The sequence below is a fragment of the Oncorhynchus kisutch genome, linkage group LG2 (genome assembly GCF_002021735.2).
Source record: "Oncorhynchus kisutch isolate 150728-3 linkage group LG2, Okis_V2, whole genome shotgun sequence".
NCBI classification, from domain to species: domain Eukaryota; kingdom Metazoa; phylum Chordata; class Actinopteri; order Salmoniformes; family Salmonidae; genus Oncorhynchus; species Oncorhynchus kisutch.
Genome location: NC_034175.2, coordinates 43,189,251 through 43,463,581, shown reverse-complemented (window position 1 = coordinate 43,463,581; position 274,331 = coordinate 43,189,251). Strand labels below are relative to the sequence as shown.

The 274,331-nt window shown below is 41.6% G+C and overlaps 7 protein-coding genes and 1 pseudogene across 20 annotated transcripts in view; 2 read left to right on the top strand and 6 right to left on the bottom strand.

Moving 5' to 3' along the window:
- Positions 1-7,269: 7,269 nt before the first annotated feature.
- Positions 7,270-9,315, top strand: LOC109904245 (mRNA N(3)-methylcytidine methyltransferase METTL8-like; annotated as a pseudogene).
- Positions 9,316-23,912: 14,597 nt separating this feature from the next.
- tlk1a (tousled-like kinase 1a) lies at positions 23,913-52,070 on the top strand. 2 transcript variants are annotated; one of them, XM_020455349.2, is made up of 23 exons: positions 23,913-24,061; positions 24,217-24,329; positions 42,069-42,199; positions 42,383-42,454; positions 43,986-44,024; positions 44,307-44,382; positions 44,496-44,539; positions 44,790-44,885; positions 45,079-45,165; positions 45,266-45,358; positions 46,063-46,173; positions 46,315-46,451; positions 46,657-46,845; positions 46,971-47,037; positions 47,390-47,487; positions 47,819-47,900; positions 47,988-48,079; positions 48,380-48,469; positions 48,565-48,734; positions 48,848-48,983; positions 49,726-49,837; positions 49,923-50,030; positions 50,312-52,070. In XM_020455349.2, the coding sequence occupies exons 2-23, from the start codon at positions 24,221-24,223 to the stop codon at positions 50,480-50,482; spliced, it is 2,310 nt and encodes a 769-aa protein (XP_020310938.1). In that variant the 5' UTR covers positions 23,913-24,061; positions 24,217-24,220; the 3' UTR covers positions 50,483-52,070. The 2 variants fall into 2 exon arrangements, with proteins under 2 accessions (XP_020310938.1, XP_020310930.1); XM_020455341.2 differs by having other exon boundaries at positions 23,931-24,061; positions 24,214-24,329.
- Positions 52,071-54,150: 2,080 nt separating this feature from the next.
- LOC109866611 (Golgi reassembly-stacking protein 2-like) lies at positions 54,151-58,885 on the bottom strand. Of its 4 annotated transcripts, XM_020455377.2 has the most exons (11): positions 58,757-58,885; positions 58,507-58,594; positions 57,980-58,060; positions 57,586-57,789; positions 56,065-56,151; positions 55,829-55,959; positions 55,614-55,746; positions 55,361-55,484; positions 55,169-55,255; positions 54,958-55,074; positions 54,151-54,848 (listed from the first exon to the last, which is right to left on the bottom strand). In XM_020455377.2, exons 2-11 carry the CDS (start codon positions 58,567-58,569, stop codon positions 54,718-54,720), a joined length of 1,158 nt encoding a protein of 385 aa, XP_020310966.1. In that variant the 5' UTR covers positions 58,570-58,594; positions 58,757-58,885; the 3' UTR covers positions 54,151-54,717. The 4 variants fall into 4 exon arrangements, with proteins under 4 accessions (XP_020310966.1, XP_020310974.2, XP_031650910.1 ...); XM_020455385.2 differs by lacking the exon at positions 58,757-58,885 and having other exon boundaries at positions 58,507-58,690; XM_031795050.1 differs by lacking the exons at positions 58,507-58,594; positions 58,757-58,885 and adding an exon at positions 58,362-58,439.
- Positions 58,886-69,727: 10,842 nt separating this feature from the next.
- gad1a (glutamate decarboxylase 1a) lies at positions 69,728-85,946 on the bottom strand. Of its 2 annotated transcripts, none has more exons than XM_020455328.2 (17): positions 85,456-85,946; positions 84,190-84,270; positions 82,390-82,452; positions 79,909-80,049; positions 78,946-79,188; positions 78,684-78,774; positions 76,050-76,162; positions 75,775-75,890; positions 75,450-75,529; positions 75,309-75,363; positions 74,683-74,799; positions 74,453-74,517; positions 74,273-74,351; positions 73,930-74,079; positions 73,651-73,758; positions 73,199-73,288; positions 69,728-73,085 (listed from the first exon to the last, which is right to left on the bottom strand). In XM_020455328.2, exons 2-17 carry the CDS (start codon positions 84,263-84,265, stop codon positions 72,912-72,914), a joined length of 1,761 nt encoding a protein of 586 aa, XP_020310917.1. In that variant the 5' UTR covers positions 84,266-84,270; positions 85,456-85,946; the 3' UTR covers positions 69,728-72,911. The 2 variants fall into 2 exon arrangements, with proteins under 2 accessions (XP_020310917.1, XP_020310906.1); XM_020455317.2 differs by having other exon boundaries at positions 84,190-84,362; positions 85,456-85,837.
- A 9,325-nt stretch (positions 85,947-95,271) lies between these two features.
- LOC109902514 (transcription factor Sp5-like) lies at positions 95,272-97,529 on the bottom strand. The gene is made up of 2 exons (XM_020498922.2): positions 97,233-97,529; positions 95,272-96,815 (listed from the first exon to the last, which is right to left on the bottom strand). The coding sequence occupies exons 1-2, from the start codon at positions 97,281-97,283 to the stop codon at positions 95,742-95,744; spliced, it is 1,125 nt and encodes a 374-aa protein (XP_020354511.1). The 5' UTR covers positions 97,284-97,529; the 3' UTR covers positions 95,272-95,741.
- Positions 97,530-101,721: 4,192 nt separating this feature from the next.
- Positions 101,722-211,224, bottom strand: myo3b (myosin IIIB). 4 transcript variants are annotated; one of them, XM_031794986.1, is made up of 37 exons: positions 210,973-211,224; positions 210,428-210,470; positions 203,200-203,383; positions 201,072-201,206; positions 200,397-200,501; positions 200,035-200,134; positions 199,212-199,288; positions 198,373-198,518; positions 189,703-189,768; positions 182,434-182,589; positions 178,762-178,846; positions 178,539-178,655; positions 178,332-178,436; positions 178,076-178,159; positions 177,672-177,874; positions 177,481-177,579; positions 177,240-177,354; positions 175,427-175,553; positions 175,048-175,258; positions 174,067-174,214; positions 172,039-172,192; positions 169,983-170,071; positions 169,707-169,836; positions 153,866-153,945; positions 147,332-147,352; positions 146,331-146,408; positions 145,843-146,048; positions 143,890-144,001; positions 143,598-143,760; positions 143,286-143,366; positions 141,651-141,747; positions 138,531-138,570; positions 137,550-137,670; positions 115,582-115,682; positions 115,165-115,211; positions 114,627-114,781; positions 101,722-102,308 (listed from the first exon to the last, which is right to left on the bottom strand). In XM_031794986.1, the coding sequence occupies exons 1-36, from the start codon at positions 211,064-211,066 to the stop codon at positions 114,649-114,651; spliced, it is 4,053 nt and encodes a 1,350-aa protein (XP_031650846.1). In that variant the 5' UTR covers positions 211,067-211,224; the 3' UTR covers positions 101,722-102,308; positions 114,627-114,648. The 4 variants fall into 4 exon arrangements, with proteins under 4 accessions (XP_031650846.1, XP_020310895.1, XP_031650853.1 ...); XM_020455306.2 differs by lacking the exon at positions 210,973-211,224 and adding an exon at positions 210,736-210,819; XM_031794993.1 differs by lacking the exon at positions 147,332-147,352.
- A 1,414-nt stretch (positions 211,225-212,638) lies between these two features.
- Positions 212,639-260,358, bottom strand: ubr3 (ubiquitin protein ligase E3 component n-recognin 3). 6 transcript variants are annotated; one of them, XM_020455293.2, is made up of 40 exons: positions 259,509-260,358; positions 258,309-258,448; positions 257,993-258,145; positions 257,626-257,775; positions 257,419-257,459; positions 257,260-257,326; positions 257,024-257,154; positions 256,681-256,909; positions 256,389-256,568; positions 255,497-255,630; positions 255,272-255,358; positions 255,116-255,181; positions 254,941-255,030; positions 250,730-250,858; positions 250,578-250,630; positions 246,069-246,202; positions 245,854-245,939; positions 245,286-245,427; positions 244,268-244,364; positions 241,406-241,550; positions 241,148-241,252; positions 240,591-240,767; positions 240,284-240,316; positions 236,182-236,627; positions 234,760-234,848; positions 232,332-232,481; positions 231,302-231,435; positions 230,347-230,457; positions 230,001-230,213; positions 229,558-229,694; positions 227,542-227,627; positions 224,737-224,839; positions 220,080-220,180; positions 218,204-218,328; positions 217,078-217,185; positions 216,706-216,831; positions 216,408-216,587; positions 215,352-215,561; positions 215,000-215,139; positions 212,639-214,854 (listed from the first exon to the last, which is right to left on the bottom strand). In XM_020455293.2, exons 1-40 carry the CDS (start codon positions 259,937-259,939, stop codon positions 214,737-214,739), a joined length of 5,577 nt encoding a protein of 1,858 aa, XP_020310882.1. In that variant the 5' UTR covers positions 259,940-260,358; the 3' UTR covers positions 212,639-214,736. The 6 variants fall into 6 exon arrangements, with proteins under 6 accessions (XP_020310882.1, XP_031650821.1, XP_031650831.1 ...); XM_031794961.1 differs by having other exon boundaries at positions 230,013-230,213; positions 259,509-260,244; XM_031794971.1 differs by lacking the exon at positions 240,284-240,316 and having other exon boundaries at positions 230,013-230,213.
- Positions 260,359-271,720: 11,362 nt separating this feature from the next.
- The window catches only part of LOC109866533 (lupus La protein homolog B-like), a 4,109-nt gene continuing 1,498 nt past the window's right edge, over positions 271,721-274,331 (bottom strand). The window contains exons 3-12 of the mRNA XM_020455250.2: positions 274,146-274,249; positions 273,838-274,012; positions 273,637-273,744; positions 273,448-273,551; positions 273,285-273,356; positions 273,165-273,207; positions 272,778-272,915; positions 272,498-272,684; positions 272,301-272,423; positions 271,721-272,178 (exon numbers count right to left, since the gene is read on the bottom strand). Coding sequence (XP_020310839.1) covers positions 272,084-272,178; positions 272,301-272,423; positions 272,498-272,684; positions 272,778-272,915; positions 273,165-273,207; positions 273,285-273,356; positions 273,448-273,551; positions 273,637-273,744; positions 273,838-274,012; positions 274,146-274,249 — 1,149 coding nt within the window. The 3' untranslated portion in view covers positions 271,721-272,083. The remainder of the gene's footprint in view (positions 272,179-272,300; positions 272,424-272,497; positions 272,685-272,777; positions 272,916-273,164; positions 273,208-273,284; positions 273,357-273,447; positions 273,552-273,636; positions 273,745-273,837; positions 274,013-274,145; positions 274,250-274,331) is intronic.

Below are 274,331 nucleotides of genomic sequence, written 5' to 3'. Positions count from 1 at the left end.
TGTAGTTCTTGAGGGCACACTTCAAAGTTGTGATAGAGTGACATGCCACTGAAACTCAAAAGTAAAATATGGCAATGTCAAATCAAATCAAATGTTATTTGTCATATACACATGGTTAGCAGATGTTAATGCAAGTGTAGGGAAATGCTTGTGCTTCTAGTTCCGACAGTGCAGCAATATCTAACAAGTAATCTAACAATTCCACAACAACTACCCAATACACACAAATCTAAGTAAAGGAATGGAATAAGAATATATAAATATGTAAATCCTTTCATATCTGATGAAAACAGTTGAGTGTAATTGTATTGTTTAATTAGCATTTTAATACTTGCTTTGATCACTTTCCCCAAATTTTTTTGTTTCATCCATTTCCTTCCTAGCTTACTTCAGTTGATTATTTCCGAGTTCATGGTTCATCCAAAGAGGAAGTGGAATCCTTTGTCATGTTCCATCTTTGCTTTTCAACGTTCTTTGATAGCTCAATGTCTCTTCACATGCATTTGCTCTCTCTGAAAGTGCACTACTACACTGAGTGTCCTTTTTCAATGAACAGAGGAGGCAAGTTTAGAGACTCGTCATTATGATTAATCAGAACTTGATGGTACAATTTGGGTATACAATATCTCTCAAGAGCCCAAGTGGGTCATACCCAGCTTACAGTGGCCTCCTTGGGTTCTAAGCTGACAGTACTGATAACAGCTGGCTCCTTCCTGAACTACAACCCGGACGCTCTGTATAATCCCAACGTTGTCTAAACACAAATAGGTGATACAGATTTGGGGAACCTTTGGAACTTAAAGGAAAACAATCCCTCAAAAACTGTATTTTATTGTATTAGTCCACCGTTGATACAGTCCCAAAATGTGTTGCATGTCAGCAGAGCTGCCAACTCTGGCCCCTCCCAGGATTTTGTGCTAAATGCTCTACAGCAAAGATTTCTTAGTGTCCAACAAGCTTTCTCTACCCTTAACCTTGTTCTGAACACCTCCAAAACAAAGGTCATGTGGTTTGGTAAGAAGAATGCCCCTCTCCCCACAGGTGTGATTACTACCTCTGAGGGTTTAGAGCTTGAGGTAGTCACCTCATTCAAGTACTTGGGAGTATGGCTAGACGGTACAGTGTCCTTCTCTCAGCACATATCAAATCTGCAGGCTAAAGTTAAATCTAGACTTCGTTTCCTCTATCGTAATTGATCCTCTTTCGCCCCAACTGCCGAACTAACGATGACTCAAATGACCATCCTACCCATGCTAGATAACGGAGACATAATTTATAGATCGGTAGGGTAAGGGGGCCCTCGGGCGGCTAGATGTTCTTTACCATTCGGCCATCAGATTGGCCACCAATACTCCTTATAGGACACATCACTGCACTCTATACTCCTCTGTAAACTGGTCATCTCTGTATACCCGTCACAAGACCCACTGGTTGATGCTTATTTATAAAACCCTCTTAGGCCTCACTCCCCCCGATCTGAGATATCTACTGCAGCCCTCATCCTCCACATACAACACCCATTCTGCCAGTCACATTCTGTTAAAGGTCCCCATAGCACACACATCCCTGGGTCGCTCGTCTTTTCAGTTCGCTGCATCTAGCGACTGAAACTAGCTACAACAAACACTCAAACTGGACAGTTTAATCTCCATCTCTTCATTTAAAGACTCAATCACAGACAATCTTATTGACAGTTGTGGCTGCTTTGTGTGATGTATTGTTGTCTCTACCTTCTTACCCTTTGTGCTGTTGTCTGTGCCCAATAATGTTTGTACCATGTTTTGTGCTGCTACCATGTTGTGTTGCTACCATGTTGTAGTCATGTTCTGTTGCTACCATGCTGTGTTGTCATGTGTTGCTGCCTTGCTATGTTGTTGTCTTAGGTCTCTATATAGTGTTGTGTTGTCTCCCTTGTCTTGATGTGTGTTTTGTCCTATATTTATATATTTGCCATTTTGAATCCTCTCCTCCTTCCCTTTAGGAGTCTTTTGCCTTTTGGTAGGCCGTCATTGTAAATAAGAATTTGTTCTTGACTGACTTGCCTAGTTAAATAAAGGTTAAATAAATAGAAAAAACTCTCACACATTCCCCGTGAGACAGACGCATTTGACCATTCTCACACTCAGATGGCACACTTCTTATATCTCACGCATAGAAAACTACTGATTTTATTTTTATAATTTGGACATTATTGCGCAAACTCGTTTTGAAATCAGAGCATCTGCGCCTGCAATTTAACATCACGAGCAGAACATCTATCATTGTCCTGTCTTACCACACAGCACTGTGAACTGTGGCACATTGAAGTATATGATTGGTCTAGTTATGTGAAGGATCAAGGCTATTGGATGCATGTTTTAAAGAAACGCCCATCAAGATTAGAGTGGAAGTGAATGGAGAGACAGAACGTTCTCTGCTGATTTTATAGAGCTGTAAAAAAGAGCAGCAGAGTAGCGCTCTTTTATGCGCTCAAATGTTGTCAACAAAATTATGTTCTCATAATACAGCCATAAATATATTGCAGAATGCAGCCTTTTGACAGCATGTACTAAAATAGATTTAATCCACACTTGCACTTGTCCCCTCATATGGTTTTAGCAGGTAGTGACCTGATTTGTAACTATGAAAAGTATTTTGTCAAACAGATTGTGAACCCAAAAGTGTATTTTTGATTCTAGAGTTGGAAGAAAATATAATAATTATTTGGTTAGGGTGTAGGGGCAGATTTATGTTATTAAATTGATTTTATTAGCTATTTACTTTATTTAGTCTGATCAGTGGAACAATTCTCATTCTTAACAATGGGCTAAAACATATGGTAATTACTGTGCTTGTCAGCAAGAACAATACTGTTATTCCCCAAACGTATTTTATTATTCCACTTCTTCCCAATTTTTCCAGTGTAATCACATATTTGAAATATGATATGCCAACTTGTGTCTTTGAAAATGAATGATATGAGGCTCTGTATCTTGCTGCCATTCATGGACAGTTTTGAAAAAGTCGTATAAATAAGCATGGGATATTAAATGTTCCATGTATCAAATATCATTTTGGACATTGTAGTATTGTGCAAATGCTAGGCAGAGATGGTAGCATGTGCCCAACACTAAAATGCCAAAAATGATTTCCATCATAACGCATTACTTTTTCTATGTAGAGTAACATGATGACAAGCATATTCAACTCGTGTACATAAACCACCCGAATATTAATATTCATTCGATTTTTCTTGAAGGTTAGGTGATTTAGAGAAATTAAATGCTGTGAGGAGAACATTTTCAAACACCCAGAACATCAGAAACATAGATCAGGGGTGGTCAACCCTCCTGGGGAACTAGCAGGATTTTATTCCGGTCCTATTTAAAAGAGATAGTTCACCCAAATTACAACATTTTTGTGATCTTACCTTAAAAGCAGTATATGGACAAGGAGACTGCAATCTATGATTTGGTTACCCTCTGCCATCAACCATTAATATAAATGTAAAAATCCTGTGTCGAGCCGTGTTGTAATGGTAACACTCCCCGGCATGTGTTAAACACAACTTTCCACAAAGTCGTCGAATTTTGAATGTTAATGTTCAAAGCATCCTGAATACACCTGACAAGTGGTAAGTCATGTTTTCAAGATATTGCACATTCAAGAAACAAAGGCCGTGTCGAGAGGATCAGTTAAGAAATATACATGAGAAGCCATGAGTTATTATGAGATTTTAATCAGGCGAAGCCTTCGCAGGCTGCTATGGCAAACAAAAATGGTTGCTAAGAAGGCTTTTCCACACTTGCCTAGGAACATATGCAGCGTTCATTTACTAGTCGGAACTAGGAAACTCTAAAAATGTCCGACTTGCTAACTGGTTGTGTATAACTGCAACCAGTTAGCAAGTCTGAAATGTCCAACTTTCCTAGCCTGACTAGCACGTGAATGCGGCAATACTGCCAGATGCGTCATAATAGCCTGGAAGTAAAGTAATGAGAGCCACATTTTAAATGGCATACATTGAATACATGGAGAAAGGTGGAAATGGATTTTAAGAAGGGCTGTGGTCACCATTCATGACCAGTGTAAAACTGTGACTATAGGACCTAGGCTTTCAGAGGGACCAAAAATCTTCCAACACATTGTAACAAACTCAAAAATCAAGAATATACCAGTAAAAATGTGTTGGGAGTAACATAGGGCAGCACACAATTAAAAAAAGGTTAAATAGGGAAGTAGGAGCAAAGCTTTTTGATGTCTTTCAAATCAAATCAAAATGTATTTGTCACATACAACAGCTGTAGAACTTATCGTGAAATACTTACTTACAAGCCCTTAACCAACAATGCAGTTCAAGAAATAGAGTTAAGAAAATATTTCTAAATAAACTAAAGTTAAAAAAAATACAATAAAATCTGAAAGTAAACAAAAGAAAATTACATAACAATAACGAGGCTATATACAGGGGGTACCGGTACCGAGTCAATGTGCGGGGGTACAGGTTAGTCAAGGTCATTTTTGTATTTTTTATTTAACCTTTGTTTAACCAGGTAGGCAAGTTGAGAACAAGTTATCATTTACAATTGCGACCTGGTCAAGATAAAGCAAAGCAGTTCGACACATACAACAACACAGAGTACATACAACAACACAGAGTTACACATGGAGCAAAACAAACATACAGTCAATAATATAATAGAAAACTAAGTCTATATACAATGTGAGCAAATGAGGTGAGATAAGGGAGGTAAAGGCAAAAAAAGGCCATGATGGCGAAGTAAATACAATATAGCAAGTAAAACACTGCAATGATAGTTTTGCAGTGGAAGAATGTGCAAATTAGAAATAGAAATAATGGGGTGCAAAGGAGCAAAATAAATAAATACAGTAGGGGAAGAAGTAGTTGTTTGGGCTAAATTATAGATGGGCTATGTACAGGTGCAGTAATCTGTGAGCTGCTCTGACAGCTGGTGCTTAAAGCTAGTGAGGGAGATAAGTGTTTCCAGTTTCAGAGATTTTTGTAGTTCGTTCCAGTCATTGGCAGCAGAGAACTGGAAGGAGATGCGGCCAAAGGTGGAATTGGTTTTGGAGGCGACCAGAGAGATATACCTGCTGGAGTGCGTGCTACAGGTGGGTGCTGCTATGGTGACCAGCGAGCTGAGATAAGGGGGGATAAGGGGGGACTTACCTAGCAGGGTCTTGTAGATGACCTGGAGCCAGGGGGTTTGGCGACGAGTATGAAGCGAGGGCCAGCCAACGAGAGCGTACAGGTCGCACTGGTGGGTAGTATATGGGGCATGGGTGACAAAACAGATGGCACTGTGATAGACTGCATCCAATTTATTGAGTAGGGTATTGTAGGCTATTTTGTAAATGACATCGCCAAAGTCAAGGATCGGTAGGATGGTCAGTTTTACGAGCGTATGTTTGGCAGCATGAGTGAAGGATGCTTTATTGCGAAATAGGAAGCCAATTCTAGATTTAACTTTGGATTGGAGATGTTTGATGTGAGTCTGGAAGGAGAGTTTACAGTCTAACCAGACACCTAGGTATTTGTAGTTGTCCACATATTCTAAGTCAGAACCGTCCAGAGTAGTGATGCTGGACGTGCGGGCAGCTGCAGGCAGCGATCAGTTGATAGTGACCTGATTTGTAACTATGAACATTATTTTGTCAAACAGATTGTGAACCCAAAAGTGTATTTTTGATTCTAGAGTTGGAAGAAAATAGAATAATTATTTGGTTAGGGTGTAGGGGCAGATTTATGTTATTAAATAGATTTTATTATCTATTTACTTTATTTAGTCTGATCAGTGGAACAATTCTCATTCTTAACAATGGGCTAAAATATATGGTAATTACTGTGCTTGTCAGCAAGAACAATACTGTTATTCCCCAAACGTATTTTATTATTCCACTTCTTCCCAATTTTTCCAGTGTAATCACATATTTGAAATATGATATGCCAACTTCTGTCTTTGAAAATGAATGATATGAGGCTGGGGGCAGGCAGCTGCAGGCAGCAATCAGTTGAAAAGCATGCATATAGTTTAACTTGTATTTAAGAGCAGTTGCAGACCATGGAAGGAGAGTTGTATGGCATTGAAGCTCGTCTGGAGGGTTGGTAACACAGTGTCCAAAGAAGGGCCAGAAGTATACAGAATGGTGTCGTCTGCGTAGAGGTGGATTAGAGACTCACCAGCAGCAAGAGTGACATCATTGATGTGTACTGAGAAGAGAGTCGGCCCAAGAATTGAACCCTGTGGCACCCCCATAGAGACTGCCAGAGGCCCGGACAACAGGCCCTCCGATTTGTCACACTGAACTCTATCTGAGAAGTAGTTGGTGAAACAGGCGAGGCAGTCATTTGAGAAACCAAGGCTATTGAGTCTGCCGATAAGAATGTGGTGATTGACAGAGTAGAAAAGCCTTGGCCAGGTCAATGAAGACGGCTGCACAGTACTGTCTTTTATAGATGGCAGTTGTGATATTGTTTAGGACCTTGAGCGTGGCTGAGGTGCACCCATGACCAGCTCGGAAACCAGTTTGCATAGCGGAGAAGGTACAGTGGGATTCAAAATGGTCGGCGATCTGTTTGTTAACTTGGCTTTCGAAGACTTTAGAAAGGCAGGGCAGGATAGATATGGGTCTGTAACAGTTTAGGTCTAGAGTGTCTCCCCCTTTGAAGAGGGGGATGACTGCGGCAGCTTTCCTATCTTTAGGGTTCTCAGACGATACGAAAGAGAGGTTGAACAGGCTAGTAATAGGGTTTGCAACAATTACGGCAGATACATTTTCACCCGCAACGTAATTTTCAAAGTAGCCCAATTTTTCAGGAAAACTGTGGACATGGCAACAATGGATGGCACTTTTTTACAAATGTGGCCATGTGTAGGTTGTCTAGTATATCATGGGCAGGATAGGCTCTAACAATGGGAATTCCTACAACACCTACAACAGTATCATCGGTAAATTGTGACTGACTGACTGATCTACAAATAATAGTAGTTATTTATGATGCAAGGTTCTTTTTAGATCAATAAGTCAAAGGTCGCCTTCACTTTCGGCTGCAATGTCGAACAAACCCAAAGTGTCACTTGCTACATCATCATGATGATGCAAAATGGATCATCATGATGATGTGGTTGGTGACACTTTACTTCTCGAAAGTCCAATATCTTGAAAACTTGACTGCTGGCATGCAAAACATTTTGGGACTGTTCCCCAAACTGTATGTCATTGTGTATTTGCATTTAGACAATCATTAAAATGTAGGTTGTTTCTTACATGGTTTTCCCAATCCATAGGCTAAATGAGAGGATCACGACCCCTTACCTAGCCTCAGTGGCTATGGGTTGGGACAGGGTTCCATGCAGACTAAACAGCAGAGGGGGATGCTCCTTTGGGACTTCTTTCAGCATAACATGTGGTATGTGTTTGCACATCTATTATTTTCATTCAGTCCCATTTTCAATGTGAAGTCTGAAGTTGATAATATACTGTGTCAAATGGCACAGCAGTGTATTTTGGATCAAGCATACATTCATGTTAAAATTTGTAAAACGTATTTGAGATGGGTGTCCCTTCCACGGGACTGTTGAGCTAACGTAGGCTAATGCGATCAGCATGAGGTTGTAAGTAACAAGAACATTTCCCAGGACATAGATATATCTGATATTGGCAGAAAGCTTACATTTTTGTTAATCTAACTGCGCTGTCCAATTTACAGTAGCTGTTACAGTGAAAGAATACCATTCTATTGTTTGAGGAGAGTGCATCATTTTGAACATGAAAAGTTATTAATAAACATATTAGGCACATTCGTGCAGTCTTGATACAAACATTTTAACTGCAATGCAATGGTTCATTGGATCAGTCTAAAACGTTGCACATACACTGCTGCCATCTAGTGGACAAAGTCCAAATTGCACCTGGGCTGGAATAATTCATTATAGCCTTTATCTTGCATTTCAAAGATGAAGGTACAAAAACATTACAAAATAACGTTTTTTTTCTTCTTTGTGTAATCTTTTACCAGATCTATTCTGTTATATTCTCCTACATTCCTTTCACATTTCCACAAAGTTCAAAGTGTTTTCTTTCAAATGGTACCAAGAAAATGCATATCCTTATTCAGGGCCTGAGCTATGGGCAGTTAGATTTGGGTATGTCGTTATAGGCGAAAATTGGGAAAAAGGGGCGTATCCTTAAGAGGTTGTGAAATGGTCTGAGGAAGAAAAAGACAAAGCCAGACGAGAATACACAATCTATTAGAAGAGCAAGGTAACCCTTTTCTAAACGTTCCTAGCAAATTCTGTTCTTAATTTTGATTGTATGAAAACTAATAATTATGTAGTATTTCTTCTTCCTACCCACTCAGGCAAATATGACATAGACGCCTGTAAATACTGAGACAGGTTTTATGAGATGCACCAGGACAAGTTCTTTAAAGATCGCAAGTGGCTGTTCTTGGAGTTCTGAGAGCTTCTTTCTTTAGGGCCAGAGAGCAGTGCTACTGAGGAAAGACAGTGTGGGCTGCGGGCTCCATGCCCAGAGCCTGGTGTGTCCTGCAGGGACACAGAGATGGGGCAGCATGCACCCACTCACCAGCACATAGATCCACAGACAAGTGATTGCCAACAGTCCTGTAACCAAGATGGGAGAGACACTGCAGTGGCTGCAAGGCAGACCAGCTCTTTCCCAGGCGAACATGCAACTTTCAGGATCTTATAGACATTTTCATCTAGCTTTAATCTCTCATCCACTACACAGTTCAAATATTATGTAGTTAGAATAAATGGTAAGATGCATGAACTCTTGTAACCTGTGTTGATTTCACTGGCTCATATGCTGTATGTGGGGCTGGTAACAGTGTGTTTCCTATTGTCAGCTCTATTAAGTACAACATTATACATATTTTATCCAGTCTAAATGATGCATTTTATACACTCTGATCAGAAACATGTATTGATGCATGACGTCAAACTGAGTCTGTGGGGTTAAATGGTTTTCTTTTCTTACTCATTTAAGAATAAGGTTGTCTTTGTTGATGGCAAATGTTTTGATATTTGCTTTGTTATGCAGACCACCTGTGCTAAAGCATGATGTCATCTTACATAGAATATTTTGTCCAGAGGGCTTGGCCAGCCTAGGGGAGGAAAATAATGAGGAGGAAGTGTTTAACCTTTATCTGCATGCATAATCCTATGAATGACTCTTGAATTATATGGAGTGTATGTTATCTGATAGCAAATATATTAGTCCCTCAGTCTACCTGCCTGGTGTGTGATTAAGAGCAATTTGATCAGGAAATATTTACTGACTACTACAGTTAAGTCACTGAATGCCAATCGATTAAATCTACGTGTCATTATACAATTAAATATTGTATCACTACTCCATTTTGTTTTGGTGTTTGTTGTGAAAATGATATGAAATTAACCTGACAAGTTCCCTCTATGTTGTTGCTGTCTTGCAGAGACAGGGGCATTCTTATACTGCTGGTACTTTAGCCTCACTCTATCTGTAATGAATACTCAGGGAGAAAAAAGGTGTAGATTCACGGGCAGAGGCCGGCAGGGGTTTATTTCGCCTTTGCAGAAGGCAGGAATCGTGGTCACAGGCAGGCAATGGTCATACACAGGTAGGCAAACAAGCAGGCGAATCAAAACTAGGACTGAAGGCTATAACTTGTTCTTACAAACGAGCTAGGAAACGGCTTAGTAGAGTCAAAACGAACAATGCCTAAAAATGCACAAAGAGAATGAACTGAACTAAATAAGGAGCTGATGAGACCAGTTGAGTAACTAACACAGGTGAAATCAATAAACAAAAATGAAAGACAGGGCTACGTTCAAGAACACAAAGAAACAGAACACAAGGTTGACTAAGAAAATAAATACAGAACCTTGCACTGTCCAGCTGGTCAAGGTAAGATACAATTTTCCAAACAAGTGAGATTCATACAATCAAACATTGGAAATTACATCATTACAAACAGATTGAAATATGGTTGAAGTTACATTGTTACAAAAACGTTCAAATCTGCTTGAAATTACATCACGACAAACAGGCATTTTTCACATATTGTGATTATCCTTCTCTACCCAAAATGTCTGCTATCACACCTTTCTTGCTTTGATGCCTGGTGGACATTTGATGCTCTTGCAATGGACTGTCTTTTATCAAATGGCCATGATCAGCAGTCCAGGCATTATTGTACAGAATCCTTCAGTGCAAAACGGCGCTGAGAGATGCAGAACAGAGCAATCTACCAGGAACAGACTGTGTGTCCTCATTAGAGGTTGTTACATTTATCCTTATCTGTTGCCAGTTGCTTTGCAATTTATGGGTGCAATTCTTTCCAAGACTATTTAAGAGCTTAACATGATGTTGCTCAATTAATGCAATCTACTCATGAAACACTAGGAAACGGCTAGTTTGTTCACATTGCTAATTCTATTGCCGGTTGAGTAACTACCTCATAATAGCTAAATTATCTCAATCTTTCAGACTACACTGTAATGTACTGGTGTGTTTATGGGTGCCTTCAGTTATATGCACCTTTTAGTGGTGATTTAGTCTAAGGTCTTGCCACTACAGAGTCATTTTTGGGGAGGGGAGTACTTCAGTTTCCATAGCAACTCCTCTTGAGACTTGCAGTAAAATGATCTGTCTGCAGGTTTTGAAGAGCACTTTTAACCTAGGAATGGTAATGCCTTTTTCAGCTACTGTAATAAATAAGTGAATAATAGTTTTTTATTCAAAATTGCTTACATTAAACATGGCTGTTTTTCTTCTAAGGATGAAAATAATGAATTTTCACATAATGCCTAATCTGTGGGTTTATGTAACTATACTGTAGGACTGCAGGTCTTTGAGGAGCTTGTCAGTACATTCAGGGGCATATTTTTCTGCATTTCAATTAGGTTTGAATTAAGCAAGAATTTTTGCTTATCCAAATTGCCATCATAAGAGCTCAACAGTAGGTTTTTAAGTTATCCACTACATTTAACCAATGAATGAGTTGAATTGTAACATATCGATGTGACAAGGTGGACTCCTTTCCCTTCCTTTCACTGAGCCTGGATGTTATTCTGCTGGTTTTCGTGCTCTTCTCCATTCACCTGAGTGGTAGGTGAAGGTTAGGAGACAAAGGCAGGAGCGCTCACTCCCATCACCTGCCAGCCCCCCACCCAAACCCCCCATCCCTCCCCCTTTCCCTATACTTTGTCTGAATGTCCTTACTAACCCAACCCCCTCCACCCTCCAAAAACAGGCCCTCTAAAGGCGTCCGCATGCTTCCCAGGTTCTTGGAAGAACCCCAAAGGAGGTGGGGTTCAGCGAGGAACCTCCTGGGGGTTCTTGAAGGAACCTAACTGCCCAACTGAAACATTTGGATTTGAAATGACAGCAGGTGCAGAGACTTAACTGAAAAATGTAAAGATCTCCTCAATATAAGGTAAGGTTTCTCCCTTGTATGATCTAAATTGATACTGTTTTATGATACCATATATATTTTCATATTTGCACAAATGGCAGTGTTTTCTCCCTTTGAAAATGATTTCTAAAACAGAAAATGGACACAATTTAATGGATATCAACCAACAAAGAGGTGTAAGAATATGTTAGTCTGCAGTATGTGTTAGTATGTGTAAGAATATGTTAGTCTGCAGTATGTGTTAGTATGTGTAAGAATATGTTAGTCTGCAGTATGTGTTAGTATGTGTAAGAATATGTTAGTCTGCAGTATGTGTTAGTATGTGTTAGTATGTGTAAGAATATGTTAGTCTGCAGTATGTGTTAGTATGTGTAAGAATATGTAAGAATATGTTAGTCTGCAGGTATACTGCAGGTATACTGAACAGGAGGCACACAAAGGCATGTACAATCGGTATTGGTATGTTGTGCAGATACTATCTATCATCTATAGTTAATTATAGTTTCTCTTTAAAACCTTCTAGGACTCAGTCACAGAAGCCTTCCTTACCTCTTCAATTAAATGAAAATCAAAGAGGTCTCTGCATTATACATTATACATAGACTACCGTTTAAAAGTTTGGGGTCACTTAGAAATGTCCTTGATTTTGAGAGAAAATGACATTTTTTGTCCATTAAAATAACATCAAATTGATCAGAATTACAGTGTAGACATTATTGATGTTGTAAATGACTATTGTAACTGGAAACAGCAGATTTTTGATATATCTACACAGGTGTACAGAGGCCCATGCTGTATCACATCTGGATGTGATTGGGAGTCCCATAAGGGAGGAGCACAACTGGCCCAGCGTCGTCCGTTGTAGGCCGTCATTGTAAGTAACAATTAGTTCATAACTGACTTGTCTAGTTAAATAAAGGTTAAATCAAAAATAACATATGGACAAGTTATTTGTATAAAAAACATTATCTAAAGTGAACAGTTTTTAAAAATTCACATTTACCACAAAAACAAGGAATGAGTATTGCCATGTGCACGTTTTGTTAATCATCTGTATATTTGCAATTTTTTGGATTCACACACTTCACCCTCCCTACACCTCTGATGAATATAACAAGAAATCTGTTCGATCACCATGCACTGCAAAATCATTCTGGCTATGGATATAGAGAACATCAACACATTAACATCAACATGCCAGAGGATATACCAATTGGACTTGTGACTCGACTGGGAGTATACCTCATATTTAGATTTTTTAATTCTGCTTTGCCACTAAAATCATAATAAACACTGACAGCTGAAATATTGTGTTATTGTCGTTATAGTTATGCATATTATTATTAATAATAAGGGAGGGGGGAGTTAAAAAATGTACCCAAAAAGGTTCTTCAGAAGGTTCTTAGAGGATCTATTAAAAGGGGTCTTTTGAAGAACCATGCCGTTTACAGAGGAGTATAGAGTGCAGTGATGGCAAATCTGATGGCCGAATGATAAAAAACATCTAGCCGCTCGAGAGCACCCTTACCTGCCAATCTATAAATTACGTCACCGTAATCTAACATGGGTAGGATGGTTAGTTTGGGTTAGTTTGGCAGCTGGGGTGAAAGAGGAGCGATTACGATAGAGGAAACAAAGTCTAGATTTAACTTTAGCATGCAGCTTTGATAAGTGCTGAAAGAAGGACACTGTACCGTCTATCCATAATCCCAAGTACTTGTATGAGGTGACTACCTCAAGCTCTAAACCCTCAGACGTAGTAATCACACCTCTGGGGAGAGGGGCATTCTTCTTACCAAACCACATTACCTTTGTTTTGGAGGTGTTCAGAACAAGGTTAAGGGCAGAGAAGCTTTTGTTGTAGAACATTTAACACACAATCCAGGGAAGGGCCATAAGTATAAGACTGTAACATCTGCATATAAATGGATGATAGAGCTTTTTTACTGCCTAAGCTATGTTGTTGATGTAAATTGAGAAGAGTGTGGGGCCTAGGATCGAGCCTTGGGGTACAGGAGTGGCTGCGATAACAGATGTTCTGACTTTATACACTGCACTCTTTGAGAGAAGTAGTTAGCAAACCAGGTCAAAGACCCCTCAGAGACACCAATACTCGTTAGCCGGCCCACAAGAATGGAATGTTTTACCATATCAAAAGCTTTGGCCAAGTCAATAAAAATATCAGCACAACATTGCTTTGAATCAAGGACAGTGGTGACATCACTGAGGACTTTGAAGGTTGCATTTACACATCCATAACCTGAGCGGAAACTAGATTGCATACCAGAGAGAATAGCATAGACATCAAGAAAGCCAGTCAGTTGATTATTGAGTTTTTTTAACACTTTTGATAAACAGGGCGAAATAGAAATAGGCTTATAACAGTTAGGATCAGGTTGATCTCCCCTTAAAATAAAGGACGCACCGTGGCTGCCTTCCAAGCAATGGGAATCTCCCCAGAGAGGAGAGGCCGGTTAAAAAAGGTCAGAGAAAGGCTTGGCAATGATAGGGGCAGCAACCTTAAAGAAGAAAGGGTCTAAACTATCTGCCCATCTGATGTTTTTTGGGGGTCAAGTTTAAGGAGCTCCTTTAGCACCTCAGACTCAGTGACCGCCTGCAGGGAGAAACTTTGTAGCGTGGCAGGGGAAAAAGAGGGAGGAGCATCGGGGGTAGTCACATTAGAAGGGGTGGGAGATGAGGAAATGTTGGATGGGCAAGGAGGCATGGCTTAGTCAAATATGAATTCTGACATGATGAACTGGTGATTAAAAAGCTCAGCCATGTGCTTCTTGTCAGTAACAACCACATCATCAACTTTAAGGGACATGGGCAGCTGTGAGGAGGAGGGTTTATTCTCCAGGTCTTAAACCGTTTTCCAGAACTTCTTGGGGTTAAACCCACAGAGAGAGAACTGCTCCTTATAGTAACTAACTTTGGCCTTCCGGATAGCCTGAGTGCACTTATTTCTCAATTACCTGAACGAGAGCCAGTCAGCCTGAGTATGCGTGTGCATTTCTTGAGGTGGAGTAACTCTGCAAGATCACGATCGAGACGGGCTGAACCTGTTTTTAATTCAAATTTTCTTTATGGGGGGAGTGTTTGTTAACAATACTACTGAAAATATTAAAAAAGAAGGTCTAAGCGTCTTCGACAGAGGGGATCAATCTGATTCTATACCAATTTACAGAGGCCAGGTCATGAAGGAAGGCTTGCTCATTAAAGTTTTTTCGCAAGCGTCTATGACAAATTAGGACAGGTCGTTTCACTGAGCAGCCATTTCGAACACAGGCTGTAAAACAGTGATCACTAAGGTCATTACAGAAAACACCAGACTGATTATTTGTGAGGATAACATCGAGGAGAGTAGCCTTTTCTGGGTGTTTGGAGTCATACTTTGTGGGATTGGTAATAATCTGAGCAAGATTTAAGGAGTCCCATTGCTTTAAGACTTGGTCAAGTGGTTTAAGCATGTCCCAGTTTAGGTCTCTTAGCAGGACAAATTCAGTCTTACTGTAAAGGGCCAGGAGAGAGCTTTGGGCAGTTAGGGTACAGGCCGGTGCTGATGGAGGACGATAACAGCAACAGTCAACAAAGAGCTATTTGAAAGTTTAATGCCAAATCAAATTGTTTGAGGACAGACTTGGTGGAGACAACTGAGCACTGAAGGTGATCCTTGGTAAAGATTGCCACTCCCCCAACTTTGGACGATCTGTCTTGCCAGAAAAGGTTCTAACCAGAATGGTTTAATTTGTATTTATTTATTTAACTAGGCAAGTCAGTTAAGAAGAAATTATTATTTACAATGACAGCCTAGGAACAGTGGGTTAACTGCCTTGTTCAGGGGCAGAATGACATATTTTTTACCTTGTCAGCTCAGGGATTCGATCTAGCAACCTTTCGGTTACTGGTCCAATGGTCTAACCACTAGGACACCTGCCGCCCCAGAAAAAAGGTTAACATCAGTATTCAAAACACTCTTCCTTAACCAAGTCTCAGTAATGACCAACACATCTGTATTGGAGCTGTGAACCCACACTTTCAATTGATCCATTCTGGGTAATAAAGCTCCAAGTGTTAACATGCAGAAAACTCAGGCTTTTACAAGAGCAGAAATCAGTGAAGCGGATATCAGAGCACAAGTCAGAATTGGGGCTAGCAACAGTAGATTGCCCAGGGTGTACATGCACATTTCCAGATATCATCAACAGTAATACAATCAAGGCAGAGGACAGGGAAAGCTCTGCAGTGTTGATTTATGACATTTGAATGTGCATTAGATGGCAACAAGATCATATTGTACAGCAATTTCATCAGGTAACATGAATACAAAGCCAGCGAGATGTGATTAGAATAGGATGTGAGGCCAAAAGTCTGTGTAACCAGTAGAGAGTCAGTCCCACGTGGGGGAGCAAACACAGTCTGTCCCACGGTTGGGTAAACAAGAAATGTCATAGTCAACAAAGCATGCAGGAGTCATGAGGCAAATAGCAAAATAGCAAAATGCACAAGAAAAAAAGTATAACGACTTGGGGCTAGCCATTGTAAGTCGAGAGTCACTTGCCCCAACAGTGCCAGTGTGCTGGAGGCGAGTGAAAGCTCGGGAGAGAGGGGGGAGTGTGGTGGGGGTACCTGTACCGGACAGTGGGAGACAAGCCAGGGCAGATGGTGAACGGATTCCCAGATGGAATCCAAGCAGCAGTGCAGCTGGCAATGGGAGTAGGTGTCAAACCCACTTGGGAGAAGCTTTTATTTCTGGAGGCAGATTTCTTGTCGAAAATGTCAGTGGATGGTCTCTGAACAGTGGAAAAGGGCTTCAAATGCCTCTGGGTTTGGGTTGGGTAGCCTGTGAGACTCCTGTTATTTGTTGGGCTCAAAGGCTTTGACTGCTCTCACGTCACACCTCCATGCTAATTGAAGTTGTATCTGTTCTGTCTCAGTTCCATGTTGGATGGTGTTCTCAGGTCTCTGCTGTTTGTTTGCCAGAGCACCCTCTGTAACGCTTGGAAAAATCAATCCTTGGTAGTAGTAATCCTTCCAGGTAATTTTGTCCAAAATTAGGTTTTAGGTTTGGAGTTTTGATCTGAGGTGAAGGTTATGCATATGCTCCTTCTTTCAACTCCAAACCCACCACTGGTGTGCGTGGACAAACTGCTCTATTTTCATCTCATCTGACCTAGCACACAGTTCCAATCCAAGTGCCAATGCCATTTAACAAACTCCAGGCATTTACATCTGTTGGTTATTACGATAAAGGTATTTTATCTGGACAACCCTTCCTAGGAGCTTATTGGCATGGAGGTGGTGAATAATTGTAGATTTGGAGACTTGGTGACCCCAAGATGCGATCAAGTTCTGTAATTCTCCAACTGTGGGACTTGGATTTGCCTCCCGAACCATCTTCCTCACAGTGCGTGGGGACAAGATACACTTGCGTCCTCTACCAGGCAAATTTACCACCGTTCCAGTCGTTTTAAACTTCATAATTGTTGCCCTAATAGTGGTAAGTGAATTTGGTTGTTTGGCTAATGTGTACCCAATGCCTGATTTATGAAAGTGAACAACCATTTGTCTCTTTTCATGAGTTATTGTGAGTTATTTGCCTTTCCCCATGATGATGGATAACAAAGGGATTTTGCATGCGCGTTACCTCATTTTTATACCAATGAAACAGTAAACCATGGAAATCCACAATACAGTTCCTTAAACTGAGATTATTTTAAAATATACAGTGCCTTGCGAAAGTATTCGGCCCCCTTGAACTTTCGTTTTTTGAACTACAGTTTTATATCTTTATATTTGAAGCCTGAAATGTGGCAAAAGGTCGCAAAGTTCAAGGGGGCCGAATACTTTCGCAAGGCACTGTATTGAAGCAACATCTCAAGACATCAGTAAGGAAGATAAAGCTTGGTCGCAAATGGGTCTTCCAAATGGACAATGACCCCAAGCAGACTTCCAAAGCTGTGGCAAAATGGCTTAGTGACAACAAAGTAAAGGTATTGGAGTGGCCATCACAAAGCCCTGAACTCAATCATATAGAACATTTATGGGCAGAACTGAAAAAGTGTGTACGAGCAAGGAGGCCTACAAACCTGACTCAGTTACACCAGCTCTGTCAGGAGGAATGGTCCAAAATTCACCCAACTTATTGTGGGAAGCTTGTGGAAGGCTAGCCAAAATGTTTGACCCGTGTTAAACAATTTAAAGGCAATGCTACCAAATACAAATTGAGTGTATGTAAACTTCTGACCCACTGGGAAAGTGATGAAAGAAATAAAAGCTGAAATAAATAATTCTCTCTACTATTATTCTGACATTTCACATTCTTAAAATAAAGTGGTGATCCTAAATGACCTAAGACAGGGCATTTTTACTCAGATTAAATGTCAGTAATTGTGAAAAACTGAGTTTAAATGTATTTGGCTAAGGTGTATGTTAACTTCCGACTTAAACTGTAGGTGTTCCTTTTGTCCAGGTGGGAAAGGGCAGTGTGGAGTGTAATTGAGATTGCGTCATCTGTGGATCTGTTGGGGCTGTATGCGAATTCAAATCAAATCAATCAAATTTTATTTGTCACATACACATGGTTAGCAGATGTTAATGCGAGTGTAGCGAAATGCTTGTGCTTCTAGTTCCGACAATGCAGTAATAACCAACAAGTAATCTAACTAACAATTCCAAAACTACTGTCTAATACACAGTGTAAGGGGATAAAGAATATGTACATAAGGATATATGATGAGTGATGGTACAGAGCAGCATAGGCAAGATACAGTAGATGACATCGAGTACAGTATATACATATGAGATGAGTATGTAAACAAAGTGGCATAGTTAAAGTGGCTAGTGATACATGTATTACATAAGGATGCAGTCGATGATATAGAGTACAGTATATACGTATGCATATGAGATGAATAATGTAGGGTAAGTAACATTATATAAGGTAGCATTGTTTAAAGTGGCTAGTGATATATTTACATCATTTCCCATCAATTCCCATTATTAAAGTGGCTGGAGTTGAGTCAGTGTCATTGTCCGTGTGTTGGCAGCAGCCACTCAATGTTAGTGGTGGCTGTTTAACAGTCTGATGGCCTTGAGATAGAAGCTGTTTTTCAGTCTCTCGGTCCCAGCTTTGATGCACCTGTACTGACCTCGCCTTCTGGATGATAGCGGGGTGAACAGGCAGTGGCTCGGGTGGTTGATGTCCTTGATGATCTTTATGGCCTTCCTGTAACATCGGGTGGTGTAGGTGTCCTGGAGGGCAGGTAGTTTGCCCCCGGTGATGCGTTGTGCAGACCTCACTACCCTCTGGAGAGCCTTACGGTTGAGGGCGGAGCAGTTGCCGTACCAGGCGGTGATACAGCCCGCCAGGATGCTCTCGATTGTGCATCTGTAGAAGTTTGTGAGTGCTTTTAGTGACAAGCCGAATTTCTTCAGCCTCCTGAGGTTGAAGAGGCGTTGCTGCGCCTTCTTCACGATGCTGTCTGTGTGAGTGGACCAATTCAGTTTGTCTGTGATGTGTATGCCGAGGAACTTAATACTTGCTACCCTCTCCACTACTGTTCCATCGATGTGGATAGGGGGGTGTTCCCTCTGCTGTTTCCTGAAGTCCACGATCATCTCCTTAGTTTTGTTGACGTTGAGTGTGAGGTTATTTTCCTGACACCACACTCCGAGGGCCCTCACCTCCTCCCTGTAGGCTGTCTCGTCGTTGTTGGTAATCAAGCCTACCACTGTTGTGTCGTCCGCAAACTTGATGATTGAGTTGGAGGCGTGCGTGGCCACGCAGTCGTGGGTGAACAGGGAGTACAGGAGAGGGCTCAGAACGCACCCTTGTGGGGCCCCAGTGTTGAGGATCAGCGGGGAGGAGATGTTGTTGCCTACCCTCACCACCTGGGGGCGGCCTGTCAGGAAGTCCAGTACCCAGTTGCACAGGGCGGGGTCGAGACCCAGGGTCTCGAGCTTGATGACGAGCTTGGAGGGTACTATGGTGTTGAATGCCGAGCTGTAGTCGATGAACAGCATTCTCACATAGGTATTCCTCTTGTCCAGATGGGTTAGGGCAGTGTGCAGTGTGGTTGAGATTGCATCGTCTGTGGACCTATTTGGGCGGTAAGCAAATTGGAGTGGGTCTAGGGTGTCAGGTAGGGTGGAGGTGATATGGTCCTTGACTAGTCTCTCAAAGCACTTCATGATGACGGATGTGAGTGCTACGGGCGGTAGTCGTTTAGCTCAGTTACCTTAGCTTTCTTGGGAACAGGAACAATGGTGGCCCTCTTGAAGCATGTGAGAACAGCAGACTGGTATAGGGATTGATTGAATATGTCCGTAAACACACCGGCCAGCTGGTCTGCGCATGCTCTGAGGGCGCGGCTGGGGATGCCGTCTGGGCCTGCAGCCTTGCGAGGGTTAACACGTTTAAATGTCTTACTCACCTCTGCTGCAGTGAAGGAGAGACCGCATGTTTTCGTTGCAGGCCGTGTCAGTGGCACTGTATTGTCCTCAAAGCGGGCAAAAAAGTTATTTAGTCTGCCTGGGAGCAAGACATCCTGGTCCGTGACTGGGCTGGATTTCTTCCTGTAGTCCGTGATTGACTGTAGACCCTGCCACATGCCTCTTGTGTCTGAGCCGTTGAATTGAGATTCTACTTACGCTTAGCTTGTTTGATAGCCTTGCGGAGGGAATAGCTGCACTGTTTGTACTCGGTCATGTTACCAGACACCTTGCCCTGATTAAAAGCAGTGGTTCGCGCTTTCAGTTCCATACGAATGCTGCCATCAATCCACGGTTTCTGGTTAGGGAATGTTTTAATCGTTGCTATGGGAACTTTATCTTCAACGCACGTTCTAATGAACTCGCACACCGAATCAGCGTATTTGTCAATATTGTTATCTGACGCAATACGAAACATGTCCCAGTCCACGTGATGAAAGCAGTCTTGGAGTGTGGAGTCAGCTTGGTCGGATCAGCGTTGGACAGACCTCAGCGTGGGAGCCTCTTGTTTTAATTTCTGTCTGTAGGCAGGGATCAACAAAATGGAGTCGTGGTCAGCTTTTTCGAAAGGGGGGCGGGGCAGGGCCTTATATGCTTCGCGGAAGTTAGAGTAACAATGATCCAAGGTCTTTCCACCCCTGGTTGCGCAATCGATATGCTGATAAAATTTAGGGAGTCTTGTTTTCAGATTAGCCTTGTTAAATCCCCAGCTACAATGAATGCAGCCTCCGGATAAATCATTTCCAGTTTGCAGAGAGTTAAATAAAGTTCGTTCAGAGCCATCGATGTGTCTGCTTAGGGGGGGATATATACGGCTGTGATTATAATCGAAGAGAATTCTCTTGGTAGATAATGCGGTCTACATTTGATTGTGAGGAATTCTAAATCAGGTGAACAGAAGGATTTGAGTTCCTGTATGTTTCTTTCATCACACCATGTCACGTTAGCCATAAGGCATACGCCCCCGCCCCTCTTCTTACCAGAAAGATGTTTGTTTCTGTCGGCGCGATGCGTGGAGAAACCCGTTGGCTGCACCGCCTCGGATAGCGTCTCTCCAGTGAGCCATGTTTCCGTGAATCAAAGAACGTTGCAGTCTCTGATGTCCCTCTGGAATGCTACCCTTGCTCGGATTTCATCAACCTTGTTGTCAAGAGACTGGACATTGGCAAGAAGAATGCTAGGGAGTGGTGCATGGTGTGCCCGTCTCCGGAGTCTGACCAGAAGACCGCCTCGTTTCCCTCTCTTTCGGAGTAGTTTTTTTGGGTCGCTGCATGGAATCCACTCCGTTGTCCTGTTTGTAAGGCAGAACACAGGATCCGCGTCCCGAAAAACATATTCTTGGTCGTACTGATGGTGAGTTGACGCTGATCTTATATTCAGTAGTTCTTCTCGACTGTATGTAATGAAACCTAAGATGACCTGGGGTACTAATGTAAGAAATAACACGTAAAAAAACTAAAAACTGCATAGTTTCCTAGGAACGCGAAGCGAGGCGGCCATCTCTGTCGGCGCCGGAAGTCGTGGGTCTAAGGTTTCCAGGATGTTGGTGTTGATGTGAGCCATAACCAGCCTTTCAAAGCAATTCATGGCTACCGACGCGAGTGCTGGGGGGCTTTCTTGGGCACAGGGACTATGGTGGTCTGCTTGAAACATGTTGGTATTACAGACTCAGTTTACAGACAGGTTGAAAATATCAGTGAAGACACTTGCCAGATGGTCAGCGCATGCTTGGAGTACACATCCTGGTAATCCGTCTGGCCCCACGGCCTTGTGAATGTTGACCTGTTTACATCGGCTATGGAGAGCGTGATCACACAGTCATTTGGAACAACTGATGCTCTCATGCATGCTTCAGTGTTGCTTACCTCGAGGCAAGCATAGAAGTAATTTAGCTCGTCTGGTAGGCTTTTGTCACTGTGCAGCTCGCGGCTGTGCTTCCCTTTTGTTGTCTGTATTAGTTTGCAAGCCCTGCCACAACCGACAAGGGTCGGAGCCGGTGTAGTATTATTCAGTCTTAGTCCTGTTTTGACGCTTTGCCTGTTCGATGGTTTGTCGGAGGGCATAGCGGGATTTCTTATAAGCGTCCGGGTTAGAGTCCCGCTCCTTGAAAGTGGCAGTTTTACTCTTTAGCTCAGTGCGGATGTTGCCTGTAATCCATGGCTTCTGGTTTGGGTATGTATGTATGGTCACTGTGGAGATGATGTCATCGATGCACTTATTGATGAAGCCAGTGACTGATGTCCTCCTCAATGCCATCGGAAGAATCCCAGAACATATCCCGGTTTGTGCTTCCTCCTTTAGTATTTGCTTGTAAGCAGGAATCAGGAGGATATAATTATGGTCAGATTTGCCTAATGGAGGGTGAGGGAGAGCTTTGCACGCATCTCTGTGTGTGGAGTAAAGGTGGTCTAGAGGTTTTTTTCTTCTGGTTGTACATTTAACATGCTGGTAGAAATTAGGTGAAACAGTTTCCCTGCATTAATGTCCCCGGCCACTGTGCCGCCTCTGGATGAGAGGTTTCCTGTTTGTTTAGCAGTAAACTGTTTGAATAAAAATGATTCAGTAGCTTTATTGTGTGCTTTTATGTTTGCTTATTTTCTAACTCTAGGTCAAAAAAAATACTTTTAGGTATTTCATAGTGCTAAAAGTTATTGGGACCTCATTTATACTTTTATAACAGATACTCAAATTCGGACTGTGGGGGATTTTATTTGACCCCCAAAGATGTACGTTTTTTTTATTTAAATGTTGGACATTTAAGAACACCAGCAAATCAGCTCCAAGTGATTTATTTATTTTTTGGTGTATTTTATTTCACGGTATCCAATTGTTAGTAGTTATTATCTTGTCTCATCGCTACAACTCCCGTACGGGCTCGGGAGAGACGAAGGTCAAAAGCCATGCGTCCTCTGAAACACAACCCAACCAAGCCACACACCGTGCACCTGGTTAGTGTGCACTGTGCCCGGCCTGCCACAGAAGTCGCGAGTGCACGATGAGACAAGGATACACCTACCGGCCAAGCCCTCCCTAACCTGGATGACACTAGGCCAATTGTGCTCGCCCCACAGGCCTCCCGGTTGCGGCCGGCTACGACAGAGCCTGGGCGCGAACCCAGAGTCTCTGGTGGCACAGCTAACACTGTGATGCAGTGCCCTAGACCACTGCGCCACCCCAGAGGCCACAAGTGATTTCATTTTGGAAAAATGTTCCAAAGCATTCCCACACATAATAGAGCGATATATGTGATATCATAGCAATGTTAGTGTAACGGATGTGAAACGGCTAGCTTAGTTAGCGGTGCGCGCTAAATAGCGTTTCAATCGGTGACGTCACTTGCTCTGAGACCTTGAAGTAGTAGTTCCCCTTGCTCTGCAAGGGCCGTGGCTTTTATGGAGTGATGGGTAACGATGCTTCGTGGGTGTCAGTTGTTGATGTGTGCAGAGGTACGCGCCCGGTAATGGGTGAGGGGACGGTTTAAAGTTATACTGTTACATTAGCAAGGTGCAAAATTATTGTTTTAGCCAAATATTATATATGTTAGGGCTTATTGCCTAGTTAAATAAAGGTTAAATAAAAAAATATATAACAAAATGATTGCGGTCAATTTGCAGTCTAGAAATGATTTGTAATTATGTTCCAGCCCCCTGACCATACGCTCAAGAAAAAATAGCTGAATCTAGTAGATGATTCCTGTTATAGATGGTTATATATCAGTCCGCTAATACAGGACTAGTAAAGGCCCAGTGCATATACAGACGAGCTATATATATATATATATATATATATATATATATATATATATATATATATATATATATATATATATATATATATATTTATTCTTTGCTTCAAGATTTTTCAATCTTCCCGCGACTATGTTTGTATTACATATTGTATCATGTGTGTGCATGTCTATAAACTGCTGTATCCATTTCTAAATTAAATGTACAGTGATAATACAGTATATAAATTACTATATTCTATTCCACACAATTTGGATGGCTTTTTCACTAGTGACATTTTTGCCTAGGAGCATGAACCTCGCGATAATGTTTGCAGACGATGCGTGACGTTTGATGTAAGGTTAGCTTATTAAGTTCATTTTACAAAGGGAACTTAAAGATCCACCGCAGAGGTCTTAAGGTGGGTTGTGTCCAAAAATGTTACATTCCAACATTTTGTGAGGTTACCGATGGTAGCTGGACAAATGTCTAAATATTGCCAGGATTTTTTTTAAATCACAAGATTTCACTGCCACTGACAGCAGTGTTTGTTTGCTTTGTCGTTTCAAAAAGTAGCTTGATGAGTGTCCAAAGTAACAGTGGAAGTTTGGAGGGGACGCCATCTTGGTCCCAGATCTCCACGTCCCTTTCTCAGCAACATATCACGGCAGTGGTGAAGGCCAAGGGAGGTAAAAATACTATTATTGAAACAGAAGTATTTGCTAGTTACATGTTTTGTGTGTCGTTTTGTGGTACGTGTTAAGAGTAATCTTGAAATGAATTGCAACTGAGTAACACCGAAGCCATGGTGTGCAGCAGCCTGCTAGCTAGCCACTACAGACGAGTGTTTGCTGGTGGTGTCTGCAAATGTCCATGAGAAATAACACATGAGGAACGTTAGCTAGTTAACGTTAGCCACAGTACCTAAACTACTGATACATTTGTTCTTTGTTTGCAATATAATTGAAGATTGTAAATGTTTACATGCTGAAGTGGAGTAGTTAGCTAGTTGGCTAACTGACTACAGAACTGATGTAGCCTAAGTTATCAACACTAGAGAATTTGCTATCCAGCTAATATAGCTAGGTAGTTTAATAACTACATACTGCTAGCTAGCTGTCTCCACCGGCTAGCTACGTTGACAGCGTTAGCTAGCTAGCTATTATCGGTTGTTGTAGTTGCTAGACAGCAAGCTAATATGTCAGATTTAAATCAGGGTCGAGAGATGACATGGACCTATGGATTCAGTATTGCCAGATCTAAACGGAATTATGTGGACTGTATGAAATAATTTCCAATATATATCTCAACAACATATCGATAGCTAGCTAATGCATGTCTGGCGACCCTCCTTTCCTTTGACACGAAGTCGGGATGACACCTTTTTATTGCAGTAACCAGCTAGGTACACTGTGCAGTGGAAACCCAATGTACAATTGACCATATCAGATTCAGAAACTGGGGGTTATAATCATAATTGTATTGCACTCCTTGACTAAATGAGGTATCCAACTATTACTATGCTAATGAGGGCACACCGTGGTATTTTCAATGGCTTGCGTGGACAGGACGGTGGCAATAGTTTGTAATTGGGCAGTGTATTACTTCCGACACAAGTCTAGATGTAGCGGGCTAATGTGATGCTCATTAGCCATTACATGTTAGGTACTGTTTGGCCTAGCACGGATAATTTGATGGCCTTAAAGACATCCTCCAGTGCGTTTTTGAACATTTCCTGTTGAAGAGCGATATCCCAAGGATAAATACAGGAAACTACACACACGAAAGGGTAAAAAAAATGTTTATTTTTTAGGCACAACTGCCAACTTCAAGGAATAGGGCATTCATGGAGTTGGTTTTATGGGACGTTATGTCATCGGCCTCCCCTTTGCTTAAGGAGCAATAGAGAACAAAGAAAGCCCCCCTTGTGCCATGTCATGACTTACATGGACTACCTATTGATGTGCGTTTTGTTAAGTAAATCGGGTGTTAAATGATGTGGAAAGTAGACTGGCCTGCCAATGTGTATGCCACAATAATGTCTATTTTCAAATCTTCTCTCATTGATCCATACAGGTGAGTGCGATGATATGTAGCACTTTGGGGTGGACACCCACCTGTCTCAATGAGAGAAGATATGAAATGGACAAGATGGCAGTGTACATGCTCGGATACCTTCGTGGAGAAAAATAATATAATTTTAACTGGGTGTCTTCTAAATTCAACCCCCCCCCCCCTGCAATTAGACTCTGGAGCAGTGGAAACACGTTCTCTGGAGTGAAAAAGCATGCTTTACCATCTGGCAGCCAACGGACCAATCTGGGTTTGGCGGATGCCAGGAGAACGCTAACTGCCCCAATCCATTGTGCCAACGGTAAAGTTTGGTGGAGGAGGAATAATGGTCTGGGGATGTTTTTCATGGTTAGGGCTACGCTATTACATTCTAGATGATTCTGTGCTTCCAACTTTGTGGCAACAGTTTGGGGAAGGCCTTTTCCTGTTTCAGCATGACAATGCCCCCGTGCACAAAGTAAGGTACAGGCAGAAATGGTTTGTCGAGATCAGTGTGGAAGGACTGGGCTGCAGAGCCCTGACCTCAACCCCATCAAACATCTTTGGGATGAATTGGAAGGCCGACAGCGAGCGTGGCCTAATTGCCCAACATCAGTGCCCGACCTCACTAATGCTCGTGCCTGAATGGAAGCATGTTCCCACAGCAATCTTCCAACATCTAGTGGAAAGCATTCCAGAAGAGTGGAGGCTGTTATATAGCAGCAAAGGGGGGACCAACTCCATATTAATGCCCAGAATTTTGGAATGAGATGTTTGATGACCAGATGTCCACATACTTTTGGTCATGTAATGTATTTAGAGCAAATGTTCTGTCAGCAGTGATTAACTGATTTCTAGACATTGTGCTAGTTGGTAACATTCTTTAGATGGCTATATTTTTTAAATTTGTAACCCAAAAAATACTGAGCACAGTACCCCTTAGTATAGAAGTCCACTGATGTGAAGAAAGTAGACTAAACTGCATCAAAGTAGTACAATTGTCTAATGTGTACTAAACTTACTCTGTTCACTACCTAATTAGACATTAAGACCTACATGCACGGGAAAACATTTAGTGTTGAAATATGAGTAGATTAACTGCATTCTCTAGTTAGCTTATAGTTGAGAGTTGTCAAAGTATTGTAACCCAGAATACATTTCTGGTGGCTTTATACAAATTGTGCCACTTATTTTGATCTGAATCTAAGCTATAGGCCTAGTCTTATGCCAAAGGAATTTTTGAATGACTGTCCAAGTGTCTGTCTGTCAACAGGTGGACACTATGTTGCACAGCATGGAGCTCAAATGACATCCCCAGCATTCTAAGGGTTCAACCACTGGCTTGTGCAGGGGCTTGAATTTGGTTGCTTGGAATGTATTGGCTATTTATTTATGCAGAATGTCTAGGAAATCATCCCTCCTTGCCAAAGAGAGAGGGCTTACACTCCATGCTTTCCTGGCTTTTTAAAATATGAAAACGCTTGTAGATCCAAATGCGCTCAATGCAAGATTATGCTTTTATTTTAAGATAACCATAGTTTTTGTTTTGTGTTTACTACCAAGTTGATGGTTGCGCGTATGAGAGTATGCACTGAGATGCTGCTGTAAAGTGAGAGCCGTGTCTAGTAGCCTGGTTCTTCAGACCATCATAAGGAAATGAAAGTGACATGACAACCTAGATCTGAAGTAGATATTTGGCATTTAAGTCGAGTATTATTTACTGTGTTACATCATCATTACATGACATTTCTCAAGTTACTTCATGTTGCACTGAAATATCTACTGGCAAGCCATAACATTACCGTACTCCCCATCACCTTAACCTCTCTTGTTTTTGTTAGGCTGTATTGTAAATGATGGCTGTCTTTTCATTTTGTCACATTCTTTCAACTTTTCTGCTTTTGATTAACTATAATATTGTTGTGCATATCTGCTGCTTATTACAGTATTGGTGAAACATACAAAATACCTTATTCCACAAGTTCTACTTGGGCAGCTGTTACATACAATTATATTAAATCAAATTCATCTTTCCAAAAGGAGCTGCATAACATTGTTGCACTGTCCTGGGTTTGTACATTGATTCCCTAGAGCCCAAGTGCACCACATTTATTTCACCTCTACTCCACAAATGAGCTTAAGGGGCATCCATCTTGGGTGTCTTGGAACCTGCTGTGGTATCTGATCCTTTGTCCCCAGGGTGTTGTCTTTTTCTTTCTTTTGCGTATTTCACTTTAGAGAGACTGCCTGCATCTGGTATTGCAGCGTCCACAGACTGCAGATGAAAAGCAAAATCTAATATAGATTACAGGGTAGTTGACGTCATAGAATGGTAGCACGTATATGATATGAGTTATACAATTAGGCTATGCCCTGGCAATGAAATATATTTCTTGCAGTGGACATTTTTGTAAGATGAACAGGAGTGTTCTGTTTCTCGGGGGAATTTGAAATTGTAGGTGAGGAAAGTGGATTGAAACGATGGGTAGCCAGATGGTTCTTTTGGATTTTGATGTGAAGCCAGTACAGGGAACAAATTACAATTGCCATGTCACTGGTGGCAGCACTTTTAAAACAGTAGCACTAATAGGCGATCAATGTAGGGAAACATTATCTGGCCTAGTTTTAGACAGTCTAGCTCTCAGAGACATTTTTTTTTTCAGAACAACGTAGTTTAGTTGATAGGTTGCTGTAAGGGTGTTTGATTTTAAGAGAACTGCCAGAGAAGAATTTGATGTACATGTTTTTTTTTTTCTCTGTTCCAGCTCTGATACGTTGGTGCACTCTGTCAAAGCCAAGTGAAACAGCCAGGCCCAGGTCCCTTGGGCCTACTACACTTGTGGGAATTGTCTTGGAGACAGGCCTGCATTGTTCTCCAGGCTCATATTAGACAAGGTGGAGGAACTGTGTCGTCTTGTCTGTGGGTGCTGTAAACCACAAGCTGGTGGGAAACCACCATGAACTGTACTGGCCAGAGTAAAGGGGCTTGTACTGGACACACAGACTGCTCTGAGGAAACCTGATGTCTGTAAAGGATATACATCTAGAGCTTTGGCTTTTATTTAGGTGTTTCCTCCACCCTGTCTTTAACTTTACTGGATAGTTGAGCAGAATTCAGAAGATTTATGGCAGTACCCGAGATGTAGATTCACTTTTGACTGTCATTGCATTTGGTAAGATATATGTAAATATACAGTGTCTCTGGCATTAGTCCTATCTGTGCTCTGACAGAGGAAGTGTTGCAGCAGACATGATGCACTGACTGAACAGGTGTTAAGAGACCTCATAGCCCTTTGTTGATACAAAATGGAGCGCTTGTTAGAGCAAGGCTATGTCAGCTGTCTCCGAGGCCTTTAGGCTTTAGGGAGACAGTCCAATCCTATTCTCTGTCTAGGATGTAGTCTACTAGTTTAAATCCTTGTTTACATGTGAAATGATAAAGATCTAGCACAGGCTATTATTGAAACTCATACACTACATGACCCAAAAGTATGTGGATAGCTGCTTGTTGACTGTCTCGTTCCAAAATCATGGGCATTAATATGATGTTGGTCCCTACATTTTGCTGCTTTAACAGTCTCTACTCTTCTGGGAAGGCTTTCCACTAGATGTTGGAACATTGCTGCAGGGACTTGCTTCCATTCAGCCACGAGCATTACTGAGGTCGGGCACTGATGTTGGTCGTTTAGGCCTGGCTCCCAGTCAGAGTTATGAACAACAGCTCCAGACCATTATTCCTTCTCCGCCAAACTTTACAGTTGGCACTATGCATTGGGGCAGCTAGCGTTCTCCTGGTATCCGCCAAACCCAGATTTGTCTGTTGGCCTGCCAGATGGTGACGCGTGGCTCATCACTCCAGAGAATGTGTGGAACTCTGTAGTGATTGTTGCAACTGAGGAAAGATTACTTTTAGGTGGTTTTGTTTAGATTTTAAGTTTTCATAACAATCAGAAATCTGTATTTTTGGGCGCCGATTTGCCATATTATAAAATATTTATTTATTTTTTTACCTTTTTAACTAGGCAAGTCGGTTAAGAACACATTATTATTTTCAATGACTGCCTAGGAACGGTGGGTTAACTGCCTTGTTCAGGGGCAGAACGACAGAGTTTCACCTTGTCAGCTCGGGGGATCTAATCTTGCATCTTTACAGTTAACTAATCCAACGCAATAATGACCTGTCTCTCTCTCGTTGCACTCCACAAGGAGACTACCTGTTACGCGAATGCAGTAAGCCATGGTAAGTTGCTAGCTAGCATTAAACTTATCTTATAAAAAACAATCAATCATAATCACTAGTTAACTACACATGGTTGATGATATTACTAGATATTATCTAGCGTATCCTGCGTTGCATATAATCTGACTGAGAATACAAGTATCTAAGTATCTGACTGAGCGGTGGTAGGCAGAAGCAGGCGTGTAAACATTCATTCAAACAGCACTTTCTTTGCGTTTTGCCAGCAGCTCTTCGTTGTGCGTCCTGCGCTGTTTAGCTCCCGAGATGAGGCTGGTGTAACAGAAGTGAAATAGCTAGCTAGTTAACGCGCGCTAATAGCGTTTCAAACGTCACTCATTCGGAGCCTTCTAGTAGTTGATCCCCTTGCTCTGCATGGGTAACGCTGCTTCGATGGTGGCTGTTGTCGTTGTGTTGCTGGTTCGAGCCCAGGGAGGAGCGAGGAGAGGGACGGAAGCTATACTGTTACACTGGCAATACTATACTGGCTATAAGAACATCCAATAGTCAAAGGTTAATGAAATACAAATGGTATAGAGGGAAATAGTCATATAATACCGAAAACGTCTTACCTGGGAATATTGAAGACTCATGTTAAAAGGAACCACCAGCTTTCATATGTTCTCATGTTCTGAGCAAGGAACTGAAACGTTAGCTTTCTTACATAGCACATATTGCACTTTTACTCTTGCATTATTTAAACCAAATTGAACATGTTTCATTATTTACTTGAGGCTTAATTGATTTTATTGATGTATTATATTAAGTTAAAATAAGTGTTCATTCAGTATTGTTGTAATTGTCATTATTTACAAATAAAGAATCAGCCATTTTTTTACATTTTTAAATAGGTATTGGCTTTTTTGGTCATCCAATAATCGGTATGTGTTGAAAAATCATAATCGGTCGACCTCTAGTTTCATTCTGTGAGCTTGTGGCTTATCACTTTGCGAATGAGCCGTTGTTGCTCCTAGACGTTTTGACTTCACAATAACAGCACTTACAGTTGACCAGGGCAGCTCTAGCAGAGTAGCAATTTGACGAACTAACTTGTTGGAAAGGTAGCATCGTATGACTGCTACGTTGAAAGTCACTGAGCTGTTCAGTAATGCCATTCTACTGCCAATGTTTGTCTATGGAGATTGTATGGCTGTGCTTGATTTTATACACCTGTCTGCAACGGGTGTGGCTGAAATGGCCTAATCCACTAATTTTGAAGGGCTGTCCACATACTTATATATTACACAAGTGTCTTGATATAGAGCACCTAGTGTCATGTTTGCCTTGAATACTCACCATGCAGAATGTGCTCATGTAATTCCATGTACTGGGATTAAGCTATTTTAGTGTTTTATAAAATGTTATCGTGAGTATAAATTTAGGACATTACATCTCCCTTTCTCTGTTCAGACATGATGTAACCAGACATTTTGCCTATTAAACATTTCAGACTTCAGGAAATTGCTTTCAGCTGTTTTGTGCGTGACAAGGGAACAATCCTCATTAGTTTTGCTTTATCACATCCTTTAGTTTTAACCAAGTGGATAGCTCTTTGATAATGCCTTTTAACAGATTCTATGCAACCTTATATGGTTGGGGTATCCCGACGTTACCTTGCAGTTAATCCTTAAGAGTCTAAGCTGTTACTAAGAACATCATTTAGTTGTTTGAGTTGGAATTTTAGGACTCCTTTTAACCCCCAGGAAGAATGACAACTGTTTTACGTTACCTGACAAGCGAGTACATATTTGGTTGTTTTCATACTGTCATTCCCAAACAGTCTGTAAATGTGAAAATTCTATAGCAATCTAGTGGAAAAGCAGACCGTGCGTTTGGACAATTTAATAGACAATGGAGTAAATAAAACCTAAACATTGGCCGCGTCCAGGATGGGAGTCTACACAGACCGGTGTGCCATAGCCAACCAGAGCTACAGTAGGCCTTTATGCAAATAAGCCATTTGCCACAAGGGCCCGCCATCATTCACTTTGAACTGGACTGAGTTTTTACAGGCGGTAGCAACAATGTGACTTGTGGCAAATGGCTAGATTTGCCACAAGATCAGGGGTTCTTAAACTTTTTTTAGCCTAGGACCCGAATGAGAAATTCTGTGTTTTTCCTGGGACCCAAGCTTAAGAACAAATGCAACTATATGTAAATATTGGTACATTTCATTGCCCTTATTGCATTTGTTTAATGCATATCGACAAACAAATAACAATGAAATGAAATGGCCATATAAATAGCTAGTAATGTTTATTCCTCCATTTAAAAACTCTTACATATCTGTCTGTTGGAACTGTTGCGGTTTAAAATTAAACAAATAATTTTCATTCTGAAGGAACAAACTGATTGATAACAGAACAGACACGCAGGCTTTTTGATAGGGTTGCACTAAGTAACAGTACAGATGAGAAATGATCAGGCCTAATGTACATCTTACTGTAGAAATTATTGTTGAAAGTCTAGGTTGGAGCTGTTGCTGTTAAAATAGTCCCTTTAATTTTTTTATTTTTATTCTGAATTGGAATAAACTGATCCAGGCTGTATCACCTCCGGCCGTGTTTGGAAGTCTAATAGGGATGTGCACAATTATCCCAGTGTTGTCCAGGGTAGGCCGTCATTGTAAATAAGGATTTGTTTTTAACTGACTTGCCTAGTTAAATTGTTTTAAAATATATATTTTTATTTCAATCACACGGATCTAGACCGTCAACACACACACAGTCCTAATTAGAGGTGTTTCAACAAGGTCTATTCTGGGCTCAGTTTCTGACAGTGTAACACTCAGCATTCAGTGTACACTCATGCTCAGCATTGAGACTGTTTCTGTACTTGTTTAAGTAATCCAGAGTTGAGAACCCTGATTGACATAGGTATTTGGGGCCAAACAGGACCAGAACATCTACTGCTTTCTCAGTTAGGCAGGAGACTGCTTCCTGCTGTAGATGAGCAACCCAGAACTGTGTTTGAAACAAGATTTTAGACTTTTTGAAGCAATCTGTTTATTCTAGTTCAGAATAAAAATGATTACTTGTATTTTAACAGCAACGGTTCCAACAAGAGATCGGCCGATTTAATTAGGGCCTATTTCAAGTTTTCATAACAATTGGTAATCAGCATTTTTGGACACCGATTATGGCCGATTACATTGCACTCCACGAGGAGACTGCGTTGCAGGCTGACTACCTGTTATGCGAGTGCAGCAAGGACCTAAGGTAAGGTGCTAGCTAGCATTAACCTCTCTAGGGTACGTGCGACGGTAGCGTCCCACCTGACCAACTTCCAGTGAAATTGCAGAGCGCCAAATTCAAAAACAGATACTGATTATAGAAATTCAGAAAACATACGTGTTATGCATAGGTTTAAAGATGAACTTCTTGTGAATCCAACCACGGTGTCAGATTTCAAAAAGGCTTTACGGCAAAAGCATACCATGCGATTATTTGAGAACATCGCCCAGCAGACAAATCATTAAACAGTAACCAGCCAAGTAGAAGAGTTACACAAGTCAGAAATAGAGAGAAAATGAATCACTGACCTTTGATCTTCATATGGTTGTACTCAGACATTCATTTACTCAAATGTTAGTTTTGTTCGATAGTCTCTCTTTATATCCAAACGCCTCTGTTTTGTTCACACGTTTTCTTCAGTAATCGACAGGCTCAAACTCAGTCACAACAGGCAGACAAAAAAATCCAAATTGTATCCGTAAAGTTCATAGAAACCACATGTCAAATGATGTTTAAATTCAATCCTCAGGTTTTTAGCCTAAATAATCAATATTTCAACCGGACAATAACGTTGTCAATATAAAAGGTACACGAGAAAGGTGCGCTCTTGGGATTGCGCATGAAAAAGCTCTCTGACACTTTAGGGTCCAGCCATTGACTGGTCTTACTCCCTCATTTTTCAGAATACAAGCCTGAAACCATTTCTAAAGACGGTTGACATCTAGTGGAAGGCATAGGAACTGTAATTTGAGTCCTAAGTCAATGGATACTGTGATGACATTGAATAGAAAACTACAAACAAACAAAAAATCCGACTTCCTGGATGGATATTTCTCAGGTTTTCACCTTCCAAATCAGTTCTGTTATACTCAGACATTATTTTAACAGTTTTGGCAACTTTAGTGTTTTCTATCCAAATCTACCAATTATATGCATATCCTAGCTTCTGAGCCTGAGTAGCAGGCAGTTTACTTTTGGCACACTTTTCATCCAGAGGTGAAAATAGTACCCCCTACCCTAGAGAAGTTAAATGTATCTTATAAAAAACTATCAATCTTAACATAATCACTAGTTAACCACACATGGTTGGTAATATTACTAGTTTATATAGCTTGTCCTGCGTTGCATATAATCGATGTGGTGCCTGTTAATTTAACATTGAATCATAGCCTACTTTGCAAACGGGTGATTTAACAAGCGCTTTTGCAAAAAACGCACCGTCGTTGCACCAATGTGTACCTAACCATAAACGTCAACGCCTTTCTTAAAATGAATACACAAGTATATATTTTTAAACCTGCATATTTAGTTAATATTGCCTGCTAACATGAATTTCTTTTAACTAGGGAAATTGTGTCACTTTTCTTGCGTTCTGTGCAACAGAATCGGGGTATATGCAGCAGTTTAGGCCGCCTGGCTCGTTGTGAGCTGTGACTATTTCTTCCTAACAAAGGCAGCCAACTTTGCCAAACGGGGGATGATTTAACAAAGGCGCATTTGCGAAAAGCATAATCGTTGCACGAATGTACCTAACCATGAACATCAATGCCTTTCTTAAAATCAAAACATAGAAGTATATATTTTTAAATCTGCATATTTAGTAAAAAGAAATTCATGTTAGCAGGCAATATTAAACTAGGGAAATTGTGTTTAGACTTATGGATGTTAGATAAAGTTAAAATACAGAACGGTTCTGTATTTCACTGAAAGAATAACCGTTTTATTTTGGAAATTATCGTTTCTGCATTTGACCATATTAATGACCTACGGTGCGTATTTCTGTGTATTCTGTTATAATTAAGTCTATGATTTGATAGAGCAGTCTGACTGAGCGGTGGTAGGCAGCACCAGGCTCGTAAGCATTCATTCAAACAGCGCTTTCGTGCGTTAGCCTGCAGCTCTTCGCAATGCTTCAAGCATTGCGCTGTTTATGACTTCAAGCCTATCAACTCCTGAGATTAGGCTGGTGTAACCGATGTGAAATGGCTAGCTAGTTAGTGGGGTGCGTGCTAATAGCGTTTCAAACGTCACTCGCTCTGAGACTTGGAGTAGTTGTTCCCCTTGCTCTGCAAGGGCCGCGGCTTTTGTGGAGCGATGGGTAACGATACTTCGAGGGTGGCTGTTGTCGATGTGTTCCTGGTTCGAGCCCAGGTAGGGGAGAGGAGAGGAACTGAAGCTATACTGTTACACTGGCAATAGTATAGGGCCTATAAGAACATCCAATAGTCAAAGGTATATGAAATACAAATGGTATAGAGTCCTATAATTCCTGTAATAACCTAAAACTTCTTACTTGGGAATATTGAAGACTCATGTGAAAAGGAACCACCAGCTTTCATATGTTCTGAGCAAGGAACTGAAACATGGCACATATTGCACTTTTACTTTCTTCTCCAACACCAAATTGAACATGTTTGTTTATTTTAGGCTAAATTGATTTGATTGTTGTATTATATTAAGTTAAAATAAGTGTTCATTCAGTATTGTTGTAATTGTCATTATTACAAATAAATTAATAAAATCGGCCGACTAATATGTATCGTCTTTTTTTGGTCCTCCAATAATCGGTATCAGTGTTGCAAAATCATAATCGGTCGACCTCTAGTTCCAACCTAGACTTGTTTTCAACAATCATTTCTACAGTAAGACGTCCAGTAGACCTGATCATTTTTAATCTGTGCTGTTACTTAGCTAGCTACTGATAGGGTTGCTTGCTTTGGATAATGTTAGCTATTAGCTGTGTACAAGACCAGGGGATTGTTTGAAAGAGAAACTCACATATACTACTATGTAAGAGTACCCTTATTTCTGCTTATCACCTTTTTATAAAATGACATCAATGCCTTCTAGCTGACTGACTTCCACTGTCGAAGCACTTTTTCCTGAAGCTTTCTGTTCTGAAAGAATTCTCTGGGTATACTGGCATGCTGTGCATGTTTGGTGTGATAGAGCCTGGATTCGAACCAGGGACTGTAGTGACGCCTCTTGCACTGCGATACAGTGCCGTAGACCGCTGTGTCCATGTGTGTGCGTGTTGTGACTACCCATCCCGACATGCGGGAGAGTAATCATCGACTGACACTAATTAGCATAACGCAACGGACATAAATATTCCTATTCATGAAAATCACAAATGAAATATATTGAGACACAGCTTAGCCTTTTGTTAATCACCCTGTCATCATTTTCAAAATATGCTTTACAGCCAAAGCTAGACAAGCATTTGTAAGTTTATCGATAGCCTAGCATATCATTTTGTCCAGCTAGCAGCAGGTAACTTGGTCTCGGAAATCAGAAAAGCAATCAAATTAAATCGTTTACCTTTGAGCTTCGGATGTTTTCACTCATGAGACTCCCAGTTAGATAGCAAATGTTCCTTTTTTCCAAAAATAAGATTTTTGTAGGCGAAATAGCTCCGTTTGTTCTTCATGTTTGGCTGAGAAATCGCCTGGAAATTGCAGTCACAAACGGCAAAAAATATTCTCAATTAGCTCCATAATATCGACAGAAACATGGCAAACGTTATTTATAATCAATCATCAAGGTGTTTTTCAAATATCTATTCGATAATATATCCGTCGGGACAATTCGTTTTTCAGTTGGACCGATTGGAATAATGGCTACCTCTGTACGCGAGAGTCACTATGGGAGCCATCAGGTGACCACTTGCGCAATGTAGCCGCTTACGGGTATTCTTCAACATAAATGCGTAAAACTATGTCACAACGCTGTAGACCCCTTTGGGAATACGGAGAAAGAGTAATCTGGTTGATAGCCCATTCACTGCTCAATAGGGACGCATTGGAACGCAGCGCTTTCAAAACATGAGGCACTTCCGGATTGGATTTTTCTCAGTCTTTCGCCTGCAACATCCAGTTCTGTTATACTCACAGACAATATTTTTACAGTTTTGGAAACTTTAGTTTTCTATCCTAAGCTGTCAATTATATGCATATTCTAGCATCTTATCCTGACAAAATATCCCGTTTTACGACGGGAACGTTATTTTTCCAAAAATGAAAATACTGCCCCCTAGTCACAAGGCTAACAAAGCAAATTTGAGGAAAACACTTCCAAAGTTCTATCAAGACATGCCTGTAGTACTTGCGCTTCAAAAACATGTTACTTTCCCTTCCGGGATGGCTACAACGCCCTCCCTTTGGCAATCAGATCATGACTCCATTCTGCTCCTCCCTTCCTTGAGGCAGAAACCCAAACAGGAATTACCTGTGTTAAGGTCTATGCTATACTGGTCTGACCAATTGGATTGTTTAAAGATTTGATCACGCAGACTGGGATATTTTCCGGGTTGCCTTCGAGAATAACATTGACGTGCACGGTGACTGAGTTCATCAGGAAGTGTATAGGGCGGGTTGTTCCCACTGGCTATTAAAACCTACCCAAACCAAAAACTGTGGATAGATTGCAGCATTCATGCAAAACTGAAAGCGCCAACCACTGCATTTAACCACGGCAAGGTGACTGGGAATATGGTAGAATACAAACAGTGCAGTTATGCCCTTCGTAGACAGTCACAGGCAAAATGTCATTACAGAGACAGTAGAGTTGCAATTTACCGGCTCAGACATGAGACGTATGTGGCAGGGACTCCAGGCAGTCAGATTATAAAGCGAAAACCAGCCACGTCGCGGACAGTCTTGCTCCCGGACAAGCTTCAACACCTTCGCCCACTTTGAGGAAAACACTGTGTCATCGACACGCCCGCTCCGGAGCACTCTCAGTGGGCTCCCATTCTCCGTGGCAGATATTAATAATAATATTATTATTATTATTAAGACATTTAAGCGTGTTAACCCTCACAAGGCTGCCAGCCCGGACGTCATCCCTAGCTGTGTTCTCTGAGCATGCGCAGACCAGCTGGCTGGAGTGTTTACGAACATCCGTCTGCTGTCCCCACTTGCTTCAAGATGTCCACCATTGTTCCTGTACCCAAGAAAGCAAAGGTAACTGAACTAAATGACTGTCGCCCCATCGCACTCACTTCTGTCATCATGAAGTGCTTTGAGACGCTAGTTGAGGATTATATCACCTTCACTTTACCTGACACTCTAGACCCACTTCAATTTGCATACCGCCCCAATAGATCCACAGATGATTGTATTGACATTCCCAGCCTTAGTTTCATCCATTTTTGTCCAGAATATTGAGTCATAAACTAAAGCGGTGTAACCTGAACAGGGCTGGGTGGTATGCTATATTTTACTGTATACCGGTATTGATGCACAGACCAGTTTGAGTTTTTACTTTATCTTCTATAACAGTGTTTCAATGTTTGGTTTGTTAAATAGACCCTTTTCCAGTACACCACACACTGACATCACGCACAGATTTCCTGTTGCTGGCGTTCAATAAGAACTGGTGTTCTGCCACCAACTTGCGCACATCTCCCTCGTTTGTAAACACAGAAAGGGGTCTATGTGATAGTTTACTCTGTTTTATATTTGACTCATCTCTCCCTGCTGCTGAATACCACTAACCACACCAAGCCCTGCCCCCTATCACTCAAGGAGAGAGCAGTTGTTGGACCAAGCACTTTCTTGCCATTCACTCTGCATGGGTCGATGGATGCAACAATGTTGGTGACATGCTGCTTTTCTATAATTGCACTATTCGTTTGTGCATCTTACTATTTGCTAGTTTATTTTATTAGCAAGGTTTTGCGACATTTCTTTTTAGCTGCTGAGGCTAATCGCTAGCTTGCTAAATGTACTAAGAGTCAGAGCAAACACAGCTAGTTGGCTAATACAGCCTGGTACCGATTCTGATGTAGTCCTAGATAAGATACCACTGCACAAACCGGCTTATCAGAGAGTAATAGCCAACATATTCATTCACCTAACTAGCTACATGAAGTAAGAGAATATGTAACATCTAATTAGGGTCACCTGGAAACACTGACCAACACTGGTTCTTACTCTGTCTATAATTCCTCACTGACTTATTCACGTCAGACAATTTATTCTAGGTGCTTCCCACTGTTTCCAACTATAGAATTAGGTTAATCATAATTTCCATAATTCCACCAATTAACTAAGTCTAGATTTATTTTGGCTCGTATCATGCTTTGTGGCACAGTGTGAAATGATGATAGAAGTACAGAAATGTATTTTTGTTTAGAGTTGTATTGAAGCCCCGTTTTGAAAGAACTTATTTGTATTGCCACCCTAGGGTCATGAACTACTCAAAGTATATTGAGTATTTATTCAAAAAATCTAATACTGATATTTTGTCCATATCGCCCAGCCCTAATCCTGAATGGGTGGAGGTTGCAAACAATGTACCAGGCCAGCTGTGAGTTACAACCTGAGAGCAATATTTTTGGGACTACCAGGAAATGTATTGGTGAATTATATTCATCATGCATTGAACTGCATCCATCTATTCTGCCAACAATGCCTTACTCTACATCATGGAATTGAGTCAAATATAACCTATTTTTAAAAGTTGGTTTTGTAGCATTAACTGGGAATTAGATGTTTTTTACAGATTTATTTTTATTTTTTAGAATGATCTTTTCATATCTGCAAGTTAGTTAAACTCAGTTTTACTTTAGTGTCTGTCCTATATATAAGAAATACTACATTTTGGGGCACTAAACTACTTTTGGAGTATACAAAACATTAAGAACACCTGCTCTTTGCATGAGACTTACCAGGTGAAAGCTATCAGGGCCTATAATTATATTTAATCTACCACCCACTCAGATTTTAACAACCCAAATATAGTTTTTTTGTTGCAATTACACCAACAAAACACAAAAGCAGATGAGCGTGCTTTGTAATATTCCTAAAACCATAAATGTGAAATTGAGTATGACCAGTAGCAGCTTTTTTTTTCTCTTCCCTAGCAGTTGAAACTTTAAATATTGATACTACATGACCCAAAAGTATGTTTGTGTGGACAGCTGCTAGTCTGTTCTCTGATTCCAAGTGTTATTTCATAGTTCTGATGTCTTCACTATTATTCTACAATGTAGGAAATAGTAAAATAAATATAGAAAAACCCTGGAATGAGTAGGTGTCAACTTTTGACTGGTACTGTAAATGTGATCATACTTTACTAGTTTTATTTACAAATGAAGTGAAATGCTCACTCTGTGGAGCCCTGACCACCCGCCAACATGGCTGGTGTTAATTTTAGGCCCTGAAAGCTGTGATCCCTTATTGATGTCTTGGTAAATCCACTTCAACCAGTGTAGATGAGGGGGAGGAGACTGGTCAAAAGAAGGATTTTTGAATCCTTGAGACATGAATTGTGTATGTGTGCCATTCAGAAGGTGAATGGGGAAGACAAAATATTTAATTGCGTTTTGAACAGGGTATCGTAGTAGGAGCCAGATGCACTCCTAATGTTTGGTATACTTCCATTCATTTTCATTTTATTTTTACTGATACTGGCCTACCTACAGGCGAGCCGTGTGACACTCGTGGGCTTCCTAGAGTAAAACAACAGACGTTTGAGATTCTCACCTTTCCATAGACTGGTCGTATTAGTGTGTAGCCCAAACTGAACACTACAAACAAGTTGGTAGTAGTCGGTACCGACTACTAGAGTACAACTGAGAACATCGCAGTGTTAGTGAGGGGCTCATCTTTCCATTGAGTGGTCATATTAGTTAGTATGCCAAACTGTTCTGATGATACAGACTTTTTCGAGGCGTCTCGCGGTCTGACAAGCACAGCTGTACCTCGGCCACCTTCCACCGCCGATTCGGAAGGCTGCCCTTCAGTGGATTGAGATGCAGCCCATGCACAAAAAAACGGACAGGCGCAGGGAGCAGTGGGAGAAGGAGGAGCAGCATGAAACAGCTGAGATTCAGACTTTCTCTCAGTACTGGATTTCATATCAACTATTTAGTTGTCCAGAAGCCAAAGGCACAATCCTAATCGTATTAACAACCCATCCTTGTTGTTGCATGTTTACATTTTCCCTCAAAGTTTCGAATGGAGATGTTCATCTCTGTCACATGAAACGGCTTGCATCAGATGCGTCTTTTTAGAACGGTGTCTTAACTGCAAATTACATTTTGGCAAATGTTTGAAAATGTGTTCAGTCTCTGCTTCATTACTGTAGTTTCATGTTCGATAATATTAGAGGATAGGCTTGCTATTGTCGCGTGTTTTTTTTTTTTTTTCAAGGTTTTAATGAAATGTCTTCCATGCATAGTATTTTCTGTTGGTCACTTCATTTTACTGTTTGGAACAAATGTAACTGTTTGTTAACCGGTTGGTAAGTCGGCAATGAAATTGACCGAATTTGCATCCCTTGAAGGAAATTTTGCGAGCCAGTGCTAACTAGCGTTGCCGCAATGACTGGAAGTCTATGGTACTGTATCTACTAGCATGCTAGCAGTTACCGTAGACGGCTTAATTTTGCTAACGCAATTTAGCAATTGCACTAACGCTAGTTGGCAACTTTCTTCAAACTGCATGCAGAGACCTAAACATGGTATCCAAGTGTTCATTGGACTCTGGGGAAGTAGATAAAGGGCGTCATTGCCAAAATCCTGAAGTATTCCTGAAACTGAATTAGCTGTATACCTGGTCTCAGTTATGGTCGACGCTTCAGATCAAGTCAATACAACAGTTTTCAGATAGTGGTGGACCTCAGTGTGCTTTCTGTAGTTTGTCTCAATTTCGTCATGAAGAAATTGTAAAAAGAGCCAGACTTTCTGGTTTTCCTTGTATAGGCCTAAAATAATAGGTAGATGTAAGGCTGCTGAGTAGGCTATACATTAAGATCGAGTTCAGTAAGGTGCAACATAAAAATTGTGACGTTACATTGCCTGTCCCAGTGGATGACTGAGGAATGTGAGGATGTAAGGAGGAGTAGGCAATAAGTGGTTTACCTTTTAATGTTAAGGTGGTGTTTCTCCTCTCTTCCAGGCACCATGGAGGAGCTGCACAGCCTGGACCCCCGGAGACAGGAGCTGCTGGAGGCTCGCTTCATGGGTGCGGTCACTGGTACTGGGGGCAGTACCGGGGGCAGCACTGGCAGCACCAGCGGGGGAACCAAAGTGTGTGCGCTTGCCTCAAACCCCTGATCCCCATACACTCACATTACTACAGTAACACTTGGCTGCATGTTTTCAGCTAGTCTAATTGTCTGTTAGGCTTATTTTGTGTAACAAAAATAAAGTAAATAGTTGTCATGGTTTCTTTTCAGAAGAAAGTCATGACGTACCTCTTTTTGTTTTCAGGGAATGACGAACAATGACTGTTCAAATCAAAGTTTTGGAAGCCTGGGGTCTTCCAGTGACAAAGAGTCAGAGGTATGTTTCTTAACATGGTGGTGTTACAGTTTTAGTGAAACATTATATAATGAATCAATGTGCATGTTTGTTTGAACAGGCTCTTGTCAGACAATATAACTGGTTTTCATGGCTTTTCTGTGTTTTTTTTTGTCTGACATTCCATCCTTTTGTTTGGATTAGACCTATGTTTTGATTGGATGTCAGATGTGGGCTGGTTGGCGTGAGCAGGGAGATCCCACAGAGGGAGAGGAGCTGGACCCTCATATGATCCTCTGTCACTGGTGAAAATGTCAGATGCAACCTAAGATGGAGCTAGCTCTAGAGAGAATAAAAATGTGCGGAATCTTGTTGTAATTAAACTGCCTTGTGACGCATCATACCACAAGCTCTCACCTCTCTGTACAAACACGGTCTGTGCCAGGGCAGCCTGATCACAGGCATCATGCTGCGTCTGCGCCTCCCTCCACACTGTTTTCCTGTGTTTGGCAGCACAGCTCTACACTAATGAAGGCAAAACACAAATGGCTTCCAACTTGGGTGGGGCTGCAGTGTCGCAGCCTGTTTGTGTGGGGTGGTGGGCTCCAACATTGTCTGGAATAAAGAAGCCTGAACCACTGCAGTGGAGTGTGCGAGTATACTAGCAACCTGACTGTGCAGGTGCCTGTCTGCTCCCCTCCCTTCTGTACAGTTTGACTGGTTTAATAAGTCACGGATGGAGGCCTGTGTGTGAGCATGATCGAGGGGGGAGAGGAGGAGGCAGAATAAATCCTCTCTGGCCTCCTCTGCTGCTGAATCTGCACAGATGTCACCCACACAGATGCTACCATACGTCATACACTCCCTAATGATGCACTGTTGACACACTCAATCAGACTAGCACCTGTCAGCAGATTCTCTGCCGAAGGCTCTGTCCTGGTCCTGGGGTCTTGCATAAATGTCATGAGGATTCCTCTGCCTGGTTGAAATAGGCTACTCCTTTTTGATTTAGTTTGGGTTTTCTCAGTTTAAGCATTTTAATGCTTTTCTTTTGTAGGGAAGAAAGAATCCTCATATGTTATCTTGGTGGTTGGTAATTAATTAAATTGGTTGATCATGATTATTCCTTGTTTGGCGATCTTATTTTCCCCCCTCCATAGCTCCTGAAGGCTGCGTTTACACAGGCAGTCTATTTTTAACTAATTGGTCTTTTGACCAATCAAATCGGTTCTGAAAAAGATCTGATGTGATTGGTCAAAAGATCAGAATTGGGCAGTGTGTGTATACTCTGTCATTGAGATTTGAATCAGACATTAGAAAAGGCTAGTTAATCTTTGTGCCACAGTTACCTGTTGTAGTCGCTTTTGTCTTTATTTCTCTCAGCCTGTGGCCCAAAACTGCCAATGGGCTACATTGGCCATAGATAAACATCCTCTCTCAACTGTTGAATTTCTTCCATTAGTCTTAAGCTTTCCAATACAATGAATCTCTGTCAAAACAGGCTAATTATAAACGATATTAGTCATGCATTTCATTACATTGAGCTCATTCTCTGTACCCCTCTTGTTTGCAGAGCTCCGATGTGAAAAGGGGGAGCTCTCCTGCATATTCGGTAGGTACTCCATTGTATTTCGAATACTAGGCTATGTTCCCCATTTGTCAGCTGCTGGGCCGGTAGGCAGCAGTGGTCGGTCAGTTCACCTACGTTCAGGAACTCCCTTAGCAGGCTGTAAGTTAGGCATTTTGCTGCTGCTACAGTATATTCACAACGCATTTGTTTTTCAAAACAGTCATTACATCCTCATCTTGACATTTCAAGGAATCAAAGTAACTCTACTTGTACAACCTACCAGATGATGGTGGTTATTGGTTAAACTAAGTTTTTCTTGGACAGACTCCTGAAAAGAAACACTCTGAATCATCCAGGGGAAGAAAAAGGAAACCTGATATCCAATCAGAGAGCAGCCAAGGTAACGTCCCTTAAGCTGTTTCTGTTATGCTCCGGGTACAAATAGTCACTACTGTATGATGGCCATAATTTATAAATGATTGTCAATGTTAAATGTATTTTTTTCTCTCACAGGGAAGTCTATCGTGCGAGGACCCAAAATTAGTGATTATTTTGATGTAAGTTACATGAGTTGGGAGCATGCTAAATGTTTTTTAAGTGAAAGTTCTACTCTTAATGTCCCTGTGTGCTGGAGCACCACATTTGGTGTTCATCTGAGAGGTGTTCTGTTTTGGAGAATATCAATGAAGTTCCATTTCACTCAGAGGCAGTAAACAGAACCAAACATAAAGGAGGCTTTCTGTGCCTCTGTTTTTGCCAAGTGGCAGGCAATGATGGCACTCACACTGGTGGCCTCTCTTTCTCCAGTTCCAAGGAGGGAATGGGTCCAGTCCTGTGAGAGGTCTCCCCCCAGTGATCCGCTCACCCCAGAACTCACATTCCCACACCGCGCAGGTTTCCAGTGTAAGTTACCCCCATATCCACTTCAATTAATTTACCGCTTGTTGCCATTCGAACCCGAAGACGGCAAGTATCCTTGTCCAGGCCAGAACAGCCCAGAGCCAGACCGGCCTATTTTAAACAGTCAATGTTTATAAGTAATATTGATGTTATAATTAGGTCGATATGCAATCAATTGTTGTCCCTTGTGTTTCAGATTAGGCAAAACAGCTCATCTCCTACAAGTCTGTCTTTTGGGGACCATGTGATGCATCCTAAGCAGCTAGCAGTCAAATGTGTGCAGGTGAGGATGACAACCATTAGTATGTGCGTTCAGCACTTTTTGAATAACTGACATTGTGTTGGCGCATTTTAAGAATTTGTTCTATTTGTTTTCTTTGCAGACTGACCTGACGGGGCTCAAGTTGGCTGCCCTTGAAAGTAACAAGAACCTGGACCTTGAGAAAAAAGAAGGCAGAATAGATGATTTGCTTAGGGTAAGAAAAGCTGTCTAATGAGCACAAAGAAAACCTCAGCATAAACACAATGAGAGACTTGTCTAGGAAAAACCTGTCTAGGACTGCCGAAACCCCGTTCATCATTTACATCATTTATGTCCAAATAGCTTCTTTTGTTAGGGCGTTTGGTAAACAAATCCAAACACGCGTTCAAGTCCAGTCGGACAAAAAGTTATATTACAGTTCGTAGAAACTTGTCAAACTAAGTATAGAATCAATCTTTAGGATGTTTTTATCATAAATGTTCAATACTGTTCCAACTGGACTTCCCACTTCCTGTTTGGATTTTTTTCTCAGGTTTTTGCCTGCCATATGAGTTCTGTTATACTCACAGACATCATTCAAACTGTTTTAGAAACTTTGGTGTTTTCTATCTAATAATAATATGCATATATTAGCATCTGGGACTGATTTAGGGGGCAGTTTACTCTGGGCATGCTTTTCATCCAAAAGTGAAAATGCTGCCCCCTATCCCAAAGAAGTTAAGAACTTTAAGTGTCAGTGATATATTACTCTGGCACAACTGAACACAGATAAATTAAAACACAGTTCAGTGTGCTGCCAGTGGACTCAAAAGTACATACAAAAATGCATGTTATCCATGCTAGACTGACTGTATTAATTCTGTTTAGAGGTCCTGGGTGTTAGAATTGTAATGATTAACCTAATGTGTTTCTCCATAGGCAAACTGTGATCTCAGGAGACAGATAGATGAGCAACAGAAATTACTTGAAAAGTACAAAGAACGCTTAAATAAATGCATCACCATGAGCAAGAAGTTGCTCATAGAAAAGGTACTTTCATTTCAAAGTGGAATGTCTAAAGCCCGGCATGTCTGGCTTTTGATGTTGTGCCAAGTCTTTTGCATTTCCGTATGAGTAATCTGGTATTGCGTATCAGTTCGTGATGCCTGACATTGTGTATGTGTTGCTTAGAGCACCCAGGAAAAGCAGGCATGCCGGGAGAAGAGTATGCAAGACAGACTACGGTTAGGCCATTTTACCACTGTACGACATGGAGCCTCCTTCACAGAGCAGTGGACAGATGGCTTTGCCTTCCAAAACCTAGTCAAGTGAGTACCTTAGATTCCAGGTCAACTTAACTTTCAACTATGATATGGTTGGCAAGCTACATGTATTTATCTTTCAACCAGGGATCAAAGACATCTGTAGAATTAGTACTGAAATGTACCATTTTCCTTTTTATTCTAAAGCCTTAGCCAGGGTTAAGCGCAAGCGGGAAATGGTATTGATTGCATATAACATCTTTATCTGCAGACAGCAAGAGTGGATAAACCAACAGAGGGAGGAAATCGAGAAGCAGAGAAAACTCCTAGCAAAGAGGAAACCCCCATCCTCCAGCAACTCCCAAGCACCAACCACAAACTCTGAGCCAAAGCAACGCAAAACCAAGGCAGTGAACGGCGCGGAGAACGATCCCTTTCTCAAGCCCAGCCTACCTCAGCTGTGAGTGCGCTTGTCCTCCTTACTTGTGGCTAAGCCTAAACACACCAGACGCTAGATATCTATGAGCATATATGCCTGATCCTGTTGCTCTCATTAGTCATTTATTTTGTTGGTTCATTCCGAAGGTTGACTCTAGCAGAGTACCATGAGCAGGAGGAGATCTACAAACTACGACTCGGCCATCTCAAAAAGGTCAGTGTGTAGATGCCCAACCTGGCAGGGCCAGGCAACACGAGCTGACCTTTCATTGTTTCATATGTCACAATTGTTCATCAAGACAATGAAATGGGGATAAGACATCCTGATATAGAACCACTATTAGTTTGACTGCCTAGAGATTCTGTGGCTTTTTTTTCTTCTCCAAACCGTATAGTATATTTAATTTAATAGCTTTCATAGGGATTAAGCATCAGACTGATTTCCCTAGACAGACTTTAAATGACTTGTCAGCCTTGGTGTAGAAGTGGGTTTTGAGGCTCTCCCCTCTCCTTGTAGTCAGTCCTCTGATGTTCCTCTTTATGTCTGTTTGTGTGAATCATTACAGGAAGAAGCTGAAATCCAGGCGGAGTTGGAGCGCCTGGAGAGAGTGCGGAACCTTCACATTCGGGAACTTAAGAGAATAAATAATGAGGACAGTTCACAGTGAGTCTGATCACTGGAATGAATCTCTGTGACGTCAGGGCATAGGCACAATAGCTCCTGCTGACAACCATAGATCGTTCAGTGAGGCAGTAATGGCCATTTCGTGGTGTTTTTCACAGTACGTTACAAATCATTCTGGATGTCAGTTTTCTATTCTGCAACTTGAGGTAAAAATTCTTTTTTTTTTTTTTCGACTGGCATTTCAGTAAGAAGGTCCAACTTAATGTCTTTATAGGGATTATTTGTTTTTGTGTTGGTGGAAGTCCTACCCTTTGACTTCGTTCATAATGAGTTGCTTACCCTTTTTCCTTTTTTTTCTCTCCCGCTAAAGATTCAAAGACCATCCGACTTTGAACGATAGGTATCTACTCCTGCATCTTCTGGGAAGAGGAGGCTTTAGTGAAGTTTACAAGGTGAGTCTATCGGAGTTCATGTGTCATCAGTTGCATCTGCAAGTCTTTGTTTGAATAGACCAGTCAGAACTTTTCTGTTTATTACAGGCGTTTGACTTGATTGAGCAACGGTATGCTGCTGTGAAAATTCACCAGCTCAACAAGAACTGGCGGGAGGAGAAAAAAGAGAACTATCACAAGTATGTTCAACATTAAATAATTGCCACTTTTGCCAGGTTCTGTTCATCAACACTGTGAAAAGTAACTTTTTAAAAAGCATTGCTCTGCTTTAGATAATTTTAGAAAAGCAGAGTCAGTTTTATGAATTACTGTCACAATGGCACAGTTTTATTTGTAATTCGCTGGCTTTAAACCTTTGGTTGTTCTAGTCTGCTTAGTGTCTGGGTTAGCCAATCAGTCATACCTCCACCTCTCTGCGCTCCTACTGTCTTGAGTCATTCCTTTGGTTGCCCATGGTAACACTGCTTACCTTGTTGCAGACACGCCTGTCGAGAGTACAGAATACACAAGCAGCTGGACCACCCCAGAATCGTCAAGCTGTATGACTACTTCTCACTGGACACAGACACGTAAGTGACCCTTTCTCATTATACTGACGATATGTTCTCGTGACATCCTCTCGTCACTGCCTTTTACACATTGTTCCTTTATGTTGCCCTCACAGGTTTTGCACAGTTTTGGAGTACTGTGAAGGAAATGACCTGGACTTCTACTTGAAGCAGCACAAGCTAATGTCAGAAAAGGAGGCCCGCTCCATCGTCATGCAGATTGTGAATGCTCTCCGATACCTGAACGAAATCAAGCCCCCCATCATCCACTATGACCTCAAGCCAGGTGAACAGACACACTTCACACACTGCAGGGATATTATGGTTACCTTTCCATCTGTAATGAGATCCCTGTGTTCTCTGAGGCTATGTGCTCACTTGTTCTTTTCCAATTTCAAGGTAACATCCTGCTTGTTGATGGCACAGCTTGTGGGGAAATCAAAATCACAGACTTCGGTTTGTCCAAAATCATGGATGACGACAGCTACGGTGCAGATGGCATGGACTTGACCTCACAAGGAGCAGGGACCTACTGGTAGAAAACTGCCACCATATATGGATAAATATGCAGTGTGTCTTCAAAGTATTCACACCCCATGACTTATTCCACATTGTGCTTTGGTACAGCCAGAAATCAAAATGGATTAAGTTTTTTTCTTTTTTTTCTCACCCATCTGCACATGATACCCCATAATGACGAAGGTAAAACAAAGGGATTTTGCAAATTTAAATACAGAAATATGTCATTTGCATATGTATTCACACCCCTTTGCTTTGACGGTCCAATTTGATTGGGAAAAGACAACCAATATGGAACTACCCAATCTCGGCCTAGAGCTGGCTGGCCAACCAAACTCAGAAACCGGACAAGGAGGACCTTTGTCGGGGAGGTGACCAAGAACCCAATGACCACTCTGACAGAACTACAGAGTTCCTTGGCTGAGATGGGAGAACTTGAGGGACGACAGTCTCTACAGCACTTCACCATTCTGGTCTTAATGGGATAGTGGCCAGAAGGAAGCTACTCCTGGGGGGAAAAAGCACATGACCGCATGCCTGGGGTTTGCAAAATAGTATGTGAAGGACATGTTTTCACTTTGTCATTATGGGGTATTGTGTGTAGATGGGTGAGAGATCTATTTTGAATTCAGGCTGTAACACAACTTTGGAATAAGTCAAGGTGTATGAATACTTTCTGAAGGCCCTATCAGGACCAACACATGATTTTGATGCTATGATGACATATGGACAGATTTTTGTTTTGTGTTCTCTCAAAGGTACTTGCCTCCTGAGTGTTTTGTTGTTGGCAAAGAACCTCCAAAGATCTCCAACAAGGTGGATGTGTGGTCTGTTGGCATCATCTTTTTCCAGTGTTTATATGGAAGAAAAGTAAGTGTTTAGAACTGTCTTTATCGACTTGTAAAATACGTTTTGTAAAGATAAGTTAACTTGTCGCCTTATTTTTATCTTTCAGCCATTTGGTCACAATCAGTCTCAGCAGGATATCCTGCAGGAGAATACAATTCTTAAAGCAACCGAAGTTCAGTTTCCTGTCAAGCCTGTTGCCAGTAATGAAGCTAAGGTCTGTGGGAGAAGTTGTTCTGAAAATTATCATCTGACTGCAATTGTCACTCCTATTTAATATTTTGGGATTGTTTTATGATTTATCAATTCCTGTATAAACATTGCTTTTGTTGAAACCTCTAGTGTTCATATAAGATTGATCGACATTACAGCCCCTTTTGAGATAGATGCATTTCTGTCCAGCCATAAGTCATGATCGCCATCATACTCAGCGTCTTGCTCCAATGTTTAATTTAATTTAGTGCTGTCCTTTGAATGATGTCTCCTATATTCCCCAAGGCCTTTATAAGGCGATGCTTGGCATACAGGAAGGAGGACCGGTTTGATGTTCACCAGCTGGGAAGGGATTCCTACCTGCTCCCTCACATGAGGAGGTCCAGCTCTTCAGGGAATCTGCAGCTGGGCGCTGGTGGCTCAGGACCTGCCTCCTCCAGCATCATCTCGTACTGAGGGCCGGCTGTGCACTGACTGACTGACTGGCTGGCTGCACCACGCCTGCAGAGCCCTCTCCCCCACAGGACCAGGTGTGTGGGAGAGGAGCTGCCTGCCAACCAGCGGTGTATGGAAGGCATTTGGACCCTGTAGACTGAATGGTGTGGAATTTGGCCTTCGCCTGGACTGTTCTGGGTTTCAAATGGGTGTTTACTAAGGACTTATTAATGAATGGATGTTTAAAAGAACATGAGTAAATGACCTTGTGAAGGTTGAATAGAGCACTGCTACAGACAGTACCTTGAATAAATGTGACTAGACACTTGCTGGTGGAAGCCTTACAGGGCCTAAGGTATACCTGGCAGCCCGCCATTTAGAAGAATGAACATGGTCCTGCCGGGGTGATTTACCTTCTAGGAGTGGACATTCGTGTTTTTTTTTTTTGTAGGTATGCAATGATTTCACCAATTCGGCTGTATGTTTTTTATTTTCAGAAAGTGTTTGGTTGTACAATTAGCCATGAGAATGTAATGTTTTAGCATATGTGGGATCTGTCATTTAGGCCCAGGCAGCATACTAATGTTGAATGCACAAAATAACCAAATGTCAATGTACAGAATCCTATGCAGGAAGATTTTAATGAATTTCTTCGAGTACATGTATATTTGCTGTACAGAAGACGATTTTCAGATTTCGAACTGCAGCTGTACCATTCTGTACAAATGTTTAAAGGCCCAGTGCAGTGATTTTCCCTTTTGTTTTGTATACACATTACCACACTGAGGTTGGAACAATACTGTGAAATTGTGATAATTATGATGATGCCCTTTAGTGTAAGAGCTGTTTGACAAGACCACCTGAAATGTTTGCCTGTGTGGTGGGATGGAGTTTTGGCCTGCCTGCTGACATCTCCAGGCGGTAAATTAGTTTATAGATCAATAAGAAAGAGTTCCAAACCTCACTGCTAATAATAGCTCGTTTTCAGTTTTCCCCTCCCCACTCAGACCACTATCAATTCTTTGCTTCAGAAATTGCTATGTTTTGTTTATGACCACGTTTTCTATTAAAAATCACAGTAAGGTGATTGTTACCCAGAAATGACTTGATATTGAGATAAAAATGGCTGCATTGGACCTTTAACAATTTCTTATTTTTTTCCGATTTGTTTTAAATTTTTGCTGCTTTTGATGTTGCTCTTAATTTTTAGGGCTGTATGTTCCACTCTGGGTACACAATGTACAGTTCTGTAAAAACAATAAATGATAAATAACAGGGAATCGCAGCATGCTATACAACGTATTTCTTTTGGAGACTATGATGGGAGGAGCTCTCCAGTGTTCTGTGACTTGTGTATGTTTTGATGGATGAAGTTGGGCCTTTTCAGTCAGTGTAGTCCTGACAAGTTATAAAGCATTCCAGTCCCATCTTAAATTACATACAGTGCATTCTGAAAGTATTCAGACCCCTTGACTTTTACATTACAGCCTTAATCTAAAATGGATTAATCTCCCCCCCCTCATTGATCTACACAACCCCATAATAACAAAGCAAAGAACAGGTTTTTAGAAATGTTTGCAAATGTATTAAAAATAAACTATCACATTTGCATAAGTATTCAGACCCTTTACTCAGTACTTTGAAGCACCTTTGGCAGCGATTACAGCCTCAAGTCTTTGTTATGATGCAACAAGCTTGGCACCTCTATTTCGAGTTTCTCACATTCATGTCTGCAGATACTCTTAAGTTCTGTCAGGTTTGATGGGGAGCGTCGCTGCACAGCTATTTTCAGGTCTCTCTAGAGATGTTTGATCGGATTCAAGTCCAGGTTCTGGCTGGGCTGCTCAAGGACATTCAGAAGCTACTCCTGCATTGTCTTGGCTGTGTGCTTAGGGTGGTTGTTGCAAACCTTGACCCCAGCCTGAGGTCCTGAGTGCTCTGGAGCATGTTTTCATCAAAGGATCTCTGTATTTTGCTCTGTTCATCTTTCCCTCTCCTCACTTCTCCCAGTCCCTGCTGCTGAAAACATCCCCACAGCATGATGCTGCCACCACCATACTTCACCGTAGGGATGGTGCCAAGTTTCTTCCAATGAATGCCAAAGAGAATATCTTTCATCCAACCAGAGAATCTTGTTTCTCATGGTCTGTGTCCTTTAGGTGCCTTTTGGAAAACTCCAAGCGGGCTGTCATGTACCTTTTTTACTGAGGAGCGGCTTCAGTCTGGCCATTACCATAAAGGGCTGATTGGTGGAGTACTGCAAAGATGGTTGTCCTTCTGGAAGGTTCTCCCACAAAGGAGCTCCGTCAGTGACCTTCAGCAATTGCTCAGTTTAGCTGGGCGGCCAGCTCTAGGAAGAGTTTGTGGTTCCAAACGTCTTCCATTTAGGAATGATGGAGGCCACAGTGTTCTTGGGGACCTTCAATGCGGCAGAAATGTTTTTGTGCAGATCTGTGCCTCGACACAATCCTGTCTGAGTTCTACGGACAATTCCTTTGACCTCATGGCTTGGTTTTTGCTCTGACTTGCACTGTCAACTGTGGGACTTTACCTAGACCGACATGATTCTTTCCAAATCATGTCCAATCAGTTGAATTTACCACAAGTGGATTCAATTCAAGTTGTAGAAACCTCAGATAATCAATGGAAAAAGGATGCACCTGAGCTCAATTGAGTCTCATCGCAAAGGGTCTGAATACTTATGTAAATAAGGTATTTCTGTTATTTGCACACAAAATCCAAAAACCAGTTTTCGCGTTGCCATTACGGGGTATTGTGTGTAGAAAAGTCAAAGGGTCTGAATAATTTCCAAATGCACTCTCTTGTCTGGCTACCTTTTCTCAATTGTGGCAAAGGAAAAAAGCTATACTCCCAAACCTGTGCTTGTAAAGATTAACTTGTGAGGATTCTGCTGGAATTGTAGATGTAGCCCAGAGTGAACACCTCAATGTACATTTGGCTCCCTGACAATATTGGGGATCATTGAGAAGGGAAGATAGGTGTTCCTTGTCATTGGGGTCAGACAGGACCGATGAGACAGTGCCAGAAGAGCCTGCTGACCAGACAGTGACCCAGTCTGATTATTTGCATGTATGATTGAGTTTCTTTCACTGCCCAGTGGAGTAGGCATGCTTTAGATCTAATGCTAGCAGTAACTGGGAGCCAGTGACGGGATGGAACTGAAGGGCAAAGTTAACATGAGCAGCAGCATCCTTGATCAGCTGTTGCACCAATATTCTTTTCCACTGACCATCTAAACTTATAGCAGAAACTGTTGAAAGGCTCAATACAACTAACATGCAGCAGGCCAACAGAGTGAATCATACCAAATTACAACACTGAATGGAAATAATTGTTTGAAGCTACTTGGTTTGTAGCCAAGATTCACCAACTTGGTAATAGTGAGTACAAAATGAATCAATCCCATTGCAAAGGAATCTGCTTAAGGTACATTGTGGGACAATCTCAACTGCATCCTTCTCAAAACCCACTGGAGAAGGTCAGCGGGGCAGGACCTCTGGTGTACTCATGATGGGTTGAGAGAAGATGGGATGAGTATGCAATAGAGATTCTCCCATAGTCACGTTTCATTGTGGTCCTACACTGACACCCTGTGGTTTTCAGCAGTAAAGTACCTTCATTTTTACACCAACCAAAGCATTACAAATGGAAGTATGAGAAGTCAATGCTGCAGACAAGAAAAATAAATCAATTTATTCAAGAAAGGGATTTCTCAATTACACTTTCATTCATGTTTTAGTAATTTTTTGTACAACAAAAATAAAAATACATCTGCATTACAACAGGCTAAAGCGGATCTCACAATAATTCTCACATTTCTGACCGCCCATCGTTCTTCCGAAGACCCTTGCTGTTGTTTCAGCCACCAAGGCTGCATCCCGATTCTCCACCCTTTTCCCAGAGTGTACACTCCCCATCGTGGATTTAACAATTGTAGAAACTTCTCAAGCCAATGATTATAACAAGAAATGTTCAAATATACACACACTTCTGGAAAAGGGTGGATAATTGGGGATGCCGCCATAGATTTAGAAGTACAACAGAGCTTTTCCAGATTATTTCCTTGTTGAGTTTTAAATGCAGTAGATCTTGTCGGTAAATGGTTCTCTGCTAGGAGTCAAGTCACTGGTGTTTCTCTAGGTTTAGAGGAAGCCACTGGTGTAGGGAGGAGTGTTTCTGTCACTGACCACTGGGGCTCTGGAGGAGGATGTTGCGTCCAGGATGAGGGTGTCTGCTCATTGGGAATTGCCGCTTGCAGAGCTAGGTGGGAGAGTGAACTCTGATGGAGCTACTCCTGGGACCAGAGGCAGCTGGGAGTTGAGCATGGATAGGTTTAAGGGAGGAAGAGGGGCCAATGGAGGGAAACCTGAGGAGACAGGTGGAAAGTTACAGCAATATTACTAACAGTAGTATACAAATATCCATAAACCTACATCTTAAAAACCATCAAAGAATCTTGAAAACATTGACAGTACCTGCTGGTGGCATCCCTCCAATACCTGGTAATGACACAGTGCCCAAGTCTGGTAAAGTGACATTTAAATTTGCCAGTTTGTGAAGGGGAGGTAGGCCTCCGGGTAACGACGTTAGACCTGTGCAGGACATATGAACAATGAAAAACACCAAGCCACAAGCATAATACATGCATCATATTGTTCCCAAACTAGAACAGTGTCCAACAATGACCTGGTAATGTGGTAGCAGGGATGACTGGAGGTATAGTGCTTAGCAGGTGGCTGACTTGGCTAGGCAACATTGGCACAGTAGGTACTCCTTGGACAAAGATAGAATCCATTATTAATAACTAATCTCTTACTTGGTGATATCAAGTCTGTAAGCAATATGCATCTCAATGAAAAGTAGTGATACCTAGCATACCTGTTTGAAGAGCGCTCGGGACAGTGAGAGGAGCTGAGCTGACTGACAGGTCAAAGAGATTTTGTTCCAACCCAGTTGGAGCAGAAGGCACTGCAGATTGAGAACTGACAGCAGAGAGCTGAACCTGAGGAACAAATGAAAACTGGGATCAACACCCAGTGCTGTAAAATATTCTTATTGCACACAAATTCCTTCACATGACTGGCAGATATTGGAAGTGAAAAGAAGTAGGTCATTTACAAAAATGTCTTACCTCTGTGAAGCCATCCTTAAGTGGGGAAACTGGTTCACTTGGAATATGTCCAGGAACACTGATGTTCTTACCCTCTTCAAATGTATGTGTGGGTATCCTGTGCAGGTAGCCATAACCAATCCCACAGCCTAGGCTGAAGAAGGGCACGTATGTGTTCTATGGGGCAACCTATAGGAATTTCTGCTAAATGAATTAACAAAACGTCAATGCCATACCTGCCCTCTCCACCCCATTCAAAGTTTGGAATGATAACCACATCGCGACAGGTGTCCGTGTCAGTGTTATACACATACAACTTAAGCCCTTTCCCTTCATGCGTCTCAATGAGGGAGAAGAGGTCCTCAGACTGTGGGGAAAAGTTCAGACAAAAACCATAGTCAAACACTACATCAACAGCTTAGTGTAGGGAAAACATCATTGAAATGACACTAAAGAAAGGCATCCCACACACCTCGTTCATGACATTGTCTGCACCTATGACATAGTCAGTATGTGGTCTCAAACCAGCCATGGCTGCAGGAGAGTTTGGCTCCACTTCCTAGGGACAAGAAATAGAATACAGACCAAAATTATAAACACAGTGTGCCGTGAAAAAAGTATTTTCCCTCTTTCTAATTCTCTACTTTTGCATATTTTTGATACTGCATGTTATCAGATCTCCAACCAAAACCTAATATTAGATAAAGGGAACCGGAGTACACAAATAACACAACAATGACATAATTACTTAATTTATTTCATAAACAAAGTACAACACCCAATGCCTCTGTGAAAAAGTAATTGCACCCTTACACTCAAAAACTGGTTGTGCCACCTTAAACTGCAATGACTACAACCAAATGCTTCCTGTAGTTGTTGATCAGTCTCTCACATTGCTGTGGAGGAATTTTGGCCCACTCTTTCATGCAGAACTGCTTTAACTTAGTGACATTCGTGGGTTTTCAAGCATGAACGGATCATTTCAAGTTCTGCCACATCTCAATTGGGATTAGGTCTGGATTTTGACTAGGCTATTCCAAAACTTCAAATTTGTTGTCCAAAAAGGTATACTTTTGAATCATCTGTTCATAGAACATTCTTCCAAGAGTCTTGAACCATCCTGGTACTTCCTTGTGCTTTTTTGCAAACTTTAGTCAACCTTTTGGACGACATGGGTCCAATTATGCCTGCCAAAAACAAAAACACTGCATTCCACAATAAGAACCTTATACCAACAGTCAAGCATGGTGGTGGTAGTGTGATGGTTTGGGGATGCTTTGCTGCCTCAGGACCTGGACGACTTGCCTTAATAGAAGGAACTATGTATTCTGCTCTGTATCAGAGAATTCTACAGGAGAATGTCAGGCAATCTGTCTGTGAGCTGAAGCGCAGCTGGGTCATCAGCAAGACAATGATCCAAAACACACACTCAAGTCTACATGAAAATGAATAAAAAGCAACAAATTTGAAATGGCCTAGTTAAAGTCCAGACCTAATCCCAATTGAGATGTTGTGGCAGAATTTAAAAGTGAACATTTCATGCTTGAAAACCCTCAAATGTCACCGAGTTAAAGCAGTTCTGCATACAAGAGGGGGTCAAAATTCCTCCACAGCAATGTGAGAGACTGATCAACAACTACAGGAAGCATTTGGTTGTAGTCATTGCAGCTAAAGGTGGCGCAACCAGTTACTGAGTGTAATGGGGCAATTACTTTTTCACACATGGGAATTGGGTGTCGCATAACTTTGTTAATTAAAATCCATAAAATAAGTATATTTTTTGTTATTTGTAAACTCAGGTTCCCTTGATCTAATATTAGGTTTTGATTGAAGATCTGATAACATTCAGTATAAAAATGTTTGCAAAAATAGAGAAATGATTAAGGCAAATACATTTTCACAGCACTGTATATCAGGTCACTGCAAGTCTTCACATCAACACATTTCCAGTTTTACATATGTGCAGCTCTAAACGCCAAGGCGATTCACTCACCAGAACATGCCACACATTCTCATTGACTCCTTCGAAGCTGCAGAATCGGATGCTGACACCCAGAAGCCCCTGACCTCCCCACATGTTGTTGGGTGTGACTGTTGCCTCCCTCAGCTCAATCGTCTTGCTGCTGTATACCAGCATCTTGATGGGTTTCTCCACATTCACCTTCAGCAAGTCTTTAAATGTGTCATCATCTTTGTTCTGACAAAAATGTACAGATGTTAAAGTGTATCATCACCTGTAAACAAAGTTAGTTCACCTATAGGTTGTCTTGTAACCCTGACTTTGAAAATAGTTGAGCTGCAATGGGATCTGACAGCTTCAGGATGTAGATCATTTGAGAAATGACAGTTTACCAATCTTGTGTAGATAATTTGAGAAATGAGTTTACCAATCTTGTGTCACTGATGGAAATAATAAAGTCAAAGAATGGTTCCAATCCTGCACGATGCCCAGGGGAATTCTCTTGCACCTGCAAATTGAGACAGGATTTTTGTGCATGACATATATAACATGATATTCATATTGCCCTTAAAAAATTAAAATCACCACACTTTTACAGCTAACACACAGGTGCAATGCCCTTTGCAAGTGTGTTCTGAATTGAAACGACATCCCACCCCCGTCATACACATTGACAGACCGGTTGCTCGAGTCAAGCGACGACCTGGCACTAGTTAACAAACTAATTAACTAGCTATCCAAATCAGCTTGCACAATTTCACTCGTCAGACATTGCTCTGTTTAATTGGTTAGACTACACAATTACTCACATGGAGCACATAAAATACACACTGACATTCTACAGCAACAACATTATCGTTATTCACACTCATGACAAGCATTTATGTGTTACGTTCCCATCATCAACTAGCGCCGTTACAGCTCGTGGTTTAGCATGCTACTAAAGATCCATACCCTGAGGACGTGATAACCTTCGGATCCTCCTCCAGGTATTTCGATGCTCTGTGCACCCCCCATGTCTCATCAAACCCTGGATATTATTCTGGTGAATAAATCAGTGTAGCTGGTTAGACACAGTAGCTAACACTTTCCCCCGGTTCCGGGATGATGCTAAAATCAAGATTTTTGACTACATAGAAACACTTCCGGTATATTGTAAGAGAGAGTTTATGGCATCATCTAAAATACAAAAAAATACTAAAACCTTGTATCTTTCCTCTACCATTTGTGTTCAGTGTGTTTTTATATATATTTTTTTCTCTACTTGACTTCCCAAACCCCGGCCTGGTCTTGGTCTGTTTGGCAACCGTTCCCGGAAGTCTCGCGATATTGTGCCTCGGTGTTTAGAATCTGTGCTATGCAATATAATATGCTCTTATTTTAAGGTTACTTAAGGTCACTTTAAAGAAAAAACGGTTAATGTTAAGGGTAATAGAAGGTTAAATTACCCTGAATTGGCTATTTGATATGTTTTGGAATGAGAGTGGAGCTGATGAAAGCAGTGTATGCTATGGTGTCTAGCTCATGATTGGGGAATCATCACAAACAGGAGCCTTATTAATCTGTCTCACGTATTCCATCGTGTTCCAGACTTTACGTATTATGAGAAAGGAATTTCATGTTGAACAATTGGATGATAGACAACATAAATGTAATGTGTTTTCCTCAACAAACTGTATCAGTGCCTTTGTCCATTGGGGCAGCAACCAGACATTGTAAATGAAAACAACAACATCGTTGTTGATGCCATAGGTGCTGGATGGTGCTGTCTAATACAATCACTGGAAGGAGTATGGCATATTGCTATCATTTTAGAACAGGAGTGCAGGAGGCTGAGGTAAACTGTAAGGAGTGTGGCTTAAACAAACAGATTAACCATATCAGTCCTGAGACGCCAGCAAAAAACAGCTTTTTGTTTATCTGACTTTCATTTATCATCAAGCCCTCATATTTAGCCTCACAATGAATTGTTTTACCATTTTATTTTCAGGAAAGCCAGGGCTATAAGTAGAACACAAAATAATTTGGCATTCATGAGTTTTACTGACAAATGTCAATTAAATAAATAAGGTCCACCAAAGCAAAAACCTGATAAAAATTCACTCACCAGAACATGCCACACATTCTCATTGGCTCCATCGAAGCTGCAGAATCGGATAAAAATGTATTTATAAGAAGGCTGTAAGTACAGTAATTATTTGCTCAGTGGGAAATGAATATCCGACTAGTGACAACTGTGTGGAGTTTGTGACAGAAATTATGTGAGTTCATTACAGTATTATACAATGGGTGGGTCTAATCCTGAATGCTGATTGGTTAAAACCGCATTCCAGCCATTAAAATGCCAATTTTCTCTTTTCCATCTGACTGCACAATCCACTACCTCATACGCCCAGCCAGGCAATTTATAAACTTCTCCACTATAAAAAGCATCTAGACATAATCCCACATTTCTTTTAGACTAACATTTAGTTTTCAACAACGGAGATTTTAAATTAACCGTGCTGTCTGTCTCTCAGACATTTGCAACATTGTTTCAAATTCAAATTAGATCTCCAGCTGTCCCAGAGTAATGATGAAGGTGTCAGGAGTCGGAACGAGACGGACAGGCCGTGTTTCTCAGCCAGTCTAAATCATGAATCAGCTGGCATAATTTTTATGAATATATCCAAAAAAAACATGTCAATTGAAAAAAGTTAAAAAGAAACAAAGTGCAGCTAGTTTGCAGTCTGTCCAGCTTCAGTTTAATGTGATTGTGTTAGCTGTATTGTTGGCTAGCTCCTCTGAACAGCAGTATCCTGAGGAGAGAGCACATTTTCTATGCCAGGCGAAATCGCACCTCATTATCCAATCAAATCAAATTTTATTGGTCACATACACATGGTTTGCAGATTTTAATGCGAGTGTAGTGAAATGCTTGTGCTTCTAGTTCCGACCATGCAGTAATATCTAACAAGTAATCTAACAATTTCACAACAACTACCTTATACACAAAAGTGTAAAGGAATAAATGCATACAAGTGTAAAGAATATGTACATATACATTTATGGATGAGTGATGGCCAAACGGCATAGGCAAGATGCAGTAGATGGTATAGAGTACAGAATATACATATGAGATGAGTAATGTAGGGTATGTAAACATTATATAAAGTGGCATTGTTTACATTGATACATTTATTACATCCAAATGTTAGTTATAAAAGTGGCTAGAGATTGAGTCTGTATGTTGGCAGAAGCCACTCAATATTAGTGATGGCTGTTTAATATTAACAGTCTGATGGCCTTGAGATATAAAATGTTTTTCAGTCTCTCGGTCCTAGCTTTGATGCACCTGTACTGACCTCGCCTTCTGGATGATAGCAGGGTGAACAGGCAGTGGCTTGGGTGGTTGTTGCCCTTGATGATATTTTTGGCCTTCCTGTGACATCAGATGGTGTAGGTGTCCTGGAGGGCAGGTAGTTTGCCCCTGGTGATGCATGTGCAGACCTAACTACCCTATGGAGAACCTTACGGTTGTGGGCGGTTTTTTGTGACAAGCCACATTTCTTCAGCCTCGAGTGGAAGAGGCTCTGCTGCACCTTCTTCACCACGCTGTCTGTGTGGGTGGACCATTTCAGTTTGTCCATGATGTGTACACCGAGGAACTTAAAACCTTCCACCTTCTCCACTACTGTCCCGTCGATGTGGATAGGGGGGTGCTCCCTCTGCTGTTTCCTGAAGTCCACAATCATCTCCTTTGTTTTGTTGATGTTGAGTGTGAGGTTATTTTCCTGACACCACACTCCGAGGGCCCTCACCTCCTCCCTGTAGGCTGTCTCGTCGTTGTTGGTAATCAAGCCTACCACTGTAATGTCGTCTGCAAACTTGATGATTGAGTTTGGAGGCGTGCATGGCCACGCAGTCATGGGTGAACAGGGAGTACAGGAGAGGGCTGAGAACACACCCTTGTGGGGCCCCAGTGTTGAGGATCAGCGGGGTGGAGATGTTGTTTCCTACCCTCACCACCTGGGGGCGGCCCGTCAGAAAGTCCAGGACCCAGTTGCACAGGGCGGGGTTGAGACCCAGGGTCTCGAGCTTAATGATGAGTTTGGAGGGTACTATGGTTTAAATGCTGAGCTGTAATCGATGAACAGCATTCTTACATAGGTATTCCTCTTGTCCAGATGGGTTAGGGCAGCGTGCAGTGTGGTTTCAATTGCGTCATCTGTGGACCTATTGGGGCGGTAAGCAAATTGGAGTGGGTCTAGGGTGTCAGGTAGGGTGGAGGTGATATGATCCTTGACTAGTCTCTCAAAGCACTTCATAATGATGGAAGTGAGCGCTACGGGGTGATAGTCGTTTATCTCAGACTGCTACAAGACAGGATTTTGTCAAGGCACAGATCTGGGGAAGGGTACCCAAAAAATGTCTGCAGCATTGAAGGTCCCCAAGAACACAGTGTTCTCCATTATTCTTAGACTACTGCGCCACTTGGGAGCCCAAGGCACTGCATCTCAGTGCTAGAGGCGTCACCCTTGTTCAAATCCAGGCTGTATCACATCCTGGCTGTGATTGGGAGTCCCATAGGGCGGAGCACAATTGGCCCAGCGTCATCTGGGTTTACCCGGTGTAGGCCGTCATTGTAAATAAGAATTTGTTCTTAACTGACTCGCTAGTTAAATAAGGATTAAATTAATAAAATAATAAAATATGTATTCTTAAATGGATGAAGTTTGGAACCACCAAGACTCCTAGAGCGGGCCGCCCGGCCAAACTGAGCAATCGGGGGAGAAAGGCCTTGGTCAGGGAGGTGACCAAGAACCCGATGGTCACTTTGACAGAGCTCCAGAGTTCCTCTGTGGAGATGGGAGAACCTTCCAGAAGGACAACTATCTCTGCTGCACTCCACCAAACAGGCCTTTATGGTAGAGTGGCCAGACGGAAGCCACTCCTCAGTAAAAGGCACATGACAGCCCGCTTGGAGTTAGCCAAAAGGCACCTAAAGACTCTTAGACAATGAGAAACAATATTCTCTGGTCTGATGAAACAAAGATTGAACTCTTTGGCCCAAATGCCAAGTGTCACGTCTGGAGGAAACTTGGCAACATTTTTCAGCGGCAGGGACTGTGAGACTAGTCAGGATTGAGACAAAGATGAACGGAGCAAAGTACAGAGAGATCCTTTTTTTAAATTTGATTGTTTTTACACCTTTTTCTCCCCAATTTCGTGATATCGAATTGTTAGTTACAGTCTTGCGGACTGAGAGGTGAAGGTCGAGAGCCATTCGTCCTCTGAAACACAACCCTGCCAAGCCGCACTGCTTCTTGACACACTGCTCGCTTAACACGGAAGCCAGCCACACCAATGTGTCGGAGGAAACACCATACAGCTGGCGACCGGAGTCAGCGTCCATGCACCCGGCCGCCACAAGGTGTCACTAGAGCGTGATGGGACAAGGACATCCCAGCCAGCCAAACCCTCCCCTAAACCAGATGACGCTGGGCCAGTTGTGCGCCACCTCATGAGTCTCCCGGTCGCGGCCGGCTGTGACACAGCCCGGGATCGAACACGGATCTGTAGTGATGCCTCTAGCACTGATCAGTGTCTTAGACTGCTGCCCAACTCGGGAGGTCAACAGAGAGATCCTTGATGAAAACCTGCTCCAGAGTGCTCAGGACCTCAGACTGGAGCAAAGGCTCACCTTCTACAGGAAAACAACCCTAAGCACACAGCCAAGACAATGCAGGAGTGGCTTTGGGACAAGTTTCTGAATGTCCTTGAGTGGCCCAGCCAGAGCCCGGACTTGAACCCGATTGAACATCTCTGGAGAGACCTGAAAATAGCTGTGCAGCAATGCTCCCCATCCAACCTGACAGAGCTTGAGAGGATCTGCAGAGAAGAATATGATAAACTCACCAAATACAGGTGTGCCAAGCTTAAGGTGCTTCGACAAAGTGCCAAGCCGAAGGTGCTTCGACAAAGTACTGAGTAAAGGGGCTGAATACTTATGTAAATGTCATATTTCTGTTTTTTATTTTTAATAAATTAGCAAACATTTCTAAAAAGCTGTTTTTGCATTGTCATTATGGGGTATTATGTGTAGATTGATGAGGGGGAAAAAACTAAATAATACATTTTAGAATAAGGCTGTAACGTAACAAAATGTGGAATAAGTCAAGGGTTCTGAAAACTTTCCGAATGCACTGTAAATGTCACTATAAATCAGCTTAAACAAATGCAGCTACTTTTTTGTTATTCTCGCTACACTGTTTGACGTGACTGTAAGTTAGCCGTAATTTGCTAGCTAGCAAGCAAGAGATAAGAACATTGCCAGCCAGTATGGCAATGGAACATTTAGAACGAACGACTGGGTTGCATCTCTGGTAACCGTACCGATAGAACTGTCACGCCCTGGTCTTAGTATTTTGTGTTTTCTTTATTATTTTGGTCAGGCCAGGGTGTGACATGGGTGATTATGTGTTTGTCTTGTCTAGGGGTTTTGTAGATTAATGGGGTTGTGTTTAGTATAGTATTCTAGGTAAGTCTATGGTTGCCTAGAGTGGTTCTCAATCAGAGGCAGGTGTTTATCGTTGTCTCTGATTGGGAACCATATTTAGGCAGCCATATTCTTTGAGTAGGGTGATTGTTCCTGTCTCTGTGTTTGTTGCACCAGATAGGGCTGTTTCGGTTTTTCACGTTTATTGTTTTTGTATACTGTTCGTATTTTCATCTTTCATTAAAGATGTTTATGAATAACCACGCTGCATTTTGGTCCTCCTCTCTTTCACCGGAAGAAAACCGTAACAAGAACGAATGACCAGCCACCTTGGGTATTAACCTTACATTTGTGTCAGGAGAATATCTTGTGTAAGGATGAAATAGTATGAATAATCAAAATAACGTTTTTGTGGTGATACAATAAAACAGCTGAGATTAATCAACCAATGTGGAGGGCCGAATAACCATACCCCAAATGTAGAGGGTTGCTTGGACAGTGAAGTGAATCTCTCAATATCAGAGATTGGGTCTACTAATCAATAATTAACATTCTATTACTTATATATCAATTACCTTTATTTGTTCTTTAAAACATATATTCATATACTGTTATTGATTAAGCAAATATATTAACTTTAAAATTAAGCTTAACCTTTTATTTCTCTTACAAAGAATGAGATATATGAAAGGATTCAAGTATGTTGCTTTCTGTACTGTATGTTAGGCTAGGCCTCGACAAACTGTGGTTGTAAAAGTTCCATCTTACTGGCCTTTTGCCATTGTAAGGGGGAAAATGCATCATACTGGGATAAAAATCTCCTCAGCGGAAGGATACCTTTATGCTCTGGTTTTGAGGCCAAATTACCCCCACTTCAAAGGATTACACCCATCATAGACTAGAAAGAAATAGTCATTATCTGCCCTCGTCCTTTAACATTATGTTGAAAATGGTCTCTGTCGATAATGCTTTCAAGGCTGGGAGGACAAGAATCATACTAGCTTACTATGAGTAGTATGTTGAAATATCACCACCATGGCTTATGTAGCAATGACTCTGATAACAAACTGTAAGAATTAAAGAATGCTTAATCTGCATTCCTGGTCAGAAATGTATACACTATGTGTGCTTGTATGTTCATACAGAATTTACAATTTAACTCAGTACTATGGTAATAATATTTGATTTATACATATGATTAATATATTTTGCTACAGTATTACATTTGTGACATTAAAATTGTTGTCATTTTCACTTTTAATCACTGAAGAATTCTCTGTCTACAGTGACGCTAGAAGTAAATAAATAAACTCAGTATTTCACTCGCAGCTTGCTGACACCTTAAGTCCCTGCAATCATCACTCCTCTCAGGGCCGCTCTATGTGGCTGTCACAGATTTATATCCATTCAGTCCTCCAAGTAATTTACAATGCAAGTCTGGACTAGGGAATCTACTATTCTTAGTATACATGAAAATACATTCTTACAGCACTATAAAATATACTCTGGGGAGTTTTCAGGACACGGACTTCGACGTTTTGTGAGAGTCAACATTTTATGGTGTATATTACTGAAGAAGGACCAAATAAGTTTGGGAATGTCAATACTAGCTAATGCTAAACATTGAAGCCTGTAAAATAAATGAGTATATTTTACTTATGAACTGGCAACAATCTGGGCAATAAAATTACTATGTACATAGAGAAGATTACCAATATCTAACATTATGGCGATGTTTAAAATACTCTTTAGAACGGAGCAAAAACATTACTCGTCTGGGTTAAACTTGGCAGTCAACGTGCTGGATCCTTCAGCGTGCACCACATGGCAAACAGCTGTGTCTTCTCTGGATTGCCATGCTGACCACACCAACTGCCTGGCCTGGCTCCGGCCTGTCATGATGGCGGATGGACCTTCCAGAGCTGTGCTCGCCAACCATGATCTCCTTCCTGTCTGTCTTTGGCTCTCTGCTTGTAGTCCAGTTGTGAAGCTAATGAGAGCCTTCCAAATGCATTCTGACAAAGCTTAGTGATTGCAGTCATAATCAAGCCGAGTGCAAAAATGAATAGAATTGTGCACTGCAGCGGGTTTGTATTTTAATGACATAAACTTAATGAATCCTCTGTGACAGGTCATTATCCCGGGGAAGAGAGAACTGTCAAAATAAAGGGAGCCTGTGGTTAGACAAGCTGTATAATCTCACCGACATACTGTGCTGGGAGGCAGAGATAAAGTGCTCCTCAGAGAGAGAGTGTGGGGGGGGGGGGGGGGGTGTTTAGCTGACAGTTCAGTACAGGTACCTGCTGGTGAAATGTTTATCACACAGACTGTTTATTATTTTCATTTCAACCACTGACACTGTGTTCCCTGCCAGGCCAGTTCATGGCTCGTAGTCAGTATACGTGCAGTACCCTGGAAGTGTCAGCCCTCCTCATGTTAGAAACAATTAACAATTAACATTTAACAATTAGAGTGAGGCTGAGCACTGCATTACTGTCACATTCCGTGGGTCGTCTTGTTTCTTTAAAGCACATGATGGTAATCAGCATGCAAGGCCTGGTTGCAGTGTAATTGCTCTTGGCAAACTCTAATTGCCTTTAGAAAACTGTCCAAGACAGACATTTACTAGCAGTCTTTCAACTTTAACAAGAACCCCATTAGGAGTTCAGACGTTATAGCCGGGGAGATGAGCAAGTTGCTGTTGACGCATTGTTCATTCTTCCATTTATACATTTGCTTTCTCCCAAGACAGATCAACCCTTGCACTGGGAGTGAACCACGAGGTCAATAAGAGGAGGCTATTTAGATAATTATGAACTATTATCATTGTTTTAGGAGTGAAAGGCCCAGGCCACCGGTTTGATAATTAATCTCAGCGTTACCATCACTGCTAAAAACCCTTTAGAGAGTTATTGCCATGTTTGTATATCTGCTAAAGATTAAATGAATAAACTATGTTGATTTAAATAATACACTCCTCTCCACTTGGCCAAGATGTGTGTGTGTGTGTGTGTGTGCACGAGCGCGTGTGTGCAGACAGACAGACAAAAGGGGGTTGTGTGGCAATGAGCCTCCATCAATATCATCATCATCATCATCATCACCATTTCATTAGACTAGCCGCGCACAATGGGAATGTCAGTATCTATCAGGAGCCTAATGTGGCAGTGATTCCCGGAGGTGGAAGATAGATCTGGCACATCAGGAACCCAATGACTAGACTCATGGATATATATGAGAGGAGAGCTTTACAGCTGAGAGGGGATAGGGGGAGAACCCCATTGTGGGGAGAATGTCTAGGACCTGAGTGATCATATGAGGACACTGGAGGTGCAAAGTGATACCAGTTGAGATGAAACTCACTGCTATGGTTAGGAGGAAAGATACTGCATCTCAGACCTGAAGCACAAATCAATATCTCACAAAATCAATGGAAAGATTGTGTAACAAGCACATGCAACCAATACCATAACTATCAGGAAATTATTTATTTAACAAATAAAAACCACTTGGAGACCAGAGGTTCAGCTACATTAAAAGCCAAATGCAACCATTTTTATCTCAATATCATTTCTGGGTAAGAATTACGTACCTTACTGTAATAGTTTTCCATTAACATTTTAAAAAAGAAACAAAAATAGCTATTTAGCAAATAAATATTTCTCAAGCAAGAATTCTGCTAGGACTGTCTCAGAGTGGCCTGAGTGGGGAGGGGGAGGGATATGTAATCTGAAAACTAGCTGCAGAGAGGTTTGGAACTCTCTTTGTAATTGATCTATATTAACTTGTCACCAATCCAAATCCAAAACCCTATACCCATGCCAAACCTGCTGATTAGAAGGTCCTGTGTAGATTGTAATTTCAATGGGTAACTATCAGGAAATATAACACTTTTACAGTGTTCGTTTAATCAGCTGTTGTACAATATGATTACAAAAAATAGGGAAAACTTCATTTTGACTGCACTGGGCCTTTAAGTTTGATTGTACCTTGGTGTTGGTTCATTTTCTGTTGGACATGAAAACTAAGCCTCTTTAGGCCCACCATCCATCTCCTCATAGGCAGTGTGTTGGACACAGAGAATCATAAGTTGTGGATGGTGTGAAATGGAGGGTGGTCAGCGACTCAGACAGCAGGCATTTCACAGTCTGGTGTTCATAGACAGTCTACCCCCAGAGACTGAGAAAATGGAGAGGAAATCAGCCATGCTTGTTATTTTCAAACGCCTGCTTTGGACTTGTTCAAAGTGTAATAATGCTTGTAATTGCGATTGATGGGCTTACTGATGGTTGGTTAAGGTGATGGAGCAATGTGAAATTCAATGTGTTATTAATTTTATGTTCCATATATATCAGAGAGCTATTCCAAAGTGTACATTTTAAAGGTGTGAAGACAAGACAATGCAAATTAGAACATATTTCTCTTACATGTTTCAGTCAAAATGGACAGACATTCGGTTCAAACAATCTTGGGAATGCTAAAATAGCTCTGGAGATGATACATTTTGCATTGTGTGGAAGCCCAAGCACTGATATTTATGTTCCAGTGTAGGTTGAGAATATAACTTCCAGTGGGAGGCCATTCGTCTCTGCTTAGTCACTGGACTGTGACAGCCAAAAGAGCCAATTATTGGGAGATACAAAAGCTGGTTCAGGTACTGCAGTTCAATCTGGCTCCTTCATTTTCATTTACGTTCAATTATTTCAAGAGCCTCAGACACCTGCTTCCAAATTAGCTCTGTAATTATGCATCAGTTCAATTAAGCCCAGACAATACTATCACCATTGCTGATGCAAACAACTAACCACTTTGTTTAACGCACTTCGACTCAAAGAAAAAAAGGTTTTTGATTTCTGTTACCCCCTTAAGACTGTGATTTATCCAATCCTGTATTTTGTGTAACTCTACGAAACATCCAATGACATCAAGTCCATAATGATCACGACAGTGATCAAACACTCCACTCCTGTACGACTGGATTCAGATAAAATGCACCCAGGCAGAGCCTTGAAATGGGATTCTCTGAGAGATAAAAAAATAAAATGTAAAGGAAGCACAGTGTGATGCGTTTTATGATAAATATCTTCAAAGTGTGAGTAATGAGAGGAGTGGAGTACACAGCGGGGTCTCGTGAAAGCTCAGCTGTGAGATGATCAGCCAATAAACCTTCCCTCCGGGGGGATTCATTTGAGGGATGGGGAATGATAATCACATAGGCTCTTTGGAGAATTTGGACAAGGCACTGGAAATACATGGACATTTGCTCATACTAGATCTTTGGCCTGGGGGAGTGAGGGCTAATCAGTTCACAGGCCATGGTTGAAAAAAAACAATATGTTAATTGCTCATTTCTACTGCCCATACTGGACTTTGATACTGCACCTTCCATTTCTGGGCTATCAGAAATGTTAATATGTTGTAAATGCGGAGTATTTGAACATGCCAGTGTACCGTTGAGATGATTGCAATTCAGTTGCCTCTGACGACGAATGGAAGGCGGGTGGCAAAGGCCGAGTGTCTTCTGAGGTAAATCATCTCAAAAATGTCTCTCACATCATTGCTGTTCCCCATGGCTGACCCGAGTCCATAAAGGCAGGTCTGTCCCCAAAGGCCTTTTTATTATTCAGCCAGCAAACACAGGACCCCAGAGGGAATATTACTGCACACCGTACGGAATTAAAAACAGCAAGCCATTACACTGGTCGACCGGACTCATAGCCACAGATTTATTCATTACAGATCATCATTAGACCTCATTAACAATAACTGCAAAAAAATGCCCCCCAAAAAATTGTTAAAGCTGAGATTTTTATTGGTGCTGTCAATAAGACGGTAATGTTCTGCACTTAGTATGAGGTTCAAGTGGCTACCTTGACAGGGGATCTCCATCCGACTCACCGAGGAATGTAATTCAATCAATCTGATCACAGAAACAAAATCATCATCATGACCGTGCGTTTGTTTTGTCAACATCTCAATGACAAACAATTGGTCTCTTGCAACATGTCGATTCTCACGGGATAATATTGTCCACACACGGGTCCATATTAAGACCAGAAAATCCACGACATAGTTTATAGATTTGAAAGATTATATATTTAATTAAATGGCCCCGTTAATTAAGTGAAATGCTTCAAAACAGTCAATGCATCACTGTTAAAATACAAACAATCCTTTGTCCCTACGATAAAACATTTCCCCAGATGGTTTATCACTGTGCTTCCCACTAAATAAGGGCTTTATTGAATCCGTATCGTGGAAGTGCAGCATTACAGCATGATTTCAATTTAAAGGCAATGTTTCCGCATTATAGTGGAGACTGTATTCACGGCAAACTCTACATATGTCGGCTCAACGGGAAATTACCTTTCAATTTCTACCGCGCAATCTGTAACGCTTCAGCAATACAGATTGAATAGAGCCCTAAAGAAACAGCACATTTGCTGCCAGAGCTCAGCTTCCCTCCCACAGCTAGTCATGTGACACTATAACATTCAGTCAATGTGATTCACAATGACATATCACAGTTACACAACACAGATTGCACTAAGGTTAAGGGTGACTGACTTACATATTCTTATATAAATATCTTAATCCATCTATTGGTTATATTAAGGGACTTATTTATATATATTTGTAAGTATACCCTTCTTTGGTTCACAAATACACTAAAATACCTTTTAATATGCTTATACAAAACACAGTAGCGTTTCAAAATACAAGTAAGGACACATTACAAATGGAATAGATAACAATATAAATCAAGTGATTAATCTATTAAATACTTATATTTAGTGGTTTGTATAATCATTGGAACATGTGTTACTGAAAAACTAGGACATATATTTGCCACAAAAGCAATGTAACAATACTATACACAATCTCCACAAAATTCATTAGCTCTAAAAACGCAGCAATAGAATACAGTACCTGTTACAATGACTGTGTTATATTCCCTCTACTTAATATGAAAGGGGAAAACCAGATACAATGTGGTGTTGCATACAGTGCCCCTGGCTTAATAACTACATGGACAACACACAGCACCAATATTCAGTACATTATAATATATATACAGTGCCATTCAAAAGTTTGGACGCAGCTACTCATTCAAGGGTTTTTCTTCTTTTAAAAAAAAATGTATTTTTACCGTTTTCTAAATTGTAGAATAATAGTAAAGACATCAAAACGATGAAATAACACATATGTAATCATGTAGTAACCAGAAAAAGTGTTAAACAAATCAAAATATATTTTATATTTGAGATTCTTCAAAATAGCCACCCTTTGCCTTGATGACAGCTTTGCACACTCTTTGCATTCTCTCAACCAGCTTCATGAGGTAGTCAACTGGAATGCATTTCAATTATCAGGTGTACCTTGTTAAAAGTTAATTTGTGGAATTTCTTTCCTTAATGCGTTTGAGCAAATCAGTTGTGTTGTGACAAGGTAGGGGTGGTATACAGAAGATAGCCTTACTTGGTAAAAGACCAAGTCTATATTATGGCAAGAACAGCTCAAATAAGCAAAGAGAAACAACAGGCCATCATTACTTTAAGACATGACGGTCAGTCAGTACGGAAAATGTCATGAACTTTGAACATTTCTTCAAGTGCAGTCACAAAAACCATCAAGCTCTATGATGAAACTGGCTCTCATGAGGATCTGCACAGAAAAGGAGACCTCTGCTGCAGAGGATAAGTTCATTAGAGTTAACTGCACCTCAGATTGCAGCCCAAATAAATGCAGAGTTCAAGTAACAGACACATCTCAACATTAACTGTTTAGAGGAGACTGCATGAATCAGGCCTTCATGGTCGAATTGCTGCAAGGAAACCACTACTAAAGGACACCAATAAGAAAAAGAGACTTGCTTGGGCCAAGAAACACGAGCAATGGACATTGAAGGCCTAAAATCTGAAATCTGTCCTTTGGTCTGATGAGTCCAAATTTGAGATTTTTGGTTCTTTGTGAGACGCAGAGTAGGTGAATGGATGATCTCCGCATGTGTGGTTCCCACCGTGAAGCATCGAGGAGAGCCATCCCATCTGGTTTGCGCATAGTGGGACAATCCTTTGTTTTCAACAGGACAATGACCCAACACACCTCCAGGCTGTGTAAGGGCTATTTGACCAAGAAGGAGAGTGATGGCCTCCACAACCACCGAACCTCAACCCAATTGAGATGGTATGGGATGAGTTGGACCGCAGAGTGAAGGAAAAGCAGCCAACAAGTGCTCAGCATATGTGGGAACTCCTTCAAGACTGTTGGAAAAGCATTCCTCATGAAGCTGGTTGAGAGAATGCCAAGAGTGTGCAAAGCTGTCATCAAGGCAAAGGGTGGCTACTTTGAAGAATCTCAACACTTTTTTGGTTCCTACATGATTCCATATGTATTATTTCATACTGTTGATGTCTTCACTACTATTCTACAACATAGAAAATCGTAATAATAAAGAAAACTCCTGGAATGAGTAGGTGTCACCAAACTTTCGACTAGTACTGTATATTACAATACTGTACATATCTATGCCATGAGGTGCCTTGCATTGTCCTCTGTCTCTACTGAAAAGGTCGCTCAAGGTCACTCAGTATGTGAATATGTATTCTCTTACATAGGCTATACTGTACAATAGTTAAATCTAACAATGGCATAGTCACTGCTAAAAGACAGAACAGACAGGAAACATATGAGACCCACATTTATTATTCTGAAGGTTACCTGTGGTCTAAAAAGACCTATAAGCAGCTGAAGATTCAAAGTCCTACATGATTAGTCAAGAGACAACAGGAATATGAAGCTCAGGGTCTTTTTAGAGCTGGACATGACAAAGCTGAGAATGAAAGGTCAAAGGGCAACATCCTCCTAATGGGTGTGGCCATTACAAGTCCTGCCCCAGTCTCTCAATCTCATCGGTCAAGAAGTCTATATCTGACCTGGTGGCGGCAGGATTGGAGATGACCATTCTGAAAAAGTTGACCTTGTCTCCCTGAGGCTGGTAGCCCACCATGGTAGTTCCAGACTCCATCATCAACGCCTTGATCTTGGGGGCCACCTGGTTTAGAGGCAAGGACAATTCAGAGAAATGTACAGTAGGTCAGTGCTGTCTCATCTGAATACAGAATATAGTCTTCATGGGCCGAAGCTGACGAGTCCTTTACTCCTTACCTTATGCAACTTCTCCCTCTTCTCCTGACCATCGGGCATGTCACGAATGCCTGGTGGAAGGTACCAGAAGCAGACATTCGTGTGCTGGGGCTGTGGAAAGAAAACAGCAACATTGTTTGTCCGTGTCTTTACTCAATGGAGTGTCTAAAGAAGAAGTAGCCAACCTCACTAAGAGACCAAATTGAGATCTGAGGCTCTTGCAAGGCAAGTTCATAAATCCACAAGGAGTTCAACTGGGGATTCTAAAGCCTAGCACCACCTCTATAGGCAGACAGGGAGGAGAGTTGGCCTGCCTCACTACATTGTGTTGCTCAGAATACTATTGGGCATCTAATGAGTTCATATTAATCAGATATGTAATTCCTCTGACGCTTTATTAGGGTAATCCATTAGAAGATATTGCTGTTTTTGGGAACAGAAACAAGTAGAAAATGAAGGGAGAAAAATCTTACCTCTCCATCGAACACCATCTGATAGCCCTCGCGACCCTTTATTTTAGTGTAGAGATAATGCGAGAGGTCCAAACACTTGTCGATGTGCTGTTCAAACCCTATTGTTCCCTGTTGGAGTGGAAATACACAAAACATAGACAGATCATTCATATCAAGAACTACCCTTTTTCTGTTCCATGAGCCAAGATCAGCATCCAAGATCAATCCCTGTTCCATGCTAACGCTTTAAAGCCTGACTAAGTATTGCAATAAGAGCTTGGACAGATATGTGCACATTACCTTCGCTTTCCACATGAGCCAGAATTTGAAGATATCTACATGTCGTCCACACTGGATGGCCTTGTCCCCCGTGTCGTACGATACATCGTACTGTTTGTCTGGTTGGAAGAGGTAGCCAGCGCACATGGAGTTGCAGCCTGATAAAACTCCCTGCAAAGATCAATGGTGTGGTTAACGGACACGGACGAAAGGCAGAGACGTGACTTTCAACGGTGCCTTCAAACTGGGCTATACTCATAAGAATAGTAGCAAACTCTCTGTGACCTCCGACTTAACTTTAAGTGTGGTTTCGTGGCATTCACACCATAAGGGATGATGAGCCATCTATCCGTATTGCTCTTACCCTCTCTCTGACCAGAATGGCAGAACACTGCAGTGGCACACCCATCATCTTGTGAGGGTTCCAGGTGACCGAGTTGGCCCTGCAAACATGTAACACGGACTGTAAGGCTGGCCACGGCCCCCATCAATGAGTGTGTGTGATTGGTTTAAAAGAGGATATCTTCTCGGGGCTGTAGCCTACCTCTCTACGCCACACAGCTTGTGCCTGTGCTTCCTGGACATCAGTAGGCCTCCTCCCCACGCACCCTGAACAAAGACAACAGTTTGTTTTGAGGATAAGGATTGGACACGGCAGGTGGCTTATATGTTCAAACTAAAGCTCAGCCGACCATTGAAATGTGTTGCAATTAACCCTGAAATGATCGATGTCACCACAACCTTACTGTATCCGTAGTAGGAAGACGCACTTACATCCACATGTAACCACATGTTGTATTTCTCGCAGATGTCTGCAATCTCGTGGATGGGATCGAATGCTCCATACACTGTGGAACCAGCTGTAGCGTTCACGAACATTGGGACACAACCCTGCAAGCATACACCATGAGAATGAATATGGAGCCTTGTGTTATTGGAGTGAACTGAAATGGTTGCATTCTGTTTCTGTAATCTTTGACATACTATAAACAGGTTAGAGCAGATTTAAATGACATTGGACTATTTCTCTTGTGCGAGCCTTTGTAACCCCAGAACTGCACGTCCATTGCAGACAGCCTGCTATCACCTCTCTCCTGTAACGGAACTAGCTTCAGGAGACTGTGCTTTGGAGCTAGTGGCAGTGCGTAAGGTAATACTTAAGGATGCATAAGTACTAACCCTAAAATGAAAGTAGACCTGTTTTTTATTTTGTAAACATGAAAGATTACCTGACGACCGGAGCATTCAGATGACTAGATTCATATTAGGCAGCTGTTCTCATTTGAATTCTGTGTCAGTGCATCGCATCATTGTGCAGAAACAAACGGAAGGTATTTCATGTCTTCAGGGGATACGAATCCACAGTTTGAAGTTGATTGGCTGACAGTTTGAAAACTCACCCTCGCCTTGGCATCGATGACCTTGGCTTCCAAATCAGCGGGAATGACTCTCCCTCTAGTGAAGCAAACAAGACACGTCAAAGGGATGTTCTCACTGGGTTGGTTCATTCAGTGCAGTAAATTGGACATGGCTCCACAAACCTCTCATCTGTGCTCAACAGGATCAGGTTTTCTGTTCCAAAGCCCAGAGCAGCACTGGCTTTCTTTATAGAGTAGTGGCTCTGACAAAACACATGAGCATGACATTAGACTTAGCTCTGGCATATAGTCAGCTGATGTACTGTCCAATGGTTGTAGTTGTTGTGTTGCTTTGAATCAGGCATGCCACGAACCCTTTATACAGAATAGACAGGGTCAATCAAGCAGTGACAATAAATAACAATAAGACGTTGTCTTGGTAATACAATACTGCTTCTGAGACTGGAGACCTGTTCTGCTGTGGAAATGAATGTTGGATGAGACTTACATGCTCGGAGGTGAAGAGCACCAGTCTGGGGGCAGCAGTCATGCCTTTGGTCTTGACTTCAGGGAAGAATTTGTAGCGGGCGATCATCACACTGTACATGTTGGATATCGCTCCACCTGCACAAACGTTGCATACAATCTTTCACTAAACTGCATTAGATTATCTGAAGGCTTGTGTAAGGAATCTTCATCTGTAACGGTAGGTTTATTCCCACCTCAGATTCTCAAGGCATGGCTGAATTCATAACTGTTCATCAGAATTGGCTTCGCACTCACCTGGTGAGAAGATCCCATCGCCCTCTCCATCAGGCCAGCCAATGATCTCCCTCATCTTCTTCAGCGTCAGCTGTTCCATGAGCACGAAGACTGGGGCAATCTCATAGGTGAACCTGAAATACAGAGCACCTGTCTCCAGTTACCCACTACCAATAGAAATCCATTCTATCACTGGCCTTGAACTCTCATATTGTCATGCATTTCTCATATCTACATTGTCTATATTGACAACAACAGAATCAATGAAGGCAGGTGGCAAAATCCCAGGATAAGGCATCACCATACATCACCATTGTGATAAAGGCCAATAATTGTAGCTTATTTTTTCTATTATTTTGTGCAAAATAGATTTAAATTGTGTTGTTTTGTTGAATTATCATTACATATGTTTCTTTAATGTGTATATTGAGCAATGCCACGTTGAAGCCAGAGAAAAGAATGGAACACGCTTACTACTTTCAACGCCGTCGCGATTCAGTGATAGCTCTGTTACATTGCATTACGGATACCATTTGTTGCAGTGGAATGAGAAAGAACATCAATGTCACATAGTCTGAAGTCCATTAAGAATATTCCACCAAGAGGGAGCGCCTGTCTCTGAGTTAGCAAGAAGAAGAGGCTAGAAACGTGAGGCAACACAATGAGAGCGTCATTGCCTTTGCGTCTGAGGTTAGTCTTGAGGCCAGCTTCCACAGAGCTTGTTTTCAATGTGTTTTGAATTAAAACAGTATATTACCCTCATGGCCTGTCTCACAGAGAGTAATGATGGAAGAATGGTCGTTTCTCCTTTAGAATAGGAATTATATCATTACGATCATGTTTATTCAATGCAATCACAATTACAACATAAAGGATTTTTTCCATATCATTAGAAACTTCCTCCAGGGTAGTGCAAGATCAATGTAGAATGAAATGGATCCCCATCTAACTCATCTATCGTCACTATGTCCTGCCCAATGCTCTTCTCATTACACTGCCTGTCTATTCATGCAATGAGTCAATGCATTAGTGGGGCAATGCAGTGTATCACACTGTGCCATACACACAGCACTTATTTTGTTTTGTTCTCTGGCTCATCATATCCAGCAGAAATGTTTAAAATGAGTCCGGAGCTATTGTCCCAAATGAATTTGCACTCGCTCACTTATGTAGAGTAATCCTGATGATAACCCTGGGACGTGATTGTCAACCTAGTAGTGGGAATCAATACGTGTCAGGGGTAATTAATGATGATGGAGTAATTAGCTCATGCAAATAACAAATATGGATGCAGTCAGAGCCAACCCTCTGATTCAACTCATCTACAGTAGTGTTGCTATATTGCATACACAGGGTGGCAACACTCTCACCAGGAGATCTTCAGCACCATTTCAATCCCATGAGCTGGACCAACTAAAAACTCTTCAAAACACTGGGAGCAAAGAGGGACACATCCTTTGAGGATTACAATACATAGAAGGTCAAGTCAGCCAGGCCATGTTTTGACCCTAATTAAGTCAGGGGCCAGGCAAAATGAATAATTGAATCACTGACATGAAGAAGACAAGCCTTGGTGGTGAGCTTGTATTTCTGTGCAGTGTTTAGGCCCAAAAACATGTATGGAAATTGACCATGACCACACAGATTACTCTGGTTATTACCACTCAGAACTGCAATGTTTTATCAATGTTCACAACACAATATTTTTCATATTGTTTGTTTTTTGTTGTTGTAATGATGATTTTACAATGCTGTGATGGGTTCCCAGGCTGACATCATAGACAAGATCAGCATTTTACAGCAGCTGATACACTCTGACCAGTGCCTTAACTGACTTGGAAGCCTCAGCTGGTAATCTGTGTGTACTGGTCAACAATAGTCCATGGCCAACGAAGCATCAACGTTTCTCCTGGATAAGTCCCTGGGCACCTGGTGTATCGCCATGCTGTCTCTTACAGATTTCCTTTGCCACAGGAAAAGCAATATTGAATCACAATTGTCTATTGTTCACAATTGCGCAGAAGATCTCAGGGGCATATCTCATTCTGTTGTGGCAAAGAGCATTCCATAAAATCTCTGAGGCAAAGAGCATTCCATAAAACAACCACCCAATATAACTTTGAATGCTAATCAATATGCAATTTAGTTTGCCTGCAGGGCTGTATTATCTGACTACAGCCACAGTGTCGGTCAACAACAGCAATGAAGCAAACAGATAGTGAACTCCCACAACTCTCCCTTTTTGCTTGCTTAAAAGGCAGTCTGTAAGAGCATCCTTGGGATCTTTCACTTAGAAGCTTATGAAAGGCCCTAAATATGTCACTTCCACTGATCTTCATCTTCAAACGAAATCTTCAGAGGCCATTTGAAATGGTAGGAATTGCCAGACATACCTTAAACCAAACGAAATCCACTCTCTGCCTAATTAGATCCTTCAACCTCTTATCACAATCCCCAGCCTAAAACGAAAACTATGTTACGCAACTCTTACTAAGATCCTTTGTTTAGGCACATTGTTTACAAAATCGACAGGACTACTTTAATACTATACACCTATTTCCAAAATTGTAAAGTTCCTGTGACTTTCACTAATAAACATGTATAAATGTATCATAACAAATGTGTAATAACTGTGGGGAGATAAAGACCACTCACATGTTAGTGTTTGCAGTGGAGGTGAGCCATTCTCCTGACAAGCCAATGATGTCTAAGCCAGTAGATAGCTGATTGAAAAACCTGGGGTGACCTGGGAGGGAGACAACACCATTTGTCTTTTAATACATTTCTCATGAAAGCTTCATCATTCAACTATGGGATCATCTGTAATCATTAAACCACATTGTAGACAAATGAGAGAGATATTGATTGTGCTGAGGGGGTTAGCCGTGCTTTATGCCTCTGTCTCCTCTGTCCTCACCTGTTCTCACTCCATATTTCAGGGTATCCCTACAGTCCACCAGGATCTGCTCCAGAGATTCAGGTTGGTCAGATAGCTCCAGGTTGAAGCCCTCCATGCCTTCCAGCAGCTGGTGGGGGTGGTGGAAGTCCAGGACCTTGGTGGATCTGTCGAAGGTCTTCCGGACGTAGTTTGTGAGAATATCCACCACCTCCAACAAAAACTGCATAGTTGGCTCCTCTCCATTTTTAGCTGGTAATAAATCTAGGTTGAGAAATTGAAGCATGTCAATAGTATTTGTGTTTTTCACATTTTCGAAAAAAAATTGAATCCATCACTTTTGTTTGCATCCTTCCTCACTTGAGGATGTTTTTAAGAGCTTACTTTCACAATCTTCTGTAGAATGTGTCATGACTTCGTTCTACTTCACATCTTGTAAACTATTTCTTTGGTTTTCCTCTCTAAAGCTGGTGTAAATTATATAAATTAGAATGTCATTTCCAGCAACAAACGAATGAGCCTTTTTGGTATTTCTCCAGTGAGTATCCCTGAGTAGCCTATGCTATTTTACAGCTATTACAACTTGATCTAGCCCGTCATTATGGTAAACCAAATGGTGAATATTGATTTCAAATAGGCATAGCAATCAATTGAATTTAAATTACTAACAACCTAATGATTTAGGGTTTTCTTATTTTCCACAAAAAGTTTTACAAAATAAAAATAATTTAAAAAATGACCTTTTATCATCAAACATGACTAAATTGAAAGAAATCTCAGAGATTTAGACTGATTATAAAGATTTGGTATTTTCAAACCAGATCAAATCAGGCTAATCTTTGCATCAGTAACAACATTTAAGATTTTAAAATTGACTCATGTTCCATGTAAAACAACTGAACAAAGCGAACATCAACAAGTTCCCTACATACTTTTTATTCATAGGCCTACGTTTCCCATAATGAAAATAATCCGGTCATCTACCTCTAGCAAATAGATTGGAAAAGTCCGTCTCGGTGCGTCTGAAACGGGAATCCCTGTCGCTGTTATCCAGCAGGTCCTTAGACGATCTTTCCTTGAAGGAACTAATCTTCTCCTCGAGGTTGTTGTTCTTCTGCAAAAATCCTAAATTGTTGCAAGGGGCAGAGGATTGAAATGAGTGATTACTACCATCACTCCCAATCCCAAACATTTTGATGACACCCTTTTTACACAAAACACATGCCTAAATGTCTCTCACTGATTGAGCTGACAATGACGTGGTGTGGGTTGGTTTTGAGAAAATTCCCACCTGTCCAGGGAAGCCTTTTTATGGGAGGAAGAGTCAGTGGGAGGTTGAGCCCAGTGACAGCAGCACCAAAAGCCAGTCAAGCAAAAACAAATAGCCGTCATTTCGTGTAGCTGTAAATTCGTATTAATTCCCTCCGACAGATTCCACTTCAGTAAGCGCGGAAGAGCACACAATGAAGTGAACCGATGTCATTAAAGCCTGAAGTCAGACCTAATAGTTGAACTGGGCTGTGATGATATATGGGACATTTTATAGACTATCTGCTCATAGACTTGTGGAGGACACCACATTAACTCAATTCTTATTTATTAACCTTATACCGATTTTTTTTTTTTTTCCAAAAATGTATTTCTAGGTTGGCCTTCGAAAAAAAGAACACCTATTCCAAATATTCTGCTAAAATGATTAGTAATACAAAGTCCTGCAATGTGATCTTATTTATGATCTTATTATGCAAATCAACAACGCAATATTCAGATAAACTAGCTAGGCCTACAAGATGTGAAACGATATGCCATATCCCACACCGTTTTAGAGTAATAAATACAACTACATAAAAGTGTATCAGGAGATGATAGTTGGAAGTATTTTTACTGTTAATTTATTTTTATTTCGTTTTCAATATAGACTAATTGTAGATAATTGTATTATTTCACATTCAGAAAGGATATGTTAGATTATACCCCGAATAAGCATAAATCCAATATTTCACTAGGTCAAGCATTTGATGTTGTTTTTAAACCAATATCATTGCACTTAATAAACAGAGATGAAAAGTGGAAAACGGGCCTATAGGCCTATATAGTGAATCAGATAAAACCAAAACGTAAAAATGGCATAAATATCATATTGAAACATCAAACTTGATTTATCCTTTGCGTTGGGCTCCCGAGTGGCGCAGCTGTCTAAGGCACTGCATCTCAGTGCCTTTACACCATGGTTCGAATCTAGGCGGTATCATATCCGGCCGTGAATGGGAGGCCCACAGGGCCGTCATTGTAAATACGAATTTCTTCTTAATTGACTTGCCTGGTAAAATGAAAATAGGCCTATACTGTTGGTCCTTGATTGGCCCTGATGGCTCAATAACAATAGACTCAACCCTTGGCCATATCAGATAGGGCTAATGCATTTTGCTTCCACTTAATCGGTGCGTATAGTGGAGAAGACAGACAGTAGTCCTACTATCTCTGCAAAACAGAACCTTGACGAATTGCGATTTGAGTTCCCTGGAGCAGAGAAGATGACTATCGCGATGAGAGTAATCTTTTCTCTTCTGATGGACTCGCATCATGATAAGGACCGATTCCAATCATTCCACCAAATATAGCTCTTTAATAAATGACACCCGCTCAGAGGCTACCGATATATTTTGAGAAAAAGGCAGGTGCGTATAATAAGATATTAAGATTTGGCTCAGCAAATACAAAGATAGGCTATCTTACTTGTGGATAACTACAATGTAAAATCAACTGTACATGTTCATGTTTCAGTCGAAATTACCTAAAAATAATGAAAAGGGGGTTGCATAATTTAGCCGGCTATTTGTGTATTCCAAGGTCATTAAGCATTGGCAAACGTATATGTTTTTCCAGGTAGGCCATAAGAGGGCGCAATAGTACGATTTGATTAAGAATTATATATATTTTTAAAGCAAGGTAAGAAAACACACACATTGAACACATATCCAAGATTAAAGAGAGCTCATATTCCATTTTGGGAAGTGCCAACGTAGACCTATAGTTATTTTTGGACCAATAGCTAGTCTCTGCTGTTTTTCAAACTGATTTTAATATTGATAAAAAAAAACAGGTTTGTTACTATAAATTCAGTGGTAATAATCAATATGGCCATTTTGATTCTTTCTGCATGAAAACCCACTCATGCGACCAGAGAAAGAAGAAAGGGGCAGAGGCTTCACAGTCTTTGTGTATTAGCCCAAAACAGTATGGCTAATAGCCTATTCATCAGATATCAGAATGGTCTGCTTGCTCGACGTTGAGAAACACATAAAATATGAAACATAGCCTACATTATGTAACCTATGATATTTCTTCAGTTAATTATTTGACGTAGGACTAATTGCATTCTAAAAGACACTTAAGAACAAAAGCCTACATGAACATGTATTATGAGGTCCACGAAAATAAATGACATGAAAATAGTAAACTTACCACATATCTTCATTCCCAATTTTCTAGAACATCCGTGAGCAACTCCACACCAAGCGTCATAGCCTAAAATAATTTTGGAAAACTATTGAGAAGGCCCTTACATTAGGCCTCAAGTGCATATTATTTCTGCAAAAATACTCCCAAACTCAAAGTGATGGATGGGAAAATATTGAAGCATGTTGGATAAAACAATGCATACGACTATCAATTAACATGTATCTGTGTGTGTGTGTGTTTTAATTCATCTGCTCTATCCCAATGATACCACTATGGCCATAGGCCTATAACGTGGCATTTCAGCTGAACATTCCACGATTTAGCCATTTCTGACTGTGCAAAGGAACTAATTGGGTGAGAAGATGCTGAAAAGATCAGACATGCATCACCAGACATTGGCCAGTGACAAAAAGGGCTGAGCATTACGTCGCTATCAAGGGCTTCCATGGATTAAATTGGGGAGGTGGGGAGTTGTTGTGTGTCTGTGTGTGAGGAGGGGGGGTCTAGGAATTGAAGAATTCTGTTGAAATTGACCCTGGAAAAGCGGCCAGTGGAAGGGACAGATGGAAGGGACAGACAGCTCCACACAGAATGACGTTTAACCGCTGCTTAGGATCACAAATCACATATATCTGGACCAAATCTACGCCAATGTTATGCAAAGGCAACAGAAATATCTGAAATAAGACGTGTATAATGCCAAATAATTATGCCAATTATGGGTGGAATAAGCTTGAGATCCACGAGCATAATTCGGATTTTCGTGTATTATGCATTGATGTCAAAAGAGATACAGACACAATTGAAGTTGCACATTAATAGTTGTAGCCTAATACTGGCACGACAACAGTCTCATGGCTTTGGCACACCATCAAGCCCAAAGCAAGCACAGTTTTGCAAGCAAATTCAGCACTGACTGAATCCCTTTTCTGGTGAGAAAAACGGAGGTGCAGTTTTTCTACATTTAACTCTGATCTGACGTCAAATACAATTTCGTGGTACCTTTGAAAATGCATAATTTACATTGGAGTGTAGTTTATATCAAATCAGAGATTTATGGTTGTATGTGAGGAAAAATAGGACATTTATGGCGAGCTTTGCATCAAAATATTAATGTGCTTGGACAACTAATTGGAATGTAGCCGAGGCTATAGGTTAGTTATGTTTTGTCTTTAATAGCTCTTGGATAATAAAAAGTATTGAGGCAGCGCTGTTGGCCGCTTACATCTCCACATCCCCCCTCAGCTGAAGGTACAATAAGGTGCTTGAACACATGCCATTAGGGCCAATTTAGTGTGGCTACAATTAACGCCACTTTGCACATAATAAATTAGCATTACATTCACTCTCACTTTTTATTCAACCACGACGGAATAAATACACTGACAAATATATCCTACTATAGTCTCTTTATGGAAGGCAATAATAATAATAATAATAATAATAGGCTTATAACAGCAGAATAATAATTCAAGAAGGCTGTATATTTTTTTGGAAGATTATGTTAAATTCTTTTGGGATTTTTGCATTTATCAATACCGACAGGATGGTACTAGACTAGCCATTAGTATTTTCTAATTGCTTCAGTTCATGTTTTTAGAGGACATCAACCGATTTTGACAGCAAGATCCGTCTATCAAGCAGATGCCGGGAGGTCTGCTGCGCATGCAATGATGCGGTGATTTGTTGCGTGGGAGGCATTTAGAATGGTACAGTTTTTTTTCCTCCGTGGAAATGATTAATGGCATTGCCCACAAAGTAAATAGCACAAGTGAAATAGCGTTTTATCTGTGATGGACCTACTTGAGCCTGGTGGTCGTAAATTTGTCGAGTTGGGATCCGGTTCGTTGCCAGACGAGGAAGGTGCAGACGCCGCCATCACTCCTAAGATACAGTACAAATGTCCTCACTCCAAAGCTCGCTGTCACTTTCTGGGAAACCTTTCTTATTTTATTCAAGATGAAAAGTCACATTCACTGCAAGGAGAGTAGAAAGAATAGCTGTCTCTGAGCCTTAAAATATATAAATAATGACATGCCTATCTAGGCTATTTGAAATGTATGAATATGATATTTTAAGATCGATCCCTCATTCAAACGCTGACAGAAATATCCACAACTACGAATAAAGCAAGGAGACAGGACACGACAGACATGTCTACGACATCGTCTGGCAGCCAGAGTAGCCTACAATTATTCTCAAACATCAATTAACAGGTTGGCTGAGGCTGCAGTGCACATTCTTTTTTCCTGAATCCATAGGCGACAGATATGAGAGTAAAAAAAAAAGGCTAAATAACTTATTGGCTATAAATACAATACATTTCATTAGGCTTTATCAAAACATCATCGACAATGATGCTCATTAATCCTCACCAATCCGTTCCACAACCTGATGTCTGCTGTCAATGTGGATAATGAGGCATCACTGCAAGTGCATTTCTTTGTTTTCAGAGAGTTATATATGTATATGCCTTTGATGATAGGAAGGTAACCCGGGGAGTTGGGCAACAAATAGTTTAACCATAAAACATTATGTATTGAAAGTGAAAATACTGAATTAGCCTTGATAAATGATCAACTATACCATTAACAGCTAATCTGGTGATTTATCACATAGGCAAGTTAGGTGAACTGTCAAACCTCAGATACATTTACGTATTCATTTTATAATCATGACAGAAAATATGCTACGTTTACACAATTGATTGACAAACAGGATAGTGACTCCTCAATTAAGAGGATGATTTGTAAATAGTGATGACCCTTATCCAGGTCAATGTCACTTCAAGGGAAAAGCATGCCCATGCAATGAAAAACCCTCCGTCAAAGCTCAAAGAACTGTAGTTGAATGATACCACAATTTTATCAATCAATAACTTTAATACCAACAAACAAATATTATGCATAGCCTGTATTGTTCTCTGTGTCTATCGTACAAATCGTTTATGAACGATGTTAAAACACCTGTTTGAGCCTCTCAAACGTCAATTTATCATAAAGCTTTAATGAACAAAGCACACTTATCCAGCTCTTGTAAGATAATAATCCCTGTTAAAAAACATCTTACCGTGCTGAGGGTGGGTACAGGTGACCAAGTAGAGCCCCAGAAAGAAACTATGGGACGATGATGAAATAAAGTCCGTTGGCAACGCAACGCAACGTCTGGTGCGCTTTTGACACTTCAAGAAAAACAGGGTTTTGAATATCAGTTCAATATCAGTCTACAAAATCCCATCCACAGTGACCTTTTTAGAGAAGTAGCCTACGTTTGATTTGCTGATATTTAGAGCCGCGTGCATTGACTATTTATTCGTTACTACGCACGCATGAGTCACACCAATACCTCCTCTGGTGCTGAACACCCCCCCCAATATCGAACAGATCCGCTTTGTCTGCAAAATGTACATAGAATAGTGGCGCTTTCATCTATAACGTGACTTTTGGTAAGTGTTTTTTAACCTTTGAGGCTATATACCTCGATTTGGAAACTGATTTGGAATCCCGGTCACGAACCTGGACTTGGGAAGTTTGATCCTATGCAACACATTACGCTCATATGGGATGAAGGAGGGGGGAGGAGAGAGGTCCTTGGCTTGTTCTTGTGAAATCGGAATAGTAGGGAACCATAATCAGAAGAGCCATCTCCTTTTAGGTTATTGTTGGTCTTCTTCTGTGGGATTAACATGTTTTGTTGAAATCTCAGCGTGTATGGCTTCATCTGTTTTTCGATGAAGGCTACAATAAATATATTATCAATAACGATATTTATAGACAAGTAGGCTATTTTGGCCAAAGTTATAATGTCTTATTTTCGTTTTAATTTTAAGATGACAACGCAACATTTATCTTACGTTTTTTGGTAAAGAAACAGTGAAATTCAAAGTCAGTGCATAAAGGTGAAAACAAAATCCACAAGGTGGCAGTAATGAATCATCAATGATTCCTCCCAGAACTCCACAGAATTGAAGTGGGCCACTCCGCAAATACTTCACGAATCTAATAATAAACCAACACATTTATCAGATTTGCTACATACCAAAGCTGCATGGGTGCAATGGAACGGAACAAGAATAGGCCCAGTGCGCAAGAAAAGATTCGAAGGAAAAAGCTATTCATAGACTAGGCTATAGACTACAGGTTTAATCCTTCAATCAATTAAAATATAAATTCATCATCATAAACTATCATTCATATAAATACTGGGCACATGGAATTTTAATCTTCATCTAGTATCTTGCATAATCAATACGTAAGGTCAAAGTATTATGTTTGGCTGTAAGGTCAATAAGTAAAGCCATTCAAAATGTCTGACTCTGAAGTCTCGTTTATACCTGGTTCTAATATGTGTCCTATGTCCTGATCTAGGCCATATTCTGATTGTGCTCAGATTTTCAGACATGTGTCTACACATCACAGGAGGTTGGTGGCACCTTAATTGGGGAGGATGGGCTCATGGTATCAAAGAAACCATGTGTCAGTCTATTCCCTCTGTTCAGGACATTATTATGAGCCGTCCTCCCCTCAGCAGCCTCCAGTGCTACACATGTTATTAAAATGTGTCTCTTATCCATCCACTGTGTCCACATTGTTACCAGATGTTCTGGTCCCTCCATGTATGCAAGTTATTTGACAGGAGGCATGCAGAGGCCAAATTGAGGTCCATTACACATTGGCGTGCACCTCGCACATTTTTGCTCCTTATAGCGCCATATAGCTCCACAATGACATGGTTGGTTGACCGTAGGTGGGGGCGGTAGTTCCCGTATAAATACAAAACACACTTCCTTGACAACTTCCTTCAGAACAGCTCTGCGCTGCTCCGCGAAGCGCAAGAAGTATGAATGCCCTGACTTCTGCAGAACACAGAAGGCTGGGGCGGCAGGGTAGCCTAGTGGTTAGAGCGTTGGACTAGTAACCGGAAGGTTGCAAGTTCAAACCCCGGAGCTGACAAGGTACAAATCTGTCGTTCTGCCCCTGAACAGGCAGTTAACCCACTGTTCCTAGGCCGTCATTGAAAATAAGAATTTGTTCTTAACTGACTTGCCTAGTTAAATAAAGGTTAAATAAAAAATAAATAAAAAGAAGCCTAACGTAAAATGCTCCACGGCCAATGCAGACGTCAGACCACGCAGCGCCTTTTAGCCCACTTGAGCCCATGTGACCTCAGCGGACCTTGGCTGTGCTTCTATGGAGTTTTCAGCACCTGGACAGCTCCTCCAACGGTTTCCAGTTGACGCTGTCTGACCTGTTATGGCAAACTCTATTTGGGCTAATTTTCAAGTCATTGTGATAGGCAACATGCTGCCAATGTGATCCTGAATATGCCAATGTATCATGTTTGTGATTTAATCTGTTTTGATACATTTATCATAATTAATCAAGTGGCAGTCGTTAAAAATCAGACGTCAGATCTTCATTGACATCCAAAGGAAAGTGAAGGATGCAGTCCTCTTTATCGCGTTGCATAGATCTTATTAACAACAGTCTCCAGGAGATGGCGCTTCCTCCTACCATTGAAACCAGATAAACCTCAAACCCTAGTGTTGAAACCACCTTGAAACTATGATAACCACGGAGAGATTGGCCACAGAATGCCAAGGGAAACACTATAGGAAACCATTTAAGGGGAATGTGATCATTAAAAACACATCTAGGCAGTACCGTTCATAAATGAGTCTCTATTATTGATGATGTCGTCACTCATCAAAAGCTAGACTAGGCCTATTAGAGAAAAGGCTCAATGTTGATAACAAAAATGTATGTTCCATTTCAGTGAAAAAACAGTTGAAGCAGTGGAGACATTTGGACATCAGGTTAGAGCCCCCATGGTCATACAGTCAAACGACCATGATGTCTTTCATCTGCAAAGCAGAATTGCCCTAGCCTGGGTTGATAGATCTACTATTACCTGGATGAAAGACCAGATGGTTCTGGAAGTGTCAGAGGGCCTAGGGGACACTCTTCCCTCTGAAGGAGACCCCAATGCCCTTGGGTAGTGATAGGGACACCTCCCTGTAAAGTGTGCTGTCTTTCAGTTGAGACGTCCTGACTCGGTTTTGGTCACTCAAGCTAAAAGTAGCAGGTTTGTGTTAACCCATCTGGCTAAGGCTTATGTGATGCTGTGCCTTGTTTGTGATGAGATGCAAGACACATTTTGAATTATTTTCCCTACTTGAACCTCGTACTATCATGGTCATCTATCCCCTGGTTTATAATTGATGATGCACTTTTCACCTCTAGCCCAGTCACAGAGCCAGTGGCACCATGACACTGCTGCCATCTTTACTTGAGTGCTTCACTGTTCTGAATGTGGAAGTAGGATCCTTCTCTCTCTTCCTTCTTCCTCTGAAGGAGCAGCTGTCAGAGGATTCCCCTTAGCTGTCAGAGGGTGTCAATGGTGTCACAACAGTCATCTGCATCAACGTCTTTGCCACAGCAATCATTCATGTCTTCGCTCTGCTAATGTGGCATCCTTTGGCTAGAGAAGAAGCCATAAACAATTTGGATGTACATGCTGATGTTGGCATAATGGTACATCCAAGCATTTACACAACTTTTCAAACCAGTGTCACAAAATATGTTGTTTTGATATAACCGTGATTCTCAAGGTTATGTCTTATTCATAGACTCTGAATGTGTAGGTCTTTGTGAAGAATAAAACCAATACATCCATCTGGGGAAAAAAGGTTATTCTAGGTTATATACTTTTATTGATATACAGTGCCTTCATAAAGAATTCACCCCTTGACTTTGTGCACATTTTGCTGTTACAGCCTGAATTTAAAATGGATTCATTTGAGATTTTGTGTCACTGGCCTACACACAATACCTCATAATGTAAAAGTTATGAATTAAAATAAGTATTCAAAGCCTTTTTTTATGTCAATCTAGATACGTTCAGGAGTAAAAATGTGTTTAATAAGTCACATAATAAGTTGCATTGACTCCCTCTGTGTGCAATAATCCTGTTTAACATGATTTTTGAATGACTACTTCACCTTTGTACTCCACAGATACAATAATTATCTGTAATGTCCACCAGTCGAGCAGTGAATTTCAAAGACAGACTCAACCACAAAGACCAGGGAGGTTTTCCAATGTCTCACAAAGACGGCCACCTATTGGCAGATGGGTAAAAACAAAATGAAGCATTGAATGGTTGGTGGTATCAATATACCCAGTCACTACAAAGATACAGGTTTCCTTCCTAACTCAGTTGCCAGAGAGGAAGGACATCGCTCAGGGATTTCACTATGAGGCCAATGGTGACTTTAAAACAGTTCCAGAGTTTAATTGCTGTAATAGGAGAAAACTGAGGATGGGTCAACGACATTTTAGTTACTCAACAATACTAAGCTAAATGACAGAGTGAAAAGAAATAAGTTTGTACAGAATAAAAATATTTCATAACATGCATCCTGTTTGGAACAAGTCACTAAAGTAAAACTGTGAAAAATGATTGGGTCAAATCCAACACAACACATCACTGAGTACCACTCTTTATATTTTGGTGGCTGCATCATGTTATGGCATGCTTGTCATTGGAAAGGACTAGGGAGCTTTTTTGTTGATAAAAATAAACAGAATAGAGCTAAGGACAGGAAAAATCCTAGAGGAAAACCTGGTTCAGTCTGTTTTCCATCAGACACTGAGAGACAAATTCACATTTCAGCAGGACAATAACCTGAGACCCAAGGCTAAATGTACACTGGAGTTGCTTACAATGACTTTGAATGTTCCTGAGTGGCCTAGTTACAGTTTTGTCTTAAATCGGCGTGAAAGTCTATTGCTAGACTTGAAAATGGCTATCTTGCAATGATCAACAACCAACTTGACAGAGCTTGAAGAATTGTAAAAATAGTAGTGTGCAAATATTGTACAATCCGGGAATGCAAAGCTCTTAGAGACTTACCCAGAAAGACTCACAGCTGTAATCGCTGCCAAAGATTCTAACATGTATTGACTCAGGGGTGTGAATACTTGTGTAAATGAGATATTTCTGTATTTCTTTTTCAATAAATTAGCAAACATTTCTACATATTTTCACTTTGTCATTATGGGGTATTGTGTGCAGATGGGTGAGATAAAGCTATGTAATCCATTTTGAATTCAGGCTTCAACAACAAAATGTTGAATAAGTCAAGGGGTATGAATACTTTCTGAAGACACTGTATGTACCATGCAATTGATATGTTTTGATGTGAGACAATGTCACGTACTGACTTTTTTAAAGATCCCTTTTCATCAAAATGGCATGAAATTCTCTCTCTATCATAATTTTTTTTTCCTATCCTACTAGAATAAGTCAAAGTTAGAATCCAATTTAAGAATTTTGCACGGTTAAATACCCTGCACCCTCTTTCCTTAAAAGCCAATTAAAATATGCAAAAACACAATCCTTTAATTTTCTTATATCCTTTAATTTTCGTATAAAAATGTAAATGACTCAAAAAAGCCAGTTGAAATCTAAGGAATTATGATCAAACAATGAAAAAGAAACCTTTATTTCTTTATTGAGTTAAAAGCAATTGGATAAGGGAGTAAAGATTGAAAGAAGATCCTTAGGGGAATAAATAAGGCATTGTGGTGCCATCCATGTGTTAGAACTAAAAAGTACCACGACTGAAGACACTGTCATTGAAATGTTTTTTCGTAAATGGATTGGTCTAATACACCATTATATTGTACCAGTGTATTGCACATGGCCTATTGGTAATTCACTCATCCACCTGCAGCGTTGATATCCAATGTGCAATATTGAACTTGGGGGATACTATGGATTATTGAAGAGTTTCAGCATTTTTGATATTGGTAAATGGCTGGGCTAGATGTTTTGGAGGGAAAGAGTGTTGAGATGATTAAATTAGTGGTATTAAGTAAACCTCACGTGGCTTTTCTATGCTTGGCGTTTTGTACAGTATAAGACATTGCTACATTACACCTCAATATGGACTACATTTAATCTTTGCAAGCACAGCCTAATCAATGATAAGTCACAGTTATCAAGATAACTTGTTCAATAACGTGCTAATTAGAGATAAGGGAGAAAGTAGGCTCTATCTTTCCAATGCCCCCATGGCTTTACAGTCGGTCCCTCTATTGGGTTATGACAGAGATCCAGGTGGTCATGGTGTAACCCTGAAAATGAAGCCTTATGTGTTTAAATCACTTCCAATACATTACACAGTAATACAGGCTAACTGCTGTGGTGTGGTGGTGATTCCTGAAAACGAGCTAACAGGTCATGTGTACATGTTCATAGCCACTTGTTAAAACAGTTGGAAGTTAAGTGTTGTGTCTTGTCACTTATTTCAACCTCAGCCCTGGCTCAGCTTCCTGTCATAGTAGACTCGTGGTGGGTCCCTGTGGTACAGAACTTGTCCTCTTCCGGATTCTGCTGCTGTCCTAATTAATCAGTCATAAGTTCAATATAGCTCAAGTTCAGAAGCAAGTACCACACCTAACTCCTCCTCCTAACCAATCACTGCTTATATACATCGACATCTACCTGTCACTCATGTCTTCCTGGTTCCTGCACCCCACCTCACATCATCTCTCTGTTTTACAGGCCCTCAGGAGGTATATCGCGTCACCATCATGAGGAGACTCCACCAGTCTCCACCACACTCCACACTCTGAGCTATCCCACCAAGACCAAAGCTACTACTACTACCAGGATATCAGACACATGTATAGTTCACATAAGGTGAAGAACATTTTTTTAGGGTGTTATGGAGACCAGTACTTCCTACTTCCCATCCTTTCACCAGGGGTCTGGCACAACTGATGCATTCCACCTCCAGCTGATATGATGCCCATGGTCAGATCCCCAAGACCCCTTACCAAAACAAGATTACCAGCCTCTTTACCAAACCAATAGGGCCCTCAAACTCAACTCTAGACCTCCAAGCCAGTTCCACTGCATATGTTCATTGTTCCCCTCTAATCAGGGACTGATTTAAAGCGGGGACACCAAGTGTGTGCAATTCATTATCAGGTAGAACAGAAAACCAGCAGGCTCCAGGATCTCATCGGATCGTGGAGTTGAATCTCTCTGCAATAAGGCCTAGATTAGCACTCCCCAAATGACATTTTACAAGCAACTGCACTGATGTAAATGTATACCTCTATATGTCAGGTGAAGTCAAGAGATACAGAACATCAAAACAATATGATTAACTATTTGATCAAATCTAAGGATGTGTTATAATTGTACAAACAATCATCTTAAGTATTGGAAGTTAATAACTCTGGATAACCAGACAGACTCTAATAGTCTATTCTAACAATACAACTAAACTTACTGGAGTGAGTAGGCTTTGTATTTACAGCCATACAGTAAAAACTAAAAACACCCACAAACCTACTGTAGCAGGAAAACTGGAATGTTGTGAACCAAGAGGCTGTGAGTTCAAATCCCAGGTGAGGACATGCTGAATATGAATTACTGTGTAAACAAACAAGCACAATGTAATCATGTATGTCAATATGTAAGTTTAAAAATAATGTATGTCAAAAGCACTGTGTGTACGTAACTAGTTCCACAACCTTTTTTTTAGGCCAAATAATAATTTGTAGTTGAATGAACACGAGCCATTTGTGCAAACATCCTTTTAAGTCGACTTAAATTTTGCCTGCGTTTTCTCAAGTTGGAGCTAAGTTTGGGCCAACTAAAAATGTTACGTTCAGGTAACACTTTGACCAAAAGGTTCAGTAAACAAAAAAAGGATGTCAAATCAAATGAATTTAGAAAGACCCTTTAACATCAGCAGGTGTCACAAAGTGCTTATACAGAAACCCAGCCGAAAACCAGTTACTTAATAACATTTAGTTGAAACAACTAGATCTTTATTTTTACAGTGCGTGCATGCTCCCCCCCCCCCCTCTCTATAATTCCACAGTTATTATAATCATGGCTATCTTGGACGTTTAAAGCCAATCAGTGGCCAACAAAGCCTTTGTCTGCCATTAGGAGCCTTCATGGATGTGTTCAACGCATCCTTAGAAGTCTTCGCTTCATAATAGGATAATGAAATTTGGATCAAGACTTAAAAGTTCAAATGGTGAAGACTCCTTTCAATGATCACCACCAATGTATTTGGTTTACAATACCCCGCCTCCTCTTCCCTCCCGTCTTTTGTGTGATGACTGTACTGTAGATGACTATTGTTTGTCCGTGGAATGTGGAGATGTCCCGTGGGGAAGCTGGATGAAGCACTCAATCTCATTAAGTGTTTAGATATGAATTGTCTCAAGTACTGAGTGTTAAGGTCCCTCAAGTCAATCAAACACTGGGTTACTGGATCTCAGGCATAGGCCAAGTTGGAAAAACCTCAACATGCCTGTGGCTCAAGAATACCCATTTGCATTCATGTGTCCAACATTTCGATGTTTACAAGGATGATTTAAGTGGAAACTTATTTAGACTGCATATTATTTCAAACATGCTCTGATCCCAAAACCTGGTCACTGCATTGGTTTCATTAGGGCCTCAAGCCCGGAGTACATATGACAGGTACTCCGGGCTTGGTCCGTCATGGCTCTGAGAGTTTTTCCCCCTGATATGTGAAGGTTTATGGGCTTGGAGCTGTGCTTCACTGTTCTCAGAGGAGCCCTGCAATGGCTTTTTTTGTGTTTTTTTTGCGACAATATTTATGATTGTTTGTTGATACAGTACCTACAGTCTAATCAATGCCTTACTTTAGTTTCGATTTTGAACTGAAATATGTGTGAGACTTCCAAGTAAACTAAATGTATTTCTCTAAAGAAATCTACAGCAGAAGAAAAGCCTTAAAGAACAATATGGTGCTCGTAACACCTCCAATTGAAATATAAAATTCCTCTTCAGATCAACTTTTTTCACTGTAAATGGTACCATTTCAATATCATCTTTATTGTAGCCCAATAATTTATGGACTATATACTGACTGGTTATTTCACACAGTATTTCTCATATACTGCGTTGGGAACAACTGGTGGATATAAATTCCTACTGGGTCTCAGGAAAAGCACTGGTCTTGGGCAATAACTATTCTGTTCATCTGGAGGGTCACAGAAAATGTTAAACTTTAGGTGACTTTTTAAAGCATTTTTTTCTTGACATAACAGTCACAAGAACAAGCTAGCTAGCTGGTATGTTCTGAAAACCATCTATGTCGTTGAATACAATTATGTTTGTTATGTCATAACAATTGAACATACATACACTAACCTTTCATTTTAGTGGTAGTTGGACACCTTATCTGCGGAGATAGTATGATTCTAGCTGATTCTGATTAGTGCTGACATGATCATGTAGGCTAATGCACACTGCTGTATGTGATGTTAATGACCAGTTTCATTATCACAAATAATAACTTAAGAGAACCTATGGTTTTACAAGATCTATGTGCCAACATCACTGATCAAGGTCAGGATCAAATCCTTAGGCAGGTGCAACTTCATTTTTTCTAGAGTTTGAAAACCATATTTGCCTAAATTAATCTTCCACATTTCATTCGTGTGGTTTTCCATGTTACCTGAAGTGGACCATTTTATATTCCTTCAAATGATGAATGTCGTGTTACTAGTGGATGTCGAAAGGTAAAATTCCACGATTCACTATTTTATAATCGGTTTGGCCAACTTCTCAGTTACAATTATGGCACACAACTTGTCCTGTTATTAACATACATTCTCAGTCTAAGCAGCAGCAATGGGTGAATGGTCCGGACGATGGTAAACAGGTTGATCAAAGTGCAAGTCCTCACACAGGTAACTGTATAGTGTGACCACAACACAAAACATATTGAAACAGCGTGGAAGTTGTAGGATATATATATGGATATATATTTTTTTGTTCAGGTAATATGTTAGGAAAAATTAAATGAGACTAATTCTGATATGGGACATTTGTATATATTTTTTATTCTCACACAGTATTTGGGTCATATCAACAATAGCATATCTTTTCAAGAGCATGCTAAAACACCCCACATGGAGCGAAAACTGACACTTTCATTCAACAAAAGCTATTAAATATTATTTACAAGAAAGTGAAATCTTCCACCGAAGACAATGATCCAAACACAAGTTGAAACTTGTCTTTCTTGATGTGGTTTATAGACATTGAATACTAGCCCATTGGGGTATTAAAGTAAGTTCTCCAGGATCCCATGATAACTTTTGAGACAGATGTCATATATACAAAAACAAAAATCATCCTAAACAGACCTGCAATGTTTAGTTTTTCAGTAGGTAAGAAAAAACGAAGTAACCAAAAATAATGGAAATGTCAGTTTGTACTTCAACTAAGTAAAGGACTTATATTGCACTATCTTGATTATGATATCAAATTGACTCTAACGTAGGCTACTACACGTTCCTCATATCTTCCCTTTTCACGTGATGATCAAACGTCTTCTCATGACACTTGTTTTTTTTGTTTTGGTGAGTTTTGACATGTTTTGCCAAATGGTCACTCCTCATGAACCTCTTGCAACAGTCTGGACAAACAAAGCGCTTCTCCCCAGTATGAGTCCTCAGGTGTCTCTGCAGCTCATCCGACCTGGTGAAACTCTTGCCACAGAAAAGCCAGTTACAAACGAATGGACGCTCTCCCGAGTGCCACCTCAAGTGCGCTTTGAGATGGGAAGTTTTACCATAAACTTTCCCGCACCCTGGTATGTGACAGATGTGTTGCTTTTTCTTGCCGGGCTCATCGTTTGAGGTGGAGGACTGACAGTTTGGACACCTGCATCTCCGACATCTTCGGGCAGTTGCGAGGGGGGACTTTGTGTGAAGGAGGGCAGCGATTTGAGTCTGATACTGCGCGAAGTCAGTATGCCCCATCACCAAGCCCCTCTGCAGTTGGAAACGGTGGTGGCCAAGGGATTGAGTGGTGATTGAGTGGTGATGACTGACGTGATTTCCCTGTTGGAGACTCCACCACGGAATATCCTCCCCTGGGCTAGGGGACAACTGCCTCTGTTGCTGGTGCACAAGGCCAGAATGTCCCGTAACGAAACCTGGCATTGCAGTTGGCGCTGCGTAAGATACAGCAGGGACGTAGGTGGGTGGGCAAGAGGACTGTAACGACTGCATTGAGCACGGTAACATATTCACTGGAGAAAAGTCATAAGGATATGAAGGGTCCGCTGGAGGGGTGAGAGGGAGCTCGTGGTGGGAAGTAAATGAACTTTGAATGTGGAGCTGGGATTTAGATGATAGTCCAAAAGTAGAATTGCTAGCGAGTGTGCTTTGAGGATTCCCCTCGTTACTCCAAGGATGAAAAATTCGCGACGGCGAGCCTAAAGTAGTGTCATAAGGAACCTGGAGGAAATCCGCCGGACTTGATCCGTGGTGGTGTCCGATCCGGTTACAAGTGGCAGCTAAGAGCGCCAGTGGAGAGTGCTTACAGTTTTCAGGAGAAGAGTTAGGAGTGCGGTCCTGCATATAAGTAAAACAAATCATGATTAATTATGTGTTGACTTGGCTCTAAACTAGAGTTGTAACTGTATTGAAAAGAAATGGGCACTCCGGCAATTAAAACGACATTGATTTGCCTAATATTAGTTTTAATGCACTCTCACTCCAACAAAATGACTACAATACAAACATATAGTTGCAACATAATCATTGAATCCGTTATTATTCGCCACATACAGTAAATCAAACAACCACATTTCCGTTATTATACAATACGTTTTTATAGATGAACCAGGTTAAAAATCGCATTATGCGCCACGCGTAATAACTAACAATACGCGCGGACAAAATGTTTAGTTTTAAACAACCGTATACATACAGTAATATTTTGAGAAAGACAAATAACACCACAACGAGAGCCAAAAGTTTTGAACAAACCTGAAGAAAAGCCTGGAGTGTTTCATTCCGCAGTACAGCCACTGCTGCCATGGTAAACGTCCTCTTTCTTTTTGGTTAAAAACAGATCACAATATCAAAACTAATTGAGATAAATGTAAAAGCGTAGAAAAATGTCTTGACGTGGTAAAGTCTTCACTCTCAATACTTCCTCTCCTCGAGATATCCTTGGACTATCTGGAGAGTGAGGGATCACTTCTTAGAATTTGATAAGGACTTTGGTGGGCCGCCAGCCAGTCAGAAATAAGATTTATTACTTTGAAGTTTGCCGCTGCCCAATCATCAAAGAATAGCGGCTCTATGAGAGGGGAAAGCAAATCCTTTGAATCCACAAAGCTCCTATGGTGTGTTTGTTGGTCTGGATAAAAGAGCTGATTATTAGGGGGGATGGGAAGGGAGGAGATAAAGGCGGGACAATTAATGAAGTAATCACTATGTGGGAAATGTATATACACAAATAATTGGATTTTCTTGATCAAAGACCCCCATGCCGCCTGGAGACCCTGGTATTGGATGCTGTAGTCATCTGATCCTCTTTTTGTAATTAAGGATTTGTAGCACAACCCGATGTGACAATGTAACATTGCTATCTCTGGAGATCTCCTGGCGCATAGCTGTTTGATAACTTCAAGAGGAGTAGCTAATGAGAGCAAATCAAGTCTCAACACAAAGTTAATGTCGCTGGGGAAGCATTTACCTTTTTTCCTAAATATAAATTAAATACTTTTTTATTATAACAAACAATTATGATGTTGATAACGTGTTTCCATGGAACTAAAATGCTCCTGATAGTTTATTAATCAACACATGTCAACTGGCAGACTACAACATGTCTTGGAAGAAGATTACAGTTTATACCCTGGCCTGTTTACAGACATGTCAATGTCAATATCACTTCACTTCTTTCATTCTTTGATAGTTAACTTCAAAAGCTCATAGTGGTGTCATTTGCGTCCTAGTGTGTAAAGCGACTTTTACGCACTAGTGGCAAAATTGGCTATCGGATAAGTTGAAAGTGATAGAAGCAGTAGCCTGACAACTATATCCCATAGGCTACTTTCAGTAAAGAAATGCAACTGTTGTAGCAATTCATTTATGTAACTACCAGAGTATGAACCATAACCTATTTAGATAGCCCTCAATTGATCCAGGTGTCAAATGTGGCAGATGGAGACATCACCCTCTCTATGTGTGTTTTCTAAAAAGTTGTGCCAGTGTTAGAGACCTGGGAAGGAAGGAGGAGTTCCCATCCGCAAGAAAGTGGAAACAATTTTGAAACCCCCTGCCTGCATCTCTGCCTTGAGCTTGTTGGTCTTTCATGGCCAAGGACCAACCTGGTCTCACATAATTTCGTATTATTCTGTACGTAAATCTGAGAAACTGTACAAAAAAATGCAACATGTAAAGTGTTGGTCCCTTATTTCAAGAGCTGAAATTAAAGATACCATACATTTCCCAGAGGCACATAAAGCATATTTCCCTCAAATTCTGTGCACAAATTTGTTTACATCCCCGTTAGTGAGCATTTCTCCTTCGCCAAGATAATGCATCCACCTGACAGGTGTGACATATCAAGAAGCTGATTAAACAGCATGATCATTACACATGTGCATTGTGCTGGGGACAAGAAAAATGCCACTCTAAAATGTGCAGTTTTGTCACTTAACACAATGCTACAGTTGTCTCAAGTTAGGAGCGAGCGTGCAATTGGCATGCTGACTGCAGGAATGTCCACTGGAGCTGTTGCCAGAGAATTGAATGTTCATTTCTATACCATAAGCCGCCTCCAACGTCGTTTTAGAGAATTTGTCAGTACAACTGGTCTCACAACCGCAGACCACGTGTAACCACGCCAGCTTAGGACCTCCACATTCGGCTTCTTCACCTGCGGGATCATCTGAGACCAGACACCTGGACAGCTGATGAAACTGTGAGTTTGCACAACCAAATAATCTCTGCACAAACTGTCAGAAACGGTCTCAGGGAAGCTCATCTGCATGCTCATCGTCCTCACCAGGGTGTTGTCCTGATTGCAGTTTGACATCGCAACCGACATTCAGTAGGAAAATGCTCACCTGTACCAGGCAGATGTCAAAATTGTTAACAGAGTGCCCCATGGTGACAGTGGGGTTATGGTATGGGCAGGCATAAGCTAAGGACAATGAAGACAATTGCATTTTATCAATGGCAATTTGAATGCACAGAGATACCATGATGAGATCCTGAGGCCCATTGTCGTGCCATTCATCCGCCGTCATCACCTTCTGTTTCAGCATGATAATGCACAGCCCCCTGTCACAAGGATATGTACAAATTCCTGGAAGCTGAAAATGCCCCAGTTCTTCCATGGCCTGTATTCTCACAAGACATGACACCCATTGAGCATGTGTAGGATGCTCTGGATTGACGTGTACGACAGTGTGCTCCAGTTCCCGCTAATATCTAGCAACTTCATACAGCCATTGAAGAGGAGTAGTACAACATTCCACAGGCTACTACAACAGCCTGATCAACTCTATGCGAAGGAGATGTGTCCCGCTGCATGGGGCAAATGGTGGTCACACTAAATACTGACTGGTTTTCTGATCCACGCTCCTACCTTTAAAAAAAGTTATGTGACCAACAGATGCATATCTGTATTCCCAGTTATGTGAAATCCATAGATTAGGGCCTACTGAATTTATTTAAATTGACTGATTTCCTTAAATGAACTGTAACTCAGTAAAAAAAAAAAAAATTGTTGCATGTAGCGTTTTATATTTTTGTTCAGTGTAGTTTGATATGTTACATTTCTTATGGTATGTATTCATTTCTGGATGTCCATATCCCATTCCGTATGACATGTTACGAATTACAATTCGTATTATATGTTACGAATTTGCTAAATTAATTATATGTTACGAATTTACAAAATGCGTTATAAGTTACGAATTTGAAAAACATACAATATGTAACGAATTTACACAACGTATGATATGTTATGAATTTGCAAACGTGTGATATATTACGATATTTTAACTAGGCTAGGTTTTAGGCATTGGGGTTAAGTTTAGGAGTAAGGTTAAAGGGTTGAGGTTAGGGTTAGTTAAAAGGGTTAAGGTTAGGGTTAGGTGAAGGGTTAAGTTTAGGGTTTGGGTTAGTTAACATGCTCAGTAGTTAAAAATAGCAAGTAGTTTTAAAGTTGCTAATTAGCTAAAATTGTCTGTGATGTGATTCGAACTCGCAACTTTCCCTTAGTTGCTAATTAGCTAAATGCAAAAGTTGTCCGTGATGATATTCTAACTTGCGAAATTTGGGTTGCTAGAGCTTCGCCTTATAATCATCTGTCTTATGTAAACATACAAACCGTAACATATCATACTAAATGGAGTGTCTCGAATTTATGTACAGAATAATACTAAATGCTCTGAGAGCAGATTGCAACAACATCACTATATAAGACCTTATTGGGAGTGTCTCGAATGTACGTATGTAATAACACAAAATGCTCTGAGACCAGGTTGCAACAACATAAGCATATAAGACCTTAGTGCCTTCAGAATGACAGAAAGTATTTGGAAATAGATGAAATAAAACAAAGAAGGTTTTTGTTGTTATAAAGGGATATATTTTCTAATAGGAATTATAAACCATCTCATTAAGTAACAGCAAAATACATCACTGAAAATAATTTCAAAACTTTTGTAAAACTGTTGTAGTCTAGTCAACTTCAACTGTAGAGCAATGGAAGTTTTCTTTTATATCAACGCAGTGATCATTATCAGGCTTCCCTGCAGAAACAATCACTGTCCTCTCAAATACTTTGGAGCGGCTGATTTAGAATGAGATCTGTTCCTTTGAAGGGATTAATGTTCCGGTCCTCTCCCACGGCTCTACACACAGTCATGGGGGAAAGGGGGGAGTCCTGTTGGGCCACGCAGAACCCCTGTTTCTCTGCAAAGCCATAGGCTGCTTGCTTGCAAGAGTGGGGAAGCTACACTGAATATATGAAATTAGTTTAGGCCTGATGCCTAAATGAATCGTATTTACAACTATGGTCAATGAAGACCAAGTTACACATGTCAATAAGGATGTAATTTCCTACGCACATTATTGCTGCATAATATAGTGCACAGCAATCTTCATTTTCCCAAAATAATCTCACCACTAATCCACTAAACTATATTGAACTACAAAAGAGACTTCCATAGAACTGGTGTTTGCTGATATAAAGTTAAAACATGGCTTGAGGAAGAGCAAGTGCCTTATTGTTTTTACATGAATTCTATTAGTGTACTGCATTTACAACCAACAATAAGTAACTCAAATTCAAATATTCCTATAGTTTGATATTCTATATAGTCTAAAAACATACATTTATGGCATAAAAACGGTCTATAACTATGAATGCATCTTGTACTGTACATGTGACCTGGGTAGATGCCTGTGTGGTAGGCCTACTGACAGTTCAAACAAAAGGCAAAGATTTGAGTAATGTTGTATCTTTGATTTGTTTTAATCACTTTATTAGAATGGTACAAAACAATGTTGATACAAAGAAAGATAGTGAGAACATGTACGTGTAAAATCAGTATACAGCGAGTTCACCAAAAAATGCCTATCTGCAAGTACTACTGGCTACAACTGAGTCCACATGGGGGCGAATTACAAGTTTACAATAAGCTGCTATTTGACATTACACTGTATAGAGTGGAATACATTGAAAAAATAATAGCAATTAAAGCCAGCCATTACACTAAAGGTGACTTAAGGTAAATTATTTAGCACGAGTTGTATGATAAACCATGCTATTTACAATTTCATATCAAGTTCATGTTTTTGGATAAGTGACATCAACGAAGACTATTGATCATGGCCTTCACAATCACTTTTTTGGGGCAATTCATATTGCTAATCAAAATGTAGACACGTAAACACACAATCACTTAAGAAAAGAACAGCTTTCACATCCACTTACAGCAAAATAAATCATCCATGGTCATTACAATATACAGTACAATTCAAGTTGGACAAAATATACAGTTCTTTTTGGTTGACGTCAGGTTTAAAGAAAGCAATCTGTAAAAGAAAGAGAGACCAAGCCAGTTTACAATATGTCATAAATTCCTTTTGTATTACTTGAACATAGTTGACTTCAAGTCCAGATAATTAAGACATGGAAATTAAACACTGAAATGCTTTTTCAGAGGACAGAGGGGTCATTTCCAGGCACAATGGCTTATAGACACAATGGCTTATTTCATCTATATACAGCGCTTTTGACTATTCACTTTTATTCAAAGGGCATGTTTCACATTTCAGGAACAAGTATTCCCTCCAAAATTGTGAATATGTGGTGTAAGTGAAAGTGTAGTTGCATCCGGTCTTATAGCATTGAACACATTGACAGTTAGAACTGCAGCTGTGAAGGAGTTGGGGGGTAATGCCACAACATGAACCCCTTTTTAACTATTCATATTCTCTGGACAGTTGGGAGAGAAAACAGGTTCCACATCTGTCTCACACGAGAGACATGAGAGGCAGAGAGAGGGGGGCTGAGAGGGAGAAAGCAAGAGAGGCGCTCGAGGCTACTGGATACTTGAGCCGCTATAATGGCGTCTCCTATGAGAAAACATCTGTGAATTTCCTCAGTGATCTACAACAAAGTGTAACTCAGAGCAGTCACTCAGCAGACCTTTGAAGTTGCTCTCTGACAGAAAGCTGCCATTGTTCACAGCCCCCAACATAGAAGAGCTCCAACTTTGGTCTCACTAATATTCAAGATTTTCCCTGCAATGCGATACAACTCTCGTTTCTCCCCCAACCTATGAAGCAGAGGATCTCTGCATTTTCAAAAGCAAAGCCATGGCAATGTGCAGGCTGGCCCGAGGTCAAGGAAGGAGGGACAGGTCATTTCACCTACTCAGCCCACCCTGCGTGTGGTAATCCAGCCCTCCCATAATAATTCTCAGGGTCACAGCCTGATCTGCCAGGAAAGATGAGGAACAGAGATATCATATCAGGAGGCAATTAGGCTGAGTGATATGCCAGCCAGGGACAAGAGCACATCTTGCAGACGAACTTACTGCATGTGAAAGTTCTCACTACTCAGATATGAGAAGATTGACATGTGATCAAGCCAATACAACATGTAGAAAGACTAGCTTGTCTAACTTCATAATGTAGAAACATTGTGCAATGTTCTTACTTATATACAGTACCATTCAAAAGTTTGGACACACCACCTCATTCAAGGTTATTTCTTTATTGTTACTATTTTCTATGTTGTAGAATAATAGTGAAGACATCAAAACTATGAAATAACACACATGGAATCATGTAGTAACCAAAAAAGTGTTAAACAAATCAAAATACATTTTATATTTGAGATTCTTCAAAGTAGCCAACATGACAGCTTTGCACACTCTTGGCATTCTATCAACCAGCTTCATGAGGTAGTCACCTGGAATGCATTTCAATTAACAAGTGTGCCTTGTTAAAAGTTAATTTGTGGAATTTCTTTCCTTCTTAATGCGTTTGAGCCAGTTGTGTTGTGACACGGTAGGGGTGGTATACAGAAGAGAGCCCTATTTGGTAAAAGACCAAGTCCATATTAAGGCAAGAACAGCTCAAATAACAAAGAGACATGACAGTGACTCATCATTTTAAGACATGAAGGTCAGCCAAAACGGAACATTTCAAGAACCTTTCAAGTTTCTTCAAGTGCAGTCGGCAAAAATCATCAAGCGCTATGTTGAAACTGGCTCTCATGAGGACTGCCACAGGAAAGGAAGACCCAGAATTACATTTGCTGCAGAGGATAAATTCATTAGAGTTACCAGTCTCAGAAATGGCAGCCCAAATAAATGCTTCACAGAGTTCAAGTAACAGACACATATCAACATCAACTGTTCAGAGGAGACCGCGTGAATCAGGTCTTCATGGTCAAATTGCTGTAAAGAAACCACTACTAAAGGACACCAGTAAGAAGAAGAGACTTGCTTGGGCCAAGAAACATGAACAATGGACATTAGACCAGTGGAAATCTGTCCTTTAGTCTGATAAGTCCAACCACCATGTCTTTGTGAGATGCAGAGTAGGTGAACAGATGATCTCCGCTTGTGTAGTTTCCACCGTGAAGCATGGAGTAGGTGGTGTGATGGTGCTTTGCTGGTGACACGGTCTGTGATTTATTTAGAATTCAAGGCACACTTAACCAGCATGTCTACCACAGCGTTCTGCAGCGATACACCATCCCATCTAATTTGTGCTTAGTAAGACTATCATTTGTTTTTCAACAAGACAATGACACAACACACCTCCTGTGTAAGGCTGTGTAAGGGCTACTTGACCAAGAAGGAGAGTGATGGAGTGCTGCATCAGATAACCTGGCCTCCACAATCACCCGTCCTCAATCCAATTGAGATGGTTTAGGATGAGTTGGACCGCGGAGTGAAGGAAAAGCAGCCAACAAGTGCTCAGGATATGTAGGTAATCCTTCAAGACTGTTGGAAAAGCATTCCAGGTGAAGCTGGTTGAGAGAATGCCAAGAGTGTGCATCAAGGCAAATGGTGGCTACTTCGAAGAATCTCAAATATAAAATATATTTTGATTCGTTTAACACTTTCTTTGGTTACTACATGATTACATACGTGTTATTTCTACGTGTTATGTCATCTTTTTACAATGTAGAAAATAAAAAATAATAATAAAGAAAAACCCTGGCATGAGTAGGTTTCTCCAAACCTTTGACTGGTACTGTATATGTGTTATACTATATCTTGTGTCATAAGAAGTGGACATTTATTCTTATAAAAGCCTACATTTCAACCAGTCAAGTCACGGATGCATCGGATGAGAATGTGATCTACAGTAAAATCAGGTTGTTTCATGAAGCACCAGGTGATAGGATCCTATTTCTCTTGGCGGTGGCAGAAAGACACATTTCCACATTTTGCCTCCCAAACTACAACAAGGCCGCAGTGATTCTCACACCGTTTCCCGCCAAGCGTTTATTCTATGGCAGCTGGTCACACCATCTGGGCGAGCAGTGCCGAGGCAAAACAAAACAGGTTACACCTTTGGCCATGCCAAGTCTGCTTGTGCCCCCGTTCAGTCCACAAACTGAGAGAGGCTAATCAGAATTTCATGCTCTGATTTGTCAAGCCCCATTCCAACACAACAACTTTTTAGGTAAACACATTTTGTAGGATACAGGATGAATGTGGTTTCCTCACGCTGTTTTGTATATTCCATTGCTAGCTTAAAACCCCTTACACTCGTGAGAATTGGCCTATATGGATAGGGCTAAATTGAAATGTTAATTACAGAAGAAATATAAAAATCATATGCATAACCATGGTTGCAATTAAAATGGGAACAGTTTGGAGATTATGGGAAAATTATTAGACTAAAGGTGAGGACACAACAGCTCACCCGAGACAAGACTGATTCCAAACATTACATTGTTGATTTTATGTGCATTTCACATGTACTGTACTTTTTGCTGCATTTGTTAATAACGAAAACTGAAAATACTCTAGATGCATCCGGTAACATGATAAGAATATTATTGGATCATTTGGGGTAGGTGCAACATAAGAGAAAAAAATGATAAGGGTTTGAGTGAGAGGTCAAACTGGGGTTTCCAAGTGGCCACACAACTCTCCAAAGTGTACACATCTCCAAAGTTATTTCAATACATTCTTATGACTCAAAGAAGATTCTTCAACTATGAGGTGCTTTTTGTTGGGGGGGGGGGGGGGGGGGGGGGGCTCTCCTAGCTGTGCCGTTGAGGAACTAGAGCAAGCACACTTGTAGTTGTTTTGTTTGGAACAGCGCTACATCCCCGCCTACACACAATTACTGTTGTTGTTTTAAGCAATCCAAAAACAGTCCATTATAACCCGCAATCTGGGTCAGGTGGGCATCATTTGAAAGCTTGTTCCTTTTGCCAACATGACTAGCTAAATGATAAAATATGATTTGACATTGTTAGGCTTTCACAAGGCAATTCAGAGAAGCAGATTTTGGTGCGCATAGAATGACGTCATGAGTGCATTCAGATGCGTGGGCCGCGGCAAATTTTCTTCACATTACAACAAACATAGGCTCATTCTGTTCAGGACAGCCCAGGGTATAACGCCATGTCATCTTGTACATCAAACATAATGATCATAAATGTTGACACTGTATTACATGAGTTTTATGGACGTGTTTGGATCGCTTATATGACATCAAAGCGGTATTTATTATAATCCTCAACGTCTCATGTTTTAAAATACATATAGTCCTCAAAATGTACAGCATTTCCCCAACTAAGACAACAAAACATTTGCAAATGTTGCCCAATTAGCAGGAGGATGGCTCTCAAGTTAACAACGGCTGTCAGTCAAAACCCATACAAGGCTGTGAAGCGGAGACCCTGAGCTCTGACATCATGTATAGCATGTTACTGTGTAGCCACTGCTTTCCAATTTAGGCGCTTATCAGTGCTAGAATCTGCCATTTTCAACCTGTATACAGGTACAAATGTAGAGGGCACATTTCTCAAATAAAAGTCTTCTGAGGAGAACCGGTCATTAGCTACCCAAATTACAGGGGAAAACTTTCCAGGAAAGGTCCTCTCTATCCCATCATGCATACATTTTCTATTCATGCATTTTCTATTCATGCAAATGTGAGCATCTCAACTGTGCATAGAATGCCCTCAACAAATTGCAGGTGTGAGGAAGCTGAAACAAAAGCCACTGTAACCCTAATGGCATCCCTTGTCATTAAGATGCCTTTGATGTGCGTACTCAACAGACTCTTTTATCTCCTTCTTCCCTCTATCCCTCTTTACTCTGTATTCTCTCTCCCTGGCTCAACCAGTTTCTTTATTAATGCACTCTTCAGGGAATGTTCTTTTGCACAGAACCCTCAACACATCTGACATCTGTTTGACATTCATGCCTGCCCATTTCTTCAATCATTAGCTTGCTAAGAGCATCATAGAGTAAGGTAAGACTTTAACGCACCTGTTCAGCCCACAATGCACCCCCACCCCACCAAAGTAGAAGAAAACAATATCACCAAAAAACACACTAAAAATGACAAATTAAAAGCCCTGACATAAGCCGTAACTTAAGATAGAAATGCATGATCATATTCAAATTATTACCATATGTCTACTTGGGTCCCTGTTGAAATTCTTTAATGCAAAGCTAAACATCTGTATATCAAAAGCACATAAACTTAATTAAAACAGAGTGTGTCTGCAAAGACTGCTGAAGAAACATTGATATTCAAAAACTCTCCCTTTGAACTCAAAGGATATAGAAACAGGACAATGTTGGCTTAATCGTGTTTGCTCTTTGAAGTAAGACATCACTATTAGTAAGACATCACTATTAGGAGAAAAGGTAAACGTGCCTGCTGTGGAAAATAAAAGCTTTTCATAATTTGTAAAGGCTGTAGCTTGAGATATCAGATAGGTGGTGGTAGTATGATACTTAGCTGATATGAATGTTTCTAGGCTGGCTGTAGGTAAAAAAAAAAAAAAACGTTATTTAATTAGGCAAGTCAGTTAAGAACAAATTGTTATTTACAGCCAAACCCTAACCCGGACGACGCTGGGACAATTGTGTGCCACCCTATGGGACTCCCAATCACGGCCGGTTGTGATACAGCCTGGAATCGAAACAGGGTCTGTAGTGACGCATCTAGTACTGAGATGCAGTGTCTTAGACCACCGCGCCACTCAGGAACCCTGTGTTTGGAGCAAATAGTTAAAATGGCAAGAATAACATCAGTGGTAATGTTAACCACATTAAAGGAATCCTCTGTTCCACCAGATGCAGGCAGATTTAACGATGGAAAAACAAAAGGGAGCTGGGTTTTATGAAGAGGTAATAAACAAAACAGGTGGCAGACCTCAAGCCTTTACCTGTCACACACACACACACACACAGAGTCTGGTTGGTGTCCACCTCTCCGTCCAACACCACCACGGCTACTTTGGCAGGCATATTCTAAGCTAAGAACAAACGGTGTAACATCGTTTACCATATGACACATAATCAAGTACCCAAGCTTGTTACATCCACAGCTCACCTCCTCTCATATGCTCAGGCAAACAATCAGCCAGGGACTTGATTTGGCAGAGAGAAAGAGGGAAAGTAACACCCACTTACAGCACCATATGTTACCACAGTCCAACCTGGTTATTAAAACTAGTAAGCCTATTTGAAATTCCTCTCCATGGTTAAACAGGGCCAAAATAATCAAGGGAGCACGATCACACTTAATTGATTCAGTGTACTTTTAAGACGATCTATTGGGTGCTGTGGTGACCTATTTCAGCCGGTCTTCAGAGGAACGAAATATCCCCAGTAAGGGGGTAATGCACAACTAGTATTATAATTACTGCTGGATCCGTTGCTACACAACCGGAGGTGAAGTGCTTTTGAACTAACTGCACAATCGTCAAAGCCACATTATACTGAGGCCAATGATTCTTGGGGTATTTTTCTTGCAATTTTCATATGAAATACTCTCAGCGCAGTGTTGAAATGTAAAATTACCAAGGCACAAGGCGAGACACAGGAGTCAGATGGTTAGAGTCTTACAACGTAATCCAAAGGGTTACAGACTCCAGAAACAGGCAAGGGTCAAAACCGGGAGGACTAGAAAAAGGAGAATACCAAAAGGAGTACGGGAAAAACACGCTGGTTGACTTGACTAAACATACAAGATGAACTGGTAGAGAGAGACAGGAAACACAGGGATAAATATACTGTGGAAAATAAGCGACGCCTAGAAGGGGTGGAGACAATCACAGGAACAGGTGAAAGATCAGGGCATGACAATACACCCCCCCCAGGTCTTGGTTGGTCCGCTCCGACTGACCGTTAGTTTGGGGATGGAATCCGGATGACAAGCTGGTCGACGACCCAATAAGGTTGCAGAATGCCTTCCAGAATTGAGATGAGAACTGAGGACCCTGATTGGAGACCATGTCTACCGGGAGTCTATAGATCCGGAAGACCAGGGAGACCAGTGACAAAGTCCAGAGATATATGAGACCAGGGACGATGAGGGACCGGTAGTGACTGAAGGAAGCCAGAAGGAACTTGCCGTGGAGTCACTTATTCTTTTATTCTGAGCACACACTGTGCATGCTGCGACGAATGCAGAGACATCAGGAACCATTGTGGGCCACCAAAAACATTATCGGAGGAAGGTTAGTGTACGACGGGACCCTGGATGACAGGTCAGCCTGGAGGAATGAGCCCATTACAGGGACCGGACAGGATTAGGGACACACAGGGACCGGACAGGATTAGGGACACACAGCTGGTTAGCCGGGTCCCCTTCAGGTCCAGGCTGGGAGAGTTGTGCCTCGCGGACCAGGTTCTCAATTACCCCAATCCGCAGTGGCAGCAAGGCATGAGGTAGTGAGAATGGTTTCAGAGGTCGAGGGTGTGGCAGAGGAACTGTATAGGCGGGAGAGGACATCAGGCTTCACATTCTTTGACCCTGGGTGGTAGGAGATGGTGAAGTTAAATCTGGTGAACAGGAGGGCCCACCGGCCTGCGTGGAGTTGAGGCGCTTGGCTGTATGGAGATATTCCAAGTTTTTATGGTCGGTCAGGACCAGGAATGGCTGTTCTGCTCCTTCCAGCCAGTGCCTCCACTCTTCCAACGCCATCTTCACCACCAGCAGTTCTCGGTTGCCAACATCGTAGTTCGTTTCAGCAGGGTTGAGACGATGGGACAGGAAGGCACAGGGATGAAGCTTCTGGTCCTGGGTAGATTGCTGGGACAGGACGGCCCCCACTCCAACATCCACTTCCACCACAAATTGCGCGAGGGGTCCGGATGGATGAGGATGGGTGCTGCTGTGAACCGATGCTTCAGGTCCACAAAGGCATTGTCGAAAGACCTTGAACAGTATCTCGGGAGAGGTGAGTGCCGAGAGGGGGGCCACCAGTGTGCTGTAGTCCCGAATGAAACGGCAGTAGAAGTTTGCAAACCCAAGAAAAAATTGCAACTGCACCCTGGACGTTGGTTGAGGCCAATCCACCACTGCTTTCACCTTTCCAGGATCCATCTGAACATTGCCCTCAGCAATGGCATATCCCAGTAAGGTGATTGCAGAGCGGTGGAACTCACACTTCTCGGCTTTCACGAACAGTTGGTTCTCCAGGAGGAGCTGAAGGACCTGTCTGACATGAAGAACATGTTCTTGTGCAGATCGGGGAAAGCTGGTGAGTCCAAATGGCAAGACCTGGTACTCATAATGTCCACTGGCTGTGTTGACGGCAGTCTTCCACTCATCCCCCCCTGCGTTTCCGAACCAGGTGGTAGGCATTTTGAAGGTCCAACTTGGAAAATATGGTGGCCCCCTGGAAGGGTTCAAACGCAGAGGAGAGGTCGGGGGTAACGACTCTTGATAGTAATGTCATTAAGTCCACGGTAGTCAATGCACGGACGCAGGGTCTTGTCCTTCTTCTCCACAAAGAAAAACCCTGCGCCGGCAGGAGATGCAGACGGATAGGCCCCAGTGGCCAGAGAGTCCTCTATGAACTCCTCCATATCTTTGGTGTCTGGTCCAGAGAGAGAATACAATCGACCCGAGGTGGTGTAGTGCCTGGGAGAAGATCAATGGCACAATCATAAGGACGGTGCGGGGGAAGGGAAGTAGCACGTGCCTTACTGAACACTTCCAGGAGGTCATGGTATTCTGTGGGGATAGCAGAGACATCTACAGTCTTGCTAACATCCTGAGGAAGACGACTTGAGGATGGCTGTGCTGCTTGAAGGTAGTGGGAATGGCAAAATGGGCTTCAACCCAGGATGGTGCTTATGGTCCAATCAATCATCGGATTGTGCTTTTGAAGCCAGGAAAATCCCAATACAACCGGAACATGGGGAGATGCAATGAGGAGGAACTGTATTGTCTCACTGTGGCTACCAGAAACCCATAATTGAATGGGCACAGTACTATGAGTGACTTCCCCTATAGAGCGGCCGTCCAGTGCCCTAGCGTTCATTGGCACAGAGAGAGGCTGAGTGGGAATACCAAGCTCCGAAGCTATCGTGGCTATCATCCATAAAACTTTCATCAGCCCCAGAGTCAATGAGCACTCAGAGAGACTTAGATTGGTCTCCCCACAGCACAAGAGCAAAAAGAGGGGTGTGCGGGTGATGGGAATTAGGGAACTCCCAGTCTGACTCACCATAGTACTGGTACCCACTAGAGACAAGAGTTTCCTAATAGGGCAGGTAGCTATAAAATGTTCTGCCCCTCCACAGTACAGACAACAGTTATTATTCATCCTTCGTGAGCGTTCCCCAACTGACAACCTAGCTCTTCCCAATTGCATAGGCTCAGGAGTATCCAACTCACCCGTCGTAGATTCCAGAGGTGGCTCAGGTGGCTTCGAATCTTCTCGGAAGAGTTGCCTTCGGAAACTTGCGAATTTCCTTGGAGGTGAACGCGCCATAGCGGGTGCACAAGTGTGCCTGAGACTAGACCTCCTTTCACTCTTACGTTCCCTTAGACGTCCATCAATTTGAATGGTAAGGGCGATAAGGGAGTCGAGATCCATTGGCAATTCCAGAGCAGCTAGCTCATCCTTTACCTCCTCAGATAATACGCGCAAAAAAGTATTGAAAAGAGACTCCAGATTCCAGGCACTCTCGGCGGCCAACGTGCGAAAATCAACCGCGTAGTCTGCCACACTATGGGAGTTTTGACATAAGTCAAGCAGTTTACTGGCCACCATTCTCCCGGAAACCAGAGGCTCAAATACCTTTCTCATTTCTGCCATGAATTCCTCCAGATGACCACAAATGGCAGATTGTTGCTCCCAAACTGCCGTAGACCAGGAGAGCGCCCTTCCCGACATTAGCGTAATAATATACGCTATATTCAATCTGTCTGAAGGAAACGAAGATGGATGTAGCTCAAAAATAAGCGAGCACTGAGAAAGAAAACCCTGGCAGGTACCAGGATTCCCCGAATATCGCTCCGGAGGAGGTAAGCGGGGTTCTCGGGGACCCAGGATAGGCTGTACAAACTCACCACAGATAGGGTAAAAATTACTGGGTGATTTAAGTTTTTCAGAGGAGGCAGGCAGCCTCTGAGCTAACTCCCTGAATTGCTCCATAATAGCCTTTAACCCATGGTTGTGGCGTTCCGTCAAGGACCTGAGCCCTTCCAAAAGGCCCTGTACCAACTCCTTATGTCTCCTAATGGTGGCTCCCTGCAGGGAGACAACATGGCGGAGCTGGTCCAAGTCTGCTGGGTCTGTCATGGCCAGTTCGTACTATCAAGGCACAAGGCGAGACTCAAATGCAGACCCAGGAGGCAGATGGTTGGAGTCTTACAATGTTTAATAATCCAAAGGGGTAGGCAAGAGATTGGTCGTGGAGAGGCAAAAAGGTCAAAACCAGATCAGAGTCCAGGAGGTACAGAGTGGCAGACAGGCTCGTGGTCAAGGCAGGCAGAATTGTCTAGCAGGCAGGTACAGACTCCAGAAAAAGGCTAGGGTGAAAACCGGGAGGACTAGAAAATGGAGAATAGCGAGTAGGGAGAAATAAGTGACATCTGGAGGGTGTGAAGACAATCACAGGAACAGGTGAAACAGATCAGGGCGTGACAAAAATACTGTAATACAATGTACCAATATTTCTTAAATAATCAAATAAAAAATGTAATAAATAATATCAACTATTAATTTTAATGTCAGTATTTGTGGTCAAATTATATCAGAGATTGAGTCTCAGACTTAGTACACTGTTGTACATTCCCTTACTTTGACATACTTCATTCAGCCAAAGTTTCAATCTAAAAGGGCATCTCATTTGTAACTTCTCTGGTAGAAGAGATTTACAAATTGAATCAAAAAGTATGTTTCTTTCTTTGACATTAGAGGAACTAAGCATATCTTATTGGTACTTGAAATTTGGTCCGACAAGAGTAAACTCTTTTCTATAGCTGCCACTCATCAAGACTGGATTCTGACTTATTAATAGCCAATAATCTTTCAATTCATTATTTAAGCAGGCATGAATAACATTATTAGTGTATATAAGTATAGTATGTCTCACAATGTGAAAGAAAGACACAGCTAACTGTTAAACGTTTGATAATCCCACAAAACCTGAATGCAACTCGACTTAGTTCTGACCCTTACGGTATGTAGTCTTACTCACCGATGGCCACCTAAAGCTTCTGAAACCAGAGTAAACCCTGTACTGTCTGTGGATGGTCCTGCTATCTAGACAGAGCTCTAATGTTTTCCCCGCTGAGTACAAGGGATCTTCAGTCATACCACCCTACTCTTCCTATTAAGATCAGAATCTCAGCTTGGGCCCTGGGGTGTCAACAAAAGGAGATGCAGTAAATGATATGCAAATCAGGGAGAAAAAAAAAGCACTACAGATCAACTTGCCAGCCCTGCATTTCCGACACATCTTAAAAGGAAATTTCTATACTTTGGGTGAAATTCAGAGTTACGACTAGCTCTCTGTTTGCTTTTAGACAGGAAATGTTTTAGAGGTTCTAGTACACAGCATATACCACTCACTCCTTGGTATAATGATAATCACATATTGCAACCATCATTGAAAAATTCACTGCAAAACGGTCAAAGTATAACATAGACTTTTCACGTGATATCTCTATGCTCTCAATGCAGCTTTTCAGCGAGGAGACTTGAACTGTAACACGTACTTTATTATACCACAGTGAACAGAGAATTGATTCAGTGACCATTAAATGTTTACAACTTTATGAACACTGCACTGACTGAGGATGATGGGCACCTGTCTTGTTCTCAGAGTCTGGTTCCATGCCAGATTTCCATCTGAGCTCTAATTTGGCCCGAGCTTGCTGTTAATGGAGTCTTGGTCTATTGTGAAACGTTCAGTGACAATGAAACTTTATAGAAAAAAAACATGATTCAATATATATATTTCTCTGCCACAAAACAGCAGTGTCATTTTCATGTACCATTTGTCAGGATTTTGAAAGACAAATATTTTTCCTAAGATGAGTCTCTTGTGTGAACCAGATAGAAAAACACGCCTGAAGACGATTGAACGACACCATAACTAATCCCTACATTACTGGAGCCTATCTGCCTAAATTGAGAGGTGTGTGGGGGAGGTGGCAATGTACAAGGAACTGCTAATGAAAACATGGTAGCAGAACTATATTCAACAATCTTAACTGTGGCGTTTGTGTTCATCCAAATACACACATACAAGGGGAGCATCATTAGTAATTATTTGAAACGAATAGACATTTACTCTGGTCTCTTGTACATCACTGGCCCTTGTTATACATGGTGCATATGGAGGAAATGTTATTTCAGTATGTGTCTGGCTAGTGCTCTTTGACTCGTACCGGTTGACAGGGGTTGTAAGACTCAGCTCTGACTGACGAGTGGCCCTCTTGACAGGGTGGGAGGGGGCCCGGTCAAATAGTCTTCCTCAGGGATTGATTCCACCGTTGACAATAATTTGTAGTACTCATCCTCTCCATCCAGTACTTTGATTTGGCTGTGATGTTCAAGACAGGGAGGGTATGAGGGAAAATAGACTGCTCTTCTAAAATGCCTCTGACCAGAAAAAGCTGAACATTTCACTTAAATAAGAGCAATGATATCTAACAAAGATAAGGCAGTGAGGAGTTAACATGGTAGACTATAAACCAGGCTTTCATTTACAAATACAAGTCAGACCATCAACAATTAAAATTAGCATGCTGACAAAGCCTTAATATGTAGCCCTCTCTACTGACACAAAGGAGCTTGTAAAAAGCTCTGTTATTTTCAGCACTCCCATTTACATGATAGGAAAACAAAATCCATTTCTGGATTATTCTATTCCACAAAGGGCCTGCTCTGTTTAGAGTTGCTGTAAGTAGGAAAGCAGTTATTTACCCAAGTTTTCTCGGCTTCCTCTTGCTCCCCTGGTAATCCAGAGTTCTCTGTGGAAAGGGCCAAGAGCACAGTCAAAAAGATGAGCAGAGAGTCATTCATTTTTAATTCAAAGTGATTTTGTGTTGAATGCGAGCAGATGCTGATAATATCAGAAGCATAATTTTTTGGGATCAAAGGGCTCAAGTGAGCCTGATGAAGCATGCATCTTGCTCAGCTTTGATAAACCACATCAATTATTCACCGTGAAGGCAGACATCCTGACATGAAAGCAACAGATAAAGAACATAAGCACATGTTCAAGACAAGAGGCAGAGACGCGTGGGGGTGGGGCTCGAGGGTCTGGCACAGGTAGATTTAATTGTATTATCATCTGGAACCAAAGTCAGACAAAGGACTTTATCGCCACTTTGAACTCACATTTAGCTGGTTGTAATAGAGACTGTCTTCAGGGCTGTTCAGCAGTTTGGGCTGCTGGCCCCGCCGGCGAGGGGTTCGCTGCTGCAGCTTGAGCACTGGACCTGCAACAGAGACAAATCACTGAGAAACAGCACAGTAACAACACTCCAGCACTGATACACAGTGTGGTAACAGCCCCAATGGATACCCACTATACACTGAGATGCATTCAGATTACACGGGAACAAAACACAATGAGGTAACAAACCTCACAACAAATGATAAAGGCATAAAAACCATAAAAGCTGTAAGACTGTAAAAGCAAATATTCCCACAGTCATGTCAATGGGGTTTATTCCCCTCTATGGGACTTGAGGAAAACCAAGTTCTCAGAGCTAACTATGCCAATATGGCATGAGCAGATCAATGACTCAAATTCAGATCCACTTCTTGAAGCAGAAGACTGTAGCCTTGCCAATTTCATGTTGTTTTCTTTTCATGTTCAAAGCCGCATGATTGTTACTATTTATTATTCATAATGGTGATATAACATGGTAGGCTTTTGCAATAGATAATGACCCAGCTTACACAATCACCTGATCAATCAAGCATGAGACAATTTAAATATTTTCTACAACTCTATGACCAAGTTTCAAGATTTCAGAGTTGGAAAAAAAAACGTGTTTTAAAACTCAGACACCTTTACAACGAAGCATCTATTTTTAATGCCAGACAGCGTTTCATCTTCTACCCTTCGTTTTGGGTGAGACAGGACATTCCTTCATCATCTCCTGTTACTTCAGCTTCCCAACCTTGACTAAAGCTGCATTTACTTTTTGCAGCTTAACACTACTTTGTACTCACTTTGAACAGACCTCATCACATCTCAATCCTATACATCAAAGCTCAAGAGTTTTTTCCTCCACTCCTTCTGCTTTCTTGATGTTATTCAAACCAGCGTAGATTTACTAAATTCACACAACCTTGAAAATGCCCATGGAGATGCTGTCATTTCTATGTCTGTACTTCTAATGTAGATATTTGGTTTATCAGGGAGCAGTCAGAAAGATCTCTTGTCCCAAAGAGTCAGGGCACAACTTCTCTCCAATGCTGTTGTTTATAGATATATAAACAGGGTGGAGAGAATCAACCTTCTTCATTAAAAACAAAAGGTAAGGTTCCTTGCGTAACCCCGGTTCTCTGATATTATGAGCGAGATATCTCACATGGAGGTTCGCTAGGACCGCCTACTCTCTTGGAAGTACCTATCAAAAGCGTCTGTTGGAGACAGACAGGTAGAGTGGAGGATGAGGGGAGACCCTCACTTCCATTAAAGGAGCCACTTTCCCGCCCTCTGGTTCTTCTCAAGCATGTTTCTCTTCCTCACGCTCATGTGAGCAGGGAAATGTGGTGAGATATCTCACTCATAATATCAGAGAACTGGGGTTAAGCAAGTAACCTTAAGTTCTCTTTCAATTATTCGTTTTAATATCTCACATGTGGGTATATGGCCAATTCCCGTATCACAAAACATGCTCGCCGATGCCAGGGTAGTCACAACATCAGCATCTCCCGGTAGTGCCGAAAAGGTGCAGAGACAACCCAATGGGGGAAAACCTCATAACAAAGTAAGGGGAAGCCCAATACAAGATGCATACAATCTCAGTTGAATGAGAAATGCCCCAAAAACCAGAGGATGCTCTCTTTACTAGCGAGCCTTTCCAGGCCCCTTCGAAGGCTTTCACCCTCACTTTGTAAATAAATATTATGGTCCCCATGATCCGGCAGGATATCATTGAAAAGGGAACAGTGTTGCCCAATGAGCGTAGAGCATGACACCCTTGCCCGAGCAATCCTACAATCCAAGTTAATGCGAACTGCACGTACTGGACGACGACTAGGGCGCCCTTCTAGGGAAGGCAATACGTAAAAAGCCATAGGCTCCAAGGTGCAACAATGGGAAAAAAAGTCCTGCAAAGCGCATAGGACCATGGAAAACGGAGTGTAGGGAGGAACAATCTGCCTTGTCACAACTTCTCCATGACAAAAACGCACCAACTGTAAAACAGAGAGCGTACAAAATGGGCTGGCACTCTTTTCCAAGAGTTGCAGGCCTGTCTCTTTCCTTTTTTCGTTCTCTCTCATTGGCTATGCCCCGAAGACTAAAGCATCTGAGTTCACTAGGGCAGGGGTTCCCAAACCTTTTCACTCGGGGCCCCCTTCCAGCATTGGGGAACATCCCGCGCCCACCTGCGTGTGCGTGCACGCGCAACGTCTATTTCTTATATATATTTTTAGTTTTAATTTTATTAATTATTTCCCACCCCTTTTTTCTCCCCAATTTCGTGGTATCCAATTGGTAGTAGTTACAATCTTGTCTCATCGCTGCAACTCCCGTACGTAATCGGGAGAGGCGAAGGTCGAGAGCCATTCTATTATGGGTGTGTACGGGAGGCAAAGTCAGGTGCAGGAGAGCAGAGTAGCAGAGTTAACAGGCACACTTTTATTCCAGTCAATAAATAAGCACAAAATGACATCAAAGTGCCCAAAACAAGGAACATGAACAAAAGTCTAGCACGTGAACATACCACATAACAATAAACAATTTCACACAAAGACATGGAGGAGAACAGAGGACTAAATACATGCAGTGTGATTAGATACTGATTAGATACTGAAACCAGACAAAACAAATAGACATATGAAAAATGGAGCGGCGATGGCTAGAAAGCCAGTGACGTCGATTGCCGAACACCGCCCGAACAAGGAGAGGAGCCGACTTCAATGGAAGTCGTGACACATGTGTCCTCTGAAACACAACCCAACCAAGCTGCACTGCTTCTTGACACAATGCCAATCCAACCCGGAAGCCAGCCAAGACAAGGATATCCCTGGCGGCCAAACCCTCCCTAACCCGGACGATTCTGCATCTTTGTTGCATTCTTCACATATGATTTGGCACAGTATTTGCAAATGTACACAGCTTTTCCTTCTACATTAGCTGCCGTGAAATGTCTCCACACATTAGATTGCGCCCGTGGCATTTTCCTGTAAAGACTAGAACAAAATGAAAAAATAAATACAAATTCAATTCGTACAGATAAATAGTTAAGCAGTTAGATTAAACAACTCCTTTGTAAGATAAATGTTTTCAAATGAAACATGTATGGAAACAGGTGAATTAACACTCAGTTAGCAGGCTCAAGCAAGCTAAAACCCATATGGTAGCAAAAACTAACTAGCAGAAATTGTTAACAAGTTAACTAACAAGTTAGTTAAATTATTTAAACACTGTAGGCTGCTATTTATTAGTAAACAAAAAATCATGTATGTCACCCCACCCAGTACTGTAATCAAAACTTACCAGAAAGCATGTAGTCCTTGACTCAGACAGTGTAGTTGTGTGGGCTCAATAGTGCAACATCTTGAGAATCAGCTGTACATGTGATGGAAAAGTGCACTGCACATGTGATGGAAGAATGCACTGTGCTTGCAGAGGGTTGCAAATCCATTGAATTGGGGATAGTTTAACCAAAATATGCCACAAGACCTAGAATTGCCTTATGTGTATCCCACAAAAAAGGTTCACTCTTATAAGCTAACTTTTTTGATGAATTTAAGCAAAATTCCTCAAACTGCACGTACTGGACGACGACTAGGGCGCCCTTCTAGGGAAGGCAATACGTAAAAAGCCATAGGCCTTGGGTTGTGCCGTGGCGGAGATCTTTGTGGGCTATACTCAGCCTTGTCTCAGGATGGTAAGTTGGTGGTTGAAGATATCCCTCTAGTGGTGTGGGGGCTGTGCTTTGGCAAAGTGGGTGGGGTTATATCCTTCCTGTTTGGCCCTGTCCGGGGGTGTCCTCGGATGGGGCCACAGTGTCTCCTGACCCCTCCTGTCTCAGCCTCCAGTATTTATGCTGCAGTAGTTTATGTGTCGGGGGGCTGGGGTCAGTTTGTTATATCTGGAGTACTTCTCCTGTCCTATTCGGTGTCCTGTGTGAATCTAAGTGTGCGTTCTCTAATTCTCTCCTTCTCTCTTTCTTTCTCTCTCTCGGAGGACCTGAGCCCTAGGACCATGCCCCAGGACTACCTGACATGATGACTCCTTGCTGTCCCCAGTCCACCTGGCCATGCTGCTGTTCCAGTTTCAACTGACCTGAGCCCTGGGACCATGCCCCAGGACTACCTGACATGATGACTCCTTGCTGTCCCCAGTCTACCTGGCCATGCTGCTGCTCCAGTTTCAACTTCCACCTGACTGTGCTGCTGCTCTAGTTTCAACTGTTCTGCCTTATTATTATTCGACCATGCTGGTCATTTATGAACATTGAACATCTTGACCATGTTCTGTTATAATCTCCACCCGGCACAGCCAGAAGAGGACTGGCCACCCCACATAGCCTGGTTCCTCTCTAGGTTTCTTCCTAGGTATTGGCCTTTCTAGGGAGTTTTTCCTAGCCACCGTGCTTCTCCACCTGCATTGCTTGCTGTTTGGGGTTTTAGGCTGGGTTTCTGTACAGCACTTTGAGATATCAGCTGATGTACGAAGGGCTATATAAATAAATTTGATTTGATTTGATTTGATTTAGGCTCCAAGGTGCAACAATGGGAAAAAAAGTCCTGCAAAGCGCATAGGACCATGGAAAACGGAGTGTAGGGAGGAACATTTTTTTTTATTTCACCTTTATTTAACCAGGTAAGCTAGTAGAGAACAAGTTCTCATTTGCAACTGCGACCTGGCCAAGATAAAGCATAGCAGTTCGACACATACAACAACACAGAGTTACACATGGAATGAACAAAACATACAGTCAATAATAGAGTAGAAAAAAGAAAACAAAGTCTATATACAGTGAGTGCAAATTAGGTCAAACAAGGGAGTTAAGGTAATAAATAGGCCATGGTTGCGAAGAAATCAAAATATGGCAATTAAACACTGGAATGGTAGATGTGCTAAAGATGGATATGCAAGTAGAGATACTGTGGTGCAAAAGGAGCAAAATAAATAAATACAGTATGGGGATGAGGTAGATAGATGGGCTGTATACAGATGGGCTATGAACAGGTGCAGATGGGCTATCTGTGAGCTGCTCTGACAGCTGGTTCTTAAAGCTAGTGAGGGAGATGGGAATTTCCAGCTTCAGTGATTTTTGCAGTTTGTTCCAGTCAGTGGCAGCAGAGAACTGGAAGAAAAGGCGACCAAAGGAGGAATTGGCTTTGGGGGTGACCAGTGAGATATACCTGCTGGAGCGCGTGCTACGAGTGGGTGCTGCTATGGTGACCAGCGAGCTGAGATAGGGCGGGGCTTTACCTAGCAGAGACTTGTAGATAACCTGTAGCCAGTGGGTTTGGCGACGAGTATGAAGCGAGGGCCAGCCAACGAGAGCGTATAGGTCGCAGTGGTGAGTAGTGTATGGGGCTTTGATGGCAAAACTCCCAGTTAGGGGGAGTGATGAGCTCTACAGCAGAGTCTCACAACTCAATCGCTGGTTGAAAACTGTTTTCTGCCCCTCCCAAAAGTTTGAATTTGTAGATAATTGACCCTCTTTCTGGGACTCACCCACAAACAGGACCAAGCCTGACCTGCTGAGGAGTGACGGACTCCATCCTAGCTGGAGGGGTGCTCTCATCTTATCTACCAACATAGACAGGGCTCTAACTCCTCTAGCTCCACAATGAAATAGGGTGCAGGCCAGGCAGCAGGCTGTTAGCCAGCCTGCCAGCATAGTGGAGTCTGCCATTAGCACAGTCAGTGTAGTCAGCTCAGCTATCACCATTGAGACCGTGTCTGTGCCTCGACCTAGGTTGGGCAAAACTAAACATGGCGGTGTTCGCCTTAGCAATCTCACTAGGATAAAGACCACCTCCATTCCTGTCATTACTGAAAGAGATCATGATACCTCACATCTCAAAATAGGGCTACTTAATGTTAGATCCCTTACTTCAAAGGCAATTATAGTCAATGAACTAATCACTGATCATAATCTTGATGTGATTGGCCTGACTGAAACATGGCTTAAGCCTGATGAATTTACTGTTTTAAATGAGGCCTCACCTCCTGGCTACACTAGTGACCATATCCCCCGTGCATCCCGCAAAGGCGGAGGTGTTGCTAACATTTACGATAGCAAATGTCAATTTACAAAAAAAAAATGACATTTCGTCTTTTGAGCTTCTAGTCATGAAATCTATGCAGCCTACTCAATCACTTTTTATAGCTACTGTTTACAGGCCTCCTGGGCCATATACAGCGTTTCTCACTGAGTTCCCTGAATTCCTATCGGACCTTGTAGTCATAGCAGATAATATTCTAATCTTTGGTGACTTTAATATTCACATGGAAAAGTCCACAGACCCACTCCAAAAGGCTTTCGGAGCCATCATCGACTCAGTGGGTTTTGTCCAACATGTCTCTGGACCCACTCACTGTCACAGTCATACGCTGGACCTAGTTTTGTCCCATGGAATAAATGTGGTGGATCTTAATGTTTTTCCTCATAATCCTGGACTATCGGACCACCATTTTATTACGTTTGAAATTGCAACAAATAATCTGCTTAGACCCCAACCAAGGAACATCAAAAGTCGTGCTATAAATTCACAGACAACACAAAGATTCCTTGATGCCCTTCCAGACTCCCTCTGCCTACCCAAGGACGCCAGAGGACAAAAATCAGTTAACCACCTAACTGAGGATCTCAATTTAACCTTGCGCAATACCCAAGATGCAGTTGCACCCCTAAAACTAAAAAAATGTCTCATAAGAAACTAGCTCCCTGGTACACAGAAAATACCCGAGCTCTGAAGCAAGCTTCCAGAAAATTGGAACGGAAATGGCGCCACACCAAACTGGAAGTCTTCCGACTAGCTTGGAAGGACGGTACCGTGCAGTACCGTAGAGCCCTTACTGCTGCTCGATCATCCTATTTTTCTAACTTAATTGAGGAAAATAACAACAATCCGAAATTCCTTTTTAATACTGTCGCAAAGCTAACTAAAAAGCAGCATTCCCCAAGAGAGGATGACTTTCACTTTAGCAGTGATAAATTCATGAACTTCTTTGAGGAAAAGATTATGATTATTAGAAAGCAAATTACGGACTCCTCTTTAAACCTGCGTATTCCTCCAAACCTCAGTTGTCCTGAGTCTGCACAACTCTGCCAGGACCTAGGATCAAGAGAGACGCTCAAGTGTTTTAGTACTATATCTCTTGACACAATGATGAAAATAATCATGGCCTCTAAACCTTCAAGCTGCATACTGGACCCTATTCCAACTAAACTACTGAAAGAGCTGCTTCCTGTGCTTGGCCCTCCTATGTTGAACATAATAAACGGCTCTCTATCCACCGGATGTGTACCAAACTCACTAAAAGTGGCAGTAATAAAGCCTCTCTTGAAAAAGCCAAACCTTGACCCAGAAAATATAAAAGACTATCGGCCTATATCGAATCTTCCATTCCTCTCAAAGATTTTAGAGAAGGCTGTTGCGCAGCAACTCACTGCCTTCCTGAAGACAAACAATGTATACGAAATGCTTCAGTCTGGTTTTAGACCCCATCATAGCACTGAGACGGCACTTGTGAAGGTGATACATTTTAATGGCATCGGACCGAGGCTCTGCATCTGTCCTCGTGCTCCTAGACCTTAGTGCTGCTTTTGATACCATCGATCACCACATTCTTTTGGAGAGATTGGAAACCCAAATTGGTCTACACGGACATGTTCTGGCCTGGTTTAGATCTTATCTGTCGGAAAGATATCAGTTTGTCTCTGTGAATGGTTTGTCCTCTGACAAATCAACTGTAAATTTCGGTGTTCCTCAAGGTTCCGTTTTAGGACCACTATTGTTTTCACTATATATTTTACCTCTTGGGGATGTTATTCGAAAACATAATGTAAACTTTCACTGCTATGCGGATGACACACAGCTGTACATTTCAATGAAACATGGTGAAGCCCCAAAATTGCCCTCGCTAGAAGCATGTGTTTCAGATATAAGGAAGTGGATGGCTGCAAACGTTCTACTATTAAACTCGGACAAAACAGAGATGCTTGTTCTAGGTCCCAAGAAACAAAGAGATCTTCTGTTGAATCTGACAATTAATCTTAATGGTTGTACAGTCGTCTCAAATAAAACTGTGAAGGACCTCGGCGTTACTCTGGACCCTGATCTCTCTTTTGAAGAACATATCAAGACCATTTCGAGGACAGCTTTTTTCCATCTACGTAAAATTGCAAAAATCAGAAACTTTCTGTCCAAAAATGATGCAGAAAAATTAATCCATGCTTTTGTCACTTCTAGGTTAGACTACTGCAATGCTCTATTTTCCGGCTACCCGGATAAAGCACTAAATAAACTTCAGTTAGTGCTAAATACGGCTGCTAGAATCCTGACTAGAACCAAAAGATTTGATCATATTACTCCAGTGCTAGCCTGTCTACACTGGCTTCCTGTCAAAGCAAGGGCTGATTTCAAGGTTTTACTGCTAACCTACAAAGCATTACATGGGCTTGCTCCTACCTATCTCTCTGATTTGGTCCTGCCGTACATACCTACACGTACGCTACGGTCACAAGAAGCAGGCCTCCTAATTGTCCCTAGAATTTCTAAGCAAACAGCTGGAGGCAGGGCTTTCTCCTATAGAGCTCCATTTTTATGGAACGGTCTGCCTACCCATGTCAGAGACGCAAACTCGGTCTCAACCTTTAAGTCTTTACTGAAGACTCATCTCTTCAGTGGGTCATATGATTGAGTGTAGTCTGGCCCAGGAGTGGGAGGGTGAACGGAAAGGCTCTGGAGCAACGAACCGCCCTTGCTGTCTCTGCCTGGCCGGTTCCCCTCTTTCCACTGGGATTCTCTGCCTCTAACCCTATTACAGGAGCTGAGTCACTGGCTTGCTGGGGCTCTCTCATGCCGTCCCTGGAGGGGGTGCGTCACCTGAGTGGGTTGATTCACTGTTGTGGTCATCCTGTCTGGGTTGGCGCCCCCCCCCCTTGGGTTGTGCCGTGGCGGAGATCTTTGTGGGCTATACTCAGCCTTGTCTCAGGATGGTAAGTTGGTGGTTGAAGATATCCCTCTAGTGGTGTGGGGGCTGTGCTTTGGCAAAGTGGGTGGGGTTATATCCTTCCTGTTTGGCCCTGTCCGGGGGTGTCCTCGGATGGGGCCACAGTGTCTCCTGACCCCTCCTGTCTCAGCCTCCAGTATTTATGCTGCAGTAGTTTATGTGTCGGGGGGCTGGGGTCAGTTTGTTATATCTGGAGTACTTCTCCTGTCCTATTCGGTGTCCTGTGTGAATCTAAGTGTGCGTTCTCTAATTCTCTCCTTCTCTCTTTCTTTCTCTCTCTCGGAGGACCTGAGCCCTAGGACCATGCCCCAGGACTACCTGACATGATGACTCCTTGCTGTCCCCAGTCCACCTGGCCATGCTGCTGTTCCAGTTTCAACTGACCTGAGCCCTAGGACCATGCCCCAGGACTACCTGACATGATGACTCCTTGCTGTCCCCAGTCCACCTGGCCATGCTGCTGCTCCAGTTTCAACTTCCACCTGACTGTGCTGCTGCTCCAGTTTCAACTGTTCTGCCTTATTATTATTCGACCATGCTGGTCATTTATGAACATTTGAACATCTTGGCCATGTTCTGTTATAATCTCCACCCGGCACAGCCAGAAGAGGACTGGCCACCCCACATAGCCTGGTTCCTCTCTAGGTTTCTTCCTAGGTATTGGCCTTTCTAGGGAGTTTTTCCTAGCCACCGTGCTTCTACACCTGCATTGCTTGCTGTTTGGGGTTTTAGGCTGGGTTTCTGTACAGCACTTTGAGATATCAGCTGATGTACGAAGGGCTATATAAATAAATTTGATTTGATTTGATTTGAAAACGGGTGGCACTGTGATAGACTACATCCAGTTTGCTGAGTAGAGTGTTGGAGGCTATTTTATAGATGACATCGCCGAAGTCAAGGATCGGTAGGATGGTCAGTTTTACGAAGGTATGTTTGGCAGCATGAGTGAAGGAAGCTTTGTTGCGAAATAGGAAGCTGATTCTAGATTTTTGATTGGAGATGCTTAATGTGAGTCTGGAAGGAGAGTTTACAGTCTAGCCAGACACCTAGGTATTTGTAGTTATCCACGTATACTAAGTCAGAGCCGTCCAGAGTAGTGATGCTGGATGGGCGGGCAGGTGCGGGCAATGTTCGGTTGAATAGCATGCATTTATTTTTATTCGCGTTTAAGAGCAGTTGGAGGCCACAGAAGGAGAGGTGTATGGCATTGAAGCTCGTCTGGACGTTAGTTAACACAGCGTCCAAAGAAGGGCCAGAAGTATACAGAATGGTGTCGTCTGCGTAGAGGTGGATCAGAGAATCCCCAGCAGCAAGAGCGACATTATTGATGTATATAGAGAAGAGAGTCGGCCCGAGAATTGAACCCTGTGGCACCCCCATAGAGACTGCCAGAGGTCCGGAAAGAGATATTGTCTCTAGAAATAGCATTTAAACCAGTTGATGTCACTGCGTGTGGGAGGTGGAACTAAATTGTTAGCCGAGGCGTGTTGAGCAGTGCTAGAGGCTCTATAGTGAAATAAAACAATAGTTACAAACCAGAACAGCAATCGACACGGCATGGTGACGTTAGTGAAAGGCATGCGTAGCCGGGTGATCATACAAGTCCAGTGCGTGGCTTCAGGCAGCTAGCGGCACGGGGCTAGCAGGCTAACAGAAAGGCCTTAGAGAGATGATGCGACGGAGGAAAGTCTGTTGTGGCCCCCTCGTGCAGTTACATCAGCGGACGGATCAGCAGAGCTCTGTGTGGTAAACCAGGCCAATTGGAAAAATATGTATAGTGGAAGAAATATGTCCGAAGGGCATATATAGTAAAGTAAAATACAGATACCACAAAAAACTACTTAAGTAGAACTTTAAATTACTTTTTTACTTAAGTACACCATCCTTAGCTGCCAGGGCTGCGCCCTAGGTTGGCCGACCTAGGAGGAATAGCAGTGATCACAGGACTCGAGAGCCTTCTGGGCATGTTCCTTAGCCAAACAATTGATGCATAGAGGGTGGGAATCTTTCCCAGCAATCATGGAGCCGCAAGCACAAGACCATGGGGGTTCAAGTGCTAGGATTGTCCCTGGGCAGGATAGCAGTCACCATTGCGAGGGAAAAGGCTTGTTAGGGGGACCAAGCAATGCCTGTTGCAAGAACAACGTGTAGACGACGTAGGCTAGCAAGTTTGAAGTCCTGCGGCTTATGGCTAGCAAATAGTATCTTATATAAATGGCATACCAAGCTAGCTAGTTATGAGCCTTGCCTCTAAGCAAGACAACCTCACTAGCATACCCTACCAGCAACACGATAGCACTGCTAGCTCTGTTCTCTCGTCTAGTTTAACCTACAGTGCCTTCAGAAAGTATTCATACTCCTTGACTTTATGCAGGTTCTGTTGTGTTACAGCCTGAATTCAAAATTGATAAAACATATTTTTTTCTCTCACCAATCTTCACACAATATTCCATAGCGACAAAATGAAAACATGTTTTTAGACATTTTTGCAAATTTATTGAAAAATAACTACAGAAATTCTAATTTACATAAGTATTCACACCCCTTGGCAGCGATTATAACTGTAAGTCTATTCTGTACAGGCTTCCTTCTTTTCACTCTGTCAATTAGGTTAGTATTGTGGAGTAAATACAATGTTGTTGATCTATCCTCAGTTCTCTCCTATCACAGCCATTAAACTCCGTAACTGTTTTAGTCACCAATGGCCTCATGGTGAAATCCCAGAGCAGTTTCCTTCTTCTCCGACAAATGAATTGGGAAGAACCCTGTATTTTGTAGTGACTGGGTGTGTTGATACACAATCCAAAGTGTAATTAATAACTTCCCCATGCTCCAAGGGACTATTCAGTGTCTGCTTGATTTTTTATTTTTACCCATCTACCAATAGGTGCTCGCTCTTCTTTGAGAGGCATTGGAAAACAGAGATGAGGTAGTCATGAAAAAATCATGTTAAACACTACTCTGCACACAGAGTGAGTCCATGCATCTTGTTAAGCACATTTTTACTGCTGAACTTATTTAGGACGCATAACAAACGGGTTTGGATACTTATTGACTCAAGACATTACAGCTTTTCATTTTTTATTGTAAAAATGTCTAAAAACATAATTCCATTTTCATATTATGGGGTATTATGTCATATGGCCAGCGACAAAAAAAACCTAAATTCAATCAATTTGAAATTCAGGCTGTAACACAACAAAATGTGGAAAAAGGTCAAGGTTGTGTTAACTAGAAGGTAGCTGCTAGCTAGCTAATGCCCCACTAGCCTCGCGGCTATAGCATTATTCGTTGCTCAATATTGCTAGCTGTTAGCTGCAAGGCTCCTAACTAGCTAGCTTGGTACACCATTAACACTAGATACTAGCCAAGTTAACCTAAGCCTTGCAGCGTGGGCTAACCCAGTTCCAATAGCTAGCAATGACACCAACTACCAATGGAGACTGAAAAGTAGAAAAGCAATTTCTACTCGAAAACAAAAACCTTCCCGTTAGCCCACGCTGCAAAACTCAACCTCTCAACAGGGTCTGAAGACCTACGCTCAGCAGCGATATCCTTCACGGTTTACTTGTGAGCAGATAAGCAGCCAAACAGGTATTCAGTCGATATGAGGAAGAGAAGCGAGAATAACCAGAGGGAGGGAGAGTGGCTCATTTTATAGAAGTGAGGGTCTCACCTCATTCGCCACTCTACCTGTCTGTCTCCAACAGACGCTCTTGAAAGGTACTTCCAAGAGAGTAGGCCGTCCTAGCGAACCCTCACCTCTGAGATCTCGAAATGAATAACTGAAAGAGAACCCTATGCTACTTTTGACTTATACTGTTTGTCATATAATTCTAACGTGAGGTGTCTAATACATTTAGATTATCAATTGGCAGCTGGGAATTGACAGAATGCCCTTAGGACAAAGTTCCCTTCATGGTTTGATTCTGAATGTGTAGTAGGCGTACTAGTCAACCTCCTGTGCAAAAACCATTCTGAACTGTATCTAAACAACCATTAGCTCAGCTGGTTGGAGCATGGCACTATTGGTGTGGGGATCGCGGTTTTGTGTATTATGCACCTTAGGTTTTTACAAAAAAATATGTTATTTTAATGATGTCTGAAATGGGTTTGATAAGCAAATTTCTAATTCCCCTGAAACCGCATCAAAGCACTCAATCAAGAATAATGACGTCCTTGAACAAAGTTTCATAATGTAATCACACTGCAGAATAATGTAACTATATAGCAGCACAAACTGTTTTTCACTGGAACAAAATATGTTATGAAAAAAAAAAAAACTAAGAGTAGTTATGCTAGAGATAGCTAGTTAGCTGACGTGCAATCTTGTTATTTAACAAGTTCTGTTCAGTGGCTCTTTCCTTTAAAACAAACAGACTAAGGACATCAGATGTTCATGGCAAAGCAACGTTTCATCACAGCACTACACGACTGAATGGAGGAGATTTATGTTGTTTGGGGTCTGAGGTGAGATGTTTTCTATATTCACATGAGACCCTCCATCCTGAGTGAATGATTGTAACTTGGCTGCTCTGATATACAGCTGGATCCCTGTGTGTCTGTGTAGTCTAGGAGTCAGAAACACAACTCTCAGTTCCAACATCCCCATTTATCAAGGCATGACCCGCAGCGATTAAAGCGTGTAGCAGATCAGAGAAAGGGTCAGGCTTCCCATCTCCGCCTGTTTGGGAAATCACTGCCATTTGATCCAGGCCAGCCCCAGAGGAATGTTGTTGCCACAGATATCTTACAGACACTGAGGCTGCCAAACGGGCTTCTGGCACGAGAGCATTTTGGACCCAGGTAGGTCTGGGAAGAGGTCAGACAGTGGCTCACACAAGGCTTGCTATATGATAATAGTGGGCAGCATCTGCGGTGAGGAATAACGATCAGAGAATACAGAAGAAGAAAAAAATTCCAGCAGAGTTTGCAACATACTTACATTTTGTACATGCTTGCATCTCCAGATAAAAAGGATGAGAATAATTTTTTAAATAGGTACTTTCTTTCATTTTCAAAGAGGTCCAGATGATTCGTAAAACATCTCTAAATACCCGTTTTAAATCCCTTGAAAATCAGAACGCTCCTCAGAAACAACATTGAAGAGCTGCTAAATGGGATTTTAGCCAAATAAATGAAAGAGATGTATTGATTTACTTCCTGAATCATGTGCTGTGATCACCTGAATTATTATAGACCCCAGTTATCCACTTGGGGCTTTGTTTATTCAGATGGAGGGAGCCGAATCACCAAAAGGCATGGATTATAATGAAAAATCATCAGTTGAGTCCTTTGATGCCTAAATAAGACATGTGCAGCCCATACCCCTCTTTTTTCCTCATAAACCCTCACACACACACACACACACACACACACACACACACACACACACACACACACGGTTTATTGCTAACAGAAAGTCCCTGAATAGATAGCTAACTCTAGTCAAACTTCAATAGGAGTTCGAGAGCTTTTCAGGACTACTGTGATTTATTACCAATGTCTTAATTTGGTAAACCATGTGCTTTGAATTATAAGGCACACTAGAAAAATCACAAGGTTTTCCAGATAATGGTCCAAAGGGCATTTCCTGCATCTGTTTTTAACTAATGCACGCAGAGGATGTTATTACTTACAACCAATTTTCAATTTTTCACACTGAAATCAATCATTTCCACTGACGGCAGATTTGGGGCTTGACTTCTGAACAAATCTTCATGTGCTGGGAAAATCCCACAGTTTTCTGGAAGTCAATCATTTGTCAGACCTCTGTATAATGTATCATTACAGCCCTCCAGATTGAGCAGTGAGTACATGTTGGTATGTTGCACAGGGGAAGTCGGATAGTCATTGAGAAAACATCCTACGAGTGAACCAAGCAACTAAAATGTACTGTGATGGATAATATACATTCTTATAACCACTTCTAAAGATCAACAACTAAAGGACAACAACTTCAAAAAACGGGATATCTTAAAGGTATCTCAATATCAAATCATTTCTGGGTAACAATTATGTACCTTACTGTGACTATTTTCAAATCAAAATCGTAAAATATAAACAACAATAGCTTCTTAGCAAAGAGCAATTTCTCAAGCAAGAATTTTGCTAGGACTATCTGGGACAAGGTCTGAGTTGGGAGAAGAAAACTGAAAACTAGCTGTTAATGGAAGAGGTTTGGTCTATTGTTGAATTTACCGCCTGATGATGTCACCAGGCAGGCCAAAACTCCATCCCACCAAAATAGGATGACATTTCAGGCGGTCTTTTCAAACAGCTTTTACACTAAAAGGGCATTAGTATTATTATACAGTATTAATCCAACCTCATAGTGTGGAAATATACATAAAACACAGGAAATCTAATTTTTGACTGCACTGGGCCTTTAAAAGTTCTAGCATGACAAAATGTTCCAAATAACCCAAGCCACTTGTACGATACTAAAAGAAAAGTTGCAATATAATCTTATACCTTCATATACTACAGGTACGTTTGAAAAGATTATTCTGTAGAAATTGTGATGATGAGTAGTTTGGAAGTACATCCTGTTAACTACTCTCACTGACATTAAGAGGATTATGGTAGGTAGTGGCAGACAGGAGTCCTCCTTCCTTCCGTTAAATTGAGTCTTCCTATCCACTCCAAATTTCAGCTACCTCTGCGACGCACCTGTAATTTCAGCCTCTATGGTGGGTGGAGACAGACAGATAAATCAAAAGGTTGAGAGACAGTGAGAGAGGGAGAGTATTTGTCTGAGGAACACGGAGAGGGTGGATCATTTGTCTTGCAGATGTATGTTGATATGGAGGTGTTGGTGAGGGTAGGGGCTGGACTGGGGGAGTATGGCATCGTGGTTGCACAGTTAGTGGGAGGACATGTGGTAAGTGGTGTCAGAGTTGCTGGTAATGAGCAAGTTGGACGGTAGGAAAGTGGGATGGATCAGTAAACGCGGGTTTTAGAACAGTCCATGTCCTAATGCCGTGTTCCCATTGACCACTCACAGCTGCAGCACAGCTCAGGGTGCCAACCAAATCAAGGCACAATGACTAGACTATACAGATGTAGGATCTTCATTATTTTGTTGCTGAGAATTTTCCTGCAATGCAGGAAATGCAAACTTGTAGTATATTCAAGGTTTAAAAAGGCTTCTAAAGTTTGTAATTTGCACTTTAAAATACCGGACTTGGTTTGCCCCAACAAAAAATGTATCAACCCCTACAAAAAAATGTCCATTAATAATTAACATTTTCTGTGGTTGCAGGATTATTTTCCTGCTGTTGCAAACTGGCTCAAATTAAGATGTTAAATCTGTAGAGTCGAGGTACAGAACAATAACCTCGAAGGTACTGAGCCTTCCTCTTTTCCTTTCCTTTTCCTTCCCTACTCATCAAAAGACCATGTTAAGTGTCTTTCTAGAAGCAGTGGTAATTGGTCTCTGTGTTGTGACTCCTCTTTATCACTGTCTCACTTCTGACATGTATGTTTACCAGGACTATAATCTTCAAAAAGCCTGTTAACATAAGTAGCTCAGCTTTCATAACCCATAAAGTCAGCCTCTGACTGATCCTCGGCACCAGCCTGTTTACCACACTGAGGAGCGTAAACAGCACTCTGATCATATCACCGCATTGCTCGCAGAGCCTTTCGTCTGCTTGACTCATTTTGAATTATTATTCATATTGTATTAATATTCAGGCTGGTGAGACAGGGAGAGAAGTTACATACAGTAAGTGTTCTGTTTCCATGAATGTTTGGTGGATGCACCTTGCTGAACTTTCTTGGTAACAAAATGCTGCAAATCAAAGGTTGACACGTTTGTGTGTCAAGCTTTGACACAAACCACATCATTTCATCATGGAAATGTGGGTAATTTTTGGTTGAGACGTTGATCGATGAGATTTCTTTCTTCACCCACTCAGAAAGACATGCAGAAGTTTGTTGAATTCCCAATGTGTTTTCCCAAGGTTTTTCTTGTTATGTCACCTTTCCATCCAGTTTCTATGTGAGCAAAGTTATAATGTATAAAAACAAATTACACCAGCTGGGATGGAAACAGGAAGATGGGGTAAAATTGTATACATTTTGGGGCGGCAGGTAGCCTAGTGGTTAGAGCGTTGGACTAGTAACTCAAAGGTTGCAAGATCGAATCCCAGAGCTGACAAGGTAAAAATCTGTCGATCTGCCCCTGAACAATGCAGTTAACCCACTATTCCTAGGCCGTCATTGAAAATAAGAATTTGTTCTTAACTGACCTGCCTAGTTAAATAATGGTATAAATGCTGACAGATAATTTGTTCGTTTGACATGGTGGGATCTTTTGTGTCGTTAAAATTAATAATGAGAGAAATGGTAGTGGAAACCCCTTTGTGCAAATATTGACATCATAAGGAAGTAAACTTATGATGATGCCTCTCTCCGGATATACTGTACCCGTACATACAGCCAGCTGGGTTCTCAGTACATCGCACAGACAGGAATAAAGAACTTTCCAGGAAAAGAAATGCGGAGGTGTATGTTTGATGATTAACTACTCATGGTGTGATTGTGGTAACATATAGGAACTCAAGCCCTTTTGTTAACTCAACCTAGAATATCTCACAATCAAATGCCGACCGCATTACCTCCCAAGAGAATTCTCTTCGGTCATCGTCACAGCCATGTAAATTCCCCCTCAAGCTGATACCAAGACAACTCCAAAGGAACTACACTGTACTTTGTGCAAACTGGAAACCACATATCCTGAGACAACAAGCTGCCTGTGCCACGCGCGCTTCAAAAACTCTCGACTATTGCTACTCTCCCTTCCGGGACAGCTACAAGGCCCTCCCTTGCCCTCCCTTCAGCAAATCAGATCACGCCTCTATCCCGCTCCTCCATTTCTATAGGCAGAAACTCATACAGGAAGTACCCATGATAAGGACTGTTCAATGCTGGTCTGACCAATCAGAATCCATGCTTCAAGATTGTTTTGGACTGGGATATGTTCCGCGTTACCTCTGAGAATTACATTGACGTATACACTGACACAGTGACTGAGTTCATCATGAAGTGTATATGGGATGTTGTTCCCACTGTGACGATTAAAACCTATCCAAACGAAAAAATCGTGGATAGATGCATATAACCACAGCAAGATGACTGGGAATATGGAGTAGAAACAGTCCAGTTATACCCTTCATAGGCAATCAAAATGTTAGCAGAGACAAAGTGGAGCGGCAATTCAAAGGCTCAGACACAAGACATATGTGGCAGGGACTCCAGACAATCACTGATTAGGGAAAAGAAGCCACGATGCGGACATCGACGTCTTGCTCCTGGACAAGCTAAACACCTTCTTCACCCACTTAGAGGAAAACACAGTGCCGCCGATGTGGGCCACCACCACTCCCCTAGACTGTGAGCTCTTGTTCTCCGTGGCTGACGTGAGTAAGACATTTAAGCTTTTTAACCCTCGCAAAGCTGCAGGCACAGATGGCATCACTAGCTGCGTCCTCCGAGCATGCGCAGACCAGCTGGCTGGAGTATTCAATCTCTCCCTATCCCAGTCTGTTGACGCCACTTGCATCAAGATGTCCACCATTGTTCCTGTACCCAAGAAAGCAAAAGTAACTGAACTAAATGACTGTCGCCCCGTAGCACTCATGTCTGTCATCATGAAGTGCTTTGAAAAACTACTTAAGGATCATATCACCTCCCCCTTACCCTTACCCTAGACCCACTGCAATTTGCATTCTGCCTCAATAGATCCACGGATGACACAATCGCCATCGCACTGCCCACTGCTCTATCCCATCTGGACAAGAGGAATACCTATGTAAAAATGCTGTTCTTTAACTACATCTCAGTCTTCAACACGATAGTACCGTCTAAGCTCATCATTAAGTTTGGGGCCCAGGGTCTGAACCCCAACCTGTGCAACTTGGTCCTGGACTTCCTGACAGGCAGCCCCTAGGTGGTGAGGGTAGATAACAACACCTCTACTGCGCTGATCCTCAACACAGGCGGCCCCACAAGGGTGTGTGCTCAGCCCCCTCCAGTACTCCCTGTTCACCCGTGACTGGTTGGCCACACACGTCTTCAACTCAATCATCAAGCTTGCACAACAGTGGTAGGTCTGATTACCAACGATGACAAGACAGCCTACCGTGAGGAGGTGAGAGGGCCCTGGCGGAGTGGTGCCAGAAAAAGGTTGAAAATGTGATGGAAGCACAATAAACTTTAGATTCTTATTCAACACATGAAAATGTAAGCTTAAAAGTACATTTTGTGTGCGCTACATCATCACGCACTGATTTTTATCTGCAACAAGTCCGTTCTGCAGATTTAGGAAAATTTGCATTAAAATCTGTCGCCAATTGGATGGAAACTTAGCTACTGGCAGTAACTCAACTAGCCCATGTCAGCTAACAATTTTTAGATTGGAAAGTTAATCTAGCCAGCTATCTAAACTTGTAGTAATCATGGTCAAATTACCGGTCACAATGATTTTGTCAGTCACTCTTAGATATTATATTAAAAACTTCAAACATTTTTTTCCAGCCTATGGCAAAATCTGTAGAATTGCAGGAAATACACTGTAAAACTGCACAATTTTTTCTTCGTGCCATGGCAAAATTAGTAGAATTGCATGAAATTATTATTATTCTCTACACCGCATGGTAAAATGTGTAGAATTGTAGGAATGTCTCCACTGTCAAGAGGGGGGGCTGCTAAAATGTTTTGCTGGCAAGGGGTTTCCCCAACAAAATTTCACCCAAAAGACTAGGACGGGTTCTGACAGCATGTGTGGGTATGGATGTGGGTACACAGACCCGTAAGTCACTGCGGCCCCTCATGATGAGTTCAGATTTTTAGTGGCCCCCACCCCATCAAAGTTGCCTATCCCTGCTATAGATAATCAGTAGGATGTGCTGCACAGACTACTGTTTTTTTTCTTCTGATAGTGGATATAACGGTGAAGATCTGACGCTGTTTCAAAGGTACAAATTCAACATATTTTACACTAGTTTTGTCTATGTAGAATTTTATTTTTACCATAATGACATAATTCTGTTGTTGAAAACAACAGTTTACGTTGATGACTTTCTGCAATCCAATGTATTTTTCACATTGACTCCATATTACAATACGTTGACATATTACATTGAAACAACGTTGATTCAACCAGTTTGTGCCCAGTGGGATGTAAAGAAGGGCTGCGTCTGTGGAGTGCTTTAATTCTCTCTTTCCTTCTTGCTTCCACAAAAGACAGCACTGCAGGTATCTGGCTAAAGCTGGAGGATAGTGCCTTAGCCCTGTGTTAAACATACACCGAAACAGACATCTTTGAAACTAAGGGTAATCTCCTCCTGTCTTGCTTTCACAAATGGGGCTGTCCTGGACCACACAGCACAGCTGAGCTCAGTCAAATTACTTAGAAGGGACTTAGCGTCCATCAAACGCATAGAGGTTCCGGGTCGTGCCACAGCTCTTTTGGCCAAATGCAAAGCGGATTTGAATTTCCTGGGCTAATTTTCAACTTTCTCTGTTGGTGTCCTGAAACACGCCAGGTTCACCACAGCCCCAGAATATAAGCATTCACCAGGGGCGTCGGCAGGATGAGACACAGGAAGAAGCCTGGTCTCCAAACATCTGGCAGGGCCAGGCTTCCATGACTCGCTCAACCTCAGGATAAAAAAGGCCTCAGATCTGCAGGGATCAAAGTGTACCCTGGGTGCCTGAGCTACCGTGGCCTCCCTCAACGTATTCAAATATGGTTTCCTGAAAGCAACTTGAGCCATAAGCAGACCTCAGAATATAAACGTGTAGGAAAGAGAGGATGAATACCTGAAAGTCTATGTGACCTCTACACACAACACAAGTGAAGCATTATGAAAGCCCATGGCTTATGGAAAATGAAAATGTTTTTATCACAGCATTTAGCATTTTGCCCCGAAACCAGCTACCCTGCTCTCAGGAGAAGGGAATTTCAAACCTCATTATTAATGGACCTAGCTAGTTATAATGAATATTTTCCCAATTTATAATGGCATAACTGCTTAATTATTTTTGCTAGTATAAACCAGGGAACTACAGTGGGGGAAACACTTTAAATGCATATTTCAATGAATGAAATTAAACTCAAACTGCTATTCCTTCCAGCATTTCCTTTCATATTCACACATCATAAATTCTTAAAAGCAGTCCCTTGTCAGCGACAGTGATGCTTCAGAACGGGGGTCACCTGTATCCAGCATTACCGAATTAGCTGCTATCTAACCCAGACCTGCTGTGGCATGCTGACACTAATCCCGCGCCCGCTGGAGAGCCCTGTCTGTATTATATTATCATGTCTAATCCTCGTAATCTCCCGGTCGTGTAGCTAAACGGTATTCCACCTCCGTCTCTTACCTCAGTCTCATAATAACATTAATGAAGGGCCGGGCCCCCATTACCCAGGCAGGCTAGTGGTGGGCTGGGTGACGGCCGTAATCAGCAGCCCCCTGCTCAACCACCCACTCAGCCTCCCAGGCAGCATGAATTAATGGAATTCAGCGCCTTGGGCAAAAAGCAAACCAAACATATGTTCAACAAATCAGGGTTTGTGTATTTTCTTGTCACCGTTACTATGGGTGTCTATTAGAGCCATTGATGAGATCTTTAGCAAAGGGCTTGGCGTGTGGGAGAATGAGGCTTTGAAGTGCTATAGCTCCACTTCTAAAACCCCTGCGATGAGACGTCATTTATGAACAGTTGACCCAGGTTAAAATAACATATAAATATCACTCATAATACTTTGTTGTCAACAAAAAAAGGCAGGAAGGATTGGTAGGGATGAAAGGGTTCCTGAATTAAAAATGGCACTTTATCAATTAACGCTGGATTTCTCCTGTCTCCTTACGTAATTACCTGCACCCTTCAGCTCTGTGCTCGGGCTTACCTTGTTTACACTGTGTGTCTCGCAGGCTGCCTGTCTCCCTGCAAGGCTTCACTACTGTGCCTTCTCTGACTTTGTCTCTGCTGTCATTTCTCAGTTGTTTATCATGGCGGTCAGGAGCAACCTTTAAAGAAGAAGCATAAACACAGCCAGAAGAGTACTGTCAATGGAAACACAAAATACACAGACAGACAGAAAGACACAAGTAAAAGCAGGCTGCCTATTTATTATTGTTTCTTAGTCATACTGGATTCAAATTCATTTATTTTTAATTCACTGTTTTGGCAGACACAACCCATGAATGTGTTTTGCAATGTTAATCACATGCTAATGCAATCGCATAGGCCCCGCTATTACCCCTACCTCCCTGCAAATAGCAGCACACTGACTTAATTGTGAGGTTGAAAATAACAACACAGGCAGACCTCTCATATAAAGAAATTACCTTTGAATAAAAGAGCCATAGGAAAGTATTAATCTGCTTAACATTTCTAAGTACATCCTCCAAAGGATTTTGCTTTTTAAATCTTACATATGCTCAGCAGAGTTACTGCGTTTTCCTCATTTCATCCTTTCAACATCAAATGGCGAGCAGCAAAAATTGGATCAGACTTCAAAGACTGTGATGTGCTCCGAGTCACGGAGTGGCTCTTCTATTTCACATATTGAATTCGAGCAGGATATCAAAGTGCTACCAAAGAACCTCAGGTCTTTACCAAAAAGGGGTCTAACATCTGTAGAAAGAGAAGCGCAAAGACAAAATCACCTCCGGGAACAGCAAGCATTTATTCTCAGCCGCGAATTTCCAGCCTTTTGATTCTCCCATTCCTGTACCACCCTGTCTCTCTCTATTGAGATGGAGTTTGGAGCAAGAGAAGTCTTTTGTCTCAAGGACTCAAAAAACGAATGAATAATCGATGTTCAAGGGGCTTTGTAGAAGTACAGTATTATGCTAAAATATTCATTTCTCTGATAAAAACTTACCTTCTCTCTATGATCATTGGAAGTGTGTCTGCCATCATACCTACAAAGGTGAAAAAGAGAGTTTAGACGACTGATCCTAAACCACCTATCACAATAGATTTCACCTGGTACAACATAGATAATGATATACAAACTATTATGCAAGATTTACCATCCTTCATCTTGTTTCTCTTTTCATATGACATATAGACACACGACTGAACACACAGTAGAGCAACAGAACAAAGCTGGGGGATATTATTCAGGATGGGCAGTGTGATGCAATAGAAACCTTTGGAGATAGACACAAACGTAGACAGTGTGCAAGGCACAGAGTGATATAAAAGGGGAAAGTAACAGTGTGTAGGTAAGAGCCCACAGATCTTAAAAAGGGGAAAATGGGCCAGATCTCGTCAAAATACATCTATATGGAGTGATTCCAACACTGATTAAACAGAATTGTTAAGTTGAGGTTTGAAGTTTTCTCACCAAGGAATATGATTGTAAACATGGAGAAAAAATTCCCAGAAGAAAAACTTCTCAGCCCGGGTATACAACAAGCATAACATTTTCAGATGTGGAAATCTAGTCTTTGAGTCTGGAGAGATGCATTGCCGCCCTTGACCGACAAATTCAATAAAAGCAGAAATGAATAAAGATTTCAGCTTCTCCAACAAAATGGGGGATCTGTGCATCAGTTGGCAATATACTTCCAAACCCAAGTACTGCCTATGTATTTACTTTCTTTAAAAATATATATATAATACCCTTAACATTTGAAGATGATGGAATAAACCAATACTATTCCAAATAATAAGGCAAGAGAGAATCAATAGTGGTCTTGAATGAAAGAACAAGTGTTGAAGGAGAGCGGTGCGACAGTCAGCTGGGTTGGACTTCACACATACTTCCTTAATGACTGGCCTGCCCATACGCTGAGTAAACACAAACTGCATTCAGCTCTTACATCTGGAGAGCAGTTCAGAGCCCAGCCCCATTTGCGGTCAGACAAGTGCACTATCTTGGTGGAAAGTTATTTATTACATTTATAAAAAGGAGAGGTGGTGCAATAGGAGGAGCTTCCTCTAGTGGTTGAAACAACAGTACATTAACGAGGGGAGGAAAGAGGTCTGCATAGTAGAGCTCAAGTTGAGTGACTGGTATGCAAACCCCTTTGCCCCATGACTGTGGTCTCTACCGGAGGTCTTTCTGTAACAACTTGAGAACGAGCTTGGCAGGGGTGCACACCAGGCTCAGATCTAATGGCCTTCAGATACACTTAACACTAAAAAACTACAGTAAACCACAAACAAACATACAAAAACACAGAATATCATCCCTATGGAGATTAGAGGTCGACCGATTATGATTTTTAAATGCCGGTACCGATACCGATTATTGGAGGACCAAAAAGAGCCAATACCGATTAATCTGACGATTTTTACAAATGTATTTGTAATAATGACAATTGCAACAATACTGAATGAACACTTATTTTAACTTAATACATCAATAAAATCAATTTAGCCTCAAATAAATAATGAAACATGTTCAATTTGGTTTAAATAATGCAAAAACAAAGTGTTGGAGAAGAAAATAAAAGTGCAATATGTGCCATGTAAGAAAGCTAACGTTTAAGTTCCTTGCTCAGAACATGAGAACATATGAAAGCTGGTGTTTCCTTTTAACATGAGTCTTCAATATTCCCAGGTAAGAAGTTTTAGGTTGTAGTTATTATAGAAATTATAGGACTATTTCTCTCTATACCATTTGTATTTCATTAACCTTTGACTATTGGATGTTCTTATAGGCACTTTAGTATTGCCAGTGTAACAGTATAGCTTCCGTCCCTCTCCTCGCTCCTACCTGGGCTTGAACCAGGAACACAACGACAACAGCCACCCTCGAAGCAGCGTTACCCATACAGAGCAAGGGGAACAACTACTCCAAGTCTCAGAGCGAGTGACGTTTGAAACGCTATTAGCGCGCACCCCGCTAACTAGCTAGCTATTTCACATCGGTTACACGAGCCTAATCTCGGGAGTTGATAGGCTTGAAGTCATAAACAGCTGCTGGCAAACGCACGAGAGTGCTGTTTGAATGAATGCTTACGAGCCTGCTGGTGCCTACCATCGCTCAGTCAGACTGCTCTATCAAATCAAAAACTTAGTTATAACAAGATAACACACAGAAATACGAGCCTTAGGTCATTAATATGGTCAAATCCGGAAACTATCAACTCGAAAACAAGACGTTTATTCTTTCAGTGAAATACGGAACTGTTCCGTATTTTATCTAACGGATGTCATCCATATGTCTAACTATTCCTGTTACATTGCACAACTTTAAATGTTATGTCATAATTACGTAAAAGTCTGTCAAATTAGGCGGCCCAAACTGTTGCATATACACTGACTCTGCGTGCAATGAACGCAAGAGAAGTGACACAATTTCACCTGGTTAATATTGCCTGCTAACCTGGATTTCTTTTAGCTAAATATGCAGGTATAAAAATATATACTTGTGTGTATTGATTTTAAGAAAGGCATTGATGTTTGATTTCTTTTAGCTAAATATGCAGGTTTAAAAAGATATACTTCTTGTATTGATTTTAAGAAAGGCATTGATGTTTATGGTTATTGGAGCAACGATACGCACCGCATCGATTATATCCTCTTCGTGGATTGGAATGAGAGGCAGGTGGTTAGAGCGTTGGACTAGTTAACTGTAAGGTTGCAAGATTGAATCCCCCGAGCTGACAAGGTAAAAATCTGTCGTTCTGCTCCTGAACGAGGCAGTTAACCCACCGTTCCTAGGCCGTCATTGAAAATAAGAATGTGTTCTTAACTGACTTGCCTAGTTAAATAAAGATGAAATAAAGGTGTAATTAAAAATAAATAAATAAAACATAAAAATTGGCCAAATCGGTGTCCAAAAACAACGATTTCTGATTGTTATGAAAACTTTAAGTCGGCCCCAATTAATCGGCCATTCCGATTAATCGGTCGACCTCTAATGGAGATAACTGAACCCTGCTGTCTGTGGCCAGACTTTGGAGCACCCTAATCATTAGGGCCTAATGGATACATCAACACAATCACACACTGAATATACCACTGGTAAAGGGATGAAGAAACTGACCCAAAATATTCGTTCCTGTCAGTGTGGCCTCCTGCCCCTGGGTGAGATCTGTGCCTCTGGATTCCATGGTCTTTACGCACTCGGTGGCCCCTGTATGCTGTGGATACAGTAATATGACTACCGTCAATGCATTATTATCTGGGATTTAAATTCATTTCAGAGTATTAAACTATGCTTAACTGCACAACTTAAACTAGATGAGACAAAGAAAAAGGACACAAGATGTTATTTGGAATAGTTTAAAGAACACTCATTAGTGTGGCTTGGGCAATTACTGACTGGCAACTAACAAAGCCTTGTAACTTACAATTTAGTAAACAAAGGTGTTATCCAAGTGTAAAAAATTCTACCAGTTAGTGGTACAAAAGTTGCATCCACTTTCCATCAATCCAAAAAAGGAGGGATTCATTTTCAAAACAATATGTGATGACAAAAGGGGACCCTAATGGATGGCACTAAACAGAGCGTGCCACGCTATTCAGTCAAAGGGCTTTGTGTTTTAGTTGTAAAATTACACACAGTGAAAAAGAATGTTGGAGTACATTGTTGAGCAGCTCTATTTTCCATGGTCTAATCTGATCGATGGTTAGCATGCCCCCCAGGCCCTGCTGAGATCTGAGGAGCCACCAGACTCATACATTTGAAAGGCATCTGTTTATTTAAAAAATGCAAATGCAGCCCACCTCAAAGGCTATAAGCTGCAGTGAACACACAATGTGAGCGTGTTGGAGTGTTCCGTCGGGGGGCTGAGGCCCCACTTATGTCAGGTTTGGCCTTCTCCTCAGCCCGTCCGCCCACACACAAACACGTCAATGTGGAGGTCTACAAAGAGATAAAGAGCGAGGGCCGACAGCGGGGCATTTCTCACACCAAAAAACCTGTTTACCTATTCCATAGCGTTATTTACAAGGGTTTTAATGGAGGACATTTACACAAGGTGTGCAGGCGACTGATATGCTCCATGTGCCAGATGAGGGCAGCCCTTAGGAGAGCCACATAAAACAATGCCAAGTCTCCTCCCCCCAAGCCCTCCTCTACCCCTCCTCTCCCCTGGCCCTCTTGGCACCGTCCCTTGTCCTCCAATGAGAGGCTCAAAGGAGTGGGGGAGGCCCGCAAAGGTTAATGTGCCCACTTTGATCTTCGTCAAGGCACACTGAGTACGAATTAATTTACATTTCAGATGAAAAGGTTGACAGTATAAAAAGGCATCTTGTTTCTGGTATGTGAGAGCAGTGTAATAGACTGGGAATTTGACAGAGGAAGTTGTGAGGAAACAGAAGGGATAACCCCCCCCTCTCTTGCCTTTACTGGGAAAGAGATGAAAGGGAAAAAAGGATCTCAATATGCACTGTTCTTCTGAAACATGGGGACCAAATGCTGCCCAAACTTTCAAAAGCCTTTCCTTATACATTATTAATTAATTATTACGGTTTCATGGGCTGCTTATTGAGATCAAAAAGGTATTTCATCAAACCATAAGGTTTTCAGACCCTTATTCATTTCTCTTAAAAATATATTTTTAAAAACTCCAAAGCACATAATTTGGATATAGAAGTACATGCAATTTTCAGAAGTGCCCTATTTAGTGTGTTGAGTACTTCTGAGAACAATACAACCACATCTGCCATGCTTTACCTGATTGTATGCAAACAGCCGCGTCTTCCCTCTCCTTTCTGGTTCGCTTGAAATTCTGCCGGGTAGTGTGGCCCCTCCAGGCTACAGAAAGAAATAAGCTACTGATCAAACTCAGTCAAACAATATAGACGGCACATACAACATGAGACCCCACTTCAAAACAGAGCACAAACAGGTGGCAATTAACTCTCAGAGGTCTTATTATCTACTCTGAAGCATTGCTCTTTTGGCCTATATGGGTCACACTGTGGTTATCAAACTAATCTCTTTTATGAAGTATAGTCCTCCAGATTAGGCCAGGTGGATGGCTACCTGACTGGATGACGACGGCCCCACGGTTCCTCTTCTCCTTCTCTCTGCGGTAGCGCCTCGCCCCCAGCCAGCCCTTGGTGTAGGCCTGCATCACCATCACCCGTGCTATCAGCTCTCTCAGCAGGAGGTTCAGCTGCTCCACATGGTAGTACTTCAGGAACACCTGACATACAGTACACCCAGGGAGCTTAACATCAAAGCACCTCAATCCATGGACAAAGTTGCGATGCCATCCGTATGTTTTGAAACAAGAATCACTATAATTTTCCCTGGCTAATCATCATCACTTTACCTTTGTCTTCCCTAAGACCCAATTCTCTAGTTTGGCCCGCTCCAGTATGGCAACGGCATTTTCTTTGCTGGAGTCAGGCATCTGGTGAGCCCGGAAAGCAAGGTAGTAATACCTATAAAAGGGGGAGAGGGAAAGATATCTGACTTTTATCATAGGTAATCATATTTTCTTGCTGTGATTCTGTGTTTTCAGACAGTTCAGAAACGTGCCTTTCATACAACTTCCAAATATATTTCTATCTAAATTAATTCAATCGCCATCCGTGGATCAGTGCACAAAGAAAACGAGGCTCACTGAGGCATGAGTCACTAACAGAGGCCTATTGTCTGAGCTTTTCTGAATGGACTATGCTCTCTTATTTCAATCACTACACAGATGACGCCCATCTGTGTTAATCAGCTCCAGTGCATGTCTCTACTTCATTGTCTAAGGCCCTTGACTGTCCCGCCTGTCACAGTTTATAAAACACCCGCATAGGACAGAGCTGATATAACTGTTTGTTCAGGGACATCAAGGCTCCCAAACTGCTGGTTCAATCCTTGTGTTCTGGTGTTGGTCAAAGAAAAGAAAAACAACAATGGAGATTGAAGAAAATCGTCTTTGAACCCCCCCCCCCACCTCATCCTACAGCCTTTCATTCTAATTCCTGTTGATACCTGTTCTTTCTTTGATGGTAAATACAAAGCACACTCCTTCGCAACATCAGACGAGTCTTTGATATGAGAGCACAAATTTAAATCAGTTTTGCACTAAAGGTGCAGTTTAACTATTGAGTCTGTCAGAATTATTTCTGCCTGGTTTGGATGGGATAGATTCAATGGCAAGGTTGAAAGCCAGGGACATGTCAGGATATGGCCTCCTGTACTCCAAACAATAGATAGGTCAAATCAATTTAGTAACACAACAGGACAGTAGCTTTAAACACTGCTAAATGAGAATCTAGACCCTCCCCCCTCCTCACACACACCTGCATGTACACATTCATTCTATCTGAGGGTTAAAAGGCGATTGTCAGGTGATGCACTATCACTTTTAACACCAAATCAAGTGAACCCTCAACTAAAATAGCCTCACCAACAATGTCGGAGAATTGGGACAGGCAGAAGAACGACATGTGGTCATTCAAGGTTTCCTGCTTGAATTCTGGCTAAATTAAACACAAAATCTTTTAAAAGCTCCCCTAGAGCAGCGAAACTAACCAGCCATCCCACTGCTTTTTACACAGGCCACAAGCACAAGCCCAAGCTAATTAAATTGTACATCATATTAAAGCGCCCCATTGGAGGTGCCTGGAATATTTTTCAAAGGATAATTGATCAAACGTAGGTTTCCTACGTTTTCCCAAGGACCTAGTTTGAGTATGTATTTTATTCTTGATGGGTCGAGGAAGGTTTAAATCCTTGTTTTTTTCAATAGATGGAATTCTTATTATGCTCACACTGGCAGATGTTGCCAGACATTTGAAAAACAAATATAAACCTTATCTTATATCTGTATCTAACCCAATTTGGTCATTACTTCATTACCCACCTGGGGAATAATGGGGTTCTATCTCAGATATGGACTGTGTCCAAGACACTAAGCATAAAAACAAACCCTTAATGAATAGTAAAGAAAGAGGAATTAAAATGTCTATGGTCAGCCTCAGAGTTCCTCTCTGTTTGAATTGTGCCCTTATTTCCAAGTCCCGTGAAGTGAACCCACCCAGTTAAGAGAGTTGAACACACACAGTTAAGAGAGTTGAACCCACCCAGTTAAGTGAGTTGTACAGGATATAGCCAATTAGTGAGCCTATTGCTGTGCTCAAGTTTGAACTCCCATCTAATTAAGGAAGCCGTGTTTTGTGTGATGTAGAACACACAGTGCACGTGTTCCTGCTCTACCACTGGGGATGTGTCGGCACTCAGAGTGCACATCTAGCGCTGCGGCGCCCGGACTCACTGCAGTTGTTACCTGTTAACAAACTCTTCGAACAGGATGCGGTGGGAGTAGCCCTGGCGGCGGATGTTCACTGTCTCCAGGATCCCGGTGTAGCGCAGCTGCACCATCACCCTCTCCTTAAAGAAGCGCAGCGCCTGTCTGTCATCGTTGGGCTTTATGCAGCGCACAAAGTGGGGTTGACCCACCACCATCTTAGACAGCAGATCCATCAGGGAGTACTGCCAACGCAGTGAGGAGACAAAGCAAAGTGACGGGGGCGGAGCAAAGAAGGTGACAGGGATTATTCTTTGCATTATGCATTACTTCCTAATGTCATCGCGGAATTCACAGATTCTGTGCTGATGCTGTTTTGTTATTGTGTCAGCAAAACAATATTTTTACTGGCACACTCCTTGATAAAAATCGACCCAGAAATTAAAACCCTTTTCTATTTTTGTACTGTATTAGAGGTCAATGAAAAACATTGCCGAAACGGAATGGTTGGGTGTGGTGATACATACCCGGAAGTAGGAGGCCACTGTCTGTCTCCTCATGTTGGTGGTTTCCTCAGGGTGTCGCATCATCTCCATGGTGTCCACCTAAACACAAGCTGTCCCATTAACTCCTTCCTCACAATGGGATGGACATGAATACAGTACATTGTTGCTTGTACTGTGTTGTCTGGGAAGGGTAGCAGCACCATAAACACTTAAGGCCAACAGTGTAGAGAATGGATGTGTACAGCTGAGGGGCATGGGAGAATTGCAGCTAGCGCTGCACTGTATAATGAGGCTTGCCATCTCAAACCAGATAGTCCTTCTAAAAACGGATTAACCAGGACACAATATAAGCATTCTAATGGCCCGCACACTTCATGGCTTCATAAAAATGAATGACGCAATCAATATTTTATAGTAAGTCTACACAGCAAAGTGCATATCTTAATACTTATTTCATCTTAGCACAGGGGGAAAGGTATGTCAAACATTTTCTGAACAACTTCATGCAGTAATTGGATGTCTTGGCAGCGTCTATGTTGAACGCTGTTCAGACAGAAGTACCAGCAATCATCCCCTTTCTGTTCAACTACTTCTGCTCATGTATTTTAACAAGGGCCGTCCATACGTCTGCACTTAGTTCAATCATTTGTTTGCAATGATAACTTTTACCAGCTTCTCATCTATTAACTGTTTAGAACATTCCACAGATTTTGATTGGGCAAAGGAGAACATGCATTTTACATCAATCATATTTCAGAGTTTGACTCATCGTTACCATGTACTTTCTTTACACAGAGTAAGTATAGTAGTGTAGCTCATAAGGTGGTTTGATGCTTTACAAAGAGTGTATGAAAATGTCACAATGTCAAACCACAGAGAAATTGAACCCCTCCACGTGATACCAGAAGCCAGCCATTGGAAACAGTAGAAATGTTGTTAAAAATGTTAACTGAGAAAAAGAAGAAAGTCATGCAAGATAAGGTAGAAGGTAAAATAAAACAACAACCATAGGCTGTTCTTACCTTCAATAGGTATTTGGGAGACTGAATACAGGAAGGTGTTGTTGAGAAACATGGAATGAAAGGAAACGATAAGAGGATAGACAAGAGGATAGACAAGAAGTAAAGAATCTGAAATCAACCTTAAGGGGTATAGCACCAAAAATCATAATGTGAGTCATTTCTTAATATACAATATTTGACAATTGACAAAATCTTAACAGGACATTATGATTTTACTGCATGCTTCCCTTTAAAAGAGGTTAGTTCAGACAGTGAGAGATGAATAGAGCAACAGAGTATTTTTCTTATAATTACTTTTATGGTACACTAAGTCAGTAAAGTCTGTTAAGAACAAATTCTTATGTACAATGACGGCCTACCCCAGCCAAACCCTAACCCGGACCCCACTGGGCCAATTGTGCGCCCCCCTATGGGATTCCCAATCATGGCCGGTTGTGATACAGCCTGGAATCAAACCAGGGTCTGTAGTGACACCTCTAGCACTGAGATGCAGTGCCTTAGACCGCTGCGCCACTCGGGAGCCCAGAGCCTTAGTCATGTGTGCAGGTTTGTCTGCACACATGACTAAGTGGCTTTGGATAAAAGTGTCTGCTAAATGGCATATAGTATTATTATATATTAGGTTCACTACACTAGTTAATAGGGAAGATATAAAACCAGATAACCAGAGGGCTGGAGCAGGATGTAAATGTTTATGGCCTAACTGTGGCCTCATTTTGGCTAGAGGCCTGTAACATGATGTTCCAACAAACGTCTACCATTCAACGTGTTGTTCTTTAGAATAGGAATTGTACGAGAAAGCCTTTACCAGCAGTCATCATTTAAAGCCTCCTTCCTAAAAGCTGTCGATGGGGTAAAACACTGAGATTTGCCCCATTTTAACGATGCATCTTTATAGTGTCAGGGGGATCCCAGTTAAGGGTAGAGCATGGTGCACTTGGACCCAAATCGTTCTCAACGTTCAAATGATTCAAATTGTTTTCAATGATCTCGCAAGCTGCTACAATGGACTAACAGCTCAAGTAAATACAATGTCAGTCACAACTGCCTGAATCTGAACAATACTACCAGACAGAGTGGAGATAGACAGCACCACGAGCAAGACAGAGAGGATAGCCAGTCACAAGGGAATGCTATGTTGTGTTTGATTTCTAACAGTTAGTTTTTGAAGTACTCCCTGTGAACTCATACACAGGGCTCTATTTGAACAAACCTAACGCAATTGTGAATCTTAGCGTTGGGCGGTCGTGCTATAGGTTCGGGGGATGTGTCAGAAATATTTGAGCTATTTTCAGAAACACAATTATCGGCGCAGTTGCTGGCGTTGGCGCAAAAGGGATGGATTTTGATGAATAAACAAGTTGTGGGTGTGTCGAGGCTTGGCCCCTCACTGGCCAATCAGAACGTGCTCCATAGCTAAATACAGGTATGTGCTTGCTTTGAGTGATGCATTTAAGTTATTTTATGTATTGCCTTGGAATCAACTCCAATTCCAATGTTAGTCCATTAAAGTTTGTTAAACAGCTTACAGAAACAAAATACGTAATACATGTATCACTAGCCACATTAAACACTGCAACTTTTATATGTTTACATACCCTACATTACTCATCTCATATGTATATACTGTACTCGATACCATCTACTGCATCTTGCCTATGCCGTTCTGTACCATCACTCATTCATATATGTTTATGTACAGTGGGGCAAAAAAGTATTTAGTCAGCCACCAATTGTGCAAGTTCTCCCACTTAAAAAGATGAGAGAGGCCTGTAATTTTCATCATAGGTACAATTCAACTATGACAGACAAAATGAGAAAAAAAATCCTGAAAATCACATTGTAGGATTTTTTATGAATTTATTTGCAAATTATGGTGGAAAATAAGTATTTGGTCAATAACAAAAGTTTATCTCAATACTTTGTTATATACCCTTTGTTGGCAATGACAGAGGTCAAACGTTTTCTGTAAGTCTTCACAAGGTTTTCACACACTGTTGCTGATATTTTGGCCCATTCCTCCACAGATCTCCTCTAGAGCAGTGATGTTTTGGGGCTGTTGCTGGGCAACACGGACTTTCAACTCCCTCCAAAGATTTTCTATGGGGTTGAGATCTGGAGACTGGCTAGGCCATCATAGAAATGCTTCTTACGAAGCCACTCCTTCGTTGCCCGGGCGGTGTGTTTGGGATCATTGTCATGCTGAAAGACCCAGCCACGTTTCATCTTCAATGCCCTTGCTGATGGAAGGAGGTTTTCACTCAAAATCTCACGATACATGGCCCCATTCATTCTTTCCTTTACACGGATCAGTCATCCTGGTCCCTTTGCAGAAAAACAGTCCCAAAGCATGATGTTTCCACCCCCATGCTTCATACAATCAGCTGTCTGTCCTGTCTCTCTGTAGCGCTCTTAGGCGTCGCACTGTAGGGACATTGTAATTTATTGCCCTGGCCACATCTGCAGTCCTCATGCCTCATTGCAGCATGCTTAAGGCACGTTCACGCAGATGAGCAGGGACCCTGGGCATCTTTCTTTGTGTGTTTTCATAGTCAGTAGAAAGGCCTCTTTAGTGTCCAAAGTTTTCATAACTGTGACATTAATTGCCTACCGTCTGTAAGCTGTTAGTGTCTTAACGACCGTTCCACAGGTGCATGTTCATTAATTGTTTCATTGTTTATTGTTCAATCTGGTGCAGTCCATGAGGAGGAGAAGCACTGCAGTACTTAATGCAGCTGGTGGCCACACTAGATATTGACTGTTACTTTTCATGTTCATGAATTGTTTATGGTTTATTGAACAAGCATGGGATTTTTACAAATTATCTTTGAAAGACAGGGTCCTGAAAAAGGGACATTTCTTTTTTTACTGAGTTTATGTGTATACTGTCTTTCATACCATCTATTGCATCTTGCCTATGCCGCTCTGTCATTGCTCATCCATATAGTTATATGTACACTACTGGTCAAAAGTTTTAGAACACCTACTCATTCAGGGGTTTTTCATTTTTTGTAACTATTTTCTACATTGTAGAATAATAGTGAAGACATCAAAACTATGAAATAACATATGTAATCATGTAGTAACAAAAAAAGTGCTAAACAAATCAAAATATATTTTATACACTGCTCCAAAAAATAAAGGGAACACTTAAACAACACAATGTAACTCCAAGTCAATCACACTTCTGTGAAATCAAACTGTCCACTTAGGAAGCAACACTGATTGACAAAAAATTTCACATGCTGTTGTGCAAATGGAATAGACAACAGGTGGAAATTATAGGCAATTAGCAAGACACCCCGCAATAAAGGAGTGGTTCTGCAGGTGGTGACCACAGACCACTTCTCAGTTCCTATGCTTCATGGCTGATGTTTTGGTCACTTTTGAATGCTGGCGGTGCTTTCAATCTAGTAGTAGCATGAGACAGAGTCTACAACCCACACAAGTGGCTCAGGTAGTGCAGCTCATCCAGGATGGCACATCAATGCGAGCTGTGGCAAGAAGGTTTGCTGTGTCTGTCAGCGTAGTGTCCAGAGCATGGAGGCGCTACCAGGAGACAGGCCAGTACTTCAGGAGACGTGGAGGAGGCCGTAGGAGGGCAACAACCCAGCAGCAGGACCGCTACCTCCGCCTTTGTGCAAGGAGAAGCAGGAGGAGCACTGCCAGATCCCTGAAAATGACCTCCAGCAGGCCACAAATGTGCATGTGTCTGCTCAAACGGTCAGAAACAGACTCCATGAGGGTGGTATGAGGGCCCAACGTCCACAGGTGGGGGTTGTGCTTACAGCCCAACACCGTGCAGGATGTTTGGCATTTGCCAGAGAACACCAAGATTGGCAAATTCGCCACTGGCGCCCTGTGCTCTTCACAGATGAAAGCAGGTTCACACTGAGCACATGTGACAGACGTTACAGAGTCTGGAGACGCCGTGGAGAACGTTCTGCTGCCTGCAACATCCTCCAGCATGACCGGTTTGGCAGTGGGTCAGTCATGGTGTGGGGTGGCATTTCTTTGGGGGGCCACACAGCCCTCCATGTGCTCGCCAGAGGTAGCCTGACTGCCATTAGGTACCGAGATGAGATCCTCAGACCCCTTGTGAGACCATATGCTGGTGCGGTTGGCCTTGGGTTCCTCCTAATGCAAGACAATGCTAGACCTCATGTGGCTGGAGTGTGTCAGCAGTTCCTGCAAGAGGAAGGCATTGATGCTATGAACTGGCCCGCCCGTTCCCCAGACCTGAATCCAATTGAGCACATTTGGGACGTCATGTCTCGCTCCATCCACCACAGACTGTCCAGGAGTTGGGGGATGCTTTAGTCCTTTAGTCCAGGTCTGGGAGGAGATCCCTCAGGAGACCATCCGCCACCTCATCAGGAGCATGCCCAGGCGTTGTAGGGAGGTCATACAGGCACGTGGAGGCCACACACACTACTGAGCCTCATTTTGACTTGTTTTAAGGACATTACATCAAAGTTGGATCCGCCTGTAGTGTGGTTTTCCACTTTAAGTGTGACTCCAAATCCAGACCTCCATGGGTTGATACATTTGATTTCCATTGATAATTTTTGTGTGATTTTGTTGTCAGCACATTCAACTATGTAAAGAAAAAAGTAGTTAATAAGAATAATTCATTCATTCAGATCTAGGATGTGTTATTTTAGTGTTCCCTTAATTTTTTTGAGCAGTGTATATTTTCATTTGTTTAACACGTTTGTTTACTACATGATTCCATATGTGGTATTTTATAGTTTTGATGTCTTCACTATTATTCTACAATGTAGAAAATAGTAAAAAATAAGAAAAACTCTTCAATGAGTAGGTGTTCTAAAACTTTTAACCAGTAGTTATCACGTCAGCATAAATGAGTCGGGAGACAGGCGCAGGAATGCGTGCATTTTTTTTTTATTAAGCCCAAATTACGGCGTGCCGTGTAAAGGCACGGGGACGAAGACCAAGCAAACATGTAACAAAACACAGGGTAGAAACCAAAAACAAAAGAGCGAGGTGTACCTCGAATAAATAACACACGCGCAATGATTATCACACGGGACGAGACCCGTAATCATCTGCCCAATGCACAATGGCACGAAAGCCAAAACACACAGCACAGGTACTCACACGCACCAACGAACATTGTAACAATAATGGGCCGACAACGGAAACCAAAGGGCACACTTATACAAGTACTAATCAGTGGGAATAGGGGACAGGTGTGCGCGATGAAAGTTCCGGAGGGATCCGTGACAGGAGTGGAAATATTCCTATTCCATTCCTTTACTTAGATTTGTTTGTATTAGGTAGTTGTTGTGGAATTGTTAGATTACTTTTTAGATATTGCTGCACTGTCGGAACTAGAAGCACAAGCATTTCGCTACACTCACAATAACATCTGCTATCCATGTGTATGTGACCAATACAATTTGATTTGATTTTGGAATGCGACATTCGACGAGCAGGTGTCCACATACTTTTGGTCATGTAGTGTATAATGTTTTATTGAAACCATCGTACAGATCGCATTTACACTTCTCCAGAAGTTGCATTGCATGTGTGCCACGGACGTTCTCACCATAAAACCAGTACAGTGAATCATTCTAATAAGTTTGTTTTTAATACAATTAAACGAAAAACAAACAGTTGGGGAATGTCAGCGCACTGTTAAAAAGGGAATGTCAACTCGCTGTTTTGCTCCTCTCAAGCATTATCTTTTAATAAAGCTTTGCTGATTAAGATTTATCTCCAAGCGGTCTCGTGAGCCAAACACTTTATGTATGGTCTTGACTAGCCTACTTGATTAAATTGGCAAGGACAAAAAGAAAACAGCCTTCATTGAGAGGAGGGGGGGGCTATGCGTGGTGTTTAATCAAATACATCGAAATGGGGAAAAAACATAACTGTTTTATGTTTCTAAATATGAAGTATCCAGGCACCAAAAGCACATCTTGTCCCATGTGCAGATGGGCTGTGTTTGTCACGGCTGGATAAGCTGCATTTCCGCTGTCAAAATTCATGCCATAACCAACTGTGTTACTGCTAAAACCAGCTTTTGGTTGGTCTTTTTAAGGACACACCTCCAATATTTCCACCCCTCCCATCTGAGAGCAAGCGAGCTGATGTAGACAGGTAAATTGCTGAATCTGGCGTTAGAGCTAAAAAAAATGCCAATGTGCCAGTTTTTACATGATGAAATTGCAAACTTAACGTAAGTTTAACACTAGCTCTGCTCTAACGCCAGCCAAATATAGAGCCTAAAGAGTGACATGGTCTCAACTTGGATAAAATAATAGCCCTTAAAAGGGTTTAAAGGATCCTTCGGGATACTTCTCCAGAGACAGATGAACTCATGGACAGCATTTTTAGGTCTCTGCATCCATTACAAAGAAAGTTAATTTCGAGAGCCAATGCTCAACTTCCTTCAAAATGCACACAAAGACAAAAAATTGTATCCACGAGTTCATCTGACTCTGGGGAAGTAGATAAAGGGCTTCATTTACAAAATCCTGAAGTATCCCTAAGGGAGAGAGAGCCCACCTTGTTGCGTCCTGAGCTGAGCTGGGGTGGCAGTGACCTTGAAGCAGCAGTGACTCTCGCCCTGGAAGTGGCCAGATTACCTATTCAAACCAACACAGCAAAGCAACAAGTCAATACAATCCCACATACTTTATGAACACCTGCTCTTTCTATGACATAGACTGACCAGGTGAATCCAGGTGAAAACTATGATCCCAAATCAGTGTAGATGAAGGGGAGGAGACAGGTTAAAGAAGGATTTTTAAGACAATTGAGACATGGATTGTGTATGTGTGCCATTCAGAGGGTGAATGGGCAAGACAAAAGATTTAGGTGCCTTTGAACGGGGTATGGTGCTGTAGGTGCCTGGCGTACCAGTTTGTGTCAAGAACTGGGTTTTTCACACTCACCAGTTTCCCATTTGTATCAAGAATGTTCCACCAACACACCATAGGACATCGGGCCAACTTGACACAACTGTGGGAAGCATTGGAGTCAACATGGGCCAGCATCCCTGAGGAACGCTTTCGACACCTTGTAGAGTCCATGCCCAGCAAATCAAGTTAACTGCTGCTTTCAACAAGCATGTCTCTTGACAGCAGGCCAGTTCCATTGTGGACCAGTGTGTTGGGTAACCCTTTAGGTAGACAGAAAGGGCAGTTTAGGACCTCACCAGTCTGAGCTGGATCTCACTGCAGTGCTACAGTCACTCCCGGACAGACGAGAGGATATGACCCGAGCATATGCAAGACAGTCTGAAACATTTCAAAGTTTCTGCACAAGATGTCCAAATGTTTTCTCTGGCTATATCTTCAGAGGCTAAACTGTGATTAATAGCAGTGAAAGAAGCCTTTGAAGCAGGATTGGTGACATCAAAGTCCTAATCCATGGGTGGCAGGATTTTTATAATGAGTGGGAAGTATCTTAACACATTTCAAAGGGTTTACTCCATGAATAAACAATAGCTGCACAGATGTGCCACACACACCTTTGAAAAATACGGCTCCAGAAACAGGAGGCAGTATTAACCAGGCTGCAGTGTACACTCCGAAGAAAACCTTTGTTTTCGATGAAGCTAAAGCTGAATTGACAGACAAACAATCGTCCTCGATTTCAGATAGACCCGTACATCAATAGACAAAGATGAGGTCATTCCTTTCACTATAATATAACACTTTAGGTAAATTCTCAAGGGTTAATGACTGAGAATGATCAACCTAAAACAACTATGGTGTTAGATCACAATTCTGTTGTTCCAAAAGACGAACAGTCAGTTTATATTCTACAGTATGACTCATACAGTTTTGCATCTCTGGAGAGATCGAAATCCATTTTTGATGGGTTAATTAAAAGTCAGATCACGTCTAACTTTAGAACACGAATGTCCTGCTCTCGCCAAAGTCTTTGTTTCAGGCCAAATGAATGTTTTGTCACATCACACTCACACAGCTGTAGTCAGGACAGTCCACAACATTTGATGTCAAAAAGCATATATAGTAATTACATCAATGGTAATAACAATGACATTGTGTTCAGGGTATGACAGTCAAACACTTTACTATTCATATGTCTGTAAGATCCAGCAACAATATTCACGATATGGTATTTAGGAACTCTCCCTTGTCTAATTCAAATTATAAACGGGGTAGTTTGGGTACTGGATGCTGATTGGCTGAAAAAGCATTTCAGCCCTGTGTATACCAGACAATATACCATGGGTATTATGCAAAAATACTTGTTTAATGTTCTATTTATGTTGGTAACTAGTTTATAATAGCAATAAGGTACCTCTGGGCTTAGTTGTCTATAGCTAATATACCACAGCTAAGGGCTGTATTCAGGCACTTTGCTTCACGTCGTGTCTAAGAACAGCCCTTAGTGGTGGTATATTGGCCATTATAAACTGGGTGGTTTGCGCCCTGAATGCTGATTGGCTGACAGCCATGGTATATCAGACTGTATACCACGGGTATGACAAAACATGTATTTTTACTGCTCTAATTGCGTTGGTAACCAGTTTATAATAGCACTGCGATGACTCTGCAATGCGTCGTGCCTAAGAATAGCCCTTAGCCATGGTATATTGGCCATATTACCACAACCCCTCGTGCCTTATTGCTTAAATATACCACAACCCCTCGGGCCTTATTGCTCAAAGGCAAAAAAAGCCCTTTATCTACTTCCCCAAAGTGGATACCATTTATGTATCTGTGTCCAGTTTGAAGGAAGTTAGAGATAGCATTGGCTCACAAAACTAACTAGCTTAGCACAAAGACTAGAAGTCTTCAGGTACAGCATGCTAGCTAGGGAAGTAGATAATGGGTCTAAATGCCAAAATTCTGAACTATCCCTTTAAGTCTACCTCTACCTTATTACTTAATGCTACAATATGTAACATTTGGGGCGACATGACCAAATTCACATAGAAAGGCGAGTTATAGATCTTTAAATCTCATTGAAAGCAAGTCTAACAAGTGGTAGGTAGATCTGTTCTATGTGCACTATTAAGTTTAGTTTTGGAATATTTTACTTTTGGTTTTGTACACCAGCTTCAAACAGCTGAAAATACAATATTATTGGTTATGGAAAATATATTTTACAGCGGTTTAGATGGTACAATGATTCTCTACACAATGTCTGCTTGTTTTGTCACATAAACTGAATTTAGGCTAACTATTAAAGTTTTAGCAACCAGGAAATGGCAGAGCGATTTCTGCAAAGTGCACCTTTAAGTCTACATTTGGACATTTCTAAAATAATATTAGTTTGATCAAACAAAAATAAAATAAAAATTGCACAGAATTGAAGAAATTATTCAATCATGTAAACAACCTAATCACTGTAAACAACCTAAAATAGGGCTAGGAAAAGAAATGTCAGGAATCATCATCTTATGTCTGATGAAAACAAACATCTTACAGGCCAAAACACACAAAGACAGATCTCTCAGAATGGTGCCCACAGACAAATGGTGTCAGGTAGCCTAGTGCTCAAGCAGGGACGCGCTGCAATTAGCCAAAAGTAAAGCTGGATGGATTAATTGGAGTCGGTCCTGTGCAAATGAAGAGCCCTCTCTCCTCTCCCCATTAGTGCTGCTGGGCCAGATCATCTGAGCACATTTGTCATGATGAATTAGTGGCTGAGTGTCGAACGGGCCCGTGGAGTGTCACGGTGCTTTCACGCCTCTCACTTGCATGACACCATCAAGGGGAGATGAAGGGGCTGTGTTATGATGAGGGAAGCTATGACAGTTGTACCTAAGCCTCAAAACAGACACTCTTCTACTGCTTTCTACATATATTCCTAGGCGGCTCTTATTAATTCATTATTTTGTGGTTCCTTATCGACTTATGACTACATGATTAGTGCATGGGTTAACTGTCTCTCCGCTCAAAGATTTCTTGAAACATGTTAACACCGGAGATGTCCAGCATAAAAAAAAACATCCTTATATCATAAAACTGTAATGAAGTCAATGGCCGATTGAGAAACAGCGCGTTTCTGTCCGTTGGTAATTCTAGCATAGTATTCATACTGAGCACATACGGAGTGGGAAGGAGTCACTGCTGCACTTTAAAGGCAGTGGAATGTGGTTTTACGTCTAGCATGTAAGCTTATGCCTTTTAATGTGCATGGGCCATCAGCAAAAACATTTTTTTCAATCGCTTAGGTAATTCACCTCTCTGACTAAGCCTGCACCTTTTCTTTTTGAAAACCAGATAACATCCTCTTACTAAAAACCCACCGTGCCTATTCTCAATGTTCGGAGTCATCATCACAACTGTACAAAACTTTATATATTCGCAAAGGGGTTAATCACTAGAGGCTGTAGGGGTGTTGTGAGAACAGAGGAGGAAGTAAGGGGGTCCATCGCCCAACAGGTCATCCTGTCTTAGGGAGCAGGAGGTGGTGGAGGATCACACTGATCGCTTCTGCTTCATGCGTGTTGCTCTTGGCATGGGCTGCCGCCACAGATACAGAGTGAGAGAAGGAGAAAAGAGAAAAAGCCATCCCTGGCATCTGTGCGTACACTTTGAAAATTAAGCCCAGCAAGAATCCTATAGAAAAAAAAGCTCAAGCTGGCAGTTGTATTGGGTTTCTATTGACAAGAATAGTCAATGTGCCTGGGATTAAAAAGCAATCCCACGTTCAATATGACACCTCCCTACATTCTTTTATGAGTGCCAGTGCGCGCCTTGTAGTTCAGAAGCTATGGATCGAGCTGTCGACACAGGGGACAATCAAAGTTGTAAGAGAGCAGCCTCTTAGAGCTGAGTTTGCAGAAGCTCCGTGGATATATCTCCCTTCTCTCCCGCTCTCTTTTTTGAATAAATGTGATCTGGAAACTCAACTCAGCAACCAAGCAAATGAGATTATGGCAGCCATACCACCCCCACATAACCAGCAACCTTTACGCCCAGAGTTAGTTGATTTCAATGCAGAAAAGGGTCATCAGAATCTGACTGCTGACTAAAAACATTCCTGTGATTAGAGAAAATATTTTTTAAAGTTTAACTTAAAAAGGAAAATTACACCCAAAAACTATATTTTGGGTGGATATGTCCGCAATCAAGTTGAGACACAGTATATACAGTGCATTCGGGAAGTATTCAGACTGATTGACTTTTCCACATTTTGTTACGTTACAGCCTTATTGTAAAATTGATAAAATTGTTTTGTTTCCTTATCAATCTACACACAATACCCCATAATGACAAAGCAAAAACAGGTTTGTATAAATGCTTGCTAATTGATTAAAATAAAAAAACGGAAATATTACTTTTACTTAAGTACTTAGACTCTTTACTCAGTATTCTGTTGAAGCACCTTTGGCAGCGATTACTGCCATGAGTCTTCTTAGGTTTGACGCAACAAGCTTGGTACATCAGTACTTGTGGAGTTTCTCCTATTTTTCTCTGCAGATCCTCTCATGCTATTTCTGGTTGGAAGGGGTGCGTCGCTGCACAGCTATTTTCAGGTCTCTCCTAAGATGTTTGATCGGGTTTAAGTCCAGTCTCTGGCTGGGCCACTCAAGGACATTCAGAGACTTGTCCCAGAGCCAATCTGGCTTTGTCTTAGCTGTGTGCTTAGGGTCGTTGTCCTGTTGGAAGGTAAAATCTTCGCCCCAGTCTGAGGTCCTGAGCGCTCTGGAATAGGTTTTGATCAAGGAGCTCTCCGTACTTTGCTCCGTTCACCTTTCCGTCTATCCTGACTAGTCCACCAGTCCCTGCCGCTGAACAACATCCCCACAGCATGATGCTGTCACCACCATGCTTCATTATAGGGATGGTGCCAGGTTTCCTCCAAACATGATGCTGGGCATTCAGGCCAAAGAGTTCAATCTTGGCTTCATCAGACCAGAGAATCTTGCTTCCCATAGTCTGAGAATCCTTTAGGAGCCTTTTGGCAAACTCCAAGTGGGCTGTCATGTGCCTTTTACTGAGGAGTGGCTTCCGTCTGGCCACTCTACCATAAAGGCCTGATTGGTGGAGTGCTGCAGAGATGGTTGTCCTTTTGGAAGGTTCTCCCATCTCCACAGAGTACCTCTGGAGCTCTGTCAGAGTGACCATCAGGTTCTTGGTTACCTCCCTGACCAAGGCCCTTCTCCCCCAATTGCTCAGTTTGGCCAGGCGGCCAGTTCTAGGAAGAGTCTTGGTGGTTCCAAACTTCTTCCATTCAAGAATTATGGAGGCCACTGTGTTCTTGGGGACCTTCTCAAGATCTGTGCAGTGACACAATCTTGTCTCAGAGCTCTACGGATAATTACTTTGACCTCATGGCTTGGTTTTTGCTCTGACATCAACTGTGGGACGTTATATAGACAGGTGTGTGCCTTTCCAAATCATGTCCAAAAAATGTAATTTACCACAGGTGGACTCCAATCAAGTTGTAGAAACATTTCAAGGATGATCAATGGAAACAGGATGCACCTGAGCTCAATTTCGAGTCTCACGTATACTTACGTAAATAAGGTATCTATTTTTATTTTTAAATAAATTAGAAAAAGTTTCTAAAAACCTGTTTTCGCTTTGTCATTATGGGGTATTGTGCATAGATTGATGATGACTTTTAAAAAATGTAATCCATTGTAGAATAAGGCTGTAACTTAACAAAATGTGGAAAAAGTCAAGAGGTCTGAATACTACCAGCTATCTAAAATTGGCCCTTTCCTAAATTAGCCACGGGTGGAGATTTGGACTTGTGGTTTTACTTAATTCTCCGTTCTGGTCAATGATTATTAGGGCGATTCTGATCCAACAATAAATTCATACATTGTGCCCCTGGCCTGAGAGGATGGAAGTTTAATATGTAACTAGTTACTAGTTACATAACTAGTTACTAGTCAAATGTTAACTAGCTAACGTTGCCCATGAATGGAAGTTAGGCTAGAGAGCCAACATTTTTGCCAGGTGATAGACCGTTTCAAATCAAATCACATTTTATTTGTCACATGCGCCGACTACCAAGTTGTAGACCTTACAGTGAAATTCTTACTTACAAGCCCTTAACCAACAATATTTTAAACATTAAAAAAAAGTGTAAAGTAAAAAATAGATAAGTAAAAAACTGAAAGTAAAAATTAAACAGCAGCAGTAAAATAACAAGCAAGGCTATATGCAGGAGGTACCGGTACAGAGTCAATGAAGTAATATGTAAATGTATGTAGAGTTATTAAAGTGACTATACATAGATTATAAACAAAGCGTAGCAGCAGCATAAAAGCGGGGTCTGAGTAGCCCTTTGATTAGCTGTTCAGGAGTCTTATGGCTTGGGGGTAGAAGCTGTTAAGAATCCTTTTGGACCTCGACTTGGCACTTCGGTACCACTTGCCGTGCGGTAGCAGAGAGAACAGTCTATGACTAGGGTGACTGGAGTCTTTGACAATTTTTAGTGCCCTCCTCTGCCTGAAATAGAGGTCGTGGATGGCAGGAAGCTTGGCCCCAGTGATGTACTGGACCATACACACTACCTTCTGTACTGCCTTGCGGTCGGAGGCTGAGCAGTTGCCATACCAGGCAGTGATGCAACCAGTTGATGCTCTCGATGTTGCAGTTGTAGAAATCTTTGAGTATCTGAGGACCCATGCCAAAACTTTTCAGTCTCCTGAGGGGGAATAAGCTTTGTCGTGCCCTTTTCACGACTGTTTTAGTGTGTTTGGACCATTATAGTTTGTTGGTGATGTGGACACCAAGGAACTTGAAGCTCTCAACCTGTTCTACTACAGCCCCGTCGATGAGAATGGGGGAGTGCTTGGTCCTCCATTTCATGTAGTCCACAATCATCTCCTTTGTCTTGATCACGTTGTTGTCCTGGCACCACTTGACCAGGTCTCTGACCTCCCCCCTATAGGATGTCTCATCATTGTCAGTGATCAGGCCTACCACTGTTGTGTCATCGGCAAACTTGATAATGGTATTGGAGTCGTGCTTGGCCATGCAGTCATGAGTAAACAGGGCGTACAGGAGGGGACTGAGCACGCACCCCTGAGGGGCCCCCGTGTTGAGGATCAGCGTGACAGATGTGTTGTTCCCTACCCTTACCATCTGGGGGTGGCCTGTCAGGAAATCCAGGATCCAGTTGCAGAGGGAGGTGTTTAGTCTAGGGTCCTTAGCTTAGTGATGAGCTTTCAGGGCATTATGGTGTTGAATGCTGAGCTGTAGTCAATGAATAGCATTCTCACATAGGTATTCCTTTTGTCCAGGTGGGACAAGGGCAGTGTTGAGTGGAATAGAGATTGCTGTGAATCTGTTGGGGAGGTATGCAAATTGCAGTGGGTCTAGGGTTTCTGGGATGATGGTGTTGATGTCAGCCATGACCATTCTTTCAAAGCACTTCATGGCTACAGACGTGAGTGCTACGGTTCGGTAGTCATTTAGGCAGGTTACCTTAGTGTTCTTGTGCACAGGGACTATGGTGGTATGCTTGAAACATGTGAGTATTACAGACTCGGTCAGGGACAGGTTGAAAATGTCAGTGAACACACTTGCCAGTTGGTCAGCGCATGCTCAGAGTACACGTCCTGGTAATCCTTCTGGCCCTGCGGCCTTGTGAATGTTGACCTGTTTAAAGGTCTTATTCACATGTGATAAGGAGAGCGTGATCACACAGTCGTCCGGAACAGCTGGTGCTCTCATGCATGGTTCAGTGTTACTTGCCTCGAAGCAAGCATAGAAGAATTTAGCTCGTTGGGTAGGTTCGTGTCACTAGGCAGCTCGTGGGTGTGCTTGTAGTCTGTAATAGTTTGCAAGCCCTGCCACATCCGACGAGCGTCAGAGCCTGTGTAGTATGATTGATTCAATCGTAGTCCTGTATTGATGCTTTGCCTGTTTGATGGTTCGTCGGAGGGCATAGTGGGATTTCTTATAAGCTTCCAGGTTAGAGTCCCACTCCTTGAACGTGGCAGCTCCACTCTTTAGCTCAGTGTGGATGTTGCCTGTAATCCATGGCTTCTGGTTGGGGTATGTACAGCTCATTCACTGCGTTCTTCGTGCCAGCATCAGTCTACGGTGGTATATAGACAACTATGAAAAATATAGATGCACGGTGGGGACAACGTCAACGATGCACTTCTTGATGAAGCCAGTAACTGATGTGGTGTACTCCTCAATGCCATCGGAAGAATCCCGGAACATATTCCAGTCTGTGCTAGCAAAACAGTCCTGTAGCTTAGCATCTGCTTCATCTGACCACTTTCTTATTGACCTAGTCACTGGTGCTTCCTACTTTTGTTTTTGCTTGTAACCAGGGATCAGGAGGATAGAATTATGGTCAGATTTGCCAAATGGAGGGCGAGGGAAAGCTTTGTACGCATCTCTGTGTGTGGTGTAAAGGTGGTCTAGAGTTTTTTCCCCCTTTGGTTGCACATTTAACATGCTGATAGAAATTAAGTAAAACTGATTTGAGTTTCCCTGCATTAAAGTCCCCGACCACTATGAGCGCCACCTCTGGATGAGCGTTTTCCTGTATTCTTATGACCGTACACAGCTCATTGAGTGCGGTCTTAATGTCAGCATCGGTCCGCGGTGGTATATAGACAGCTACGAAAAATATACATGTAAACTCTCCTGGTAAATAGTGTGATCTACTGCTTATCATGAGATACTCTACCTCAGGCGAACAAAACCTAGAGACTAGCTATTGTTTACAAATATGCATAGGCCGCCACCCCTTGTCTTGCCAGAGGCCGCTGTTTTATCTTGCAGAAAAAGCTTAAAACCCGCCAGCTGTATGTTAATCATGTCGTCGTTCCGCCACGGCTCTGGGAAATATAAGATATTACCGTTTTTAAATGTCCAGTTGGTAGGATATACGTGCTTGTAGTTCATCTATTTTATCATCGATTGATTGCACGTTTGCTAACAGGACCGATGGAAACGGTAGAGTACCCTCTCGGCAACAGATCGTTACAGGGCACTCGGACCGTCGTCCACAATACCTTCGTCTTTTCCTCCTGCGAATGACGGGGATGAGGGCCTTGTCGGGTGTCGGGGTGAGTAATTGCTGCCCTGACATCAAGAAGCTCAGTCATTTTCGGTCATAAGAAACATTATGTACAAAATAAGTTACAAATAACGTGAAAAAATATACACAATAGCACAATTGGTTACGGGATCGTAAAACGGCGGCCATCTCTTTCGGCGCCATTACATTCGTCAACATGAAAGAGAGGAGGATGGTGTTTCTCTACAAGTAGGGTGAGTCAACATGTTTTTCTACTTGCATGAACGCGCACACACATACACACACAAGGATGCACGCACACAGAAATCAGAACCATGGACAGCCACATCATATTTAGCTTATGTTGATTGAACTGAATTGTTCTTGGTATCGTTTAATTGTCACTGTGTTAGACTAAGCAGAGGTGATTTGATAATGTAGACCTGTTGAAGTTGAAATGGTGCAGGAATAGTGGAGGCAGCTCCTGTTTTCTTTGCGACTTACGGTAAATCTCTATGGTTCTAAATCAATAGTTGTTTAGTGGTCCGAAAATGTCAGAAACATTATCTGGCTTGACTATGCTGTAGATCATGTAACTGTTACTGTACATGCACTATGTTTTGTGGACTTCAATGGACAGAGGTTGCTATCCGGTTTTGTGATGAAACAAAGGTGTGGTTGAATTTATTCTGCCACTGTGTCTTCTTATTGCCTCTGCCTTTAGGCCTATATATCACGGCAGCAAGGCATATGAAGGGGGGGGGGGGGGCTTGGCTTCCCCAGTGATTTACCCACGCACCGCTACTGCATCCTATTCAGTGAATTTACATTTTTATTTAAATGGTGAAACATTAAAAAAAGACAACTTTCTTTAGATAAAACTATACTAAATATATATTCACATTAACAAATAACTAATTGTCCCCAGTCCACCTGGCCGTGCTGCTGCTCCAGTTTCAACTGTTCTGCCTTATTATTATTGGAACATGCTGGTCATTTATGAACATTTGAACATCTTGGCCATGTTCTGTTATAATCTCCACCCGGCACAGCCAGAAGAGGACTGGCCACCCCACATAGCCTGGTTCCTCTCTAGGTTTCTTCCTAGGTTTTGGCCTTTCCAGGGAGTTTTTCCTAGCTACCGTGCTTCTTCACCTGCATTGCTTGCTGTTTGGGGTTTTAGGCTGGGTTTCTGTACAGCACTTTGAGATATCAGCTGATGTACGAAGGGCTATATAAATTGATTTGATTTGATTTGATTAAAACACACTGTTTTGCAATGAAGGTCCACATTAGCCTCAACAGCACTCTTTGGGGTAGCACTATGGTGTAGCCGGAGGACAGCTATTTTCCGTCCTCCTCTGGGTACATTGAATTCAATTCAAAACCTAGGAGGTTCATGGTTTTCACACCGTTCCATAGAATCCCACAGTAATTATGACGACTTCCGGAGGACGTCCTTCAACCTACAGAGCTCTTGCAGCATGAACTGACATGTTGTCCACCCAATCAAAGGGAATGTATCTAGTACTGAAAGCATAAGCTACAGCTAGCTAGAGAGAGAGAGCTATATTTCATTGTAATTTTTTCACTTTCACTTACCTAGCTAGCTAATGCAGCTGGCTAATTTAGCTTACTCAAACGCTTGGCTCAAACAGAGAGGAACGCTATTTATGTTAGCTAGCTGGCTAAGGAGATCCAACACTTGAACTTGTCCTAGTCAAGGTTAAGCTTTCGGTTTTATTAATGTTTTGCCACAGAGGCCTGCCATTGTAACTGCTAAACTGTTTGCTGTACTGTGTGATTGTAGCGGGTTTACTAACTCGTTAGTTCTAGTAGCTATGTTGACTATGATGTTAGCTAATATGGTGACAGCAATGTAGGTTGTTTGTAGCGGTTAGCGGTTATGATATGAAGGTTTGGCTTGGAAAGTTTTTTTTACCTGGTCACAGATAGCTGTTGTGTTGTGCACAAGTCTACAACCGAAGGGAATAGGTAAGAGGAGGAGAGCGCGTAGATGCTAGAAGGAATTATACAATGAGGGATGCTATGAAAGTGAACTGTGTGTGCGGGGGATTTGGAGTATATTCATTCCGCTGATTCTGTAGAAAAACATTTCTTAAACAGAAGCAAACGGATTGAAACTGGGATAAATCTATCTGAACTTGTCCAATAGAAACTCTCGTTTCCAACTGTTTGGACTAATGATTTCACCCTAGATCAGCTAGATGCAGGCAAGAGTGTGCAAGGCTGTATTGAATGAGTCACTGTCTGTCACCTTGATTACTCCAATTTGTCTCTCGACCTGTGATAAGTGATAAACATTCATTCGTAGGCTAGGTTGTAATAACCTCATGATAGGGAAAATTCAGAGTATCATATAGTAGGGGCGGCAGGGTAGCCTAGTGGTTAGAGCGTTGGACTAGTAACCGGAAGGTTGCGAGTTCAAACCCCCGAGCTGACAAGATACAAATCTGTCGTTCTGCCCCTGAACAGGCAGTTAACCCACTGTTCCTAGGCCGTCATTGAATTTGTTCTTAACTGACTTGCCTGGTTAAATAAAGGTTAAAAAAATAATTAAAAAAAATAGTAGCCTAAACCTATTGATGTTACATTGAGCTGGGTGAATGGAATATGAATGACAGTCATCCAATATGCTGTAATAGAAATAAGGCCATGTTTATAAAAAATAAAAAACATCCTCCCTAATCTTAAACGGTACAGACCGCCACTGACTCTGATGATAGAGATACATGTGGAATAATCTCAAATGTGTAGTCCTGACAATGCTCTTCAAGAAGTGATGATATTAAAACCAAATAGTTATACATTTATTTATTTAACAACCCTTTGAAAACGGCACGTAGTCGTCAGTGGCTTTAGCAGAGCTGGAGGTCTCCTTTCCCCCCAGCAGCCAAATCGAACACTGCACCGTATTGACGTTTTATTGATAACGACAGAAAGTATCCCCATAAATGTAACCCAGTGGGATGAAAGCCAGACTACTAGCAGAGAACAAAGAGCACAATGTGTCATCATGCTGCACGGCTGAAGGAACATGTCAGATCTTCACAAGAGAAACTCTTAACACGGAGAGAGGAACATTGTACTGTCTTGGAGTTGTGAAAATGTTGAACCAATATGTAGCTTTCATTTCGTACATTTCAAACATCACAGTGGAATTAAGTGCAGTAAATTTGAGCCATTACATTACTGTTGATGTACAGTATGCACAACATTGGAACATACAGACTTGTCTGGTACATGAATAAAAATCATTTGCAATAAATTAAAATCAGTCTCTGTGATCACTTTCTTCTAGGAAATTTGAAATGTAAGCTTGTGTGTATACAATGAAAGTTACATAGGCCTACATACAGATGATAATTTTCTCTGCAGTAAATTAAGGTTGCCACTAAAAAGAGTTGACTACAATGAGACATGGCTAACATCACAGAAATATAGATAAATATACATTATGTTAATAGTGTTTTAGTATCCGTGCCCATCTATACACTAGAGACTACTCTCCCATCCAATAAAAATATGCAAGTTAGGCAATTATAAATTACACACCACTTTACTTGTCACATTTTCACCAATAAGCCAAGGATACCTACCTAATAATTCAAAACGCACACAGATGATCCTGACCCCAGTCATGTTCATATTACTGGGTTATTACTGTACATACAACATGGTTTATGTATGTACATACTAAAAGACCTGTGAAATACACAGCATATTAATATGGTGTGAGAAAGCAGAAATATAGTGACTTCTGAGGTACAGTAGATGAATATGAAGAACCATGCACCATAGGAATAGAATTATACCACTATGCCCTGCAGTCTGGTCTGGCAGAGTGAGGGCTGTCATAAGGTGCCATGGTTGTGTGCACTGTGCTCTGCTGACGCTAACCCTAAGGATACATACAAATCCTCTGACCGCAGGCCTCCCAGGCCTCACCGGACCATACACAGCTCAGCCATTTCAAGCACTCTGATCTGAGGGATCTGGGAAAGACCTTGGCTTAGAGGAATTTGTCCATGCAAATACATCCCATTTCCTCTGGCAAAACCCCACCACATGCCCAAACCTCAAGGACCCTGCCTGATGAGATTATTCTAGGCACAAGTGGTCCAACTATTCTGGCAAGGAAAGCTTTTCACTTTTTGGTTCCGCACGACTCTCAAGAAACTCTGCGTGTAATCACATCTTACTTATCAATATGCAACATTTCAATTTATTTCAACATTTCTAGACCAGTCCCATTCCCAATTAGTAATATTTACTGTCATTTCCCAGGCAGTAAAGTGTTCACAGTATCTTCAATCATTTTGTATCCGATATATCATTTGATAACAGTAAGGGTCACTTTCTTTGGTTATCTTCCCTCTGAATTATAATTTGATATTCACATTTGATAAGACAGATAAAATATAGTCAAGTAATCTCTATGCCTGTATGTGTGGTGCCTCGTTCCAGACCCATCAATGTCCTTTAATCTCAAAAGTTAACATGAGGATCAACGAGGCTGACACCTAGTGGTCATAAAAAAGAGCCATCCGGTTGGTACAGTATTCACAAATTGACAGCATAGAACTAAACCACCCGGGTTAAATAGATTTTCATCTGATCCCACAGATAGCAGTAATTTCACAGATAACACTGACTCTATAATATGAACTAAAATGCAAATTAAATTCCACCAGATTTTACCCTGAAGAATCAAATTATCATCTTCCTCTGCTATTTTTCACTTAAAAGGGAACTCAAGCTTTTCCCACATGATAAGCAGAAGTAGATTGTCTCATAGCTGTTATCTTACGTGATCATCTCTACCCTCACGAAGTGTCAAGAAGACGGGACCTTTTTATCAGAGGGATGGTGAAGATTGAGTGAGGGCACCCTGTAGACATTTTTTTAAAGAGATGACTTACGGAGGAAGATTCCATAACTGATGTACTAGACACCAATAACTCCCGGGTGGCGCAGCGGTCTAAGGCACTGCATCTCAGTGCAAGAGGCGTCACTACAGTCCCTGGTTCGAGGGTGTTTTACATCCGGCTGTGCTTGGGAGTCCCAAAGGGCGGCGCACAATTGGCCCAGCGTTGCCCGGGGAATTGTAAATAAGAATTTGTTCTTAACTAACTCGCCTAGTTAAATAAAGTTTCAATAAAAAATACTAATAAAATAACAAAAACAGACAACAACAACAGTGGCTAGATTACAACTATACAGCAATATAACACTTTTACTGCAGTCAATCATAAAAATCTCAACTTGATACCTATTACCTACTATGCACTTGACCTAAAGACATTGCTGTGAATATGTCCCTTGTATGTTGTGCTGTAGACAAGAAAGCCTTCGGATGAGCTGAACCAAATTAGAGGCTTTTAGGCCTAATTGACACTATGTCTGTACCCATGAATGGTGGACCACATCTCTGCTGTCACTCATTACTTTGGAGTACCAAAGCGCAGAGAATTCTCCCCCCGTTTTCATTCTACTGAATTAACTTTCAAATGGTAGTGTATTTTTCTGCAATCAAGTAAAGAGTAGGATGGCCGTGGGCTCACCTTTTGCACTACCTCCCATTATTAAAAACCTAGAGATAAAACACATGGATTTCTAATGGAGGCTAAACCAAGGTACACATCGTAAATTGGAGCTGCTCTTAATTCGACTATAACTGAAAGCAGTCATAATATGGCTTAATTTAAGAAAAGTATGAAGTGCTGCATCTGGTAATTGAACACATCCATTAGCATTCCGGCTCAGCCAAGTGACCACGGGCACCAGCCACGGCTAATGACGAAGATATTACCACCTTCAGTTAACTGCACGGAAAAGACTGGAAAGAAGAGTTGCTTTTATGCTCTTCTAAATACCGTTTCTTCCTCTCCTGGGTATTTGGAAACCTTATCACAAAAATATCCCTCTGCTGCACAATCTGTAGATAGCAGCAAGCAGCAGGAAACCAAACGGGACAGCTTAGTGAAAATAAAAACAGAGCCCTCCATGGAGAGCTGAGCCTCTCAGGAGATAATGGAGACTGGAGATTTATTCACACACAGTATCGGATCGCAGAGAGAGAGAGAGAGGGGATTTGAGTGGAGGACCAGGACGCTGTCGCGTCCGGAGAGTCTTTATTTTTATTTTTTTACCTGAATGTTTATGGAGACATGAACCCTAGGAACAAACACACACTCACACGACACCGCCATCGGCTCCCCAATAACTTTCTACCACAGTGTTAACAGAGTGAAGATGACTTAGTTGTTTGTACAAAAAAAGGGAAGTTTCCAAGTTCCTGTTGGGAATATGGGGCAGTAGTGTAATAACAGTCCAAAGAAGTAAACTGCTGATGATAATGAATTCTACAACACTTTTATCACAAGTCTTTGACACCTACCTGTTTTTGTCAATGGACTTGAAAACAGCTGCTGCAGAAGTTTGTTCTCTGATGTTCTCAGAACCACAACAATGTCTGCAGGGAGTGTGTCTCGGTTCTTCTCAAGAAACCCGTTCACATTGTACAACACCTGTGTGACAGACAGCACAGGGACAGTCAACTCAAACCACACCTGACAAAAGACGACCTAACCAACTGTATCAGTGGGCAAACAGCAACGAAACATACTGATCCATACATACTGCGGTGATCCATACATACTGCGGTGATCTATACCTTGCCAGCATAATGCTGTATTCCAAAGCAGAGCTCAAAACGTTTTGGTCTCCAGAAGTACTTGTAGCGGAGATTGTCCTCAAATTTATCTGAAGAGAAAACATATTTTGTGGATAATATAAAAAATATATGTAAACTGCTTGATCCAACATAGATACTTGCAGAGCCTTCTATGTAAGGCTTCTTTCTAAGACTGGTTGTTTTAGCACACATGGACTTGAATCGGTCTGCTTGTGAGGCCATGTGTATATATAGTCTCACAAGGGCTATATACAGTTGAAGTCGGAAGTTTACATACACCTTAGCCAAATACATTTAAACTCCGTTTTTCACAATTCCTGACATTTAATCATAGTAAAAATTACCTGTCTTAGGTCAGTTAGGATCACACCTTTATTTTAAGAATGTGAAATGTCAGAATAATAGTAGAGAAATTATTTATTTCAGCATTTCTTTCTTTCATCACAATCCCAGTGGGTCAGACGTGTACATACACTCAATTCGTTTTTGGTAGCATTGCCTTTAAATGGTTTAACTTGGGTCAAATGTTTCGGGTCGCCTTCTACAAGCTTCCCACAATATGTTGTGTGAATTTTAGCCCATTCCTCCTGACAGAGCTGGTGTAACTGAGTCACGATTGTAGGCCTCCTTGCTCTCACATGCTTTTTCAGTTCTGCCCACAAATTTTCTATAAGATTGAGGTCAGGGCTTTGTGATGGCCACTCCAATACCTTGACTTTGTTGTCCTTAAGCCACTTGGAAGTATGCTTGGGGTCACTGACCATTTGAAAGACCCATTTGCGACCAAGCTTTAACTTCCTGACTGATGAGATGTTGCTTCAATTTATCCACATAATTTTCCTTCCTCATGATGCCAGCTATTTTGTGACATGATGTGACATGACAACATGATGCTGCCACCCCCGTGCTTCACGGTTGGGATGGTGTTCTTCGGCTTGCAAGCCTCCCCCTTTTTCCTCCAACCATAACGATGGTCATTATGGCCAAAAACATATATTTTTGTTTCATCAGAGCAGAGGAAATTTCTCCAAAAAGTACGATCTTTGTCCCCATGTGCAGTTGCAAACCATAGTTTGGCTGCGTGGTGCCATGGTGTTTATACTTGCGTACTATTGTTTGTACAGATGAACGTGGTACCTTCAGGCGTTTGGAAATTGCTCCCAAGGATGAACCAGACTTGTCGAGGTCTACCATTTTTTTTCTGAGGTCTTGGCTGATTTCTTTTGATTTTCCTATGATGTCAAGCAAAGAGGCACTGAGTTTGAAGGTAGGCCTTGAAATACATCCACAGGTACACCTCCAATTGACTCAAATTATGTCAATTAGCCTATCAGAATTTTCCAAGCTGTTTAAAGGCACAGTCAACTTAGTGTATGTAAACTTCTGACCCACTGGAAATGTGATACAGTGAATTATAAGTGAAATAATCTGTCTGTAAACAATTATTGGAAAAATTACTTGTGTCATGCACAAAGTAGATGTCCTAACCGACTCGCCAAAACTATAGTTTGTTAACAAGAAATTTATGGAGTGGTTGAAAAACGAGTTTTAATGACTCCAACTTAAGTGTATGTCAACGTCCGACTTCAACTGTATATATACCCTGTAAACACACTCACGCTACATTGACACTCACATAAAACCTACACACAGTCACATACACTACATATGCACACACATAACAGACACACACATACTGACAAAACACACACATTTACACTCATAATTTGCTGCTGCTACTCTGTTCTTAATTTTACTCTTATTATTATTATTATTATCTCTCCTGATGGCTAGCCACTTTACCCTGCCTTCATGTACATATCTACCTCAAATACCTCTTTCTGCACATTGATCTGGTGCTGGTACTGTATTTAGATCCATTCTTGTATTCCTCATGTGTTACTATTTTTCTTTTTATGATTATTTTTTAACTCTGCATTTCTGGGAAGGGCTCATAAACAAGCATATCACAGTTAGACTACAGCCATTGAAAACAGTGTATGTGACAAATAAAAATGGATTTGATTTGTCTTACCCACTAGGGTCTGGTCGGTGGCCTGAGGGAAGCGGCTCTCCTCATCCAGCAGAGAGAGCAGGCCCATGGGCTTCTGGAGGAACATGTCCAGGATAGGACGGTTGTCCTCATACTCCACCAGGCTGGCATCCACCCCCTCGCTCTGGTACTCCATCTAATTAAAACACACAGAATTTAGAACATTGCACAGTTAATGATTTCACTAAATAACCCAATTAAACAATCTAGGCTAAATAGGACTTGTGCATGTTTTTTATTTAATTTAAATACAGTCCTTAAAGCAACAGCACCACTGTGATGCAGAGACACTCCAGTTATGATTTCTGAAGTCAGTCGCTGAAATTATACAGAACTGTTCTGAAATAACAGATAGAGCCACGTACTAATTCATAATTTAGTTCCATTTGCAAATAACCCAGAGTCATATCACATTATTGCATCTGCTTAATTTAGATCAAAAAGTTATTTAAAATATATATTTTACTAATAAAGTGGAACCAATGGATCTAAACCGTCCTCATGTTTAAATCATTAACTTGGAATAATCAGCTTCTGTGTACCACTGGATTGAAGCCATTTCCACATTATAAAAATCCCTTTTCCGCTAAGCACTAGCGCTACATCGAAAGCAACTAATTCTTCTACGTAACAAATCATGCAGGAAAGTTGCCTAGCTAAGAACCAGGAATTAAGTATGCCTAGTTAAGCCTTGGTAAAGTAAATATACAGGACAGTTTCAGAACACAGCCCCAATATAGTTCAGTTCTTCTCTATTCATTAGACTGAATAAAGTGATCACTTTATAAATACCAACTCTCTCTGATTCCCTTGAGAGGAATTGCTAAAGAGCCAACATTAAGACAAAAGGACACAAGAGCAAAAAGTGCTCTTGATTAATGTCTATACAGTGTTGTCAGTGAAAACGAAAAGCTCCCACACTCCAGGGTAAAAAGCTTAATTAAATCAATTAAAGATGCACTATGCAGAAATCGCTCTGCCATTTCCTGGTTGTTAAAATTCTAATTGCTCGCCTAATTTAAGTTTATGTGACAAAACAAGCAAGTATAGCGTAGAGAGAGTATCATTGTACCATCTAAACCGCTATTAAATATATTTTCCATATCCCAAAATATTGTATTTTCAGCTGTTTGAAGCTGGTGAACAAAACCGAAAGCAAAAGAAGCAAAAATGAAACTTAAGCATGAGAAGCATTCAAATAGCGCACATAGAACAGATCTACCGCGTCTAAGACTTGCTTTCAATGAGAATGACAGATTTATAACACAGATTTCTATGTGAATTTGCTCAGGTTGCCCAAAAAGTTATAATCTCTAGTATGTAAGGGTGAAAAACATTCATGTTAACATCATATAAACGGGCCTCCCGGGTGGCGCAGTTGTTAAGGGCCAGCTGCAGCGCCAGCTGTGCCACCAGAGACTCTGGGTTCGCACCCAAGCTCTGCACAATTGGCCTAGCGTCGTCCGGGTTAGGGAGGGGTTGGCAGGTAGGGATATACTTGTCTCATCGCGCACCAGCGACTCCTGTGGCGGGCCGGGCGCAGTGCGCGCTAACCAAGGTTGCCAGGTACATTGGTGCGGCTGGCTTCCGGGTTGGATGTGCGCTGTGTTAAGAAGCAGTGCGGCTTGGTTGGGTTGTGTATCGAGGGCGCATGACTTTCAACCTTCAGTCTCTCCCGAGCCCGTAAGGGAGTTGTAGTGATGAGACAAGATAGTAGCTACTAAACAATTAGATACCATGAAATTGGGGAGAAAACAGGGTCAAATTTAAATAAAATAAAAACATCATATAAACGCTATAAAGATGAACAAGCCGGCATGCTATATCGCGACATTAAATATACAAAATGATGCTCAACAAAAATGGTCAACGTGTACTACACACAACAAAAGGACATTTTCAGCTAAATCTAGTATACCTTCAATTTTCACTGTTAATGGACTTACTGGAGTTACAGAAACAATGAATCTAGATTCTCTAAAACATGAGCCACACCATCTGCAGGCTCACCTGTTCCAGGGCAAAAATGTGTTGGTTGAAGTAAAACTGAATCTGTTCATTTGCAATGTTGATGCAGAGTTGCTCAAAGGAGTTCTTCTTGAAGTTCTCAAATCCAAAGATGTCCAGTATTCCCACATTCATCCCACTTTCTGCCACACTTCAAAGGGGAAAACCGGGACAGACAAACAAAGTTAATCTTGTGTGGAACTGTGTGAACCACATTGACTTATGAAACATTAATGATGAAGCAAGTCCAACCCAAATACAGAATATTTTGATCTGAATGGTCAATTCTACTGTTACGGGGGAGTCCTAATGAACTTTTAAACAAAAGTGCTGAAAGTTCAGAGATCCTTGACTATGATCAGTTAATCATAAACTGTTAATTGCTGGGCAAGGGTTGTACAAACAGATTGATATTTAACTGTGATCGACACAATACTTAATTTAGGCCTACACTATATACAGAGCTTACAACACATACGCACAGAGTGATTTCACTTTTTATTGCTAAGATCGAGTGACATCATTTCCCATAATCCCTTTCATTAACAAGACATTCGAGGTCACCTTTTGTCTTGGTTAACAGGTTATTAATGGCAATAACAGAGTGTACAGATGACTGAAGTGGAAACAGACCCTGTGGGCCTTCTATACAGCTCAGAGAGAGAAGATGACTCCCTGACAGTCCACGCTCACATTTATGAGGGAATTCTTTTGGATCAATGAGCAAACCTTTACAGTCTCTCTGAAGTCTCTTTAATCATCAGAATATTATTTCCTCAGCACGTAACTCTGCATAAAACATTTACTCGACTTATTTTTCTCCCTTTCTTGTCTTGTGATGTCCATTGCTATTCTACTCCACGTGTTTGGTTCTCTACTCAGACGTAAAGGTCACTAGAGCTTGATAATATGCAGCAGCATCCACACACACGGTAGTGTGAAGCACAGTGCAACAACCAAAAGACAAAGAGACGTTACACTTACCAGATATTCATATCAGGCTGCAGGAGGGCATTGATGCGGTTGACTATCCAGCTGAAGAGGCGTCCGTACAGAGCCTTGGACATGGCGTCCCGGACATCGGTGGCTTTGTCTACAGTATTGGTGCGGATGATTGTCTCTCCACGGGTCACCACACAGTGGGACGTCAGGGCCTCCGTGAGCTCCTCGGGGCCGATGCAGAGCAAGGCCGCAGCTGAGGGACAGGGCAGGTTCATGTCACAGTCACACAGAGTAGCAAGGAAACAACCATTCAGCCATATTGTGTAAATACAAAAAGAGGTGGGAATGTTACTATCAATTCTTAACCTGAACAAGAAAATAAATAGTGTTTGCTAATAATACTGAAGTACGGTTGTCTTACCATTTTCCAAGGCCTCAACATTAGGCACTTCACTTTTATCAGTCTGGTGTTGGGAAGTAATGGCAGTGAATTCAATATTTCCTGTATTCAAAATGGCGCAGAGAATTCTGTATACAGAATTGACCTCCTGTTAAAAAAGGGAGCACAGAAATCAGTGTACAGTGAGTGTAGAAATGCTATGGATATTTAGACACAGTACCAGTCAAAAGTTTGGACACACCTAATCATTCAAGGGTTTTTATTTATTTGTAATATTTTCTACATCGTAGAATAATAGTGAAGACATTAAAACTATCAAATAACACAAATGGAATCATGTAGTAACCAAAAAAGTGTTAAACAAAACACATTTCATATTTTAGATTCTTCAAAGTAGCCACCCTTTGCCTTGATGACAGCTTTGCACACTCTTGGCATTCTCTCAACCAGCTTCATGAGGTAGTCACCTGGAATGCATTTCAATTAACAGGTGTGCCTTGTTAAAAGTTCATTTGAGGAATTTCTTTCCTTCTTAATGCGTTTGAGCCAGTTGTGTTGTGACAAGGTAGGGTTGGTATACAGAAGATAGCCCTATTTGGTAAAAGACCAAGTCCATATTATGGCAAGAACAGCTCAAATAAGCAAAGAGAAACGACAGTCCTTCATTACTTTAAGACATGAAGATCAGTCAATCAGAAACATTTCAAGAACTTAAAGTTTCCGTAGTCGCAAAAACCATCAAGCGCTATGATGAAACTGGCTCTCATGAGGACCGCCACAGGAAAGGAAGAACCAGAGTTACCTCTGCTACAGACAATAAGTTCATTAGAGTTACCAGCCTCAGAAATTGCAGCCCAAATAAATGATTCACAGAGTTCAAGTAACAGACACATCAACTGTTCAGAGGAGACTGCATGAATCAGGCCTTCATTGTCAAATTGCTTCAAAGAAACCACTACTAAAGGACACCCATAAGAAGAGACTAGCTTGGGCCAAGAAACACAAGCAATGGACATTAGACCGGTGGAAATCTGTCCTTTGGTCTGATGAGTCCAAATTAGAGATATTTGGTTCCAACTGCTGTGTCTTTGTGAGACGCGGAGTAGGTGAATGGATGATCTCCACATGTGTGGTTCCCACCGTGATGCATGGAGGAGGTGTGATGGTGTGGGGGTGCTTTGCTGGTGACACTGTCTGTGATTTATTTAGAATTCAAGGCACACTTAAAAAGCATGGCAACCACAGCATTCTGCAGCGATACACCATCCCATGGTTTGCGCTTAGTGGGACTAACATTTGTTTTTCAACAGGACAATGTCCCAACACACCTCCAGGCTGTGTAAAGCCTATTTGACCAGAAAGGAGAGTGATGGAGTGCTGCATCAGATGACCTGGCCTCCACAATCACCCGACCTCAACCCAATTGAGATGGTTTGGGATGAGTTGGACCGCAGAGTGAAGGAAAAGCAGTGCTCAGCATATGTAGGAACTACTTCAAGAATGTTGGAGAAGCATTCTAGGTGAAGCTGGTTGAGAAAATGCCAAGATTGTGCAAAGCTGTCATCAAGGCAAAGGGTGGCTCCTTTGAAAAATCTAAAATATATTTTGATGCGTTTAACACTTTTTTGGTTACTACATGATTCCATTTGTGTTATTTCATAGTTTTGATGTCTTCACTATTATTCTACAATGTAGAAAATATTAAAAATAAATAAAAACCCTTGAATGAGTAGGTGTGTCCAAACTTTTGACTGGTACTGTATGTTCTCAGACAAGGCAAATAAAAATAATGTTCACACATTTGCTTTTAAATGAACAGAGAAGCTGTACCTACCTCGTCAGTGAAGCCAATGATGCGGAAACAGTCCTGAATGGCATCAAACTGCTCCTTGTACAGTTTACTGGAGACAATGTCCTGCATCACTTTGCCATGTTGATTTTCAATATATCTAGACAGAAACACAGTTTTCAGTGCCAGTTTCTGCATTAGTCAAGTGATAGGAAATAACTCACTATATTCAGTCTGTATTGAGGTGCCAAGTAATCAAAGCCAAGTAAAGTGATGAAATGCTAACCTGGGGGGTTTCTTGTCAGGTAATCTGTACTTCTTCAGCTTCTCTTGGTGATACAGACCAGCATAGATGTAGTAGAATATGTGGAAGTTTTTCTCTCCCCTAAGAGCATAAAGAGAAACGGTTAGCCATCTAGCCAGTTAACTTCAATTGAGGATAACAGTTGTATCCCTAGCACATCTTTCCATTCTTACGTGGCCTGTTTGATGACCCTGGACTTCTCCAGCAGGTACTCTGAGATCTTGGCCCCCATGACGGCCCCGGTGGGGGTAAACTTCATCTCCAGGTACTTCCCAAAGCGACTGGAGTTGTCGTTAATGGCCGTGCACGCGTTGCCAAACGCCTCCACCAGGGGATTCACCTGGAGGATCTTCTCCCGCAGCGTCCGATTGTTTGCCTGGGATCACAGTCAAAAAAACAAACATTTTGGGGGTGTGGGGGGGCATAACTCCCTCCAGAGACAACACAAACTAGATGTGTAGGACTGAATCAATCAGTGTCCAGTCTGTCCATTCAATAATGAATTCCACTGAGGTTCAATATTTATGAACATGAAGATGGACTGACAGCACCAGATTTTTTAGTAAACAAGCAGTACCTTTCCCAGAAAGGTGAGATGCTGGACAATCAGATGGGCACTCTCTGTCTTCCCAGCTCCACTCTCTCCACTGATGATGATGCACTGAAATATAGGGACACAACAACTTTGTCATCGGGATGTTTTTATCAAGCACATCACTAGATCTCTAAACAAGAAAATGTTTTTGTTTAATGCCAATGATAACATTATCCATATGAACCGGCATATCACTAAATAGGAATTCCTCACACAAAGTGTATCCCCCCTCAAGTACCTGGTCTTTGCAGAAGGTCACCATGCCCTGGTATGCTGCATCAGCAGTAGCAAAGATGTGGGGAGGATTGTCTGCTCGCTTCACCCCATGGTACAGCTTAGAGAACTGTGAACAGACACCCCACATTAGAATATCAATACCGTTCTGTCTTTACAGAGGTGTGAAGAGGAATTATGGCACACAATGGCACTGCCGTAGCAAACAAACCTGTGGCGAGTAGATGCTTAGAGTTTGAAAAGGATTGAGAGCGATGAGGATGTCTCCAACGTATGTGTATATCTGCAGCTCGTCATATCTCTTCGAGAGGTGTTTGATGATGGTCTCCTGCGGAGAAGAAGAACACATACAGTGGGTACTGTGTACAATACCTACATTATTCACATACCATCCTCTAGTCAAACAACAACGAAGTCAAAGTATGAAATCTTACCTCATCTAAAAACTCCAGGTTCACCAGATCATCATCGGGACTTGTCTCTATTATGAGTGTTTTACGAGTATTGATTCTTTCATGCCTGTTGGAGTAAAGGAGATAATACTGGGTTAGAAAGCATTACAGTGACGAAAGAATACAGATACATTACTAATACTAATCTGGATATAAAATCAATTCATCTAGATGGGTTGCCAGTTGGCCCATAAGGGTGTTCCCCAGGGAGATCTCCACCATTATCACAGGCTGTGATTGCTCTTCATCTCCGTTTGACCCATCACTCTACAATGGGGCCTACCGGTCAGAGGTCAGCACGGAGGCAACTGCCTCATTGGGATTATGCAAACCCCCAAGGGCCTATTGCGGTGATGTTTGTTTGTTGGTGTGTGTGTGTGTGTGTGTGTGTGTGTGTGTGTGTGTGTGTGTGTGTGTGTGTGTGTGTGTGTGTGTGTGTGTGTGTGTGCATGTAAGCGAATAGATTAATCAGCACTTTTGTCAAGAACAACAAGCTCTAAAATAACAGTTATCACCACTTAAATATTGCACCCAGAAATTCCAGTCAAGTTCAGATACCAAACCTAACATGAACAATGAAATGGACCAACATCTCAGTCACAGAGTGTATCTATTCTATGATAATAAATAATAGATACACTGAGTGTACAAAACATTTCCATGACATAGGTGAACCCAGGTGAAAGCTATGATCCCGTATTGATGTCATTTGTTAAATCCACTTCAATCAGTGTAGATGAAGGGGAGGAGACAGGTTAAATAAGTATTTTTAAGCAGTTGAGACATTGAGACAGTTGAGACATGGATTGTGTATGTGTGCCATTCAGAGGATGACAAGACAAAAGATTTAAGTGCCTTTGAACGGGGTATGGTAGTAGGTGCCAGGCACATCAGTTTGAGTGTTTCAAGAACTGCAACGCTGCTGGGTTTTTCACACTCAACAGTTTCCCGTGTGTATCAAGAATCAGGCTGTTCTGAGGGTAAAAGGGGATGCAACTCAATATTAGGAAGGTGTTCATAATGTTTTGTACACTCAGTGTATATGAAGTGAATAACATAATAGTAAATCCATCCTACGAGTGAACAATGATTTCCCATTTTGGAAGATTACATATCACAGCATAGGCACAGACACATGCATACACACACACGATAACATACGTACTATACACACACATACACATGGATTTTGTGTTGTAGATATGTGGTAGTGGAGTAGGGGTCTGAGGGCACACACTTAGTGTGTTGTGAGATCTGTTATGAATGTATTGTAATGTTTTTTTTAAATTGTAGGACTGCCTTAATGTTGCTGGACCCCAGGAAGAGTAGCTGCTGCCTTGGATCCATAATAAACACAAATATTCTGAGTAGAAATCCTACAGAAGTTCAACAGGGAAACATAATGTCACAACTGCCAATGGAGCACTGTGTAGTATGGAATCCTCAACACGTTCTTCTCCAGAGACATCCCTTCTGAAAAATATGAAAGGCCCTCAGCTTGTACCTTCTCTTACTTCAGAGCACGATCCATGTTGTAAACCATTCCACCTACTTAAATCTGCCTGTCTCCTGTCTGTGCACTGTGCTGATCTTTGGCACCAGTGACTAAAACTGGGAAAGCACAGTTCATTTTCCTTCAAGCCTCTAATCTCATTATGCACTTTCACTGTGGACAGGGACATAAGATCACCATCTCACCACACACACACACACTGGAGTAAACACACACCTGACATGGAATCAAGACTCTCTCTCATTCAATGGCATGTGCACTTAGCTCTTTTCTTTAGGGACATGGAAAAGTATTCCACAAACAGATCATTGGGGAAATAACAAGGTAAACAGATTAGTTTTGCAATCACAAACAACAGATTTGGAATAAAAGCTCATGGCATATCAGTTATAAATCATTCAAAATTCTTAATTCAGTGATAATGCGACCTGCAAGGTTGAACAGTTAGCATTTTCCACAAGTAAATCAATCGGAGACTAAAGTGTTTTATTCCCTCATTGGTTTAATCATATGGGTGGAGGGCTGCTCTGTTCTAAATGCTCCACATTGTCACACTGTTAAAAGATCCATTGGGATAAAAAGCTTTTCTTAATCTAATGTTGAGTCAGCACAATCACTCATATCAAATTAGTTCCACTCCCCTAACTTCTCTTTAATCACATCATTTTCATAACTTCGGCTACACATCATACACTATATATACAAAAGTATTTGGACACCCTTTCAAACTAGTGGACTTGGATATTTCAGCCACACCCATTGATGACAGGTGTATACAATTGAGCACACAGCCATGCAATCTCCATAGACAAATATTGGCAGTATAATGGCCTTACTGAAGAATTAAGTAACTTTCAACGTCAGTTCATAACATTTCTGCCCTGCTAGAGCTGCCCTGGTCGACTGTAAGTGCTGATATTGTGAAGTGGAAATGTCTAGGAGCAACAACGGATCAGACGCGAAGTGGTAGGTCACACAAGCTCCCAGAACTGCAGGGTGCTGAAGCGCACAGCGCAACACTCACTACCAAGTTACAAACTGCCTCTGGAAGCAATGTCAGCACAATAACTGTTCGTCGGGTACTTCAGAAAATGGGCTTCCATGGTCAAGCAGCCGCACACAAGCCTAAGATTACCATGTGCAATGGTAATGCAGTGGTGTAAAGCTCACCGCCATTGGACTCCGGAGCAGTGGAAATGCGTTCTCTGGAGTGATGAATCACGCTTCACCATCTAGCAATCTGACGGACGAATCTGGATTTGGCGGATGCCAGGAGAATGCTACCTGCCTGAATGCATAGTGCCAACTGTAAAGTTTGGTGGTGGAGCTATAATGGTCTGGGGCTGTTTTTCATGGTTCAGGCTAGGCCCATTAGTTCCAGTGAAGGGAAATCTTAACGCTACCGCATACAATGACATTCTAGACGATTCTGTGCTTCCAACTATGAGGAAACAGTTTGGGGAATGCCCTTTCCTGTTTCAGCATGACAATGCCCCCATGCACCCAGCAAGGTTCATACAGAACTGGTATGTCAAGATCGGTGTGGAAGAACTTGACTGGCCTGCACAGAGCCCTGAACTCAAACCCATCGAACACCTATGGGATGAATTGGAACGCCGACTGCGAGCCATGCTTAACCGCCCAACATCAGTGCCCGACCTCACTAATACTCTTGTGGCTGAATGGAAGCAAGTCCCCGCAGCAATGTTCCAACATCTAGTGGAAAGCCTTCTCAGAAGAGTGGAGGCTGTTATAGCAGCAAAGGGGGGACCAACTCCATATTAATGCCCATGATTTTGGAATGAGATGTTCGACGCAGGTGTCCACATACTTTTGGTCACGTAGTATATCTGTTACACTAGTTTGGACGGACACAACAGTTGAAGGAAATGAAACCCTGCCACCCACTGGTGGGAAAACACATCTCATCTCAGCATTTCATCCAGGTCACCCTGTCTTGCTCCATAGCATTGTCACTCCACTGTATATTAATTAATCAGCAATATATATAACATAATTTGATTGATAGATTTAACAGATGTCATCTCAGAGAGATACATCAATGAGATCTGCAGAGGGGATTGTTTCAGAATTCTTTAACTGAGAATGTTAGCATTTCTCTGAGTAGACGACACACTTACTTGGTCTTGAGTTTGCAGCCCAGGTCTTGTTGCTCGCAGATTAGTGTGGACAGCTGTTGACCGAGAGCCATTTCTTTGCCATGGGCCTGCTTAATGAAGGGGTGTTCCAAGAGGTGGGTCACAGACGGACGAGTCTCAAAATCCTTTATCAGACACCTGTGGAGCGAAAGAACACAATTACAACATCATAATACATTCAAAAAAAGTCAAAGTACAACCTTTTTTGGGGTTTAAACCCTCTGTTCACTAATTCACTGTTTACTAATACCTGAACATTTTACAAAGCAGATTTTTCTGGATTATCTCTGACACAAGTGTGTTCAGTAGGGTGCTTCTATGGAGCTTCTCATCAGTGCTTCTGTGTCTGGGTGACTGACCAATGTGTCCTCTCTGTGAGCACCACATGGTCTGGTCATCACCATGGCCCCCAGTGCAAACAGGTCTGTTTCTGGATCGCTCCTATCTGCTCCTTGCAGTGTTTACTCAGAGCCCACTTTTTGTCATAGTGTTCATATCCCAGCAAATCGGGAACATTCCCAGAACATTAGCTAATATTCTCATTAAGTTCTAGTTAGGGTTTTATCTAACATTAGGATGATAACATCCCCAAAACATTGTTTTTGATACAAATAAAAAAAATCATTCTCAATTAAAAAAAATATATATATCCTTGGAATGTTCTCTTAACATTCACTAAAATGTTGTGCACAACGTCTGTAACAACTGCCACAGAACATTTCCCAAACGTTCTCATTAGGGTTCCAGGCAATGTAATAACACAATGTACCAGTAATGTTTTAGAACATACTGCTGCAACAAAATGTGAGAGCAACATTCTGGGAACATCAGGCGTATGTTTTATACAAACATTGTATAATCATCAGCACAACTGGACAGTTTTTGTGTTATGAAAATAACATTTGCAGCAACATAACAAATGTTCTGGGAACTTTCACAGAACCAATTTTGGTTAGCTGGGATGTCACTATTCTACTGCCTTTACATTATGATATAATCAATATGAAATATTTTCAAACCAGAGGCAATACATTGTTGTTCAAATAACTTTATATCATAAGTAAGATATTTTGTCAAATGTGTAGTCTAGTACATAGTACATAGTCTAGTACATAGTGTGATACCGTTTCAAATGGTGAGGTTATTTAAACCAGCTGCCTAGCACTCAATTTGAAATGTATGTTTTTTTTTAAACAAAGTTATTCTGAAAAGACGTTACCATTAGTCATCGCACTGTATCTATCCCTTCCATTCAGAATATCCATCATTCCGTTCCTAATCTAAACACTTAAATGCCTGAATATGTTTTGGTGTACTGCAACACAACAATGCAGGCAGACGAGAGATAAGAGAATAATACCAATCTGACTCCTGCTACCTAATCTAGGCTGAAATTCTGCTTGCTCTTTCTATCAGTTTTTATGCTCTGGAAATTCATTCATAGAATTAATTAGTGTCAGGACATTAAGCAGAGGCTGCAGCCATTAGCTGAGCTGTGCAGCCAGGATGCTAAACATCAGGCCACTTTGTTATAAAAGGCAGCTCTTTTGGCTGCACAGGGACAGACACTGGTGATGCATTTATTATCGAGAGCAATGCCAGTAGTTACCTACCCACCCGCACACACACTGGTCTGGCTGAGAGCTGGAGAGTTCTCACAAACAGCCTGCCAGGCCTGATAACATTGTCCATGTTCCACACATTGTAGCCTGGTGGGCTTTGTTTGAGGAGATTATTTCTCATATCATACAATCCATTACCTTATACTCATGAGAGAGAGCGAAAGATTTAAAAAAGCACCCAATAAAATGCATTGTATCTGAATATGGAAAATGGTCAAATAGAAGAGGATGCATTACTATAAGACAGGGATCATCGACTATTTACAGCTGCGGGCCGATGTTTTCTTGAGCAGATGGTCAGTGGGCCGGAAAATCATTACAAATAATTTGTAGACCGTAAATTGACGGAAAGCCCAAACAGATATAATATTTCACTAAAACATAATAATATCAAACCTTGCTTACAATCTGAACAGGTTTCCAAAATGTAAATCACTTGGAGCTGATTTGCTGGTGTTTTTACAGTGTTTTATGTCCCCCATCCCCCTTTCTTACATTTTTTGCTCAGAAAACATGGCGAGGACAAATAAAATCGCCATCAGTTGGGGAACCCGGCTATAAGATGTTTCATTACATTTTTTTGGGACGAATCAAGTAAAGGTTGTATGAGCTGTGTTCTCCAAGAATGTTCTCTGAGTTTTTTAAGAGAAGCAATAAAGACGTCAGCATTCTCAATAAAGGAAAACAACGAGGATCTTTACAATAAACAAAATGTATTCACACCTCTTGACTTTTTCAACATTTTGTTGTGTTCAGGGGTTGGAACCTGTTCAGGGAACAGAACCAAAAACCTATGTAATTTTTCAAGAAACAGAAACGGGAACGAAAGTAATCCGTGCTTAGCCTCCCGAGTGGCGCAGTGGTCTAAAGGCCTCACTACAGATCCGGGTTCGATCCCGGGCTGTGTCGCAGCCTGCCGCGACTGGGAGACCCATGAGGCGGCGCATAATTGGCCCAACGTCGTTCGGGTTAGGGGAGGGTTTGGCAGGCTGGGATGTCATGCACGAGCTCATGCACGCTGACTTCGGTCGCCAGCTGTACGGGGTTTCCTCTGACACATTGGTGTGGCTGGCTTCCGGGTTAAGTGAGCAGAGTGTCAAGAAGCAGTGCGGCTTGGCGGGGTTGTGTTTCAGATGATGCATGGCTCTCGACCTTCACCTCTCCCGAGTCGGTACGGGAGTTGCAGTGATGGGACAAGACTGTAACTACCAATTTGATATGATGAAGGGGTAAAAAGTACCAAAAAATATCTATAAAGAAAGTGATCCATACTGTTCCGGAACAGAGACATTATTTTAAAAGCATGGGAACCGGTTAATAATATTATTTTACATTCCAGGCAACAAAGCCCTCACTCACTCTGTCACTCAGAAACGTATTCCAGTGTCTGCCTGCAAGCTGAAAATCTTTGCCAGTGTGTGTGTGTGTGTGTGTGTGTTTAGGCTACCTGCCCCTCCCCCTCAGAAGCATAGGCCTCTGTACTGACATTACAAGTGCAATTCAGAAGATAGGAAGATATATTTCAAATTAGCTAGAGAAGAATGGGTTAACTTTTTCAATGCTAGTTAAGAATATTAGGGATCAGCGTCCCCTCAACGGGACAGTTGTAAATCATGCAGCGCCTTGTGTCACCATCACAGATTTTAGAGAAACAACAAATGTCGGTACAGATAAGTGTCTTATATCGGCTGAAAGCTTAAATTCTTGTTAACATAACTGCACTGTCCAATTTACAGTAGCTTTTACTGCAAAAAATACCATGCTATTGTTTGTGTAGAGCTCCTAACAAAACACTTTTTTTTTTACCGCGATAGGTTTGATAAATTCACCTCTGAAGGCGAAATGTGTACTTACATTCTGAAATGTTCCTCTGATTTATCGTCCAAAGGGTCCCAGAGATGACATGAAGTGCCGTTTGGTTAGATAAAATCCTTTTTCATATCCTAAAAAGGTCTATGTAGCATCCACAATCGATTTTGTATTTCCACTCGTTCAATTTGCAAAGAAAGGAATCTCTGAAAATCTAACCCTAAACGTTTTTTCAACCAGACAAATCACGTCCGTATGTATTCCTCAGAGATCCTAGAATGTAACCAGACTTCACTATATCATTAAGGGTGTAGTATATCCTATAGGACGCCATATTTGGTCAGAAAGCGATGCCTTCATGGCACACCGATGATGTGGGCAGTCTTCACTTGAACAACTCTAACTTTGTCAAATAAGCACCAATCGGGGTCAAACGAAGCTAGCTAGATAGCAAATGAGTTGGGCTTTACGGGAGTATCCGGAAACCATGTATCGGTCGCAAAATGTAGCTACTAACCTTGTGCGACAGCATGCCTTTTCCTTTTGGACAAAAAATTATACGAATATTCAGTTATGAATGTATGAAAACTGGTTGTTTTGCAAATCTTGAACTTATAATATGGCTACTAATACTAGAAAGCTAAGTCCAAGTATACAGATTTGACAATATTCTTGCAGAAAAATGTAATATGAATTAAATTGTCTCCTTCACGATTTGCCCAAATGTCCCTGAGTGACTTCACACTAAATGTCATGTAGTTCGCTTATACTTATACAAGTTATCCATCTGAAACGTTGCACATATACTGCTGCCATCTTGTGGACACCATCGGAATTACAAGCAGAGTGATGGCTAGAACTGGGACCTTTCTCTTGCATTTCAAAGATGGTGGTAGAAAAGAAACGGTTGTTTTTTCTTTGTATTTCCTTCTACCAGATCTATTGTATTATATTCTCCTACATTCCATTCCCATTTCCACAACCTTCTAAGTGTTTCCTTTCAAATGGTACCAAGAATATGCATATCCTTGCATCAGGGCCTGAGCTACAGGCAGTTAGATTTGGTATGTCATTTTAGGTGAAAATTTAAAAAAAGGGGGCTATCCCTTAAGAATACTATCGGTCTAGTTAATAAGTTTCCCGATTTATTAACTACAAAAAAGGTAAGAGGTGTCTTCAATTCTGGTGCTGCTCTGCACACACAAGAGTGTTAGCAAGCTAGCTCAAAGGACATTCAAAGTTCCTCCATAGAAGCCGCTCATCGTCAGTATAATTATGTGGACATAGCTAATTCAGATAATGCATGTCATAACAAGATGCCCAGCACTTCAAGCCTCTTCCTCAACCCTCTCTTAGGTCATGGCTAGAAGGGATCCAGCTTTTGTCAAATTAAAGTCAAAACTACAAATTAATTAAAAATGAAAAGCTGAAATGTCTTAAGTTAACAAGTATTCCACCCCTTTGTTATGGCAAGCCTAAAAAAGTTCAGGAGTAAAAATATGCTTGACAAGTCACAATATTTGCATGGATTTTTGAACGTCTATCTCATCTCTATACCCCACACATACAATTATCTGTAAGGTCCCTCAGTTGAGCAGTGAATTTCTAACACAGATTCAACCACAAAGACCAGGGAGGTTTTCTAATGCCTCGCAAAGAAGGGCACCTATGGAGGGGTAAAAATATTTTTAAAATCCCTTTGAGCATGGTGAAGTTATTAATTACACTCAGTTGTTGGAGAGGAAGGAAACAACTCAGGGATTTCTCCATGAGGCCAATGGTGACTTTAAAACACTTACAGAGTTTAATGGCTGTGATAGGAGAAAACAGAGGATGGATCAACAACATTGCAGTTAATCCACAATACTAATCTAAATGACAGAGTGAAAAGAAGTTAGCCTGTACAGAAGAAAAATATTAAAATATATGCATACTGTTTGCAACAAGGCACTAAAGAAATACTGTAAAATAAAAAAAGCCTAAGCAATTCACTGTTTGTCCTGAATACAAAGTATTATGTTTGGGGCAAATCCAATACAACACATTACTAAGTACCACTCTCCATATTTGCAAGCATAGTGGTTGCTGCATCATGTTCTCGGTATGCTTGTAATCGCTAATGGAATAGTGCTAAGTACAGGCAAAATCCTAGAGGAAAAGCTTTTTACTAGACACTGGGAGATGAATTCACCTTTCAGCAGGACAATAACTTAAAACAACAGGCCAAATCTACACTGGAGTTGCTTACCAAGAAGACAGTGAATGTTCCTGAGTGGCCAAGTTACAGTTTTGACTTAAATGTATGTGAAAATCTATGGCAAGACTTGAAAATGGTTGTCTAGCAATGATCAACAACCAATTTGACAGAGCTTGAAGAATTTTGAAAAGAATAATGGGAAAATGTTGCACAATCCCGGGGTGGAAAGCTCTTAGAGACTTACCCAGAATGACTCACAGCTGTAATCGCTGCCAAATGTGTTTCTACCAAGTATTGACTCAGGGGTGTGAACACTTATGCAAATTAGATATCTCTATTTAATTTTCAATACATTTGCAAATGTTTATAAAACACGCTTTCACTTTGTCATTATGGATGAGAGAAAAAATATATTTCATCCATTTTGGATTCAGGCTGTAACACCACAAAATGTGTAATAGGTCAAGGGGTATGAATACTTTCTGAATGCACTGTAAAATGAGAAAACAGCTACTCTAGGGTACCTGTAACACAACAACACCAGCTATTTGTTACTGTTCATGTGGGCCTTGAACCATCTCCTCAGCTCTCCAAGCTTCACCAAATTATTAAATAACAAGCCACACAAAAAAAGGTAAAACATCTTAAAGCAGGGCTTTCCTACATGCATTATGAAACAAAAAGGCCTGCATGATAGGCCTTATGACAGGGGATCCATTCCAAGCAAAGCTTTAACAATATTACACCGCAGGAGTGTACAGGTCATACAACTCTACATTGGACTCAGCTACACCTTCTAATCCATCTCTGACAGACCTGGTGCTATGATAAATGCACAACTAACACAAATAAATGAGTCTATTACCCCTAATGGTTATGGGTTCACAGCTGTACTGTTTGATGTTTCCATTATTAATAATGAATTAATAACCACTGCCTTTCAATCTATTCCAACACTAATAATAACCCAATCCCCCCACCCACAAATAACCCCAGAATAAATAGATTTTTTCTCTCTCATTTACTTGCACTGCATGGTAGATATTAAGGTTGTATATTCAGCGAGACTATTATGGGCCAATGTTGACATGATTTGTTTTCCACACTGGAGGGACTGATTACTTATCTTGTCCTAAAGATATAACTGATAAGTCAGTAGAATGAGTTTTTTCCTGTGACAGATTTACGCAAATGAAAACCGAGGAAATGCGAGGAAGAGAAAAGGGTTGATACAATCTATCTTAAAAAAAAGATCAATTTCTAGTCCTTTCCATTTCCAGTGATCAAAGGATGCCCAGAACCAAATGCGTAACCAGTGCATTCTGCCCCCTTGGCCAAATGGGAAAAGATTGAGGTCTCGCCATTGAAACCCATTCAAATAGGCTTGTGTTGTTTAAAAAGTAACAATGAATATATTTTGTTGTCATCACCATTAACCAACTGCATTAGAGGCAGTTGGTTGCAATCCCTTCAAAGACTAAATAAACACAAATAAACATGTATAGATAAATTCTCCCACTGGATTAGACCCAACAACTTCATTACTGTGTAAGTAAATGTAGAGGAAGACATTCATTTCAGCAGGAAGCAACTTCATTGTCATAGAAAGAGCAGGTTACTCACTGGGCAATGAAGTGACTGAAGCTTCTGCACCACTCCTCTGGGTTGCGTAACGTAGGGGAAGGGTTTCTGAAACGAACACACAACACAAAAATCACCATTCCTGGATATGCAGTTTATTTTTTTTATTTTATTTTTTACATTGAACTGAAATGTTTAAGTTACTGATGGTGTTGTTGTCGGCCTAAACACGATAGTTCTCATGAGACTGGAGCGTCAGAATGGTTGGGTATAATCTGAGTGCTGAGTATAGTCAGTGAAAAATGATAACAGCTCCTCAACTGTCTGACAGGAAGCATCTGCCAACAGGAGCCAAAATTATGGGAGCCAGTAATACCTCTGTCAGCAGCATTTAAAGAGACCATCTATAACGAGGCAAGCACCTCAAGACTAGTTCAGTGGATGATATCGGGACGGAGCCATGGCAGTACCAAGGCTCAACAACAGGGCGTTGCCATTCTTCATGTTCAAAACATGCTCATCAAAGAAAATAAAGAAATAATGTAATGGGGAAGATAGTGATTAAAGTTATGATTTTGCCCATACTGTCCATTTGGATGGGGTGTTTTTGTACACTTAAGCTTTCAAACTGAATTTTCAAAGTATTATCAACTCATTTCTAAAATGCAGCCAGCTTTGTACATCTAAGGCATGCAGAAAACAACCAAGAACAAATGGTTCTAATTTATATGATAAGAAAACATTATCAGTAACAAAGCTTTATGCTACACACATATGGGAGCCTATTAAATAAGGAAATGTGTCATTATTCCCAGCACTAAGTCACGCACGTCTGTGATAGAGACTCAGAGTCAGACAGACAGTCCTTTCTGAAGTGCAGATCAAAGACTAGTAATGGACTGCTTCAATGCAAAATATAATATGAGCCTGCAGCAATGCTCTTGCCTTGATGTTGTACCACTGCACTGCTTATATATTACAAAGTCAATACACCAGCACATTGGTGATAACACTGTCAAGTACCCTCATTGTGCTTAGAAAAATCAGGCATTTTTCTTTCCAGTATATATGGGAGCACTGACTCATTTTGTAAACACAATTGGCTTATTTAAATTTAGGTCGGGGCACTCCTTGTGCTGTCAAACGTGTGTCAAAGTGGATTGAGTCAAAATCAGTGGTTCTCAGCTCCCCTTTTGAAGCCCTAAGTCTACTACTAAGCTCAGGAAAAATACAAAAAAGCATGCTCGTGAATATGATACTTTGTATGCAGAGCTCATAATTCTTCCCATTTTCCTAATAGATATAAAAAACAGTCAGATAATTTTCATGAATCCTGACAGCCAATGTCATACAGTAGATATAGTTTTAGAGCATAGCAGGGATAATCAACTAGATTCGGCCACAGGCTGATTTTGTCTTGAGCGGATGTTCGGGGGCCGGAACATGAATACAAATCATTTGTAGACTACAAATTGACCGCAAGAAGCCCAAACAGATATAATATTTGACTAAAACATCATAATTTCAAACATTGCTTATATTTGTATACAACCACGTGTCTCACTATTACGTGTGGGAATACTGGGGAACAGATTTACAAAATTGAAATCACTTGGAGCTGATATCCTGGTGTCCCCGTCCCCCCAAATAAAGAAATATAAATACATTTAGGGGTCAAATAAAACCACCCTGGTTTTATTTGTTTATAGGATGGCCGCCAGTTGGGGAACCCAGAGTACGCACAGTGCATCATCAAATAAAGACACTATCCGGCAGTGTTTAAACTTTGAGGGCCTAAAGAGCAGCACTACGGGAAACACGAGAAAGACGACTTCTGTGGGCCAACCGCTCAAACTCCAGCTCATCTATCATCAGAGAGCACCGGCAGTTCTGTTGAGCACACATGAATAAACACGGAAAAGTGCTGCAACATTTTTCTCTACAGGATAGACTGTGAGGGTACATCAGTGTGCCTGCATGGAATAACTGCATAACAGACAGACAGAGGTATTCTAAACACAACCAATGTCACACCCCCAATTTCCTATCACCTCAGAGGTCGAAAGGGCCAGATGTGTATTAGATTATGTTAAAGACAATAGGATATTGAACGAGGGAAAACAAGTAGTCAGTGCAATATATTTTCTCTAAGATAGCTTTTGGATAATCACATACAATCCAATATTATAAAAAATAAAAAAACATAACTAGGTCAGAAACCTTTCCAGCCTGTGTTCTATTACTGCTACATTTCTCAGAACAACCCGTGAGGAGTTTCCAGAACAAATGACCACACAATGTTGAAAAATTATTGTGGCAAAGTAACTACATTCGTTTATAAACCATAGCGTGACTCTAAATCATTACAAGATATTTGAAAAATGACCACTGATCGTTTGTCATAAAAAGGTCCCACAGAGAGAGATACAAACAGTATCCAGCAATATTCTAAAACTTTGTTCACACTGCAGGCCTTAATGCTCAAATCAAGTTTGTTTTTCAAATCCGTTTTGGATTATTGACTGTCCAAACAGCAAGTTACAAGTGACGTGACCAAAACGGATTTATGAGTGTTCAGACAGCAGTCATTTGTTGACATGGCTATGCTAGTTGTAATGACGGGTGTGAGCAGTGGTGCAGGCTGATTAGTGGTGGTGCTCGTGCTTCCTATCACTCAAGAGGTTATGTAGCAAGCTAACGTAACAACAATGCCTCCCATGGACGTTTCCCAGTTTCTTTGAATGTTCAGAATCATAGTGTAAGAACACTTTTAAAGCCTCAAAGCATAAGATGTTCCAACTTCTTCCTGCAGGAAAAAGAACAGATTCGAATCAGATATGCCAAAAAATTGGATATAAGTCACTTCAAACTGCCAATGTGAACAAGGCTTTAGAGACTATGATGGATTGACCAGTTGACATATAGCCAATAGTAATCTTCCACATACAAAATGCCAAACAATTGTTGTGAAAAGTACGTACCAAAAGCTGTGTGAGTTTACTTTGAAATGAACGCGTCTCAATCTCAAAGACTCACAGTTTATAGAAAAGGAAGCATAAATCTTAACCCCAACCCTAACCCCAGCCTTTCATGTGCATAAAAATCACCAAAATGTTACCAGCGCTGAATGTCAAGATTACAATACAAGAATCACAGTTTACATTCTGCTAAGACTTAAGTTTACATTTAACATTGAACCAAGGCCTGCATGCTGTGCTGCTGATGGTCAGGTGTCAATTTCAAAATCGGACCCTTATCAAATACATTCCAAAATGAATGAACAGTATTGGTAAAAGAAAACAGTAAAAATGTTAGCGATGTCTTTCAGTCTTGACTGTTCTGCTCTGTAACCTTTACATTACCTGTGGCTTTTGGCTGGGGTATTGCTTCTTGCCAGAACACTGGTTGCCCTATGATTTCATTACCCTTTGTTGGCTCTGACAACCCATCATTTACACACATTATCTTCCTCACTTCACATCTCCCTTCAGACAGATACAAGCCAAGTTACATACAGTGAGCTCCAAAAGAATTGGGATAGTGACAGATTTTTTTGTTGTATGCTGTAATCTCTAAACGGTTCGTGAGATATGGATGAAAATACCTTCAAATTAAAGCTGACAGTCCGCACTTTAACCTCATAGTCATTGTATCATCTCAAATCCAAAGTACTGGATTACAAAGCCAAAACAACAACAAACAATTTTACTGTCCCAATACTTTCGGAGTTCACTGTATTTTGCTAATATCCACTGGGATCTGGGCGAATAAACACAGCATTGGACTTCTTTGCCAATTCCCTTTAACCTTCACAGGCTTTTTACGTACACATCTCCCTATGACTTTACACGGGACTTTACTCTGGGTTTGGCAAATACAGCATGGAGAATATTGGCTCAAGCAATTAACCTTTCCACATATTGAATATCTGAGAGCATCGTCTCAAGTTTCCGTAATTAATTCTGCAGTTAACCGTTTTACAGCTTTACCCTTTTACATGCTCCATTACCCACATTCATGATAACCATGGGCCCCACATATATGACATACTATAAAGCAGGCAAAATCACATCCAATCTTCTCATCATGATATGCTGTAGGCCATATAATCTGTTTCCCGTAGAGGAGGATCTGTGATTGGCTCTTGGAGATCTATCTACAACAGATTGGCTCCCAGGCCGGCCTTACTTTACTGTTAATAGTGATTTACAATGGTGTTGGAATCAATACAATTCTTTCTATGTGATGCTATCTGTGGAAAAGAGCAAGCAGCAGGTATGAATGGCGTGGAGGAGCAGAGCAGCTTCCCTGACAGCGATCTGAACTCCTCTCATCACATCACACTGGTTCGCTGTGAAAGGGATACCATCTGTGCAAGTTCCCACCACAAATCTAAAGCTCTATCACGTGGCTTGCAGTAGTCCTGCCTGTGCTCAGCCCCAGTGTCAATGGCCCCAGAGGCCTGGCTACGTTAATGGTGCTGTTGCTTTATCTACACAGTGAGTCCACACCCTAAGGCCACTCCATCTGCTGTATGACATGGAGATAATGTAGTACAGCGAAGGGCATAGTCCTGAGCCAGCCAAAAACACCAGAACCCTCTCAGATCTCAACCCAGGGTTCACATACTGCCAGCTACATCACAAAAGGATATACAGTTGAAGTCGGAAGTTTACATACACCATAGCCAATTACATTTAAACTCAGTTTTTCACAATTCCTGACATTTAATCCTAGTAATAATTCCCTGTTTAAGGTAAGTTAAGGATCACCACTTTAGTTTAAGAATGTGAAATGTCAGAATAATAGTAGAGAGAATTATTTATTTCAGCTTTTTTTCTTTCATTGCCTTTAAATTGCTTAACTTGGGTCAAACACTTTGGGTAGCCTCCCACAAGCTTCCCACAATAAGTTGGGTGAATTTTTGCCCATTCCTCCTGACAGAGCTAGTGTAACTGAGTCAGGTTTCTAGGCCTCCTTGCTCGCACACGCTTTTTCAGTTCTGCCCACACATTTTCTATAGGAATGAGGTCGGGGCTTTGTGATGGCCACTCCAATACCTTGACTTTGTTGTCCTTAAGCCAATTTGACAACTTTAGAAGTATGCTTGGGGTCATTGTCCATTTGAAAGACACATTTGCGACCAAGCTTTAACTTCCTGACGGATATCTTGAGATGTTGCTTCAATATATTCACAATTTTCCTATCTCATGATGCCATCTATTTTGTGAAGTGCACCAGTTCCTCCTGCAGCAAAGCACCCCCACAACATGATGCTGCCACCCCCGTGCTTTGCTGTTGGGATGGTGTTCTTCGGGTTGCAAGCCTCCCCCTTTTTCCTCCAAACATAACGATGGTCATTATGGCCAAACAGTTCTATTTTTGCTTCATCAGACCAGTGGACACTTCTCCAAAAATATATTTTTCCCCATGTGCAGTTGCAAACCATAGTCTGCCTTTTTTATGGCGGTTTTGGAGCAATGGCTTCTTCCTTGCTGAGCGCCCTTTCAGGTTATGTCGATATAGGACTTGTTTTACTGTGGATATAGATACTTTTGTACCTGTTTCCTCCAGCATCTTCACAAGGTCCTTTGCTGTTGTTCTGGGATTGATTTTCACTTTTCGCACCAAAGCACGTTCATCTCTAGGAGACAGAATGTGTCTCCTTCCTGAGCGGTATGACGGCTGAGTGGTCCCATGGTGTTTATACTTGCGTACTATTGTTTGTACAAATGAGCATGGTACCTTCACGCGTTTGGAAATTGCTACCAAGGATGAACCAGACTTGTTGAGGTCTACATTTTTTTCTGATGTCTTGCCTGATTTCTTTTGATTTTCCCATGATGTCAAGCAAAGAGGCACTGATTTTGAACGTAGGCCTTTAAATACATCCACAGGTACACCTCCAATTGACTCAAATGATGTAAATTAGCCTATCAGAAGCTTCTAAAGCCATGACATAATTTTCTGGAATTTTCAAAGCTGTTTAAAGGCACAGTCAACTTAGTGTATGTAAACTTCTGACCCACTGGAATTTTGATACAGTGAAATAATCTGTCTGTAAACAATTGTTGGAAAAATTACTTGTGTCATGCACAAAGTAGATGTCCTAACCGACTTGCCAAAACTATAGTTTGTTAACAAGACATTTGTTGAGTGGTTGAAAAACGAGTTTTAATGACTCCAACCTGTGTGTAAGTAAACTTCCGACTTCAACTGTAGGTGAAGCCAGACAGAAGCATCAACTAGATTTAGATGGTGACACTGAATATGCAGTTATTGCAATATTGCAAAAAACATCTGTTGTGTTTTCATAATGCTTATACCCAATATAGACCATGTTTGTCATGGTAATGTCCTACTCATAGGAATCATTTTAGGATTTACACAGCAGATTAATAAATACAGTGTGCCATTGAGTGGATTGTGAGATGGAAATACAAGAATGTGTGCAAAGACATACAATCTTATGTCATAAGGAATTATAAACTGAGTGGTTCGAACCCTGAATGCTGATTGGCTTTATTTTATACCACGGGTATGACAAAACATTTATTTTTACTGCTCTAATTACGTTGGTAACCAGTTTATAGAAGCAATAAGGCACCTTGGGGGTTTGTGGTATATGGCCAACATACCACGGCTAAGGGCTGTATCCAGGCACTCTGCGTTGCGTCATGCATGAGAACAGCCCTTAGCCGTGGTATATTGGCCATATACACCACACCCCCTCGAGCCTTATTGCTTAAATATAGCATGTTTTAGTGTCCGTGGGATTTTTCATAAAACCTATTATTCCCAAGGACAATATTCTATCAGGAGAAGCCAATGATTATGGCAATTTAAAGAGCAGCTAAAGCATGATTGTAATACTCACAGGAAACAACAATTTAATCTACCTCATTACAATTATTAAATCGATCTCATTACAATCATTAAATCAACCTCATTACAATCATTAAAATCGACCTCATTACAATAATTAAATCCACCTAATTTTACAATAATTAAATATACCTCATTACAATCATTAAATCGACCTCATTTTTCAATCATTAAATCAACCTAATTTTACAATAATTAAATCTACCGCATCACAATCATTAAATCTACCTCATTACAATAATTAAGTCTACCTCATTACAATCATTAACTTTGCCTCATTACAATCTTTAAATCTACCTCAATACAATCATTAAATCTACCTCAATACAATCATTAAAGCAATATATTGCGTATCACTATAATTTCTGTGCTCAAAGTGCAGAATAAAAGTGTAACACACAGGTACACCTTTTTGTAACACATGTCCTCAGACAGACACTGTCAGACAACCTTCCCTTATTAGTTTGACTGCCTTGTTGCATTGATGGGAAAATATATTTGAGACAGATGACATGTTAACAGAATCATTTCACGGTTCAGTGTGCCCGCACTGTGATTTATCCTGGCGCCGCCCAGCCAAAGGTCCTAATTCAAAAGATTTATGGGCCAGGGCCAAATATCTATTTTGATTTTGAAAAAGAATCCCCAGTCTTAACAATGGTAGATTGCTGCATGTGTCTAACTCTATTCATATTCCAAATCTCTCATGAAGTCAAATTATTTCATTAAAAGGTGATAAAGTGGATGAATGATAACAGAAGAGAACTGTACATGCCCTTCCATTGTTTATCACGACCTCTAGTGAATGTCATCTAAGGGCAATTCAAGTCATTCACACAGAATGCAAAACCTGCTCTGGTACTGTATCAATAGCTGCATCTACTTTAGATGCTGTCTGCTGTTTTCATCCTTCTACCAAAACAGGCCAATCACCAACTCAGCACAATACAGAATTTAGGTGTACATCCCACTGAAAAGGTTCCATCCTATCAAATCAGATGACTGAATGCATGCTTCCCCACAGACCCAGTAGAGTGTTATTTCAGGCTCTGTGATTCGGGAGCGTTCGTTTGACCAGGACAGCTTCCACTGAGCCTGTAATTGCTGTGACCTGTTTTACCTTTCACTTCGAGTGTGGTGTGATAAACCACTGCTGTGGTTCCCATAACTACTACAGCGACACGATGCATGCTTGTTTCTCATCAGGTTTGGTGGGGTGGAGATAACACCGTGATGGGTGGCTGGTGACAGCCTCATCTCAATGTGAATGGAGCTAATCACCAATGCAAATTGCAATCAGAAGGGCACATCCTCACCAAACTGAGAGATAATTGCATGATTGTGCCAATAGTAAAAGGTCAGCCACTTGTACCATCAGAGCTTTTAAATAATCATTCATCAGAAATTGTGAACACATCAGAGGAGAGTTTTTAGATTAAATAACATATTTAAGGGTAAGGCCAAATGTTGTTCCATTAACTCTTGATCAGTTCTGATCAGTTTATCATTCTGCAATTTTCAATTGAGTTTACAATCTAGCCTTGTAGCTTGGAAACACGGATTGTAGAAGGCTAATTATTCATTTATACCAGGTCTATCCTGCATTTCATGACCACACAAAATTACATTAAGAATCTTTTCAATTTCTTGACATATTTGGCATTTCATAATTTTTCAGAGAAAGGGCTCTGTGACGATCCACTCTTAAATTCAGTTTACCATTGTCCTCCAGACAAAATCAAAAGCTTCTTACGAGAGCGCAACTGCTGCTGCGTGTCTGGTCTGCCCCAGCCAGCCATGTGCAGAGGGAGCCCTCTAGTGCCTTACCGTGGGATCTTGAAGAGGGCTTTGACGGGGTGCATCTCGGACAACGGGGGGTCTCCATCAGCCAGCTCTATGGCTGTGATGCCCAGTGACCACACGTCACAGCGGGCGTCATACGTGGAGTCATACTGCTGCTCACAGGCGATGACCTGGGACGACACAGGCAGGACAAGCATGACACAAGCAGATGGACACTTCTCATGCAAGTTGCTGCCATGTTTCTTACTGTCCATGATGATATGACGGTAATGTCTTTACAACAGCGAGGTACTGACTTCATTATGGCCACTCATTTTTGTGGAGCTGAAATCCGATGAGTTTTGGGCAACAATGCAGAAGACGATAAAGTCATTTTATAATTGCCTGTGTTTGAAAAACACATTGTAATGTTGATTTAAAAAGGGTACAGTTAAATTCATTCATCAGATAATGTGCGTTGCAACTAGTATTGCGCCTCCCTTCTCTCACCGTCAAAAATCATTACTGAGACCAAAATGAACAGCCTCCTTTATTCTAATTGCCCCTGAGGACCCCTCCTACCAGCCCAATCATCATGCCTCATTTCTGCCAAACAGTAAGCTGGGGCAGCAGACTCCCAGCTATTAACCTTGGGGCGACCTCAAGAGCAGGGCGCGTGGAGGGGAATGCACAATGACAAGGGGGTGTTACATATTAAACAGCCTCAGCAGAGTACATAGTCACTCGTCTATCTCGCTCTACAATCCACATAGCACATCTAATGCAACTCAATGGTGTCATCACGTAGGATATTTTGGTGCTTAGTGTTCTCATGTAATTGCAAGCAAAGTGGTTTAGTTGGGCATGTAAAAAAAAAGGCTAACCTCAGGTGCCATCCAAAAGGGAGTGCCAACGGATGTGTTTCTCCTCAAACGTGCACTCGTCAGCTGAGCAGAGACACCTGGATAGAATTCAAGCTAATTAATAAATCACCTCATTCTCAGAGCATCGGTGTTTGGTGCAAAATAAGATTGTTTGTGTTATACCACATTACAGCCTGTAATAATTACATATTCACAGTTGTTTAATATGCTGTAATGTGCATATTACACGATTGTGAATTACAGAGGGAAAGTGTGTGTGAATCAATCAATAGCAATATGGCATATCATTTGGTGGGGCAACCTGCCATACCAACATAAATTGGCAATAATAATTTCAAATTAAGTGGGACAGATTTTTATCAGCAGGAGTCCACTTCATTCCCAACACACAAGGACATAAACATGCCCGGGGCAACTCAGAGTCATTTGCTAGAACAGCTTTATTTTTATATGCAAAGGATCAAATAATGCAATTTAAATGAGCAATAATAGCCTTAGGTTAAGCTATGGTCCATGAAATACCAAGATGTTACATAGGGTAGGGGGGAAGCAAGATGTGGACCGCATCGAAGCATTGATCTCCACATGCTTGTATTCATCTTATACTCTTTACCAATAATATCACAGGCTTTTTTGTGGACAAAAAAAACATGGATTAACTTCCAACTATTAATGATAAGTCATCTGTTAAACAAAGACCCAGACAGAAGAAACAGAGCCAACAAACAACTTCCCAGAGCCTCCCTGTAATATGCATGTATCTCTTTCTACAAGCCATCAATTAGCCAAAGTGCACCCACAACAGGATAACAAAAGCCATTACCAAAGTCAACAAGTTTGACCCCTCCCTCGGTGGTCAGAAGGATGTTGTTTCCTTTGACGTCACGATGGATAATCCGGTTGTTGTGTAAATGCTGGAGACCCTGGCAGGCGTGAGGAGGAAAGCAAAGGGGGGCTTAATAAGCATCAGTAACCCCATTATCAACGGTTTGTGATTAGTACAATTTGAATGTGTTTCAAATAAAGCTGTCTACAGCCATGCATATCAAAGAGCTCCCCCTGGTGTTTAAAGGGATGGAAATCTATTACTCCCAAACCCCGCCACCACCTGAGTCAATCCCCTGCCCACTGTGTGTGGATGCCACCCCCTTCCATCATTAAGCGTTTTGCAGTTGGCCATCTCACCAAGAGGGCGCCGTATAAGATGTATGCGATAACGGGCTCCAGCAGTCGCTGGCCCCGCATGAGCAGGCCTTTGATGAGATCGGTGACTGAGCCCCCGTTGCACAGCTGTGTGAGAGAGAGAGACAGAGTGAGTGAGTGAGAGAGACAGAGAGAACAGTGGCTCCTCCATTACTCACTACTCTAGATTTTGATTCATTACACAAGAGCCATCCCTCCCACACATAGACAACTAGACTGGTGTCACGGCTCTTTCTTCCAGAGCTTTTAAAACATGCGATTTTTCCCAGTGTAGGAGGGTGACCTCCTCTCAGCTCTGCGATAGATTTCACTGCTGTGATATAAAGCAAACCTACTGTTTGTGATCCTTCTACTTCTCAAACAGACAACAGCTGTAAGACTACGTGATCATAGTGGAGGAGATGTAACACAGGAGAGAGATAAAGTGCAGCTACTTATATTGAGCACAAGCAGACTGTAATGTTTGACATGCAAACACCACTGGGTTATATTTCCTCCTGTGAAAAGTCATACAGTATGAGCACTTTAATGATTAACACTATATGTGTAGTGCTGAAGATGTAGAGATGTTATAGATATACAGTATTTGACAGGACTGTATAAAGCTGGGCAAAGTCTTACTTCATAAGCGAGACAGAATAACCCAGGGGATCTCACCTCTAGAACCAACCAGAGCTGTCCGCCTGAGAGGTCATCTGACTTGTAGAACATGCCGTAGAACTTGACCACGTTGGGGTGGTTGGACAAGGTCCTCAGGATGTTGTACTCGGCCTCAATCTCCTCATCAACATCCTTTGTCAAAGAGGACACATTTACATCAGCGACACACCATTTTGAAGGAGGATATTTGTCATAAGTCACACAACAAACTGTATTGACACTTCTGACATTAAAAAAAGGATGTTGAAATTAGATTATAAGGAAGCTAAAACACCTTCAATCAGAGCCCGGAACCATTAAACACAGGGGAAACTAGTTCTTGGTCAGAAGTACCAGCTGAGCTTCTTCTAAATCAGTTTAAATCTCAGTGGAAGAGAAAGCGTCACAGAGGCAGAATTCCTCTTCCTGGATGTGTGAAATATACCGTCAGCGGTCTAATCAAGGAGAGGAATGAGCATGGAAGCAGCTGCATCTTCATAACCGGCCAGGCAGGGAGCTGCAGCAGGGGGCTAGCAAAGAGAGTCGCAAGAGGGATTGGAGCACCGACACAATCATAAACAAGCACTAAGCCCTGAATCTCACAAACACACAACATGGCGCAACTGCAGGGCCCATGGCCCCAGGCATCTGCACCACGGACAGGTCTGGCAACTAACTGCACATCACTAAGGTAGCGGCACATGCATAATGGGGAAGGTGGACACAGCGACTGGTTAGGACGACCGTGGAAAGCGGGTGTAGAAATGGAGTAAAAATAGGTGAAAAAGGAAATAGGTGGGAAGTGGCGTGTCTAGAACATTCTGAATGGGGGTGGCCAAGTTGGGGGTGGCCAAGTTGGGGGTGGCCAAGGTGGGCCACAGGCTCAGTTTACAGGGGGCCATAACATTTTGAACCTTAATCGATCAAATTGGTTTTTACAATATAATTATGATGGTTCAACGGCTGTAATGCTTCAGCTTAGGTTTGGTGCATTTCCCTGTTAAAATAAATCATAAATCAATTCCAAAAGTATTGATACAGTGTCTGCATGGAAGGTGTGTGCGAATTATACAGGGTCATTTGGGGGGGGGGGGGTCTCAATTCTTTCTACAGGACCTCCTATGAAAATGTTTAATGTGCTTTATAGTAAAGACATGGAGTTTCACTGTACAAATGTATTACCTTTTCATTTGTCATGAACACAATGAGTCATGAAGTTGTCATCTGACTGTCAAACAAAATCACTTCAAAGTAGGTTACTTGCGTATTTTTGTCTACTCCAAAATAGGTCCAGCATCTGAACAGGGCACTGTGCACCCGCCATTTGAATGGAAAGGTAAACTCTATTACAAACACCTTAAGTTTAATGACATTCAGCCAAAAAAGTGGCGGCATCCCCAAAATGTTTTACAATAAAAAGAGAAAGAAACATAGAAATTTCTCCTTCATGTCTATCCGTGTTTCATAATTTTCGCAAGAGGCTAATTCACAAGCGGCATAATTCGCAAGGGGCTGAATCTATTTCACCAGAGAAAGCATCGGAGCAAGCAAACATCGCCCCTCTGTCTTAGTTATGTAGGCCATGTATCTTATTTTGTCTGGCCAAAAAGAGTATGACATGTCCAGACAGCATCAGATACATGGGCTACACATACTAAGACATAGTGCTGTTTCGCTCGCTCGGATGCTTTCTCTGGTGAGATTGAGGAGTCTTGCTGTCAGTCAATGTATTCACAGACGACCTATGAGATCTCAGAATTTCTGGGGGGCCACCGGGGTGGCCAATCAGATTTCAGTGGAGGGGTGTGGCCAGCTTGGGCCACCCCCTTGACACGCCACTATAGTTGGGGAATCTACTAGGGAACAGTAAACAGAGGGACAGGTACAGGAGGAGGGGTAGGCAGGTACAGGGAAATAAGCAAAGAAACCTACTCCGTTTGTATGCCTGGTATACTGAGACAAGCCAAACAATAGTAAAGAAAAACAGAGATGATTTCCTTTATTCATTTGTTTGGTTTAGAGTTGTCACAGGTCAGGGTTGACAATTCTAGGCGGGAGAGCACCTAAACTTGTTAGATCCATAGCAATTATGTTCCATGCACAAGGTGGCACATGCATTGATTGTAAGTCTTTTGCAATTACTTACATTGATTGGGTCCAGGACTTTGACTGCTGCCTGACTCCCATCCTTCCTGTTGTTCACTCTGTAGACTTTACCATAGGTTCCTTTACCGATGGTCTCCGCAATGTCCCAGTCACCCGATGGATCCGCCAGGCTCTCCAGACCGATCATACTGGCCTTGTAAGGGTATAGTCCATACAGCGATCTCCTACATTGAATAATAGAGATCCAAGAGAAATGCTTCATTCATGTACACACATTGGAACTAAATATGCATCCCTGACAACACTTTCCTCCTCTCTAGGGGAAGCTTTGCAAATCAAGGAAAGATGGCAGGCAATGTGTCACCATAGCTTTAAGCTTAGCATCAAAACATCACGCATATGGCTTTAACCACACTGATGTGCATGTAACGCTCCACCAAAACACACTTTCTCACTAGCGATATATCAACAGCATAGATCCTAACAGCTTGCTATGTCATACAGTAGATTACTTCACAACTGACTGTGCTCAATGACACATCTATTTGGCCATGGGAGGCGCTTAACAGATTTAAAACTGATGAAGAGAAAGCAAAATACAAACCATACGACGGTACTTACATCGGGACTGTTATTTTCTGCTGACTCATTAAGCCTTGGGCAGTGCACACAAACGACTCAGGTGTTTCATAGTAAAACAAGACCCACACAGATGACGCTCGCTTATCCCCGGGAGGACATGTAACAAGCAGCATTGCACTGGGACGCCGCATTAGCGCGCACAACAGGGACCCAGTCTATGCCGAAGAACAAACCACTAAGACCACTACAATCTCTTCAGAATCAATTGGATTGGCCTGAGATTAACTTGACTGGTGCTTGTGTCTACCACAGAACCAACCCCGCCCCCAAAGGCTCCACACATAATCAAACTGAAAGAGTTTCCTAAAACATTTTTTTTTTCATTGTATCATTTTCAATCTGACTTTGGTGTCTTTATCCGATGACAGGTCAAGCTCAAATCATACTAAGTAACTGCATAATGAGCGGCAGTTTCCCCGGACACAGACTAAGCCTAATCCTGGACTAAAAAGCATTTTCAATGGAGATTCCTAATCTTAATCTGTGTCTAGGAAACCACCCCATAGCGTCATAAATGAAGGATAAATCCCTATTATCAAATCCGAGAGGCTAGGCCTGTAATAAATCACTCTGGGGTGTATACAGTGGGGTGTATACAGTGTATACAGTGGGGGCATAACCAACATGACAGATATAATGGGTTAATGGTGCAAAGCAAGAGGTGTCAAAACACACACCTGAGTGAGCAGTTGTACGATGTGACCGATCAGGAAAACGTATTTACATATGTATGTATTCCGTATTCCCTGAATGATTGATACTCTCAGTGAGGGGAGTTCAGTTCTCCCATCCCTTCAGTTTGTCACATAAAGTGCAATGTATCACAGAGGTTGACTGACCCTGAGGGAGACGGGGGAGCATTTATTTTGAGTAGCGGTTTACGTGAAAAAAAAAAAAACGATATTTGGACCACCAGGGCTCTCTGTCACTGCACCAGCGTGGATAGATTTATGAATTGGCTTAGGAGCAAGGTGAGTGATGGCTTGACACTAGATGGATATAACAGTCATTTGAGGAGATGTATAAACATGCAGAGCAAAGTGGTGGCTGAAGTCCTTCAATTTGTCCATCCTCAAAGAAACCAAACATGGCATGGACAAGCGGGAGACAATAGCCTTCTTTGAAAGTGTAACATTAGGCGAGACCGCCTAATCATTTCCCCCACTGTCCGACTTCAGTAAAAAACAACGCTATCATCACCGATCATCCAGAAATTAATCTACCTGCTCAGTCCCGTTCAAATACAGTAAATCACACATGCCTTGTGCATCAACAAGGTCAAAAAGCTATTTTTGAGCCATTGATTACTCGAAACGAATGGAAACATTTTGGTTTCCAAGCATCTTTGAGTCTCAGTGCATTGAATACATTGTGGTTCCCTTGTTGCCTAGCCATCTATGCCAGGCTTTTGTAACAACAGTAGGCTCATATTGCTAGAGAGCAGCTGTGTGACCAAAGTGGCTGGAAGCATCAGACACCCAGTCTAGTATATCAACTTTCTCCTGGTGCTTCAAAACTAAGCTCAAGTCTCAGATCTGCATTAGTAACCTATTGCCAGTCCAGCTGGTGTTGTTCTCATGAAAATACTCAATTGGTGTCTGAAATATATATTTTTGAAAATCATTTGTTAAAAGGAAAACAGTATGAACTTAGATAAGATTTTACATATAAACTTCAGATCACTAAAGACACACATAACACTATGAATGAAATGAAATACAATGCTACACATAACCCTTTACACCTCTCTAACGTCTCCTTTTGAATGTCAAACATCACACTGACAATAAGCACTGGTAGCATAACAAGAACGCTGAGATAAACACAAAAGAGAACATGTCAATATAACATCATCCATCCTTAATCAGAAATCCCACATCTCCTTTCACCTCAAACATTACATAACATACGTACAGTACGGTATACCACTCTGAATCTCAAACTGAACTCTCAAAAATATTTTCAGGTTAAAAAAAAGCTTCAATAGCCCATGCATACCTCGTTTGTGACAGTTGATTCCCTATCACGTTCTGCTAAAAGTGTGTCTCTGTGTCTACCCTAGCAACATGTCCCTGACCAAATCATGCTAATCAGCAGCGATCAATAATTAATCCAGTAGTAATCAGCAATGTGATCTAGTTTTAAATATTCAGGTGCCAGATGTATCCAGTCATAAACGAGGTAGATATGAAGCCTCTCAGGTTGCACACAGGTAACCAGGAAGTTCTGGATAGTTACGAGGTCATGTGACCCACACATGTCTCCAATCAGTAAATTAACTCTACCTCACTGACATACTCTTGATAAAATACTTGACTTTGGATTCAGACAACTCTTGATCTTCATTAAAATTCTAAATGGCTAAAATACTAGATTTAATGTGCAGTTGTGTAATGTCTTAGTGGTACTTAAATTGCATAGGCTACATTGCAGTGGGTTGCAATGCATCGTACTCATTTGTTGAATGGTTAGCAGCAAAAACAAGACTTATTTCAAATGAGCAACAAACACCAGCAGTCATGTTGCTATGAGTACAAAGCCCAGGGGGAACACAGAGATAAAAGACGATCACACAGACTGAACACAAAAGATAACCGCTGCCTCAACAGCTTCCATTTCATACAGATAACTGTCAGTATACCGTGAATAGATCAGATTTGAAATTGAACTGACGTGCAAACAATTCATACATTAACACCAAACATGATCTGTTTTCATATAAACCCAAAATCGAGAGATTGATATATTCCCGACCCCTGAGACTATTGTGTATTAACAGCAAAATACTGTATATCTTATCACCACAGCTATGAGAGAGAAAATGTTCCTACAACCGTTCTCCCAAACGGATGTGAGATAAACCAATGTCTGGGAGACAACAAAAGAGCGCTCTCGCAGAACAGGACACCAGAACTGCCTGATGGCAAGGCTCTGGTTACTCATTGTCTACGACACTGTGTCAACAACATGTGGGAGAAAAAAAAATACGTCGTAAAGAATGCAATGCTCTTAATGCATGCATAAAATGCAGTTGGATACCCCAGCCAACATATTCATGTATATAAAACATTATAAATGTATTACATATTTATGTGCACTCAGCATCATTGAAGGATAAAGCCAAAAGCATTTGCCAGGAGTTTACAATGCACTCAATTAGAGGTCGACCGATTATGATCTTTTCAACGCCGATACCGATTATTGGAGGACCAAAAAAGCCGATACCGATTTATCGGACGATTTTTATTTTATTTGTTATTTGTAATAATGACAATTACAACAATACTGAATTAACACTTATTTTAACTTAATATAAAACATCAATAAAATCTATTTAGCCTCAAACAAATAATGAAACATGTTCAATTTGGTTTAAATAATGCATAAACAAAGTGTTAGAGAAGTAATATGTGCCATGTAAAAATGTGTGCCATGTAAAAAAGCTAACGTTTAAGTTCCTTGCTCAGAACATGAAAACATATGAAAGTTGGTGGTTCCTTTTAACATGAGACTTCAATATTCAAAGGTAAGAGGTTTTAGGTTGTAGTTAATATATTAGTTAGTTAATGTATTTATATGACTATTTCTCTCTATACCAATTGTATTTCATATAGCTTTGACTATTGGATGTTCTTATCGGCACTATAGTATTGTCAGTGTAACAGTATAGCTTCCGTCCCCCTCCTTGCCCCTACCTGGGCTCGAACCAGGAACACATAGACAACAGCCACACTCGAAGCATTGTTACCCATCGCTCCACAAAAGCCGCGGCCCTTGCAGAGCAAGGGGAATAAGTACTCCAAATCTAAAAGCGAGTGACGTTTGAAACAGTATTAGCGCACATCCAGCTAACTAGCTAGCCATTTCACATTGGTTACACCAGCCATTAGGCTGATAGGCTTGAAGTCATAAACAGCACTGTGCTTGCGAAGAGCTGCTGGCAAAACGCATGAAAGTGCTGTTTGAATGAATGATTACGGGCCTGCTTCTCAGTCAGACTGCTCTATCAAATCAGACTTAATTATAACATAATAACACACAGAAATACGAGCCTTTGGTCATTAATATGATCGAATCCGGAAACTATCATTTCGAAAACAAAACGTTTATTATTTCAGTGAAATACAGAACCGTTCGGTATTTCATCTAACGGGTGGCATCCCTAAGTCTAAATATTCTTGTTACATTGCACAACCTTCAATGTATGTCATAATTACGTAATATTCTGGCAAATTAATTCGCAATGAGCCAGGCAGCCCAAACTGTTGCATATACCCTGACTCTGCGTGCAATGAACACAAGAGAAATTACACAATTTCAACTGGTTAAGTAGTCGTAACTAGTGATTATGATTGATTGTTTTTTATATGATAAGTTTAATGCTAGCTAGCAATTTACCCTGTCTTCTACTACATTTGCGTAACAGGCAGGCTACTGGTGGAGTGCAATGGTTAGAGCGTTGGACTAGTTAACTGTGCGTTTGCAAAAAAATACAAATAATCGGAAATCGGTGCCCAAAAATACCGATTTCCGATTGTTATGAAAACTTGAAACCGGCCCTAATTAATCGGCCATTCCGATTAATCGGTCAACCTCTACACTCAATATTGGAGCCAGTAGATGTGACAACACAACATGCAATGTATTTCCCCCTAGCTCGACAATGTGTTTCATCAGCTACTGTACATATACCGTATAGGTATATTTAGCATGGTTCACCAAATCACTATGATTCTTCATAGGCACAACCAAACAGGTGATGTGTGGACATGGTGGCAGTTACAGGTCATGTGACCAGTTACTAACACAGATTACCTTCCACATTGGACTGGAACCAGAGTGCAAGGTGTAAGAGGAGAATCTAACTCACACACACTCTATATCCCAAGCTGACTGGTAAGTTTTACATGGTCTGTTGCAAAAATACTCAGTTCTTCCCAACTTTAATCCCTGTTAAGGGGACATGAAGGGGCTTCACAGCACTGTAAACCTCCATCAACATGTCAAACTTGAATCGTCATGTCCTTGCAATAACCCTGTCTGACCAGTGACCACAGTCATGGAGAGATTACAGTGGTGGAGATGAAATGTGTTACATCCCACTATTCAAACCTCATCATTTACAGGTAAGTACTTCTGTGCTGCCATAGGTACACTAGGTACTGCTGTAACACTAATATCATACTACAGGACACTGTATGATAGCCTGATCCATGACCATCCTGAACGCTGCACTCTCGTTTCGTGTAGCGAAACAGAATGTAAACTGGCGAGACTTCAGGATGGTTGTACAGTAGGAGGCTAAGGCTAAACTGTATGATATGTAGTGGTGAAAGCCAAAGTGGGAAGAACTGAGTATCTGATCTGGTCTCTCACCATATCCTGCCGTGTAGGTGGAAAAACTCTTTTGCCTTGAGGTGATTTTCCTCAGTGTTTCCATGTATCCTGAGCATTGAGTAGAAATGACACACCCTATCGTCAATACTGTACATGTATGCCATGTGTGCTGTATTTTAGAATTTAGGTTAAAATGCGACATGAGTTTGTAAAAGGCAGTAGCCAAGCCTAACAAAAACAGCTTCTTAGCAAACAGCAATTTCTCAAAATTGTGCTAGGACCGCCTGGGAGTGGTCTGAGTGGGGAAGGGAAAACCAAAAAGTTGCTGTTATTGGCAGAGATGTTTGTAACTCTCTTTCTTATTGGTCTATTGACTAATTTACCACCTGGTGATGTCACCAGGCAGGCCAAAACTCCATCCCACCTAAATAGGCTGAAATTTCAGGCGCACTTTCGAACAGCTCTTACACTAAAAGGGCATTATCATTTTCACAGTATTATTCCAACTTCACAGTGTGGAAATATACACTGAGTGTACAAAACATTAGGAACACCTTCCTACTATTGAGTTACACCACCTTTTGCCCTCCGAACAGCCTCAATTCATCGGAGCATGGACTCTACAAGGTGTCAAACGCTTTCCACAGGAATGCAGGCCCGTGTTGACACCAATGCTTCCCACAGTTGTGTGTCAAGTTGGTTGGATGCCCTTTGGGTGGTGGACCATTGTTGATACACGTGGGTAACTGTTGAGCATGAAAAACACAGCAGCGCCACAGTTCTTGACACAAACCGGTGCGCCTGGCACCTACTACCATACCCCGTTCAAAGGCACTTCAATCTTTTGTCTTGCCCATTCACCCTCTGAATGGCACACATACACAATCCATGTCTCAAGGCTTAAAAATCCTTCTTTAACCTGTCTCCTCCCCTTCATCTACACTGGTTGAAGTGGATTTAAAAGGTTACATCTATAAAGGATCATAGTTTTCAACTGGATTCACCTGGTGAGTCTGTCATGTAAAGAGCAGGTGTTCCTAATGTTTTGTACACTCAGTGTATTTAACACGTAAGAAAATCGCGTTTTTGACTGCAATGGGCCTTTAAAGCCTCTGTAATCTTCATGTCAAACTATTTATTCTTTGCTAGGTACTGTAGTCATATGTTTGTTTCTGGTACTGCTGCTTAAAGAACAAAATAACAACTTGATTTCCTTTCAGACTATTTACATTTATTTTCAAAATATTGCAGTCATGTATTTTGAATATTTTTTTTTATTAAAGCCTTACCCGGTCTTTGCTGCGTCTGTATTTCCATTTGTGAACCCGAACCCTGAAAATGTTTTACATGGTAGAAAATACTCTTAAACAAATGAGAACTTATTAAACATCTTGACAGGCATAAAAAAATAACACATTTTCCTTTCAATTTGATAATTTGCGACACATGACATGGCCAGTTCAAACACAGGCATCCCCATATCAGGAATGCGGAGATAATGAACGACATTCCGACGTTTGTAACTACACTATGACAAACGTTTTTAACATAATGTAGACAAGCATCATCCAATTAATACACTTTCTCTGTACCTTACCGTCCATAGCGACATATCCGAACTGATTTTCTCGGTTCTCTCACTAACCACAATCACCCGTCAAGGGTTTAATTATTAACAGGAACTTGATAAGCAATTGAGAGGAAATAATATACCCTAACCTACTTGCTCTGCAGGCTATTGCTTCATTCTGTATATGTCTTACTTAGGCTAATGTAATATAGCACATACAAAATGCTTTACAAATTCAAAAAAAATGTATAAATAAGATCTTACCAAAGCTCGGAACCAACAAGTTCCTCAAATGTAGGGATGCCTGTGGCGGGTGTTTTAGTGCTCGTGTGGTCAGAGCGTGCGAGAAAAGCTCCATTTTAGAAAAAGGCCTTGGTTTAGCTAACTATTTAACAACTCTTAGGATTCCCTGCTGGCATCATCTGCATGTCTGACAAATTCCACTAATTAGAGATGATGCCATGACATAGAGGCTTTGTACAGTACGTTGAGAGGCCTTTTGTCTTTGAAACTTCAACCCAGTTTTCATCCAGTGCACAATATCATCTGTTGCTGTCATTCATAGTTCCTATTTGGCATGTAATACCCTCATTGGCTTGCAATGATGCATTGTGAATAGGACTCTGTCTAGTTGTTTTTCTGTAATTTAAAACGAGTTTCTCTCTTTAATTCTCACAGATGTGTTCCACAGGCCATGGAGACAAAGTATAGGCGATTTTTTTTTTTTTTTTAACTAGGCAAGTCAGTTAAGAACAAATTCTTAATTATTTCAAGTTGTACATTAAAATCATATTCAGTCGAAGCAACCAATGAGTAAATGATCCCTAGTGCTCCCAGTCCCAGAACAATGATCTGTTCTATCTGCACATTTCTGCAATGCCCAGAGACAAAATTCACTGTGACAAGTAGAAAAATCTGAATCAATGATGTAATGTGTTTAATTTCAATTACAGTATGTTCTTTGACATTTTGTGATGTAGTAGGCGTATGTGATCATGTACATGGAAACATTGTCAGCACTAACAATACATTTCACAAAAAGGAAATACAAATGACAGTTTTCACCATATGACCAGAGCAGAACATTGACCATGTGACTGAGGTTGGGAGAAAGAATATCAAAAAAGTTACAATATTGCCTCAGCACTAACGTATACATCCTGCTCTTACAGTCAACCATGCAGTTGAGCTGTGAGAAGAAACTAAACTGTCCAAATGGAAAGTAATTATATTCAGCCCCAAATTGTGGCTGAATATTTGTGTATTATTATTTTCCATTTTGGACAGATTAGTTTATTCTCCCAGCTCGACTGCATGGTTGACTGTAAGAGCAGGATGTACATGTTAGTGCCAAGAGGCAATATTGTAACTTTTTTGGGCAACCTGAACAAATTCACATAGAAATGGTAGTTCTAGATCAGTCACTCAATGAAAGCAAGTCTAAGAAGCAGTAGATTTGTGTTATGTGCACCATTTTCTATGCTTACCGTTCTTACCGATTCTTCTTTTCTTACTTTAAATTGTGTGCACCAGTTTCAAACAGCTGAAAATACAATACTTTTGGTTATGGGAAAATATATTTCAGCGCTGTTGCGATGGTACAATGATTCTCTACACTGTACTTGCTTGTTTTGTCACAAATTAGTTTTCCTAATTTCAAACAGTAAATTGAGTGATTTTTTTTTGCATAGTCCATCTTTAAGGGTTACCATGGAGCTCACCTCAATTTCAACTTGAGGTCCTGAGAAATCATAGTTAATGGCCTGAGTAGACAAAGGAAGCACAAGGGGCTTTGCTGCAGGCCAATTATGTTAATCATCTGAATGGAACGAAAACACAAACCCACCGGAGAATAAAAAAATAAATAGGATATACATTTGTTCCATATCGAATCTAAATGACATCAGCATGGAGTATGAAGATAAACGAGTCAGTGTGTTTATATTTTATTAACATATGTTACATTTTGCAATAAATGTCCAAGTCACACCTTCTGATCCAACTCAGAAAGCCTGAATCAGCACCTACAGTAATGTACTGTATACCTTCTGATTTTCATTCATACAGGAGAACAAAGAACTTTCAATTAGAACGTACACCCATCACTTATTGGATATTTTGTTGCAGTAATGTAGGCTACAAAGTAGGGGACTGGGAAAAAAGAGAGGGAAGGGAAACTCAGAGTAGACAGATAAGCAGCATGCGTGGATGGAAATAAATATTTCCTAAAAGATTCCTCCTTCGAGCACGATGTGGACCAGCAATTCACAAAATACTTTCACCAGAATAAAATCACCCAAGGATTTGAATGTGCTGTTTTTCACTAAAAGTTATCTTGCACGCACAAGTGGATAAGTAGGCCATCTACTCATCCAGTTGGTGACATAGTTGAAATTACAAAGCATTTAAGACCCAAAACTCAAAAAGTGTGACTGAAAAAACAATGTCATGCATACATTGTGTATTATGGTTGAAGTCTGATGTCCAACATTGGAATGCATCCATGACCCAAGATAATAATTTCAACTTGGAGAAATGTAGGCATAGGGAAATAGTTGTCCTTATAAATATACTGTAATTATAACTTTTGGCAATCAAAAGCATACAAATAAACTGTTATTTGAAAGTATAGAAAATGATATAATTGGACCACAAGTGTGGATTACATGAATGACAAATTTGTTAAGGTTAACGCTATTATACTTTGCAAAACCACCTACAATTACATCTATTATCATCAACAATTTCCCAATTACTTGTCTTTACCTATGGTTATTTAAAGATGGGATCTTGCATTATGAGCCCATATACATTTACCATAACTTTACAGAGAGACTAAAAGGAAATATGAAAATCAGGCCCCAAAAAATAAATGAAACTGTACTCTAAAACTGCAGAATTCTTCACCAGCACAAAGGATGAAATGATTCCCATTCCCTTAAAGAAAGCCATATCAGTACAATAACTTTGAAATACAAATATTTTAATTTAGCTATAGCAAAATCCCATTGCACATGACATTCTGAGCAATGGAGATTTTAGGAAAAGCATGCCAATTACATTGGACAGATATACTCCACAACAGTCTTTTCTATGTACTCTACTGTGGCCAGACTGGTGGGTGGGCATTGAGTTTCCTCAGGGACCCAGGCCCGGAGGCGTAGTGAAAGGCAGGACTGCAAAGACCAATAGAGATGACTGTCTCCCTCAACCTTGCAGCGAGCTAGAATCAACAACCTGTTATCAGCCATCTACCAAAAACAAAACCTTAATTTCTTAGAAAAAGAAAACAAAAATAATCTTTACAAAGGTAAAATTACTTATTTGAACAATGAGCAGCAACATTTATTAAAAATATTAAAAAGGTATTTTAAACTGCAGCAAAGAAATTATACCTGAGGATGATTTTTTTTATTTTTAAATTGCCTTTGCTTAACTGCAATAAACTCTTTGTTGATGAGTGGACTTGTGTCACCTACCAGAATGTCCCAACACACACACTGAGCACACAATTTGCAATTGGTATACTTATCAAGAGCTTTAAACTCATGCCGGCAGTACGAAGTCAAACAATGAGGGATATGCATCAATTTGTACATGGCGACAAAGATGATAATCATTAACCTTACTAGGGGCAAATCTGTCATTCTATATACTCCAAATATCGAGTAGTTCGAACTCAACATGTAAGCCAATCAGTGTACAAATATTCACCCGATTCTGAGCATGTTTTTGTGGAGAAAAAAAACTGCCTGCCTTCAAAACATCTTCCAAACTAACTGGGAAAATTTGTGCTTTCAGGTTTCTCCCTGTTGAAATGCACTTAAATAACACACACCACACACACACACACACACACACTCTTGAGGCATGATTGTACACCAAACTCCACATAATCCAAGGCTGTGGCAGTGACACACTCACTGCATATTTGCTTATATCACATGATAAGATTCCTATATGTTTAACAGAGGCAGACACATAAGCCAAAGAGATTATTTTCCATCAGGGTGTGGGTTCAGGTAACCTTACAGTCCGTTGTAGTGAGGTCCCCAGCGCTTGTTAATGTGATCGAAGGTGTGCGAAACCCACTGTTGCTGCAGTACTCTATACCTCTCCACACACAGAAACAGGGGCTTGCCACGACTGCAAAAAGATTGTAAAAATGTAAGCAAATCATTTCAATCATCAGCATGGTCCCCACCACATCAACCGTTCAAGTGAGAACCTGACAAGATCATTGTGTGAGATATGAAACTGAAGAAGTGTTGTGTATGGAGTGTGTTCGTACCGTAGATCGCGGTCCTCCTCTCCATGGGCATCCAGGTAAACAGAGCCCCACAGGCAGAAGCGATGCCCTCGGATGATGATGATGACAGAGGCGTTGATCAATAGGAAGATGCCTGTTGCTGCGCCACAGTGTTGAGAGTGCTAAAGACAGACATGAACAATCTCTTCACCTAATCACTGCACACACAGCAGCACCAACCAAGCAAGCAAGTAATAATATCCATCAATGACCTAAAAATTAAGCACGTCGGGCCACCCAATGAATAAGACATCTTTTTAAACACGGTATGAAAATCATGCTGTTTTTTCCAGATATAGTCTAATATGGCCTTCGAAAAAGCAGGGCCACTCACCAAAACACATTCACAGATCCCCTGCTGCTTGCAGCACAGCCCTTTGAGGCACACAAAGGTGCCACAGACGAGGCAGAGTGCTGGGTCCTTTGGCACCTTTTTACAGGCAGTGCAGGCCTTCTTGTGGTAGTACTGGAAGATGATGTTGTAGTGGTCAGGTAAGTGGAGGAGGTGGGGAGACGCCCACTGTGGATCCTGGACAAGCAAGGTCTGGATAGAGAAAATGTTGAACTGTAACTTTGTAACTTTGTGACCTAGGCAATCCATTGTAACAGCTTGGATGGCATAGGAGCTGGTGCTCACTATTGTGCCTTGTCCATGGTAGGCCTACCCTTCAGCTGCCTCAACACTTAAGAACAAAACCAATTCCGCAAGAGCTGACTCTGAAGTCCCTTTCATTTAGCCATGTGCTCTTCTGCTCTCTCTAACCTGTCAATAGTCTTAATCAGCGGACTCATCAGGTTTGCCTCGGCAACCTTTAGACATTGAAGAAAATATGACATAGCCCTTTCCTCCTGCTCCTTTAAACATCACCCCCAAGAAACACTTAGGCTACTGTACATTCATTTCAGTTAGGGAGGGCATTGTCTCTCTCCACTTGTTACTAAAAGGGATTTAAGAATATAGGAAATTAAAGTGAGTTTTAAGCCTTCTACTGAATAACTTGTCAAGAGTTCCTAAATGACACACACTTCAACTCCAGGGTGTAATGTTGTGGGTTGAAAGGTATGTGGAAACAATCCAGAATGGCAGTGTGAAGCGATGTGAGGTTTCATCTTGTGATGTAAAGCAGCAAAGGTCAGTGCCGAGTGACAAAGGCAGGGTGGGAAAAACATGACTCTCGCAAGGGCTATATTCAGCACTGACTATACAGTAGAGGTGCTATACGCAGCACTGGCTGAAAATAAAGGGCCTGAAATGCCATGGCTCACACATGGTGTCAATACTCTTGTAACACAATACTGAAAAACAAAATGACACCACCATTGGTGCTTTGGAGACGTTATAATGGAGCACAACAATTGGTGGCGTTAAATTGCTCAGCCTCAAACCTACTATTGATTTCTTTGCCTGAGTGTCAGAGAGACCCGTGACCTCAGAGCACCATTGAGTCATCAGGTCAAAAGCGTTGACCGTCCAGTCAAGACACGAGGCACTGTAGATGGGGTTGGATGGTTGAAGGGCTGGGGCCAGGAGCCCTAGACAGCCGGCGAGGCCTGAGAACTCCTCTACCTCCTGAAATAGAACAAATGGTCAGTGTGAGTTAAAGCCGTGGGGTTGGAGCCGCTACGGTGCAGGCAGGTAGGTAGACAGACAGACAGCCAAAGATGTGGAACAGTAACAGTAACCGTACCGGGCAACCTGACAGTTTGTCCCCATAGAGGTGGTGCTGCAGGAGACAGGAGAGGCGGAGGTAGGGCAGGCAGAACTGCTGGAGGCTGTACTCTATGGAGTGTGGGGACCACACACTGGAGCTCAGCTGGGGAAGGAAGCACAGGAGTAATGACTCATCAATAACCTTTCAACAGCTGGCTGATAATGGGGTGATATACATCTCCTTCAGAGAGCACAGATATCAAAGCATTGTTGTTCTGGGTAATGGCCAATTTATCATGTAAGAGAAAAAAAAGGAGAAAACCGGGGGGGAATTACCAGGAGAGATGGAGCTAGCCAAGCACAGAGTTCGGCAGCTTTGTTTTGAAACCCCAAACGCTATATGGCTTACCATAGACGGCACTTCAGGGTTCACATCATACACAGTCTTCACCTTGGACAGCTCACCGATGACATGGCTGAGAAGAGCGTCATAGGACTTCTCGGCATCGAAAGCATTCTGTGTGAGAAAAGGTCCAAAAGTAGTGGAGAGGTGACAGAGTGCACAGCACTATAGAATGACACTACTTTGAAACAATTCAGCTTGTGCCACTGGAACCGTTTCATATGATATTCAATCAGTCAATTGTCAAGTATTTGAGAAGTGCTGCAGTGTGCATATTTCCCCCTCAAAAATGTGCAGCACTGTATAATATCTTATGCAGAATAAGCCGAGGACACATTTTTCATGCAATAAATTATTTCACCGTTGATAAGCGCCAAGACATTACTGAATGTGTGTTCTGATAAAATTAAACTGGTTTGACTAATATTCTATATGGAGTAAAGCTGCTAGCATTTATCAAGTTGACGGTGGGAGAATATAAACCAAGCAGCCAGTCTTATCTAGCCTGGCGTTCTCAGTCCTAGATTTATAGCTGGAGGAATTTAGAGTCAGGATTTCCTGCCTCTGGGCTCGGGATCTCGGTTGAGACTTTGGCATCTTTTTATCAACTGCAATTTAAATACAACGACATCCCTCCAAATATGGCCCGTGTTAACAATGAGAATTTCCGAGGAGTCTTAAATGACAGCTCGTGAGCGAGTAAGTGCTGCATTGTTCGTGACGGAGTGGGGGAAGATATTCAGCAGCGCCCCAATAGATAGAAAACACTAAAAAGGGTGGGCATTTTGCTGTTTGCCCATTTACATTCCAACCAGTCACTTGCTAATACAGATTTAATAGACTGAAGATGAAAAGCCAATTAATGTCAGCCCTCTCCGGTAATCTCTCTCTCCTTGATAATGATGATCGATACATCTACAGCCCAAACTGCTTAAATTAACTTGGCCAGGGCTTAATCTTTATTTGCATTCACACTCATTTGCTACAGCTGTAAACAGTTCCTGGGAATAACAGGTAGAAATTATAGAGACACCGCACGCATTGGCTTCTCAATCAAGGAAACTTTCCTAAGGTAACTTGGTAGAGTACAAGGCAGCAGTATGGTGAGGAGGGTGGGTGATATGTTCATTACCTTCTTGAGAGCTCCAGACGTGCTCCAGGCCTGCCTCTCCTCAGGGCTGAACTTGGCTGAGAGAGATGCCAGAGCCTGGGTGTACTGCAGGTTGTACAGCATCCTCACCAGACATATGAAGTGTTCTGCAGGGACAGAGAGAGGAGACACACCCATGTATAGTGTTGGGATACTCGCGCTACATAGTCTTGGTCAGACTTTCATTGTTTTGAGAAGAATAATGGATTCATAATTAAAGTCGTTGCCATTCTCATTCGAAGAACCACTCATGGATGAAACTCTGCATATCATAAAAAACAGGAATGTGATGGCAACAAAGTTAATCGTTTTGGAAGAATATGCAAATACCGCCCTTCATTTGCATTTTTCTTTTACAATAATTATGGGCATAGATAGAGCATCCTAGCAATCAGCAAAAACAGGAAATCACAACAGCCTAGATGTGTTCTCCACAGACAAATTACTAAGTGGAACAATACATTAATACAGGCATACAGTACATTATCTCTTCCCAATGACTACTTCGAACACCTTGTTAAATAGAAAGCAGTTTTATCTATGTTCAACAGTACAAGGAATTACTTAAAGGAGGCCTAGAATGATCTGTAAAAGCCGGACAATCAGGTTGCCTTCAAAAGGAGATTAAACCTTTTTATTGGGCTAGAAGACAAGTCAATAGGTTGGGTTCGGTCTCCAGAGGAACGCTCCGGTGTTTATAAAGGCTCGTCAAATAGATTTGTAATTAGCAGGGGGCACCGGGCCCGCCAGGTGGGAGCTGCGATTTGGAGCAGGTCTTGGATTTGAACCGACAGAAAAACAATTCCCCCTCCTTAGGAAAGTGGTGGTGGTGACAGGTCCACTGTGCTGGCCATTGTGTTGCTTGTCAGCATATTAAACCCACCCCCAAAAACACAACCTTTACCGCCATGAAGGACATACAGGCTGTTAGGAAGCCCCCCGCCTCTCCCTCCTATCCACTCTAAATGAGACTAAAACCCAGACATGTCCTGACCTCCGTCTCCATGCCACGAATATAATAAAAATACTTCATCCACACCCATCTCGCATAGTGATGTGTTAAAAATTCCATTCTCCATGTCACAAGGAGGGCCGTAATGATGCGTATTTGGCTTAATCAATGTGGAATTGAAGACGACACAAAGCCCATCTAAAAGTGCATAAGACACGGAGTGTTAATCAGTCAATAGGGAGAAGAGGTCTAACAGCTGTGAAATGGCTTTCTCTGGAGAAAAAACAGCAAACTGTCACAGCTATATCAACTCACCAATAACCAATACCATCTCACGCTCTTTTTCACTCACCATGTACAATTGATTTGTACTGTATATTGTTTACCAGAGTTGAGTATAGCCTATATTTCAGAGTATTCTACATTTCTCCCCCATTTTGATGCTAGGATAGATCTTTAGGCCTCATACCGCCTCAGTGTCCATGGATTCAAGCAGTTCAGTTCAGCACAGCACAGCTTTGTATGGCATGGCACCCATTAAGTAGGCTCTATGATTGCTGCAATTTGGGCTCCAATGTAGTGGCCCTCCCCTCGGGCACAGGGCTGAGCCTGGAGGAGATCAAACAGGAAGCACTCAGCTGGAGATGAAGGGCATGTGAAGGGTGCACAGCCTCCATAAACAGGGCGATGTCACTCTGCTCCTTACAGCCAAAAATAGAGGGAACGGAAGAACAGATAAGAACCCTCCCTACATTCAGTCATGATTAGGTCTGTCATTCTGACCCAGCCGATGAGGAACATCCGTCTGTAGCCTCGTTAACTCCCCTTCCCCTCATCTCTCGCCTAATTTAAAAAATATATATATATATTTTTTATTCAAAAATTATGGATAGTTGGTGACAGCACCTTTGCGTAGTGGCTGTGGCATGGTCAACACAAAGATGATGAGCAGGGATGGGCAGTCTCTGAACAGCATGGGGACCTCTGGCCGCTCGTCATCCAGGCAGCTGTAGAGAAACACACACCTGAGGTAACACTAAGACGGATTGAAAAACATACAGTACATTCGCATTAAGATAAGAGTTAAGTATTCATTGAAACAAGAAATACCAGGTAGGTACACATACGGTGCATAAGGAAAGCATTCAGACCCCTTGACTTTCCACATTTTGTTACGTTACAGCCTTATTCTAAAATGGATTAAAAGGAAAGAAAATCCCCAATCTACACACAATACAAAACGAAAACAGGTTTAGAAATGTATGCAAATGTATAAAAATAAATAAAAACAGAAATACCTTACTTACACAAGTATTCAGACCCTTTACTATGAGACTCGAAATTGAGCTCAGATGCATCCTGTTTCCATTGATCATCCCTGAGATGTTTCTACAACTTGATTGGAGTCCACCTGTGGTAAATTCAATTTATTTTACATGATATGGAAAGGCACACATCTGTCTATGTAAGGTCCCACAGTTGACAGTGTATGTCAGAGCAAAAACCAAGTGAAGAGGTCGAAGGCTTTGTCCGTAGAGCTCCGAGAGAGGATTGTGTCGAGGCACAGATCTGGGGAAGGGTACCAGAAAATGTCTGCAGCATTGAAGGTCCCCAAGAACACAGTGGCTTCCATCATTCTTAAATGGATGAAGTTTTGAACCACCAGACTCTTCCTAGAGCTGGCCACCTGGACAAACTGGCAAGGGATGTGACCAAGAACCCGATGGTAACTCTGTCAGTGCTCCAAAGTTCCTCAGATGGGAGACCCATCTCCACAGCACTCCACAAATCAGGTCTTTATAGTAGAGTGGCCAGATGGAAGTCACTCCTCAGTAAAAAGACACATGACAGCCTACTTGGAGTTTGCCAAAAGGCACCTAAAGACTAATGACCATGAGAAACAAGACACTGATCTGATGAAACCAAGATTGAACTCTGACTTGAATGCCAAGCGTCACGTATTGAGGAAACCTGGCACCATCACTACGGTGAATAATGGTGGTGGCAGCATTGGCAGGGACTGGGAGACTAGTCAGGATCGAGAGAAAGATGAACAGAGCAAAGTACAGAGAGATCCTTGATGAAAACCTGCTCCAGAGCGCTCAGGAACTCAGACTGGGGTGAAGGATCACCTTCCAACAGGACAACGACCCTAAGCACACAGCCAAGACAATACAGGGGTGGCTTTGGGACAAGTCTCTGAATGTCCTTGAGTGGCTTCAACTCTATCTAACATCTCTGGAGAGACCTGAAAATAGCTGTGAAGCGACGCTTCCCATCCAACCTGACAGAGCTTGAGAGGATCTGCAGAGAATGGGAGAATCTCCCCAAATACATGTGTGCCAAGCTTGTAGTGTCATACCCAAGAAGACTCGAGGCTGTAATCATTGACAAAGGTGCTTCAACCAACTAAAGGGTCTGAATACTTATTTCATTGATTTCCTTTTTTTATATACATTTTCAAACATTTCTAAAAAGCTGCTTTTGCTTTGTCTTTATGGAAAATTGTCTGTAGATTGATGAGGGGGAAAAAAATAATTTATCCATTTTAGTATACGGCTGTAACCTAACAAAATGTGGATAAAGTCAAGGGGTCTGAAAACGGGACGGGATGAATTAGGAGGGGGAATGCACCTTCCAGTTTAAATTTGAATACAATTGTGGGAGACTGCTCTGAACAGTTATTAAAATGTCCATTCAAAACGTCGTGCTGTGTTACTCTTTCTGAACGCACCTCAAACCGTGGCTCAAAGACATCTCCAACCAATGGGAATACACCTCAGCCTGTCCCTCAGGTAGGAAGCTAGAAACAGCGATGCTGAGTGACTGAACAGAAATAGCTTCTAATCAAAAGATAAGAGCTATTTTAGTAACTGCATGCAGGTTCCGGTATGTGCAAGACGCCCCCAAGCTGATTAGTGTGCTTCGTTCAGGAAGACCACTCCTGGTATCTGGTACTTCTCCAATATATCCTACTAAAGTAAATCAGAATGATTGTTTACTATATTGAACACCTTTAACTTGTTCATCTTGAATTCTCCATTAGCCTAGAACAATTGAAAAACTTCTTGATCTACCATAATATACATTTTAAATGGCTGACGCAAAAATCACTCAAATTCCTTCTCTTCACCCCACCACCTGTCAAAGAACTATTATAAACTGTACATGGAAAAACTTCCAAACAGCAGCAGCAAGTAAAAGAGAAAGGAGGGGCAAACAAAAAAAGAGGACATGGACAAGACCGGATGGGACTAACCAATAGAAAGAGCAGAGACATCAGATCAGTTTGCCAGTTATATAACAGAATATATTCTTGAACAATCGCTGTTTAAGTGGACCCCTAGCTGGGTTTACCCATTCAATTCTGTCATTTTCCACCCGGATTATTCCCAATAACTACTGGTAGGTGCATGTTAGAGAGAATGTGCACGCTAAAATGCATTGAGCTGCAAAATAAATTGGGACAGTGACATTTATGGCTGTTTTTTGGGGCTCTGTATTCCAGCACTTTGGATTTGAAATTATAAACGACTATTGAGGTTAACGTGCAGACTCATCTTTAATAACACTTCTACATTAATGTGGATGTTGTCGTGACTACAGAGAATCCTGAATAATGATGAGTGAGAAAGTTAGAATCACAAATATCATGTTGTAATGGTGAGAAGATAGCATGTCTCTACAAATTTGTAGAGTCACAAGCTTGAGGTAGTCATTGCGTGCTATGAATATGGGACCAAATAGTTAACTTTTTACTAATTTAATTTGTCCCTCAAAATGGGGGGACTATAGATATATATACACACAAAAAGTGCTGTAACTTCTAAACGGTTCACCCGATATGGATGAAAATACCCTCAAATTAAGGATGACAGTATGCACTTTAACCTCAGTCATTGTATCATTTCAAAGAGGACAGAGCCAAAACAAAAAAAAGTGTCCCTGTCCCAATATTTGAGCCCACTGTAGATGCCCATTGCCTTTATCTTCTCAGGGCCAAGAACAAAGTCCTCCCTTGAATATACTGTATATGCTGCCCTCAGTGGAGGCTGCTGAGGGCAGAACAGCTAATAATAATAATAATAATAATAATAATAATAATAATAATAAGTAATAATGGCGCAAATCAAACACACAGAAACCATGCGTTTGATACCATTCCACAAATTCCGCTCCAGCCTTCACCACGAGCCCGTCCCCCCCAATTAAGATGCCACCAACCTCCCGTGGCTGACCTTAATATGCTGTGCACTTAACTTGCAATGACGTCACACTTCCAAATGCCCTTGAGGAGTCCCCCACTTTAATGCAGTGGGAGACAGGAAAGCATTTTTCCTTATACCCCGTGACCCACTTCCACAATGCAACCCGAGCCACATATTGTTGTTGATTGCCACCTCCATTTAAAATGGCAGCCCAAAGAGAGCCTCCATCTCCACTCAAGACCTCCGGGGACATCGAATGAAGGGAGGTGCACTTACACAATAATACATTCCATTTTGAAGGCACTCGCCGGTTAATTCTAGCGTGCAATAGAAGAAAACCTTTATGACGCAGCAAACTGCTTTTCATTCCGTCAAATTCAAACAAAGACTTGCCTACAGTGAACAGCCCACACAACTAAATATATGTTGCACATTTCAGTCAAATCCAGATGACGAATAAAATCAGATGAGCAATGTAAGGCATCCCACATAAAATGGGCATAAGAGAGCGGTTATGAAAAACAGATTGTGTTATAGTCAGACTAGGCAGGCACGGGCATCGACGTTCTCCGTCCTAGTTAAATAGAGCAACACGACTGGGAGGGTGTCAATGACAGAGTTGCCTTCCGAATCTCGAAAGGATTTTGAACACAAAATTGCTCATCCGAGACTCCTGCCTGGCTCGGAGCATTTAAATAGTAACAGGTGTAAAAGCTGTCTTCCACTGCTAACAGGGAGGGAGAGAGGTCGTTAGGTCACCTAATAGTGCTAAGTGTTACACGACTGGGATGCTAATAGCTCTCAAGACTGAACCTGGGAAGCCAAACTGTTCAAGACAGAGCACGTCTGACCAACAAAAACAAGCTATGTAGCGAGAGCATGAATAAAGGGGAGACTTTGCTTTGTTACATTTCTCTGTTTCTCTGAACCTGTAAAAGATGAGGCTGGGCAGCGGAGGGCTGAGATGTGTGGTGCGGTTGTTTCTCGGTGCAGTGATCGTGACGGGGTCGTTTCGCTCTCTAACGAGCACCCGGTAATTTGCCAGATGCAGCAATTATTGGTATCTATGGCAACCACGCATGGTGCCTTCTCGGTTTTTCGCTCCTCTTTGTCTAGAGGAAAAGCTGCAAGGGCCAGGGGGGGGATGGTGGCGTTTAGCGTGAGGGGAGAGTGGCACTGTGATTACAGGAAGGGTGCGTGTGTTGCGTATGTGTTGAATGGACTGTTAGGGTAAACTGGACTTGTGTAGGGATGTCAGGTGGATCTGTGTGTGTAGTGGACCTGCAGGGCGAGGAGAGGTGAGAGTAGAGTACCGAATGTCTGTGTAGTGTAGCTTTAGGATGGCCGTCACTCACTCGTCTCTTCTCTGAGCCACCTGGGTCAACCTGGTCCAGGGATTGTATGCAGAATCAATGCTATACAGACGCATGTGCATGGCAAGCACATGGAAAAGCTGATCTGAAAGACAGAAGAAAAAAAAAAACACATGGATTTAAAAATGGTCAGTCAGATCAAAACACTGGAGCAGATATGGGACGGCTAACTGTAGCTGGCCACCTGCATGTCCACTGGCCAGTGCCTACTGGCACACCAAGCTGTGAGTGTATCAAAATGACAGATGCAGTTGACTTGAACTGATTGCACTGAGCGTAATGGTTTGGCTGGGTAGCGGCTGGGACAAAGCAGGCCAGATGGATAGACGGCACTACTCCGCTCCCAGCTATCCTCTCTGCTCAGGAGTCACACCTGTTCACTGTGGAACTAATGGAACATGAAGAGCGCCACACCTTTCTCTCGCTCTCTCACACACACACACACAATAAAATGTAAATCTCCTCCTGGAACAATGTCCTCCTTTAATATTAACACCAAAGAAACCTCATTACATCTCCTTCTCCTTAATGGCCCACTAAGGTAGTGCTCATTAGAACCAGAGTTAAATGTCTATTTCAAATGTGAAAAAAAAAAAAAAAAAACATTAAAATGACACCTGTATAGCATACCATATACAAACCATAAGTTCCTAATATAGACACCTGTGATCATGTTGGCTACTTTCTCTCACGAAGAACCACCAAGTGGTCTGAAATACTAATACAGTTCTTTACATCCAAATGACCTGTAGCCTAATATATTTATATATTTTCTTCCCTTCTTATTCTTCTGATAGTTATGACAGAGCTGTAATGCAGCAAAACATTGAATTCCAGTGCTGCAATGTGGACCTTCGGGTGAGTTGGCTCACACGGCTGTCAAAAACTAGAGCAACACTGCCCTCCACAGCTGACACATGGCTGCAGCAGGATACAACACAGAGGTCGAAGGAGGTGAGTGACTCTGCTTCAGTCCCTCCGTCTGTCAGATGGGGTTAGAGTCCCTCCACTAGAGAATGAAGATATGTGAAGAGTGACACTGTGGTCGGAAGGATCGCCAGTCAATGCCCTTCAAGCTGGCAGGGGACCAGGCTTCAATTGCTGCTTGCATGGCTAACACCTCTTCCATCAGTCAGCCCCTGCCTGGTATGTGCCTGTTCTCCTCTCCCAGTCTGCTGCGATGTTCTGTACCCTGTACCCCCCCCACCACCACCACCCCACAGCCACACAGTCTGACAGCAACAATAGAGAGGTATTCAGTTTGCCGTCAGATATTGATCTGGCTCTGCTTTCTATTAAAGCTCATGCTATTTGCTATGATCTTTACCCCCCGCACTTGTTATCCCTCCGATATAGATTTGTAATGGCTGTGTGACTTATGTTGGGATTAGATTACTTTTACACCCACCCCCCTGCGGACAAACACTTCAAATGAGAAATTCTCTTGGACACATCTAATCGTGATAGGCAGACACCTACCATAACAGTATTGTATTGGACGTTGAACGCCATCTTCACTGTAAAGACCACTTCACGAGACTGGCCTAATTCAAAAATGGCAGCTATACCAGAGGCGAGCCATTTGAAGGTGGACTCTTCACAGTTGATTTAACGCGAGAGACTGCCGGCTCCACTCTCCAGCCCATGACATCCTCACCAGCTAAACGATAAAAGTGCCTTGTGGGATATGGGCTTAGGAACCCCCTTGGGTCGTAGTAGTTAGCGCATGTCCCCTGTACCCTCTTCCATGTCCCATTCCCTACGAAGAGGCAACACTAATGTACAGCAACTGAGTAAATGTGGCCGCCGGCGTGGCTACACAAGTAATGTAGCTCAGAAAACGGCAGTCCTCTAGTGTGAAATCTCTTTTGCCCCACTCAAGGGTGACAGGCGTCTCACTAGAGCAGAGAGCAGCCCGAATTTATCGGCACTAAACAGACTAATTAAACAGAGCCGGAAAAGGGACTGCTCTCATCCCCAGGCTCAGCTCTGATAGAACATAATGTTTAACACATTAAAAAAGGTCAAGTTCAAATGACAGACTAAGTAGAATCAAGGAGAAACACCTTGGGCATCTCGAGTCGACGATCCAAAATTTAGAACCTCGCATCTTCGTCTGCACCTCTGAGCATAAGTGTGTGTTGTCCTCCAATCGACCACCAATGTCGGAGGCTTGGTCTTCGGCATTGTTGTCACAGCGGGCAGAGTCACCGCTCAAGATGGCAACATCACTCGGTCTTCATTTCCAGTCCACCCCAGAGTGGACACCCTTGCCACACAATCAACTAAAACAGCACTTGACACGTTTGTCTGCTTCATTTACCCTGACGGCAGAAAGCGTCGGCAACAGCATCTCTCCTTCCCTACCCCTGCTAAATCGACAATCTTTACCAATGGTCCAACGGTTACACGGACGAGCGGCTTCAATCTCACCTCAGACACTGTATTACACAAGGGACGTTGGGACAAGGCTTCCCACCACCTCCGATTCCCTCAAGTCCCCATAAATCAGCCTAAATTCCAAAAGGTCCTTATCGTAAAAGAACAAAGACTAAAATGCTTCATACTAATTAATCTCTTTGAATCTAAAAAAAAATATGCTTCAAACTGTTGGTGTATGAAACATGGGTCAATGGCTTTACACAATGTCAACTTCGGATGTACACAATAGCTTAGTGGTCAAGTAGAGGGCAACACACTTCATATAGCACTGAGTTGACGGAAGGAGGCTTCATGCATGTTAATCTAGTGAGAAGCAAGGCGAGGGGAGTGGTGTATTGTACTCACTGAGACAGGAGCGCTTGGCTGCAGCACTGGCTCCTCCAGAACACAGGTTACCTCCACGGTGCACCAGCTCCAGCTCCAGGTTTGTCCTGAGGAAGCAACCATTACTAAGCACACACAGTCAACTGCTAGAGCTTAGTAGGACAAGAGGAAGATTTTGGGGCATTTTCACAGCCATTTTTTAGCTCAGGCAGTCTGACAGGAGTTTTCCCCCCAATTCAGAAACAGGACAGTGGACTATTAACGTTCCTTCATGTCATCTACCTGCTATTGCAGTAGCGACCTAAGACGGGAGGGCTCGTAGCGACCTAAGACGGGAGGGCTCGTAGCGACCTAAGACGGGAGGGCTCAACTAGCGAAATTATCACCAATATCTGGTGAGGTTACTGACTACTGTCTTTCCCTCTATTCACCCGTTTTATAAGAAACATCAGATATAGAAGACGTAGCAGACATTAGCTGTTGTGTTTGTACCAGCTATTTCATATCAATAACAAAGAATTTAAATAGCTAGTCCATTGGCATAAAAGCTGTTCCATCTAGTTTCCCTTGTATAATCTCGGCTGTGTATTTCCCATGCATATCCAAACACATTTCATTTAATATTTCAATTTCTGCAACCAAATAAAGAAAAAAAATGAAGACCATTAGAGAGAAAAAATTGATATTGAAAGCAGATAGGTGTCGCATAAATTAGACTGAACAGGGGTTGTTTTGATCCTGGCACTGGACGTTTCCTCCCATAGGCTGGGGAGGCGGGGGCAAATCCTCGGGCTTCCTGGGAGAAAAAGCAATTTCACATAGATAATGCAGCCATGCCGAGCTTCATCTGGCTGCTACTGATAAGAGCGCCCTTCCGACAGAGGAATTTTCCACTGCTCAGGCAATTTGCGCTGTTCACTGAAATTGTGAAAGCCAACAGGCACCCAGACACAGGGAGCAAGGACTTCTCTCTGCAGGGCACAGGTTGAGAGAAAAAGGTGAGGGGGAGAGGGGCATGGGGAGGGGGAGGAGACTGGGAGGGGCCAAGGGCATCCCACAACCCTTTGCCTATGGTGAGAGAATAGAAATGACGGTTCCATTCTCTAGTCCCTGTAACACATGATAAATTTCAGACCATGATAAATGCGTCATTTAACGTCATTTAGAGGAGCGTGTCCAAAGAAGAAAGATTTGGGCTCCAACACAGGAAGGGACAAAACTGTGAATAAGTACTCTGGAGAAAAAGAGCTCGAAAATCAGTCGGAGAGGCAGAGCAATAAACCCATACAGTCAGAGGTAATAAAGGATGGTGGAACCAAACAGTCAATACCATTTTACTGCAGCGTCAACTGACAAAGCTGCCAATGTTGCTTAGAGGAATTTCCAGCGACACCTCCAGCAACCACACTGCAGTACAATCAGAGGTATGAATAAAGCCAATCAAAAAAGCCTTCACAGCTACCGAGCAACTTCAAAAAAACACCAAGTAATCTATATATCCAGTGCAGTTACAAAGACTACAATTCAATACGCTCCAACTGTACACTACAGATACAAAAGCCTTTTCAAGCGGCCCTCCTCAAGCGAAGAAGTGCGCTCAATGGATAAAAGCAACAAAACAGAAATACAACTAGGCTAAACTGAGGAAATGTTGCAGTTCTCTTTCTGTGCCCAGTCATTGTAATGCAAGGCAGGGAGCTGGCTTCCAGAGCACAAAAGGAGAGGAGCAGACAGGCCAGGCAGCCAGTGTTTTAAAGTCAGTCAGTTGGCTGCATAACAGAGAGCAGTAGGAGGACCTCCCTGTCTGATTGGAGCACGCATAGGGGTCACTAGCAACGGGAACACAGGCCTGCTCATCTCCCTGGCCTGCACGACTCACACCATAAGTTACCAGGTGCACTTTCACTTAGTCTCATGGAGCTGGAAATGGAAAATTCTCCATATGACTGTGATAAATGGAGTTTCTCTTTGGTTTCATTATTTTGAAGCATCTCAGAGGAGTCTGTGGTGACATTTTGACTGTGTCGTGTCCCTCACCTGGCCACAGAGTACATGAAGAGGAAGTCGTTGTCAGGGGAACCAGGGTTCTTGCCATAGTCCATGTACTTCCTCTGGGTGGTGTTCTTGATGTCCTTGATGACCGACTCCATCTCTTTACTCAGGTTGGACTCCGTCTGGAAGGGAAAGGTTGCAAAGTGACTAAGCAGGATCTCCATTTTGAAATGTTGTTGACTATGGTAATATTGACATAATGGCCACCTACATGTATGCAAATCATTGGGAGAGTACATGAAACAAACCAGAGCAAAATGTTTGGCAGGAGATGACAGGTGAAATATGTATTGAGGCCAAACTGAAGTAACACCAAAACAGCTACAATACTGTTGGCATCAGTCTCATTTGTCAGGAAGTGTTAAGGTGGAGTGATCGGGGTCCAGGGGATAGACTTGGGTGAAGCGGTGTATATCTCTCTGCCTTACAGTGGTGCTTACTGGGAAAAGCCCCAGCTGCTCCTGCAGGTCCTCCACCTCCTTCACCAGCACAGCGGTCTTCTTGTTGGTGGGCATGTGCCAGCTGACCACCTCGGTGCTCCGGCCCGGGCGGCAAGGCAGAACACTGTTGGCAAACTGTCTGCACAGCGGGCAGGTGAACTCGCCCTTATCCACAGAGAAGCCTTGCAACACCTGGTCATTCTGGGTAAAACAAATATAGAAACCTTTTATTTATTTTTTAACTATGCGTGATTATTACAGGAAACAGGGCAGGTAGGACTGTCCTATGTTATGACCCTTATGTTAATCCATACTTTCATAAGGACACTCTTACCCGCAGAGACACCATGTAGGACTTGTGGCAGTCTATGTGCAGGGTGTGTCCACAGGTCTGCACATACACACCCCCCTCCCAGCCTATTGAGACCGACTGCAGACAGGAACTCTGCAAAACAGACAAGAGAACAGCTCAAAACAAATAAGAGTCTCTTAAGTTCCATAACGGTAGAATGGAAACCACAGGGGGTTGGTGGCACCTTAATTGGGGAGGACGAGCTCGTGGTAATTGCTAGAGCGGAATGAGTTGAATGGTATCAAATATATCAAACACATGGTTTCCACACACGCCGTTCCGGACATTATTATGAGCCGTCCTCCCCTCAGCAGCCTCCTTTGACAGAAATATATGCAAGAAGTTGATTTAACTACATTTCTACAGCAGCATTTTTATGTGCGAAAAAGCCAGGAGGAGCCTTTTCTGGAGAAAGAGACAAGAAATGGCAGAACAGCAGTGCAGCTAACACCCGAAGACCGTGGCAGTGTTTCTTTGTCACGCCGACTAACTGCCTCAGCACTCCCAGAGAGGGGTAGAGGTGGAGTGAGGGAGGAGAAGCTCTGTCAGGAGGTCTTAATCTTCCATGCCTGATTCTCTCAGGTTTTCTGGCTGCTGGAGTCTGGAGCTGCTGACAGACTGGCAGGCTGGAACACTTGGCTGAGGGCTGGGCTGCTGAATCACCTGAACCCAGCTCACGAGGAAAAAGGTTCAACATGCATGATGGGAATCCACCCTTTATGTGCATAAAATAGGCTTAGAGAAAGACTTCAGAAAAACGGCAGTGCTTACATTGAAACGCTTCCCTGTGTGTTACAGTTGAGCCTTTACTAGCTAGATCCAAGCCAAGGACACAAGGGAGAAGTAGAGGACATTTTATTTTTTAAAGGAAGGAAAGAGTGCGAGGTAGAGAGAGTGTGTGTTTAAGTGACTGGGTTTTTCCAGTCAAGACACCTACATCTTTGAAGAAGCGTTGCATGAGAGCGAGTCTGACGTCGTGAGCCGCCCCGCACGTGTCCGCTGGGTAGATATGCTCATCGTCAGTGGTAGGCAGTTTCTTCGTCTCGTCACTCTTGCATCGGTGTCCCAGCACTGAAACAAAAATCAGAGCACGGGGGCTCGCAGTGAGTGACAATGAGCTTTATTAGAAATGTATTAGCATGAGTAATGAGCTCTCAGATTCCCATTTATAGATCTCCATAACATTTATATAAAACAATCAAGGGCAATGATTGCTTGGAGAACACGTCACGTTTTAGGAGTGCCTGTAGTCAAACGCAGATGTTTTCCCCTTCCCACATCAGGAACAGAGGATAGTCACTGATACGTCAGTTGATAATGACAGCTAATCTCCCAAACATCCACTCAGTAAATCAGTGGCAGTCTGGGATTTTTTTTCTTTTTTCTGCTTCAAATGATTAAGGCTTCCCCTCTATGAAAAGGACAATAAAGATCTGACAGATAATTAACTTAGTGTTTACATTGTCTTTTGAGAGGCGTAATATGAAATAGCAGGTGGCAGATCATATAAGGTGTTCTTTTGATCTTGAGGCAACGAGCATTCCCAAACCGCAACTAATTGCTAATCAATCACGCCTTCTATTTTCATGACAGTGAATGATCCTGTCCGGCAGCACGGCATAGAAAGGCAGTATGAAAACTCGGCCAGGGATCAACATGAATGATAAATGAGCCAATTAAAACAACAGCTAACCTGCCTATTAAAATGTGATTTTCCAATATGCTGGTGCTAAGCTTCCATGAATAACAGTGTATCTTTAAACAGGCAAGGGCTGTGCTAAGGGGGAAGTAGATTTTCATATCAATGAAATACACTACCTTTAAATTTGACTCCGTATTGCTAGTTCATTTTGTAGGTGGTTGAAATTGTACAACAAAATCAGGACAGTGGTAAGACAAAAGGCAAACAGTGTAGGCCATTAATTCAGATGTGTGACACACTGAGGGGGGATACAGTGCCGTAGTACCTGACGATGCCTGAAGGAGAACCACCAGGCCAGTGGGCCGGTCCTCAGTGGAAGGGCCACTCTGGCCACAGATCACACAGTCATAGAGGACCTCAGACTCCATCACCTCCGAGGCACCCAGGTCCATGGCTGCTTCAGCGTCCGGGGATTCTGACAGGCACAAAGGGTTACTCTTGGGTCTTTAATAAAAACACTTGATTAATACCACATTCAAAAGCTTCATCAGAAATGCTGGAGATGTATCATATCTAGATAATATGTTGGAGCTGGATAGAAATGTTGCATTCTTAACAGGTTTTCTGATCAATTGACATTAAACTATCAGCGAGAAGACACATTGGAATAAAACGTTTGGAGCGCAGGGAAGATATTGGCAAGCAATGTGCAAAATTAAAATATAATATTTTTTTAAAAACTTTAGGAAGGTAATGTGGTGTGAAACTAAACCGGCTAAAACCGGGTGATAATAAAATTCCATTAGAGGTGGTCACCGGCAGATACGCTCACATTCCTGCCTAGAAATAATACCATGCTCAATTACCTTGTTCTTCACTAACTCAGAGCAAATCAATGACTAGTTCTATTAGAGTGAAGCAAACACGGGTCTTGACGTTTCCACTTTGGTGAAAAAGCATGTATTTTTCCCAAATACAGGATGAGAGAGGGTGGGTAAAGAGGGTAGGCATAGACAAAAGAACAGGAGGCTTTCAGACAACCTTGTCACTGCATTAGTACGCACATTACCACTCCACCTAATGTGTGCATTAGAGCACCACTCACTGTACTGTAGTGGAAAGGAATACAAACATCACTGTGCCTAGCATCAATGCTTCCAATAACCACACTTCAGCTCTCTGCTTCTTCTGTCCAAGGGATTGGCATGGCAATAGAGATTAATTACTGATGTGAAATTAGTTTTAAAATGTTAAAGACCGTGTTCAATTTGAACAGTAAAGTTTGCGTAGAAATGTCAACCCGTGTTGGAATTGATTTATTGCTTCAGGGTGCAATATGATCTCAGGAGAGGTCAGCGTGTTCCAGGGGAAATAAACAGTTTGCATTAGATGTCAATGGAACAGCTCAGGCCTCAGGCCCTCAGTATACACAGCACACACACAGAGCTGGAAAAGGGCTGGGAGACAAGGACACCCGTGTTGCTATGCAGGACTACTGCCTTAGTTGCTATGCTATTTCTCTCTACTACACACACGTAAAATCCTATAGTCAATATTGTAGCGTGATTGTCGGTACAGCTAACTCTATTTAAAAGCAGCACCGGGAGATTAATGCTTGAACAGATGCTCTTACTGTTGGACAAATTTGTCTGGTAAAAATTCCTGTGCAAATATTTATATTATCTGGGACCTTTGATTTTAATCTGTGAAACAAATGTAGCCCATGAGAAGTCAAGATCATTCTTTATACTGATAAGATACAAACACAAGTTAAATACTTTCAATAAATGTGGGTTAATGTCAGCTGGAACACCTACAAAAAAAAAAAAATCAGAAACACTCAAAAACACAAGAGTCTTAGCTGTGGTAGATTTCTTCAATGGCAGTGCACATTCTCCATGTATATTGTTAAACCATTAGTTGTATTACATCTTTTGACAAAATCAGAAAAAACGCAATGAAGTTAATGATCATCTCTCTGTCTGCCCCTAGTTGTGCCAATACAGTAGAGGTATGTGAGGTGGATGTTGTGTATGTGAAACTTGTAGCCAGCCAGCCAGGCAGCAGTTAGCCTGAGGGAGATTAGCGATAATTCCCAAATGGCACCCTATTTAGTTTATAGTGCACTACTTTTGACCGGGACCCATAGGACTCTGGTAGAAAGTAGTGCACTATATTGGGGAAAGGGTGCCATTTGGGATGTAGCCCTGCACACAAGGCGTCCTAGCCTGCTCAGCCGGAGGCCCATCCGTAGCCCTGCCTAAGTGCTCCCTCTGATCAGAGACCATTATTCATCCACTAATCACACTGTGTCAGGGTGGTCCCTGTGAGTCCATCCCACTATTAGTGCTTTGATCCGCAGTGCCCTCAACCAGCACGGCTCCAGTCTCAGAGGAGTGCTTTCCTCTCATTGCTCCTAACAGGCCTGGGGAAACCAGGGAGGCCTGAGGGCTGTGGCCAGTGTCACCTTGCCACATTGAAAAATAAATAAAAGCAAAGCTGTATATATATATATATATATATATATTATTTTTTTAACTTTCCTTCCAGGACTATAATGGAACGCGTGCACAATACGTCCTCAACAATAGTAGAGTCCACTTTAAAGTTATAGAGAACCAGGCCCTGTATCCAAGTGCTAGAATATAATAGCACACCATGTAACAAATCTGACAATATATTAGTACATCTAAAAGCTTGGAAAGGTTCTGAATAATCAACTTTCCTGTGTATCCTGTGGGGTCACTCCTTACCGACATCCATGGCCGTTTCCATGAAACTCTTCTGTCTGGAGGCAAACTCAGCCAGTAGCTTCTGCTGTCTCTCTCGAGCCCTCTGACGCCTGAAAGACCAGTAAAAACTCGACTTAGCATAGAAGACTACATAGAAAATTGTCATCATGATACATCAGTCAAACCATTTTATGTAACTGTCAAAGTGTTGCATAGCGTGGAAAGTCTGAAACCACCACACAAAAACAAATAAACATCCTATCGCGCTATTCAAATCAAAATCTACTTAAAATAGAGTGCTGAGGCATATGGCCCAGACTTCCATTATTTTGATGCAGGAGTAATGCCTATTCTCTACACACTGAAGGGGTTAACCCATCTCTATAGCAACAGCTTCTGTGGGTAAGTGGAAACACTTGGTTTTATATAACACTGAAAGCCCTTCTCTCAATGACTAGCCATTAAATCACCACTACTCACCCACCAGTGCATTCTCATTTCCAGAGTGACTGTCTGACCGTCACAGATGCTCATTTTCCCCCTCAGACGCTACCACAAAGGGATACTATAAAGCCCTCAAACTCAACTCTGGAACCTCAAAGCCAGTTCCACTACCTTTTTTCATTGTTCCCCGGTAAAATCAGGGACTGATTTAGACCTGGGACACCTGACGGGTGTAATTAGTTATCAGGTAGAAAAGAAAACAAGCAGGCTCCGGACCTCGTAGGGTAAAAGTTGAACACCCGTGGTATAAAGTGTAAGATGAACTTTGCAGTATTTGGACACAATACATACAAAGTAAGCGTCTGATTTGAATGAGGTTACAGTATGTGACTGGGTGCAGGGCTGGCAAGGGGATTATTTCCCTGACTGTAGCATCTGTGCAGACTTCCAAAGAGCAGGGTTGAATGTAAATAGAGACCCCTAATAAGAGGACATAAACAAATGGTGACAGGAGTGCCACAGCTCAGTAATTCCCACTGACAGCTTCAGGGGCACAGACGGCCTGCCTGAGAAATGTGCGGCATCCCTTTCCGCTTTCCTCTGCCATTGGCTGGCCCACAGTCGCCCTGGCACCACCGCGAGCGAGAGATGCTACCTTTGTCTTTGTCTGCAGGTCTAGTCAACCCAAAAATAGGTCATCATGGAGTGCTTATAGCCCATTCCATCATCTTTAGGGGTTGGAATAGAATAAGGATGTTGTGGCCGATGAATGTGAGTGGAACTGCCAAATCTGGCTTCATCTTCATTTCAAAAGACTCCACAGTGGGGTGAAGGGGGATTTACAGAATACAAATTCCCTCTGCAGAAGCCCTTTGAATAACTTCAAAAGATGGTCTCATTTCAAAGGCTAATAACCTTTTAAAATTGTATTAATTTAAAAGTGGTACAGATAAGTTGGTGTTCATGGTTTTGCAAACAGGACAGGAGCCTGTAACAAACCTCTCGTCCTTGTCCATGGTGTTCTTGTCAGTGGGGCTGTTCTTCTTGGGAGCGACGGGAGGAGAGACCTTCCCACAGATCTCCTGGATGCTGCGCTTGCTCTGGCGGCTGCGCGTGGCCGCCTTGGTGAGGATGCGCTCGATGGCAGTGATGCCATCCCCATGGGCGTGGCTGTTGGTTTCCATATCCTCCAGCCAAGTGGCCGACAGAGAGTTCTGCTTGGCCGACAGCTTCTGGTGCAGCTTGATGAGCAGGGAGAGCATGCTCTCGCGGATCTCCAGGATCTCTGTGACCAGCTGGGGAGGCGTGCCGGGCGGGACCCAGCGCGTAGAGCTGCTCTTGGGCCTCACCACCTGGCTGGCCTCGGTGCTGCTGCGGTTGATGATCTCCTGGAACTTCCTCCTGCGCTCTGCCACCAGGCTGAACACCTGCGCCTCCCGGACGTTCTACAACAGCAGAAAAACACATGAGATCTCTGACACACTTTCCCAAACCTGCAGTTCAAATAAATGGCACTCACGAAATACATGCAGATGATGTAAGCCGTTACATAACCAGCAGAAATACTGTAATCGGATTAGATACTTTTGAATAATTAAATTAGTTCTAGCATTACTTTTGAATTCAGAAAGAATGTTTACATTTCTTTTTTTAAGTTAAGTTTGTTTCCTGCCTGAGCAAGTGACCACAAGTCAGCGACCACTATGATGACACACCAAATGCATTTTGATGGATCACGGGAAAAGAACAGGAATAGGCTTTTGAAGGCAAAAGTCCAAGATTGGAAGACCTATGGTGCAACTAAGATTATACATCCAAGTTGAATAACCGATTGGAGATAAGGACGACAGCAGTGGTGTAGCCTACTGGTGATACAGATATCACTTATTATTGACATGTACATAGCAAAATTATGTGAATCACACTGCTGCTTTCTAATTTTGCACCTTACAGATTGTGGATGGCTGTATATAACATTTATGAGCATATATTAATCCAATAATGATTGAATTTAAGAAGTTTAAGCTGCCTATCACGCATGATTTTTGTGACCAGCGTACAGCCAGTGAAAAATGAGCACTTGCAACAGCTGCAATGTGGATCCCAGCCTATGGAATAAGGTAGTTCCTCCCTTCTAAAGTCTGTGGTATTGTGCTACACACTGTCAAATTATTTTAATAAGATGTTGGGGGAGGGGGGTGCTAAGATGACATGGAATTGTTTTAAGATGATCCATTATTTAATTACAACACAAATTAAACATTTAATGTAAATTGCTTTACTATTTTCTACATTGTAGAATAATAGTAAAGACATCACATATGGAATCATGTAGTAAACAAAAAATATAGAAAAAAAAGTGTCACAAATCAAAATCTATTTCATATCTGAGATTCTTCAAAGCAGCCACCCTTTGCCTTGATGACAGCTTTCAAACACTCTTGGCATTCTCCCAACCAGCTTCATGAGGATTGCATTTCAATTAACAGGTGTGCCTTGTTAAAAAAAGTTAAATTTGTGGAATTTCTTTCCTTCAAGCGCCATGATGAAACTGGCTCTCATGAGGACCGCCACAGGAAAGGAAGACCAAGAGTTACCTCTGCTACAGAGGATAAGTTCATTGGGGCTTCCAGCCACAGAAATTGCAGCCCAAATAAATGCTTCACAGATTTCAAATAACAGACATCAACTGTTCAGAGGAGACTGCATGAATTAGGCCTTCATGGTCACCAAGGACACGAATAAGAGACTTTCTTGGGCCAAGAAACACGAGCAATGGACATCAGACCGGTGGAAATCTGTCCATTGGTCTGATGTGTCCAAATTTTAGATTTTTGGTTCCAACCCCCGTCTTTGTGAGACGCAGAGTAGGTGAACAAGTGATCGCCGCATGTGTGGTTCCCACCGTGAAGCATGGAGGTGGGTGTGATGGTGCTTTGCTGATGCCAGTGCTTTATTTAGAATTCAAGGCACACTTCACCAGCATGGACACCACAGCATTCTGCAGCGATACGCCATCCCATCTCGTTTGCACATAGCGGGACTATCATTTGTTTTCCAACAGGACAATGACCCAACACACCTCCAGGCTGTGAAAGGGCTATATGACCAAGAAGGAGAGTGATGGAGTGATGCATCAGATGACCTGGCCTACATAATCACCCGACCTCAACACAATTGAGATGGTGAAGGAAAAGCAGCCAACAAGTGCTGAGCATGTGGGAAGTCCTTCAAGACTGTTGGAAAGGCATTCCAGGTGAAGCTGGTTGAGAGAATGCCGAGTGTGCGCAAAGCTGTCAAGGCAAAGGGTGGCTACTTTTGAGACTCTTCAATAAAATATATTTTGATATGTTTAACACTTTTTTGGTTCCTAGATGATTCCATGTGTTAGTTCATAGTTGATGTCTTCACTAGTATTCTACAATGTAGAAACAAGTACAAATAAAGAAAACCCTTGAATGAGTAGGTGTTCTAAAACGTTTGACTGGTACTGTACATAAAGTATTCAGATTCCTTGAATTTTCCACATTGTTACGTTACAGCCTTATTAAAAAAAAAAAAAAAAACTTTTTAAATTAAAATAATATACACTGCTCAAAAAAATAAAGGGAATACTTAAACAACACAATGTAACTCCAAGTCAATCACACTTCTGTGAACTTAGGAAGCAACACTGATTGACAATAAATTTCTCATGCTGTTGTGCAAATGGAATAGACAACAGGTGGAAATTATAGGCAATTAGCAAGACACCCCCAATAAAGGAGTGGTTCTGCAGGTGGTGACCACAGACCACTTCTCAGTTCCTATGCTTCCTGGCTGATGTTTTGGTCACTTTTGAATGCTGGCGGTGCTTTCACTCTAGTGTTAGCATGAGACTGAGTCTACAACCCACACGTGGCTCAGGTAGTGCAACTCATCCAGGATGGCACATCAATGCGAGCTGTGTCCATTCCAGACTCTGTCAGAGTGACCATCGCGTTGATGGTCACCTCCCTGACCAAGGCCCTTCTCCCCCGATTGCTCAGTTTGGCCAGGCGGCCAGCTCTAGAGTCTTGGTGGTTCCAAACTTCTTCCATTTAAGAATGGAGGCCACTGTTCATGGGGACCTTCAATACTGCAAACATTTTTTGATACCCTTCCCCAGATCTGTGCCTCGACACAATCTGGTCTCGGAGTTCTACGGAGAATTCCTTCAATTCCACATAGAACCAACTTCTTTGGTTTTAAACGGCCTAAGGGGCAGTTGACCTTTAACGGGAAGTAATCAGATTACCCAAACTCTAAAGTCATCCAAAAGTTGTTACTGATTACAATTTGACAACTAGTAACAGATTACATTTAGAAAGTAACTTGCCCAAAACTGCACAGCAAACATATCAAAGTCACATTAAACACCCTTATAAAATAAAAATAAAACTCAGCTGACCTTTCAAGAGAAGCTCAGAGCGCTAGTTCATATGCTTAGAGAAAAATCAAACCCTAACTTAAAAAAATAAAAAAATGTAAACGCTTGTGATTAACCCAGACAAAGGACCGGAGCACTGTTAAATAACCCTACATCATACAGCCCAGTCGGAGCACCAATCAAAGTCACGTGCAGTTAAAGAGCATTTACCCAGACTCACATGATACTGAACAAAAATATAAAAATGGATTTTGCTGAGTTACAGTTCATGTAAGGAAATCAGTCAGTTGAAATAAATTCATTAGGCCCCAATCTATGGATTTCACATGACTGGGCAAGGGCACAGCATTTGAGAGAAATTAGCTTTGTGCGTATGGAACATTTGTAGGATATTTTATTTCAGCTCATGAAACATGGGAAAAACACTTTACATGTTGCATTTATATTTTTGTTCAGTGTAGTTTCAGCAGTCAAGAGGGAAACCCCATCAGAGCACTAAAGAAACCAAGGCAGAGTGCAACCTCAATGACTAATAATCATAAGACACACAAATATAACAGAAGAGAGCATAACGTAGACATGAGGTTTTTCACACAACGTTCAGAACAGAACACACTCCAAGGCCCTGAGGAAATCAACCAGGTCTTCCTCTTCTTAATATGACCAAACAAACACTCCAATGCAAACAGCTACCTCTCTCCAATTCCCTGTCAGACGCCTGGAATTCTGTGGAGCAAAAGTACGGCAAACCAACATACGTAAAATGCTTCTCAAACATGACCCGCCAAAGAGCAACCTCTCCGCATCAGGAAGAGGATATGACAGGCTACATAATACAAAAATAACCAATATACCAAATGCATTGAATGAACATTATACCTTATCTACCCAGAGGCAAGCAATTCTGAGCCCACTCTGAACATGAAATGTAGTATGAATACATAAGTAGTGTCAGTACCACCCGGTGTGCAGGCAGGGTAGAGACAGATGTTCATCTGACCTGACCGAAGTTGGATGCATCAGCGCTGGTGCTGGGAGGGGGATCTTTCTCCCTCTTCACCTCGGGGGCAGTCTCAGGCACCCTCACCCTCACGTAGTTGATGACATGGTGCAGGTTGGACAGGAGGTTGGTACCTGGGAACCAGCTGTCATGGCAGTGCTCCTCAATGCAAGGCTCCTAGTCACATTACATGAGACAGATTAATGTGAAGAACACCTTGATGGTCCCTTAATAAAACTTTAACTAAATAACACGTGGGGACTATCTGCAAAAAAATGATTGAGATAAATTGGTTTTAAAGTTCTGAACCTTCATTGGTTTTAAAAACAGTGTGAACTATTTTTTATCTAGTAGTCTTTTGAACTTAACATGAATTGGGATATTTAGAGTACCATATAGGTAGATCATTGCCCAGAACAAGGCTGTCAATAGCACAACTTTGACAAAAATGCAGATAGAACCTAAACTCTCGACATGTTACCAACAATGTCTTTTTTTTTAATGTTGTCTTCGAGTGGCTAAAGGTCAGATAGTGATCAAGCCAGTATACATCTTACCTCATCCTCCTTGTCCTCTTGAACCTGGTTGTCCAAGCCCAGCTCAATCAGGTAGAGCACCATGCACAGAACATGCTCAGACATGTTGGAGTGATCCAGCCAGATCTAACACAAAACATAGTTCTGCCAAATTCAAATCATAGTGCAATCTCACCATCAGTTATATCAAACAATTACATTTTGAATGACAGGTGTTTTTTTTGCATGACAAAATAAGCCATGAGTAATATGAATGAAGAGAGCAGTTGGAAGGGTCACCTTGTAAAGCAGAGTGAAGATGACAATGTGAAGAGTCTTGCAGTGCAACAGCCTGTCCAGGCCTTTGTAACATGGGTGCAGAGGAGTCCTCTCTTTGTACGGTGGCCATGGATTCCCTGTCGTGTGCATCCCAGACTGTTTCAAACTGGGTACAACAACAAAATCAGGTCAATTCCATGCAGTAATACAGTCAATTGAAAATCACATTCAATAGATATGAATTTGTGATGTTGAATGGATAGGTAATAATGTGACACTAAATCCTCTAGAGTAATTTACCACACAAAATCTTTCAGTCTACGCAATGGAACAGCCAATCGGCTGAAAGTGTCACAGTATTAGCCATGACAGGATTGTGGTTATATAAAACGTTGCCTGGCTGACAGGCAATCCATCATATTCAAACAGTGTGAACCAGTAACATAAGCCTGATGTCACAGACTGAGTTGGGGAAATAGCAACTTCAATATGCCTGAAGAGGGAAATAAGCTATCGTGTGGTACTACATTCCATACCAGAATAGTTTCTTTCAACTTGATGAAATGATAATCGAAAAATACCAAAACAGAAATAAAAAAAACAGGTATTTCTTGTTCAACATTGATAGAATTGCCTTTGTTCACTATAGCCTACATTTGGTTTTGAAGAAATCCTAGAGGAACAAAAGCCCTTAAATCCATTACCCATGTATGCTTTGCTTGCCCTTTAACTGCTATTTCAAATGAAGAAATGCTGCCAGGAGGACACTTCTGTACATTCAAGTAGTTCACATCTTAAAGAGATCTTCAGGAAATTAACCTAACACTATCTCCTTCACCCCAACCATCACATTTGTCTTCGGAGACGTCCAACCTAAATCTAACAGGGGAAGGATTTCCTCAATTCTATTACAGTTTGCCTTGAAATATTGATTTTACTCGACAGAGAACTAATTGGAACCAACCCCATCACTATGTTGGCCTAACCCCGCTTTTCATTATGTTGGCCTAAACCCCCTCTTTCCTCCCTTCACCATGTTGGCCTAACCACCATCTTTCCTCCCTTCACCATGTTGGCCTAAACCCCATCTTTCCTCCCTTCACCATGTTGGCCTAAACCCCCTCTTTCCTCCCTTCACCATGTTGGCCTAAACCCCATCTTTCCTCCCTTCACCATGTTGGCCTAAACCCCTTCTTTCCTCCCTTCACCATGTTGGCCTAAACCCCCTCTTTCCTCCCTTCACCATGTTGGCCTAAACCCCATCTTTCCTCCCTTCACCATGTTGACCTAAACCCCCTCTTTCCTCCCTTCACCATGTTGGCCTAACCACCATCTTTCCTCCCTTCACCATGTTGGCCTAACCACCATCTTTCCTCCCTTCACCATGTTGGCCTAACCACCATCTTTCCTCCCTTCACCATGTTGGCCTAACCACCATCTTTCCTCCCTTCACCATGTTGGCCTAAACCCCCTCTTTCCTCCCTTCACCATGTTGGCCTAACCACCATCTTTCCTCCCTTCACCATGTTGGCCTAACCACCATCTTTCCTCCCTTCACCATGTTGGTCTAACCACCATCTTTCCTCTCTTCACCATGTTGGTCTAACCACCATCTTTCCTCTCTTCACCATGTTGGTCAACCACCATCTTTCCTCTCTTCACCATGTTGGTCTAACCACCATCTTTCCTCTCTTCACTTTGTTGGTCTAACCACTCTTCATTGTTTGCCTAACCACCATCTTTCCTCCCTTCACCATGTTGGTCTAACCACCATCTTTCCTCTCTTCACCATGTTGGCCTAACCACCATCTTTCCTCCCTTCACCATGTTGGCCTAAACCCCCTCTTTCCTCCCTTCACCATGTTGGCCTAACCACCATCTTTCCTCCCTTCACCATGTTGGCCTAACCACCATCTTTCCTCCCTTCACCATGTTGGCCTAACCACCATCTTTCCTCCCTTCACCATGTTGGTCTAACCACCATCTTTCCTCTCTTCACCATGTTGGTCTAACCACCATCTTTCCTCTCTTCACCATGTTGGTCTAACCACCATCTTTCCTCTCTTCACCTTGTTGGTCTAAGCACTCTTCATTGTTTGCCTAACCACCATCTTTCCTCCCTTCACCATGTTGGTCTAACCACCATCTTTCCTCTCTTCACCATGTTGGTCTAACCACCATCTTTCCTCTCTTCACCATGTTGGTCTAACCACCATCTTTCCTCTCTTCACCATGTTGGTCAACCACCATCTTTCCTCTCTTCACCATGTTGGTCAACCACCATCTTTCCTCTCTTCACCATGTTGGTCAACCACCATCTTTCCTCTCTTCACCATGTTGGTCAACCACCATCTTTCCTCTCTTCACCATGTTGGTCTAACCACCATCTTTCATCTCTTCACCATGTTGGTCTAACCACCATCTTTCCTCTCTTCACCATGTTGGTCTAACCACTCTTCATTGTTTGCCTAAACCACCATCTTTCCTCCCTTCACTATGTTGGCCTAAACCCCCTCCCTATGTTGGTCTAACCACTCTTCATTGTTTGCCTAAACCCTCTTCCCTCTTCATTGTTGACCTAAACCCCCTCTTCACTGTTCACCTAACCACTCTCTTCAAGGCCAGATGGGAACAGCGACCCTCTAACATTCAGTAGGGCATGACATCCACCCACTCAGTTTGGCATGGCTGTTGAAACATTACCATCCCAACTGTGGAACTGAACGAACCAGAACTATATAAAAAGACACTAAATGTACTGCTAAAATACATACGTATTCATAAATAACCAGTCAAAATTCTAACTGCTCACATGCCTTGAAAAAATGAAATAAACCATTCACTTCCAGGTGGAGGCGATGAGCTTAGTGACCATTAACTTACAATGCTGAGTATCTGTCCATTGCTGACTGGACATCACGACGGTAGACTGTTCTGAGAACCACCATGATGGGGTCAAACTCCTTCTCCCACACCTCCTCTAGAAAACAGAAAGAAATCCTTTAGGAACACCTGCTAAAAATATATATTTTTTTTTAATAAAATCGCGACATACAATTCATTCTTCTTTTTTTTTTTCTACTGAGCTATGAGAAAGTGGTGTTAGGTTGCCACCCAAGTGGAATGTGAAATGACAGTGAATGTGGAGTTGCAAAGACAATCTGATGCCTCCAATGACAAAACTAAACGCTGTTCTGATTGTTACCAGCCAACAGAAGAATCATATCAGCAGAAAATGGCCTCATAAAACAGATCGTATAGGAGGTGAGGTCTCCATTAGAAATACCCATTTAAAACTGGACATTGGGCCAAAATGGCTCAAACGACAACAAAGTCACATGGCTGATATTAAGATAGGACACGTAATGAGACAAATCCTGATATCATAAAAACGCACAATTATTTATAAGAGCCATTGACTTAAAAAATACACAGGTCTCTGCAGGCAATGCCCTATATTTGGTAACAGGGGAGACAAAGCGTATATATGTAACTGCCTGAAGGGCATCACAATAACGAAGACTTTCAGACAGACCTCGTTTTGATTTAGTCTTGTGAATTGTGCTTGTTACTAGTTCTGTACGGGTAGAACTATAGTCAACTGTGGTGCATGAGTGCCCTCTCAAGGCAGACTGGTGAAAAAGCACCTGTGATTATGTTCAAATGGAAAGCAATACGCTTGGTGATGATCCAACAAAGCGTTTGGACAGCATTAGTCACACACCGTAGCAAAACTTTTGCACCATAGTAAAATGTTTTGCAAAAAAAAAAAAAAAAAAGAAAAGGACAACGAGTTCATTGGACAAACTCCGGGAGGTCCCTCCCTGTTAAGTTCCTATTTGCTTCCATTCTGTAGCTAGTGAATTCACACCAGGCCATGAGATAAAAATGGACAACTTACCTTTAGGTGTGTACATGCCCTGCTGCATGGAACCCCCAGGTTCAAACACAGGGGCTTTGAAGTCAGCCACGGCAGACAGCATCTCCTCAAAGCTGCAGCTTCCTGGGACGATTCCACTCTTGGGGTTGGGATTCTCAGGAATCTGAATATTCACTTAAGGAAAATATGCACCTAGGCAAATGTGCAGCATAATAAACGTGACCCCAAAAATGTAAAATGCAAAGACTGTTGGCTGTGTCTTAAAAGATGCAACTTTACTTCGATTAAACCAGTCACAATCAGATTCACATGTAATAACAAGGGGAAGGTATGGTGAAAACCAGGTGTTATTGGTGCTTTTTCCAATTTGTAGAACAGGGACAACACATTGCCTTTGATGAGTAATTACACATTCTAGCAAGGGAACAAAAAAGGTTCTTCAGATTTTTTTTTTATACCACTGACACTACAAAATCTGCAGACTAAAAATCCTGCTACGAACTCAATGAGTATCAAAGAGAAAATACTGACCACGGGATATTCAATTAATTCTACTGTGAATTAGAGGCTGAGAAGGCAGTGAGGATACGAGGTCCAACAATGAACTGTGGGTGCGGTCGTTCATACACAGTTGGGAGACCATCTCGGCTCTGAGAATCTCATCATCTGCCATGCCTATCAATGAGAGGGAGAAATATTCATTCATGCATCTACAGATAACGCCAATATAGTCAGGATGATAAAACATATTCAAATTGTTGTTCATGTACAATTTTATTCTCCCTTGAATGTATCTGCACCTACCTAAGTGAATGCGAAGACTGGACAAGATGACGAGAAACGTCAAGGCTCCCTCCAGCATTGGCCTCTCCTGCTCACCATCCAGTACTGCATTCTGGTGCACAGAGGCCATGGTCAAGAGGTCCACCACTTTGAATCTGTATATGAAATACATGTTATTGATAGAGCTGTTGCGGTGACCGTATTCCCACCACACAGGTAGTGAGCGCAGTCAAATTCCCCGTGACACGACCATCTCCTCGTATACACTCTGGACATGCGTTGGTAGTACCCAACTTGCTAACGACCTGGTGTTCAGGGCTCTATTGTCTCTAACAAATCTCTATGCAAATTCAATCGAAAATTACAAACATTCACCATCAAAACAGTATCATGCTTTTTAAATCTCACCGCTAAGCTACATTTTTTTTTGTACCTCACTGATAATTTGAAGGAAGAAGTTCACAACAGGTTGAAAACATGGTCATTGTGGATGTTGTTTCAAAGACAAACAACGAAAAGGACAGCACTACAGTGATGATTAATTCAAAGCATTAAAAGGCATTTCATGTAGAACACCCACAGACAAACTATGAGCCCAAGCCAGAAAAAATACAAACTGAATTAAAATAATTGTGCCGTTATACAATACATAGCCCAAGATGTCTGGTCTAGCCTATAGTCCAAAATTAAACTAATTCTAGTAAATCGCCATGGAGTGTGGATTGTATTATTATAATACACACACTGGATGGACTGGTTACCTTATGCTACACTCCAAATGTTGGGAGAACATATCGGCCTAGGCAATGCCGTTGGTTCATTGATTGGGCAGGGCAGCTTATAGGAGTTACATGCTGACCACACCGCTTGCGTCACGCGTTGCAAAATAAACATGTACACATACATGTTATTCAAATCACGGCACCCAAAATGCTTGTGAGCGTCTGCGTAGTCAGGTGCTAAAATAGAACTTGGTTCTATTTGTGATGCTTTACGGGCTATAAGTCCCACCTCATTGTTTTTTTGGAACATAAACCCACGTGGGTGATTGAAAGATGAACTGGCCCAAGTCCGGTTGGTGGCGGTAATGCACCTTAAAAAGTTGGTTGCCAACTGTCCAAACAAGAAGCCTGAAGGAGGAGAGACTACTAGAAGCAAATTCATTTGACCCTTTTATCTGTGGATTAATCGTCAGAGTAGAGGACCTTGTGCCTTTCAGGTAAAATAACAAAATCAACATGTAGGCGATGGCAGACGCGCGAGTGGTCCAGTCAACATGTTACCCTACAATTATAGTGAATTTGTATTTGATTTTGAATATCCAAGTAATTGGCTGACATCACCTTAAACTACAGAATCTCAAAACCGTGAGTTTCCATCTCCTCCCCTTTCTGGAGCACACATAGATAGGGGCCATCAACATTTGAATTGTTGTGCTGTGAAAATATGTTACTATTGATGTTCCCAAACAGATTTCACTTTGCTTCACAAAATAAGCACTGGGTAGCTGCAGGAACATGGTTAGAGATCCCATGGCATACAAGAGTTTGAGCAGAATGCAGGCTGCATGCTCCTTAAACAATGGTTGATGCATGAAGTGAAATACATGTTCTTATAAGCCCAGACATGTCTATGTGCAATCGTGTGAAAGTTGATGGTTGCCACAAAAAAAAAAAAGGATCCCAGCAGCTACTATATTTAGGCCTACCTGGTATGATTTAAACTGCAGGAAAGTGGCCTCCATTCGAGTACATACGGATAACCTATTATTCTCCCTGCTCCTACCCATTTGATAAATGAGCCATTCTGCATCATGCAACCCATATATGTTTTGATTTAAGACATTAAGGTTTGTATCATACACAACCAAATGTTCCAAATTCAAAAATCTAGCGTATGGGACCTGTTTCAAATGATCACTTTTACACTCAACATAGCCACTTTAAATGAACACTCACTCCTGAATGGAAAAAAATATCCTTTCTATTTTATTCAGCTAAATTCAATTATATTATTCTTACAATAAAAACAAAATAATGGTACAGGACTTATAAGCATTATATTGTCAGCTAAAGGAACTAGCTTACAGCCTATGGCATGGCACATAGCCAGATAACATACAGTAGGCCGACTCATTTGGTTATTCTGAAATATATTTTATTCATATCACAATGTTTCTTTAGACCTGCCTAAAATAAATAATGGATTTATTGTGATGGTGTATATTAAATAGATGCAGACGTTCCGAAGGCGTGTATCAGCAGCTTGGAGATGCTAATTAACGGTCAATTACCGTTCAACTGGTCAGGATGCACCATTGAGAGCATCCCGACCAGTTGCATCACCGCCTGGTATGGCAACTGACTAAGGCGCTACAGAGGTTAGTGCAAACAGCCCAGTACATCACTTGAGACCAAGCTTCCTGCCATCCAGGACCAACAGCTGAAGTCAGAAGTTTACATGAACAAGTTTTAATGACTCCAACCTAAGTGTTTCAATCGCTCCACAAATGTCTTGTTAACAAACTATAGTTTTCACAAATCAGTAAGAACATCTACTTTGTGCATGACAAGTCATTTTTCCAACAATTGTTTACAGACAGATTATTTCACTGTATCACAATTCCAGTGGGTCAGAAGTTTACATACACTAAGTTGACTGCACCTTTAAACAGCTTGGAAAATTCCAGAAAATTATGTCATAGCTTATCAGAAGCTTCCAAAGCCAATTGACATCATTTGAGTCAATTGGAGGTGTATCTGTGGATGTATTTCAAGGCCTACCTTCAAACTCAGTGCCTCTTTGCTTGACATCATAGGAAAATCAAAAGACATCAGCCAAGACCTCAAAAGAAATTGTTCATCCTTGGGAGCAATTTCCAAATGCCTGAAGGTATCACGTTCATCTGTACAAACAATAGTACGCAAGTATAAACACCATGGGACCACGCAGCCGTCATACCGATCAGGAAGGAGACGCATTCTGTCTCCTAGAGATGAACGTACTTTGGTGCGAAACGTGCAAATCACTCCCAGAACAACAGCAAAGGACCTTGTGAAGATGATGGAGGAAACAGGTACAAAAGTATCTATATCCACAGTAAAACAAGTCCTATAGCGATATAACCTGAAAGGCCACTCTGCAAGGAAGAAGCCAATGCTCCAAAACCGCCATAAAAAAGCCAAACTACGGTTTGCAACTGCACATGGGGACAAAGATCGTATTTTTTGGAGAAATGTCCTCTGGCCTGATGAAACCAAAATATAACTTGGCCATAATGACCATCGTTATGTTTGGAGGAAAAAGGGGGATGCTTGCAAGCCGAACACCATCCCAACCACGAAGCACGGGGTGGCAGCATCATGTTGTGGGGGTGCTCTGCTGCAGGAGGGACTAGTGTACTTCACAAAATAGATGGCATCATGAGGCAGGAAAATTATGTGGATAGACAATTTGTGGGCAGAACTGCGAATAAGGAGGCCTAGAAACCTGACTCAGTTACACCAGCTCTGTTCGGAGGAATGGGCCAAAATTCACCCAACTTATTGTGGGAAGCTAACCTAAACTTTTGACAAAAGTTAAACAATTTAAAGGCAATGCTACCAAATACTAATTGAGTGTATGTAAACTTCTGACCCACTGGGAATGTGATAAAAGAAATAAAAGCTGAAATAAATCACTACTATTATTCTGACATTTCACATTCTTAAAGTAAAGTGGTGATCCTAACTGACCTAAGACAGGGAATTTTTCCTAGGATTAAATGTCAGGAATTGTGAAAAACTGAGTTGAAATGTATTTGGCTAAGCTGTATGTAAACTTCAGACTTCAACTGTATATAATAGGCGGTGTCAGAGACAAGGCCCAAAAATTGCCAGAGACTCCAGTCACCCAGATCGTTTTCTCTGCTACGGCAAGCGGTATTGGAGCGCCAAGTCTAGGACCAAAAGGCTCCTCAACAGCTTCTACCCCCAAGCCATTAGACTGCTAAACAATTCATTAAAAATCACCACCGGACAATTTACATACACCCCCTCCCTCCTCCCGTACATTGCTGCTACTTGCTGTTTGTTTGTTACCTATGCATAGTCACTTCGCTCCCACCGACATGTAGAGATTACCTTGACGAGCCTGTGGCCCTGCACACTGACTCGGTACCGGTGCCCCCTGTATATAGCCTCGTTATTGTGTTACTTTTTATTATACATTTTTATTTTAGCCTACTTGATAAATATTTTCTTCTTGAACTGCACTGTTAGTTAAGGGCTTGTAAGTAAGCATTTCACGGTAAAGTCTACACTTGTTGTATTCGGCGCATGTGACAAATAAAGTTTGATTTGAACTTGCATGACAATAACCGTCTGACAAAATGTCATGACCGCCACAGCCCTAGTTACTGCTATTAAATTCTGTTTAGTTACATCTTGACTTTTAAAACTGGAGTTGTCAATGGGTGATGATAAACAAGGTCAATCAAGTTCAGCGAAAAATTACAAATTTCAAGGACTTTTTCAACAGCTCAGACTATACCTCTCGAACACTGAAGAGATGAAGTAGTCGGGATCAAGCCTTGACGCACACACCTGTCGACAGATTGGGAAGAAAAATTATACAATGGAGTATATGGCATTCATAACAGTCCATAATGTTGTGATCACCAGGAGTAGGTAAGTAGTCTTTACCTGGAGCAGAAAGATGTCTGGATCGATCATGGAGTTGCAGAAGTGAGACTGCACGTAGGTCATAGCCTGTCCTTTGATCTGGAGACCATTTCTTACCCACATGTTACTGTGAATCTCGGACAGGCTCGCCTACGAGAAAACACGAGGAACATAGAATGCTAATTACATACTGTATACAAGGGATGGGCAACCGGCGGCCTTTTGAGAATGTGACTACAGCTAAGCGCTTAACACCATAGTCCCCTCGGGACTGGACACCTCCCTCTGCAACTGGATCCGGGACTTCCTGATGGGCCGACCCTAGGTGGTGAGGGTAGGCAACACCACCTCCGCCACACTGACCCTTGACACTGGGGCCACACAGGGGTGTGCTTAGTTCCATTCTGTAGTCCCTGTTCATCCACAAATGCATGACCACACTCGACTCCAATACAATCAAGTTAGCTGACGACAGTGTTAGGCCTGATCACCAGCGACAATGAGACAGCTGACAGGACAACAACCTCTCCCTCAAACCCCTCCTAGTGGAGCGGGTCGAGAGCTTCAAGTTCCTCAGTGTCCAAATCACTAAGGACTTAACATGGTGTACACACGTCGTGAAGAAGGAGAATGAAAAGATTTTGAATGGGCCCTCAAAATTCTACAGCTGCACCATTGACAGCATCTTGACTGGCTGCATCACTGCTTGGTATGGCAACTGCACCGCCCTCGATTGCATGGCGCTACAGAGAGTGGTGTGGACAGCCCAGCAAATGTTTATATCCGCCCCATGGCAAAATGTGTAGAATTGCAGCAAACGTACTTTATAAATGCTACATGTTCTCTATGCTCCATGGCAAAATTGCAGGAAATGAACAAAAACTTATTTAAAAAATGTTTGAGAAAATGTGTTCTCCGTTGTCAAGAGGGGAGCCGCTAAAATGTTTTGCTCGCAAGGTCGTAGGTGTCCAACAGAATTTCACTTAGGGACCCCAAAAAGCTAGGGCCGACTGACTACATGCATGGTAATGAATGTGGGTATGTGGACTCTCGAGCCACAGATTGTGGCCCCCACTCCCAAAGTTTCCCCATCCCTGCTGTGCACAGTACATTGAACACACTGTCATGACTCTCCTGTGTGAGGAGCCAAACGATCAGGTTACAGTGGATCAGCTCTACAGCGCACTCTCTCCTTGGTGAGGATCAAAGATAGCCGGATCATAAAATACCTTGCAGAAAATGTATAACAAGATAAACGTGTACACCTTCAGAGTTTAGTGATCAAGTTTGCTACTAAATGTTGTAAAAAAATTAATAAAAATAAAGAGTAAGTATAAGAATACTTTTGAAAAGATAGAAATTTGATTTTAGCCTTCTAAATGAGATAATGGCTTTTCATATAAACCTGGGCCAAGTCAATAACCATGCCCACGGGAGCACAGGCATGGTACCATCATGTTGACACAGCCCTTCTGACCAGTGTACTTAAAAGGACTCATAACTAAACGTACAAGACCAGACAGCGTGGAGCGGTGGCTACGCGGCTAGAAATGGTTCAAATGTACAAGACCAGAAAATAGTAAGACCCTCTGAAACTCTTGACGAGTGACAAAGGTGAAGACTAGATTAAAACATGCAGTCTGCAGCTCTGCATGTAACGTAGTCTAGGACAATTGACCAAGAAGAGGGAAGGACAAATTCCTCTCACCATCATAGCTCTGAGGTACCTATTCTAATGAACATTGGGAAATGCAGATCCCTCTGAACACCACTTAGTATACACCTGATGTACCTAATCTAAGAAACAAGCCTACAAAGGACATTGTGACCTTTGGTGGACAGACTTACATTTAACCACTTCCCATAGACGGATCGAGTTCAACAGAAACATCCACACGTAAACTTCCGACTTTATTTACATACACCTTAGTCGAATACATTTAAACATTTAATCCTAGTAAAAATTCCCCGTCTTAGATCAGTTAGGATCACCACTTTATTTTAAGAATGTGAAATGTCAGAATAATTTCAGCTTTTATTTCTGTCATCACATTCCCAGTGGGTCAGAAATTTACATACACTCAATTAGTATTTGGTAGCATTGCCTTTAAATTGTTTAACTTGGGTCAAACTTTTAGGGTAGCTTTCCACAAGCTTCCCACAATAAGTTGGGTGAATTTTGGCCCATTCCTCCTTTCTAGGCCTCCTTGCTCGAAACAGGCTTTTTCAGTTCTGCTCACAAATTTTCTATAGGATGGAGGTCAGGGCTTTGTGATGGCCACTCCAATACCAAGACTTTGTTGTCCTTAAGCCATTTTGCCACAACTTTGGAAGTATGCTTGGGGTCATTGTCCATCTGGAAGACCCATATGCGTCCAAGCTTTAACTTCCTGACTGATGTCTTGAGATGTTGTCCAATATATCCACATACTTTTCCTCTCCTCATGATGACATCTATTTTGTGAACTGCAAGAGGGACTGGTGAACCAAAGCACTCCCACAACATGATGCTGTCACCCACGTGCTTCGCGGTTGGGATGGTGTTCTTCGGCTTGCAAGTTTTTTAAATTTTTTAATAACGATGGTCATTATGGCCAAACAGTTATATTTTTGTTTCATCAGACCAGAGGACATTTCTCCAAAAAGCACAATCTTTGTCCCCATGTGCAGTTGCATACCATAGTCTGGCTTTTTTATGGTGGTTTTGGAGCTGTGGCTTCTTCCTTGCTGAGTGGCCTTTCAGGTTATGTCGATATAGGACTTGTTTTACTGTGGATATAGAGTTTTGTACCGGTTTCCTCCAGCATCATCACATGGTCCTTTGCTGTTGTTCTGGGAGTGATTTGCACTTTTCGCATCAAAGTACATTCGTCTCTAGGAGACAGAACGCGTCTCCTTCCTGAGCGGTATGACGGCTGTGTGGTCCCATGGTGTTTATACTTGCGTACTATTGTTTGTACAGATGAGTGTGGTACCTTCAGGCATTTGGAAATTGCTCCCAAGGATGAACCAGACTTGTGGAGGTCTACAATTACTTTTCTGAGATCTTGGCTGATTTATTTGGATTTTCCCATGATGTCAAGCAAAGAGGTACTGAGTTTGAATGTAGGCCTTGAAATACATCCACAGGTACACCTCCAATTGACTCAAATTATGTCAATTAGCCTATCAAAAGCCATGACATCATTTTCTGGAATTTTCCGAGCTGTTTGAAGGCACAGTCAACTTAGTGTATGTAAACCTCTGACCCACTGGAATTGTGATAATTAATTATAAGTGAAATAATCTGTATGTAAACAATTGTTGGAAAAATTACTTGCGTCACGCACAAAGTAATGTCCTAACCGACTTGCCAAAACTATAGTCTGTTAACAAGAAATTTGTGGAGAGGTTGAAAAACAAGTTAAATGACTCCAACCTAAGTGTATGTAAACTTCAACTGTATATGCATTGCAATTATTTTCGAATGAGCGGTTGTTTATGTGCAAAGTATTCATATACCCATGAGCATAGCTTCCACATGTATGTACGATAAGTCCACGCTCTTTGTCTCTCCCGCTCATAATCTTTCCCCACCCCCTTTCCACTGTGTAACAAGCAGTCATATCGGGTTAGTCCACTAGGAACTTTTCATACGAATTATGTTAGTAATCAATATAACCTATACCTTGTATGTTTATGCAATTCTGTGATTGTTAAGTTAGTAAATAAATTATTAAGACAATTTGTGTATCGCTGATTCATCACTTAGGCTAAGGTTTGTGTAGATATCCAAGGATTATGCGACGTTCAGAGACTGATATGAGGAAATGATTAATTGATGACTGGTATGATATCAATATATTCTTGAGCTAATTCAGGAAACGGTAACTGATTAAATAAACTTTGCCCGTGGAGCCCCAAATGACTAATTAATTGTTTCATGATTGATTTGAGTAATAATTAAACGTAGGAGGTAATTATTCGATGAATAGCAGTCATCACATTAATGGTAGTCACATCACGACAACACATTAAGGTCATCTCCAGAGTAGTCACACAGGAACCCTTTAAATAGCCAGTCAACTTCTCCTTATCATATTTATAAGACACTAACAACTGTTCGGGTACGAGTCAGCCTTTCCTTTTCAGACATTGTGTGACGTTATTCATCACACAACCTGTGTTCTGATATTTGAGCCATTGTCAAGACATTGCAAAGAAATGTGTAAAGGCCTGTACCAGTGCAATACCTGAATCTGGAGTGGATGGACCATAATCTTCATGAGCATCTCTTGGTGTGGGAGGAGACTGTCCAGGTCAAGCCCCTGACACTTCACTGCCTAGGAGACAATAGACAGTCAACTCACTACAAAGAGGGCTTAAAGCACCAGAAACAGAACTTAAAGGGTTGTAGATCTGCCACACCTTGCTTAGGAACATGGCGTAGTAACGGTGTAGTGGCAGGTGAAAGGTCACTTGATTTGGAGCAGGCTACAGAGAAACAGAGACCAGATATAAACACTAAAGGAAAATGTTGATTTACAAATGCATCCTGACTGTTGGGAATATTTGCTGAGTTACCTCATCCACAAAGCCAATGGCATCAAACCAGATCTGCAGAGTCTCCAAGCAGTAACGCACCACCGTCTTGGTGTATTCCTGTGTCTCCTGCAAATAAACAATTATTCAGTGTAATCATTTTCCTAACGTTTTCCGTGCATAATACTGGAACATCAAACAGCTACAACTTGATCCACACTGATAAAAAAAATATTATAATAATTAAACAAGGGTTATTGTACTCACTTTGACTTTGCAGTGTGTGAGGAGACCCCACATTGGTTGTGCGCAGGCCTCCAACTCTGCTGCAAAAGCTGCATAGTACGTCTGGGACTCGAACTCCACGTGCTCACTCAACTCCCGCTTATTTAAGTTCATACCTACAGGACCAGAGGAGCGCTTTCATGGTTAGTCATCACGTAACACGAAGCATTATTCCAGTGGTTTCATTCACTAAGTCATCACGAAACATGAAGCATTATTAGTGGTCTCGTTCACTGAAAGCCGCTTAAGGGACACAAAGGACAAAAAGGCAGGTGAACCTGTCAAACATCTTCGTTGACACCCAGATAAATCTGTAAGAATGTACTTAAGGGCAGAGCAGTCTACACGCATAAAATAACATAGAGGCTCTCTGCTCTTTGCACCTTTCCTTGGTAAGCGGATACTCCAGTCCACAGTATCTGAGGCTAGGGGTTATTTTTAGGGTTTTGGTGGACACATGGCAGGAGTGCTGCACAGACTATAATACTAATAGAGACATGCACCATTATTCTCGTTTGGTCAGGCAGTGGAAAAGTTAAGTTGGATGTGACAGAACATCCGTTTTAAATCAAAATCAGATGTTATTTGTCACATGCGCCAAATACAACATGCGTAGACCTTAAATGCTTACTTAGCTACAGCAAATAGGGAACAACTAAAAAGCAGTGACTAACCAATAGAAGAGAATCTCAGAGGGATAACATTGCATCATATGACTAAGCAGATATTAACAGAGACAGGTGATATCTATGCGAGTCATATACTAATGAATACACTACAAATCACACCAGCTACTCTACCTGGGAGAATGACTGAGGAAAAACACAGAATCATCACCACTGCTATTCATATTCTTAAATACACAAGGAATTACCTTGAAAGAAGGACACAAAGCTCATCCACAGCATGAGCAGTGAGTGGTCCTCCAGGAATTTTTTTGCTACACTTTGGTGTGAGAGAATATTAATAAAATCGCTAACTAAAGGCCAGTAAGTGTTGTTCTTCAGCAGAGGCTCGCTGCAGTTGACCACAACATGGCGGCTGTTCTCTTCATCTGAAAATAAGGAGAAGAGGGAGAGGACACTAGGCTCAGTAGTGTGAGAAGCACACTAGATTCATGAATGAAACAACCCAATCATCAGTATGGTCATTCAAACATAGCTCACCTTGAAGTTCACTTTTGATAAGGCAACTCTCCATCATGTAGAGGAGGACAGTGACCATGATGTCTAGGAGTTGACACTCCTCGGTGACGTGACGTGCTAGCTCCTCATTGCTGAACAGCTGTACACTGATATGTACGATGCGGTTGGACATGGTATCTGACTCCTGGCTTTTCATCAGTGTCTTCATAATGAATGCATAATGTTGAACAAATGTTTTCGTGAAGGTGATCTACAAAAGGATGATAAGCAGGTTATCTCTAGGCAAGAATGCAGCAGTGCCAATACACCATAAACCGTAGGAATGAGAAAATCTATGCACTACACTTAACCTAATTAAACATACCTTGTAGTCTTGATCTGGCAGCATGTTCAGTAGAAAAGTAACCATCTTCTGAGGAAACTCATACTTTATTGTCCAAAACAGCAACTCCTCCAGAAAACATTTGTGTTTCAGAGAGTCCATAATGGATGGATCTAAGAAAATAACACAATTGACTGGTCTCATGGTAATGCTGACTTTCACATGAAATACCTGTAATTCATTATTACATAACCTGCATAACATTCTATGTGAATTACCTTTGGCAGTGCTACTAAGTTTAACTCTCTTTCTCTGTCCAACCGATTGCCCCCCATCTTGATCCTCCTTTAAAAAGACAATAGGAAGTAATAACAACAACTATCTATATTTCAATACTGAGAAGCGAGACTAACTATTCTGATACCGTATTCACATACCTCTTTATTGGACTCATCAGGGCTGGCTGGTGCTTCAGCTCCTAAGGAAAACAGAGCAGAGGCAGAAAGCAGCTATTAGCTGATTATCCCCTTGTTTAATGAGTTATTGAGAAACATTACTTAAATTAGGTTTCTATAATAAATAAATAAAATGTTATTTTTGACTAATTTTGAGCTCCAACTCCTAAAGAGGTGATGAGGTCTTACCCAGTAAACCCAACGCCCCTGCCTCAGCCCCGCGAGTTGGCTCTGCAGCCCCAGACTGGGCCTTCTCCTCCACAGACACCAGGCCTGAGTTCTTCAGCGCTGACAGGTACTTCTCGTAGTTCTTTTTTGCATATACATTCTCCTCTTGACCTACAGGGCATATTTACACATGGCATATTTATTAAACTAATTAGACATTCATTGGCATCACACCAATGCCATAAGTGAAGTATTAAAGCATTAGTAGCCCAACTTCAGTATAGAGCTCCGCAATACTAGTAACTATCCTTTTGATAATTTTCCCACATATGGTCAGAATAACATTCAACCAAAGGCTGAATGAGAGAGTGGAAACAGACATATTTACCCACGCTCAGGTCCTTGAATATTTGCTGATTCGTTAGGATCTTTGTCAGTACAGTTCTCATTGCCCCACCCATCTTCGTAAGTTCTTCTAAGAAGGAGATCTGGGGTTCCAGCTGCTGTAAGACCTTCTGTAGGTCCCTCTCAGTTGATGTGTCTGAGTGCAAGATAAGATAAAAGTTATGAAGTGTGTCAGATAGGCTCATGAAAACAGGCAGAATTACCTACATAAGATAAAGTTGTAAAAGAACACGATTTCTTGCCTAGTTAAATAAAAAGAATAGAGTATCCTGTAGACAGAGATGTGCTGTTTTTCTCACCTGGTTCAGTGTATCCATCCCTTAGGTACTGTATGATACAGATGATGAAGCGGGGTAGGACCATCTCTGACATCAGTAGTAAGTCTCTGGGGACTGAGGGGACATTCTCCCCGGTTCTTAACCGATGCCGATTGCAAAATCTGAGAAAGAACACCACACATATCTTGATTTTAGAAGTACCCAAAATAAATGTAAGTATTTGGGAACAATTACTCAGCAACCTATCTAATGAACACTAGCAGTATATTGATCTTCCTTTGAAAGTGCAAAATGTGAATTTTAATATAGGCTACTAGTATATCTGGCTGCCTTGAACAAACTGTTATGCCATCAAAAAAAATAACAGCAGAAAAGTAAACTCCGAAATGTTGGGGAGTAAGGATCAAAGAAGAAATGACATGTCACATGAAGTGATTAAATTATTCTGCTTGGAAAATGTGTCATTATCCTAGAACCCTTGTAGAACCCTTGTATCAGTTAAGTTCAATAGTACATTATTTACATTACAGGAATATAAAACTTCACTGCGGGAGTTATCTACAACAGGAAAAACAGCTGTCTGGTTCAGAGCGATTGATCAAAGCAGTGTGCACTTGACAAGATTGCTGGGGTTGGGTCGGTCCTCTGATGTTCTGTTAGTTAGCCAAATTACTATAACTAGTGCCCCATAAAGACAACACTTTTTCTTACGTTGTGTAGCTAAATCTAATAGTGAATGCTTTATCAAGTGCAACAATGGCATGCTCAGTGACAACATTTTTAATTTATTTATTTTATTAACCTTTATTTAACTAGGCAAGTCAGTTAAGAACAAATTCTTAATTTCAATGACTGCCTAGGAACAGTGGGTTAACTGCCTGTTCAGGGGCAGAACGACAGATTTGTACCTTGTCAGCTCGGGGATTTGAACTTGCAACCTTTCTGTTACTAGTCCAACGCTCTAACCACTAGGCTACCCTGCCGTCACATACATGTCAGTACAATTATAAAAAGACGCTCCCACGTAGAACTTTGCTAGCTAGATGTTAGCCCGCAAGCTAGCCATCATCATTAACAGCCTAGTTAGTTAGCCAACGTAGCTAAATGTCAGTTGCAGTGAAATAATGCCACGTATTAAGCCTCGTCAATTAATTAGAAATGGTTACTTACAATCCAGTTAGCTAGCTAGCTATCAGCCAGCTAACGCTACTAAAGACGTACCCTGTCTCTCGCATGACATTACTGTCTCCACAGTCACAGGCCCCACCAGCCTGGCTCCTGAACATGTTGAAATCATGGCCTGTGTGATCGCCGTTATTAAAACATTCTGCACAAAGTGACATGCAAGGAGATATGCCACAGGTCCGACAGCGGTATGCCACAAAATTGGCTGTCCAAACCAAGCCACATAAAGTAGCGTTGTCATAGGACCGGACCGTTTTGCAGAACTCTTCGAAACCTTCTCCTCCTGCTATTAGACATTTACACCAGTCAAGGGCTTCTGTGTCTGCCGCTGGCTTTTCTGGATTAAGAACAGAATCAAGTAGCTCTTGAAGTTGTCGGACACCAGAGCTGTTGTCAGTCCAATTAAGATCTGCCTTTAAATGAGCAGCAGTAGATTTCTTGTCCCGGCGTACCAGCGACGCCGCCATAATTCACTGCTTGTTTTCCACAAATTTATTTTTGTTGTCTTGTTGGTACGTTCTCGTGATTTCTCGCGATACATTTCGATAATACCATTGTGTTGAGTTGTATTCAGCGTCTATAGTGTTCAGTTGGTTCCACAGGAGTCAATCAACCACATTGGCCTGCGACTTCATTGCCAATCAGCACCAAGTTTGGCAAGTGACTAACTGTGTCGTATTCTCGGCTACTGCTGTCCCGTATGCAGCTGATGACAATGACAATGTCAGAACCCACGATTACAGTAATCCTACAAGAGAAGATTCCAGTGCTTCCAATAACAATACACTCTTTATGGTGGCAGTAACTAGTGGACTAAGTATATAATACGAAAATGTCATGCATATTTTGTATTGCAAAAACTCGATGTTCATAGTGGTAGTTTTTCGTAGCGTCCGTTTCACTTCGGATTGTTTTCATTGAGACCCCACTAATGCGGAAGTGTTACTCTGTCTCTGTACATGCTCCCCGTAGCTCTGACAATGGGTGTGCTATGAGTTGCAGCTTTTGTTGCTAAAAGTCTAGCTCAAACTTGGTCAACAGAAGGTATAAAATAAAACCCATGGGATTCCATTTACAGGCAGCAGCTACCGAGTGCAGACGAGATTTTAGCTTGTTCCGAGTAACCTTAACCCCGCTCAAATGTACTTAAATGTAACAAAACGTGGTTTATAGTAAACACAATAGGGAACAACGCTCAGTAGAAAAAAATGTGCGAAATTGCATAGGATTTTTCTTTCTATTCTGTTTATATGGACTTGACGTTTGTCAATCAATGCCAGGGGGATACGAAACCTGTTGAAGAGAGAGACTTTTTTTTTGTAAGGGCTGCAACGCATATCTTGTATTCGTTCAAGAAACACATTCATGCAAAGAGGACTTCTTCTTCTTTTTTATCAGTGGGGCAGTGACATTTTTTTGGCCCACGGGACTAATCATTGAGCTGGGGTTGCAATTTTAGCACACAATTTCAAAGGGACATTTTTGTTTACTCAAGTGGACACCAATGGTCATTGGTTAGTAGCGGTCATCAACCACATGGACAGATTATTTGTGTTTTTTTAATGTATCCTGTTCTAGTCCTCAAAATAACTTACTTCTAGAGGAAATTCTTAAGTCTTCTGAGAAAATATCCATCCAGTCAGATTATAGTTGGTGGAGATTTTAATATGGTTTATTCTAATCAGACTGATAGATTGCCCCATAGGCCTAACATTGGTGTGAACAAGTTGGTGAACTTCTGCCAAAGCCTGGACTTAATTGACATATGGAGAGTTAAAACCCCTGGAGAGAAACAATACACATGGAGTAATAGAGATCGTTCACTACATTCAAGAACTGATTATATATATATTATATATACAGTGGGGCAAAAAAGTATTTAGTCAGCCATCAATTGTGCAAGTTCTCCCACTTAAAAAGATGAGAGAATACTTATTTTCCACCATAATTTGCAAATTCATTAAAAATCCTACAATGTGATTTTCTGGATTTTTTTTTCTCATTTTGTCTGTCATAGTTGAAATGTACCTATGATGAAAATTACAGGCCTCATCTTTTTAAGTGGGAGAACTTGCACAATTGGTGGCTGACTAAATACTTTTTTGCCCCACTGTATATATATTATATTTGTAATAATGACAATTACAACAATACTGAATGAACAATGAACTATTTGTTCTCAAATAAATAATGAAACACAGTTCAATTTGGTTTAAATAATGCAAAAACACAGTGTTGGAGAAGAAAGTAAAAGTGCAATACGTGCCATGTAAAAAAGCTAACGATTAAGTTCATTGCTCAGAACATATGGGGTGGCAGGTAGGTAGCCTGGTGGTTGGACTAGTAACTGAAAGGTTACAAGATCGAATCCCTGAGCTGACAAGGTAAAAAATCTGTCTTGTTCAGGGCAGAACGACAGTTAACCCCCTGTTCCTAGGCCGTCATAGAAAATAAGAATTAGTTCTTAACTGACTTAATATATATGAACGCTGGTTGTTCAATATTCCCAGTTAAGGAGTTATGAGGTGTTGACTATTTCTCTCTATACCATTTGTATTTCATATATCTTTGACTATTAGATTTTCTAATAGGCACTTTAGTATTACCAGTCTAATCTCAGGTGTTGATAGGCATTGCTAAGAGCTGCTGGAAACGCAGTAAAGTTTGAGTGAATGCTTACGAGCCTGCTGCTGCCTACCACCACTCAGTCAGACTGCGCTATCAAATATCAAATCATATACTTAATTGTAAAAAAATAAACACAGAAATACGAGCCTTTGGTCATTAATATGGTCAAATCCGGAAACTACAATTTCGTAAACAAAACGTTTCTTCTTTCAGTGAAATACGGAACCGTTCTGTATTTTATCGAACGAGTTGCAACCCTAAGTCTAAATATTGCTGTTACATTGCACAACCTTCAATGTTATGTCATAATTATGTAAAATTCTGGCAAATTAGTTCACAACGAGCCAGGCGGCCCAAACTGTTGCATATACCCTGACTCTGCGTGCAATGAACGCAAGAGAAGTGACACAATTTCCCTAGTTAATATTGCCTGCTAAAATGAATTTCTTTTAACTAAATATGCAGGTTTAAAAAAATATACTAATGTGTATTAATTTTAAGAAAGGCATTAATGTTTATGGTTAGGTACATTCGTACAACGATTGCTTTTTTCGCAAATGCGCTTTTGTTAAATAATCACCCATTTGGCAAAGTAGGCTGTGATTTGATGATAAATTAACAGGCACCACATTGACTATATGCAACGCAGGACAAGATAGTTATCCTAGTAATATCATCAACCATGTGTAGCTAACTAGTGATTATGTGAAGATGGATTGTTTTTTACAAGATAAGCTTAATGCTAGCTAGAAACTTACCATGGCTCCTTGCTGTACTCGCGTAACAGGTGGTCAGCCTGCCACGCAGTTTCTTCTTGGAATGCAATGTAATCGGCCATAATCTGCATCCAAAAATGACGAGTACCGATTGTTATGAATACTTCAAATCGGCCCTAATTCAGTCGACCTCTAGTGTTGAATCTAGCACTGTAGATGTACAAATACTGTCAGAAGGCTGACTAGAAGAATGTGCAGTAATGGTAAGAAATACTCTGGTGGTTATTGGAAATTAAATAACTCATTGTTATTGCATGATGATTTAAAAAATGTGATGAAGAATCTAATTTCAGTTTACTGGAATATTTGCCACATCTAATGCAGAATATGGGAAATATTGGGAACTGCAGAAATGTAAAATCCGCTCAGCCTGTGTTACTTATGGAAAACATCTTTATTTAAGAAGGCGATGTGAGGTAGCCAAACTCTCTTAAGACAATTGCGGATATCACAGAGATTGAGCATCTTGATCTTAATGAGAAAGCTAAATTGAATGATTTACAGAATCAACTAGATACATTTTATGAGGAAAAGGCTAGAGGAGCCTTAATAAAATCCAGAAAACAATAGTGTGACAAAGGTGAAAAGAACAGTAGATACTTTTTTTAATTCGGAAAAGAGGAGAGGGGAACTCCACACACATGAGGATGGGGTTACCACTGGGACGGCAGGTAGCCTAGTGGTTCGAGCATTGGGCCAGTAACCGAAAGGTTGCTAGATCGAATCCCCGAGCTGACAAAGTAAAATTATTTCGTTCTGTCCCAGTTAAACCCACTGTTTGTAGGCCGTCATTGTAAATAAGAAATTGTTCTTAACAGACTTGCCTAGTTAAATAAATAAAAGGGAGTTATCAGACTTTACCACTAAGTGTTATGATAATCTCTACTCCTTAGATAACAATTTGAGTGACTCTAAGGATCACCTTGATTCTATAGAGGTTAGTGAAGAATTAAATTGGCCTTGTTGTCAAGATTTATCCATTATAGACATCCAATATGGGGTTGCTCAATTAAAAAATAACAAATCTCCAGGTTGTGATGGATTAACCTCTGAATTCTACAAAACCTTCTCTAAAGAAATGGCACAATTTTTACTTGAAACCTTTTGAGGCTATAAAGAAGGAAGAACTACCTGCCTCTCTGAAGCAAGGGGTTATTACTCATATACCTAAACCACACAAGGATCTCTTAAATATTGATAGTTGCCGTCCAATCACACTCCTAAATAACGACTACAAAATTATAGCCTTAATCTTTGCGAAAAGTCTTGCTTGAAGGATCTGCTTGATGAATGTCAATCAGCGTTTATGAACAGGCGCCATATATCTAATAACCTGAGGCTGGTGTTAGACTTGGTTGAGTATTGTGATCTATTGGATGACTTCCCTGTTATCTTATTTTGGGATTTTCAGAAAGAATTTGATATTGTAAGGCACAATTTTATCTTTGATTGTCTTAAGCATTTGAAGTTTGGTCATTTTTTTGTTGATGCTATTAGAACTCTGTATAATGGTGGCAATAGCTTTATCAAACTCTGTCATGGAACATCCTCAAGGATTAACATTTACAAAGGAATATGACAAGGTTGTCCAATCTCACCTTTAAAAAAAAAATGTGTTAGTATCTCAAATCTTGTGCTCATTAGTTTATCAAAGTCAATTTGAAGGCATTACATTCCAGGCCAGAGAGATCAAGATATCCCAACTGGCAGATGACACCTCACTTTTTTTGACAAATGTGTCACAAGCTAGATTAGCATTGGATATTGTGAAAGCAGTTCTCCAAAATCTCAGGTTTGGTATTAAATCTTTCCAAATGTGAGATGTTTGTTCTGAAAAGAGCTGTCAACCCAGCAGATTGTAAACATCTCTGAAAAATATACTGTAACCGACCTCGGTGTAAAGATCACCAAAATTCTTAAGGCTGTGAATGATTTTAATTTGAACTCTAACTGAATCTGTCCCCCCAAAAAATTATCTTCATGGTTAGGGAGGGATTTAAGTCTTCAAAGCTGAGGGGCTATTTCGTGCATCCTATCTTTTTTCATCTATTGATATTCCCAAATCCACTTGCTGTACCTTAGATAGGCTATTGTACAACTTCATATGGAAAAACAAGCCACATAAGATAAAAATAGATATTATCACCAACAGGGTTTGGGATGGCGGTCTAAAATTCTTAGACTTCACTAAAAGGTACTTAAAAAATCCTCATATTGTCTGGAACATTATACCTCATTTTGTTTTTCAGAAGCTCGGAGGGCTTAATTTTTTACTACAATGTCCCTATATTGTTGGTAAACTTCCTGTGAAATTGGCGGCTTTTCACAAGCAGGCTTTAATGTGCTGGGCTTTGCTGTATAACCACAACTTTTCACCTCAAATGTTTTATATGGAATAATGGTTCAATATTACATATTAACAAGATGTGATTTTACTGTAACTGGTTCTCAAAAAACATTGTTCTTGTCAGCCAATTAGTTAGTATTAGTGGGAATCTATTTACACAGATAGAATTTATGAAAATATACAATTTTGAGGTTTCAAGCAAGGAATGGCACTATTATAAAAGCTATACCTAGTAGGATAATATCTTTACTTCAGAATAATGCATATTTTGGAATATCTCCTATTGTAAGTGATATCCAGGTGAATGGCATAAGTTTACTAGATAAGAAATTCAAGAATCGTTTATTAAGGGATATTTTCTACAGGAAGTCTTTTCCCTCTTCGATATTTTGTTGAGCTTCATCTTCTGATGTAAACTGGCGCTGTGCTTGGCTCACTCCACACAAATTCATGGTGACCAATGAAGTAAAGAAGATCTTCTTTAAGATTATCCATAGATTCTATCTGTGTAATAGCTTGATTTCTAAATATATACCTGATGTTACCAGTGATAAACTTAAGATAAACTTAAGTTCTAAACTTCACAAGGTGGTGGAAGTGCATGCGATTGATGCTCCTTTCCAATAAATATAGAGGGTCTTATTCTGCAGACGTGATGATCGATGCTTGGCTACTGTTTGACAAATAAAAATGACCTTGCTCTTTTGTCCATAATAATCTCATGTAGGCTATCCTACCTGCACTGTATCTGCAAATTGTTGGCAGAGCGCACTTGCCAAGACCACATTCGCTATAACGCAAAAACATTTTTGGGAACAAAACCATCAGTAGCGTTAAATGCGATGGAAATCCATTTAACTTGTATGTTTTATTCGGTACATTGGAATTTAACGGCAAAAGTTATTTATGTGCCCTACTCATCATGCACAGCCTTTTTCCTGCAACAGGTCAATTTGATGGAAACATCTCTGGTGGGAAAATGGGCATATTGTTTTTAAAGGTCCCGTGCAGTCATCCTGATTCCCAAGAAAAAATAGCTTTTAAATGACCAAAACATAACCCTTAGTATTTTTATGCTATTAAAATGCTCAGAATTGAAGAAATCTAACTATCAGGAAGCCTGAAAGAACAGGCTGAGTGGGTGGGAAACTTATATTCATGAGCTTGCCTTGACTGACAGCTCTTTGAAACACCCTTGTGGTTATTGCCAGGTAACAAGGTAAACAATGGGCCACATATACCGTGCCTAAATAGTATGCCTCACCTCATTTTCTCTGCAAAATGCTCTCATGGTCAACAGAGATTATCATAGACTGTTGGATATGGCTGCCTCACTTCTAGTCCTTAGGAAACTTTGCACAAGCATTTCGCAACATTCGCAATAACATCTGCTAACCATGTGTATGTGACCAATAAAATTTGATATCAGACAAACAGCAGCAATACACAATTGCACTCATCTCCTGTCCGAATGCTTGAAGAAAAAAAACAATACCAAAGTTTAAAAAAATCTATATCATATCAAGTAAAAGTGAATTACTTAGGCTTTAGGAAATGCAACCAACTACAGAGATTGATGGGGAGCGGGAGAGGAGGCGTACCCATTTACCCCGCTTCAAACAAGCAAGCCTCAGTCACCCGCTTAGCTTCAGTCACCGCCAAGATTGAAGCGGGAGACAAATCCAGCTATGGCCTCCTTGTCAGGCCTTACACAAGAAAGACAGGGGTCCTGGGATGGACAGCTCGCACAGCTTCCCCACATACGGCTCTGGATCAAGGCTGACCCCATTGAAGAGGGGATGCCTGTAATATTTTAAATGGGTAGTGAATTTAATTTCCTTTTATTTACTGTTCTGAGTTATGATGCGATCACATTTGTTGATGTGGTGATCTACTTATTCTACAATGTGTTTTTTAAGAACTCAATTCGAAATATGCAATATTTGGTCGTGCACCATTTTGTGAAACTTCCCAATGTTTAATTGGAAATTGTGTGCCTGAAATGAATAACTATGACCTACATACAGTATGTTGGGTCTGTCTTCACATCATACCCCCCCCCCCCCCTTCTTCTTTAACTTGGGAAAGCTGATTTTGTATCGCAACATTTCTGCTGCAGTAGTTGCCTGGGAAGCTGTGCAGACAGTAGATGTTACATTTCCTAAAATGTCTTTCATTAATTATTTATTGGCGGGAACTGGAATACGCTGTCGTACATTTTTAGCTTCCAGTAATTGTGTACAGATCCTTGAGACAGAAGGTTGTGCATTATCGTGCCGAAACAGTTGATGGCGGCGGATGAATGGCATGGCACGACAATGGGCCTCAGGATCGCGTCATGGTATCGATATGCATTAAAATTGCCACCGATAAAATGCACCTATGTTCGTTGTCCATAGCTTATGCCTGCCCATACCATAACTCCACCACCACCATGGGCACTCTGTTCACAACATTGACATCAAAAACCTCTTGCCCACATGACACATCTGCAGTTGTGAGTCTCTTTAGACATACTGCCAAATTCTCTAAAAGGTCAGAGGTGGCTTATGGTAGAGAATGCCAATTGCACACTCCTTCAACTTGAGATAAACGTGGCATTATGTTTTGTGACAACTGAACATTTTAGGGATCTTATATTGTCCCCCAGCATGAGGTGCACCTGTGTAATCAGCTTCTTGATATGCCACACCTGTCAGGTGGATGGATTGTCTTGGCAAAGAAGGAATGTTCACTAACAGGATGTAAACAAATTTGCAAAGCTTTTTGTGTGTATGGAACATTTCTAGTATCTTATTTCGGGTTCATGATTAATGGGACCAACACTTTATATTTTTGTTCAGTGTAGTTAAGCTTAAGACGCTACCATTGGTGTATAAAATGTCCAGCTTTACGTGACATTGCATAAAGCCAGAAGTAATGCCTGCCTCCTGAATCCAAGCATGTTACATTACATTTTAGTAGACAATCTTATCGAGAGCAATTTACAGGAGCAATTAGGGTGAAGTGCCTTGCACAAACAGATTTCACCTAGTCTGCTCAGGGATTCGAACCAGCAACCTTTTGGTTACTGGCCCAATCCTCTTAACCAGAGGGAGGGACCAGAAACGTTATGATCAACTATGTCAATGTACCAGCTTGTCATTTTTCATACCTGGGTCAACCTACTATGAACTTGTTTCATCAAAATAACAAGCAATTTGATGAAAAACATGATTTTCACAGTTTGGCACCATTTAAAGCAGAGTTTTGAATATTCACATGGAAATCTGTCACCAATTGGATGGAAACTTAGCTATTCCTCACTTTTTGGTCTTATTTCTGTGGACGGATTTTGGGTTGAGAAAAACCTCTTGCTCGCTTTCTTTTGTCTACACACATGCAAGAGGCATTTCAATCGATACGAATTGTGTATTTAATCTTTCAGAATTCATTTTTTTATAGAACCACCTGTGATGTTAACCCAGAATTAAAATCTCACGTAATTTGGTCAGATACGTGATTATCCTGTGTTAGAGATCCATGGTTGCACACACGCAAATAACTTTAATCATCGCCTTCGCCCTGATATGTCCATATAACCAGTGAAGAAAGCCCCCAAAACCAAACTAATGCTGCACGGATCGCACACATCCCGTTAAATCCTGGCAGATTATCAGTCTTCACACAATCTGCCAACGTGAGATTAAACAACCTGCAACTGGACAGACGTTTAAAATACTTTCTTTGTCCTCGATTGGGAAAAAAGTGTAAGACCCAGGTTAGTAGAAAAATAAACAGTGCATTCAGAAAGTATTTAGGCCCCTTGACTTTTTCCACATTAGCCTTATTCTAAAATGTATTCAATAAAAACACACACACACACACACACTGTAATGACAAAGCAAAAACAGGTAGACATTTTGTGCAAATTTATACAAAATAATAAACAGAAATATCTTATTTACTTAAGTATTCAGATTCTTTGCTATGACTCAAAATTTAGCTCAGGTGCACACTGTTTCAATTGATCATTCTTGAGAAGTTTCTACAACTTGATTGGAATCCACCTGTGGTCAATTCAATTGAAAGGCACACACCTGTCTATATACCGTAAGGTCTCACAGTTGACAGTGCATGTCTGAGCAAAAACCAAGCCATGAGGTCGAAGGAATTGTCCGTAGACAGGATTGTGACGAGACACAGATCTAGGGAAGGGTACCAAAAAATGTCTGCAGCATTGAAGGTTCCTAAGAACAGTGGCCTCCATCATTCTTAAATGGAAGAAGTTTGGAACCACCAAGGTTCTTCCTAGAGCTGGCCGCCTGGCCAAACTGAGCAATCGGGGGAGAAGGGCCTTGGTCAGGAAAGTGACCAAGAATCCGATGGTCACCCTGACAGAGCTCGTCTGTGGAAATGGGAGAACCTTCCAGATGGACAACCATCTAGGCAGCACTTCACCAATCAGGCCTTTATGGTAGTAGAGTGGCCAGACGAAAGCCACTCAAGACAGCCTGCTTGGGTTTGCCAAAAGGCACCCAAAGGACCATGAGAAACAAGAGTCTATGGTCTGATGAAACCAAAATTGAATTCTTTGGCATGAATGCCAAGCGTCATATCTGGAGGAAACCTGGCACCATCCCTACAAGGAAGCATGTTAGTGGCAGTATCATACTGCGGGGTTGTTTTTCAGCGGCAGCAACTGGGAGACTAGTCAGGATTGAGGGAAAGATGAACGGCACAAAGTAGAGATCTTTGATGAAATCTTGCTCCAGAGTGCTCAGGACCTCAGACTGGGGTTTAGGTTCACCTTCCAACAGGACAACAACCCTAAGAATACAGCCAAGACAACGCAGGAGTGGCTTCGGGATTCTCTGAATATCCTTGAGTGGCCTAGCCAGAGCCCGGACTTGAACCTGATCGAACATCTCTGGAGAGACCTGAAAATAGCTCTGCAGCGTCACTCCCCATCCAACCTGACAGAGGTTGAGAGGATCTGCAGAGAAGAATGGGAGTAACTCCCCAAATCCAGGTGTGCTAATATTGTTGCATCATAACCAAGACTTGAGGCTGCCAAAGGTGCTTCAAACTGAGTAAAGGGTCTGAATACTTAAATATTACATTTACATACATTTTTAATTTGTAATATATTTGCCTGGTTTTGCTTTGTCATTATGGGGTAGTGTAGATTGAGAGGGAAAAAAACAATTGAATCCATTTTAAAATAAGGCTGTAACAAAATATGTGGAAAAAGTGGTCTGAATACTTTCCGAATCCACTGTATGGCAGCATTTTCCCATTAGCCAAGCTGTAACGTCAACTTCAGAGGCATCCATATCGGCATTACATTTAAATCTGCCAAAACCTCCGCTACTGGCTCTTCCCAATTTGTTGGCATTCCAATTCTTAGACAAAGCAATTTCAATTCCAACAAAATTTCAATCTAACTTAAGTAATTTACATTTCTCCTTTAAGCAGGTACACCCGTTCTGCCAGTCACATTCTGTTAAATGTACCCAAAACACACACATCCTATGCTCACTAATTTCAGTTTGCTGCAGCTAGCGACTGGAACGAGCTGCAACACACAAACTGGGCAGTTCTCTTCATTCAGACACCTCGCAGGAGGCCTTTTTCCAGGCCGTCATTGTAAATAAGAATTTCTACTTAACTGACTAGTCTGGTTAAATAAAATATGCTTTATACAATCCACACCACATGACAGCAAAGGCAAATTGGTTGCAGATTTGGGATGCGGAGTTCTTAACATTGGTGCAGCAATGCTTGATGTAGGGTAAGAAAATAATACTCCACTATAACTTTTCAGTTTTTATCTAACCACTTGCCTTGTTCTTAGTTTGTTTGTTGGGTTTGACATTGACGATACACTGGAGATAGTGTAACGTGCGTTTCCTGAGAGCCCATGGCTATGCCAAGGAATATGACACCGTGATAATGAATCCCCCGTTTGGTACCAAACACAACCAAGGCAAGTTCTCACTTCAAATATAAAAAGTTGAGAAACCTTGATCGCTTTCTAAAAAAATGTTTTAAAAATTAAAAAAAGTTTTGGACATGCAGTTTGAGGACCGCTTTAACTATGGTAATGACAGCAGTATATTCCTGTCACAAAACATCAACACGAGATGTAAGTTGTCAGAACACTCAATTGTGGTGTATTACTCCATCAACTTCTGTCATAAGTGGTTGTCCAATTTCTCTTTTTGCAGAATTTCAGCACATACAGAAGAAAGCAAGTGACAAAAGAGTATAACTTGGAATAGCAGGTAACAAATGCCGAACAAGTATACAAATTGATCCTGCCCGTGTTTCTCTCCTTGACAGAGCTAAGATGTGACTTGCCAGCGTCCTACAAGTTCCACAAAAATCTACATCGTTAAGGGGCAATGTTAACAAAAGTCTGTCCATTTTTTTAAAAATCACATTTTATTGGCTATTCACAAAAGTAAATTAGGAAGAACCTAGATCTGGGCTTTAGGATTGAACAGTATACACGATTAAAATAATTGAGGAAAAATTTAATGGCACTGATTAACAACTTTCTATTGACATGCACGTCTTCGTACGGAGGTGACAAACAAGCATAATACACTCCTGTTGAAATGAAATTATGTTCAGACGCAGTCAACAAATTAAATCCATATTAAATAAGACAAACCCATAAAATAAAAAAAATTATGTTCAGGGTAGAAATTTACCGTTTCCATTTGCATTACAAATTGTTTTCTAGGTTGACATCAAAGTGAACTGTCTACAGTTCTCTTGAAGCCTCCACTGGAATGGAATAAAGTTGTTCTATGTTTTCAGTTAGTTTCTTTTCAAATACAATATTTCATTGAGATGTGCAGTAGATATCATTTCTAAGAACCATTCTGAGTTTTGGCAACCTTTGCAGCTGGAGCATCAGCGTCTTTGCCCGCTCCTGCCAGTGCTCGCTTCTTTGGACTAGGAGGTGCTATTGGAGAAATGTAAGTTAAAAGGAAAATATTACATACTCAATTGTTTCAATGTTTATTTTCTCATTGAAGATTGGTAGAGACATTTGTCTCACCAGAATCCTAACATAACTGCTCTTACCGTCATCATTATCGCCATCATCAAATTTGGTCTTTCTGCCTTGGTAGTGTGATTTGCCATCACGTCCACCCCTGTCCCTTCGTCCTCCTCCTCTCCCCCCTCTCCCACCTGATTTTCGGCCACCTGTAAAGAGCGAAAGGAAATGTTCCATCAGATCAGACAGGAAATATCACCCCCCCTCCCCTGAAATCAGTTACCTCTGCCTCTTTGTTTGTTGAGAGATTCCTGTTGGTCTTCAATTATCTTTTTCAGAGTTTCCCTCTCAGCATCTCCCTCCACCACCTCCCAAGTAACATCTTTGTCTTTAATTTTCAAGTTTCCTCCATTTGCTTCTTTGGCCTTATCAAAAGCTTCCTTAGCACTCACTCTGAAGAGGATGGTACCCTTTAAAATAATAATTGATCATTATTTCCTATGCCAACTTAATTTGTGTAATTGAAGGGTGGGTCAAATAGTTTATTACATTGCAATTCTTGCCTCTTTGGCACCCCTGATGAAATCAATCCATTTGATTTGACCATGGCCTGAGAAAACCTCGTGAAAGTCCTCTCTTGAAACACTGTCAAGATTGCCTGAGAACTTCAGCAGGCATCCAGTCTGCTCGTCCAGAGATTTCTACAATGCAAAATAAAGCAGAGCACCACTAGTGAGCAACTTTAAACCTCCCTGATTTGGGAAGAAAAACAATACAGAAGGGTCCTGTTCAATAGGAACAAACAGGAGAAAAAGAATCTTGAATTGGAGGGGGTACTACACAAACTAGCCCAATAAGAACAGACGCCAATTTCAAAATGTTTAGTCCAAATGAAGAAGACCCCCTTCAAAACATACAATGAGTTAGTATAGCACTTCCATAGATCTTACCATTTCCTCTTCCTCTGCATGTTTTTGTTTTTCGTCCTTGTCTCTATAAAAGTTCATTTTGCACAATTTACTTTACCATAAGACAAAAATAACATTATTAAGTGTCAGTAATGTGCTCACTGTTTAGCTTTAGCCTTTTCCTCCGCTTTGAACTGTTTTCTATCCTCTGCTTTCTTTGCATGGTAGTCCTCTCTGAAAACAAGAGCAGAGTTAATATACATTTTTCACCAGTATCAATAGGTCATCTTAGAGACGTGGCAATGGTAGCTAAGCCTCCACATACCTTGACAGTACAATCATTTCATTTTCTTTGAATGATTTGGTGTCTGTGCGTCCAAGGAACTGCTTTGATACTTCTTCAGTGTCGAAAGTCAGGAACACTGAGCCCTGAAAATGGATGGAGATGCTGTGTGTTTTTATTAAACATCTCAATCTTATCTGGGGGAAGAAAAAATATCTCCTGCCACATTACCTTGAACTTCTTTTGCAAGTTTCGTCTCATCTGAATGTTTTCTATGACTCCTTTCCCTTTCAGCCACCCATCAATTTCATCAAGCGTCGTCTCCAATGGAAAACCTTTCTGGGAGATCATAGAACATGTTTGACACAGAGCTCCAAAACAGCTGTAAGATCTCAAATCAGTGGCATCTCAAATATTGGAAACCCAACTTACAATGTACACAGATTTGTGTTTGAGGGCATCTTTGTACTCATCATTCAGTTCTGGTAAAGGCTTGCTTGAAATTCTCCTGATTTTTGTTTTATCCTCACTCATTTCCAAAAGGCCAGTCTTGGATTTTTTCAGAGACTCAACAATTACGTTGGGATCGGTTGTCAAACATTTCAGTCTGAAAATAGAGGGGAGAGTTAGGAATCATGTTATAAGCAAGCAACTAAACTAAAAAACAAAATTAAAAAAACTATGTAGGCTGAATTAAGTCCCAAATTCCAATTGAGCAAATAAAAGTAAATTGCACAAACCTGTTAAACTTCAGCATAGTCTCCAGGGTCACCCAGCCATCATCGAGCTGCAACTGTTCTTTGAGGAACTTGTCTCTTGGAAGGTTGTGATCACCAAAGTAGTACTTTGAAGATAAAGAAAAACATGTCAATCAGGGATGACCAGCATTATCCAGGTTAGCTGTCATTATAAAACCACCAGCTTTG

Coding starts and splice junctions, on each gene's coding strand:
- tlk1a (XM_020455349.2), top strand. CDS start 24,221: ATGAGTGTCCAAAGTAACAGTGGAAGTTTGGAGGGGACGCCATCTTGG. Junction 45,166..45,265: donor TAGCAGTCAAATGTGTGCAG/GTGAGGATGACA, acceptor TTTTCTTTGCAG/ACTGACCTGACGGGGCTCAA. Junction 48,735..48,847: donor CCACTATGACCTCAAGCCAG/GTGAACAGACAC, acceptor TCCAATTTCAAG/GTAACATCCTGCTTGTTGAT.
- LOC109866611 (XM_020455368.2), bottom strand. CDS start 58,223: ATGTGTATGACGGGGGTGGGATGTCGTTTCAATTCAGAACACACTTGC. Junction 55,075..55,168: donor CCCTGCTACCACATTACCAG/GTCATTGTTGGA, acceptor TGTCCTGCACAG/GTCTAACGTCGTTACCCGGA. Junction 54,849..54,957: donor TGGAGGGATGCCACCAGCAG/GTACTGTCAATG, acceptor CTGTCTCCTCAG/GTTTCCCTCCATTGGCCCCT.
- gad1a (XM_020455328.2), bottom strand. CDS start 84,265: ATGGCGGCGTCTGCACCTTCCTCGTCTGGCAACGAACCGGATCCCAAC. Junction 80,050..82,389: donor ATTGGGAATGAAGATATGTG/GTAAGTTTACTA, acceptor GCAACAATTTAG/GATTTTTGCAGAAGAACAAC. Junction 74,352..74,452: donor AAGCTGTGTGGCGTAGAGAG/GTAGGCTACAGC, acceptor ACATGTTTGCAG/GGCCAACTCGGTCACCTGGA.
- LOC109902514 (XM_020498922.2), bottom strand. CDS start 97,283: ATGGCAGCAGTGGCTGTACTGCGGAATGAAACACTCCAGGCTTTTCTT. Junction 96,816..97,232: donor CACTCCAGGCTTTTCTTCAG/GTTTGTTCAAAA, acceptor ACTTATATGCAG/GACCGCACTCCTAACTCTTC.
- myo3b (XM_031794986.1), bottom strand. CDS start 211,066: ATGGAGCTTTTCTCGCACGCTCTGACCACACGAGCACTAAAACACCCG. Junction 210,471..210,972: donor CTTGTTGGTTCCGAGCTTTG/GTAAGATCTTAT, acceptor AAACATTTTCAG/GGTTCGGGTTCACAAATGGA. Junction 172,193..174,066: donor ACATTTTTGCCCTGGAACAG/GTGAGCCTGCAG, acceptor TGTTTTAATTAG/ATGGAGTACCAGAGCGAGGG.
- ubr3 (XM_020455293.2), bottom strand. CDS start 259,939: ATGGCGGCGTCGCTGGTACGCCGGGACAAGAAATCTACTGCTGCTCAT. Junction 255,631..256,388: donor CTTTGTGTCCTTCTTTCAAG/GTAATTCCTTGT, acceptor CTGGTCCTGTAG/GTATGAACTTAAATAAGCGG. Junction 240,317..240,590: donor ATGCATCCAACTTCGGTCAG/GTCAGATGAACA, acceptor TTTGCTCCACAG/AATTCCAGGCGTCTGACAGG.